The sequence below is a fragment of the Dendrobates tinctorius genome, unplaced genomic scaffold (assembly GCF_039654945.1).
Source record: "Dendrobates tinctorius isolate UK_male_01 unplaced genomic scaffold, ASM3965494v1 ptg000188l, whole genome shotgun sequence".
Taxonomy (NCBI): Eukaryota; Metazoa; Chordata; class Amphibia; order Anura; family Dendrobatidae; genus Dendrobates; species Dendrobates tinctorius.
Genome location: NW_027361855.1, coordinates 7,366,637 through 7,654,994, shown reverse-complemented (window position 1 = coordinate 7,654,994; position 288,358 = coordinate 7,366,637). Strand labels below are relative to the sequence as shown.

Below are 288,358 nucleotides of genomic sequence, written 5' to 3'. Positions count from 1 at the left end.
GAATCATGCAGGATTGAATTTTTTGATCTTTTTTTACTCCACTCAACAGCCCAAACAAGTTTCTAAAAGTATGAGTTTGCATCTACTTTACTTTTGGAGAAAATTCAAAACATTCATTACTCAATAGAGCCCAATAGCAAAAACCAGCGTTTTGAATGAAGAATCACATTTCTTGGTAGAATCATGCAGGATTGAAATTTTTGATGGTTTTTTACTCCTCTCAAGAGCCCAAACAAGTTTCTAAAAGGATGAGTTTGCAACTACTTTACTTTTGGAGAAAAGTCAAAACATTCCTTATTCAATAGGGCGCAAAATATCAAAAACCAGCGGTTTGAATGAACACTCACATTTCTTGGTAGAATCGCACAGGACTGAAATTTTTGATGTTTTTCTACTCCTCTCATGAGCCCAAACAAGACTCTAAAAGGATGAGTTTGCAACTACTTTACTTTTGGAGAAAATTCAAAACATTCATTATTCAATAGAGCCCAAAAGCAAAAAGCAGTGTTTTGAATGAACAATCACATTTCTTGGTAGAATCATGCAGGATTGAAATTTTTGATCTTTCTTTACTCCACTCAACAGCCCAAACAAGTTTCTAAAAGGATGAGTTTGCAACTACTTTACTTTTGGAGAAAATTCAAAACATTCATTATTCAATAGGGCCCAAAATATCAAAAACCAGCGGTTTGAATGAACACTCACATTTCTTGGTAGAATCGTGCAGGACTGAAATTTTTGATGTTTTTCTACTCCTCTCATGAGCCCAAACAAGACTCTAAAAGGATGAGTTTGCAACTACTTTACTTTTGGAGAAAATTCAAAACATTCATTATTCAATAGAGCCCAAAAGCAAAAAGCAGTGTTTTGAATGAACAATCACATTTCTTGATAGAATCATGCAGGATTGAAATTTTTTGATCTTTCTTTACTCCACTCAACAGCCCAAACAAGTTTCTAAAAGGATGAGTTTGCAACTACTTTACTTTTGGAGAAAATTCAAAACATTCATTATTCAATAGGGCCCAAAATATCAAAAACCAGCGGTTTGAATGAACACTCACATTTCTTGGTAGAATCGTGCAGGACTGAAATTTTTGATGTTTTTCTACTCCTCTCATGAGCCCAAACAAGACTCTAAAAGGATGAGTTTGCAACTACTTTACTTTTGGAGAAAATTCAAAACATTCATTATTCAATAGAGCCCAAAAGCAAAAAGCAGTGTTTTGAATGAACAATCACATTTCTTGATAGAATCATGCAGGATTGAAATTTTTTGATCTTTCTTTACTCCACTCAACAGCCCAAACAAGTTTCTAAAAGGATGAGTTTGCAACTACTTTACTTTTGGAGAAAATTCAAAACATTCATTATTCAATAGGGCCCAAAATATCAAAAACCAGCGGTTTGAATGAACACTCACATTTCTTGGTAGAATCGTGCAGGACTGAAATTTTTGATGTTTTTCTACTCCTCTCATGAGCCCAAACAAGACTCTAAAAGGATGAGTTTGCAACTACTTTACTTTTGGAGAAAATTCAAAACATTCATTATTCAATAGAGCCCAATAGCAAAAATCAGCGTTTTGAATGAAGAATCACATTTCTTGGTAGAATCATGCAGGATTGAAATTTTTGATGTTTTTTTACTCCTCTCAACAGCCCAAACAAGTTTCTAAAAGGATGACTTTGCAACTACTTTACTTTTGGAGAAAATTCAAAACATTCATTATTCAATAGAGCACAAAATATCAACAACCAGCGGTTTGAATGAACACTCACATTTCTTGGTAGAATCATGCAGGATTGAAATTTTTGATCTTTTTTTACTCCACTCAACAGCCCAAACAAGTTTCTGAAAGGATGAGTTTGCAACTACTTTACTTTTGGAGAAAATTCAAAACATTGATTACTCAATAGAGCCCAATAGCAAAAACCAGCGTTTTGAATGAAGAATCACATTTCTTGGTAGAATCATGCAGGATTGAAATTTTTGATGGTTTTTTACTCCTCTCAACAGCCCAAACAAGTTTCTAAAAGCTTGAGTTTGCAACTACTTTACTTTTGGAGAAAATTCAAAACATTCCTTATTCAATAGGGCCCAAAATATCAAAAACCAGCGGTTTGAAAGAACACTCACATTTCTTGGTAGAATCGCGCAGGACTGAAATTTTTGATGTTTTTCTACTCCTCTCATGAGCCCAAACAAGACTCTAAAAGGATGAGTTTGCATCTACTTTACTTTTGGAGAAAATTCAAAACATTCATTATTCAATAGAGCAGAATAGCAAAAATCAGGTTTTGAATGAAGAATCACATTTCTTGACAGAATCATGCAGGATTGAAATTTTTGATGGTTTTTTACTCCTCTCAACAGCCCAAACAAGTTTCTAAAAGGATGAGTTTGCAACTACTTTACTTTTGGATAAAATTCAAAACATTCATTATTCAATAGGGCCAAAAATATCAAAAACCAGCGGTTTGAATGAACACTCACATTTCTTGATAGAATCGTGCAGGACTGAAATTTTTGATGTTTTTCTACTCCTCTCATGAGCCCAAACAAGACTCTAAAAGGATGCATTTGCAACTACTTTACTTTTGGAGAAAATTCAAAAAATTCATTATTCAATAGAGCCCAAAAGCAAAAAGCAGTGTTTTGAATGAACAATTACATTTCTTGGTAGAATCATGCAGGATTGAAATTTTTGATCTTTTTTTACTCTACTCAACAGCCCAAACAAGTTTCTAAAAGGAAGAGTTTGCAACTACTTTACTTTTGGAGAAAATTCAAAACATTAATTATTCAATAGGGCCCAAAATATCAAAAACCAGCGGTTTGAATGAACACTCACATTTCTTGGTAGAATCATGCAGGATTGAAATTTTTGATGTTTTTTTACTCTTCTCAACAGCCCAATCAAGATTCTAAAAGGATGAGTTTGCAACTACTTTACTTTTGGAGAAAATTCAAAACATTCATTATTCAATAGGGCCCAAAATATCAACAACCAGTGGTTTGAATGAACACTCACATTTCTTGGTAGAATCATGCAGGATTGAATTTTTTGATCTTTTTTTACTCCACTCAACAGCCCAAACAAGTTTCTAAAAGTATGAGTTTGCATCTACTTTACTTTTGGAGAAAATTCAAAACATTCATTATTCAATAGAGCCGAATAGCAAAAATCAGCTTTTTGAATGAAGAATCACATTTCTTGGTAGAATCATGCAGGATTGAAATTTTTGATGTTTTTTTACTCCTCTCAACAGCCCAAGCAAGATTCTAAAAGGATGAGTTTGCAACTACTTTACTTTTGGAGAAAATTCAAAACATTCATTATTCAATAGGGCCCAAAATATCAACAACCAGTGGTTTGAATGAACACTCACATTTCTTGGTAGAATCATGCAGGATTGAATTTTTTGATCTTTTTTTACTCCACTCAACAGCCCAAACAAGTTTCTAAAAGTATGAGTTTGCATCTACTTTACTTTTGGAGAAAATTCAAAACATTCATTACTCAATAGAGCCCAATAGCAAAAACCAGCGTTTTGAATGAAGAATCACATTTCTTGGTAGAATCATGCAGGATTGAAATTTTTGATGTTTTTTTACTCCTCTCAAGAGCCCAAACAAGTTTCTAAAAGGATGAGTTTGCAACTACTTTACTTTTGGAGAAAATTCAAAACATTCCTTATTCAATAGGGCCCAAAATATCAAAAACCAGCGGTTTGAATGAACACTCACATTTCTTGGTAGAATCGTGCAGGACTGAAATTTTTGATGTTTTTCTACTCCTCTCTTGAGCCCAAACAAGACTCTAAAAGGATGAGTTTGCAACTACTTTACTTTTGGAGAAAATTCAAAACATTCATTATTCAATAGAGCCCAATAGCAAAAATCAGCGTTTTGAATGAAGAATCACATTTCTTGGTAGAATCATGCAGGATTGAAATTTTTGATGGTTTTTTACTCCTCTCAACAGCCCAAGCAAGAATCTAAAAGGATGAGTTTGCAACTACTTTACTTTTGGAGAAAATTCAAAACATTCATTATTCAATAGGGCCCAAAATATCAACAACCAGCGGTTTGAATGAACACTCACATTTCTTGGTAGAATCATGCAGGATTGAAATTTTTGATCTTTTTTTACTCCTCTCAACAGCCCAAACAAGTTTCTAAAAGGATGAGTTTGCAAATACTTTACTTTTGGAGAAAATTCAAAACATTCATTATTCAATAGGGCCCAAAATATCAAAAACCAGCGGTTTGAATGAACTCTCACATTTCTTGGTAGAATCGTGCAGGACTGAAATTTTTGATGTTTTTCTACTCCTCTCATGAGCCCAAACAAGACTCTAAAAGGATGAGTTTGCAACTACTTAACTTTTGGAGAAAATTCAAAACATTCATTATTCAATAGGGCCCAAAATATCAACAACCAGTGGTTTAAATGAACACTCACATTTCTTGGTAGAATCATGCAGGATTGAATTTTTTGATCTTTTTTTACTCCACTCAACAGCCCAAACAAGTTTCTAAAAGTATGAGTTTGCATCTACTTTACTTTTGGAGAAAATTCAAAACATTCATTACTCAATAGAGCCCAATAGCAAAAACCAGCGTTTTGAATGAAGAATCACATTTCTTGGTAGAATCATGCAGAATTGAAATTTTTGATGGTTTTTTACTCCTCTCAAGAGCCCAAACAAGTTTCTAAAAGGATGAGTTTGCAACTACTTTACTTTTGGAGAAAATTCAAAACATTCCTTATTCAATAGGGCGCAAAATATCAAAAACCAGCGGTTTGAATGAACACTCACATTTCTTGGTAGAATCGCACAGGACTGAAATTTTTGATGTTTTTCTACTCCTCTCATGAGCCCAAACAAGACTCTAAAAGGATGAGTTTGCAACTACTTTACTTTTGGAGAAAATTCAAAACATTCATTATTCAATAGAGCCCAAAAGCAAAATGCAGTGTTTTGAATGAACAATCACATTTCTTGGTAGAATCATGCAGGATTGAAATTTTTGATCTTTCTTTACTCCACTCAACAGCCCAAACAAGTTTCTAAAAGGATGAGTTTGCAACTACTTTACTTTTGGAGAAAATTCAAAACATTCATTATTCAATAGGGCCCAAAATATCAAAAACCAGTGGTTTGAATGAACACTCACATTTCTTGGTAGAATCGTGCAGGACTGAAATTTTTGATGTTTTTCTACTCCTCTCATGAGCCCAAACAAGACTCTAAAAGGATGAGTTTGCAACTACTTTACTTTTGGAGAAAATTCAAAACATTCAATATTCAATAGAGCCCAATAGCAAAAATCAGCGTTTTGAATGAAGAATCATATTTCTTGGTAGAATCATGCAGGATTGAAATTTTTGATGGTTTTTTACTCCTCTCAACAGCCCAAGCAAGAATCTAAAAGGATGAGTTTGCAACTACTTTACTTTTGGAGAAAATTCAAAACATTCATTATTCAATAGGGCCCAAAATATCAACAACCAGCGGTTTGAATGAACACTCACATTTCTTGGTAGAATCATGCAGGATTGAAATTTTTGATCTTTTTTTACTCCTCTCAACAGCCCAAACAAGTTTCTAAAAAGGATGAGTTTGCAACTACTTTACTTTTGGAGAAAATTCAAAACATTGATTACTCAATAGAGCCCAATAGCAAAAACCAGCGTTTTGAATGAAGAATCACATTTCTTGGTAGAATCATGCAGGATTGAAATTTTTGATGGTTTTTTACTCCTCTCAACAGCCCAAACAAGTTTCTAAAAGCATGAGTTTGCAACTACTTTACTTTTGGAGAAAATTCAAAACATTCCTTATTCAATAGGGCCCAAAATATCAAAAACCAGCGGTTTGAAAGAACACTCACATTTCTTGGTAGAATCGCGCAGGACTGAAATTTTTGATGTTTTTCTACTCCTCTCATGAGCCCAAACAAGACTCTAAAAGGATGAGTTTGCATCTACTTTACTTTTGGAGAAAATTCAAAACATTCATTATTCAATAGAGCAGAATAGCAAAAATCAGGTTTTGAATGAAGAATCACATTTCTTGACAGAATCATGCAGGATTGAAATTTTTGATGGTTTTTTACTCCGCTCAACAGCCCAAACAAGTTTCTAAAAGGATGAGTTTGCAACTACTTTACTTTTGGAGAAAATTCAAAACATTCATTATTCAATAGGGCCAAAAATATCAAAAACCAGCGGTTTGAATGAACGCTCACATTTCTTGATAGAATCGTGCAGGACTGAAATTTTTGATGTTTTTCTACTCCTCTCATGAGCCCAAACAAGACTCTAAAAGGATGAGTTTGCATCTACTTTACTTTTGGAGAAAATTCAAAACATTCATTACTCAATAGAGTCCAATAGCAAAAACCAGCGTTTTGAATGAAGAATCACATTTCTTGGTAGAATCATGCAGGATTGAAATTTTTGATGGTTTTTTACTCCTCTCAAGAGCCCAAACAAGTTTCTAAAAGGATGAGTTTGCAACTACTTTACTTTTGGAGAAAAGTCAAAACATTCCTTATTCAATAGGGCGCAAAATATCAAAAACCAGCGGTTTGAATGAACACTCACATTTCTTGGTAGAATCGCACAGGACTGAAATTTTTGATGTTTTTCTACTCCTCTCATGAGCCCAAACAAGACTCTAAAAGGATGAGTTTGCAACTACTTTACTTTTGGAGAAAATTCAAAACATTCATTATTCAATAGAGCCCAAAAGCAAAAAGCAGTGTTTTGAATGAACAATCACATTTCTTGGTAGAATCATGCAGGATTGAAATTTTTGATCTTTCTTTACTCCACTCAACAGCCCAAACAAGTTTCTAAAAGGATGAGTTTGAAACTACTTTACTTTTGGAGAAAATTCAAAACATTCATTATTCAATAGGGCCCAAAATATCAAAAACCAGCGGTTTGAATGAACACTCACATTTCTTGGTAGAATCGTGCAGGACTGAAATTTTTGATGTTTTTCTAGTCCTCTCATGAGCCCAAACAAGACTCTAAAAGGATGAGTTTGCAACTACTTTACTTTTGGAGAAAATTCAAAACATTCATTATTCAATAGAGCCCAAAAGCAAAAAGCAGTGTTTTGAATGAACAATCACATTTCTTGGTAGAATCATGCAGGATTGAAATTTTTTGATCTTTCTTTACTCCACTCAACAGCCCAAACAAGTTTCTAAAAGGATGAGTTTGCAACTACTTTACTTTTGGAGAAAATTCAAAACATTCATTATTCAATAGGGCCCAAAATATCAAAAACCAGCGGTTTGAATGAACACTCACATTTCTTGGTAGAATCGTGCAGGACTGAAATTTTTGATGTTTTTCTACTCCTCTCATGAGCCCAAACAAGACTCTAAAAGGATGAGTTTGCAACTACTTTACTTTTGGAGAAAATTCAAAACATTCATTATTCAATAGAGCCCAATAGCAAAAATCAGCGTTTTGAATGAAGAATCACATTTCTTGGTAGAATCATGCAGGATTGAAATTTTTGATGGTTTTTTACTCCTCTCAACAGCCCAAGCAAGAATCTAAAAGGATGAGTTTGCAACTACTTTACTTTTGGAGAAAATTCAAAACATTCATTATTCAATAGGGCCCAAAATATCAAAAACCAGCGGTTTGAATAAACTCTCACATTTCTTGGTAGAATCGTGCAGGACTGAAATTTTTGATGTTTTTCTACTCCTCTCATGAGCCCAAACAAGACTCTAAAAGGTTGAGTTTGCAACAACTTTACTTTTGGAGAAAATTCAAAACATTCATTATTCAATAGAGCCCAATAGCAAAAATCAGGTTTTGAATGAAGAATCACATTTCTTGGTAGAATCATGCAGGATTGAAATTTTTGATGTTTTTTTACTCCTCTCAACAGCCCAAACAAGTTTCTAAAAGGATGACTTTGCAACTACTTTACTTTTGGAGAAAATTCAAAACATTCATTATTCAATAGAGCACAAAATATCAACAACCAGCGGTTTGAATGAACACTCACATTTCTTGGTAGAATCATGCAGGATTGAAATTTTTGATCTTTTTTTACTCCACTCAACAGCCCAAACAAGTTTCTAAAAGGATGAGTTTGCAACTACTTTACTTTTGGAGAAAATTCAAAACATTGATTACTCAATAGAGCCCAATAGCAAAAACCAGCGTTTTGAATGAAGAATCACATTTCTTGGTAGAATCATGCAGGATTGAAATTTTTGATGGTTTTTTACTCCTCTCAACAGCCCAAACAAGTTTCTAAAAGCTTGAGTTTGCAACTACTTTACTTTTGGAGAAAATTCAAAACATTCCTTATTCAATAGGGCCCAAAATATCAAAAACCAGCGGTTTGAAAGAACACTCACATTTCTTGGTAGAATCGCGCAGGACTGAAATTTTTGATGTTTTTCTACTCCTCTCATGAGCCCAAACAAGACTCTAAAAGGATGAGTTTGCATCTACTTTACTTTTGGAGAAAATTCAAAACATTCATTATTCAATAGAGCAGAATAGCAAAAATCAGGTTTTGAATGAAGAATCACATTTCTTGACAGAATCATGCAGGATTGAAATTTTTGATGGTTTTTTACTCCTCTCAACAGCCCAAACAAGTTTCTAAAAGGATGAGTTTGCAACTACTTTACTTTTGGATAAAATTCAAAACATTCATTATTCAATAGGGCCAAAAATATCAAAAACCAGCGGTTTGAATGAACACTCACATTTCTTGATAGAATCGTGCAGGACTGAAATTTTTGATGTTTTTCTACTCCTCTCATGAGCCCAAACAAGACTCTAAAAGGATGCGTTTGCAACTACTTTACTTTTGGAGAAAATTCAAAAAATTCATTATTCAATAGAGCCCAAAAGCAAAAACCAGCGTTTTGAGTGAAGAATCACATTTCTTGGTAGAATCATGCAGGATTGAAATTTTTGATGGTTTTGTACTCCTCTCAAGAGCCCAAACAAGTTTCTAAAAGGATGAGTTTGCAATTACTTTACTTTTGGAGAAAATTCAAAACATTCCTTATTCAATAGGTCGCAAAATATCAAAAACCAGTGGTTTGAATGAACACTCACATTTCTTGGTAGAATCGCACAGGACTGAAATTTTTGATGTTTTTCTACTCCTCTCATGAGCCCAAACAAGTCTCTAAAAGGATGAGTTTGCAACTACTTTACTTTTGGAGAAAATTCAAAACATTCATTATTCAATAGAGCCCAAAAGCAAAAAGCAGTGTTTTGAATGAACAATCACATTTCTTGGTAGAATCATGCAGGATTGAAATTTTTGATCTTTCTTTACTCCACTCAACAGCCCAAACAAGTTTCTAAAAGGATGAGTTTGCAACTACTTTACTTTTGGAGAAAATTCAAAACATTCATTATTCAATAGGGCCCAAAATATCAAAAACCAGCGGTTTGAATGAACACTCACATTTCTTGGTAGAATCGTGCAGGACTGAAATTTTTGATGTTTTTCTACTCCTCTCATGAGCCCAAACAAGACTCTAAAAGGATGAGTTTGCAACTACTTTACTTTTGGAGAAAATTCAAATCATTCATTATTCAATAGAGCCCAAAAGCAAAAAGCAGTGTTTTGAATGAACAATTACATTTCTTGGTAGAATCATGCAGGATTGAAATTTTTGATCTTTTTTTACTCCACTCAACAGCCCAAACAAGTTTCTAAAAGGATGAGTTTGCAACTACTTTACTTTTGGAGAAAATTCAAATCATTCATTATTCAATAGAGCCCAATAGCAAAAATCAGCTTTTTGAATGAAGAATCACATTTCTTGGTAGAATCATGCAGGATTGAAATTTTTGATGGTTTTTTTACACCTCTCAACAGCCCAAGCAAGATTCTAAAAGGATGAGTTTGCAACTACTTTACTTTTGGAGAAAATTCAAAACATTCATTATTCAATAGGGCCCAAAATATCAACAACCAGTGGTTTGAATGAACACTCACATTTCTTGGTAGAATCATGCAGGATTGAATTTTTTGATCTTTTTTTACTCCACTCAACAGCCCAAACAAGTTTCTAAAAGTATGAGTTTGCATCTACTTTACTTTTGGAGAAAATTCAAAACATTCATTACTCAATAGAGCCCAATAGCAAAAACCAGCGTTTTGAATGAAGAATCACATTTCTTGGTAGAATCATGCAGGATTGAAATTTTTGATGGTTTTTTACTCCTCTCAAGAGCCCAAACAAGTTTCTAAAAGGATGAGTTTGCAACTACTTTACTTTTGGAGAAAAGTCAAAACATTCCTTATTCAATAGGGCGCAAAATATCAAAAACCAGCGGTTTGAATGAACACTCACATTTCTTGGTAGAATCGCACAGGACTGAAATTTTTGATGTTTTTCTACTTCTCTCATGAGCCCAAACAAGACTCTAAAAGGATGAGTTTGCAACTACTTTACTTTTGGAGAAAATTCAAAACATTCATTATTCAATAGAGCCCAAAAGCAAAAAGCAGTGTTTTGAATGAAAAATCACATTTCTTGGTAGAATCATGCAGGATTGAAATTTTTGATCTTTCTTTACTCCACTCAACAGCCCAAACAAGTTTCTAAAAGGATGAGTTTGCAGCTACTTTACTTTTGGAGAAAATTCAAAACATTCATTATTCAATAGGGCCCAAAATATCAAAAACCAGCGGTTTGAATGAACACTCACATTTCTTGGTAGAATCGTGCAGGACTGAAATTTTTGATGTTTTTCTACTCCTCTCATGAGCCCAAACAAGACTCTAAAAGGATGAGTTTGCAACTACTTTACTTTTGGAGAAAATTCAAAACATTCATTATTCAATAGAGCCCAAAAGCAAAAAGCAGTGTTTTGAATGAACAATCACATTTCTTGGTAGAATCATGCAGGATTGAAATTTTTGATCTTTCTTTACTCCACTCAACAGCCCAAACAAGTTTCTAAAAGGATGAGTTTGCAACTACTTTACTTTTGGAGAAAATTCAAAACATTCATTATTCAATAGGGCCCAAAATATCAAAAACCAGCGGTTTGAATGAACACTCACATTTCTTGGTAGAATCGTGCAGGACTGAAATTTTTGATGTTTTTCTACTCCTCTCATGAGCCCAAACAAGACTCTAAAAGGATGAGTTTGCAACTACTTTACTTTTGGAGAAAATTCAAAACATTCATTATTCAATAGAGCCCAAAAGCAAAAAGCAGTGTTTTGAATGAACAATCACATTTCTTGGTAGAATCATGCAGGATTGAAATTTTTTATCTTTCTTTACTCCACTCAACAGCCCAAACAAGTTTCTAAAAGGATGAGTTTGCAACTACTTTACTTTTGGAGAAAATTCAAAACATTCATTATTCAATAGGGCCCAAAATATCAAAAACCAGTGGTTTGAATGAACACTCACATTTCTTGGTAGAATCGTGCAGGACTGAAATTTTTGATGTTTTTCTACTCCTCTCATGAGCCCAAACAAGACTCTAAAAGGATGAGTTTGCAACTACTTTACTTTTGGAGAAAATTCAAAACATTGATTACTCAATAGAGCCCAATAGCAAAAACCAGCGTTTTGAATGAAGAATCACATTTCTTGGTAGAATCATGCAGGATTGAAATTTTTGATGGTTTTTTACTCCTCTCAACAGCCCAAACAAGTTTCTAAAAGCATTAGTTTGCAACTACTTTACTTTTGGAGAAAATTCAAAACATTCCTTATTCAATAGGGCCCAAAATATCAAAAACCAGCGGTTTGAAAGAACACTCACATTTCTTGGTAGAATCGCGCAGGACTGAAATTTTTGATGTTTTTCTACTCCTCTCATGAGCCCAAACAAGACTCTAAAAGGATGAGTTTGCATCTACTTTACTTTTGGAGAAAATTCAAAACATTCATTATTCAATAGAGCAGAATAGCAAAAATCAGGTTTTGAATGAAGAATCACATTTCTTGACAGAATCATGCAGGATTGAAATTTTTGATGTTTTTTTACTCCTCTCAACAGCCCAAACAAGTTTCTAAAAGGATGAGTTTGCAACTACTTTACTTTTGGAGAAAATTCAAAACATTCATTATTCAATAGGGCCAAAAATATCAAAAACCAGCGGTTTGAATGAACACTCACATTTCTTGATAGAATCGTGCAGGACTGAAATTTTTGATGTTTTTCTACTCCTCTCATGAGCCCAAACAAGACTCTAAAAGGATGCGTTTGCAACTACTTTACTTTTGGAGAAAATTCAAAAAATTCATTATTCAATAGAGCCCAAAAGCAAAAAGCAGTGTTTTGAATGAACAATTACATTTCTTGGTAGAATCATGCAGGATTGAAATTTTTGATCTTTTTTTACTCCACTCAACAGCCCAAACAAGTTTCTAAAAGGATGAGTTTGCAACTACTTTACTTTTGGAGAAAATTCAAAACATTCATTATTCAATAGGGCCCAAAATATCAAAAACCAGAGGTTTGAATGAACACTCACACTTCTTTTTAGAATCGTGCAGGACTGAAATTTTTGATGTTTTTCTACTCCTCTCATGAGCCCAAACAAGACTCTAAAAGGATGAGTTTGCAACTACTTTACTTTTGGAGAAAATTCAAATCATTCATTATTCAATAGAGCCCAATAGCAAAAATCAGCTTTTTGAATGAAGAATCACATTTCTTGCTAGAATCATGCAGGATTGAAATTTTTGATGGTTTTTTTACACCTCTCAACAGCCCAAGCAAGATTCTAAAAGGATGAGTTTGCAACTACTTTACTTTTGGAGAAAATTCAAAACATTCATTATTCAATAGGGCCCAAAATATCAACAACCAGTGGTTTGAATTAACACTCACATTTCTTGGTAGAATCATGCAGGATTGAATTTTTTGATCTTTTTTTACTCCACTCAACAGCCCAAACAAGTTTCTAAAAGTATGAGTTTGCATCTACTTTACTTTTGGAGAAAATTCAAAACATTCATTACTCAATAGAGCCCAATAGCAAAAACCAGCGTTTTGAATGAAGAATCACATTTCTTGGTAGAATCATGCAGGATTGAAATTTTTGATGGTTTTTTACTCCTCTCAAGAGCCCAAACAAGTTTCTAAAAGGATGAGTTTGCAACTACTTTACTTTTGGAGAAAAGTCAAAACATTCCTTATTCAATAGGGCGCAAAATATCAAAAACCAGCGGTTTGAATGAACACTCACATTTCTTGGTAGAATCGCACAGGACTGAAATTTTTGATGTTTTTCTACTCCTCTCATGAGCCCAAACAAGACTCTAAAAGGATGAGTTTGCAACTACTTTACTTTTGGAGAAAATTCAAAACATTCATTATTCAATAGAGCCCAAAAGCAAAAAGCAGTGTTTTGAATGAACAATCACATTTCTTGGTAGAATCATGCAGGATTGAAATTTTTGATCTTTCTTTACTCCACTCAACAGCCCAAACAAGTTTCTAAAAGGATGAGTTTGCAACTACTTTACTTTTGGAGAAAATTCAAAACATTCATTATTCAATAGGGCCCAAAATATCAAAAACCAGCGGTTTGAATGAACACTCACATTTCTTGGTAGAATCGTGCAGGACTGAAATTTTTGATGTTTTTCTACTCCTCTCATGAGCCCAAACAAGACTCTAAAAGGATGAGTTTGCAACTACTTTACTTTTGGAGAAAATTCAAAACATTCATTATTCAATAGAGCCCAAAAGCAAAAAGCAGTGTTTTGAATGAACAATCACATTTCTTGGTAGAATCATGCAGGATTGAAATTTTTTGATCTTTCTTTACTCCACTCAACAGCCCAAACAAGTTTCTAAAAGGATGAGTTTGCAACTACTTTACTTTTGGAGAAAATTCAAAACATTCATTATTCAATAGGGCCCAAAATATCAAAAACCAGCGGTTTGAATGAACACTCACATTTCTTGGTAGAATCGTGCAGGACTGAAATTTTTGATGTTTTTCTACTCCTCTCATGAGCCCAAACAAGACTCTAAAAGGATGAGTTTGCAACTACTTTACTTTTGGAGAAAATTCAAAACATTCATTATTCAATAGAGCCCAATAGCAAAAATCAGCGTTTTGAATGAAGAATCACATTTCTTGGTAGAATCATGCAGGATTGAAATTTTTGATGGTTTTTTACTCCTCTCAACAGCCCAAGCAAGAATCTAAAAGGATGAGTTTGCAACTACTTTACTTTTGGAGAAAATTCAAAACATTCATTTTTCAATAGGGCCCAAAATATCAAAAACCAGCGGTTTGAATAAACTCTCACATTTCATGGTAGAATCGTGCAGGACTGAAATTTTTGATGTTTTTCTACTCCTCTCATGAGCCCAAACAAGACTCTAAAAGGTTGAGTTTGCAAAAACTTTACTTTTGGAGAAAATTCAAAACATTCATTATTCAATAGAGCCCAATAGCAAAAATCAGGTTTTGAATGAAGAATCACATTTCTTGGTAGAATCATGCAGGATTGAAATTTTTGATGTTTTTTTACTCCTCTCAACAGCCCAAACAAGTTTCTAAAAGGATGACTTTGCAACTACTTTACTTTTGGAGAAAATTCAAAACATTCATTATTCAATAGAGCACAAAATATCAACAACCAGCGGTTTGAATGAACACTCACATTTCTTGGTAGAATCATGCAGGATTGAAATTTTTGATCTTTTTTTACTCCACTCAACAGCCCAAACAAGTTTCTAAAAGGATGAGTTTGCAACTACTTTACTTTTGGAGAAAATTCAAAACATTGATTACTCAATAGAGCCCAATAGCAAAAACCAGCGTTTTGAATGAAGAATCACATTTCTTGGTAGAATCATGCAGGATTGAAATTTTTGATGGTTTTTTACTCCTCTCAACAGCCCAAACAAGTTTCTAAAAGCTTGAGTTTGCAACTACTTTACTTTTGGAGAAAATTCAAAACATTCCTTATTCAATAGGGCCCAAAATATCAAAAACCAGCGGTTTGAAAGAACACTCACATTTCTTGGTAGAATCGCGCAGGACTGAAATTTTTGATGTTTTTCTACTCCTCTCATGAGCCCAAACAAGACTCTAAAAGGATGAGTTTGCATCTACTTTACTTTTGGAGAAAATTCAAAACATTCATTATTCAATAGAGCAGAATAGCAAAAATCAGGTTTTGAATGAAGAATCACATTTCTTGACAGAATCATGCAGGATTGAAATTTTTGATCTTTTTTTACTCTACTCAACAGCCCAAACAAGTTTCTAAAAGGAAGAGTTTGCAACTACTTTACTTTTGGAGAAAATTCAAAACATTAATTATTCAATAGGGCCCAAAATATCAAAAACCAGCGGTTTGAATGAACACTCACATTTCTTGGTAGAATCATGCAGGATTGAAATTTTTGATGTTTTTTTACTCTTCTCAACAGCCCAATCAAGATTCTAAAAGGATGAGTTTGCAACTACTTTACTTTTGGAGAAAATTCAAAACATTCATTATTCAATAGGGCCCAAAATATCAACAACCAGTGGTTTGAATGAACACTCACATTTCTTGGTAGAATCATGCAGGATTGAATTTTTTGATCTTTTTTTACTCCACTCAACAGCCCAAACAAGTTTCTAAAAGTATGAGTTTGCATCTACTTTACTTTTGGAGAAAATTCAAAACATTCATTATTCAATAGAGCCGAATAGCAAAAATCAGCTTTTTGAATGAAGAATCACATTTCTTGGTAGAATCATGCAGGATTGAAATTTTTGATGTTTTTTTACTCCTCTCAACAGCCCAAGCAAGATTCTAAAAGGATGAGTTTGCAACTACTTTACTTTTGGAGAAAATTCAAAACATTCATTATTCAATAGGGCCCAAAATATCAACAACCAGTGGTTTGAATGAACACTCACATTTCTTGGTAGAATCATGCAGGATTGAATTTTTTGATCTTTTTTTACTCCACTCAACAGCCCAAACAAGTTTCTAAAAGTATGAGTTTGCATCTACTTTACTTTTGGAGAAAATTCAAAACATTCATTACTCAATAGAGCCCAATAGCAAAAACCAGCGTTTTGAATGAAGAATCACATTTCTTGGTAGAATCATGCAGGATTGAAATTTTTGATGGTTTTTTACTCCTCTCAAGAGCCCAAACAAGTTTCTAAAAGGATGAGTTTGCAACTACTTTACTTTTGGAGAAAATTCAAAACATTCCTTATTCAATAGGGCCCAAAATATCAAAAACCAGCGGTTTGAATGAACACTCACATTTCTTGGTAGAATCGTGCAGGACTGAAATTTTTGATGTTTTTCTACTCCTCTCTTGAGCCCAAACAAGACTCTAAAAGGATGAGTTTGCAACTACTTTACTTTTGGAGAAAATTCAAAACATTCATTATTCAATAGAGCCCAATAGCAAAAATCAGCGTTTTGAATGAAGAATCACATTTCTTGGTAGAATCATGCAGGATTGAAATTTTTGATGGTTTTTTACTCCTCTCAACAGCCCAAGCAAGAATCTAAAAGGATGAGTTTGCAACTACTTTACTTTTGGAGAAAATTCAAAACATTCATTATTCAATAGGGCCCAAAATATCAACAACCAGCGGTTTGAATGAACACTCACATTTCTTGGTAAAATCATGCAGGATTGAAATTTTTGATCTTTTTTTACTCCTCTCAACAGCCCAAACAAGTTTCTAAAAGGATGAGTTTGCAAATACTTTACTTTTGGAGAAAATTCAAAACATTCATTATTCAATAGGGCCCAAAATATCAAAAACCAGCGGTTTGAATGAACTCTCACATTTCTTGGTAGAATCGTGCAGGACTGAAATTTTTGATGTTTTTCTACTCCTCTCATGAGCCCAAACAAGACTCTAAAAGGATGAGTTTGCAACTACTTTACTTTTGGAGAAAATTCAAAACATTCATTATTCAATAGGGCCCAAAATATCAACAACCAGTGGTTTAAATGAACACTCACATTTCTTGGTAGAATCATGCAGGATTGAATTTTTTGATCTTTTTTTACTCCACTCAACAGCCCAAACAAGTTTCTAAAAGTATGAGTTTGCATCTACTTTACTTTTGGAGAAAATTCAAAACATTCATTACTCAATAGAGCCCAATAGCAAAAACCAGCGTTTTGAATGAAGAATCACATTTCTTGGTAGAATCATGCAGAATTGAAATTTTTGATGGTTTTTTACTCCTCTCAAGAGCCCAAACAAGTTTCTAAAAGGATGAGTTTGCAACTACTTTACTTTTGGAGAAAATTCAAAACATTCCTTATTCAATAGGGCGCAAAATATCAAAAACCAGCGGTTTGAATGAACACTCACATTTCTTGGTAGAATCGCACAGGACTGAAATTTTTGATGTTTTTCTACTCCTCTCATGAGCCCAAACAAGACTCTAAAAGGATGAGTTTGCAACTACTTTACTTTTGGAGAAAATTCAAAACATTCATTATTCAATAGAGCCCAAAAGCAAAAAGCAGTGTTTTGAATGAACAATCACATTTCTTGGTAGAATCATGCAGGATTGAAATTTTTGATCTTTCTTTACTCCACTCAACAGCCCAAACAAGTTTCTAAAAGGATGAGTTTGCAACTACTTTACTTTTGGAGAAAATTCAAAACATTCATTATTCAATAGGGCCCAAAATATCAAAAACCAGTGGTTTGAATGAACACTCACATTTCTTGGTAGAATCGTGCAGGACTGAAATTTTTGATGTTTTTCTACTCCTCTCATGAGCCCAAACAAGACTCTAAAAGGATGAGTTTGCAACTACTTTACTTTTGGAGAAAATTCAAAACATTCATTATTCAATAGAGCCCAATAGCAAAAATCAGCGTTTTGAATGAAGAATCATATTTCTTGGTAGAATCATGCAGGATTGAAATTTTTGATGGTTTTTTACTCCTCTCAACAGCCCAAGCAAGAATCTAAAAGGATGAGTTTGCAACTACTTTACTTTTGGAGAAAATTCAAAACATTCATTATTCAATAGGGCCCAAAATATCAACAACCAGCGGTTTGAATGAACACTCACATTTCTTGGTAGAATCATGCAGGATTGAAATTTTTGATCTTTTTTTACTCCTCTCAACAGCCCAAACAAGTTTCTAAAAAGGATGAGTTTGCAACTACTTTACTTTTGGAGAAAATTCAAAACATTGATTACTCAATAGAGCCCAATAGCAAAAACCAGCGTTTTGAATGAAGAATCACATTTCTTGGTAGAATCATGCAGGATTGAAATTTTTGATGGTTTTTTACTCCTCTCAACAGCCCAAACAAGTTTCTAAAAGCATGAGTTTGCAACTACTTTACTTTTGGAGAAAATTCAAAACATTCCTTATTCAATAGGGCCCAAAATATCAAAAACCAGCGGTTTGAAAGAACACTCACATTTCTTGGTAGAATCGCGCAGGACTGAAATTTTTGATGTTTTTCTACTCCTCTCATGAGCCCAAACAAGACTCTAAAAGGATGAGTTTGCATCTACTTTACTTTTGGAGAAAATTCAAAACATTCATTATTCAATAGAGCAGAATAGCAAAAATCAGGTTTTGAATGAAGAATCACATTTCTTGACAGAATCATGCAGGATTGAAATTTTTGATGGTTTTTTACTCCGCTCAACAGCCCAAACAAGTTTCTAAAAGGATGAGTTTGCAACTACTTTACTTTTGGAGAAAATTCAAAACATTCATTATTCAATAGGGCCAAAAATATCAAAAACCAGCGGTTTGAATGAACACTCACATTTCTTGATAGAATCGTGCAGGACTGAAATTTTTGATGTTTTTCTACTCCTCTCATGAGCCCAAACAAGACTCTAAAAGGATGAGTTTGCATCTACTTTACTTTTGGATAAAATTCAAAACATTCATTACTCAATAGAGCCCAATAGCAAAAACCAGCGTTTTGAATGAAGAATCACATTTCTTGGTAGAATCATGCAGGATTGAAATTTTTGATGGTTTTTTACTCCTCTCAAGAGCCCAAACAAGTTTCTAAAAGGATGAGTTTGCAACTACTTTACTTTTGGAGAAAAGTCAAAACATTCCTTATTCAATAGGGCGCAAAATATCAAAAACCAGCGGTTTGAATGAACACTCACATTTCTTGGTAGAATCGCACAGGACTGAAATTTTTGATGTTTTTCTACTCCTCTCATGAGCCCAAACAAGACTCTAAAAGGATGAGTTTGCAACTACTTTACTTTTGGAGAAAATTCAAAACATTCATTATTCAATAGAGCCCAAAAGCAAAAAGCAGTGTTTTGAATGAACAATCACATTTCTTGGTAGAATCATGCAGGATTGAAATTTTTGATCTTTCTTTACTCCACTCAACAGCCCAAACAAGTTTCTAAAAGGATGAGTTTGAAACTACTTTACTTTTGGAGAAAATTCAAAACATTCATTATTCAATAGGGCCCAAAATATCAAAAACCAGCGGTTTGAATGAACACTCACATTTCTTGGTAGAATCGTGCAGGACTGAAATTTTTGATGTTTTTCTAGTCCTCTCATGAGCCCAAACAAGACTCTAAAAGGATGAGTTTGCAACTACTTTACTTTTGGAGAAAATTCAAAACATTCATTATTCAATAGAGCCCAAAAGCAAAAAGCAGTGTTTTGAATGAACAATCACATTTCTTGGTAGAATCATGCAGGATTGAAATTTTTTGATCTTTCTTTACTCCACTCAACAGCCCAAACAAGTTTCTAAAAGGATGAGTTTGCAACTACTTTACTTTTGGAGAAAATTCAAAACATTCATTATTCAATAGGGCCCAAAATATCAAAAACCAGCGGTTTGAATGAACACTCACATTTCTTGGTAGAATCGTGCAGGACTGAAATTTTTGATGTTTTTCTACTCCTCTCATGAGCCCAAACAAGACTCTAAAAGGATGAGTTTGCAACTACTTTACTTTTGGAGAAAATTCAAAACATTCATTATTCAATAGAGCCCAATAGCAAAAATCAGCGTTTTGAATGAAGAATCACATTTCTTGGTAGAATCATGCAGGATTGAAATTTTTGATGGTTTTTTACTCCTCTCAACAGCCCAAGCAAGAATCTAAAAGGATGAGTTTGCAACTACTTTACTTTTGGAGAAAATTCAAAACATTCATTATTCAATAGGGCCCAAAATATCAAAAACCAGCGGTTTGAATAAACTCTCACATTTCTTGGTAGAATCGTGCAGGACTGAAATTTTTGATGTTTTTCTACTCCTCTCATGAGCCCAAACAAGACTCTAAAAGGTTGAGTTTGCAACAACTTTACTTTTGGAGAAAATTCAAAACATTCATTATTCAATAGAGCCCAATAGCAAAAATCAGGTTTTGAATGAAGAATCACATTTCTTGGTAGAATCATGCAGGATTGAAATTTTTGATGTTTTTTTACTCCTCTCAACAGCCCAAACAAGTTTCTAAAAGGATGACTTTGCAACTACTTTACTTTTGGAGAAAATTCAAAACATTCATTATTCAATAGAGCACAAAATATCAACAACCAGCGGTTTGAATGAACACTCACATTTCTTGGTAGAATCATGCAGGATTGAAATTTTTGATCTTTTTTTACTCCACTCAACAGCCCAAACAAGTTTCTAAAAGGATGAGTTTGCAACTACTTTACTTTTGGAGAAAATTCAAAACATTGATTACTCAATAGAGCCCAATAGCAAAAACCAGCGTTTTGAATGAAGAATCACATTTCTTGGTAGAATCATGCAGGATTGAAATTTTTGATGGTTTTTTACTCCTCTCAACAGCCCAAACAAGTTTCTAAAAGCTTGAGTTTGCAACTACTTTACTTTTGGAGAAAATTCAAAACATTCCTTATTCAATAGGGCCCAAAATATCAAAAACCAGCGGTTTGAAAGAACACTCACATTTCTTGGTAGAATCGCGCAGGACTGAAATTTTTGATGTTTTTCTACTCCTCTCATGAGCCCAAACAAGACTCTAAAAGGATGAGTTTGCATCTACTTTACTTTTGGAGAAAATTCAAAACATTCATTATTCAATAGAGCAGAATAGCAAAAATCAGGTTTTGAATGAAGAATCACATTTCTTGACAGAATCATGCAGGATTGAAATTTTTGATGGTTTTTTACTCCTCTCAACAGCCCAAACAAGTTTCTAAAAGGATGAGTTTGCAACTACTTTACTTTTGGATAAAATTCAAAACATTCATTATTCAATAGGGCCAAAAATATCAAAAACCAGCGGTTTGAATGAACACTCACATTTCTTGATAGAATCGTGCAGGACTGAAATTTTTGATGTTTTTCTACTCCTCTCATGAGCCCAAACAAGACTCTAAAAGGATGCGTTTGCAACTACTTTACTTTTGGAGAAAATTCAAAAAATTCATTATTCAATAGAGCCCAAAAGCAAAAAGCAGTGTTTTGAATGAACAATTACATTTCTTGGTAGAATCATGCAGGATTGAAATTTTTGATGTTTTTTTACTCTTCTCAACAGCCCAATCAAGATTCTAAAAGGATGAGTTTGCAACTACTTTACTTTTGGAGAAAATTCAAAACATTCATTATTCAATAGGGCCCAAAATATCAACAACCAGTGGTTTGAATGAACACTCACATTTCTTGGTAGAATCATGCAGGATTGAATTTTTTGATCTTTTTTTACTCCACTCAACAGCCCAAACAAGTTTCTAAAAGTATGAGTTTACATCTACTTTACTTTTGGAGAAAATTCAAAACATTCATTACTCAATAGAGCCCAATAGCAAAAACCAGCGTTTTGAGTGAAGAATCACATTTCTTGGTAGAATCATGCAGGATTGAAATTTTTGATGGTTTTGTACTCCTCTCAAGAGCCCAAACAAGTTTCTAAAAGGATGAGTTTGCAATTACTTTACTTTTGGAGAAAATTCAAAACATTCCTTATTCAATAGGGCGCAAAATATCAAAAACCAGTGGTTTGAATGAACACTCACATTTCTTGGTAGAATCGCACAGGACTGAAATTTTTGATGTTTTTCTACTCCTCTCATGAGCCCAAACAAGTCTCTAAAAGGATGAGTTTGCAACTACTTTACTTTTGGAGAAAATTCAAAACATTCATTATTCAATAGAGCCCAAAAGCAAAAAGCAGTGTTTTGAATGAACAATCACATTTCTTGGTAGAATCATGCAGGATTGAAATTTTTGATCTTTCTTTACTCCACTCAACAGCCCAAACAAGTTTCTAAAAGGATGAGTTTGCAACTACTTTACTTTTGGAGAAAATTCAAAACATTCATTATTCAATAGGGCCCAAAATATCAAAAACCAGCGGTTTGAATGAACACTCACATTTCTTGGTAGAATCGTGCAGGACTGAAATTTTTGATGTTTTTCTACTCCTCTCATGAGCCCAAACAAGACTCTAAAAGGATGAGTTTGCAACTACTTTACTTTTGGAGAAAATTCAAATCATTCATTATTCAATAGAGCCCAAAAGCAAAAAGCAGTGTTTTGAATGAACAATTACATTTCTTGGTAGAATCATGCAGGATTGAAATTTTTGATCTTTTTTTACTCCACTCAACAGCCCAAACAAGTTTCTAAAAGGATGAGTTTGCAACTACTTTACTTTTGGAGAAAATTCAAATCATTCATTATTCAATAGAGCCCAATAGCAAAAATCAGCTTTTTGAATGAAGAATCACATTTCTTGGTAGAATCATGCAGGATTGAAATTTTTGATGGTTTTTTTACACCTCTCAACAGCCCAAGCAAGATTCTAAAAGGATGAGTTTGCAACTACTTTACTTTTGGAGAAAATTCAAAACATTCATTATTCAATAGGGCCCAAAATATCAACAACCAGTGGTTTGAATGAACACTCACATTTCTTGGTAGAATCATGCAGGATTGAATTTTTTGATCTTTTTTTACTCCACTCAACAGCCCAAACAAGTTTCTAAAAGTATGAGTTTGCATCTACTTTACTTTTGGAGAAAATTCAAAACATTCATTACTCAATAGAGCCCAATAGCAAAAACCAGCGTTTTGAATGAAGAATCACATTTCTTGGTAGAATCATGCAGGATTGAAATTTTTGATGGTTTTTTACTCCTCTCAAGAGCCCAAACAAGTTTCTAAAAGGATGAGTTTGCAACTACTTTACTTTTGGAGAAAAGTCAAAACATTCCTTATTCAATAGGGCGCAAAATATCAAAAACCAGCGGTTTGAATGAACACTCACATTTCTTGGTAGAATCGCACAGGACTGAAATTTTTGATGTTTTTCTACTTCTCTCATGAGCCCAAACAAGACTCTAAAAGGATGAGTTTGCAACTACTTTACTTTTGGAGAAAATTCAAAACATTCATTATTCAATAGAGCCCAAAAGCAAAAAGCAGTGTTTTGAATGAAAAATCACATTTCTTGGTAGAATCATGCAGGATTGAAATTTTTGATCTTTCTTTACTCCACTCAACAGCCCAAACAAGTTTCTAAAAGGATGAGTTTGCAGCTACTTTACTTTTGGAGAAAATTCAAAACATTCATTATTCAATAGGGCCCAAAATATCAAAAACCAGCGGTTTGAATGAACACTCACATTTCTTGGTAGAATCGTGCAGGACTGAAATTTTTGATGTTTTTCTACTCCTCTCATGAGCCCAAACAAGACTCTAAAAGGATGAGTTTGCAACTACTTTACTTTTGGAGAAAATTCAAAACATTCATTATTCAATAGAGCCCAAAAGCAAAAAGCAGTGTTTTGAATGAACAATCACATTTCTTGGTAGAATCATGCAGGATTGAAATTTTTGATCTTTCTTTACTCCACTCAACAGCCCAAACAAGTTTCTAAAAGGATGAGTTTGCAACTACTTTACTTTTGGAGAAAATTCAAAACATTCATTATTCAATAGGGCCCAAAATATCAAAAACCAGCGGTTTGAATGAACACTCACATTTCTTGGTAGAATCGTGCAGGACTGAAATTTTTGATGTTTTTCTACTCCTCTCATGAGCCCAAACAAGACTCTAAAAGGATGAGTTTGCAACTACTTTACTTTTGGAGAAAATTCAAAACATTCATTATTCAATAGAGCCCAAAAGCAAAAAGCAGTGTTTTGAATGAACAATCACATTTCTTGGTAGAATCATGCAGGATTGAAATTTTTGATCTTTCTTTACTCCACTCAACAGCCCAAACAAGTTTCTAAAAGGATGAGTTTGCAACTACTTTACTTTTGGAGAAAATTCAAAACATTCATTATTCAATAGGGCCCAAAATATCAAAAACCAGTGGTTTGAATGAACACTCACATTTCTTGGTAGAATCGTGCAGGACTGAAATTTTTGATGTTTTTCTACTCCTCTCATGAGCCCAAACAAGACTCTAAAAGGATGAGTTTGCAACTACTTTACTTTTGGAGAAAATTCAAAACATTGATTACTCAATAGAGCCCAATAGCAAAAACCAGCGTTTTGAATGAAGAATCACATTTCTTGGTAGAATCATGCAGGATTGAAATTTTTGATGGTTTTTTACTCCTCTCAACAGCCCAAACAAGTTTCTAAAAGCATTAGTTTGCAACTACTTTACTTTTGGAGAAAATTCAAAACATTCCTTATTCAATAGGGCCCAAAATATCAAAAACCAGCGGTTTGAAAGAACACTCACATTTCTTGGTAGAATCGCGCAGGACTGAAATTTTTGATGTTTTTCTACTCCTCTCATGAGCCCAAACAAGACTCTAAAAGGATGAGTTTGCATCTACTTTACTTTTGGAGAAAATTCAAAACATTCATTATTCAATAGAGCAGAATAGCAAAAATCAGGTTTTGAATGAAGAATCACATTTCTTGACAGAATCATGCAGGATTGAAATTTTTGATGTTTTTTTACTCCTCTCAACAGCCCAAACAAGTTTCTAAAAGGATGAGTTTGCAACTACTTTACTTTTGGAGAAAATTCAAAACATTCATTATTCAATAGGGCCAAAAATATCAAAAACCAGCGGTTTGAATGAACACTCACATTTCTTGATAGAATCGTGCAGGACTGAAATTTTTGATGTTTTTCTACTCCTCTCATGAGCCCAAACAAGACTCTAAAAGGATGCATTTGCAACTACTTTACTTTTGGAGAAAATTCAAAAAATTCATTATTCAATAGAGCCCAAAAGCAAAAAGCAGTGTTTTGAATGAACAATTACATTTCTTGGTAGAATCATGTAGGATTGAAATTTTTGATCTTTTTTTACTCCACTCAACAGCCCAAACAAGTTTCTAAAAGGATGAGTTTGCAACTACTTTACTTTTGGAGAAAATTCAAAACATTCATTATTCAATAGGGCCCAAAATATCAAAAACCAGCGGTTTGAATGAACACTCACTCTTCTTTTTAGAATCGTGCAGGACTGAAATTTTTGATGTTTTTCTACTCCTCTCATGAGCCCAAACAAGACTCTAAAAGGATGAGTTTGCAACTACTTTACTTTTGGAGAAAATTCAAATCATTCATTATTCAATAGAGCCCAATAGCAAAAATCAGCTTTTTGAATGAAGAATCACATTTCTTGGTAGAATCATGCAGGATTGAAATTTTTGATGGTTTTTTTACACCTCTCAACAGCCCAAGCAAGATTCTAAAAGGATGAGTTTGCAACTACTTTACTTTTGGAGAAAATTCAAAACATTCATTATTCAATAGGGCCCAAAATATCAACAACCAGTGGTTTGAATGAACACTCACATTTCTTGGTAGAATCATGCAGGATTGAATTTTTTGATCTTTTTTTACTCCACTCAACAGCCCAAACAAGTTTCTAAAAGTATGAGTTTGCATCTACTTTACTTTTGGAGAAAATTCAAAACATTCATTACTCAATAGAGCCCAATAGCAAAAACCAGCGTTTTGAATGAAGAATCACATTTCTTGGTAGAATCATGCAGGATTGAAATTTTTGATGGTTTTTTACTCCTCTCAAGAGCCCAAACAAGTTTCTAAAAGGATGAGTTTGCAACTACTTTACTTTTGGAGAAAAGTCAAAACATTCCTTATTCAATAGGGCGCAAAATATCAAAAACCAGCGGTTTGAATGAACACTCACATTTCTTGGTAGAATCGCACAGGACTGAAATTTTTGATGTTTTTCTACTTCTCTCATGAGCCCAAACAAGACTCTAAAAGGATGAGTTTGCAACTACTTTACTTTTGGAGAAAATTCAAAACATTCATTATTCAATAGAGCCCAAAAGCAAAAAGCAGTGTTTTGAATGAAAAATCACATTTCTTGGTAGAATCATGCAGGATTGAAATTTTTGATCTTTCTTTACTCCACTCAACAGCCCAAACAAGTTTCTAAAAGGATGAGTTTGCAGCTACTTTACTTTTGGAGAAAATTCAAAACATTCATTATTCAATAGGGCCCAAAATATCAAAAACCAGCGGTTTGAATGAACACTCACATTTCTTGGTAGAATCGTGCAGGACTGAAATTTTTGATGTTTTTCTACTCCTCTCATGAGCCCAAACAAGACTCTAAAAGGATGAGTTTGCAACTACTTTACTTTTGGAGAAAATTCAAAACATTCATTATTCAATAGAGCCCAAAAGCAAAAAGCAGTGTTTTGAATGAACAATCACATTTCTTGGTAGAATCATGCAGGATTGAAATTTTTGATCTTTCTTTACTCTACTCAACAGCCCAAACAAGTTTCTAAAAGGATGAGTTTGCAACTACTTTACTTTTGGAGAAAATTCAAAACATTCATTATTCAATAGGGCCCAAAATATCAAAAACCAGCGGTTTTGAATGAACACTCACATTTCTTGGTAGAATCGTGCAGGACTGAAATTTTTGATGTTTTTCTACTCCTCTCATGAGCCCAAACAAGACTCTAAAAGGATGAGTTTGCAACTACTTTACTTTTGGAGAAAATTCAAAACATTCATTATTCAATAGAGCCCAAAAGCAAAAAGCAGTGTTTTGAATGAACAATCACATTTCTTGGTAGAATCATGCAGGATTGAAATTTTTGATCTTTCTTTACTCCACTCAACAGCCCAAACAAGTTTCTAAAAGGATGAGTTTGCAACTACTTTACTTTTGGAGAAAATTCAAAACATTCATTATTCAATAGGGCCCAAAATATCAAAAACCAGTGGTTTGAATGAACACTCACATTTCTTGGTAGAATCGTGCAGGACTGAAATTTTTGATGTTTTTCTACTCCTCTCATGAGCCCAAACAAGACTCTAAAAGGATGAGTTTGCAACTACTTTACTTTTGGAGAAAATTCAAAACATTGATTACTCAATAGAGCCCAATAGCAAAAACCAGCGTTTTGAATGAAGAATCACATTTCTTGGTAGAATCATGCAGGATTGAAATTTTTGATGGTTTTTTACTCCTCTCAACACCCCAAACAAGTTTCTAAAAGGATGAGTTTGCAACTACTTTACTTTTGGAGAAAATTCAAAACATTCATTATTCAATAGAGCAGAATAGCAAAAATCAGGTTTTGAATGAAGAATCACATTTCTTGACAGAATCATGCAGGATTGAAATTTTTGATGTTTTTTTACTCCTCTCAACAGCCCAAACAAGTTTCTAAAAGGATGAGTTTGCAACTACTTTACTTTTGGAGAAAATTCAAAACATTCATTATTCAATAGGGCCAAAAATATCAAAAACCAGCGGTTTGAATGAACACTCACATTTCTTGATAGAATCGTGCAGGACTGAAATTTTTGATGTTTTTCTACTCCTCTCATGAGCCCAAACAAGACTCTAAAAGGATGCATTTGCAACTACTTTACTTTTGGAGAAAATTCAAAAAATTCATTATTCAATAGAGCCCAAAAGCAAAAAGCAGTGTTTTGAATGAACAATTACATTTCTTGGTAGAATCATGTAGGATTGAAATTTTTGATCTTTTTTTACTCCACTCAACAGCCCAAACAAGTTTCTAAAAGGATGAGTTTGCAACTACTTTACTTTTGGAGAAAATTCAAAACATTCATTATTCAATAGGGCCCAAAATATCAAAAACCAGCGGTTTGAATGAACACTCACACTTCTTTTTAGAATCGTGCAGGACTGAAATTTTTGATGTTTTTCTACTACTCTCATGAGCCCAAACAAGACTCTAAAAGGATGAGTTTGCAACTACTTTACTTTTGGAGAAAATTCAAATCATTCATTATTCAATAGAGCCCAATAGCAAAAATCAGCTTTTTGAATGAAGAATCACATTTCTTGGTAGAATCATGCAGGATTGAAATTTTTGATGGTTTTTTTACACCTCTCAACAGCCCAAGCAAGATTCTAAAAGGATGAGTTTGCAACTACTTTACTTTTGGAGAAAATTCAAAACATTCATTATTCAATAGGGCCCAAAATATCAAAAACCAGCGGTTTGAAAGAACACTCACATTTCTTGGTAGAATCGCGCAGGACTGAAATTTTTGATGTTTTTCTACTCCTCCCATGAGCCCAAACAAGACTCTAAAAGGATGAGTTTGCATCTACTTTACTTTTGGAGAAAATTCAAAACATTCATTATTCAATAGAGCAGAATAGCAAAAATCAGGTTTTGAATGAAGAATCACATTTCTTGACAGAATCATGCAGGATTGAAATTTTTGATGGTGTTTTACTCCTCTCAACAGCCCAAACAAGTTTCTAAAAGGATGAGTTTGCAACTACTTTACTTTTGGAGAAAATTCAAAACATTCATTATTCAATAGGGCCAAAAATATCAAAAACCAGCGGTTTGAATGAACACTCACATTTCTTGATAGAATCGTGCAGGACTGAAATTTTTGATGTTTTTCTACTCCTCTCATGAGCCCAAACAAGACTCTAAAAGGATGCGTTTGCAACTACTTTACTTTTGGAGAAAATTCAAAAAATTCATTATTCAATAGAGCCCAAAAGCAAAAAGCAGTGTTTTGAATGAACAATTACATTTCTTGGTAGAATCATGCAGGATTGAAATTTTTGATCTTTTTTTACTCCACTCAACAGCCCAAACAAGTTTCTAAAAGGATGAGTTTGCAACTACTTTACTTTTGGAGAAAATTCAAAACATTCATTATTCAATAGGGCCCAAAATATCAAAAACCAGCGGTTTGAATGAACACTCACATTTCTTGGTAGAATCGTGCATGACTGAAATTTTTGATGTTTTTCTACTCCTCTCATGAGCCCAAACAAGACTCTAAAAGGATGAGTTTGCAACTACTTTACTTTTGGAGAAAATTCAAAACATTCATTATTCAATAGAGCCCAATAGCAAAAATCAGCGTTTTGAATGAAGAATCACATTTCTTGGTAGAATCATGAAGGATTGAAATTTTTGATGGTTTTTTACTCCTCTCAACAGCCCAAGCAAGAATATAAAAGGATGAGTTTGCAACTACTTTACTTTTGGAGAAAATTCAAAACATTCATTACTCAATAGGGCCCAAAATATCAACAACCAGCGGTTTGAATGAACACTCACATTTCTTGGTAGAATCATGCAGGATTGAAATTTTTGATCTTTTTTTACTGCTCTCAACAGCCCAAACAAGTTTCTAAAAGGATGAGTTTGCAAATACTTTACTTTTGGAGCAAATTCAAAACATTCATTATTCAATAGGGCCCAAAATATCAAAAACCAGCGGTTTGAATGAACTCTCACATTTCTTGGTAGAATCGTGCAGGACTGAAAATTTTGATGTTTTTCTACTCCTCTCATGAGCCCAAACAAGACTCTAAAAGGATGAGTTTGCAACTACTTTACTTTTGGAGAAAATTCAAAACATTCATTATTCAATAGAGCCCAATAGCAAAAATCAGGTTTTGAATGAAGAATCACATTTCTTGGTAGAATCATGCAGGATTGAAATTTTTGATGTTTTTTTACTCCTCTCAACAGCCCAAACAAGTTTCTAAAAGGATGAGTTTGCAACTACTTTACTTTTGGAGAAAATTCAAAACATTCATTATTCAATAGAGCACAAAATATCAACAACCTGCGGTTTGAATGAACACTCACATTTCGTGGTAGAATCATGCAGGATTGAAATTTTGGATCTTTTTTTACTCCACTCAACAGCCCAAACAAGTTTCTAAAAGGATGAGTTTGCAACTACTTAACTTTTGGAGAAAATTCAAAACATTGATTACTCAATAGAGCCCAATAGCAAAAACCAGCGTTTTGAATGAAGAATCACATTTCTTGGTAGAATCATGCAGGATTGAAATTTTTGATGGTTTTTTACTCCTCTCAACAGCCCAAACAAGTTTCTAAAAGCATGAGTTTGCAACTACTTTACTTTTGGAGAAAATTCAAAACATTCCTTATTCAATAGGGCCCAAAATATCAAAAACCTGCGGTTTGAAAGAACACTCACATTTCTTGGTAGAATCGCGCAGGACTGAAATTTTTGATGTTTTTCTACTCCTCTCATGAGCCCAAACAAGACTCTAAAAGGATGAGTTTGCATCTACTTTACTTTTGGAGAAAATTCAAAACATTCATCATTCAATAGAGCAGAATAGCAAAAATCAGGTTTTGAATGAAGAATCACATTTCTTGACAGAATCATGCAAGATTGAAATTTTTGATGGTTTTTTACTCCTCTCAACAGCCCAAACAAGTTTCTAAAAGGATGAGTTTGCAACTACTTTACTTTTGGAGAAAATTCAAAACATTCATTATTCAATAGGGCCAAAAATATCAAAAACCAGCGGTTTGAATGAACACTCACATTTCTTGATAGAATCGTGCAGGACTGAAATTTTTGATGTTTTTCTACTCCTCTCATGAGCCCAAACAAGACTCTAAAAGGATGAGTTTGCAACTACTTTACTTTTGGAGAAAATTCAAATCATTCATTATTCAATAGAGCCCAATAGCAAAAATCAGCTTTTTGAATGAAGAATCACATTTCTTGGTAGAATCATGCAGGATTGAAATTTTTGATGGTTTTTTTACTCCTCTCAACAGCCCAAGCAAGATTCTAAAAGGATGAGTTTGCAACTACTTTACTTTTGGAGAAAATTCAAAACATTCATTATTCAATAGGGCCCAAAATATCAACAACCAGTGGTTTGAATGAACACTCACATTTCTTGGTAGAATCATGCAGGATTGAATTTTTTGATCTTTTTTTACTCCACTCAACAGCCCAAACAAGTTTCTAAAAGTATGAGTTTGCATCTACTTTACTTTTGGAGAAAATTCAAAACATTCATTATTCAATAGATCCGAATAGCAAAAATCAGCTTTTTGAATGAAGAATCACATTTCTTGGTAGAATCATGCAGGATTGAAATTTTTGATGTTTTTTTACTCCTCTCAACAGCCCAAGCAAGATTCTAAAAGGATGAGTTTGCAACTACTTTACTTTTGGAGAAAATTCAAAACATTCATTATTCAATAGGGCCCAAAATATCAACAACCAGTGGTTTGAATGAACACTCACATTTCTTGGTAGAATCATGCAGGATTGAATTTTTTGATCTTTTTTTACTCCACTCAACAGCCCAAACAAGTTTCTAAAAGTATGAGTTTGCATCTACTTTACTTTTGGAGAAAATTCAAAACATTCATTACTCAATAGAGCCCAATAGCAAAAACCAGCGTTTTGAATGAAGAATCACATTTCTTGGTAGAATCATGCAGGATTGAAATTTTTGATGGTTTTTTACTCCTCTCAAGAGCCCAAACAAGTTTCTAAAAGGATGAGTTTGCAACTACTTTACTTTTGGAGAAAATTCAAAACATTCCTTATTCAATAGGGCGCAAAATATCAAAAACCAGCGGTTTGAATGAACACTCACATTTCTTGGTAGAATCGCACAGGACTGAAATTTTTGATGTTTTTCTACTCCTCTCATGAGCCCAAACAAGACTCTAAAAGGATGAGTTTGCAACTACTTTACTTTTGGAGAAAATTCAAAACATTCATTATTCAATAGAGCCCAATAGCAAAAATCAGCGTTTTGAATGAAGAATCACATTTCTTGGTAGAATCATGCAGGATTGAAATTTTTGATGGTTTTTTACTCCTCTCAGCAGCCCAAGCAAGAATCTAAAAGGATGAGTTTGCAACTACTTTACTTTTGGAGAAAATTCAAAACATTCATTATTCAATAGGGCCCAAAATATCAACAACCAGCGGTTTGAATGAACACTCACATTTCTTGGTAGAATCATGCAGGATTGAAATTTTTGATCTTTTTTTACTCCTCTCAACAGCCCAAACAAGTTTCTAAAAGGATGAGTTTGCAAATACTTTACTTTTGGAGAAAATTCAAAACATTCATTATTCAATAGGGCCCAAAATATCAAAAACCAGCGGTTTGAATGAACTCTCACATTTCTTGGTAGAATCGTGCAGGACTGAAATTTTTGATGTTTTTCTACTCCTCTCATGAGCCCAAACAAGACTCTAAAAGGATGAGTTTGCAACTACTTTACTTTTGGAGAAAATTCAAAACATTCATTATTCAATAGAGCCCAATAGCAAAAATCAGGTTTTGAATGAAGAATCACATTTCTTGGTAGAATCATGCAGGATTGAAATTTTTGATGTTTTTTTACTCCTCTCAACAGCCCAAACAAGTTTCTAAAAGGATGACTTTGCAACTACTTTACTTTTGGAGAAAATTCAAAACATTCATTATTCAATAGAGCACAAAATATCAACAACCAGCGGTTTGAATGAACACTCACATTTCTTGGTAGAATCATGCAGGATTGAAATTTTTGATCTTTTTTTACTCCACTCAACAGCCCAAACAAGTTTCTAAAAGGATGAGTTTGCAACTACTTTACTTTTGGAGAAAATTCAAAACATTGATTACTCAATAGAGCCCAATAGCAAAAACCAGCGTTTTGAATGAAGAATCACATTTCTTGGTAGAATCATGCAGGATTGAAATTTTTGATGGTTTTTTACTCCTCTCAACAGCCCAAACAAGTTTCTAAAAGCATTAGTTTGCAACTACTTTACTTTTGGAGAAAATTCAAAACATTCCTTATTCAATAGGGCCCAAAATATCAAAAACCAGCGGTTTGAAAGAACACTCACATTTCTTGGTAGAATCGCGCAGGACTGAAATTTTTGATGTTTTTCTACTCCTCTCATGAGCCCAAACAAGACTCTAAAAGGATGAGTTTGCATCTACTTTACTTTTGGAGAAAATTCAAAACATTCATTATTCAATAGAGCAGAATAGCAAAAATCAGGTTTTGAATGAAGAATCACATTTCTTGACAGAATCATGCAGGATTGAAATTTTTGATGTTTTTTTACTCCTCTCAACAGCCCAAACAAGTTTCTAAAAGGATGAGTTTGCAACTACTTTACTTTTGGAGAAAATTCAAAACATTCATTATTCAATAGGGCCAAAAATATCAAAAACCAGCGGTTTGAATGAACACTCACATTTCTTGATAGAATCGTGCAGGACTGAAATTTTTGATGTTTTTCTACTCCTCTCATGAGCCCAAACAAGACTCTAAAAGGATGCATTTGCAACTACTTTACTTTTGGAGAAAATTCAAAAAATTCATTATTCAATAGAGCCCAAAAGCAAAAAGCAGTGTTTTGAATGAACAATTACATTTCTTGGTAGAATCATGTAGGATTGAAATTTTTGATCTTTTTTTACTCCACTCAACAGCCCAAACAAGTTTCTAAAAGGATGAGTTTGCAACTACTTTACTTTTGGAGAAAATTCAAAACATTCATTATTCAATAGGGCCCAAAATATCAAAAACCAGCGGTTTGAATGAACACTCACACTTCTTTTTAGAATCGTGCAGGACTGAAATTTTTGATGTTTTTCTACTCCTCTCATGAGCCCAAACAAGACTCTAAAAGGATGAGTTTGCAACTACTTTACTTTTGGAGAAAATTCAAATCATTCATTATTCAATAGAGCCCAATAGCAAAAATCAGCTTTTTGAATGAAGAATCACATTTCTTGGTAGAATCATGCAGGATTGAAATTTTTGATGGTTTTTTTACACCTCTCAACAGCCCAAGCAAGATTCTAAAAGGATGAGTTTGCAACTACTTTACTTTTGGAGAAAATTCAAAACATTCATTATTCAATAGGGCCCAAAATATCAAAAACCAGCGGTTTGAAAGAACACTCACATTTCTTGGTAGAATCGAGCAGGACTGAAATTTTTGATGTTTTTCTACTCCTCCCATGAGCCCAAACAAGACTCTAAAAGGATGAGTTTGCATCTACTTTACTTTTGGAGAAAATTCAAAACATTCATTATTCAATAGAGCAGAATAGCAAAAATCAGGTTTTGAATGAAGAATCACATTTCTTGACAGAATCATGCAGGATTGAAATTTTTGATGGTTCTTTACTCCTCTCAACAGCCCAAACAAGTTTCTAAAAGGATGAGTTTGCAACTACTTTACTTTTGGAGAAAATTCAAAACATTCATTATTCAATAGGGCCAAAAATATCAAAAACCAGCGGTTTGAATGAACACTCACATTTCTTGATAGAATCGTGCAGGACTGAAATTTTTGATGTTTTTCTACTCCTCTCATGAGCCCAAACAAGACTCTAAAAGGATGCGTTTGCAACTACTTTACTTTTGGAGAAAATTCAAAAAATTCATTATTCAATAGGGCCCAAAAGCAAAAAGCAGTGTTTTGAATGAACAATTACATTTCTTGGTAGAATCATGCAGGATTGAAATTTTTGATCTTTTTTTACTCCACTCAACAGCCCAAACAAGTTTCTAAAAGGATGAGTTTGCAACTACTTTACTTTTGGAGAAAATTCAAAACATTCATTATTCAATAGGGCCCAAAATATCAAAAACCAGCGGTTTGAATGAACACTCACATTTCTTGGTAGAATCGTGCATGACTGAAATTTTTGATGTTTTTCTACTCCTCTCATGAGCCCAAACAAGACTCTAAAAGGATGAGTTTGCAACTACTTTACTTTTGGAGAAAATTCAAAACATTCATTATTCAATAGAGCCCAATAGCAAAAATCAGCGTTTTGAATGAAGAATCACATTTCTTGGTAGAATCATGAAGGATTGAAATTTTTGATGGTTTTTTACTCCTCTCAACAGCCCAAGCAAGAATATAAAAGGATGAGTTTGCAACTACTTTACTTTTGGAGAAAATTCAAAACATTCATTATTCAATAGGGCCCAAAATATCAACAACCAGCGGTTTGAATGAACACTCACATTTCTTGGTAGAATCATGCAGGATTGAAATTTTTGATCTTTTTTTACTGCTCTCAAAAGCCCAAACAAGTTTCTAAAAGGATGAGTTTGCAAATACTTTACTTTTGGAGAAAATTCAAAACATTCATTATTCAATAGGGCCCAAAATATCAAAAACCAGCGGTTTGAATGAACTCTCACATTTCTTGGTAGAATCGTGCAGGACTGAAAATTTTGATGTTTTTCTACTCCTCTCATGAGCCCAAATAAGACTCTAAAAGGATGAGTTTGCAACTACTTTACTTTTGGAGAAAATTCAAAACATTCATTATTCAATAGAGCCCAATAGCAAAAATCAGGTTTTGAATGAAGAATCACATTTCTTGGTAGAATCATGCAGGATTGAAATTTTTGATGTTTTTTTACTCCTCTCAACAGCCCAAACAAGTTTCTAAAAGGATGAGTTTGCAACTACTTTACTTTTGGAGAAAATTCAAAACATTCATTATTCAATAGAGCACAAAATATCAACAACCAGCGGTTTGAATGAACACTCACATTTCTTGGTAGAATCATGCAGGATTGAAATTTTGGATCTTTTTTTACTCCACTCAACAGCCCAAACAAGTTTCTAAAAGGATGAGTTTGCAACTACTTAACTTTTGGAGAAAATTCAAAACATTGATTACTCAATAGAGCCCAATAGCAAAAACCAGCGTTTTGAATGAAGAATCACATTTCTTGGTAGAATCATGCAGGATTGAAATTTTTGATGGTTTTTTACTCCTCTCAACAGCCCAAACAAGTTTCTAAAAGCATGAGTTTGCAACTAATTTACTTTTGGAGAAAATTCAAAACATTCCTTATTCAATAGGGCCCAAAATATCAAAAACCTGCGGTTTGAAAGAACACTCACATTTCTTGGTAGAATCGCGCAGGACTGAAATTTTTGATGTTTTTCTACTCCTCTCATGAGCCCAAACAAGACTCTAAAAGGATGAGTTTGCATCTACTTTACTTTTGGAGAAAATTCAAAACATTCATCATTCAATAGAGCAGAATAGCAAAAATCAGGTTTTGAATGAAGAATCACATTTCTTGACAGAATCATGCAAGATTGAAATTTTTGATGGTTTTTTACTCCTCTCAACAGCCCAAACAAGTTTCTAAAAGGATGAGTTTGCAACTACTTTACTTTTGGAGAAAATTCAAAACATTCATTATTCAATAGGGCCAAAAATATCAAAAACCAGCGGTTTGAATGAACACTCACATTTCTTGATAGAATCGTGCAGGACTGAAATTTTTGATGTTTTTCTACTCCTCTCATGAGCCCAAACAAGACTCTAAAAGGATGAGTTTGCAACTACTTTACTTTTGGAGAAAATTCAAATCATTCATTATTCAATAGAGCCCAATAGCAAAAATCAGCTTTTTGAATGAAGAATCACATTTCTTGGTAGAATCATGCAGGATTGAAATTTTTGATGTTTTTTTTACTCCTCTCAACAGCCCAAGCAAGATTCTAAAAGGATGAGTTTGCAACTACTTTACTTTTGGAGAAAATTCAAAACATTCATTATTCAATAGGGCCCAAAATATCAACAACCAGTGGTTTGAATGAACACTCACATTTCTTGGTAGAATCATGCAGGATTGAATTTTTTGATCTTTTTTTACTCCACTCAACAGCCCAAACAAGTTTCTAAAAGTATGAGTTTGCATCTACTTTACTTTTGGAGAAAATTCAAAACATTCATTATTCAATAGATCCGAATAGCAAAAATCAGCTTTTTGAATGAAGAATCACATTTCTTGGTAGAATCATGCAGGATTGAAATTTTTGATGTTTTTTTACTCCTCTCAACAGCCCAAGCAAGATTCTAAAAGGATGAGTTTGCAACTACTTTACTTTTGGAGAAAATTCAAAACATTCATTATTCAATAGGGCCCAAAATATCAACAACCAGTGGTTTGAATGAACACTCACATTTCTTGGTAGAATCATGCAGGATTGAATTTTTTGATCTTTTTTTACTCCACTCAACAGCCCAAACAAGTTTCTAAAAGTATGAGTTTGCATCTACTTTACTTTTGGAGAAAATTCAAAACATTCATTACTCAATAGAGCCCAATAGCAAAAACCAGCGTTTTGAATGAAGAATCACATTTCTTGGTAGAATCATGCAGGATTGAAATTTTTGATGGTTTTTTACTCCTCTCAAGAGCCCAAACAAGTTTCTAAAAGGATGAGTTTGCAACTACTTTACTTTTGGAGAAAATTCAAAACATTCCTTATTCAATAGGGCGCAAAATATCAAAAACCAGCGGTTTGAATGAACACTCACATTTCTTGGTAGAATCGCACAGGACTGAAATTTTTGATGTTTTTCTACTCCTCTCATGAGCCCAAACAAGACTCTAAAAGGATGAGTTTGCAACTACTTTACTTTTGGAGAAAATTCAAAACATTCATTATTCAATAGAGCCCAAAAGCAAAAAGCAGTGTTTTGAATGAACAATCACATTTCTTGGTAGAATCATGCAGGATTGAAATTTTTGATCTTTCTTTACTCCACTCAACAGCCCAAACAAGTTTCTAAAAGGATGAGTTTGCAACTACTTTACTTTTGGAGAAAATTCAAAACATTCATTATTCAATAGGGCCCAAAATATCAAAAACCAGCGGTTTGAATGAACACTCACATTTCTTGGTAGAATCGTGCAGGACTGAAATTTTTGATGTTTTTCTACTCCTCTCTTGAGCCCAAACAAGACTCTAAAAGGATGAGTTTGCAACTACTTTACTTTTGGAGAAAATTCAAAACATTCATTATTCAATAGAGCCCAATAGCAAAAATCAGCGTTTTGAATGAAGAATCACATTTCTTGGTAGAATCATGCAGGATTGAAATTTTTGATGGTTTTTTACTCCTCTCAACAGCCCAAGCAAGAATCTAAAAGGATGAATTTGCAACTACTTTACTTTGGGAGAAAATTCAAAACATTCATTATTCAATAGGGCCCAAATTATCAACAACCAGCGGTTTGAATGAACACTCACATTTCTTGGTAGAATCATGCAGGATGAAAATTTTTGATCTTTTTTTACTCCTCTCAACAGCCCAAACAAGTTTCTAAAAGGATGAGTTTGCAAATACTTTACTTTTGGAGAAAATTCAAAACATTCATTATTCAATAGGGCCCAAAATATCAAAAACCAGCGGTTTGAATGAATTCTCACATTTCTTGGTAGAATCGTGCAGGACTGAAATTTTTGATGTTTTTCTACTCCTCTCATGAGCCCAAACAAGACTCTAAAAGGATGAGTTTGCAACTACTTTACTTTTGGAGAAAATTCAAAACATTCATTATTCAATAGGGCCCAAAATATCAACAACCAGTGGTATGAATTAACACTCACATTTCTTGGTAGAATCATGCAGGATTGAATTTTTTTATCTTTTTTTACTCCACTCAACAGCCCAAACAAGTTTTTAAAAGTATGAGTTTGCATCTACTTTACTTTTGGAGAAAATTCAAAACATTCATTACTCAATAGAGCCCAATAGCAAAAACCAGCGTTTTGAATGAAGAATCACATTTCTTGGTAGAATCATGCAGGATTGAAATTTTTGATGGTTTTTTACTCCTCTCAAGAGCCCAAACAAGTTTCTAAAAGGATGAGTTTGCAACTACTTTACTTTTGGAGAAAAGTCAAAACATTCCTTATTCAATAGGGCGCAAAATATCAAAAACCAGCGGTTTGAATGAACACTCACATTTCTTGGTAGAATCGCACAGGACTGAAATTTTTGATGTTTTTCTACTCCTCTCATGAGCCCAAACAAGACTCTAAAAGGATGAGTTTGCAACTACTTTACTTTTGGAGAAAATTCAAAACATTCATTATTCAATAGAGCCCAAAAGCAAAAAGCAGTGTTTTTAATAAACAATCACATTTCTTGGTAGAATCATGCAGGATTGAAATTTTTGATCTTTCTTTACTCCACTCAACAGCCCAAACAAGTTTCTAAAAGGATGAGTTTGCAACTACTTTACTTTTGGAGAAAATTCAAAACATTCATTATTCAATAGGGCCCAAAATATCAAAAACCAGCGGTTTGAATGAACACTCACATTTCTTGGTAGAATCGTGCAGGACTGAAATTTTTGATGTTTTTCTACTCCTCTAATGAGCCCAAACAAGACTCTAAAAGGATGAGTTTGCAACTACTTTACTTTTGGAGAAAATTCAAAACATTCATTATTCAATAGAGCCCAAAAGCAAAAAGCAGTGTTTTGAATGAACAATCACATTTCTTGGTAGAATCATGCAGGATTGAAATTTTTTGATCTTTCTTTACTTCACTCAACAGCCCAAACAAGTTTCTAAAAGGATGAGTTTGCAACTACTTTACTTTTGGAGAAAATTCAAAACATTCATTATTCAATAGGGCCCAAAATATCAAAAACCAGCCGTTTGAATGAACACTCACATTTCTTGGTAGAATCGTGCAGGACTGAAATTTTTGATGTTTTTCTACTCCTCTCATGAGCCCAAACAAGACTCTAAAAGGATGAGTTTGCAACTACTTTACTTTTGGAGAAAATTCAAAACATTCATTATTCAATAGAGCCCAATAGCAAAAATCAGCGTTTTGAATGAAGAATCACATTTCTTGGTAGAATCATGCAGGATTGAAATTTTTGATGGTTTTTTACTCCTCTCAACAGCCCAAGCAAGAATCTAAAAGGATGAGTTTGCAACTACTTTACTTTTGGAGAAAATTCAAAACATTCATTATTCAATAGGGCCCAAAATATCAACAACCAGCGGTTTGAATGAACACTCACATTTCTTGGTAGAATCATGCAGGATTGAAATTTTTGATCTTTTTTTACTCCTCTCAACAGCCCAAACAAGTTTCTAAAAGGATGAGTTTGCAAATACTTTACTTTTGGAGAAAATTCAAAACATTCATTATTCAATAGAGCAGAATAGCAAAAATCAGGTTTTGAATGAAGAATCACATTTCTTGACAGAATCATGCAGGATTGAAATTTTTGATGGTTTTTTACTCCTCTCAACAGCCCAAACAAGTTTCTAAAAGGATGAGTTTGCAACTACTTTATTTTTGGATAAAATTCAAAACATTCATTATTCAATAGGGCCAAAAATATCAAAAACCAGCGGTTTGAATGAACACTCACATTTCTTGATAGAATCGTGCAGGACTGAAATTTTTGATGTTTTTCTACTCCTCTCATGAGCCCAAACAAGACTCTAAAAGGATGCGTTTGCAACTACTTTACTTTTGGAGAAAATTCAAAAAATTCATTATTCAATAGAGCCCAAAAGCAAAAAGCAGTGTTTTCAATGAACAATTACATTTCTTGGTAGAATCATGCAGGATTGAAATTTTTGATCTTTTTTTACTCTACTCAACAGCCCAAACAAGTTTCTAAAAGGATGAGTTTGCAACTACTTTACTTTTGGAGAAAATTCAAAACATTAATTATTCAATAGGGCCCAAAATATCAAAAACCAGCGGTTTGAATGAACACTCACATTTCTTGGTAGAATCATGCAGGATTGAAATTTTTGATGGTTTTTTTACTCTTCTCAACAGCCCAAGCAAGATTCTAAAAGGATGAGTTTGCAACTACTTTACTTTTGGAGAAAATTCAAAACATTCATTATTCAATAGGGCCCAAAATATCAACAACCAGTGGTTTGAATGAACACTCACATTTCTTGGTAGAATCATGCAGGATTGAATTTTTTGATCTTTTTTTACTCCACTCAACAGCCCAAACAAGTTTCTAAAAGTATGAGTTTACATCTACTTTACTTTTGGAGAAAATTCAAAACATTCATTACTCAATAGAGCCCAATAGCAAAAAACAGCGTTTTGAATGAAGAATCACATTTCTTGGTAGAATCATGCAGGATTGAAATTTTTGATGGTTTTTTACTCCTCTCAACAGCCCAAACAAGTTTCTAAAAGGATGAGTTTGCAACTACTTTACTTTTGGAGAAAACTCAAAACATTCCTTATTCAATAGGGCGCAAAATATCAAAAACCAGTGGTTTGAATGAACACTCACATTTCTTGGTAGAATCGCACAGGACTGAAATTTTTGATGTTTTTCTACTCCTCTCATGAGCCCAAACAAGTCTCTAAAAGGATGAGTTTGCAACTACTTTACTTTTGGAGAAAATTCAAAACATTCATTATTCAATAGAGCCCAAAAGCAAAAAGCAGTGTTTTGAATGAACAATCACATTTCTTGGTAGAATCATGCAGGATTGAAATTTTTGATCTTTCTTTACTCCACTCTACAGCCCAAACAAGTTTCTAAAAGGATGAGTTTGCAACTACTTTACTTTTGGAGAAAATTCAAAACATTCATTATTCAATAGGGCCCAAAATATCAAAAACCAGCGGTTTGAATGAACACTCACATTTCTTGGTAGAATCGTGCAGGACTGAAATTTTTGATGTTTTTCTACTCCTCTCATGAGCCCAAACAAGACTCTAAAAGGATGAGTTTGCAACTACTTTACTTTTGGAGAAAATTCAAAACATTCATTATTCAATAGAGCCCAATAGCAAAAATCAGCGTTTTGAATGAAGAATCACATTTCTTGGTAGAATCATGCAGGATTGAAATTTTTGATGGTTTTTTACTCCTCTCAACAGCCCAAGCAATAATCTAAAAGGATGAGTTTGCAACTACTTTACTTTTGGAGAAAATTCAAAACATTCATTATTCAATAGGGCCCAAAATATCAACCACCAGCGGTTTGAATGAACACTCACATTTCTTGGTAGAATCATGCAGGATTGAAATTTTTGATCTTTTTTTACTCCTCTCAACAGCCCAAACAAGTTTCTAAAAGGATGAGTTTGCAAATACTTTACTTTTGGAGAAAATTCAAAACATTCATTATTCAATAGGGCCCAAAATATCAAAAACCAGCGGTTTGAATGAACACTCACATTTCTTGGTAGAATCGTGCAGGACTGAAATTTTTGATGTTTTTCTACTCCTCTCATGAGCCCAAACAAGACTCTAAAAGGATGAGTTTGCAACTACTTTACTTTTGGAGAAAATTCAAAACATTCATTATTCAATAGAGCCCAATAGCAAAAATCAGCGTTTTGAATGAAGAATCACATTTCTTGGTAGAATCATGCAGGATTGAAATTTTTGATGGTTTTTTACTCCTCTCAACAGCCCAAGCAATAATCTAAAAGGATGAGTTTGCAACTACTTTACTTTTGGAGAAAATTCAAAACATTCATTATTCAATAGAGCACAAAATATCAACAACCAGTGGTTTGAATGAACACTCACATTTCTTGGTAGAATCATGCAGGATTGAAATTTTTGATGTTTTTTTACTCCTCTCAACAGCCCAAACAAGTTTCTAAAAGGATGAGTTTGCAACTACTTTACTTTTGGAGAAAATTCAAAACATTCATTATTCAATAGAGCACAAAATATCAACAACCAGCGGTTTGAATGAACACTGACATTTCTTGGTAGAATCATGCGGGATTGAAATTTTTGATCTTTTTTTACTCCACTCAACAGCCCAAACAAGTTTCTAAAAGGATGAGTTTGCAACTACTTTACTTTTGGAGAAAATTCAAAACATTGATTACTCAATAGAGCCCAATAGCAAAAACCAGCGTTTTGAATGAAGAATCACATTTCTTGGTAGAATCATGCAGGATTGAAATTTTTGATGGTTTTTTACTCCTCTCAACAGCCCAAACAAGTTTCTAAAAGCATGAGTTTGCAACTACTTTACTTTTGGAGAAAATTCAAAACATTCATTATTCAATAGGGCCCAAAATATCAAAAACCAGGGGTTTGAATGAACACTCACATTTCTTGGTAGAATCGCACAGGACTGAAATTTTTGATGTTTTTCTACTCCTCTCATGAGCCCAAACAAGACTCTAAAAGGATGAGTTTGCAACTACTTTACTTTTGGAGAAAATTCAAAACATTCATTATTCAATAGAGCCCAATAGCAAAAATCAGCGTTTTGAATGAAGAATCACATTTCTTGGTATAATCATGCAGGATTGAAATTTTTGATGGTTTTTTACTCCTCTCAACAGCCCAAGCAAGAATCTAAAAGGATGAGTTTGCAACTACTTTACTTTTGGAGAAAATTCAAAACATTCATTATTCAATAGGGCCCAAAATATCAACAACCAGCGGTTTGAATGAACACTCACATTTCTTGGTAGAATCATGCAGGATTGAAATTTTTGATCTTTTTTTACTCCACTCAACAGCCCAAACAAGTTTCTAAAAGGATGAGTTTGCAACTACTTTACTTTTGGAGAAAATTCAAAACATTGATTACTCAATAGAGCCCAATAGCAAAAACCAGCGTTTTGAATGAAGAATCACATTTCTTGGTAGAATCATGCAGGATTGAAATTTTTGATGGTTTTTTACTCCTCTCAACAGCCCAAACAAGTTTCTAAAAGCATGAGTTTGCAACTACTTTACTTTTGGAGAAAATTCAAAACATTCCTTATTCAATAGGGCCCAAAATATGAAAAACCAGCGGTTTGAAAGAACACTCACATTTCTTGGTAGAATCGCGCAGGACTGAAATTTTTGATGTTTTTCTACTCCTCTCATGAGCCCAAACAAGACTCTAAAAGGATGAGTTTGCATCTACTTTACTTTTGGAGAAAATTCAAAACATTCATTATTCAATAGAGCAGAATAGCAAAAATCAGGTTTTGAATGAAGAATCACATTTCTTGACAGAATCATGCAGGATTGAAATTTTTGATGGTTTTTTACTCCTCTCAACAGCCCAAACAAGTTTCTAAAAGGATGAGTTTGCAACTACTTTACTTTTGGAGAAAATTCAAAACATTCATCATTCAATAGGGCCAAAAATATCAAAAGCCAGCGGTTTGAATGAACACTCACATTTCTTGATAGAATCGTGCAGGACTGAAATTTTTGATGTTTTTCTACTCCTCTCATGAGCCCAAACAAGACTCTAAAAGGATGCGTTTGCAACTACTTTACTTTTGGAGAAAATTCAAAAAATTCATTATTCAATAGAGCCCAAAAGCAAAAAGCAGTGTTTTGAATGAACAATTACATTTCTTGGTAGAATCATGCAGGATTGAAATTTTTGATCTTTTTTTACTCCACTAAACAGCCCAAATAAGTTTCTAAAAGGATGAGTTTGCAACTACTTTACTTTTGGAGAAAATTCAAAACATTCATTATTCAATAGGGCCCAAAATATCAAAAACCAGCGGTTTGAATGAACACTCACATTTCTTGGTAGAATCGTGCAGGACTGAAATTTTTGATGTTTTTCTACTCCTCTCATGAGCCCAAACAAGACTCTAAAAGGATGAGTTTGCAACTACTTTACTTTTGGAGAAAATTCAAAACATTCATTATTCAATAGAGCCCAATAGCAAAAATCAGCGTTTTGAATGAAGAATCACATTTCTTGGTAGAATCATGCAGGATTGAAATTTTTGATGGTTTTTTACTCCTCTCAACAGCCCAAGCAAGAATCTAAAAGGATGAGTTTGCAACTACTTTACTTTTGGAGAAAATTCAAAACATTCATTATTCAATAGGGCCCAAAATATCAACAACCAGCGGTTTGAATGAACACTGACATTTCTTGGTAGAATCATGCAGGATTGAAATTTTTGATCTTTTTTTACTCCACTAAACAGCCCAAACAAGTTTCTAAAAGGATGAGTTTGCAACTACTTTACTTTTGGAGAAAATTCAAAACATTGATTACTCAATAGAGCCCAATAGCAAAAACCAGCGTTTTGAATGAAGAATCACATTTCTTGGTAGAATCATGCAGGATTGAAATTTTTGATGGTTTTTTACTCCTCTCAACAGCCCAAACAAGTTTCTAAAAGCATGAGTTTGCAACTACTTTACTTTTGGAGAAAATTCAAAACATTCATTATTCAATAGGGCCCAAAATATCAAAAACCAGGGGTTTGAATGAACACTCACATTTCTTGATAGAATCGGACAGGACTGAAATTTTTGATGTTTTTCTACTCCTCTCATGAGCCCAAACAAGACTCTAAAAGGATGAGTTTGCAACTACTTTACTTTTGGAGAAAATTCAAAACATTCATTATTCAATAGAGCCCAAAAGCAAAAAGCAGTGTTTTGAATGAACAATCACATTTCTTGGTAGAATCATGCAGGATTGAAATTTTTGATCTTTCTTTACTCCACTCAACAGCCCAAACAAGTTTCTAAAAGGATGAGTTTGCAACTACTTTACTTTTGGAGAAAATTCAAAACATTCATTATTCAATAGGGCCCAAAATATCAAAAACCAGCGGTTTGAATGAACACTCACATTTCTTGGTAGAATCGTGCAGGACTGAAATTTTTGATGTTTTTCTACTCCTCTCATGAGCCCAAACAAGACTCTAAAAGGATGAGTTTGCAACTACTTTACTTTTGGAGAAAATTCAAAACATTCATTATTCAATAGAGCCCAATAGCAAAAATCAGCGTTTTGAATGAAGAATCACATTTCTTGGTATAATCATGCAGGATTGAAATTTTTGATGGTTTTTTACTCCTCTCAACAGCCCAAGCAAGAATCTAAAAGGATGAGTTTGCAACTACTTTACTTTTGGAGAAAATTCAAAACATTCATTATTCAATAGGGCCCAAAATATCAAAAACCAGCGGTTTGAAAGAACACTCACATTTCTTGGTAGAATCGCGCAGGACTGAAATTTTTGATGTTTTTCTACTCCTCTCATGAGCCCAAACAAGACTCTAAAAGGATGAGTTTGCATCTACTTTACTTTTGGAGAAAATTCAAAACATTCATTATTCAATAGAGCAGAATAGCAAAAATCAGGTTTTGAATGAAGAATCACATTTCTTGACAGAATCATGCAGGATTGAAATTTTTGATGGTTTTTTACTCCTCTCAACAGCCCAAACAAGTTTCTAAAAGGATGAGTTTGCAACTACTTTACTTTTGGAGAAAATTCAAAACATTCATTATTCAATAGGGCCAAAAATATCAAAAACCAGCGGTTTGAATGAACACTCACATTTCTTGATAGAATCGTGCAGGACTGAAATTTTTGATGTTTTTCTACTCCTCTCATGAGCCCAAACAAGACTCTAAAAGGATGCGTTTGCAACTACTTTACTTTTGGAGAAAATTCAAAAAATTCATTATTCAATAGAGCCCAAAAGCAAAAAGCAGTGTTTTGAATGAACAATTACATTTCTTGGTAGAATCATGCAGGATTGAAATTTTTGATCTTTTTTTACTCCACTCAACAGCCCAAACAAGTTTCTAAAAGGATGAGTTTGCAACTACTTTACTTTTGGAGAAAATTCAAAACATTCATTATTCAATAGGGCCCAAAATATCAAAAACCAGCGGTTTGAATGAACACTCACACTTCTTTTTAGAATCGTGCAGGACTGAAATTTTTGATGTTTTTCTACTCCTCTCATGAGCCCAAACAAGACTCTAAAAGGATGAGTTTGGAACTACTTTACTTTTGGAGAAAATTCAAATCATTCATTATTCAATAGAGCCCAATAGCAAAAATCAGCTTTTTGAATGAAGAATCACATTTCTTGGTAGAATCATGCAGGATTGAAATTTTTGATGGTTTTTTTACACCTCTCAACAGCCCAAGCAAGATTCTAAAAGGATGAGTTTGCAACTACTTTACTTTTGGAGAAAATTCAAAACATTCATTATTCAATAGGGCCCAAAATATCAACAACCAGTGGTTTGAATGAACACTCACATTTCTTGGTAGAATCATGCAGGATTGAAATTTTTGATGGTTTTTTACTCCTCTCAAGAGCCCAAACAAGTTTCTAAAAGGATGAGTTTGCAACTACTTTACTTTTGGAGAAAAGTCAAAACATTCCTTATTCAATAGGGCGCAAAATATCAAAAACCAGCGGTTTGAATGAACACTCACATTTCTTGGTAGAATCGCACAGGACTGAAATTTTTGATGTTTTTCTACTCCTCTCATGAGCCCAAACAAGACTCTAAAACGATGAATTTGCAACTACTTTACTTTTGGAGAAAATTCAAAACATTCATTATTCAATAGAGCCCAAAAGTAAAAAGCAGTGTTTTGAATGAACAATCACATTTCTTGGTAGAATCATGCAGGATTGAAATTTTTGATCTTTCTTTACTCCACTCAACAGCCCAAACAAGTTTCTAAAAGGATGAGTTTGCAACTACTTTACTTTTGGAGAAAATTCAAAACATTCATTATTCAATAGGGCCCAAAATATCAAAAACCAGCGGTTTGAATGAACACTCACATTTCTTGGTAGAATCGTGCAGGACTGAAATTTTTGATGTTTTTCTACTCCTCTCATGAGCCCAAACAAGACTCTAAAAGGATGAGTTTGCAACTACTTTACTTTTGGAGAAAATTCAAAACATTCATTATTCAATAGAGCCCAGAAGCAAAAAGCAGTGTTTTGAATGAACAATCACATTTCTTGGTAGAATCATGCAGGATTGAAATTTTTGATCTTTCTTTACTCCACTCAACAGCCCAAACAAGTTTCTAAAAGGATGAGTTTGCAACTACTTTACTTTTGGAGAAAATTCAAAACATTCATTATTCAATAGGGCCCAAAATATCAAAAACCAGCGGTTTGAATGAACACTCACATTTCTTGGTAGAATCGTGCAGGACTGAAATTTTTGATGTTTTTCTATTCCTCTCATGAGCCCAAACAAGACTCTAAAAGGATGAGTTTGCAACTACTTTTCTTTTGGAGAAAATTCAAAACATTCATTATTCAATAGAGCCCAATAGCAAAAATCAGCGTTTTGAATGAAGAATCACATTTCTTGGTAGAATCATGCAGGATTGAAATTTTTTATGGTTTTTTACTCCTCTCAACAGCCCAAGCAAGAATCTAAAAGGATGAGTTTGCAACTACTTTACTTTTGGAGAAAATTCAAAACATTCATTATTCAATAGGGCCCAAAATATCAACAACCAGCGGTATGAATGAACACTCACATTTCTTGGTAGAATCATGCAGGATTGAAATTTTTGATCTTTTTTTACTCCACTCAACAGCCCAAACAAGTTTCTAAAAGGATGAGTTTGCAACTACTTTACTTTTGGAGAAAATTCAAAACATTGATTACTCAATAGAGCCCAAAATATCAAAAACCAGCGGTTTGAAAGAAGAATCACATTTCTTGGTAGAATCATGCAGGATTGAAATTTTTGATGGTTTTTTACTCCTCTCAACAGCCCAAACAAGTTTCTAAAAGCATGAGTTTGCAACTACTTTACTTTTGGAGAAAATTCAAAACATTCCTTATTCAATAGGGCCCAAAATATCAAAAACCAGCGGTTTGAAAGAACACTCACATTTCTTGGTAGAATCGCGCAGGACTGAAATTTTTGATGTTTTTCTACTCCTCTCATGAGCCCAAACAAGACTCTAAAAGGATGAGTTTGCATATACTTTACTTTTGGAGAAAATTCAAAACATTCATTATTCAATAGAGCAGAATAGCAAATATCAGGTTTTGAATGAAGAATCACATTTCTTGACAGAATCATACAGGATTGAAATTTTTGATGGTTTTTTACTCCTCTCAACAGCCCAAACAAGTTTCTAAAAGGATGAGTTTGCAACTACTTTACTTTTGGATAAAATTCAAAACATTCATTATTCAATAGGGCCAAAAATATCAAAAACCAGCGGTTTGAATGAACACTCACATTTCTTGATAGAATCGTGCAGGACTGAAATTTTTGATGTTTTTCTACTCCTCTCATGAGCCCAAACAAGACTCTAAAAGGATGCGATTGCAACTACTTTACTTTTGGAGAAAATTCAAAAAATTCATTATTCAATAGATCCCAAAAGCAAAAAGCAGTGTTTTGAATGAACAATTACATTTCTTGGTAGAATCATGCAGGATTGAAATTTTTGATCTTTTTTTACTCTACTCAACAGCCCAAACAAGTTTCTAAAAGGATGAGTTTGCAACTACTTTACTTTTGGAGAAAATTCAAAACATTAATTATTCAATAGGGCCCAAAATATTAAAAACCAGCGGTTTGAATGAACACTCACATTTCTTGGTAGAATCAAGCAGGATTGAAATTTTTGATGGTTTTTTTACTCTTCTCAACAGCTCAAGCAAGATTCTAAAAGGATGAGTTTGCAACTACTTTACTTTTGGAGAAAATTCAAAACATTCATTATTCAATAGGGCCCAAAATATCAACAACCAGTGGTTTGAATGAACACTCACATTTCTTGGTAGAATCATGCAGGATTGAATTTTTTGATCTTTTTTTACTCCACTCAACAGCCCAAACAAGTTTCTAAAAGTATGAGTTTACATCTACTTTACTTTTGGAGAAAATTCAAAACATTCATTACTCAATAGAGCCCAATAGCAAAAACCAGCGTTTTGAATGAAGAATCACATTTCTTGGTAGAATCATGCAGGATTGAAATTTTTGATGGTTTTTTACTCCTCTCAACAGCCCAAACAAGTTTCTAAAAGGATGAGTTTGCAACTACTTTACTTTTGGAGAAAATTCAAAACATTCATCATTCAATAGGGCGAAAAATATCAAAAACCAGTGGTTTGAATGAACACTCACATTTCTTGATAGAATCGTGCAGGACTGAAATTTTTGATGTTTTTCTACTCCTCTCATGAGCCCAAACAAGACTCTAAAAGGATGCGTTTGCAACTACTTTACTTTTGGAGAAAATTCAAAAAATTCATTATTCAATAGAGCCCAAAAGCAAAAAGCAGTGTTTTGAATGAACAATTACATTTCTTGGTAGAATCATGCAGGATTGAAATTTTTGATCTTTTTTTACTCCACTAAACAGCCCAAACAAGTTTCTAAAAGGATGAGTTTGCAACTACTTTACTTTTGGAGAAAATTCAAAACATTCATTATTCAATAGGGCCCAAAATATCAAAAACCAGCGGTTTGAATGAACACTCACATTTCTTGGTAGAATCGTGCAGGACTGAAATTTTTGATGTTTTTCTACTCCTCTCATGAGCCCAAACAAGACTCTAAAAGGATGAATTTGCAACTACTTTACTTTTGGAGAAAATTGAAAACATTCATTATTCAATAGGGCCCAAAATATCAACAACCAGTGGTTTTAATGAACACTCACATTTCTTGGTAGAATCATGCAGGATTGAAATTTTTGATCTTTTTTTACTCCACTCAACAGCCCAAACAAGTTTCTAAAAGTATGAGTTTGCAACTACTTTACTTTTGGAGAAAATTCAAAACATTCATTATTCAATAGGGCCCAAAATATCAAAAACCAGCGGTTTGAATGAACACTCACATTTCTTGGTAGAATCGTGCAGGACTGAAATTTTTGATGTTTTTCTACTCCTCGCATGAGCCCAAACAAGACTCTAAAAGGATGAGTTTGCAACTACTTTACTTTTGGAGAAAATTCAAAACATTCATTATTCAATAGAGCCCAATAGCAAAAATCAGCGTTTTGAATGAAGAATCACATTTCTTGGTAGAATCATGCAGGATTGAAATTTTTGATGGTTTTTTACTCCTCTCAACAGCCCAAGCAAGAATCTAAAAGGATGAGTTTGCAACTACTTTACTTTTGGAGAAAATTCAAAACATTCATTATTCAATAGGGCCCAAAATATCAACAACCAGCGGTTTGAATGAACACTGACATTTCTTGGTAGAATCATGCAGGATTTAAATTTTTGATCTTTTTTTACTCCACTCAACAGCCCAAACAAGTTTCTAAAAGGATGAGTTTGCAAATACTTTACTTTTGGAGAAAATTCAAAACATTCATTATTCAATAGAGTCCAATAGCAAAAACCAGCGTTTTGAATGAACAATCACATTTCTTGGTAGAATCATGCAGGATTGAAATTTTTGATCTTTTTTTACTCCACTAAACAGCCCAAACAAGTTTCTAAAAGGATGAGTTTGCAACTACTTTACTTTTGGAGAAAATTCAAAACATTCATTATTCAATAGGGCCCAAAATATCAAAAACCAGCGGTTTGAATGAACACTCACATTTCTTGGTAGAATCGTGCAGGACTGAAATTTTTGATGTTTTTCTACTCCTCTCATGAGCCCAAACAAGACTCTAAAAGGATGAATTTGCAACTACTTTACTTTTGGAGAAAATTCAAATCATTCATTATTCAACAGAGCCCAATAGCAAAAATCAGCTTTTTGAATGAAGAATCACATTTCTTGGTAGAATCATGCAGGATTGAAATTTTTGATGGTTTTTTTACTCCTCTCAACAGCCTAAGCAATATTCCAAAAGGATGAGTTTGCAACTACTTTACTTTTGGAGAAAATTCAAAACATTCATTATTCAATAGGGCCCAAAATATCAACAACCAGTGGTTTTAATGAACACTCACATTTCTTGGTAGAATCATGCAGGGTTGAAATTTTTGATCTTTTTTTACTCCACTCAGCAGCCCAAACAAGTTTCTAAAAGGATGAGTTTGCAACTACTTTACTTTTGGAGAAAATTCAAAACATTCATTATTCAATAGGGCCCTAAATATCAATAACCAGCGGTTTGAATGAACACACATTTCTTGGTAGAATCGTGCAGGACTGAAATTTTTGATGTTTTTCTACTCCTCTCATGAGCCCAAACAAGACTCTAAAAGGATGAGTTTGCAACTACTTTACTTTTGGAGAAAATTCAAAACATTCATTATTCAATAGAGCCCAATAGCAAAAGTCAGGTTTTGAATGAAGAATCACATTTCTTGGTAGAATCATGCAGGATTGAAATTTTTGATGTTTTTTTTCCTCTCTCAACAGCCCAAACAAGTTTCTAAAAGGATGAGTTTGCAACTACTTTACTTTTGGAGAAAATTCAAAACATTCATTATTCAATAGGGCCCAAAATATCAACAACCAGCGGTTTGAATGAACACTCACATTTCTTGGTAGAATCATGTAGGATTGAAATTTTTGATCTTTTTTTACTCCACTCAACAGCCCAAACAAGTTTCTAAAAGGATGAGTTTGCAAATACTTTACATTTGGAGAAAATTCAAAACATTCATTATTCAATAGAGACCAATAGCAAAAACCAGCGTTTTGAATGAAGAATCTCATTTCTTGGTAGAATCATGCAGGATTGAAATTTTTGATGGTTTTTTACTCCTCTCAACAGCCCAAACAAGTTTCTAAAAGGATGAGTTTGCAATTACTTTACTTTTGGAGAAAATTCAAAACATTCATTATTCAATAGAGCCCAATAGCAAAAGTCAGGTTTTGAATGAAGAATCACATTTCTTGGTAGAATCATGCAGGATTGAAATTTTTGATGTTTTTTTTCCTCTCTCAACAGCCCAAACAAGTTTCTAAAAGGATGACTTTGCAACTACTTTACTTTTGGAGAAAATTCAAAACATTCATTATTCAATAGGGCCCAAAATATGAAAAACCAGCGGTTTGAATGAACACTCACATTTCTTGATAGAATCGTGCATTACTGAAATTTTTGATGTTTTTCTACTCCTCTCATGAGCCCAAACAAGACTCTAAAAGGATGGTTTTAGGACCATACTTTACTTTTGGAGAAAATTCAAAAAAATCATTATTCAATAGAGCCCAAAAGCAAAAAGCAGTGTTTTGAATGAACAATCATATTTCTTGGTAGAATCATGCAGGATTGAAATTTTTGATTTTTTTTACTCCACTCAACAGCCCAAACAAGTTTCTAAAAGGATGAGTTTGCAACTACTTTACTTTTGGAGAAAATTCAAAACATTCATTATTCAATAGGGCCCAAAATATTAAAAACCAGCGGTTTCAATGAACACTCACATTTCTTGGTAGAATCGTGCAGGACTGAAATTTTTGATGTTTTTCTACTCCTCTCATGAGCCCAAACAAGACTCTAAAAGGATGAGTTTGCAACTACTTTACTTTTGGAGAAAATTCAAATCATTCATTATTCAATAGAGCCCAACAGCAAAAATCAGCTTTTTGAATGAAGAATCACATTTCTTGGTAGAATCATGCAGGATTGAAATTTTTGATGGTTTTTTACTCCTCTCAACAGCCCAAGCAAGATTCCAAAAGGATGAGTTTGCAACTACTTTACTTTTGGAGAAAATTCAAAACATTCATTATTCAATAGGGCCCAAAATATCAACAACCAGTGGTTTGAATGAACACTCACATTTCTTTTTAGAATCATGCAGGATTGAAATTTTTGACCTTTTTTTACTCCACTCAACAGCCCAAACAAGTTTCTAAAAGTATGAGTTTGAAACTACTTTACTTTTGGAGAAAATTCAAAACATTCATTATTCAATAGGGCACAAAATATCAAAAACCAGCGGTTTGAATGAACACACATTTCTTGGTAGAATCGTGCAGGACTGAAATTTTTGATGTTTTTCTACTCCACTCATGAGCCCAAACAAGACTCTAAAAGGATGAGCTTGCAACTACTTTACTTTTGGAGAAAATTCAAAACATTCATTATTCAATAGGGCCCAAAATATCAACAACCAGTGGTTTGAATGAACACTCACATTTCTTTTTAGAATCATGCAGGATTGAAATTTTTGATCTTTTTTTACTCCACTCAACAGCCCAAACAAGTTTCTAAAAGTAGGAGTTTGCAACTACTTTACTTTTGGAGAAAATTCAAAACATTCATTATTCAATAGAGCCCAATAGCACAAATCAGCTTTTTGAATGAATAATCACATTTCTTGGTAGAATCATGCAGGATTGGTATTTTTGATGGTTTTTTACTCCTCTCAACAGCCCAAGCAAGTTTCCAAAAGGATGAGTTTGCAACTACTTTACTTTTGGAGAAAATTCAAAACATTCATTATTCAATAGGGCCCAAAATATCAACAACCAGTGGTTTGAATGAACACTCACATTTCTTTTTAGAATCATGCAGGATTGAAATTTTTGATCTTTTTTTACTCCACTCAACAGCCCAAACAAGTTTCTAAAAGTATGAGTTTGCAACTAATTTACTTTTGGAGAAAAATCAAAACATTCATTATTCAATAGGGCCCAAAATATCAAAAACCAGCGGTTTGAATGAACACACATTTCTTGGTAGAATCGTGCAGGACTGAAATTTTTGATGTTTTTCTACTCCTCTCATGAGCCCAAACAAGACTCTAAAAGGATGAGTTTGCAACTACTTTACTTTTGGAGAAAATTCAAAACATTCATTATTCACTAGAGCCGAATATCAAAAATCAGGTTTTGTATGAAGAATCACATTTCTTGGTAGAATCATGCAGGATTGAAATTTTTGATGGTTTTTTACTCCTCTCAACAGCCCAAACAAGTTTCTAAAAGGATGAGTTTGCAACTACTTTACTTTTGGAGAAAATTCAAAACATTCATTAATCAATAGGGCTCAAACTTTCAAAAACCAGCGGTTTGAATGAACACTCACATTTCTTGGTAGAATCGTGCAGGACTGAAATTTTTGATGTTTTTCTACTCCTCTCATGAGCCCAAACAAGTCTCTAAAAGGATGAGTTTGCAAATACTTTACTTTTGGAGAAAATTCAAAACATTCATTATTCAATAGAGCCCAATAGCAAAAATCAGGTTTTGAATGAAGAATCACATTTCTTGGTAGAATCATGCAGGATTGAAATTTTTGATGGTGTTTTACTCCTCTCAACAGCCAAAACAAGTTTCTAAAAGGATGAGTTTGCAATTACTTTACTTTTGGAGAAAGTTCAAAACATTCATTATTCAATAGGGCCCAAAATATCAAAAACCAGCGGTTTGAATGAACACTCACATTTCTTAGTAGAATCGTGCAGGACTGAAATTTTTGATGTTTTTCTACTCCACTCATGAGCCCAAACAAGACTCTAAAAGGATGAGTTTGCAACTACTTTACTTTTGGAGAAAATTCAAAACATTCATTATTCAATAGAGCCCAATAGCAAAAATCAGGTTTTGAATGAAGAATGACATTTCTTGGTAGAATCATGCACGATTGAAATTTTTGATGTTTTTTTTACTCCTCTCAACAGCCCAAACAAGTTTCTAAAAGGAAGAGTTTGCAACTACTTTACTTTTTGAGAAAATTCAAAACATTCATTATTCAATAGGGCACAAAATATCAAAAACCAGCGGTTTGAATGAACACACATTTCTTGGTAGAATCGTGCAGGACTGAAATTTTTGATGTTTTTCTACTCCTCTCATGAGCCCAAACAAGTCTCTAAAAGGATGAGTTTGCAAATACTTTACTTTTGGAGAAAATTCAAAACATTCATTATTCAATAGAGCCCAATATCAAAAATCAGGTTTTGAATGAAGAATCACATTTCTTGGTAGAATCATGCAGGATTGAATTTTTTGATGGTTTTTTACTCCTCTCAACAGCCCAAATAAGTTTCTAAAAGGATGAGTTTGCATTTACTTTACTTTTTGAGAAAATTCAAAACATTCATTATTCAATAGGGCACAAAATATAAAAAACCAGCAGTTTGATTGAACACTCACATTTCTTGGTAGAATCATGCAGGATTGAAATTTTTGATCTTTTTTTACTCCACTCAACTGCCCAAACAAGTTTCTAAAAGGATGAGTTTGCAACTACTTTACTTTTGGAGAAAATTCAACACATTCATTATTCAATAGAGCCCAATAGCAAAAACCAGCGTTTTGAATGAAGAATCACATTTCTTGGTAGAATCATGCAGGATTGACATTTTTGATGGTTTTTTTCTCCTCTCAACAGCCCAAACAAGTTTCTAAAAGGATGTGTTTGCAGCTACTTTACTTTTGGAGAAAATTCAAAACATTCCTTATTCAATAGGGCCCAAAATATCAAAAACCAGCGGTTTGAATGAACACTCACATTTCTTGGTAGAATCACGCAGGACTGAAATTTTTGATGTTTTTCTACTCCTCTCATGAGCCCAAACAAGACTCTAAAAGGATGAGTTTGCAACTACTTTACTTTTGGAGAAAATTCAAAACATTCATTATTCAATAGAGCCCAAAAGCAAAAAGCAGTGTTTTGAATGAACAATCACATTTCTTGGTAGAATCATGCAGGATTGAAATTTTTGATCTTTCTTTACTCCACTCAACAGCCCAAACAAGTTTCTAAAAGGATGAGTTTGCAACTACTTTACTTTTGGAGAAAATTCAAAACATTCATTATTCAATAGGGCCCAAAATATCAAAAACCAGCGGTTTGAATGAACACTCACATTTCTTGGTAGAATCGTGCAGGACTGAAATTTTTGATGTTTTTCTACTCCTCTCATGAGCCCAAACAAGACTCTAAAAGGATGAGTTTGCAACTACTTTAATTTGGTTAAAATTCAAAACATTAATTATTCAATAGAGCCCAATATCAAAAATCAGCGTTTTGAATGAAGAATCACATTTCTTGGTATAATCATGCAGGATTGAAATTTATGATGGTTTTTTACTCCTCTCAACAGCCCAAGCAAGAATCTAAAAGGATGAGTTTGCAACTACTTTACTTTTGGAGAAAATTCAAAACATTCATTATTCAATAGGGCCCAAAATATCAACAACCAGCGGCTTGAATGAACACTCACATTTCTTGGTAGAATCATGCAGGATTGAAATTTTTGATCTTTTTTTACTCCTCTCAACAGCCCAAACAAGTTTCTAAAAGGATGAGTTTGCAACTACTTTACTTTTGGAGAAAATTCAAACATTCATTATTCAATAGGGCCCAAAATATCAAAAACCAGCGGTTTGAATGAACACTCACATTTCTTGATAGAATCGTGCAGGACTGAAATTTTTGATGTTTTTCTACTCCTCTCATGAGCCAAAACAAGACTCTAAAAGGATGAGTTTGCAACTACTTTATTTTTGGAGAAAATTCAAAAAATTCATTATTCAATAGAGCCCAAAAGCAAAAAGCAGTGTTTTGAATGAACAATCACATTTCTTGGTAGAATCATGCAGGATTGAAATTTTTGATCTTTTTTTACTCCACTTAACAGCCCAAACAAGTTTCTAAAAGGATGAGTTTGCAACTACTTTACTTTTGGAGAAAATTCAAAACATTCATTATTCAATAGGGCCCAAAATATCAAAAACCAGCGGTTTGAATGAACACTCACATTTCTTGGTAGAATCGTGCAGGACTGAAATTTTTGATATTTTTCTACTCCTCTCATGAGCCCAACCAAGACTGTAAAAGGATGCGTTTGCATCTACTTTACTTTTGGAGAAAATTCAAAACATTCATTATTCAATAGAGCCGAATAGCAAAAATCAGCTTTTTGAATGAAGAATCACATTTCTTGGTAGAATCATGCAGGATTGAAATTTTTGATGGTTTTTTTACTCCTCTCAACAGCCCAAGCAAGATTCTAAAAGGATGAGTTTGCAACTACTTTACTTTTGGAGAAAATTTAAAACATTCATTATTCAATAGGGCCCAAAATATCAACAACCAGTGGTTTGAATGAACACTCACATTTCTTTTTAGAATCATGCAGGATTGAAATTTTTGATCTTTTTTTACTCCACTCAACAGCCCAAACAAGTTTCTAAAAGTAGGAGTTTGCAACTACTTTACTTTTGGAGAAAATTCAAAACATTCATTATTCAATAGAGCCCAATAGCACAAATCAGCTTTTTGAATGAATAATCACATTTCTTGGTAGAATCATGCAGGATTGGTATTTTTGATGGTTTTTTACTCCTCTCAACAGCCCAAGCAAGTTTCCAAAAGGATGAGTTTGCAACTACTTTACTTTTGGAGAAAATTCAAAACATTCATTATTCAATAGGGCCCAAAATATCAACAACCAGTGGTTTGAATGAACACTCACATTTCTTTTTAGAATCATGCAGGATTGAAATTTTTGATCTTTTTTTACTCCACTCAACAGCCCAAACAAGTTTCTAAAAGTATGAGTTTGCAACTACTTTACTTTTGGAGAAAATTCAAAACATTCCTTATTCAATAGGGCGCAAAATATAAAAAAACAGCGGTTTGAATGAACACTCACATTTCTTGGTAGAATCGCACAGGACTGAAATTTTTGATGTTTTTCTACTCCTCTCATGAGCCCAAACAAGACTCTAAAAGGATGAGTTTGCAACTACTTTACTTTTGGAGAAAATTCAAAACATTCATTATTCAATAGAGCCCAAAAGCAAAAAGCAGTGTTTTGAATGAACAATCACATTTCTTGGTAGAATCATGCAGGATTGAAATTTTTGATCTTTCTTTACTAAACTCAACAGCCCAAACAAGTTTCTAAAAGGATGAGTTTGCAACTACTTTACTTTTGGAGAAAATTCAAAACATTCATTATTCAATAGGGCCCAAAATATCAAAAACCAGCGGTTTGAATGACCACTCACATTTCTTGGTAGAATCGTGCAGGACTGAAATTTTTGATGTTTTTCTACTCCTCTCATGAGCCCAAACAAGACTCTAAAAGGATGAGTTTGCAACTACTTTACTTTAGGAGAAAATTCAAAACATTCATTATTCAATAGAGCCCAATAGCAAAAATCAGCGTTTTGAATGAAGAATCACATTTCTTGGTAGAATCATGCAGGATTGAAATTTTTGATGGTTTTTTACTCCTCTCAACAGCCCAAGCGAGAATCTAAAAGGATGAGTTTGCAACTACTTTACTTTTGGAGAAAATTCAAAACATTCATTATTCAATAGGGCCCAAAATATCAACAACCAGCGGTTTGAATGAACACTCACATTTCTTGGTAGAATCATGCAGGATTGAAATTTTTGATCTTTTTTTACTCCACTCAACAGCCCAAACAAGTTTCTAAAAGGATGAGTTTGCAAATACTTTACTTTTGGAGAAAATTCAAAACATTCTTTATTCAATAGAGCCCAATAGCAAAAACCAGTGTTTTGAATGAACAATCACATTTCTTGGTAGAATCATGCAGGATTGAAATTTTTGATTTTTTTTTACTCCACTCAACAGCCCAAACAAGTTTCTAAAAGGATGAGTTTGCAACTACTTTACTTTTGGAGAAAATTCAAAACATTCATTATTCAATAGGGCCCAAAATATCAAAAACCAGCGGTTTGAATGAACACTCACATTTCTTGGTAGAATCGTGCAGGACTGAAATTTTTGATGTTTTTCTACTCCTCTCATGAGCCCAAACAAGACTCTAAAAGGATGCGTTTGCAACTACTTTACTTTTGGAGAAAATTCAAAAAATTCATTATTCAATAGAGCCCAAAAGCAAAAAGCAGTGTTTTGAATGAACAATTACATTTCTTGGTAGAATCATGCAGGATTGAAATTTTTGATCTTTTTTTACTCCACTAAACAGCCCAAATAAGTTTCTAAAAGGATGAGTTTGCAACTACTTTACTTTTGGAGAAAATTCAAAACATTCATTATTCAATAGGGCCCAAAATATCAAAAACCAGCGGTTTGAATGAACACTCACATTTCTTGGTAGAATCGTGCAGGACTGAAATTTTTGATGTTTTTCTACTCCTCTCATGAGCCCAAACAAGACTCTAAAAGGATGAATTTGCAACTACTTTACTTTTGGAGAAAATTCAAATCATTCATTATTCAATAGAGCCCAATAGCAAAAATCAGCTTTTTGAATGAAGAATCACATTTCTTGGTAGAATCATGCAGGATTGAAATTTTTGATGGTTTTTTTACTCCTCTCAACAGCCTAAGCAATATTCCAAAAGGATGAGTTTGCAACTACTTTACTTTTGGAGAAAATTCAAAACATTCATTATTCAATAGGGCCCAAAATATCAACAACCAGTGGTTTTAATGAACACTCACATTTCTTGGTAGAATCATGCAGGATTGAAATTTTTGATCTTTTTTTACTCCACTCAACAGCCCAAACAAGTTTCTAAAAGTATGAGTTTGCAACTACTTAACTTTTGGAGAAAATTCAAAACATTCATTATTCAATAGGGCCCAAAATATCAAAAACCAGCGGTTTGAATGAACACTCACATTTCTTGGTAGAATCGTGCAGGACTGAAATTTTTGATGTTTTTCTACTCCGCTCATGAGCCCAAACAAGATTCTAAAAGGATGAGTTTGCAACTACTTTACTTTTGGAGAAAATTCAAAACATTCATTATTCAATAGAGCCCAATAGCAAAAATCAGCGTTTTGAATGAAGAATCACATTTCTTGGTAGAATCATGCAGGATTGAAATTTTTGATGGTTTTTTACTCCTCTCAACAGCCCAAGCAAGAATCTAAAAGGATGAGTTTGCAACTACTTTACTTTTGGAGAAAATTCAAAACATTCATTATTCAATATGGCCCAAAATATCAACAACCAGCGGTTTGAATGAACACTGACATTTCTTGGTAGAATCATGCAGGATTGAAATTTTTGATCTTTTTTTACTCCACTAAACAGCCCAAACAAGTTTCTAAAAGGATGAGTTTGCAACTACTTTACTTTTGGAGAAAATTCAAAACATTCATTATTCAATAGGGCCCAAAATATCAAAAACCAGCGGTTTGAATGAACACTCACATTTCTTGGTATAATCGTGCAGGACTGAAATTTTTGATGTTTTTCTACTCCTCTCATGAGCCCAAACAAGACTCTAAAAGGATGAATTTGCAAATACTTTACTTTTGGAGAAAATTCAAAACATTCATTATTCAATAGAGCCCAATAGCAAAAACCAGCATTTTGAATGAAGAATCACATTTCTTGGTAGAATCATGCAGGATTGAAATTTTTGATGGTTTTTTACTCCTCTCAAGAGCCCAAACAAGTTTCTAAAAGGATGAATTTGCAACTACTTTACTTTTGGAGAAAATTCAAAACATTCCTTATTCAATAGGGTGCAAAATATCAAAAACCAGCGGTTTGAATGAACACTCACATTTCTTGGTAGAATCGAACAGGACTGAAATTTTTGATGTTTTTCTACTCCTCTCATGAGCCCAAACAAGACTCTAAAAGGATGAGTTTGCAACTACTTTACTTTTGGAGAAAATTCAAAACATTCATTATTCAATAGAGCCCAAAAGCAAAAAGCAGTGTTTTGAATGAACAATCACATTTCTTGGTAGAATCATGCAGGATTGAAATTTTTGATCTTTGTTTACTCCACTCAACAGCCCAAACAAGTTTCTAAAAGGATGAGTTTGCAACTACTTTACTTTTGGAGAAAATTCAAAACATTCATTATTCAATAGGGCCCAAAATATCAAAAACCAGCGGTTTGAATGAACACTCACATTTCTTGGTAGAATCGTGCAGGACTGAAATTTTTGATGTTTTTCTACTCCTCTCATGAGCCCAAACAAGACTCTAAAAGGATGAGTTTGCAACTACTTTACTTTTGGAGAAAATTCAAAACATTCATTATTCAGTAGAGCCCAATAGCAAAAATCAGCGTTTTGAATGAAGAATCACATTTCTTGGTAGAATCATGCAGGATTGAAATTTTTGATGTTTTTCTACTCCTCTCATGAGCCCAAACAAGACTCTAAAAGGATGAGTTTGCAACTACTTTACTTTTGGAGAAAATTCAAAACATTCATTATTCAATAGAGCCCAATAGCAAAAATCAGCGTTTTGAATGAAGAATCACATTTCTTGGTAGAATCATGCAGGATTGAAATTTTTGATGGTTTTTTACTCCTCTCAACAGCCCAAGCAAGAATCTAAAAGGATGAGTTTGCAACTACTTTACTTTTGGAGAAAATTCAAAACATTCATTATTCAATAGGGCCCAAAATATCAACAACCAGTGGTTTGAATGAACACTCACATTTCTTGGTAGAATCATGCAGGATTGAAATTTTTGATCTTTTTTTACTCTTCTCAACAGCCCAAGCAAGTTTCTAAAAGGATGAGTTTGCAAATACTTTACTTTTGGAGAAAATTCAAAACATTCATTATTCAATAGGGCCCAAAATATCAAAAACCAGCGGTTTGAATGAACTCTCACATTTCTTGGTAGAATCGTGCAGGACTGAAATTTTTGATGTTTTTCTACTCCTCTCATGAGCCCAAACAAGACTCTAAAAGGATGAGTTTGCAACTACTTTACTTTTGGAGAAAATTCAAAACATTCATTATTCAATAGAGCCCAATAGCAAAAATCAGGTTTTGAATGAAGAATCACATTTCTTGGTAGAATCATGCAGGATTGAAATTTTTGATGTTTTTTTACTCCTCTCAACAGCCCAAACAAGTTTCTAAAAGGATGACTTTGCAACTACTTTACTTTTGGAGAAAATTCAAAACATTCATTATTCAATAGAGCACAAAATATCAACAACCAGCGGTTTGAATGAACACTCACATTTCTTGGTAGAATCATGCAGGATTGAAATTTTTGATCTTTTTTTACTCCACTCAACAGCCCAAACAAGTTTCTAAAAGGATGAGTTTGCAACTACTTTACTTTTGGAGAAAATTCAAAACATTGATTACTCAATAGAGCCCAATAGCAAAAACTAGCGTTTTGAATGAAGAATCACATTTCTTGGTAGAATCATGCAGGATTGAAATTTTTGATGGTTTTTTACTCCTCTCAACAGCCCAAACAAGTTTCTAAAAGCATGAGTTTGCAACTACTTTACTTTTGGAGAAAATTCAAAACATTCCTTATTCAATAGGGCCCAAAATATCAAAAACCAGCGGTTTGAAAGAACACTCACATTTCTTGGTAGAATCGCGCAGGACTGAAATTTTTGATGTTTTTCTACTCCTCTCATGAGCCCAAACAAGACTCTAAAAGGATGAGTTTGCATCTACTTTACTTTTGGAGAAAATTCAAAACATTCATTATTCAATAGAGCAGAATAGCAAAAATCAGGTTTTGAATGAAGAATCATATTTCTTGACAGAATCATGCAGGATTGAAATTTTTGATGGTTTTTTACTCCTCTCAACAGCCCAAACAAGTTTCTAAAAGGATGAGTTTGCAACTACTTTACTTTTGGAGAAAATTCAAAACATTCATTATTCAATAGGGCCAAAAATATCAAAAACCAGCGGTTTGAATGAACACTCACATTTCTTGATAGAATCGTGCAGGACTGAAATTTTTGATGTTTTTCTACTCCTCTCATGAGCCCAAACAAGAATCTAAAAGGATGTGTTTGCAACTACTTTACTTTTGGAGAAAATTCAAAAAATTCATTATTCAATAGAGCCCAAAAGCAAAAAGCAGTGTTTTGAATGAACAATTACATTTCTTGGTAGAATCATGCAGGATTGAAATTTTTGATCTTTTTTTACTCCACTCAACAGCCCAAACAAGTTTCTAAAAGGATGAGTTTGCAACTACTTTACTTTTGGAGAAAATTCAAAACATTCATTATTCAATAGGGCCCAAAATATCAAAAACCAGCGGTTTGAATGAACACTCACACTTCTTTTTAGAATCGTGCAGGACTGAAATTTTTGATGTTTTTCTACTCCTCTCATGAGCCCAAACAAGACTCTAAAAGGATGAGTTTGCAACTACTTTACTTTTGGAGAAAATTCAAAACATTCATTATTCAATAGAGCCCAAAAGCAAAAAGCAGTGTTTTGAATGAACAATCACATTTCTTGGTAGAATCTTGCAGGATTGAAATTTTTGATCTTTCTTTACTCCACTCAACAGCCCAAACAAGTTTCTAAAAGGATGAGTTTGCAACTACTTTTCTTTTGGAGAAAATTCAAAACATTCATTATTCAATAGGGCCCAAAATATCAAAAACCAGCGGTTTGAATGAACACTCACATTTCTTGGTAGAATCGTGCAGGACTGAAATTTTTGATGTTTTTCTACTCCTCTCATGAGCCCAAACAAGACTCTAAAAGGATGAGTTTGCATCTACTTTACTTTTGGAGAAAATTCAAAACATTCATTATTCAATAGAGCAGAATAGCAAAAATCAGGTTTTGAATGAAGAATCACATTTCTTGACAGAATCATGCAGGATTGAAATTTTTGATGGTTTTTTACTCCTCTCAACAGCCCAAACAAGTTTCTAAAAGGATGAGTTTGCAACTACTTTACTTTTGGAGAAAATTCAAAACATTCATTATTCAATAGGGCCAAAAATATCAAAAACCAGCGGTTTGAATGAACACTCACATTTCTTGATAGAATCGTGCAGGACTGAAATTTTTGATGTTTTTCTACTCCTCTCATGAGCCCAAACAAGACTCTAAAAGGATGAGTTTGCAACTACTTTACTTTTGGAGAAAATTCAAATAATTAATTATTCAATAGAGCCCAATAGCAAAAATCAGCTTTTTGAATGAAGAATCACATTTCTTGGTAGAATCATGCAGGATTGAAATTTTTGATGGTTTTTTTACTCCTCTCAACAGCCCAAGCAAGATTCTAAAAGGATGAGTTTGCAACTACTTTACTTTTGGAGAAAATTCAAAACATTCATTATTCAATAGGGCCCAAAATATCAACAACCAGTGGTTTGAATGAACACTCACATTTCTTGGTAGAATCATGCAGGATTGAATTTTTTGAACTTTTTTTACTCCACTCAACAGCCCAAACAAGTTTCTAAAAGTATGAGTTTGCATCTACTTTACTTTTGGAGAAAATTCAAAACATTCATTATTCAATAGAGCCGAATAGCAAAAATCAGCTTTTTGAATGAAGAATCACATTTCTTGGTAGAATCATGCAGGATTGAAATTTTTGATGTTTTTTTTACTCCTCTCAACAGCCCAAGCAAGATTCTAAAAGGATGAGTTTGCAACTACTTTACTTTTGGAGAAAATTCAAAACATTCATTATTCAATAGGGCCCAAAATATCAACAACCACTGGTTTGAATGAACACTCACATTTCTTGGTAGAATCATGCAGGATTGAATTTTTTGATCTTTTTTTACTCCACTCAACAGCCCAAACAAGTTTCTAAAAGTATGAGTTTGCATCTACTTTACTTTTGGAGAAAATTCAAAACATTCATTGCTCAATAGAGCCCAATAGCAAAAACCAGCGTTTTGAATGAAGAATCACATTTCTTGGTAGAATCATGCAGGATTGAAATTTTTGATGGTTTTTTACTCCTCTCAAGAGCCCAAACAAGTTTCTAAAAGGATGAGTTTGCAACTACTTTACTTTTGGAGAAAATTCAAAACATTCCTTATTCAATAGGGCCCAAAATATCAAAAACCAGGGGTTTGAATGAACACTCACATTTCTTGGTAGAATCGCACAGGACTGAAATTTTTGATGTTTTTCTACTCCTCTCATGAGCCCAAACAAGACTCTAAAAGGATGAGTTTGCAACTACTTTACTTTTGGAGAAAATTCAAAACATTCATTATTCAATAGAGCCCAAAAGCAAAAAGCAGTGTTTTGAATGAACAATCACATTTCTTGGTAGAATCATGCAGGATTGAAATTTTTGATCTTTCTTTACTCCACTCAACAGCCCAAACAAGTTTCTAAAAGGATGAGTTTGCAACTACTTTACTTTTGGAGAAAATTCAAAACATTCATTATTCAATAGGGCCCAAAATATCAAAAACCAGCGGTTTGAATGAACACTCACATTTCTTGGTAGAATCGTGCAGGACTGAAATTTTTGATGTTTTTCTACTCCTCTCATGAGCCCAAACAAGACTCTAAAAGTATGAGTTTGCAACTACTTTACTTTTGGAGAAAATTCAAAACATTCATTATTCAATAGAGCCCAATAGCAAAAATCAGCGTTTTGAATGAAGAATCACATTTCTTGGTAGAATCATGCAGGATTGAAATTTTTGATGGTTTTTTACTCCTCTCAACAGCCCAAGCAAGAATCTAAAAGGATGAGTTTGCAACTACTTTACTTTTGGAGAAAATTCAAAACATTCATTATTCAATAGGGCCCAAAATATCAACAACCAGCGGTTTGAATGAACACTCACATTTCTTGGTAGAATCATGCAGGATTGAAATTTTTGATCTTTTTTTACTCCTCTCAACAGCCCAAACAAGTTTCTAAAAGGATGAGTTTGCAAATACTTTACTTTTGGAGAAAATTCAAAACATTCATTATTCAATAGGGCCCAAAATATCAAAAACCAGCGGTTTGAATGAACTCTCACATTTCTTGGTAGAATCGTGCAGGACTGAAATTTTTGATGTTTTTCTACTCCTCTCATGAGCCCAAACAAGACTCTAAAAGGATGAGTTTGCAACTACTTTACTTTTGGAGAAAATTCAAAACATTCATTATTCAATAGAGCCCAATAGCAAAAATCAGGTTTTGAATGAAGAATCACATTTCTTGGTAGAATCATGCAGGATTGAAATTTTTGATGGTTTTTTACTCCACTCAACAGCCCAAACAAGTTTCTAAAAGCATGAGTTTGCAACTACTTTACTTTTGGAGAAAATTCAAAACATTCCTTATTCAATAGGGCCCAAAATATCAAAAACCAGCGGTTTGAAAGAACACTCACATTTCTTGGTAGAATCGCGCAGGACTGAAATTTTTGATGTTTTTCTACTCCTCTCATGAGCCCAAACAAGACTCTAAAAGGATGAGTTTGCATCTACTTTACTTTTGGAGAAAATTCAAAACATTCATTATTCAATAGAGCAGAATAGCAAAAATCAGGTTTTGAATGAAGAATCACATTTCTTGACAGAATCATGCAGGATTGAAATTTTTGATGTTTTTTACTCCTCTCAACAGCCCAAACAAGTTTCTAAAAGGATGAGTTTGCAACTAATTTACTTTTGGAGAAAATTCAAAACATTCATTATTCAATAGGGCCAAAAATATCAAAAACCAGCGGTTTGAATGAACACTCACATTTCTTGATAGAATCGTGCAGGACTGAAATTTTTGATGTTTTTCTACTCCTCTCATGAGCCCAAACAAGACTCTAAAAGGATGCGTTTGCAACTACTTTACTTTTGGAGAAAATTCAAAAAATTCATTATTCAATAGAGCCCAAAAGCAATAAGCAGTGTTTTGAATGAACAATTACATTTCTTGGTAGAATCATGCAGGATTGAAATTTTTGATCTTTTTTTATTCCACTCAACAGCCCAAACAAGTTTCTAAAAGGATGAGTTTGCAACTACTTTACTTTTGGAGAAAATTCAAAACATTCATTATTCAATAGGGCCCAAAATATCAAAAACCAGCGGTTTGAATGAACACTCACACTTCTTTTTAGAATCGTGCAGGACTGAAATTTTTGATGTTTTTCTACTCCTCTCATGAGCCCAAACAAGACTCTAAAAGGATGAGTTTGGAACTACTTTACTTTTGGAGAAAATTCAAATCATTCATTATTCAATAGAGCCCAATAGCAAAAATCAGCTTTTTGAATGAATAATCACATTTCTTGGTAGAATCATGCAGGATTGAAATTTTTGATGGTTTTTTTACACCTCTCAACAGCCCAAGCAAGATTCTAAAAGGATGAGTTTGCAACTACTTTACTTTTGGAGAAAATTCAAAACATTCATTATTCAATAGGGCCCAAAATATCAACAACCAGTGGTTTGAATGAACACGCACATTTCTTGGTAGAATCATGCAGGATTGAATTTTTTGATCTTTTTTTACTCCACTCAACAGCCCAAACAAGTTTCTAAAAGTATGAGTTTGCATCTACTTTACTTTTGGAGAAAATTCAAAACATTCATTACTCAATAGAGCCCAATAGCAAAAACCAGCGTTTTGAATGAAGAATCACATTTCTTGGTAGAATCATGCAGGATTGAAACTTTTGATGGTTTTTTACTCCTCTCAAGAGCCCAAACAAGTTTCTAAAAGGATGAGTTTGCAACTACTTTACTTTTGGAGAAAAGTCAAAACATTCCTTATTCAATAGGGCGCAAAATATCAAAAACCAGCGGTTTGAATGAACACTCACATTTCTTGGTAGAATCGCACAGGACTGAAATTTTTGATGTTTTTCTACTCCTCTCATGAGCCCAAACAAGACTCTAAAAGGATGAATTTGCAACTTCTTTACTTTTGGAGAAAATTCAAAACATTCATTATTCAATAGAGCCCAAAAGTAAAAAGCAGTGTTTTGAATGAACAATCACATTTCTTGGTAGAATCATGCAGGATTGAAATTTTTGATCTTTCTTTACTCCACTCAACAGCCCAAACAAGTTTCTAAAAGGATGAGTTTGCAACTACTTTACTTTTGGAGAAAATTCAAAACATTCATTATTCAATAGGGCCCAAAATATCAAAAACCAGCGGTTTGAATGAACACTCACATTTCTTGGTAGAATCGTGCAGGACTGAAATTTTTGATGTTTTTCTACTCCTCTCATGAGCCCAAACAAGACTCTAAAAGGATGAGTTTGCAACTACTTTACTTTTGGAGAAAATTCAAAACATTCATTATTCAATAGAGCCCAAAAGCAAAAAGCAGTGTTTTGAATGAACAATCACATTTCTTGGTAGAATCATGCAGGATTGAAATTTTTGATCTTTCTTTACTCCACTCAACAGCCCAAACAAGTTTCTAAAAGGATGAGTTTGCAACTACTTTACTTTTGGAGAAAATTCAAAACATTCATTATTCAATAGGGCCCAAAATATCAAAAACCAGCGGTTTGAATGAACACTCACATTTCTTGGTAGAATCGTGCAGGACTGAAATTTTTGATGTTTTTCTATTCCTCTCATGAGCCCAAACAAGACTCTAAAAGGATGAGTTTGCAACTACTTTTCTTTTGGAGAAAATTCAAAACATTCATTATTCAATAGAGCCCAATAGCAAAAATCAGCGTTTTGAATGAAGAATCACATTTCTTGGTAGAATCATGCAGGATTGAAATTTTTTATGGTTTTTTACTCCTCTCAACAGCCCAAGCAAGAATCTAAAAGGATGAGTTTGCAACTACTTTACTTTTGGAGAAAATTCAAAACATTCATTATTCAATAGGGCCCAAAATATCAACAACCAGCGGTTTGAATGAACACTCACATTTCTTGGTAGAATCATGCAGGATTGAAATTTTTGATCTTTTTTTACTCCACTCAACAGCCCAAACAAGTTTCTAAAAGGATGAGTTTGCAACTACTTTACTTTTGGAGAAAATTCAAAACATTGATTACTCAATAGAGCCCAAAATATCAAAAACCAGCGGTTTGAAAGAAGAATCACATTTCTTGGTAGAATCATGCAGGATTGAAATTTTTGATGGTTTTTTACTCCTCTCAACAGCCCAAACAAGTTTCTAAAAGCATGAGTTTGCAACTACTTTACTTTTGGAGAAAATTCAAAACATTCCTTATTCAATAGGGCCCAAAATATCAAAAACCAGCGGTTTGAAAGAACACTCACATTTCTTGGTAGAATCGCGCAGGACTGAAATTTTTGATGTTTTTCTACTCCTCTCATGAGCCCAAACAAGACTCTAAAAGGATGAGTTTGCATATACTTTACTTTTGGAGAAAATTCAAAACATTCATTATTCAATAGAGCAGAATAGCAAAAATCAGGTTTTGAATGAAGAATCACATTTCTTGACAGAATCATGCAGGATTGAAATTTTTGATGGTTTTTTACTCCTCTCAACAGCCCAAACAAGTTTCTAAAAGGATGAGTTTGCAACTACTTTACTTTTGGATAAAATTCAAAACATTCATTATTCAATAGGGCCAAAAATATCAAAAACCAGCGGTTTGAATGAACACTCACATTTCTTGATAGAATCGTGCAGGACTGAAATTTTTGATGTTTTTCTACTCCTCTCATGAGCCCAAACAAGACTCTAAAAGGATGCGATTGCAACTACTTTACTTTTGGAGAAAATTCAAAAAATTCATTATTCAATAGATCCCAAAAGCAAAAAGCAGTGTTTTGAATGAACAATTACATTTCTTGGTAGAATCATGCAGGATTGAAATTTTTGATCTTTTTTTACTCTACTCAACAGCCCAAACAAGTTTCTAAAAGGATGAGTTTGCAACTACTTTACTTTTGGAGAAAATTCAAAACATTAATTATTCAATAGGGCCCAAAATATTAAAAACCAGCGGTTTGAATGAACACTCACATTTCTTGGTAGAATCATGCAGGATTGAAATTTTTGATGGTTTTTTTACTCTTCTCAACAGCCCAAGCAAGATTCTAAAAGGATGAGTTTGCAACTACTTTACTTTTGGAGAAAATTCAAAACATTCATTATTCAATAGGGCCCAAAATATCAACAACCAGTGGTTTGAATGAACACTCACATTTCTTGGTAGAATCATGCAGGATTGAATTTTTTGATCTTTTTTTACTCCACTCAACAGCCCAAACAAGTTTCTAAAAGTATGAGTTTGCAACTACTTTACTTTTGGAGAAAATTCAAAACATTCATTATTCAATAGAGCCCAAAAGCAAAAAGCAGTGTTTTGAATGAACAATCACATTTCTTGGTAGAATCATGCAGGATTGAAATTTTTGATCTTTCTTTACTCCACTCAACAGCCCAAACAAGTTTCTAAAAGGATGAGTTTGCAACTACTTTACTTTTGGAGAAAATTCTAAACATTCATTATTCAATAGGGCCCAAAATATCAAAAACCAGCGGTTTGAATGAACACTCACATTACTTGGTAGAATCGTGCAGGACTGAAATTTTTGATGTTTTTCTACTCCTCTCATGAGCCCAAACAAGACTCTAAAAGGATGAGTTTGCAACTACTTTACTTTTGGAGAAAATTCAAAACATTCATTATTCAATAGAGCCCAATAGCAAAAATCAGCGTTTTGAATGAAGAATCACATTTCTTGGTAGAATCATGCAGGATTGAAATTTTTGATGGTTTTTTACTCCTCTCAACAGCCCAAGCAAGAATCTAAAAGGATGAGTTTGCAACTACTTTACTTTTGGAGAAAATTCAAAACATTCATTATTCAATAGGGCCCAAAATATCAACCACCAGCGGTTTGAATGAACACTCACATTTCTTGGTAGAATCATGCAGGATTGAAATTTTTGATCTTTTTTTACTCCTCTCAACAGCCCAAACAAGTTTCTAAAAGGATGAGTTTGCAAATACTTTACTTTTGGAGAAAATTCAAAACATTCATTATTCAATAGGGCCCAAAATATCAAAAACCAGCGGTTTGAATGAACTCTCACATTTCTTGGTAGAATCGTGCAGGACTGAAATTTTTGATGTTTTTCTACTCCTCTCATGAGCCCAAACAAGACTCTAAAAGGATGAGTTTGCAACTACTTTACTTTTGGAGAAAATTCAAAACATTCATTATTCAATAGAGCACAAAATATCAACAACCAGTGGTTTGAATGAACACTCACATTTCTTGGTAGAATCATGCAGGATTGAAATTTTTGATCTTTTTTTACTCCACTCAACAGCCCAAACAAGTTTCTAAAAGGATGAGTTTGCAACTACTTTACTTTTGGAGAAAATTCAAAACATTGATTACTCAATAGAGCCCAATAGCAAAAACCAGCGTTTTGAATGAAGAATCACATTTCTTGGTAGGATCATGCAGGATTGAAATTTTTGATGGTTTTTTACTCCTCTCAACAGCCCAAACAAGTTTCTAAAAGGATGAGTTTGCAACTACTTTACTTTTGGAGAAAATTCAAAACATTCATCATTCAATAGGGCGATAAATATCAAAAACCAGCGGTTTGAATGAACACTCACATTTCTTGATAGAATCGTGCAGGACTGAAATTTTTGATGTTTTTCTACTCCTCCCATGAGCCCAAACAAGACTCTAAAAGGATGCGTTTGCAACTACTTTACTTTTGGAGAAAATTCAAAAAATTCATTATTCAACAGAGCACAAAAGCAAAAAGCAGTGTTTTGAATGAACAATTACATTTCTTGGTAGAATCATGCAGGATTGAAATTTTTGATCTTTTTTTACTCCACTAAACAGCCCAAACAAGTTTCTAAAAGGATGAGTTTGCAAATACTTTACTTTTGGAGAAAATTCAAAACATTCATTATTCAATAGGGCCCAAAATATCAAAAACCAGCGGTTTGAATGAACACTCACATTTCTTGGTAGAATCGTGCAGGACTGAAATTTTTGATGTTTTTCTACTCCTCTCATGAGCCCAAACAAGACTCTAAAAGGATGAATTTGCAACTACTTTACTTTTGGAGAAAATTCAAAACATTCATTATTCAATAGGGCCCAAAATATCAACAACCAGTGGTTTTAATGAACACTCACATTTCTTGGTAGAATCATGCAGGATTGAAATTTTTGATCTTTTTTTACTCCACTCAACAGCCCAAACAAGTTTCTAAAAGTATGAGTTTGCAACTACTTTACTTTTGGAGAAAATTCAAAACATTCATTATTCAATAGGGCCCAAAATATCAAAAACCAGCGGTTTGAATGAACACTCACATTTCTTGGTAGAATCGTGCAGGACTGAAATTTTTGATGTTTTTCTACTCCTCGCATGAGCCCAAACAAGACTCTAAAAGGATGAGTTTGCAACTACTTTACTTTTGGAGAAAATTCAAAACATTCATTATTCAATAGAGCCCAATAGCAAAAATCAGCGTTTTGAATGAAGAATCACATTTCTTGGTAGAATCATGCAGGATTGAAATTTTTGATGGTTTTTTACTCCTCTCAACAGCCCAAGCAAGAATCTAAAAGGATGAGTTTGCAACTACTTTACTTTTGGAGAAAATTCAAAACATTCATTATTCAATAGGGCCCAAAATATCAACAACCAGCGGTTTGAATGAACACTGACATTTCTTGGTAGAATCATGCAGGATTGAAATTTTTGATCTTTTTTTACTCCACTCAACAGCCCAAACAAGTTTCTAAAAGGATGAGTTTGCAAATACTTTACTTTTGGAGAAAATTCAAAACATTCATTATTCAATAGAGTCCAATAGCAAAAACCAGCGTTTTGAATGAACAATCACATTTCTTGGTAGAATCATGCAGGATTGAAATTTTTGATCTTTTTTTACTCCACTAAACAGCCCAAACAAGTTTCTAAAAGGATGAGTTTGCAACTACTTTACTTTTGGAGAAAATTCAAAACATTCATTATTCAATAGGGCCCTAAATATCAATAACCAGCGGTTTGAATGAACACACATTTCTTGGTAGAATCGTGCAGGACTGAAATTTTTGATGTTTTTCTGCTCCTCTCATGAGCCCAAACAAGACTCTAAAAGGATGAGTTTGCAACTACTTTACTTTTGGAGAAAATTCAAAACATTCATTATTCAATAGAGCCCAATAGCAAAAGTCAGGTTTTGAATGAAGAATCACATTTCTTGGTAGAATCATGCAGGATTGAAATTTTTGATGTTTTTTTTCCTCTCTCAACAGCCCAAACAAGTTTCTAAAAGGATGAGTTTGCAACTACTTTACTTTTGGAGAAAATTCAAAACATTCATTATTCAATAGGGCCCAAAATATCAAAAACCAGCGGTTTGAATGAACACTCACATTTCTTGGTAGAATCGTGCAGGACTGAAATTTTTGATATTTTTCTACTCCTCTCATGAGCCCAAACAAGACTCTAAAAGGATGAGTTTGCAACTACTTTACTTTTGGAGAAAATTCAAACCATTCATTTTTCAATAGAGCCCAATAGCAAAAATCAGGTTTTGAATGAAGAATCACATTTCTTGGTAGAATCATGCAGGATTGAAATTTTTGATGTTTTTTTTACTCCCCTCAACAGCCCAAACAAGTTTCTAAAAGGATGAGTTTGCAAATACTTTACTTTTGGAGAAAATTCAAAACATTCATTATTCAATAGAGACCAATAGCAAAAACCAGCGTTTTGAATGAAGAATCTCATTTCTTGGTAGAATCATGCAGAATTGAAATTTTTGATGGTTTTTTACTCCTCTCAACAGCCCAAACAAGTTTCTAAAAGCATGAGTTTGCAACTACGTTACTTTTGGAGAAAATTCAAAACATTCATTATTCAATAGGGCCCAAAATATCAACAACCAGCGGTTTGAATGAACACTCACATTTCTTGATAGAATCGTGCATTACTGAAATTTTTGATGTTTTTCTACTTCTCTCATGAGCCCAAACAAGACTCTAAAAGGATGGTTTTAGAACCATACTTTACTTTTGGAGAAAATTCAAAAAAATCATTATTCAATAGAGCCCAAAAGCAAAAAGCAGTGTTTTGAATGAACAATCATATTTCTTGGTAGAATCATGCAGGATTGAAATTTTTGATTTTTTTTACTCCACTCAACAGCCCAAACAAGTTTCTAAAAGGATGAGTTTGCAACTACTTTACTTTTGGAGAAAATTCAAAACATTCATTATTCAATAGGGCCCAAAATATTAAAAACCAGCGGTTTCAATGAACACTCACATTTCTTGGTAGAATCGTGCAGGACTGAAATTTTTGATGTTTTTCTACTCCTCTCATGAGCCCAAACAAGACTCTAAAAGGATGAGTTTGCAACTACTTTACTTTTGGAGAAAATTCAAATCATTCATTATTCAATAGAGCCCAATAGCAAAAATCAGCTTTTTGAATGAAGAATCACATTTCTTGGTAGAATCATGCAGGATTGAAATTTTTGATGGTTTTTTACTCCTCTCAACAGCCCAAGCAAGATTCCAAAAGGATGAGTTTGCAACTACTTTACTTTTGGAGAAAATTCAAAACATTCATTATTCAATAGGGCCCAAAATATCAACAACCAGTGGTTTGAATGAACACTCACATTTCTTTTTAGAATCATGCAGGATTGAAATTTTTGACCTTTTTTTTACTCCACTCAACAGCCCAAACAAGTTTCTAAAAGTATGAGTTTGAAACTACTTTACTTTTGGAGAAAATTCAAAACATTCATTATTCAATAGGGCACAAAATATCAAAAACCAGCGGTTTGAATGAACACACATTTCTTGGTATAATCGTGCAGGACTGAAAATTTTGATGTTTTTCTACTCCACTCATGAGCCCAAACAAGACTCTAAAAGGATGAGTTTGCAACTACTTTACTTTTGGAGAAAATTCAAAACATTCATTATTCAATAGGGCCCAAAATATCAACAACCAGTGGTTTGAATGAACACTCACATTTCTTTTTAGAATCATGCAGGATTGAAATTTTTGATCTTTTTTTACTCCACTCAACAGCCCAAACAAGTTTCTAAAAGTATGAGTTTGCAACTACTTTACTTTTGGAGAAAATTCAAAACATTCATTATTCAATAGAGCCCAATAGCACAAATCAGCTTTTTGAATGAATAATCACATTTCTTGGTAGAATCATGCAGGATTGGTATTTTTGATGGTTTTTTACTCCTCTCAACAGCCCAAGCAAGTTTCCAAAAGGATGAGTTTGCAACTACTTTACTTTTGGAGAAAATTCAAAACATTCATTATTCAATAGGGCCCAAAATATCAACAACCAGTGGTTTGAATGAACACTCACATTTCTTTTTAGAATCATGCAGGATTGAAATTTTTGATCTTTTTTTACTCCACTCAACAGCCCAAACAAGTTTCTAAAAGTATGAGTTTGCAACTAATTTACTTTTGGAGAAAAATCAAAACATTCATTATTCAATAGGGCCCAAAATATCAAAAACCAGCGGTTTGAATGAACACACATTTCTTGGTAGAATCGTGCAGGACTGAAATTTTTGATGTTTTTCTACTCCTCTCATGAGCCCAAACAAGACTCTAAAAGGATGAGTTTGCAACTACTTTACTTTTGGAGAAAATTCAAAACATTCATTATTCACTAGAGCCGAATATCAAAAATCAGGTTTTGTATGAAGAATCACATTTCTTGGTAGAATCATGTAGGATTGAAATTTTTGATGGTTTTTTACTCCTCTCAACAGCCCAAACAAGTTTCTAAAAGGATGAGTTTGCAACTACTTTACTTTTGGAGAAAATTCAAAACATTCATTAATCAATAGGGCTCAAACTTTCAAAAACCAGCGGTTTGAATGAACACTCACATTTCTTGGTAGAATCGTGCAGGACTGAAATTTTTGATGTTTTTCTACTCCTCTCATGAGCCCAAACAAGTCTCTAAAAGGATGAGTTTGCAAATACTTTACTTTTGGAGAAAATTCAAAACATTCATTATTCAATAGAGCCCAATAGCAAAAATCAGGTTTTGAATGAAGAATCACATTTCTTGGTAGAATCATGCAGGATTGAAATTTTTGATGGTGTTTTACTCCTCTCAACAGCCAAAACAAGTTTCTAAAAGGATGAGTTTGCAATTACTTTACTTTTGGAGAAAGTTCAAAACATTCATTATTCAATAGGGCCCAAAATATCAAAAACCAGCGGTTTGAATGAACACTCACATTTCTTGGTAGAATCGTGCAGGACTGAAATTTTTGATGTTTTTCTACTCCACTCATGAGCCCAAACAAGACTCTAAAAGGATGAGTTTGCAACTACTTTACTTTTGGAGAAAATTCAAAACATTCATTATTCAATAGAGCCCAATAGCAAAAATCAGGTTTTGAATGAAGAATGACATTTCTTGGTAGAATCATGCACGATTGAAATTTTTGATGTTTTTTTTACTCCTCTCAACAGCCCAAACAAGTTTCTAAAAGGATGAGTTTGCAACTACTTTACTTTTTGAGAAAATTCAAAACATTCATTATTCAATAGGGCACAAAATATCAAAAACCATCGGTTTGAATGAACACACATTTCTTGGTAGAATCGTGCAGGACTGAAATTTTTGATGTTTTTCTACTCCTCTCATGAGCCCAAACAAGTCTCTAAAAGGATGAGTTTGCAAATACTTTACTTTTGGAGAAAATTCAAAACATTCTTTATTCAATAGAGCCCAATAGCAAAAATCAGGTTTTGAATGAAGAATCACATTTCTTGGTAGAATCATGCAGGATTGAATTTTTTGATGGTTTTTTACTCCTCTCAACAGCCCAAACAAGTTTCTAAAAGGATGAGTTTGCAATTACTTTACTTTTTGAGAAAATTCAAAACATTCATTATTCAATAGGGCACAAAATATAAAAAACCAGCAGTTTGAATGAACAATCACATTTCTTGGTAGAATCATGCAGGATTGAAATTTTTGATCTTTCTTTACTCCACTCAACAGCCCAAACAAGTTTCTAAAAGGATGAGTTTGCAACTACTTTACTTTTGGAGAAAATTCAAAACATTCATTATTCAATAGGGCCCAAAATATCAAAAACCAGCGGTTTGAATGAACACTCACATTTCTTGGTAGAATCGAGCAGGACTGAAATTTTTGATGTTTTTCTACTCCTCTCATGAGCCCAAACAAGACTCTAAAAGGATGAGTTTGCAACTACTTTACTTTTGGTTAAAATTCAAAACATTAATTATTCAATAGAGCCCAATAGCAAAAATCAGCGTTTTGAATGAAGAATCACATTTCTTGGTATAATCATGCAGGATTGAAATTTTTGATGGTTTTTTACTCCTCTCAACAGCCCAAGCAAGAATCTAAAAGGATGAGTTTGCAACTACTTTACTTTTGGAGAAAATTCAAAACATTCATTATTCAATAGGGCCCAAAATATCAACAACCAGCGGCTTGAATGAACAATCACATTTCTTGGTAGAATCATGCAGGATTGAAATTTTTGATCTTTTTTTACTCCTCTCAACAGCCCAAACAAGTTTCTAAAAGGATGAGTTTGCAACTACTTTACTTTTGGAGAAAATTCAAAACATTCATTATTCAATAGGGCCCAAAATATCAAAAACCAGCGGTTTGAATGAACACTCACATTTCTTGATAGAATCGTGCAGGACTGAAATTTTTGATGTTTTTCTACTCCTCTCATGAGCCCAAACAAGACTCTAAAAGGATGAGTTTGCAACTACTTTATTTTTGGAGAAAATTCAAAAAATTCATTATTCAATAGAGCCCAAAAGCAAAAAGCAGTGTTTTGAATGAACAATCACATTTCTTGGTAGAATCATGCAGGATTGAAATTTTTGATCTTTTTTTACTCCACTCAACAGCCCAAACAAGTTTCTAAAAGGATGAGTTTGCAACTACTTTACTTTTGGAGAAAATTCAAAACATTCATTATTCAATAGGGCCCAAAATATCAAAAACCAGCGGTTTGAATGAACACTCACATTTCTTGGTAGAATCGTGCAGGACTGAAATTTTTGATATTTTTCTACTCCTCTCATGAGCCCAACCAAGACTGTAAAAGGATGAGTTTGCATCTACTTTACTTTTGGAGAAAATTCAAAACATTCATTATTCAATAGAGCCGAATAGCAAAAATCAGCTTTTTGAATGAAGAATCACATTTCTTGGTAGAATCATGCAGGATTGAAATTTTTGATGTTTTTTTTACTCCTCTCAACAGCCCAAGCAAGATTCTAAAAGGATGAGTTTGCAACTACTTTACTTTTGGAGAAAATTTAAAACATTCATTATTCAATAGGGCCCAAAATATCAACAACCAGTGGTTTGAATGAACACTCACATTTCTTGGTAGAATCATGCAGGATTGAATTTTTTGATCTTTTTTACTCCACTCAACAGCCCAAACAAGTTTCTAAAAGTATGAGTTTGCATCTACTTTACTTTTGGAGAAAATTCAAAACATTTATTACTCAATAGAGCCCAATAGCAAAAACCAGCGTTTTGAATGAAGAATCACATTTCTTGGTAGAATCATGCAGGATTGAAATTTTTGATGGTTTTTTACTCCTCTCAAGAGCCCAAACAAGTTTCTAAAAGGATGAGTTTGCAACTACTTTACTTTTGGAGAAAATTCAAAACATTCCTTATTCAATAGGGCGCAAAATATAAAAAAACAGCGGTTTGAATGAACACTCACATTTCTTGGTAGAATCGCACAGGACTGAAATTTTTGATGTTTTTCTACTCCTCTCATGAGCCCAAACAAGACTCTAAAAGGATGAGTTTGCAACTACTTTACTTTTGGAGAAAATTCAAAACATTCATTATTCAATAGAGCCCAAAAGCAAAAAGCAGTGTTTTGAATGAACAATCACATTTCTTGGTAGAATCATGCAGGATTGAAATTTTTGATCTTTCTTTACTCCACTCAACAGCCCAAACAAGTTTCTAAAAGGATGAGTTTGCAACTACTTTACTTTTGGAGAAAATTCAAAACATTCATTATTCAATAGGGCCCAAAATATCAAAAACCAGCGGTTTGAATGACCACTCACATTTCTTGGTAGAATCGTGCAGGACTGAAATTTTTGATGTTTTTCTACTCCTCTCATGAGCCCAAACAAGACTCTAAAAGGATGAGTTTGCAACTACTTTACTTTTGGAGAAAATTCAAAACATTCATTATTCAATAGAGCCCAATAGCAAAAATCAGCGTTTTGAATGAAGAATCACATTTCTTGGTAGAATCATGCAGGATTGAAATTTTTGATGGTTTTTTACTCCTCTCAACAGCCCAAGCGAGAATCTAAAAGGATGAGTTTGCAACTACTTTACTTTTGGAGAAAATTCAAAACATTCATTATTCAATAGGGCCCAAAATATCAACAACCAGCGGTTTGAATGAACACTCACATTTCTTGGTAGAATCATGCAGGATTGAAATTTTTGATCTTTTTTTACTCCACTCAACAGCCCAAACAAGTTTCTAAAAGGATGAGTTTGCAAATACTTTACTTTTGGAGAAAATTCAAAACATTCTTTATTCAATAGAGCCCAATAGCAAAAACCAGTGTTTTGAATGAACAATCACATTTCTTGGTAGAATCATGCAGGATTGAAATTTTTGATTTTTTTTTACTCCACTCAACAGCCCAAACAAGTTTCTAAAAGAATGAGTTTGCAACTACTTTACTTTTGGAGAAAATTCAAAACATTCATTATTCAATAGGGCCCAAAATATCAAAAACCAGCGGTTTGAATGAACACTCACATTTCTTGGTAGAATCGTGCAGGACTGAAATTTTTGATGTTTTTCTACTCCTCTCATGAGCCCAAACAAGACTCTAAAAGGATGAGTTTGTTGTTGCATTGGTGAGTGCGGAGAAGAAGGGGAGCGCCGCGTCTGATTTTAAAACTGTTTGGCGGGAGAGCTGCTGGAGTTTAGCGGCGGTCTAGGAGGAGAAGCCCACTGCTGGGGATATCTTTAACAGAAAGAATTTGGAATTGCCCACGCTTTTTCTGTGCTGATCGGAGGTCATTGCCTGGAGACCAGGCTCTGCGCAGCTTGCCGCCGCTCAGCTGCAGAGGAGTAGAGGAGCTGGCGGTGCTGGAGATTGTCGCGGCGGGAGCTGGCGGGCACGAAGCTGCAAGGAAGAAGCTGTCATCAAAGAGGGTGTTGGTGGATCTGGTCCTTATTGGGTGCCTCGGCTGAGGCTGTCATTGACTGATTGTCACATCGAGTTCGACCCTTTAACACACTAAGTGGCTTAGAGACGGCTACATTTATACAAGAAGAAGCAGAGGAGATTTAGTGAAATTTGACTTTGGTTTTGGTGGTCACTTGATTACTATCCAACGGTGACCTGAAGGAAGGAGCATCGTTGACCCCTACTACTTGGAGAATATTACACTCGTTGGGTGAGATGGAATCTGTTGCTCTCTGAACTTATTGTTAGTCTCTTGGGGATGGTGAAATCTTAATTATTTGTAAATTGGAATAGGGATAGTAATATAGGGGAGAGTATCTGAATATTGTTATATCAATAAGACTGTTTGTGTATTGCTGAAGTGCATCCTTGAGTTAGATGAGACTTACATGGAGATTGTCTCTTGTGCCTTGTTTTGATGACATATTAAAGCATTAGAAGAAGATATTTAAGGGAATAACTAATCTATACATTCCTAGACGGGAAGATATAGAGCTTATACTGTCTTATTCTGAATCCTACTGATTGTATGCTCTTCTCTTCTCTGTCTATAACATTTAAGGCACCTGAGGTTATATAGGTAGTGTTTGGACAGGAGTGTATGAGGTGCTGTTGTTTTATATAAGCCTACGTTACGGAGGACAAGACGTCTCTATTGCTTTGTTGAATCATTATCAAAATTGAAGGGGTTACATTACTACTCTATTTAAGTCTTTATTCTTATCTTAGTTTGCGATTTACAAACACTGCTGAAACTGTAATAAAGTTCAACTTAATTACAATAATAATAAAACAGGGGTGGCATATACAGGAACATTTAAGGGTATAGCGCATTTCCTTTACTCTTGTTTCGGTATACTCTAATTATGGCATCTAATTTGAAATCTAAATTGCCTACTAGTAAAAACCAGAAATCTACGAGCGCTTCAAATCAGAAAATTTACACTGAATCTGTTAATCTATTAAGTCCAATTAAATCTAGATCCCCTCTAAAAAGGGAGGAAGCTATCTCATCTAGACACATGCCTCACGGTTTATCTAATAAGGCTACTCAGCAGGACTCGGTTCAAAAAATTATATCTTCTGACCCCCGTACTCTATCTTTCACATCTTCTCAAGTTTTTGATAATAAAGGTGCCTCAAAACTTTCTTTTCAGGATGAGGAAAGTAAAATGGATTTATCCAAATCTCATAAGAGAAGAATTCCAGAAGGTGAAACTGTGAGAACAGAGGCAGCAGATTTAGATTCTAATACTTCATCTGATGACTATTCTCCAAATAGTACCCCAGTTAAACAACTCTCTAAAAAAGGCTGTCCGGAGTCGTCTTCTACTGATTCTCTGACTCCCCATGACTTTGACTTTAAAACCCTGTTGAACTCTGATAGGCGAGTCACTGAGGGTTTGCTTGCTGGCTTCCTCATATCCTTCCAGGAATCCACCAATCAAGCTAATCAATTCATGCATAAATCTATCAATGCAATCAATGCGTCGATTAAAACGGGATTTGATTCTCACAGGAAGGATATGCAGGAGATTAGTGAAAAATTCTCTCAAAGATTTGAACTGAATGAGAAAAGATTGTCAAAGGTTGAAAATAGAACAGATGAGTTAGTAAAGCAAAACTCAGATTTAAAAGCCGAACTTTTATCCGTGAGGTCCAAGTTAACGGACTTAGAGGACCGGAGTAGACGGAACAACGTCAAGATTAGGGGGATACCTGAAAGCGTGATACAGAAAGACCTTTCAGATTACACTAAAGCTACGCTTAAAAAGGCTTTGCCGTCCTTAACTGATTTACAATTGATAATTGATAGGATTCACCGCCTGCCCCGCCCAAAGAATGTACCAATGGATAAGCCGAGGGATACGATACTTCACTTTCACTTTTTTGAAACTAAAGAAATGATACTAAGATATATTAGAGAGAAGGGCTCTCTACCTCCCCCTAATGATCATTTAAAATTCTCTGATTTCTCAAAGTCAACTATGGAAGCTAGAAAATCGTTTAATCAAGCTACTAATGCTCTCAGGGAAATGGGGATTCCATATAAATGGGGCTTTCCAACAAAGTTACTTGTGTCACATAGGGGTAAAATTGTCCCCTTCTTTACTCCAAAGGAAGCTTTAGACTTTATACGCTTTCTAGATGAGGATCCTTCTAGCAAAGATACTGGTTGAATAGGGATATATCTCTCATTGGTCTTTGTATTATTTACATTTGACATTTGACAAAATATCAATGGCTTCATGGGTTCTCGCCACTTTGGCTTTTTTTAAAGTCCCCAAAAAAAGGAGATTATCACGTTCGGTGATTAACTCTAGGAGGACTCTTTAAGTTTGTTTATTTGTTTGTTATAGTTTACTTATAGTTTTTTTTTTTCCTTTCGTTGTTTCATTCGCCTTTTCTAGACATATACATTTTACTGAATTCAGCTAATAAGAGTAAGCAATCCTAAATATATATAAGATAATTTACTCTAATAAAAAAGGAAAGAGATTATCATGAGAATTAAAATCCTTTCACACAATGTTAAAGGACTGAACAGTCCCCATAAGCGCTATATAACTTGGAGAGAAATAAGACGGCTTCAAGCGGATGTCTCTTGTTTACAAGAGGTCAAATTAATAAAAGATATACATCCAACCTTTCAGCATAAAGATTTTCCATATATTTTTAAATCCCTCAATAATAATAAAAAAAGTGCGGGAGTTATAACCATTATAAATAAGAATATTCCCTTCCAATTAATTGAAGAACATCCCGACACCCAGGGAAGATTTCACATCCTCATATGGAAGTTAAATTTTAACCTTTGTACAATCGTGAATATATATGCCCCAAATAATGGTCAGATCTCTTTTTTTAATAAATTAATGCAGAAGATTGACGAAGTTAAAAAGGTGACCTCATGCTAATAGGGGACTTCAATCTAGTTCCCGATAGAGAAATTGACTCATCATCTTCTGCTACTTCTAAATCAGGCCGATCTCTGAAAAATTGGATAAAACAAAATGAGATGTATGACATTTTCAGATGTCTAAATACCACCTCTAGAGAATTTACATATTTACTCAGATATATATAAGACATCTTCCAGAATAGACTTATTTCTAACCAATGTCTTTTCTATCACAAAATTTAAGAAAATTGAAATTCTTGAGAAGTCTTTTTCCGACCACGCCCCTGTGTTGGCAGTATTTGAATCAGGCCCTCCAGTAGCAAACACTTTTCTTTGGAAGGTTAATCCTACCCTACTACGTACCCCAAAGTATAGAAATATAATTACCGAAACTATTGATAATTATTTTAAAGAAAACTCTTCAGATAGTATTGATCCCTTTACATTATGGAACGCCCACAAGGCCGTCTTGAGAGGATGTCTCATCCAACTCTCCACGAGATACAAAAAAGAAAAAAGACAAAAAATTGCTGACCTCCAGAACCAAATTGCTTCAAAAGAAAAACAACAAAATTCCCTGTCTGCTCCATCCCATATTATCCATCTTGATATCCTGAAATTGAGACAGGAGTTAAGATCCGAAATTATTTCCGAGTACGATTCCATTGTTAGAGCATCAAAATATAATCTGTATGCTTCAATTAACAAACCCACCAAATATATGACAAGTAAACTTAAACAAGCTCGCGTAAGTAGAAGGATTGTTAAAATCAAATCCCCTTCAGGAGAAATGAAACAACACCCCTCTGATATTACCGAAATATTTGCGGATTATTTCGAAACCCTCTATAATCTTAAAAAAGATCCCTTAGTTCATACTCCTAATCAAAAAGAGATTGACCTTTTTCTTTCTAAATTGACCCTTCCCCAACTAGATAATTTGGACCTAACTCTTTTAAATCAACCGTTTACTGTAGAAGAAATTGCCAAAACGATTGACAAACTTAAACTTAACAAATCCCCTGGCCCAGATGGGTTCACAAACGAATATCTCAAGTTTTTCTCCAACATTTTATCCCCGCACCTAAAATCTCTTTTTGACCACGCTTCTAGTATTGGATCGTTCCCCAAAGAAATGACGGAGGCAACTATCATTTTGATCCCCAAAGACATTAGAAACCCAGAAGAAGTTAAAAATTATCGTCCGATCTCTTTAATTAACACTGATATTAAAGTATATTCGAAAATTTTAGCGGATCGATTAAAGAATCTTTTACCTGATCTTGTTAAAAATGATCAAGTAGGGTTTGTCTCCGGAAGACAAGTAACAGACGGTACCAGAAGAATCTTGAACTTGTTTAACATAGCTAGCTCTAATAATCTCCCTTCACTATTTATCTCGTTGGATGCCCAAAAAGTTTTTGATAGGGTGAATTGGGATTATCTTAAAGCTACTTTACTAAAGTTTGGTTTTGACAATCGCTTTATAACATCTATATTTGCATTGTACTCTAATACTAATGCTAAAACCTATACTAATAATCACCTTTCTAGGAATTTCAACATCACTAATGGAACAAGACAGGGCTGCCCCCTTTCGCCCCTTTTATTTGCCTTGGCAGTCTAGCCCTTGGCGGAAATGATCAGACAATGTACTGATATTTCGGGTTTTAAAACAAAAAATTATCATCACAAGTTAACCTTATTTGCTGACGACTTTATGTTATCAGTCACTGATCCTGCTAATTCACTTAACGCTTTAATCACCATTTTAGATGAGTTCTCTAAGGTCTCATATTTTAAAATAAATCCCCAAAAATCTAAAATAATACATTTTAATTTACGTCCCTCTGAAATTGAAGCCTTTAAAGAATTATCTGAATTTTACTGGGAAGATTTTGAACTAGAATACTTGGGGATAATTTTCCCTAAAGATTTGAAACTCATTGTTTCTAAGAATATGGAACATCTCAGTAAGAAAATCTTAAAAGACCTTTCTGGTTATAATAATTGCGATCTATCCCTGATGGGAAGAACCTTGGTAATAAAAACATATATTTTACCTAAAATCCTTTTTGTACTTAGGAATTTACCTCTTACGATTCCCACTTCCCTTTTATTTAAAATCCAAAAAGCAATTAACCTTTTTATCTGGAAAGGGAAGAAACCTAGAGTTGCTACTGAAATTTTATATAAGAAAAAGAGTAATGGAGGCCTTGCACTCCCCAATATTCAAATCTATTTTCAAGCTTCTCTTATTCTTCAGAGTCAACAGTGGTTTTCTACGAAAACACTTCCCGCTTGGTTGGACCTTGAGCTAGAACATTATGGGACTAGTTCAATATCAGATTTTTTCTTTAAAGATCTGCTATCTCCTTCGATCATTACTTATCAACATCCTGTTGTAAATTCTATACTGACTATGTGGAGGAGTTTCACAAAATTAAAGAAAGGCGACGATAGGAAAAGCATTTTGAAAAAATTCCCATTAAAATTATTATCAAAAATATATAAATGTCCAGTTCCAGAGGAGTGGTGCAGCTTTAAAATTAATACGGTAGGGGATTTATGGGACGGACAAAATTTTTTACCCTTTAATGAAATTAAAAATAAATTTCATGTCCCGTCTACACATTTTACCTCTTATCTACTTCTGAAAGATCTTCTGCGGAAATTTTTGACTAGTAGAGCTTTGAATTCGGATATTGTGGCCTCCATGTTTGCAAATGTTGCTCTTAAGTCGACTTGGTGTCTTAAAAACATATATTCCCACCTTAATGACGACACCGAACTCTTTAAAAATGTATACATTCAAAGATGGGAAAGGGATTTTAACATAAAATTTGATGAAGACCAATGGGGGAAGGCCATAAGGTTTTCAAATGCATCTACTATTTCTGCGACTTTACAGGAGTCTTTCTTTAAAACTTTAATTAGATGGCATTACACTCCGATTAGGTTAGCTCATATAGATAATAAATACTCCCCTCTATGCTGGAGGAATTGTGGTTTACCAGGTAACCTGTACCACATTTTCTGGAGCTGTCCTAAATTGAAGAGATTGTGGAAAGAAGTTACGAATCATATAAATACTTTCTCTGACAACGCAGTGAAGGTCACCCCACAAATGGCATTACTTTCTTTGGGCACTGAAGAAATAAATCCTGTTATTCGATTTGTAATGATACATATTTTTTTGGTGACCAAAAACGCTATAGCTTTCTGGTGGCTTAAAACTGATTTACCTTCTTTTGCTGATATTTTAGGTAAATTACGGACTCATAATTCTATGGAGAAAAGATTTGCCTTTATTAATGGTACTCTCCATAAATATCACACTAAATGGGATGTTTGGAATTTGAAATTTTCTTAATTTATGTTATCTAACACTCTACTGTAAACTCAATATGACAATGTTGGTTCCTTTTTTGAGAGGATTGCATTCAAGCGATGTATTATATTTGTTTCTTATGTACACTACTTGTATTAAACAATTTTATTTAATGTGTGATGTAACACGTAGAGTAGAGTTCTCTACTTTTTACTTTGTCCATTTACCCTTTCCCTCTATACTTGAAACTTTAATAAAAATATTTAAACAAAAAAGGATGAGTTTGCAACTACTTTACTTTTGGAGAAAATTCAAATCATTCATTATTCAATAGAGCCCAATAGCAAAAATCAGCTTTTTGAATGAAGAATCACATTTCTTGGTAGAATCATGCAGGATTGAAATTTTTGATGGTTTTTTTTACTCCTCTCAACAGCCTAAGCAAGATTCCAAAAGGATGAGTTTGCAACTACTTTACTTTTGGAGAAAATTCAAAACATTCATTATTCAATAGGGCCCAAAATATCAACAACCAATGTTTTTAATGAACTCACATTTGTTGGTAGAATCATGCAGGATTGAAATTTTTGATCTTTTTTTACTCCACTCAGCAGCCCAAACAAGTTTCTAAAAGGATGAGTTTGCAACTACTTTACTTTTGGAGAAAATTCAAAACATTCATTATTCAATAGGGCCCAAAATATCAAAAACCAGCGGTTTGAATGAACACACATTTCTTGGTAGAATCATGCAGGACTGAAATTTTTGATGTTTTTCTACTCCACTCATGAGCCCAAACAAGACTCTAAAAGGATGAGTTTGCAACTACTTTACTTTTGGAGAAAATTCAAAACATACATTATTCACTAGAGCCGAATATGAAAAATCAGGTTTTGTATGAAGAATCACATTTCTTGGTAGAATCATGTAGGATTGAAATTTTTGATGGTTTTTTACTCCTCTCAACAGCCCAAACAAGTTTCTAAAAGGATGAGTTTGCAACTTCTTTACTTTTGGAGAAAATTCAAAACCTTCATTATTCAATAGGGCCCAAACTTTCAAAAACCAGCGGTTTGAATGAACACTCACATTTCTTGGTAGAATCATGCAGGACTGAAATTTTTGATGTTTTTCTACTCCTCTCATGAGCCCAAGCAAGTCTCTAAAAGGATGAGTTTGCAAGTACTTTACTTTTGGAGAAAATTCAAAACATTCATTATTCAATAGAGCCCAATAGCAAAAATCAGGTTTTGAATGAAGAATCACATTTCTTGGTAGAATCATGCAGGATTGAAATTTTTGATGGTTTTTTACTCCTCTCAACAGCCCAAACAAGTTTCTAAAAGGATGAGTTTGCAATTACTTTACTTTTGGAGAAAATTCAAAACATTCATTATTCAATAGGGCCCAAAATATCAAAAACCAGCGGTTTGAATGAACACTCACATTTCTTGATAGAATCGTGCAGGACTGAAATTTTTGATGTTTTTCTACTCCTCTTATGAGCCCAAACAAGACTCTAAAAGGATGAGTTTGCAACTACTTTACTTTTGGAGAAAATTCAAAACATTCATTATTCAATAGAGCCCAATAGCAAAAGTCAGGTTTTGAATGAAGAATCACATTTCTTGGTAGAATCATGCAGGATTGAAATTTTTGATGTTTTTTTTCCTCCTCTCAACAGCCCAAACAAGTTTCTAAAAGGATGAGTTTGCAACTACTTTTCTTTTGGAGAAAATTCAAAACATTCTTTATTCAATAGGGCCCAAAATATAAAAAACCAGCGGTTTGAATGAACAATCACATTTCTTGATAGAATCGTGCAGGACTGAAATTTTTGATGTTTTTCTACTCCTCTCATGAGCCCAAACAAGACTCTAAAAGGATGAGTTTGCAACTACTTTACTTTTGGAGAAAATTCAAAACATTCATTATTCAATAGAGCCCAATAGCAAAAATCAGGTTTTGAATGAAGAATCACATTTCTTGGTAGAATCATGCAGGATTGAAATTTTTGATGTTTTTTTTACTCCTCTCAACAGCCCAAACAAGTTTCTAAAAGGATGAGTTTGCAACTACTTTACTTTTGGAGAAAATTCAAAACATTCATTATTCAATAGAGCCCAATAGCAAAAATCAGCGTTTTGAATGAAGAATCACATTTCTTGGTAGAAACATGCAGGATTGAAATTTTTGATGGTTTTTTACTCCTCTCAACAGCCCAAGCAAGAATCTAAAAGGATGAGTTTGCAACTACTTTACTTTTGGAGAAAATTCAAAACATTCATTATTCAATAGGGCCCAAAATATCAACAACCAGCGGTTTGAATGAACACTCACATTTCTTGGTAGAATCATGCAGGATTGAAATTTTTGATCTTTTTTACTCCACTCAACAGCACAAACAAGTTTCCAGAAGGATGAGTTTGCAATTACTTTACTTTTGGAGAAAATTCAAAACATTCATTATTCAATAGGGCCCAAAATAGCAAAAACCAGCGGTTTGAATGAACACTCACATTTCTTGGTAGAATTGTGCAGGATTGAAATTTTTGATGTTTTTCTACTCCTCTCATGAGCCCAAACAAGACTCTAAAAGGATGAGCTTGCAACTACTTTACTTTTGGAGAAAATTCAAAACATTCATTATTCAATAGAGCCCAATAGCAAAAAGCAGCGTTTTGAATGAACAATCACATTTCTTGGTAGAATCATGCAGGATTGAAATTTTTGATGTTTTTTTACTCCTCTCAACAGCCCAAACAAGTTTCTAAAAGGATGAGTTTGCAATTACTTTACTTTTGGAGAAAATTCAAAACATTCATTATTCAATAGAGCCCAATAGCAAAAGTCAGGTTTTGAATGAAGAATCACATTTCTTGGTAGAATCATGCAGGATTGAAATTTTTGATGTTTTTTTTCCTCCTCTCAACAGCCCAAACAAGTTTCTAAAAGGATGAGTTTGCAACTACTTTTCTTTTGGAGAAAATTCAAAACATTCTTTATTCAATAGGGCCCAAAATATAAAAAACCAGCGGTTTGAATGAACAATCACATTTCTTGATAGAATCGTGCAGGACTGAAATTTTTGATGTTTTTCTACTCCTCTCATGAGCCCAAACAAGACTCTAAAAGGATGAGTTTGCAACTACTTTACTTTTGGAGAAAATTCAAAACATTCATTATTCAATAGAGCCCAATAGCAAAAATCAGGTTTTGAATGAAGAATCACATTTCTTGGTAGAATCATGCAGGATTGAAATTTTTGATGTTTTTTTTACTCCTCTCAACAGCCCAAACAAGTTTCTAAAAGGATGAGTTTGCAACTACTTTACTTTTGGAGAAAATTCAAAACATTCATTATTCAATAGAGCCCAATAGCAAAAATCAGCGTTTTGAATGAAGAATCACATTTCTTGGTAGAAACATGCAGGATTGAAATTTTTGATGGTTTTTTACTCCTCTCAACAGCCCAAGCAAGAATCTAAAAGGATGAGTTTGCAACTACTTTACTTTTGGAGAAAATTCAAAACATTCATTATTCAATAGGGCCCAAAATATCAACAACCAGCGGTTTGAATGAACACTCACATTTCTTGGTAGAATCGTGCAGGATTGAAATTTTTGATCTTTTTTACTCCACTCAACAGCACAAACAAGTTTCCAGAAGGATGAGTTTGCAATTACTTTACTTTTGGAGAAAATTCAAAACATTCATTATTCAATAGGGCCCAAAATAGCAAAAACCAGCGGTTTGAATGAACACTCACATTTCTTGGTAGAATTGTGCAGGATTGAAATTTTTGATGTTTTTCTACTCCTCTCATGAGCCCAAACAAGACTCTAAAAGGATGAGCTTGCAACTACTTTACTTTTGGAGAAAATTCAAAACATTCATTATTCAATAGAGCCCAATAGCAAAAAGCAGCGTTTTGAATGAACAATCACATTTCTTGGTAGAATCATGCAGGATTGAAATTTTTGATGTTTTTTTACTCCTCTCAACAGCCCAAACAAGTTTCTAAAAGGATGAGTTTGCAATTACTTTACTTTTGGAGAAAATTCAAAACATTCATTATTCATTAGTGACCAAAATAGCAAAAACCAGCGGTTTGAATGAACTCTCACATTTCTTTGTAGAATCGTGCAAAATTTAAATGTTTGATTTTTTTTGACTAAGTTTCTAAAAGGATGAGTTTGTAACTACTTTACTTTTGGAGAAAATTCAAAACATTCATTATTCAATAGAGCCCAATAGCAAAAAGCAGCGTTTTGAATGAACAATCACATTTCTTGGTAGAATCATGCCGGATTGAAATTTTTGATGTTTTTTTACTCCTCTCAACAGCCCAAACAAGCTTCTAAAAGGATGAGTTTCCAACTACTTTACTTTTGGAGAAAATTCAAAACATTCATTATTCAATAGCGCCCAATAGCAAAAACCAGCGGTTTGAATGAACACTCACATTTCTTTGTAGAATCGTGCAGGATTGAAATTTTTGATGTTTTTTACTCCTCTCATGAGCCCAAACAAGTTTCTAAAAGGATGAGTTTGCAACTACTTTACTTTTGGAGAAAATTCAAAACATTCATTATTCAATAGGGCCCAAAAAAGCAAAAACCAGCGATTTGAATGAACACTCACATTTCTTGGTAGAATTGTGCAGGATTGAAAGTTTTGATGTTTTTCTACTCCTCTCATGAGCCCAAACAAGACTCTAAAAGGATGAGCTTGCAACTGCTTTACTTTTGGAGAATATTCAAAACATTCATTATTCAATAGAGCCTAATAGCAAAAAGCAGCGTTTTGAGTGAACAATCACATTTCTTGGTAGAATCATGCAGGATTAAAATTTTTAGCGTTTTTCTACTGCTCTCATGAGCCCAAACAAGACTCTAGAAGGATGAGTTTGCAACTACTTTACTTTTGCAGAAAATTCAAAACATTCATTATTCAATAGGGCCCTATAGCAAAAAGCAGCGGCTTGAATGAACACTCACATTTCTTGGTAGAATTGCGCTGGATTGAAATTTTTGATGTTTTTCTACTACTCTCAAGAGCCCAAACAAGTTTCTAAAAGGATGAGCTTGCAACTACTTTACTTTTGGAGAAAATTCAAAACATTCATTATTCAATAGAGCCCAATAGCAAAAAGCAGCGTTTTGAATGAACAATCACATTTCTTGGTAGAATCGTGCAGAATTTAAATGTTTGATGTTTTTTTTACTAAGTTTCTAAAAGGATGAGCTTGCAACTACTTTACTTTTGGAGAAAATTCAAAACATTCATTATTCATTAGTGACCAAAATAGCAAAAAGCAGCAGTTTGAATGAACACTCACATTTCTTTGTAGAATCGTGCAGAATTTAAATGTTTGATGTTTTTTTTACTAAGTTTCTAAAAGAATGAGTTTGCAACTACTTTACTTTTGGAGAAAAATCAAAACATTCATTATTCAAAAGAGCACAATAGCAAAAAGCAGCGTTTTGAATGAACAATCACATTTCTTGGTAGAATCATGCCGGCTTGAAATTTTTGATGTTTTTTTACTCCTCTCAACAGCCCAAACAAGTTTCTAAAAGGACGAGTTTCAAACTACTTTACTTTTGGAGAAAATTCAAAACATTCATTATTCAATAGCGCCCAATAGCAAAAACCAGCGGTTTGAATGAACACTCACATTTCTTTGTAGAATCGTGCAGGATTGAAATTTTTGATGTTTTTTACTCCTCTCATGAGCCCAAACAAGTTTCTAAAAGGATGAGTTTGCAACTACTTTACTTTTGGAGAAAATTCAAAACATTCATTATTCAATAGGGCCCAAAAAAGCAAAAACCAGCGATTTGAATGAACACTCACATTTCTTGGTAGAATTGTGCAGGATTGAAATTTTTGATGTTTTCTACTCCTCTCATGAGCCCAAACAAGACTCTAAAAGGATGAGTTTGCAACTACTTTACTTTTGGAGAATATTCAAAACATTCATTATTCAATAGAGCCTTATAGCAAAAAGCAGCGTTTTGAGTGAACAATCACATTTCTTGGTAGAATCATGCAGGATTGAAATTTTTAGCGTTTTTCTACTGCTCTCATGAGCCCAAACATGACTCTAGAAGGATGAGTTTGCAACTACTTTACTTTTGCAGAAAATTCAAAACATTCATTATTCAATAGGGCCCTATAGCAAAAAGCAGCGGCTTGAATGAACACTCACATTTCTTGGTAGAATTGCGCTGGATTGAAATTTTTGATGTTTTTTCTACTACTCTCAACAGCCCAAACAAGTTTCTAAAAGGATGAGCTTGCAACTACATTACTTTTGGAGAAAATTCAAAACATTATCATTAACATCAAAAATTATCATTAACATCAAAACATTATCATTATTGAATAGCGCCCAATAGCAAAAACCAGCGGTTTGAATGAACAATCACATTTATTGGTAGAATCGTGCAGGATTGAAATTTTTGATGTTTTTCTACTCCGCTCAACAGCCCAAACAAGTTTCTAAAAGGATGAGTTTGCAACTACTTTACTTTTGGAGAAAATTCAAAACATTCATTATTCAATAGGGGCCAAAATAGTAAAAACCAGCGGTTTGAATGAACACTCACATTTCTTGGTAGAATTGTGCAGGATTGAAATTTTTGATGTTTTTCTACTCCTCTCATGAGCCCAAACAAGACTCTAAAAGGATGAGTTTGCAACTACTTTGCTTTTGGAGAAAATTCAAAACATTCATTATTCAATAGAGCCCAATAGCAAAAACCAGCGTTTTGAATGAAGAATCTCATTTCTTGGTAGAATCATGCAGAATTGAAATTTTTGATGGTTTTTTACTCCTCTCAACAGCCCAAACAAGTTTCTAAAAGGATGAGTTTGCAACTACTTTACTTTTGGAGAAAATTCAAAACATTCATTATTCATTAGTGACCAAAATAGCAAAAACCAGCGGTATGAAAGAACACTCACATTTCTTTGTAGAATCGTGCAGGATTTAAATGTTTGATGTATTTTTTACTAAGTTTCTAAAAGGATGAGTTTGCAACTACTTTAGTTTTGGAGAAAATTCAAAACATTCATTATTCAATAGGGCCCAAAATAGCAAAAACCAGCGGTTTGAATTAACACTCACATTTCTTGGTAGAATTGTGCAGGATTGAAATTTTTGATGTTTTTCTACTCATCTCATAAGCCCAAACAAGACTCTAAAAGGATGTGCTGGCAACTACTTTACTTTTGGAGAAAATTCAAAACATTCATTATTCAATAGAGCCCAATAGCAAAAAGCAGCGTTTTGAATGAACAATCACATTTCTTGGTAGAATCATGCAGGATTTAAATTTTTGATGTTTTTTTACTCCTCTCAACAGCCCAAACAAGTTTCTAAAAGGATGAGTTTGCAACTACTTTACTTTTGGAGAAAATTCAAAACATTCATTATTCATTAGTGACCAAAAGAGCAAAAACCAGCGGTTTGAATGAACACTTACATTTCTTTGTAGAATCGTGCAGAATTTAAATGTTTGATGTTTTTTTTACTAAGTTTCTAAAAGGATGAGTTTGCAACTACTTTACTTTTGGAGAAAATTCAAAACATTCATTATTCAATAGAGCCCAATAGCAAAAAGCAGCGTTTTGAATGAACAATCACATTTCTTGGTAGAATCATGCCGGATTGAAATTTTTGATTTTTTTTACTCCTCTCATGAGCCCAAACAAGACTCTAAAAGGATGAGCTTGCAACTACTTTACTTTTGGAGAATATTCAATACATTCATTATTCAATAGCGCCCAATAGCAAAAACCAGCGGTTTGAATGAACACTCACATTTCTTGGTAGAATTGTGCAGGATTGAAATTTTTGATGTTTTTCTACTCCTCTCATGAGCCCAAACAAGACTCTAAAAGGATGAGCTTGCAACTACTTTACTTTTGGAGAATATTCAATACATTCATTATTCAATAGTGACCAAAATAGCAAAAATCAGCGTTTTGAATGAAGAATCACATTTCTTGGTAGAATCATGCAGAATTGAAATTTTTGATGGTTTTTTACTCCTCTCAACAGCCCAAACAAGTTTCTAAAAGGATGAGTTTGCAACTACTTTACTTTTGGAGAAAATTCAAAACATTCATTATTCATTAGTGACCAAAATAGCAAAAACCAGCGGTATGAAAGAACACTCACATTTCTTTGTAGAATCGTGCAGGATTTAAATGTCTGATGTATTTTTTACTAAGTTTCTAAAAGGATGAGTTTGCAACTACTTTAGTTTTGGAGAAAATTCAAAACATTCATTATTCAATAGGGCCCAAAATAGCAAAAACCAGCGGTTTGAATGAACACTCACATTTCTTGGTAGAATTGTGCAGGATTGAAATTTTTGATGTTTTTCTACTCCTCTCATAAGCCCAAACAAGACTCTAAAAGGATGTGCTGGCAACTACTTTACTTTTGGAGAAAATTCAAAACATTCATTATTCAATAGAGCCCAATAGCAAAAAGCAGCGTTTTGAATGAACAATCACATTTCTTGGTAGAATCATGCAGGATTTAAATTTTTGATGTTTTTTTACTCCTCTCAACAGCCCAAACAAGTTTCTAAAAGGATGAGTTTACAACTACTTTACTTTTGGAGAAAATTCAAAACATTCATTATTCATTAGTGACCAAAAGAGCAAAAGCCAGCGGTTTGAAAGAACACTCACATTTCTTTGTAGAATCGTGCAGAATTTAAATGTTTGATGTTTTTTTTACTAAGTTTCTAAAAGGATGAGTTTGCAACTACTTTACTTTTGGAGAAAATTCAAAACATTCAATATTCAATAGAGCCCAATAGCAAAAAGCAGCGTTTTGAATGAACAATCACATTTCTTGGTAGAATCATGCCGGATTGAAATTTTTGATGTTTTTTTACTCCTCTCAACAGCCCAAACAAGTTTCTAAAAGGATGAGTTTCCAACTACTTTACTTTTGGAGAAAATTCAAAACATTCATTATTCAATAGCGCCCAATAGCAAAAACCAGCGGTTTGAATGAACACTCACATTTCTTTGTAGAATCGTGCAGGATTGAAATTTTTGATGTTTTTTACTCCTCTCATGAGCCCAAACAAGTTTCTAAAAGGATGAGTTTGCAACTACTTTACTTTTGGAGAAAATTCAAAACATTCATTATTCAATAGGGCCCAAAAAAGCAAAAACCAGCGATTTGAATGAACACTCACATTTCTTGGTAGAATTGTGCAGGATTGAAATTTTTGATGTTTTTCTACTCCTCTCATGAGCCCAAACAAGACTCTAAAAGGATGAGCTTGCAACTACTTTACTTTTGGAGAATATTCAAAACATTCATTATTCAATAGAGCCTAATAGCAAAAAGCAGCGTTTTGAGTGAACAATCATATTTCTTGGTAGAATCATGCAGGATTAAAATTTTTAGCGTTTTTCTACTGCTCTCATGAGCCCAAACAAGATTCTAGAAGGATGAGTTTGCAACTACTTTACTTTTGCAGAAAATTCAAAACATTCATTATTCAATAGGGCCCTATAGCAAAAAGCAGCGGCTTGAATGAACACTCACATTTCTTGGTAGAATTGCGCTGGATTGAAATTTTTGATGTTTTTCTACTACTCTCAACAGCCCAAACAAGTTTCTAAAAGGATGAGCTTGCAACTACTTTACTTTTGGAAAAAATTCAAAACATTCATTATTCAATAGAGCCCAATAGCAAAAAGCAGCGTTTTGAATGAACAATCACATTTCTTGGTAGAATCGTGCAGAATTTAAATGTTTGATGTTTTTTTTACTAAGTTTCTAAAAGGATGAGCTTGCAACTACTTTACTTTTGGAGAAAATTCAAAACATTCATTATTCATTAGTGACCAAAATAGCAAAAAGCAGCGTTTTGAATGAACACTCACATTTCTTGGTAGAATCATGCAGGATTTAAATTTTTGATGTTTTTTTACTCCTCTCAACAGCCCAAACAAGTTTCTAAAAGGATGAGTTTGCAACTACTTTACTTTTGGAGAAAATTCAAAACATTCATTATTCAATAGGGGCCAAAATAGCAAAAACCAGCGGTTTGAATGAACACTCACATTTCTTGGTAGAATTGTGCAGGATTGAAATTTTTGATGTTTTTCTACTCCTCTCATGAGCCCAAACAAGACTCTAAAAGGATGAGCTTGCAACTTCTTTACTTTTGGAGAAAATTCAAAACATTCATTATTGAATAGAGCCCAATAGCAAAAAGCAGCTTTTTGAATGAACAATCACATTTCTTGGAAGAATCATGCAGGATTGAAATTTTTGATGTTTTTTTACTCCTCTCAACAGCCCAAACAAGTTTCTAAAAGGATGAGTTTGCAACTACTTTACTTTTGGAGAAAATTCAAAACATTAATTATTCAATAGCGCCCAATAGCAAAAACCAGCGGTTTGAATGAACACTCACATTTCTTTGTAGAATCGTGCAGGATTTAAATGTTTGATGTTTTTTTTACTCCTCTCATGAGCCCAAACAAGTTTCTATAAGGATGAGTTTGCAACTACTATACTTTTGGAGAAAATACAAAACATTCATTATTCAATAGAGCACAAAAGCAAAAAGCAGCGTTTTGAATGAACAATCAAATTTCTTGGTAGAATCATGCAGGATTGAAATTTTTAGCGTTTTTCTACTGCTCTCATGAGCCCAAACAAGACTCTAGAAGGATGAGTTTGCAACTACTTTACTTTTGCATAAAATTCAAAACATTCATTATTCAATAGGGCCCTATAGCAAAAAGCAGCGGCTTGAATGAACACTCACATTTCTTTGTAGTATTGCGCTGGATTGAAATTTTTGATGTTTTTCTACTACTCTCAACAGCCCAAACAAGTTTCTAAAAGGATGAGTTTGCAACTACTTTACTTTTGGAGAAAATTCAAAATATTCATTATTCATTAGTGACCAAATTAGCAAAAACCAGCGGTTTGAATGAACACTCATATTTCTTTGTAGAATTGTGCAGGATTTAAATGTTTGATTTTTTTTAACTCCTCTCATGAGCCCAAACAAGTTTCTATAAGGATGAGTTTGCAACTACTTTACTTTTGGAGAAAATTCAAAACATTCATTATTCAATAGAGCCCAAAAGCAAAAAGCAGCGTTTTGAATGAACAATCAAATTTCTTGGTAGAATCATGCAGGATTGAACTTTTTAGCGTTTTTCTACTGCTCTCATGAGCCCAAACAAGACTCTAGAAGGATGAGTTTGCAACTACTTTACTTTTGCATAAAATTCAAAACATTCATTATTCAATAGGGCCCTATAGCAAAAAGCAGCGGCTTGAATGAACACTCACATTTCTTTGTAGTATTGCGCTGGATTGAAATTTTTGATGTTTTTCTACTACTCTCAACAGCCCAAACAAGTTTCTAAAAGGATGAGTTTGCAACTACTTTACTTTTGGAGAAAATTCAAAATATTCATTATTCATTAGTGACCAAATTAGCAAAAACCAGCGGTTTGAATGAACACTCATATTTCTTTGTAGAATTGTGCAGGATTTAAATGTTTGATTTTTTTTAACTCCTCTCATGAGCCCAAACAAGTTTCTATAAGGATGAGTTTGCAACTACTTTACTTTTGGAGAAAATTCAAAACATTCATTATTCAATAGAGCCCAAAAGCAAAAAGCAGCGTTTTGAATGAACAATCACATTTCTTGGTAGCATCATGCAGGATTTAAATTTTTGATGTTTTTTTACTCCTCTCAACAGCCCAAACAAGTTTCCAGAAGGATGAGTTTGCAACTACTTTACTTTTGGGGAAAATTCAAAACATTCATTATTCAATAGGGCCCTATAGCAAAAAGCAGCGGCTTGAATGAACACTCACATTTCTTGGTAGAATTGCACTGGATTGAAATTTTTGATGTTTTTCTACTCCTCTCATGAGCCCAAACAAGTCTCTAAAAGGATGAGTTTGCAAATACTTTACTTTTGGAGAAAATTCAAAACATTCATTATTCAATAGGGTCTAATAGCAAAAAGCAGCGTTTTGAATGAACAATAACAGTTCTTGGTAGAATCGTACAGGATTGAAATTTTTGATGCTTTTCTACTCCTCTAATGAGCCCAAACAAGACTCTAAAAGGATGAGCTTGCAGCTACTTTACTTTTCGAGAAATTTCAAAACAATCATTCAATTGCCCAATAGCAAAAAGCAGCATTTTGAATGAACAAACACATTTCTTGGTAGAATCGTGCAGGATTGAAAATGTTGATGTATTTCTACTCCTCTCAACAGCCCAAACAAGTTTCTAAAAGGATGAGTTTGAGACTACTTTGCTTTTGGAGAAAATTCAAAACATTCATTATTCAATAGGGACCAATAGCAAAAAGCAGCGGTTTGAATGAACACTCACATTTCTTGGTAGAATAGAGCAGGATTGAAATTTTTGACATTTTTCTCCTCCTCTCATGAGCCCAAACAAGACTATAAAAAGATGAGTTTGCAACTACTTTACTTTTGCAGAAAATTCAAAATATTCATTATTCAATAGGGCCCAACAGCAAAAAGCAGCGGTTTGAATGAACACTCACATTTCTTGGTAGAATCGTATAGGATTGAAATTTCTGACGTTTTTCTACTCCTCTCATGAGCCCAAACAAGATTCTATAAGGATGAGTTTGCAACTACTTTACTTTTGCAGAAAATTCAAAACATTCATTATTCAATGGGGCCCAATAGCAAAAAGCAGCTGTTTGAATGAACACTCACATCTCTTGGTAGAATCGTTCAGGTTTGAAATTTTTGATGTTTTTCTACTCCTCTCATGAGCCCAAACAAGACTCTAAAAGGATGAGCTTGCAACTGCTTTAATTTTGGAGAATATTCAAAACATTCATTATTCAATAGGGCCCAATAGCAAAAAGCAGCGTTTTGAATGAACAATCACAGTTCTTGGTAGAATCGTTTAGGATTGAAATTTTTGATGTTTTTCTACTCCTCTCAACAGCTCAAACAAGTTTCTAAAAGGATGAGTTTGAAACTACTTTACTTTTGGAGAAAATTCAAAACATTCATTATTCAATAGGGACCAATAGCAAAAAGCAGCGGTTTCAATGAACACTCACATTTCTCGGTAGAATTGTGCAGGATTGGAATTTTTGACGGTTTTCTACTCCTGTCATGAGCCCAAAAAAGACTCTAAAAGGATGAGCTTGCAACTACTTTTCTTTTGAAGAAAATTCAAAACATTCATTATTCAATTGAGCCCAATAGCAAAAGCAGCGTTTTGAATGAACAATCACATTTCTTGGTAGAATCATGCAGGATTTAAATTTTTAGCCTTTTTCTACTGCTCTCATGAGCCCAAACAAGACTTTAGAAGGATGAGTTTGCAACTACTTTACTTTTGGAGAAAATTCAAAACATTCATTATTCAATATTGCCCTATAGCAAAAAGCAGCGGTTTGAATGAACACTCACATTTCTTGGTAGAATCGTGCAGGATTGAAATTTTTGATGTTTTTCTATTCCTCTCATGAGCCCAAACAAGACTCTAAAAGGATGAGTTTGCAACTACTTTTCTTTTTGAGAAAATTCAAAACATTCATTATTCAATAGGGTCTAATAGCAAAAAGCAGCGTTTTGAATGAACAATCACAGTTCTTGTTAGAATCGTACAGGATTGAAATTTTTTATGTTTTTCTACTCCTCTCATAAGTCCAAACAAGACTCTAAAAGAATTAGCTTGCAGATACTTTACTTTTGGAGAAATTTCAAAACATTCATTCAATTGCCCAATAGCAAAAAGCAGCATTTTGAATGAACACTCACATTTCTTGGTAGAATCGTGCAGGATTGAAATTTTTGACGTTTTTCTACTCCTCTCATGAGCCCAAACAAGACTATAGAAGGATGAGTTTGTAACTACTTTACTTTTGCAGAAAATTCAAAACTTTCATTATTCAAAAGGGTCTAATAGCAAAAAGCAGCGTTTTGAATGAACAATCACAGTTCTTGGTAGAATAGTTTAGGATTGAAATATTTGATGTTTTTCTACTCCTCTCAACAGCTCAAACAAGTTTCTAAAAGGATGAGTTTGCAACTACTTTACTTTTGGAGAAAATTCAAAACATTCATTATTCAATAGGGACCAATAGCAAAAAGCAGCGGTTTCAATGAACACTCACATTTCTTGGAAGAATTGTGCAGGATTGGAATTTTTGACAGTTTTCTACTCCTTTCATGGGCCCAAACCAGACTCTTTAAGGATGAGTTTGCAACTACTTTACTTTTGCAGAAAATTCAAAACATTCATTATTCAATAGGGCCAAATATCAAAAAGCAGCTGTTTGAATGAACACTCACATTTCTCGGTAGAATTGTGCAGGATTGGAATTTTTGACGGTTTTCTACTCCTGTCATGAGCCCAAAAAAGACTCTAAAAGGATGAGCTTGCAACTACTTTTCTTTTGAAGAAAATTCAAAACATTCATTATTCTATAGAGCCCAATAACAAAAAGCAGCGTTTTGAATTAACAATCACATTTCTTGGTAGAATCGTGTGGGATGGAAATTTTTGATGTTTTTTTACACCTCTCAACATCCCAAACAAGTTTCTAAAAGGATGAGTTTGCAACTCATACTTTTGGAGAAAATTCAAAACATTCATTATTCAATAGAGCCCAATAGCAAAAGCAGCGTTTTGAATGAACAATCACATTTCTTGGTAGAATCATGCAGGATTGAAATTTTTAGCGTTTTTCTAATCCTCTCATGAGCCAAAACAAGACTCTAAAAGGATGAGCTTGCAGCTACTTTACTTTTGGAGAAATTTCAAAACATTCATTCAATTGCCCAATAGCAAAAAGCAGCAATAATAATAATAATAATAATAATAACAATAATAATCTTTATTTATATAGCGCCAACATATTCCACAGCGATTTACAGTTTAACAGTTTCAGCAATTTGAATGAACAATCACATTTCTTGGTAGAATCGTGCAGGATTGAAAATGTTGATGTATTTCTACTCCTCTCAACAGCCCAAACAAGTTTCTTAAAGGATGAGTTTGAGACTACTTTACTCTTGGAGAAAATTCAAAACATTCATTATTCAATAGGGACCAATAGCAAAAAGCAGAGGTTTGAATGAACACACACATTTCTTGGTAGAATAGTGCAGGATTGAAATTTTTGACGTTTTTCTCCTCCTCTCATGAGCCCAAACAAGACTATAAAAAGATGAGTTTGCAACTACTTTACTTTTGCAGAAAATTCAAAACATTCATTATTCAATAGGGCCCAACAGCAAAAAGCAGCGGTTTGAATGAACACTCACATTTCTTGGTAGAATCGTGCAGGATTGAAATTTTTGATGTTTTTCTACTCCTCTCATGATCCCAAATAAGACTCTAAAACAATGAATCTGCAACTACTTTACTTTTGGAGAAAAATCAAAATATTCATTATTCAATAGGGACCACTAGCAAAAAGCAGCGGTTTGAATGAACGCTCACATTTCTTGGTAGAATCGTATAGGATTGAAATTTCTGATGTTTTTCTACTCCTCTCATGAGCCCAAACAAGATTCTATAAGGATGAGTTCGCAACTACTTTACTTTTGCAGAAAATTCAAAACATTCATTATTCAATGGGGCCCAATAGCAAAAAGCAGCGGTTTGAATGAACACTCACATCTCTTGGTAGAATCGTTCAGGTTTGAAATTTTTGATGTTTTTCTACTCCTCTCATGAGCCCAAACAAGACTCTAAAAGGATGAGTTTGCAACTACTTTACTTTAGGAGAAAATTCAAAACATTTATTATTCAATAGGGTCTAATAGCAAAAAGCAGCGTTTTGAGTGAACAATCACAGTTCTTGGTAGAATCGTTTAGGATTGAAATTTTTGATGTTTTTCTACTCCTCTCAACAGCTCAAACACGTTTCTAAAAGGATGAGTTTGCAACTACTTTACTTTTGGAGAAAATTCAAAACATTCATTATTCAATAGGGACCAATAGCAAAAAGCAGCGGTTTCAATGAACACTCACATTTCTCGGTAGAATTGTGCAGGATTGGAATTTTTGACGGTTTTCTGCTCCTCTCATGAGCCCAAACCAGACTATTTAAGGATGAGTTTGCAACTACTTTACTTTTGCAGAAAATTCAAAATATTCATTATTCAATAGGGTCAAATAGCAAAAAGCAGCTGTTTGAATGAACACTCACATTTATCGGTACAATTGTGCAGGATTGGAATTTTTGACGGTTTTCTACTCCTGTCATGAGCCCAAAAAAGACTCTAAAAGGATGACCTTGCAACTACTTTTCTTTTGAAGAAAAATCAAAACATTCATTATTCAATAGAGACCAATAGCAAAAATCAGGTTTTGAATGAAGAATCACATTTCTTGGTAGAATCATGCAGGATTGAAATTTTTGATGTTTTTTTACTCCTCTCAACAGCCCAAACAAGTTTCTAAAAGGATGAGTTTGCAACTACTTTACTTTTGGAGAAAATTCAAAACATTCATTATTCAATAGAGCCCAATAGCAAAAGCAGCGTTTTGAATGAACAATCACATTTCTTGGTAGAATCATGCAGGATTGAAATTTTTAGCGTTTTTCTAATCCTCTCATGAGCCAAAACAAGACTCTAAAAGGATGAGCTTGCAGCTACTTTACTTTTGGAGAAATTTCAAAACATTCATTCAATTGCCCAATAGCAAAAAGCAGCAATTTGAATGAACAATCACATTTCTTGGTAGAATCGTGCAGGATTGAAAATGTTGATGTATTTCTACTCCTCTCAACAGCCCAAACAAGTTTCTAAAAGGATGAGTTAGAGACTACTTTACTTTTGGAGAAAATTCAAAACATTCATTATTCAATAGGGACCAATAGCAAAAAGCAGCGGTTTGAATGAACACACACATTTCTTGGTAGAATAGCGCAGGATTGAAATTTTTGACGTTTTTCTCCTCCTCTCATGAGCCCAAACAAGACTTTAAAAAGATGAGTTTGCAACTACTTTACTTTTGCAGAAAATTCAAAACATTCATTATTCAATAGGGCCCAACAGCAAAAAGCAGCGGTTTGAATGAACACTCACATTTCTTGGTAGAATCGTGCAGGATTGAAATTTTTGATGTTTTTCTACTCCTCTCATGATCCCAAATAAGACTCTAAAACAATGAATCTGCAACTACTTTACTTTTGGAGAAAAATCAAAATATTCATTATTCAATAGGGACCACTAGCAAAAAGCAGCGGTTTGAATGAACGGTCACATTTCTTGGTAGAATCGTATAGGATTGAAATTTCTGATGTTTTTCTACTCCTCTCATGAGCCCAAACAAGATTCTATAAGGATGAGTTTGCAACTACTTTACTTTTGCAGAAAATTCAAAACATTCATTATTCAATGGGGCCCAATAGCAAAAAGCAGCGGTTTGAATGAACACTCACATCTCTTGGTAGAATCGTTAAGGTTTGAAATTTTTGATGTTTTTCTACTCCTCTCGTGAGCCCAAACAAGACTCTAAAAGGATGAGCTTGCAACTGCTTTACTTTTGGAGAAAATTAAAAACATTCATTATTCAATAGGGCCCAATAGCAAAAAGCAGCGGTTTGAATGAACACTCACATTTCTTGGTAGAATCGTGCAGGATTGAAATTTTTGATGTTTTTCTACTCCTCTCATGAGCCCAAACAAGACTCTAAAAGGATGAGTTTGCAACTACTTTACTTTAGGAGAAAATTCAAAACATTTATTATTCAATAGGGTCTAATAGCAAAAAGCAGTGTTTTGAATGAACAATTACAGTTCTTGGTAGAATCGTGCAGGATTGAAATTTTGATGCTTTTCTACTCCTCTCATGAGCCCAAACAGGACTCTAAAACGATAACTTTGCAACTACTTTACTTTTGGAGAAAATTCAAAACATTCATTATTCATTCGGGAGCAATAGCAAAAAGCAGTTGTTTGAATGAACACTCACATTTCTTGGTAGAATCATGCAGGATTGAAATTTTCGATGTTTTTCTACTCCTCTCATGAGCCCAAACAAGAGTCTATAAGGATGAGTTTGCAACTACTTTACTTTTGCAGAAAATTCAAAACATTCATTATTCAATAGGGACCAATAGCAAAAAGCAGCGGTTTCAATGAACACTCACATTTCTCGGTAGAATTGTGCAGGATTGGAATTTTTGACAGTTTTCTACTCCTTTCATGGGCCCAAACCAGACTCTTTAAGGATGAGTTTGCAACTACTTTACTTTTGCAGAAAATTCAAAACATTCATTATTCAATAGGGCCAAATAGCAAAAAGCAGCTGTTTGAATGAACACTCACATTTCTCGGTAGAATTGTGCAGGATTGGAATTTTTGACGGTTTTCTACTCCTGTCATGAGCCCAAAAAAGACTCTAAAAGGATGACCTTGCAACTACTTTTCTTTTGAAGAAAAATCAAAACATTCATTATTCAATAGAGCCCAATAACAAAAAGCAGCTTTCTGAATGAACAATCACATTTCTTGGTAAAATCGTGTGGGATTGAAATTTTTGTTATTTTTTTACACCTCTCAACATCCCAAACAAGTTTCTAAAAGGATGAGTTTGCAACTACTTTACTTTTGGAGAAAATTCAAAACATTCATTATTCAATAGAGCCCAATAGCAAAAGCAGCGTTTTGAATGAACAATCACATTTCTTGGTAGAATCATGCAGGATTGAAATTTTTAGCGTTTTTCTAATCCTCTCATGAGCCAAAACAAGACTCTAAAAGGATGAGCTTGCAGCTACTTTACTTTTGGAGAAATTTCAAAACATTCATTCAATTGCCCAATTGCAAAAAGCAGCAATTTGAATGAACAATCACATTTCTTGGTAGAATCATGCAGGATTGAAAATGTTGATGTATTTCTACTCCTCTCAACAGCCCAAACAAGTTTCTAAAAGGATGAGTTTGAGACTACTTTACTTTTGGAGAAAATTCAAAACATTCATTATTCAATAGGGACCAATAGCAAAAAGCAGCGGTTTGAATGAACACACACATTTCTTGGTAGAATAGCGCAGGATTGAAATTTTTGACGTTTTTATCCTCCTCTCATGAGCCCAAACAAGACTATAAAAAGATGAGTTTGCAACTACTTTACTTTTGCAGAAAATTCAAAACATTCATTATTCAATAGGGCCCAACAGCAAAAAGCAGCGGTTTGACTGAACACTCACATTTCTTGGTAGAATCGTGCAGGATTGAAATTTTTGATGTTTTTCTACTCCTCTCATGATCCCAAATAAGACTCTAAAAGAATGAATCTGCAACTACTTTACTTTTGGAGAAAAATCAAAATGTTCATTATTCAATAGGGACCACTAGCAAAAAGCAGCGGTTTGAATGAACGGTCAGATTGAAATTTCTGATGTTTTTCTACTCCTCTCATGAGCCCAAACAATATTCTATAAGGATGAGTTTGCAACTACTTTACTTTTGCAGAAAATTCAAAACATTCATTATTCAATGGGGCCCAATAGCAAAAAGCAGCGGTTTGAATGAACACTCACATCTCTTGGTAGAATCGTTAAGGTTTGAAATTTTTGATGTTTTTCTACTCCTCTCGTGAGCCCAAACAAGACTCTAAAAGGATGAGCTTGCAACTGCTTTACTTTTGGAGAAGATTAAAAACATTCATTATTCAATAGGGCCCAATAGCAAAAAGCAGCGGTTTGAATGAACACTCACATTTCTTGGTAGAATCGTGCAGGATTGAAATTTTTGATGTTTTTCTACTCCTCTCATGAGCCCAAACAAGACTCTAAAAGGATGAGTTTGCAACTACTTTACTTTAGGAGAAAATTCAAAACATTTATTATTCAATAGGGTCTAATAGCAAAAAGCAGCGTTTTGAATGAACAATTACAGTTCTTGGTAGAATCGTGCAGGATTGAAATTTTGATGCTTTTCTACTCCTCTCATGAGCCCAAACAGGACTCTAAAACGATAACTTTGCAACTACTTTACTTTTGGAGAAAATTCAAAACATTCATTATTCATTCGGGAGCAATAGCAAAAAGCAGTTGTTTGAATGAACACTCACATTTCTTGGTAGAATCATGCAGGATTGAAATTTTCGATGTTTTTCTACTCCTCTCATGAGCCCAAACAAGACTCTATAAGGATGAGTTTGCAACTACTTTACTTTTGCAGAAAATTCAAAACATTCATTATTCAATAGGGACCAATAGCAAAAAGCAGCGGTTTCAATGAACACTCACATTTCTCGGTAGAATTGTGCAGGATTGGAATTTTTGACAGTTTTCTACTCCTTTCATGGGCCCAAACCAGACTCTTTAAGGATGAGTTTGCAACTACTTTACTTTTGCAGAAAATTCAAAACATTCATTATTCAATAGGGCCAAATAGCAAAAAGCAGCTGTTTGAATGAACACTCACATTTCTCGGTAGAATTGTGCAGGATTGGAATTTTTGACGGTTTTCTACTCCTGTCATGAGCCCAAAAAAGACTCTAAAAGGATGAGCTTGCAACTACTTTTCTTTTGAAGAAAATTCAAAACATTCATTATTCTATAGAGCCCAATAACAAAAAGCAGCGTTTTGAATTAACAATCACATTTCTTGGTAGAATCGTGTGGGATGGAAATTTTTGATGTTTTTTTACACCTCTCAACATCCCAAACAAGTTTCTAAAACGATGGGTTTGCAACTACTTTACTTTTGGAGAAAATTCAAAACATTCATTATTCAATAGAGCCCAATAGCAAAAGCAGCGTTTTGAATGAACAATCACGTTTCTTGGTAGAATAGTACAAGATTGAAATTTTTGACGTTTTTCTACTCCTCTCATGAGCACAAACAAGACAATAGAAGGATGAGTTTGTAACTACTTTACTTTTGCAGAAAATTCAAAACTTTCAGTATTCAATAGGGTCTAATAGCAAAAAGCAGCGTTTTGAATGAACAATCACAGTACTTGGTAGAATCGTTTAGATTTGAAATTTTTGATGTTTTTCTACTCCTCTCAACAGCTCAAACAAGTTTCTAAAAGGATGAGTTTGCAACTACTTTACTTTTGGAGAAAATTCAAAACATTCATTATTCAATAGGGACCAATAGCAAAAAGCAGCGGTTTCAATGAACACTCACATTTCTCGGTAAAATTGTGCAGGATTGGAATTTTTGACGGTTTTCTGCTCCTCTCATGAGCCCAAACCAGACTATTTAAGGATGAGTTTGTAACTACTTTACTTTTGCAGAAAATGCAAAATATTCATTATTCAATAGGGCCAAATAGCAAAAAGCAGCTGTTTGAATGAACACTCACATTTCTCAGTAGAATTGTGCAGGATTGGAATTTTTGACGGTTTTCTACTCCTGTCATGAGCCCAAAAAGACTCTAAAAGGATGACCTTGCAACTACTTTTCTTTTGAAGAAAATTCAAAACATTCATTATTCAATAGAGCCCAATAACAAAAAGCAGCTTTTTGAATGAACAATCACATTTCTTGGTAGAATCGTGTGGGATTGAAATTTTTGATATTTTTTTACACCTCTCAACATCCCAAACAAGTTTCTAAAAGGATGAGTTTGCAACTACTTTACTTTTGGAGAAAATTCAAAACATTCATTATTCAATAGAGCCCAATAGCAAAAGCAGCGTTTTGAATGAACAATCACATTTCTTGGTAGAATCATGCAGGATTGAAATTTTTAGCGTTTTTCTAATCCTCTCATGAGCCAAAACAAGACCCTAAAAGGATGAGCTTGCAGGAACTTTACTTTTGGAGAAATTTCAAAACATTCATTCAATTGCCCAATAGCAAAAAGCAGCAATTTGAATGAACAATCACATTTCTTGGTAGAATCGTGCAGGATTGAAAATGTTGATGTATTTCTACTCCTCTCAACAGCCCAAACAAGTTTCTAAAAGGATGAGTTTGAGACTACTTTACTTTTGGAGAAAATTCAAAACATTCATTATTCTATAGAGCCCAATAACAAAAAGCAGCGTTTTGAATTAACAATCACATTTCTTGGTAGAATCGTGTGGGATGGAAATTTTTGATGTTTTTTTACACCTCTCAACATCCCAAACAAGTTTCTAAAACGATGGGTTTGCAACTACTTTACTTTTGGAGAAAATTCAAAACATTCATTATTCAATAGAGCCCAATAGCAAAAGTAGCGTTTTGAATGAACAATCACATTTCTTGGTAGAATCATGCAGGATTTAAATTTTTAGCATTTTTCTACTGCTCTCATGAGCCAAACAAGACTCTAGAAGGATGAGTTTGCAACTACTTTACTTTTGCAGAAAATTCAAAACATTCATTATTCAATAGGGCCCTATAGCAAAAAAGCAGCGGTTTGAATGAACACTCACATTTCTTGGTAGATCGTGCAGGATTGAAATTTTTGATGTTTTTCTACTCCTCTCATGAGCCCAAACAAGACTCTAAAAGGATGAGTTTGCAACTACTTTACTTTTGGAGAAAATTCAAAACATTCATTATTCAATAGGGTCTAATAGCAAAAAGCAGTGTTTTGAATGAACAATCACAGTTCTTGGTAGAATCGTACAGGATTGAAATTTTTTATGTTTTTCTACTCCTCTCATGAGCCCAAACAAGACTCTAAAAGGATGAGCTTGCAGCTACTTTACTTTTGGAGAAATTTCAAAACATTCATTCAATTGCCCAATAGCAAAATGCAGCATTTTGAATGAACACTCACATTGCTTGGTAGAATCGTGCAGGATTCAAATTTTTGACCTTTATCTACTCCTCTCATGAGCCCACACAAGACTATAGAAGGATGAGTTTGTAACTACTTTACTTTTGCAGAAAATTCAAAACTTTTATTATTCAATAGGGTCTAAAAGCAAAAAGCAGCGTTTTGAATGAACAATCACATTTCTTGGTAGAATCGTGTGGGATTGAAATTTTTGATGTTTTTTTACACGTCTCAACATTCCAAACAAGTTTCTAAAAGGATGAGTTTGCAACTACTTTACTTTTGGAGAAAATTCAAAACATTCATTATTCAATAGAGCCCAATAGCAAAAGCAGCGTTTTGAATGAACAATCACATTTCTTGGTAGAATCATGCAGGATTGAAATTTTCGATGTTTTTCTACTCCTCTCATGAGCCCAAACAAGACTCTATAAGGATGAGTTTGCAACTACTTTACTTTTGCAGAAAATTCAAAACATTCATTATTCAATAGGGACCAATAGCAAAAAGCAGCGGTTTCAATGAACACTCACATTTCTCGGTAGAAATGTGCAGGATTGGAATTTTTGACAGTTTTCTACTCCTTTCATGGGCCCAAACCAGACTCTTTAAGGATGAGTTTGCAACTACTTTACTTTTGCAGAAAATTCAAAACATTCATTATTCAATAGGGCCAAATAGCAAAAAGCAGCTGTTTGAATGAACACTCACATTTCTCGGTAGAATTGTGCAGGATTGGAATTTTTGACGGTTTTCTACTCCTGTCATGAGCCCAAAAAAGACTCTAAAAGGATGAGCTTGCAACTACTTTTCTTTTGAAGAAAATTCAAAACATTCATTATTCTATAGAGCCCAATAACAAAAAGCAGCGTTTTGAATTAACAATCACATTTCTTGGTAGAATCGTGTGGGATGGAAATTTTTGATGTTTTTTTACACCTCTCAACATCCCAAACAAGTTTCTAAAACGATGGGTTTGCAACTACTTTACTTTTGGAGAAATTTCAAAACATTCATTATTCAATAGAGCCCAATAGCAAAAGCAGCGTTTTGAATGAACAATCACGTTTCTTGGTAGAATAGTACAAGATTGAAATTTTTGACGTTTTTCTACTCCTCTCATGAGCACAAACAAGACAATAGAAGGATGAGTTTGTAACTACTTTACTTTTGCAGAAAATTCAAAACTTTCAGTATTCAATAGGGTCTAATAGCAAAAAGCAGCGTTTTGATTGAACAATCACAGTTCTTGGTAGAATCGTTTAGGATTGAAATTTTTGATGTTTTTCTACTCCTCTCAACAGCTCAAACAAGTTTCTAAAAGGATGAGTTTGCAACTACTTTACTTTTGGAGAAAATTCAAAACATTCATTATTCAATAGAGCCCAATAACAAAAAGCAGCTTTTTGAATGAACAATCACATTTCTTGGTAGAATCGTGTGGGATTGAAATTTTTGATATTTTTTTACACCTCTCAACATCCCAAACAAGTTTCTAAAAGGATGAGTTTGCAACTCCTTTACTTTTGGAGAAAATTCAAAACATTCATTATTCAATAGAGCCCAATAGCAAAAGCAGCGTTTTGAATGAACAATCACATTTCTTGGTAGAATCATGCAGGATTGAAATTTTTAGCGTTTTTCTAATCCTCTCATGAGCCAAAACAAGACTCTAAAAGGATGAGCTTGCAGGAACTTTACTTTTGGAGAAATTTCAAAACATTCATTCAATTGCCCAATTGCAAAAAGCAGCAATTTGAATGAACAATCACATTTCTTGGTAGAATCGTGCAGGATTGAAAATGTTGATGTATTTCTACTCCTCTCAACAGCCCAAACAAGTTTCTAAAAGGATGAGTTTGAGACTACTTTACTTTTGGAGAAAATTCAAAACATTCATTATTCAATAGGGACCAATAGCAAAAAGCAGCGGTTTGAATGAACACACACATTTCTTGGTAGAATAGCGCAGGATTGAAATTTTTGACGTTTTTCTCCTCCTCTCATGAGCCCAAACAAGACTATAAAAAGATGAGTTTGCAACTACTTTACTTTTGCAGAAAATTCAAAACATTCATTATTCAATAGGGCCCAACAGCAAAAAGCAGCGGTTTGAATGAACACTCACATTTCTTGGTAGAATCGTGCAGGATTGAAATTTTTGATGTTTTTCTACTCCTCTCATGATCCCAAATAAGACTCTAAAAGGATGAGCTTGCAACTGCTTTACTTTTGGAGAAAATTAAAAACATTCATTATTCAACAGGGCCCAATAGCAAAAAGCAGCGGTTTGAATGAACACTCACATTTCTTGGTAGAATCGTGCAGGATTGAAATTTTTGATATTTTTCTACTCCTCTCATGAGCCCAAACAAGACTCTAAAAGGATGAGTTTGCAACTACTTTACTTTAGGAGAAAATTCAAAACATTTATTATTCAATAGGGTCTAATAGCAAAAAGCAGCGTTTTGAATGAACAATTACAGTTCTGGGTAGAATCGTGCAGGATTGAAATTTTGATGCTTTTCTACTCCTCTCATGAGCCCAAACAGGACTCTAAAACGATAACTTTGCAACTACTTTACTTTTGGAGAAAATTCAAAACATTCATTATTCATTCGGGAGCAATAGCAAAAAGCAGTTGTTTGAATGAACACTCACATTTCTTGGTAGAATCATGCAGGATTGAAATTTTCGAAGTTTTTCTACTCCGCTCATGAGCCCAAACAAGACTCTATAAGGATGAGTTTGCAACTACTTTACTTTTGCAGAAAATTCAAAACATTCATTATTCAATAGGGCCCAATAGCAAAAAGCAGCTGTTTGAATGAACACTCACATTTCTTGGTAGAATTGTTCAGGATTGAAATTTTTGATGTTTTTCTACTCCTCTCATGAGCCCAAACAAGACTATAAAAGGATGAGCTTACAACTACTTTACTTTTCAAAAAAATTCAAAACATTTATTCATTTGCCCAATAGCAAAAAGCAGCGTTTTAAATGAACAATCACATTTCTTGGTAGAATCGTGTAGGATTGAAATTTTTGATGTTTTTCTACTCCTCTCAACAGCCCAAACAAGTTTCTAAAAGGATGAGTGTGCAACTACTTTACTTTTGCAGAAAATTCAAAACATTCATTATTCAATAGGGACCAATAGCAAAAAGCAGCGTTTTGAATGAACAATCACATTTCTTGGTACAGTCGTGCAGGATTGAAATTTTTGATGTTTTTCTACTCCTCTCAACAGCCCAAACAAGTTTCTAAATGGATGAGTTTGCAACTACTTTACTTTTGCAGAAAATTCAAAACATTCATTATTCAATAGGGACCAATAGTAAAAATCAGCGGTTTGAATGAACACTTACATTTCTTGGTAGAATCATGCAGGATTGAAATTTTTAACGTTTTTCTACTCCTCTCATGAGCCCAAACAAGACTCTACAAGGATAAGTTTGCAACTACTTTACTTTTGGAGAAAATTCAATACATTCATTACTCAATAGGGTCTAATAGCAAAAAGCAGCGTTTTGAATGAACAATCACAGTTCATGGTAGATTCGTGCAGGATTGAAATTTTTGATACTTTTCTACTCCTCTCAACAGCACAAACAAGTTTCTAAAAAGATGAGTTTGCAACTACTTAACTGTTGGAGAAAATTCAAAACATTCATTATTCAATAGGGACCAATAGCAAAAAGCAGCCGTTTGAACGAACAATCACATTTCTTGGTAGAATCATGCAGGATTGAAATTTTTGATGTTTTTCTACTCCTCTCAACAGCCCAAACAAGTTTCTAAAAGGATGAGTTTGCAACTACTTTACTTTTGGAGAAAATTCAAAACATTCATTATTTAATAGGGCCCAATAGCAAAAAGCAGCGGTTTGATTGAACACTCACATCTCTTGGTAGAATCGTTCAGGATGGATATTTTTTATGCTTTTCTACTCCTCTCATGAGCACAAACAAGGCTCTTAAAGGATGAGCTTGCAGCTACTTTACTTTTGGAGAAATTTCAAAACAATCATTCAATTGCCCAATAGCAAAAAGCAGCATTTTGAATGAACAATCACATTTCTTGGTAGAATCGTGCAGGATTGAAAATGTTGATGTATTTCTACTCCTCTCAACAGCCCAAACAAGTTTCTAAAAGGATGAGTTTGAGACTACTTTACTTTTGGAGAAAACTCAAAACATTCATTATTCAATAGGGACCAATAGCAAAAAGCAGCGGTTTGAATGAACACACACATTTCTTGGTAGAATAGCGCAGGATTGAAATTTTTGACGTTTTTCTCCTCCTCTCATGAGCCCAAACAAGACTATAAAAAGATGAGTTTGCAACTACTTTACTTTTGCAGAAAATTCAAAACATTCATTATTCAATAGGGCCCAACAGCAAAAAGCAGCGGTTTGAATGAACACTCACATTTCTTGGTAGAATCGTGCAGGATTGAAATTTTTGATGTTTTTCTACTCCTCTCATGATCCCAAATAAGACTCTAAAAGGATGAGCTTGCAACTGCTTTACTTTTGGAGAAAATTAAAAACATTCATTATTCAATAGGGCCCAATAGCAAAAAGCAGCGGTTTGAATGAACACTCACATTTCTTGGTAGAATCGTGCAGGATTGAAATTTTTGATGTTTTTCTACTACTCTCATGAGCCCAAACAAGACTCTAAAAGGATGAGTTTGGAACTACTTTACTTTTGGAGAAAATTCAAAACATTCATTATTCAATAGGGACCACTAGCAAAAAGCAGCGGTTTGAATGAACGCTCACATTTCTTGGTAGAATCGTATAGGATTGAAATTTCTGACGTTTTTCTACTCCTCTCATGAGCCCAAACAAGATTCTGTAAGGATGAGTTTGCAAATACTTTACTTTTGCAGAAAATTCAAAACATTCATTATTCAATGGGGCCCAATAGCAAAAAGCAGCGGTTTGAATGAACACTCACATCTCTTGGTAGAATCGTTCAGGTTTGAAATTTTTGATGTTTTTCTACTCCTCTCATGAGCCCAAACAAGACTCTAAAAGGATGAGCTTGCAACTGCCTTACTTTTGGAGAAAATTAAAAACATTCATTATTCAATAGGGCCCAATAGCAAAAAGCAGCGGTTTGAATGAACACTCACATTTCTTGGTAGAATCGTGCAGGATTGAAATTTTTGATGTTTTTCTACTCCTCTCATGAGCCCAAACAAGACTCTAAAAGGATGAGTTTGGAACTACTTTACTTTAGGAGAAAATTCAAAACATTTATTATTCAATAGGGTCTAATAGCAAAAAGCAGCGTTTTGAATGAACAATTACAGTTCTTGGTAGAATAGTGCAGGATTGAAATTTTGATGCTTTTCTACTCCTCTCATGAGCCCAAACAGGACTCTAAAACGATAACTTTGCAACTACTTTACTTTTGGAGAAAATTCAAAACATTCATTATTCATTCGGGAGCAATAGCAAAAAGCAGTTGTTTGAATGAACACTCACATTTCTTGGTAGAATCATGCAGGATTGAAATTTTCGAAGTTTTTCTACTCCGCTCATGAGCCCAAACAAGACTCTATAAGGATGAGTTTGCAACTACTTTACTTTTGCAGAAAATTTAAAACATTCATTATTCAATAGGGCCCAATAGCAAAAAGCAGCTGTTTGAATGAACACTCACATTTCTTGGTAGAATCGTTCAGGATTGAAATTTTTGATGTTTTTCTACTCCTCTCATGAGCCCAAACAAGACTATAAAAGGATGAGCTTACAACTACTTTACTTTTCAAAAAAATTCAAAACATTTATTCATTTGCCCAATAGCAAAAAGCAGCGTTTTAAATGAACAATCACATTTCTTGGTAGAATCGTGTAGGATTGAAATTTTTGATGTTTTTCTACTCCTCTCAACAGCCCAAAAAAGTTTCTAAAAGGATGAGTGTGCAACTACTTTACTTTTGCAGAAAATTCAAAACATTCATTATTCAATAGGGACCAATAGCAAAAAGCAGCGTTTTGAATGAACAATCACATTTCTTGGTACAGTCGTGCAGGATTGAAATTTTTGATGTTTTTCTACTCCTCTCAACAGCCCAAACAAGTTTCTAAATGGATGAGTTTGCAACTACTTTACTTTTGCAGAAAATTCAAAACATTCATTATTCAATAGGGACCAATAGTAAAAATCAGCGGTTTGAATGAACACTTACATTTCTTGGTAGAATCATGCAGGATTGAAATTTTTAACGTTTTTCTACTCCTCTCATGAGCCCAAACAAGACTCTACAAGGATAAGTTTGCAACTACTTTACTTTTGGAGAAAATTCAATACATTCATTACTCAATAGGGTCTAATAGCAAAAAGCAGCGTTTTGAATGAACAATCACAGTTCATGGTAGATTCGTGCAGGATTGAAATTTTTGATACTTTTCTACTCCTCTCAACAGCACAAACAAGTTTCTAAAAAGATGAGTTTGCAACTACTTAACTTTTGGAGAAAATTCAAAACATTCATTATTGAATAGGGACCGATCGCAAAAAGCAGCCGTTTGAACGAACAATCACATTTCTTGGTAGAATCATGCAGGATTGAAATTTTTGATGTTTTTCTACTCCTCTCAACAGCCCAAACAAGTTTCTAAAAGGATGAGTTTGCAACTACTTTACTTTTGGAGAAAATTCAAAACATTCATTATTTAATAGGGCCCAATAGCAAAAAGCAGCGGTTTGATTGAACACTCACATCTCTTGGTAGAATCGTTCAGGATGGATATTTTTTATGCTTTTCTACTCCTCTCATGAGCACAAACAAGACTCTTAAAGGATGAGCTTGCAGCTACTTTACTTTTGGAGAAATTTCAAAACAATCATTCAATTGCCCAATAGCAAAAAGCAGCATTTTGAATGAACAATCACATTTCTTGGTAGAATCGTGCAGGATTGAAAATGTTGATGTATTTCTACTCCTCTCAACAGCCCAAACAAGTTTCTAAAAGGATGAGTTTGAGACTACTTTACTTTTGGAGAAAATTCAAAACATTCATTATTCAATAGGGACCAATAGCAAAAAGCAGCGGTTTGAATGAACACTCACATTTCTTGGTAGATTAGTGCAGGATTGAAATTTTTGACGTTTTTCTCCTCTCATGAGCCCAAACAAGACGTTAAAAAGATGAGTTTGCAACTACTTTACTTTTGCAGAAAATTCAAAACATTCATTATTCAATAGGGCCCAAAAGCAAAACGCAGCGGTTTGAATGAACACTCACATTTCTTGGTAGAATCGTGCAGGATTGAAATTTTTGATGTTTTTCTACTCCTCTCATGATCCCAAACAAGACTTTAAAAGAATGAGTCTGCAACTACTTTACTTTTGGAGAAAATTCAAAACATTCATTATTCAATGGGGCCCAATAGCAAAAAGCAGCTGTTTGAATGAACACTCACATCTCTTGGTAGAATCGTTCAGGTTTGAAATTTTTGATGTTTTTCTACTCCTCTCATGAACCCAAACAAGACTCTAAAAGGATGAGCTTGCAACTGCTTTACTTTTGGAGAATATTCAAAACATTCATTATTCAATAGGGCCCAATAGCAAAAAGCAGCGTTTTGAATGAACAATCACAGTTCTTGGTAGAATCATTTAGGATTGAAATTTTTGATGTTTTTCTACTCCTCTCAATAGCTCAAACAAGTTTCTAAAAGGATGAGTTTGCAAATACTTTACTTTTGGAGAAAATTCAAAACATTCATTATTCAATAGGGACCAATAGCAAAAAGCAGCGGTTTCAATGAACACTCACATTTCTCGGTAGAATTGTGCAGGATTGGAATTTTTGACGGTTTTCTACTCCTGTCATGAGCCCAAAAAAGACTCTAAAAGAATGAGCTTGCAACTACTTTTCTTTTGAAGAAAATTCAAAACATTCATTATTCAATTGAGCCCAATAGCAAAAGCAGCGTTTTGAATGAACAATCACATTTCTTGGTAGAATCATGCAGGATTGAAATTTTTAGCCTTTTTCTACTCCTCTCATGAGCCCAAACAAGACTCTAAAAGGATGAGTTTGCAACTACTTTACTTTTGGAGAAAATTCAAAACATTCATTACTCAATAGGGTCTAATAGCAAAAAGCAGCATTTTGAATGAACAATCACAGTTCTTGGTAGATTCGTGCAGGATTGAAATTTTTGATACTTTTCTACTCCTCTCAACAGCACAAACAAGTTTCTAAAAAGATGAGTTTGCAACTACTTAACTTTTGGAGAAAATTCAAAACATTCATTATTCAATAGGGACCAATAGCAAAAAGCAGTCGTTTGAATGAACACACACATTTCTTGGTAGAATCGTGCAGGATTGAAATTTTTGACATTTTTCTTCTCCTCTCATGAGCCCAAACAAGACTATAAAAGGATGAGCTTTCAACTACTTTACTTTTGAAGAAAATTCAAAACATTTATTATTCACTAGAGCCCAATGGTAAAAAGCAGCGTTTTGAATGAACAATCACATTTCTTGGTAGAATCATGCAGGATTGAAATTTTTGATGTTTTTTTACTCCTCTCAACAGCCCAAACAAGTTTCTAAAAGGATGAGTTTGCAACTACTTTACTTTTGGTGAAAATTCAAAACATTCATTATTTAATTGGGCCCAATAGCAAAAAGCAGCGGTTTGATTGAACACTTACATCTCTTGGTAGAATCGTTCAGGATGGAAATTTTTGATGCTTTTCTACTCCTCTCATGAGCCCAAACAAGACTCTAAAAGGATGAGCTTGCAGCTACTTTACTTTTGGAAAAATTTCAAGACAATCATTCAATTGCCCAATAGCAAAAAGCAGCATTTTGAATGAACAATCATTTCTTGGTAGAATCGTGCAGGATTGAAAATGTTGATGTATTTCTACTTCTCTCAACAGCCCAAACAAGTTTCTAAAAGGATGAGTTTGAGACTACTTTACTTTTGGAGAAAATTCAAAACATTCATTATTCAATAGGGACCAATAGCAAAAAGCAGCGGTTTGAATGAACACTCACATTTCTTGGTAGAATAGTGCAGGATTGAAATTTTTGACGTTTTTCTCCTCCTCTCATGAGCCCAAACAAGACTTTAAAAAGATGAGTTTGCAACTACTTTACTTTTGCAGAAAATTCAAAACATTCATTATTCAATAGGGCCCAACAGCAAAAAGCAGCGGTTTGAATGAACACTCACATTTCTTGGTAGAATCGTGCACGATTGAAATTTTTGATGTTTTTCTACTCCTCTCATGATCCCAAACAAGACTCTAAAAGAATGAGTCTGCAACTACTTTACTTTTGGAGAAAATTCAAAACATTCATTATTCAATAGGGACGGTTAGCCAAAAGCAGCGGTTTGAATGAACACTCACATGTCTTGGTAGAATCGTATAGGATTGAAATTTCTGACGTTTTTCTACTCCTCTCATGAGCCCAAACAAGATTCTATAAGGATGAGTTTGCAACTACTTTACTTTTGCAGAAAATTCAAAACATTCATTATTCAATGGGGCCCAATAGCAAAAAGCAGCTGTTTGAATGAACACTCACATCTCTTGGTAGAATCGTACAGGTTTGAAATTTTTGATGTTTTTCTACTCCTCTCATGAGCCCAAACAAAACTCTAAAAGGATGAGCTTGCAACTGCTTTACTTTTGGAGAATATTCAAAACATTCATTATTCAATAGGGCCCAATAGCAAAAAGCAGCGTTTTGAATGAACAATCACAGTTCTTGGTAGAATCGTTTAGGATTGAAATTTTGATGCTTTTCTACTCCTCTCATGAGCCCAAACAGGACTCTAAAACGATAACTTTGCAACTACTTTACTTTTGGAGAAAATTCAAAACATTCATTATTCATTCGGGAGCAATAGCAAAAAGCAGTTGTTTGAATGAACACTCACATTTCTTGGTAGAATCATGCAGGATTGAAATTTTCGAAGTTTTTCTACTCCGCTCATGAGCCCAAACAAGACTCTATAAGGATGAGTTTGCAACTACTTTACTTTTGCAGAAAATTCAAAACATTCATTATTCAATAGGGCCCAATAGCAAAAAGCAGCTGTTTGAATGAACACTCACATTTCTTGGTAGAATCGTTCAGGATTGAAATTTTTGATGTTTTTCTACTCCTCTCATGAGCCCAAACAAGACTATAAAAGGATGAGCTTACAACTACTTTACTTTTCAAAAAAATTCAAAACATTTATTCATTTGCCCAATAGCAAAAAGCAGCGTTTTAAATGAACAATCACATTTCTTGGTAGAATCGTGTAGGATTGAAATTTTTGATGTTTTTCTACTCCTCTCAACAGCCCAAAAAAGTTTCTAAAAGGATGAGTGTGCAACTACTTTACTTTTGCAGAAAATTCAAAACATTCATTATTCAATAGGGACCAATAGCAAAAAGCAGCGTTTTGAATGAACAATCACATTTCTTGGTACAGTCGTGCAGGATTGAAATTTTTGATGTTTTTCTACTCCTCTCAACAGCCCAAACAAGTTTCTAAATGGATGAGTTTGCAACTACTTTACTTTTGCAGAAAATTCAAAACATTCATTATTCAATAGGGACCAATAGTAAAAATCAGCGGTTTGAATGAACACTTACATTTCTTGGTAGAATCATGCAGGATTGAAATTTTTAACGTTTTTCTACTCCTCTCATGAGCCCAAACAAGACTCTACAAGGATAAGTTTGCAACTACTTTACTTTTGGAGAAAATTCAATACATTCATTACTCAATAGGGTCTAATAGCAAAAAGCAGCGTTTTGAATGAACAATCACAGTTCATGGTAGATTCGTGCAGGATTGAAATTTTTGATACTTTTCTACTCCTCTCAACAGCACAAACAAGTTTCTAAAAAGATGAGTTTGCAACTACTTAACTTTTGGAGAAAATTCAAAACATTCATTATTGAATAGGGACCGATAGCAAAAAGCAGCCGTTTGAACGAACAATCACATTTCTTGGTAGAATCATGCAGGATTGAAATTTTTGATGTTTTTCTACTCCTCTCAACAGCCCAAACAAGTTTCTAAAAGGATGAGTTTGCAACTACTTTACTTTTGGAGAAAATTCAAAACATTCATTATTTAATAGGGCCCAATAGCAAAAAGCAGCGGTTTGATTGAACACTCACATCTCTTGGTAGAATCGTTCAGGATGGATATTTTTTATGCTTTTCTACTCCTCTCATGAGCACAAACAAGACTCTTAAAGGATGAGCTTGCAGCTACTTTACTTTTGGAGAAATTTCAAAACAATCATTCAATTGCCCAATAGCAAAAAGCAGCATTTTGAATGAACAATCACATTTCTTGGTAGAATCGTGCAGGATTGAAAATGTTGATGTATTTCTACTCCTCTCAACAGCCCAAACAAGTTTCTAAAAGGATGAGTTTGAGACTACTTTACTTTTGGAGAAAATTCAAAACATTCATTATTCAATAGGGACCAATAGCAAAAAGCAGCGGTTTGAATGAACACTCACATTTCTTGGTAGATTAGTGCAGGATTGAAATTTTTGACGTTTTTCTCCTCTCATGAGCCCAAACAAGACTTTAAAAAGATGAGTTTGCAACTACTTTACTTTTGCAGAAAATTCAAAACATTCATTATTCAATAGGGCCCAAAAGCAAAACGCAGCGTTTTGAATGAACAATCACATTTCTTGGTAGAATCATGCAGGATTGAAATTTTTAGCCTTTTTCTACTCCTCTCATGAGCCCAAACAAGACTCTAAAAGGATGAGTTTGCAACTACTTTACTTTTGGAGAAAATTCAAAACATTCATTACTCAATAGGGTCTAATAGCAAAAAGCAGCATTTTGAATGAACAATCACAGTTCTTGGTAGATTCGTGCAGGATTGAAATTTTTGATACTTTTCTACTCCTCTCAACAGCACAAACAAGTTTCTAAAAAGATGAGTTTGCAACTACTTAACTTTTGGAGAAAATTCAAAACATTCATTATTCAATAGGGACCAATAGCAAAAAGCAGTCGTTTGAATGAACACACACATTTCTTGGTAGAATCGTGCAGGATTGAAATTTTTGACATTTTTCTTCTCCTCTCATGAGCCCAAACAAGACTATAAAAGGATGAGCTTTCAACTACTTTACTTTTGAAGAAAATTCAAAACATTTATTATTCAATAGAGCCCAATGGTAAAAAGCAGCGTTTTGAATGAACAATCACATTTCTTGGTAGAATCATGCAGGATTGAAATTTTTGATGTTTTTTTACTCCTCTCAACAGCCCAAACAAGTTTCTAAAAGGATGAGTTTGCAACTACTTTACTAATGGTGAAAATTCAAAACATTCATTATTTAATAGGGCCCAATAGCAAAAAGCAGCGGTTTGATTGAACACTTACATCTCTTGGTAGAATCGTTCAGGATGGAAATTTTTGATGCTTTTCTACTCCTCTCATGAGCCCAAACAAGACTCTAAAAGGATGAGCTTGCAGCTACTTTACTTTTGGAAAAATTTCAAAACAATCATTCAATTGCCCAATAGCAAAAAGCAGCATTTTGAATGAACAATCACATTTCTTGGTAGAATCGTGCAGGATTGAAAATGTTGATGTATTTCTACTTCTCTCAACAGCCCAAACAAGTTTCTAAAAGGATGAGTTTGAGACTACTTTACTTTTGGAGAAAATTCAAAACATTCATTATTCAATAGGGACCAATAGCAAAAAGCAGCGGTTTGAATGAACACTCACATTTCTTGGTAGAATAGTGCAGGATTGAAATTTTTGACGTTTTTCTCCTCCTCTCATGAGCCCAAACAAGACTTTAAAAAGATGAGTTTGCAACTACTTTACTTTTGCAGAAAATTCAAAACATTCATTATTCAATAGGGCCCAACAGCAAAAAGCAGCGGTTTGAATGAACACTCACATTTCTTGGTAGAATCGTGCACGATTGAAATTTTTGATGTTTTTCTACTCCTCTCATGATCCCAAACAAGACTCTAAAAGAATGAGTCTGCAACTACTTTACTTTTGGAGAAAATTCAAAACATTCATTATTCAATAGGGACGGTTAGCCAAAAGCAGCGGTTTGAATGAACACTCACATGTCTTGGTAGAATCGTATAGGATTGAAATTTCTGACGTTTTTCTACTCCTCTCATGAGCCCAAACAAGATTCTATAAGGATGAGTTTGCAACTTCTTTACTTTTGCAGAAAATTCAAAACATTCATTATTCAATGGGGCCCAATAGCAAAAAGCAGCTGTTTGAATGAACACTCACATCTCTTGGTAGAATCGTACAGGTTTGAAATTTTTGATGTTTTTCTACTCCTCTCATGAGCCCAAACAAAACTCTAAAAGGATGAGCTTGCAACTGCTTTACTTTTGGAGAATATTCAAAACATTCATTATTCAATAGGGCCCAATAGCAAAAAGCAGCGTTTTGAATGAACAATCACAGTTCTTGGTAGAATCGTTTAGGATTGAAATTTTGATGCTTTTCTACTCCTCTCATGAGCCCAAACAGGACTCTAAAACGATAACTTTGCAACTACTTTACTTTTGGAGAAAATTCAAAACATTCATTATTCATTCGGGAGCAATAGCAAAAAGCAGTTGTTTGAATGAACACTCACATTTCTTGGTAGAATCATGCAGGATTGAAATTTTCGAAGTTTTTCTACTCCGCTCATGAGCCCAAACAAGACTCTATAAGGATGAGTTTGCAACTACTTTACTTTTGCAGAAAATTCAAAACATTCATTATTCAATAGGGCCCAATAGCAAAAAGCAGCTGTTTGAATGAACACTCACATTTCTTGGTAGAATCGTTCAGGATTGAAATTTTTGATGTTTTTCTACTCCTCTCATGAGCCCAAACAAGACTATAAAAGGATGAGCTTACAACTACTTTACTTTTCAAAAAAATTCAAAACATTTATTCATTTGCCCAATAGCAAAAAGCAGCGTTTTAAATGAACAATCACATTTCTTGGTAGAATCGTGTAGGATTGAAATTTTTGATGTTTTTCTACTCCTCTCAACAGCCCAAAAAAGTTTCTAAAAGGATGAGTGTGCAACTACTTTACTTTTGCAGAAAATTCAAAACATTCATTATTCGATAGGGACCAATAGCAAAAAGCAGCGTTTTGAATGAACAATCACATTTCTTGGTACAGTCGTGCAGGATTGAAATTTTTGATGTATTTCTACTCCTCTCAACAGCCCAAACAAGTTTCTAAATGGATGAGTTTGCAACTACTTTACTTTTGCAGAAAATTCAAAACATTCATTATTCAATAGGGACCAATAGTAAAAATCAGCGGTTTGAATGAACACTTACATTTCTTGGTAGAATCATGCAAGATTGAAATTTTTAACGTTTTTCTACTCCTCTCATGAGCCCAAACAAGACTCTACAAGGATAAGTTTGCAACTACTTTACTTTTGGAGAAAATTCAATACATTCATTACTCAATAGGGTCTAATAGCAAAAAGCAGCGTTTTGAATGAACAATCACAGTTCATGGTAGATTCATGCAGGATTGAAATTTTTGATACTTTTCTACTCCTCTCAACAGCACAAACAAGTTTCTAAAAAGATGAGTTTGCAACTACTTAACTTTTGGAGAAAATTCAAAACATTCATTATTGAATAGGGACCGATAGCAAAAAGCAGCCGTTTGAACGAACAATCACATTTCTTGGTAGAATCATGCAGGATTGAAATTTTTGATGTTTTTCTACTCCTCTCAACAGCCCAAACAAGTTTCTAAAAGGATGAGTTTGCAACTACTTTACTTTTGGAGAAAATTCAAAACATTCATTATTTAATAGGGCCCAATAGCAAAAAGCAGCGGTTTGATTGAACACTCACATCTCTTGGTAGAATCGTTCAGGATGGATATTTTTTATGCTTTTCTACTCCTCTCATGAGCACAAACAAGACTCTTAAAGGATGAGCTTGCAGCTACTTTACTTTTGGAGAAATTTCAAAACAATCATTCAATTGCCCAATAGCAAAAAGCAGCATTTTGAATGAACAATCACATTTCTTGGTAGAATCGTGCAGGATTGAAAATGTTGATGTATTTCTACTCCTCTCAACAGCCCAAACAAGTTTCTAAAAGGATGAGTTTGAGACTACTTTACTTTTGGAGAAAATTCAAAACATTCATTATTCAATAGGGACCAATAGCAAAAAGCAGCGGTTTGAATGAACACTCACATTTCTTGGTAGAATAGTGCAGGATTGAAATTTTTGACGTTTTTCTCCTCTCATGAGCCCAAACAAGACTTTAAAAAGATGAGTTTACAACTACTTTACTTTTGCAGAAAATTCAAAACATTCATTATTCAATAGGGCCCAAAAGCAAAACGCAGCGGTTTGAATGAACACTCACATTTCTTGGTAGAATCGTGCAGGATTGAAATTTTTGATGTTTTTCTACTCCTCTCATGATCCCAAACAAGACTTTAAAAGAATGAGTCTGCAACTACTTTACTTTTGGAGAAAATTCAAAACATTCATTATTCAATGGGGCCCAATAGCAAAAAGCAGCTGTTTGAATGAACACTCACATCTCTTGGTAGAATCGTTCAGGTTTGAAATTTTTGATGTTTTTCTACTCCTCTCATGAACCCAAACAAGACTCTAAAAGGATGAGCTTGCAACTGCTTTACTTTTGGAGAATATTCAAAACATTCATTATTCAATAGGGCCCAATAGCAAAAAGCAGCGTTTTGAATGAACAATCACAGTTCTTGGTAGAATCATTTAGGATTGAAATTTTTGATGTTTTTCTACTCCTCTCAATAGCTCAAACAAGTTTCTAAAAGGATGAGTTTGCAAATACTTTACTTTTGGAGAAAATTCAAAACATTCATTATTCAATAGGGACCAATAGCAAAAAGCAGCGGTTTCAATGAACACTCACATTTCTCGGTAGAATTGTGCAGGATTGGAATTTTTGACGGTTTTCTACTCCTGTCATGAGCCCAAAAAAGACTCTAAAAGAATGAGCTTGCAACTACTTTTCTTTTGAAGAAAATTCAAAACATTCATTATTCAATTGAGCCCAATAGCAAAAGCAGCGTTTTGAATGAACAATCACATTTCTTGGTAGAATCATGCAGGATTGAAATTTTTAGCCTTTTTCTACTCCTCTCATGAGCCCAAACAAGACTCTAAAAGGATGAGTTTGCAACTACTTTACTTTTGGAGAAAATTCAAAACATTCATTACTCAATAGGGTCTAATAGCAAAAAGCAGCATTTTGAATGAACAATCACAGTTCTTGGTAGATTCGTGCAGGATTGAAATTTTTGATACTTTTCTACTCCTCTCAACAGCACAAAAAAGTTTCTAAAAAGATGAGTTTGCAACTACTTAGCTTTTGGAGAAAATTCAAAACATTCATTATTCAATAGGGACCAATAGCAAAAAGCAGTCGTTTGAATGAACACACACATTTCTTGGTAGAATCGTGCAGGATTGAAATTTTTGACATTTTTCTTCTCCTCTCATGAGCCCAAACAAGACTATAAAAGGATGAGCTTTCAACTACTTTACTTTTGAAGAAAATTCAAAACATTTATTATTCAATAGAGCCCAATGGTAAAAAGCAGCGTTTTGAATGAACAATCACATTTCTTGGTAGAATCATGCAGGATTGAAATTTTTGATGTTTTTTTTACTCCTCTCAACAGCCCAAACAAGTTTCTAAAAGGATGAGTTTGCAACTACTTTACTTTTGGTGAAAATTCAAAACATTCATTATTTAATAGGGCCCAATAGCAAAAAGCAGCGGTTTGATTGAACACTTACATCTCTTGGTAGAATCGTTCAGGATGGAAATTTTTGATGCTTTTCTACTCCTCTCATGAGCTCAAACAAGACTCTAAAAGGATGAGCTTGCAGCTACTTTACTTTTGGAAAAATTTCAAAACAATCATTCAATTGCCCAATAGCAAAAAGCAGCATTTTGAATGAACAATCACATTTCTTGGTAGAATCGTGCAGGATTGAAAATGTTGATGTATTTCTACTTCTCTCAACAGCCCAAACAAGTTTCTAAAAGGATGAGTTTGAGACTACTTTACTTTTGGAGAAAATTCAAAACATTCATTATTCAATAGGGACCAATAGCAAAAAGCAGCGGTTTGAATGAACACTCACATTTCTTGGTAGAATCGTGCACGATTGAAATTTTTGATGTTTTTCTACTCCTCTCATGATCCCAAACAAGACTCTAAAAGAATGAGTCTGCAACTCCTTTACTTTTGGAGAAAATTCAAAACATTCATTATTCAATAGGGACGGTTAGCCAAAAGCAGCGGTTTGAATGAACACTCACATGTCTTGGTAGAATCGTATAGGATTGAAATTTCTGACGTTTTTCTACTCCTCTCATGAGCCCAAACAAGATTCTATAAGGATGAGTTTGCAACTACTTTACTTTTGCAGAAAATTCAAAACATTCATTATTCAATGGGGCCCAATAGCAAAAAGCAGCTGTTTGAATGAACACTCACATCTCTTGGTAGAATCGTACAGGTTTGAAATTTTTGATGTTTTTCTACTCCTCTCATGAGCCCAAACAAAACTCTAAAAGGATGAGCTTGCAACTGCTTTACTTTTGGAGAATATTCAAAACATTCATTATTCAATAGGGCCCAATAGCAAAAAGCAGCGTTTTGAATGAACAATCACAGTTCTTGGTAGAATCGTTTAGGATTGAAATTTTTGATGTTTTTCTACTCCTCTCAACAGCTCAAACAAGTTTCTAAAAGGATGAGTTTGCAACTACTTTACTTTTGGAGAAATTCAAAACATTCATTATTCAATTGAGCCCAATAGCAAAAGCAGCGTTTTGAATGAACAATCACATTTCTTGGTAGAATCATGCAGGATTGAAATTTTTAGCCTTTTTCTACTGCTCTCATGAGCCCAAACAAGACTCTAGAAGGATGAGTTTGCAACTACTTTACTTTTGCAGAAAATTCAAAAAATTCATTATTCAATAGGGCCCTATAGCAAAAAGCAGCGGTTTGAATGAACACTCACATTTCTTGGTAGAATCGTGCAGGATTGAAATTTTTGATGTTTTTCTACTCCTCTCATGAGCCCAAACAAGACTCTAAAAGGATGAGTTTGCAACTACTTTACTTTAGGAGAAAATTCAAAACATTTATTATTCAATAGGGTCTAATAGCAAAAAGCAGCGTTTTGAATGAACAATCACAGTTCTTGGTAGAATCGTTTAGGATTGAAATTTTTGATGTTTTTCTACTCCTCTCAACAGCACAAACACGTTTCTAAAAGGATGAGTTTGCAACTACTTTACTTTTGGAGAAAATTCAAAACATTCATTATTCAATAGGGACCAATAGCAAAAAGCAGCGGTTTCAATGAACACTCACATTTCTCGGTAGAATTGTGCAGGATTGGAATTTTTGACGGTTTTCTGCTCCACTCATGAGCCCAAACCAGACTCTTTAAGGATGAGTTTGCAACTACTTTACTTTTGCAGAAAATTCAAAATATTCATTATTCAATAGGGCCAAATAGCAAAAAGCAGCTGTTTGAATGAACACTCACATTTCTCGGTAGAATTGTGCAGGATTGGAATTTTTGACGGTTTTCTACTCCTGTCATGAGCCCAAAAAAGACTCTAAAAGGATGACCTTGCAACTACTTATCTTTTGAAGAAAATTCAAAACATTCATTATTCAATAGGGACCAATAGCAAAAAGCAGCGTTTTGAATGAACAATCACATTTCTTGGTACAGTCGTGCAGGATTGAAATTTTTGATGTATTTCTACTCCTCTCAACAGCCCAAACAAGTTTCTAAATGGATGAGTTTGCAACTACTTTACTTTTGCAGAAAATTCAAAACATTCATTATTCAATAGGGACCAATAGTAAAAATCAGCGGTTTGAATGAACACTTACATTTCTTGGTAGAATCATGCAAGATTGAAATTTTTAACGTTTTTCTACTCCTCTCATGAGCCCAAACAAGACTCTACAAGGATAAGTTTGCAACTACTTTACTTTTGGAGAAAATTCAATACATTCATTACTCAATAGGGTCTAATAGCAAAAAGCAGCGTTTTGAATGAACAATCACAGTTCATGGTAGATTCATGCAGGATTGAAATTTTTGATACTTTTCTACTCCTCTCAACAGCACAAACAAGTTTCTAAAAAGATGAGTTTGCAACTACTTAACTTTTGGAGAAAATTCAAAACATTCATTATTGAATAGGGACCGATAGCAAAAAGCAGCCGTTTGAACGAACAATCACATTTCTTGGTAGAATCATGCAGGATTGAAATTTTTGATGTTTTTCTACTCCTCTCAACAGCCCAAACAAGTTTCTAAAAGGATGAGTTTGCAACTACTTTACTTTTGGAGAAAATTCAAAACATTCATTATTTAATAGGGCCCAATAGCAAAAAGCAGCGGTTTGATTGAACACTCACATCTCTTGGTAGAATCGTTCAGGATGGATATTTTTTATGCTTTTCTACTCCTCTCATGAGCACAAACAAGACTCTTAAAGGATGAGCTTGCAGCTACTTTACTTTTGGAGAAATTTCAAAACAATCATTCAATTGCCCAATAGCAAAAAGCAGCATTTTGAATGAACAATCACATTTCTTGGTAGAATCGTGCAGGATTGAAAATGTTGATGTATTTCTACTCCTCTCAACAGCCCAAACAAGTTTCTAAAAGGATGAGTTTGAGACTACTTTACTTTTGGAGAAAATTCAAAACATTCATTATTCAATAGGGACCAATAGCAAAAAGCAGCGGTTTGAATGAACACTCACATTTCTTGGTAGAATAGTGCAGGATTGAAATTTTTGACGTTTTTCTCCTCTCATGAGCCCAAACAAGACTTTAAAAAGATGAGTTTACAACTACTTTACTTTTGCAGAAAATTCAAAACATTCATTATTCAATAGGGCCCAAAAGCAAAACGCAGCGGTTTGAATGAACACTCACATTTCTTGGTAGAATCGTGCAGGATTGAAATTTTTGATGTTTTTCTACTCCTCTCATGATCCCAAACAAGACTTTAAAAGAATGAGTCTGCAACTACTTTACTTTTGGAGAAAATTCAAAACATTCATTATTCAATGGGGCCCAATAGCAAAAAGCAGCTGTTTGAATGAACACTCACATCTCTTGGTAGAATCGTTCAGGTTTGAAATTTTTGATGTTTTTCTACTCCTCTCATGAACCCAAACAAGACTCTAAAAGGATGAGCTTGCAACTGCTTTACTTTTGGAGAATATTCAAAACATTCATTATTCAATAGGGCCCAATAGCAAAAAGCAGCGTTTTGAATGAACAATCACAGTTCTTGGTAGAATCATTTAGGATTGAAATTTTTGATGTTTTTCTACTCCTCTCAATAGCTCAAACAAGTTTCTAAAAGGATGAGTTTGCAAATACTTTACTTTTGGAGAAAATTCAAAACATTCATTATTCAATAGGGACCAATAGCAAAAAGCAGCGGTTTCAATGAACACTCACATTTCTCGGTAGAATTGTGCAGGATTGGAATTTTTGACGGTTTTCTACTCCTGTCATGAGCCCAAAAAAGACTCTAAAAGAATGAGCTTGCAACTACTTTTCTTTTGAAGAAAATTCAAAACATTCATTATTCAATTGAGCCCAATAGCAAAAGCAGCGTTTTGAATGAACAATCACATTTCTTGGTAGAATCATGCAGGATTGAAATTTTTAGCCTTTTTCTACTCCTCTCATGAGCCCAAACAAGACTCTAAAAGGATGAGTTTGCAACTACTTTACTTTTGGAGAAAATTCAAAACATTCATTACTCAATAGGGTCTAATAGCAAAAAGCAGCATTTTGAATGAACAATCACAGTTCTTGGTAGATTCGTGCAGGATTGAAATTTTTGATACTTTTCTACTCCTCTCAACAGCACAAAAAAGTTTCTAAAAAGATGAGTTTGCAACTACTTAGCTTTTGGAGAAAATTCAAAACATTCATTATTCAATAGGGACCAATAGCAAAAAGCAGTCGTTTGAATGAACACACACATTTCTTGGTAGAATCGTGCAGGATTGAAATTTTTGACATTTTTCTTCTCCTCTCATGAGCCCAAACAAGACTATAAAAGGATGAGCTTTCAACTACTTTACTTTTGAAGAAAATTCAAAACATTTATTATTCAATAGAGCCCAATGGTAAAAAGCAGCGTTTTGAATGAACAATCACATTTCTTGGTAGAATCATGCAGGATTGAAATTTTTGATGTTTTTTTTACTCCTCTCAACAGCCCAAACAAGTTTCTAAAAGGATGAGTTTGCAACTACTTTACTTTTGGTGAAAATTCAAAACATTCATTATTTAATAGGGCCCAATAGCAAAAAGCAGCGGTTTGATTGAACACTTACATCTCTTGGTAGAATCGTTCAGGATGGAAATTTTTGATGCTTTTCTACTCCTCTCATGAGCTCAAACAAGACTCTAAAAGGATGAGCTTGCAGCTACTTTACTTTTGGAAAAATTTCAAAACAATCATTCAATTGCCCAATAGCAAAAAGCAGCATTTTGAATGAACAATCACATTTCTTGGTAGAATCGTGCAGGATTGAAAATGTTGATGTATTTCTACTTCTCTCAACAGCCCAAACAAGTTTCTAAAAGGATGAGTTTGAGACTACTTTACTTTTGGAGAAAATTCAAAACATTCATTATTCAATAGGGACCAATAGCAAAAAGCAGCGGTTTGAATGAACACTCACATTTCTTGGTAGAATAGTGCAGGATTGAAATTTTTGACGTTTTTCTCCTCTCATGAGCCCAAACAAGACTTTAAAAAGATGAGTTTGCAACTACTTTACTTTTGCAGAAAATTCAAAACATTCATTATTCAATAGGGCCCAACAGCAAAAAGCAGCGGTTTGAATGAACACTCACATTTCTTGGTAGAATCGTGCACGATTGAAATTTTTGATGTTTTTCTACTCCTCTCATGATCCCAAACAAGACTCTAAAAGAATGAGTCTGCAACTCCTTTACTTTTGGAGAAAATTCAAAACATTCATTATTCAATAGGGACGGTTAGCCAAAAGCAGCGGTTTGAATGAACACTCACATGTCTTGGTAGAATCGTATAGGATTGAAATTTCTGACGTTTTTCTACTCCTCTCATGAGCCCAAACAAGATTCTATAAGGATGAGTTTGCAACTACTTTACTTTTGCAGAAAATTCAAAACATTCATTATTCAATGGGGCCCAATAGCAAAAAGCAGCTGTTTGAATGAACACTCACATCTCTTGGTAGAATCGTACAGGTTTGAAATTTTTGATGTTTTTCTACTCCTCTCATGAGCCCAAACAAAACTCTAAAAGGATGAGCTTGCAACTGCTTTACTTTTGGAGAATATTCAAAACATTCATTATTCAATAGGGCCCAATAGCAAAAAGCAGCGTTTTGAATGAACAATCACAGTTCTTGGTAGAATCGTTTAGGATTGAAATTTTTGATGTTTTTCTACTCCTCTCAACAGCTCAAACAAGTTTCTAAAAGGATGAGTTTGCAACTACTTTACTTTTGGAGAAATTCAAAACATTCATTATTCAATTGAGCCCAATAGCAAAAGCAGCGTTTTGAATGAACAATCACATTTCTTGGTAGAATCATGCAGGATTGAAATTTTTAGCCTTTTTCTACTGCTCTCATGAGCCCAAACAAGACTCTAGAAGGATGAGTTTGCAACTACTTTACTTTTGCAGAAAATTCAAAAAATTCATTATTCAATAGGGCCCTATAGCAAAAAGCAGCGGTTTGAATGAACACTCACATTTCTTGGTAGAATCGTGCAGGATTGAAATTTTTGATGTTTTTCTACTCCTCTCATGAGCCCAAACAAGACTCTAAAAGGATGAGTTTGCAACTACTTTACTTTAGGAGAAAATTCAAAACATTTATTATTCAATAGGGTCTAATAGCAAAAAGCAGCGTTTTGAATGAACAATCACAGTTCTTGGTAGAATCGTTTAGGATTGAAATTTTTGATGTTTTTCTACTCCTCTCAACAGCACAAACACGTTTCTAAAAGGATGAGTTTGCAACTACTTTACTTTTGGAGAAAATTCAAAACATTCATTATTCAATAGGGACCAATAGCAAAAAGCAGCGGTTTCAATGAACACTCACATTTCTCGGTAGAATTGTGCAGGATTGGAATTTTTGACGGTTTTCTGCTCCACTCATGAGCCCAAACCAGACTCTTTAAGGATGAGTTTGCAACTACTTTACTTTTGCAGAAAATTCAAAATATTCATTATTCAATAGGGCCAAATAGCAAAAAGCAGCTGTTTGAATGAACACTCACATTTCTCGGTAGAATTGTGCAGGATTGGAATTTTTGACGGTTTTCTACTCCTGTCATGAGCCCAAAAAAGACTCTAAAAGGATGACCTTGCAACTACTTATCTTTTGAAGAAAATTCAAAACATTCATTATTCAATAGAGCCCAATAACAAAAAGCAGCTTTTTGAATGAACAATCACATTTCTTGGTAGAATCGTGTGGGATTGAAATTTTTGATATTTTTTTACACCTCTCAACATCCCAAACAAGTTTCTAAAAGGATGAGTTTGCAACTACTTTACTTTTGGAGAAAATTCAAAACTTTCATTATTCAATAGAGCCCAATAGCAAAAGCAGCGTTTTGAATGAACAATCACATTTCTTGGTAGAATCATGCAGGATTGAAATTTTTAGCGTTTTTTTAATCCTCTCATAAGCCAAAACAAGACTCTAAAAGGATGAGCTTGCAGCTACTTTACTTTTTGAGAAGTTTCAAAACATTCATTCAATTGCCCAATAGCAAAAAGCAGCAATTTGAATGAACAATCACATATCTTGGTAGAATCGTGCAGGATTGAAAATGTTGATGTATTTCTACTCCTCTCAACAGCCCAAACAAGTTTCTAAAAGGATGAGTTTGAGACTACTTTACTTTTGGAGAAAATTCAAAACATTCATTATTCAATAGGGACCAATAGCAAAAAGCAGCGTTTTAAATGAACAATCACATTTCTTGGTAGAATCGTGCAGGATTGAAATTTTTGATGTTTTTCTACTCCTCTCAACAGCCCAAACAAGTTTCTATAAGGAAGAGTGTGCATCTACTTTACTTTTGCAGAAAATTCAAAACATTCATTATTCAATAGGGACCAATAGCAAAAAGCAGCGTTTTGAATGAACAATCACATTTCTTGGTACAGTCGTGCAGGATTGAAATTTTTGATGTTTTTCTACTCCGCTCAACAGCCCAAACAAGTTTCTAAAAGGATGAGTTTGCAACTACTTTACTTTTACAGAAAATTCAAAACATTCGTTATTCAATAGGGACCAATAGCAAAAATCAGCGGTTTGAATGAACACTTACATTTCTTGGTAGAATCATGCAGGATTGAAATTTTTAATGTTTTTCTACTCCTCTCATGAGCCCAAACAAGACTCTAGAAGGATAAGTTTGCAACTACTTTACTTTTGGAGAAAATTCAATACATTCATTACTCAATAGGGTCTAATAGCAAAAAGCAGCGTTTTGAATGAACAATCACAGTTCATGGTAGATTCGTGCAGGATTGAAATTTTTGATACTTTTCTACTCCTCTCAACAGCACAAACAAGTTTCTAAAAAGATGAGTTTGCAACTACTTAACTTTTGGAGAAAATTCAAAACATTCATTATTCAATAGGGACCAATAGCAAAAAGCAGCGGTTTGAATGAACACTCACATCTCTTGGTAGAATCGTTCAGGATGGAAATTTTTGATGCTTTTCTACTCCTCTCATGAGCCCAAACAAGACTCTAAAAGGATGAGCTTGCAGCTACTTTACTTTTGGAGAAATTTCAAAACAATCATTCAATTGCCCAATATCAAAAAGCAGCATTTTGAATGAACAATCACATTTCTTGGTAGAATCGTGCAGGATTGAAAATGTTGATGTATTTCTACTCCTCTCAACAGCCCAAACAAGTTTCTAAAAGGATGAGTTTGAGACTACTTTACTTTTGGAGAAAATTCAAAACATTCATTATTCAATAGTGACCAATAGCAAAAAGCAGCGGTTTCAATGAACACTCACATTTCTCGGTAGAATTGTGCAGGATTGGAATTTTTGACGGTTTTCTGCTCCACTCATGAGCCCAAACCAGACTCTTTAAGGATGAGTTTGCAACTACTTTACTTTTGCAGAAAATTCAAAATATTCATTATTCAATAGGGCCCAAAAGCAAAAAGCAGCGGTTTGAATGAACACTCACATTTCTTGGTAGAATCGTGCAGGATTGAAATTTTTGATGTTTTTCTACTCCTCTCATGATCCCAAACAAGACTTTAAAAGAATGAGTCTGCAACTACTTTACTTTTGGAGAAAATTCAAAACATTCATTATTCAATAGGGACCGTTAGCAAAAAGCAGCGGTTTGAATGAACACTCACATTTCTTGGTAGAATCGTATAGGATTGAAATTTCTGACGTTTTTCTACTCCTCTCATGAGCCCAAACAAGATTCTATAAGGATGAGTTTGCAACTACTTTACTCTTGCAGAAAATTCAAAACATTCATTATTCAATGGGGCCCAATAGCAAAAAGCAGCTGTTTGAATGAACACTCACATCTCTTGGTAGAATCGTTCAGGTTTGAAATGTTTGATGTTTTTCTACTCCTCTCATGAGCCCAAACAAGACTCTAAAAGGATGAGCTTGCATCTGCTTTACTTTTGGAGAATATTCAAAACATTCATTATTCAATAGTGCACAATAGCAAAAAGCAGCATTTTGAATGAACAATCACAGTTCTTGGCAGAATCGTTTAGGATTGACATTTTTGATGTTTTTCTACTCCTCTCAACAGCTCAAACAAGTTTCTAAAAGGATGAGTTTGCAAATACTTTACTTTTGGAGAAAATTCAAAACATTCATTATTCAATAGGGACCAATAGCAAAAAACAGCGGTTTCAATGAACACTCACATTTCTCAGTAGAATTGTGCAGGATTGGAATTTTTGACGGTTTTCTACTCCTGTCATGAGCCCAAAAAAGACTCTAAAAGGATGAGCTTGCAACTACTTTTCTTTTGAAGAAAATTCAAATCATTCATTATTCAATTGAGCCCAATAGCAAAAGCAGCGTTTTGAATGAACAATCACATTTCTTGGTAGAATCATGCAGGATTGAAATTTTAAGCCTTTTTCTACTCCTCTCATGAGCCCAAACAAGACTCTAAAAGGATGAGTTGCAACTACTTTACTTTTGGAGAAAATTCAAAACATTCATTACTCAATAGGGTCTAACAGAAAAAAGCAGCGTTTTGAATGAACAATCACAGTGCTTGGTAGATTCGTGCAGGATTGAAATTTTTGATACTTTTCCACTCCTCTCAACAGCACAAACAAGTTTCTAAAAAGATGAGTTTGCAACTACTTAACTTTTGGAGAAAATTCAAAACATTCATTATTCAATAGGGACCAATAGCAAAAAGCAGTCGTTTGAATGAACACTCACATTTCTTGGTAGAATCGTGCAGGATTGAAATTTTTGATGTTTTTCTTCTCCTCTCATGAGCCCAAACAAGACTATAAAAGGATGAGCTTGCAACTACTTTACTTTTGAAGAAAATTCAAAACATTTATTATTCAATAGAGCCCAATGGCAAAAAGCAGCGTTTTGAATGAACAATCACATTTCTTGGTAGAATCATGCAGGATTGAAATTTTTGATGTTTTTCTACTCCTCTCAACAGCCCAAACAAGTTTCTAAAAGGATGAGCTTGCAACTACTTTACTTTTGGAGAAAATTCAAAACATTCATTATTTAATAGGGCCCAATAGCAAAAAGCAGCGGTTTGATTGAACACTCACATCTCTTGGTAGAATCGTTCAGGATGGAAATTTTTGATGCTTTTCTACTCCTCTCATGAGCCCAAACAAGACTCTAAAAGGATGAGCTTGCAGCTACTTAACTTTTGGAGAAATTTCAAAACAATCATTCAATTGCCCAATAGCAAAAAACAGCATTTTGAATGAACAATCACATTTCTTGGTAGAATCGTGCAGGATTGAAAATGTTGATGTATTTCTACTCCTCTCAACAGCCCAAACAAGTTTCTAAAAGGATGAGTTTGAGACTACTTTACTTTTGGAGAAAATTCAAAACATTCATTATTCAATAGGGCCCAACAGCAAAAAGCAGCGGTTTGAATGAACACTCACATTTCTTGGTAGAATCGCGCAGGATTGAAATTTTTGATGTTTTTCTACTCCTCTCATGAGCCCAAACAAGACTCTAAAAGAATGAGTCTGCAACTACTTTACTTTTGGAGAAAATTCAAAACATTCATTATTCAATAGGGACGGTTAGCCAAAAGCAGCGGTTTGAATGAACACTCACATTTCTTGGTAGAATCGTATAGGATTGAAATTTCTGACGTTTTTCTACTCCTCTCATGAGCCCAAACAAGATTCTATAAGGATGAGTTTGCAACTACTTTACTTTTGCAGAAAATTCAAAACATTCATTATTCAATGGGGCCCAATAGCAAAAAGCAGCTGTTTGAATGAACTCTCACATCTCTTGGTAGAATCGTTCAGGTTTGAAATTTTTGATGTTTTTCTACTCCTCTCATGAGCCCAAACAAGACTCTAAAAGGATGAGCTTGCAACTGCTTTACTTTTGGAGAATATTCAAAACATTCATTATTCAATAGGGCCCAATAGCAAAAAGCAGCGTTTTGAATGAACAATCACAGTTCTTAGTAGAATCGTTTAGGATTGAAATTTTTGATGTTTTTCTACTCCTCTCTACAGCTCAAACAAGTTTCTAAAAGGATGAGTTTGCAACTACTTTACTTTTGGAGAAAATTCAAAACATTCATTATTCAATTGAGCCCAATAGCAAAAGCAGCGTTTTGAATGAACAATCACATTTCTTGGTAGAATCATGCAGGATTGAAATTTTTAGCCTTTTTCTACTCCTCTCATGAGCCCAAACAAGACTCTAAAAGGATGAGTTTGCAACTACTTTACTTTTGGAGAAAATTCAAAACATTCATTACTCAATAGGGTCTAATAGCAAAAAGCAGCATTTTGAATGAACAATCACAGTTCTTGGTAGATTCGTGCAGGATTGAAATTTTTGATACTTTTCTACTCCTCTCAACAGCACAAACAAGTTTCTAAAAAGATGAGTTTGCAACTACTTAACTTTTGGAGAAAATTCAAAACATTCATTATTCAATAGGGACCAATAGCAAAAAGCAGTCGTTTGAATGAACACACACATTTCTTGGTAGAATCGTGCAGGATTGAAATTTTTGACATTTTTCTTCTCCTCTCATGAGCCCAAACAAGACTATAAAAGGATGAGCTTTCAACTACTTTACTTTTGAAGAAAATTCAAAACATTTATTATTCAATAGAGCCCAATGGTAAAAAGCAGCGTTTTGAATGAACAATCACATTTCTTGGTAGAATCATGCAGGATTGAAATTTTTGATGTTTTTTTACTCCTCTCAACAGCCCAAACAAGTTTCTAAAAGTATGAGTTTGCAACTACTTTACTTTTGGTGAAAATTCAAAACATTCATTATTTAATAGGGCCCAATAGCAAAAAGCAGCGGTTTGATTGAATACTTACATCTCTTGGTAGAATCGTTCAGGATGGAAATTTTTGATGCTTTTTTACTCCTCTCATGAGCTCAAACAAGACTCTAAAAGGATGAGCTTGCAGCTACTTTACTTTTGGAAAAATTTCAAAACAATCATTCAATTGCCCAATAGCAAAAAGCAGCATTTTGAATGAACACTCACAGTTCTTGGTAGAATCGTGCAGGATTGAAAATGTTGATGTATTTCTACTTCTCTCAACAGCCCAAACAAGTTTCTAAAAGGATGAGTTTGAGACTACTTTACTTTTGGAGAAAATTCAAAACATTCATTATTCAATAGGGACCAATAGCAAAAAGCAGCGGTTTGAATGAACACTCACATTTCTTGGTAGAATAGTGCAGGATTGAAATTTTTGACGTTTTTCTCCTCCTCTCATGAGCCCAAACAAGACTTTAAAAAGATGAGTTTGCAACTACTTTACTTTTGCAGAAAATTCAAAACATTCATTATTCAATAGGGCCCAACAGCAAAAAGCAGCGGTTTGAATGAGCACTCACATTTCTTGGTAGAATCGTGCACGATTGAAATTTTTGATGTTTTTCTACTCCTCTCATGATCCCAAACAAGACTCTAAAAGAATGAGTCTGCAACTACTTTACTTTTGGAGAAAATTCAAAACATTCATTATTCAATAGGGACGGTTAGCCAAAAGCAGCGGTTTGAATGAACACTCACATGTCTTGGTAGAATCGTATAGGATTGAAATTTCTGACGTTTTTCTACTCCTCTCATGAGCCCAAACAAGATTCTATAAGGATGAGTTTGCAACTACTTTACTTTTGCAGAAAATTCAAAACATTCATTATTCAATGGGGCCCAATAGCAAAAAGCAGCTGTTTGAATGAACACTCACATCTCTTGGTAGAATCGTACAGGTTTGAAATTTTTGATGTTTTTCTACTCCTCTCATGAGCCCAAACAAAACTCTAAAAGGATGAGCTTGCAACTGCTTTACTTTTGGAGAATATTCAAAACATTCATTATTCAATAGGGCCCAATAGCAAAAAGCAGCGTTTTGAATGAACAATCACAGTTCTTGGTAGAATCGTTTAGGATTGAAATTTTGATGCTTTTCTACTCCTCTCATGAGCCCAAACAGGACTCTAAAACGATAACTTTGCAACTACTTTACTTTTGGAGAAAATTCAAAACATTCATTATTCATTCGGGAGCAATAGCAAAAAGCAGTTGTTTGAATGAACACTCACATTTCTTGGTAGAATCATGCAGGATTGAAATTTTCGAAGTTTTTCTACTCCGCTCATGAGCCCAAACAAGACTCTATAAGGATGAGTTTGCAACTACTTTACTTTTGCAGAAAATTCAAAACATTCATTATTCAATAGGGCCCAATAGCAAAAAGCAGCTGTTTGAATGAACACTCACATTTCTTGGTAGAATCGTTCAGGATTGAAATTTTTGATGTTTTTCTACTCCTCTCATGAGCCCAAACAAGATTATAAAAGGATGAGCTTACAACTACTTTACTTTTCAAAAAAATTCAAAACATTTATTCATTTGCCCAATAGCAAAAAGCAGCGTTTTAAATGAACAATCACATTTCTTGGTAGAATCGTGTAGGATTGAAATTTTTGATGTTTTTCTACTCCTCTCAACAGCCCAAAAAAGTTTCTAAAAGGATGAGTGTGCAACTACTTTACTTTTGCAGAAAATTCAAAACATTCATTATTCAATAGGGACCAATAGCAAAAAGCAGCGTTTTGAATGAACAATCACATTTCTTGGTACAGTCGTGCAGGATTGAAATTTTTGATGTTTTTCTACTCCTCTCAACAGCCCAAACAAGTTTCTAAATGGATGAGTTTGCAACTACTTTACTTTTGCAGAAAATTCAAAACATTCATTATTCAATAGGGACCAATAGTAAAAATCAGCGGTTTGAATGAACGCTTACATTTCTTGGTAGAATCATGCAGGATTGAAATTTTTAACGTTTTTCTACTCCTCTCATGAGCCCAAACAAGACTCTACAAGGATAAGTTTGCAACTACTTTACTTTTGGAGAAAATTCAATACATTCATTACTCAATAGGGTCTAATAGCAAAAAGCAGCGTTTTGAATGAACAATCACAGTTCATGGTAGATTCGTGCAGGATTGAAATTTTTGATACTTTTCTACTCCTCTCAACAGCACAAACAAGTTTCTAAAAAGATGAGTTTGCAACTACTTAACTTTTGGAGAAAATTCAAAACATTCATTATTGAATAGGGACCGATAGCAAAAAGCAGCCGTTTGAACGAACAATCACATTTCTTGGTAGAATCATGCAGGATTGAAATTTTTGATGTTTTTCTACTCCTCTCAACAGCCCAAACAAGTTTCTAAAAGGATGAGTTTGCAACTACTTTACTTTTGGAGAAAATTCAAAACATTCATTATTTAATAGGGCCCAATAGCAAAAAGCAGCGGTTTGATTGAACACTCACATCTCTTGGTAGAATCGTTCAGGATGGATATTTTTTATGCTTTTCTACTCCTCTCATGAGCACAAACAAGACTCTTAAAGGATGAGCTTGCAGCTACTTTACTTTTGGAGAAATTTCAAAACAATCATTCAATTGCCCAATAGCAAAAAGCAGCATTTTGAATGAACAATCACATTTCTTGGTAGAATCGTGCAGGATTGAAAATGTTGATGTATTTCTACTCCTATCAACAGCCCAAACAAGTTTCTAAAAGGATGAGTTTGAGACTACTTTACTTTTGGAGAAAATTCAAAACATTCATTATTCAATAGGGACCAATAGCAAAAAGCAGCGGTTTGAATGAACACTCACATTTCTTGGTAGAATAGTGCAGGATTGAAATTTTTGACGTTTTTCTCCTCTCATGAGCCCAAACAAGACTTTAAAAAGATGAGTTTGCAACTACTTTACTTTTGCAGAAAATTCAAAACATTCATTATTCAATAGGGCCCAAAAGCAAAACGCAGCGGTTTGAATGAACACTCACATTTCTTGGTAGAATCGTGCAGGATTGAAATTTTTGATGTTTTTCTACTCCTCTCATGATCCCAAACAAGACTTTAAAAGAATGAGTCTGCAACTACTTTACTTTTGGAGAAAATTCAAAACATTCATTATTCAATGGGGCCCAATAGCAAAAAGCAGCTGTTTGAATGAACACTCACATCTCTTGGTAGAATCGTTCAGGTTTGAAATTTTTGATGTTTTTCTACTCCTCTCATGAACCCAAACAAGACGCTAAAAGGATGAGCTTGCAACTGCTTTACTTTTGGAGAATATTCAAAACATTCATTATTCAATAGGGCCCAATAGCAAAAAGCAGCGTTTTGAATGAACAATCACAGTTCTTGGTAGAATCATTTAGGATTGAAATTTTTGATGTTTTTCTACTCCTCTCAATAGCTCAAACAAGTTTCTAAAAGGATGAGTTTGCAAATACTTTACTTTTGGAGAAAATTCAAAACATTCATTATTCAATAGGGACCAATAGCAAAAAGCAGCGGTTTCAATGAACACTCACATTTCTAGGTAGAATTGTGCAGGATTGGAATTTTTGATGGTTTTCTACTCCTGTCATGAGCCCAAAAAAGACTCTAAAAGAATGAGCTTGCAACTACTTTTCTTTTGAAGAAAATTCAAAACATTCATTATTCAATTGAACCCAATAGCAAAAGCAGCGTTTTGAATGAACAATCACATTTCTTGGTAGAATCATGCAGGATTGAAATTTTTAGCCTTTTTCTACTCCTCTCATGAGCCCAAACAAGACTCTAAAAGGATGAGTTTGCAACTACTTTACTTTTGGAGAAAATTCAAAACATTCATTACTCAATAGGGTCTAATAGCAAAAAGCAGCATTTTGAATGAACAATCACAGTTCTTGGTAGATTCGTGCAGGATTGAAATTTTTGATACTTTTCTACTCCTCTCAACAGCACAAAAAAGTTTCTAAAAAGATGAGTTTGCAACTAATTAACTTTTGGAGAAAATTCAAAACATTCATTATTCAATAGGGACCAATAGCAAAAAGCAGTCGTTTGAATGAACACACACATTTCTTGGTAGAATCGTGCAGGAGTGAAATTTTTGACATTTTTCTTCTCCTCTCATGAGCCCAAACAAGACTATAAAAGGATGAGCTTTCAACTACTTTACTTTTGAAGAAAATTCAAAACATTTATTATTCAATAGAGCCCAATGGTAAAAAGCAGCGTTTTGAATGAACAATCACATCTCTTGGTAGAATCGTTCAGGATGGAAATTTTTGATACTTTTCTATTCCTCTCATGAGCCCAAACAAGACTCTAAAAGGATGAGCTTGCAGCTACTTTACTTTTGGAAAAATTTCAAAACAATCATTCAATTGCCCAATAGCAAAAAGCAGCATTTTGAATGAACAATCACATTTCTTGGTAGAATCGTGCAGGATTGAAAATGTTGATGTATTTCTACTTCTCTCAACAGCCCAAACAAGTTTCTAAAAGGATGAGTTTGAGACTACTTTACTTTTGGAGAAAATTCAAAACATTCATTATTCAATAGGGACCAATAGCAAAAAGCAGCGGTTTGAATGAACACTCACATTTCTTGGTAGAATAGTGCAGGATTGAAATTTTTGACGTTTTTCTCCTCCTCTCATGAGCCCAAACAAGACTTTAAAAAGATGAGTTTGCAACTACTTTACTTTTGCAGAAAATTCAAAACATTCATTATTCAATAGGGCCCAACAGCAAAAAGCAGCGGTTTGAATGAACACTCACATTTCTTGGTAGAATCGTGCACGATTGAAATTTTTGATGTTTTTCTACTCCTCTCATGATCCCAAACAAGTCTCTAAAAGAATGAGTCTGCAACTACTTTACTTTTGGAGAAAATTCAAAACATTCATTATTCAATAGGGACGGTTAGCCAAAAGCAGCGGTTTGAATGAACACTCACATGTCTTGGTAGAATCGTATAGGATTGAAATTTTTGACGTTTTTCTACTCCTCTCATGAGCCCAAACAAGATTCTATAAGGATGAGTTTGCAACTACTTTACTTTTGCAGAAAATTCAAAACATTCATTATTCAATGGGGCCCAATAGCAAAAAGCAGCTGTTTGAATGAACACTCACATCTCTTGGTAGAATCGTACAGGTTTGAAATTTTTGATGTTTTTCTACTCCTCTCATGAGCCCAAAGAAAACTCTAAAAGGATGAGCTTGCAACTGCTTTACTTTTGGAGAATATTCAAAACATTCATTATTCAATAGGGCCCAATAGCAAAAAGCAGCGTTTTGAATGAACAATCACAGTTCTTGGTAGAATCGTTTAGGATTGAAATTTTTGATGTTTTTCTACTCCTCTCAACAGCTCAAACAAGTTTCTAAAAGGATGAGTTTGCAACTACTTTACTTTTGGAGAAATTCAAAACATTCATTATTCAATTGAGCCCAATAGCAAAAGCAGCATTTTGAATGAACAATCACATTTCTTGGTAGAATCATGCAGGATTGAAATTTTTAGCCTTTTTCTACTGCTCTCATGAGCCCAAACAAGACTCTAGAAGGATGAGTTTGCAACTACTTTACTTTTGCAGAAAATTCAAAAAATTCATTATTCAATAGGGCCCTATAGCAAAAAGCAGCGGTTTGAATGAACACTCACATTTCTTGGTAGAATCGTGCAGGATTGAAATTTTTGATGTTTTTCTACTCCTCTCATGAGCCCAAACAAGACTCTAAAAGGATGAGTTTGCAACTACTTTACTTTAGGAGAAAATTCAAAACATTTATTATTCAATAGGGTCTAATAGCAAAAAGCAGCGTTTTGAATGAACAATCACAGTTCTTGGTAGAATCGTTTAGGATTGAAATTTTTGATGTTTTTCTACTCCTCTCAACAGCACAAACACGTTTCTAAAAGGATGAGTTTGCAACTACTTTACTTTTGGAGAAAATTCAAAACATTCATTATTCAATAGGGACCAATAGCAAAAAGCAGCGGTTTCAATGAACACTCACATTTCTCGGTTGAATTGTGCAGGATTGGAATTTTTGACGGTTTTCTGCTCCACTCATGAGCCCAAACCAGACTCTTTAAGGATGAATTTGCAACTACTTTACTTTTGCAGAAAATTCAAAATATTCATTATTCAATAGGGCCAAATAGCAAAAAGCAGCTGTTTGAATGAACACTCACATTTCTCGGTAGAATTGTGCAGGATTGGAATTTTTGACGGTTTTCTACTCCTGTCATGAGCCCAAAAAAGACTCTAAAAGGATGACCTTGCAACTACTTATCTTTTGAAGAAAATTCAAAACATTCATTATTCAATAGAGCCCAATAACAAAAAGCAGCTTTTTGAATGAACAATCACATTTCTTGGTAGAATCGTGTGGGATTGAATTTTTTGATATTTTTTTACACCTCTCAACATCCCAAACAAGTTTCTAAAAGGATGAGTTTGCAACTACTTTACTTTTGGAGAAAATTCAAAACTTTCATTATTCAATAGAGCCCAATAGCAAAAGCAGCGTTTTGAATGAGCAATCACATTTCTTGGTAGAATCATGCAGGATTGAAATTTTTAGCGTTTTTTTAATCCTCTCATAAGCCAAAACAAGACTCTAAAAGGATGAGCTTGCAGCTACTTTACTTTTGGAGAAATTTCAAAACTTTCATTCAATTGCCCAATAGCAAAAAGCAGCAATTTGAATGAACAATCACATATCTTGGTAGAATCGTGCAGGATTGAAAATGTTGATGTATTTCTACTCCTCTCAACAGCCCAAACAAGTTTCTAAAAGGATGAGTTTGAGACTACTTTACTTTTGGAGAAAATTCAAAACATTCATTATTCAATAGGGACCAATAGCAAAAAGCAGCGTTTTAAATGAACAATCACATTTCTTGGTAGAATCGTGCAGGATTGAAATTTTTGATGTTTTTCTACTCCTCTCAACAGCCCAAACAAGTTTCTATAAGGAAGAGTGTGCATCTACTTTACTTTTGCAGAAAATTCAAAACATTCATTATTCAATAGGGACCAATAGCAAAAAGCAGCGTTTTGAATGAACAATCACATTTCTTGGTACAGTCGTGCAGGATTGAAATTTTTGATGTTTTTCTACTCCTCTCAACAGCCCAAACAAGTTTCTAAAAGGATGAGTTTGCAACTACTTTACTTTTACAGAAAATTCAAAACATTCGTTATTCAATAGGGACCAATAGCAAAAATCAGCGGTTTGAATGAACACTTACATTTCTTGGTAGAATCATGCAGGATTGAAATTTTTAATGTTTTTCTACTCCTCTCATGAGCCCAAACAAGACTCTAGAAGGATAAGTTTGCAACTACTTTACTTTTGGAGAAAATTCAATACATTCATTACTCAATAGGGTCTAATAGCAAAAAGCAGCGTTTTGAATGAACAATCACAGTTCATGGTAGATTCGTGCAGGATTGAAATTTTTGATACTTTTCTACTCCTCTCAACAGCACAAACAAGTTTCTAAAAAGATGAGTTTGCAACTACTTAACTTTTGGAGAAAATTCAAAACATTCATTATTCAATAGAATCATAGAATCGTAGAGTTGGAAGGGACCTCCTGGGTCATCTGGTCCAACCCCCTGCTCAAAGCAGGATTCGCTAAATCATCCCAGTCAGATGTCTGTCCAGCCTCTGTTTGAAGACTTCCATTGAAGGAGAACTCACCACTTCTCGTGGCAGCCTGTTCCACTCATTGATCACTCTAACTGTCAAAAAGTTTTTTCTAATATCTAATCTGTGTCTCCTCCCATTCAGTTTCATCCCATTGCTTCTAGTCTTTCCTTGTGCAAATGAGAATAAAGTTGATCCTTCTACAATGTGACAGCCCTTTAGATATTTGTAGACAGCTATTAAGTCTCCTCTCAGTCTTCTCTTTTGCAAACTAAACATTCCCAAATCCTGCAACCTTTCCTCATAAGACAGGGTTTGCAGACCGGTCACCATTCTGGTCGCTCTTTTCTGAACTTGCTCCAGTTTGTTGATGTCTTTTTTAAAATGTGGTGCCCAAAACTGGACACAATATTCCAGATGAGGTCTGACCAAAGAGGAGTAGAGGGAAATAATGACTTCACGTGATCTAGACTGTATGCTTCTGTTAATACATCCTAGAATTGCATTTGCCTTTTTTGCTGCTGCATCACACTGTTGACTCATATTCAGTCTGTGATCTATTAGTATACCCAAGTCTTTTTCACATGTGCTGTCACTTAGCCCTATTCCTCCCATTCTATATATGCTTTTTCCATTTTTATTGCCCAGATGTAGTACTTTGCATTTCTCCCTGTTAAAAACCATTCTGTTAGTTGCTGCCCACTTCTCCAGTTTATTTAAATCTTTTTGAATCCCTCTCTCTCTTCTCTAGTATTAGCTATCCCTCCTAGCTTTGTGTCATCAGCAAATTTAATCAGTTTACCCTCAATTCCTTCATCTAAATCGTTGATAAAGATGTTGAACAATACAGGGCCCAGGACAGAGCCCTGTGGTACCCCACTTGAGACATTCTTCCAACTGGATGTGCAGCCATTTACGACCACTCTTTGGGTCCGATCACTAAGCCAGTTATGAATCCACCTAACAGTTGCCTTGTCCATTCCATACTTAATCATTTTTTCAATAAGGATTGTATGAGAGACTTTGTCAAATGCTTTGCTGAAGTCAAGATATACTATATCTACAGCATTTCCTTGATCTACCCAATCAGTGATACCGTCATAGAAGGAAATTAAGTTAGTCTGACATGACTTATTAGTTACAAACCCATGCTGACTCTGTTTAATCACTTCATTCTTATCCAGGTATTGACATACATGTTGTTTAATAATTTGTTCAAAGATCTTTCCTGGTATAGAAGTCAGACTCACCGGCCTATAGTTACCTGGGTCCACCTTCTTCCCCTTTTTGAAGATAGGAACAACATTTGCTCTTCTCCAGTCTTCTGGCACTTCTCCTGTTCTCCAAGAATTTTCAAAGATTATAGAGAGGGGTTCAAAAATTTCTTCTGCTATCTCCTTCAGTACTCTGGGGTGTAATTCATCTGGACCTGGAGACTTGAATTCATTTAGGCTAGCTAAGTGTTTCCTCACTATCTTTCTGTTTATAGATATCCTGGATTCTTCTATTCCCTTAATAGGACAGTGAATAACAGTTGATGTTACATTTCCTTTCTGAGAGAAAACAGATGCAAAATAGGAATTTAAAAGTTCAGCCTTCTCAACATCCTGTCTTACCATTTCATCATTTTCATCCTGTAAAAATCCTATAGCATCTTTGACTTTTCTTTTACTTTTGACATATCCCCAAAATCCTTTATTATTGCTTTTGACATCTCTTGCAAGCCTCAATTCATTTTCAGCTTTAGCTAATCTGATTTGTGCCCTGCAGGTTCTGCAGACAGCATTATATTCTTCTTTAGATATGCCTCCCTCTTTCCATTTTATAAACATTTTTTTCTTCCTTTTTAGCATGTGCTTAAGTTCTGTGTTCATCCATCCTGGTTTCCTTAACTGCTTCCTATTCTTCCCTCTTTTCGGAATTGTTAACAACTGTGCTTTGAGAATTTCATTTTTCAAGATTTCCCATCCTTCCTGGACATTTTTGTCTTTAATGATATCCAGCCATTGGATCCCTCCAATTCTCTTTCTGAATCCCTTAAAATCTGCCTTTCTGAAATCTAACCTTGATGTCTGAGTCTTCACAGGTCTTCCGCCTCTAGTTATCCAAAATTCTAAAATAGCATGGTCGCTACCTCCTAGGGTCCCAGCCACTTTTACCTCCTCAACCATTTCCTCCCTGTTTATAAGGATTAGATCCAAGGTAGCAGTTCCCCTTGTTTTCTCCTTTACCTTTTGGAAGATAAAGTTGTCAGCAAGAGAGGATAAGAATTTCCTTGACCTGTTAGTTTTGCCTGAGAGAGATTCCCAACAAATGTCTGGATAGTTGAAATCTCCCATGACAACTATGTCATATTTTTTGGAGAACTTGGCCATTTGATGCATAAAGAGTTCATCCATATCTTCAGCTTGCACAGGCGGCCTGTAGTAAATGCCTACAATGGTGTCCTTTCCATTGTTCTGTCCTTGTATTCTTACCCAAACAGTTTCCACAGAACTCCCAGTCTCTGAAGCTTCAATCTCTGTGCAGATATACGCGTTTCTAACATACAATGCGACACCCCCTCCTCGTTTCTCAAGTCTGTTTCTTGCAAATAAATTGTATCCTTCTAGTCTTGTATTCCAATCATGTGTATTGTCCCACCAAGTTTCAGTGATTCCAATTACATCATATTTCTTTTCCTGTGTTAGTAGTTCCAATTCTCCTTGTTTGTTGCCCATGCTTTGTGCATTAGTATAGAAACATTTTAGTTTGTGATTGGTTTCTCTTTCTCCAATATTTTTATTAATTAGATTCTTTCGTCTTTGTTCTTCCTTTCCACTTCTAATAGCAGAGTTCTCAGTAGCATTTGTCAGGTGTATGGCTTTTTCTGGTCTTTTGCTTCCCTTCCCATGTTGTTCTAGTTTAAAGCTCTCCTTACAAGTGTAGCAAGGCGACTTCCAAATACATGCTTACCAGTCTTCGTAAGGTGCACCCCATCTCTAGCAAGTAGTCCATCGTATAAGTAGTTCACTCCGTGATCCAGAAATCCAAATCGTTGCTGACGGCACCATCGACGTAGCCAGTTGTTCACCTGCAGAATCTTATTCCACCTCCTTGTTCCATGGCCATCCACTGGGAGGATGGAAGAGAAGACCACCTGCGCTCCCAGTTCTTTCACTTTCTTGCCTAAGTCTTCAAAGTCTCTGCAGATGGTTTCCAGGTCGTTTCTTGCTGTGTCATTTGTCCCCACATGTAGTAGCAGGAATGGGTAGTCATCTGTAGGTCTGAAGAGTCCTGATATCCTGTCAGACACATCTTTAATTTTTGCACCTGGAAGACAACACATTTCTCTTGAAGTTATATCCGGTCTGCAGATAGCGGCCTCAGTTCCTCTCAACAGGGAATCCCCCATGACCACCACTCTCCGTTTCTTCTTCACAACATTTTTCTTTCTCCATCCAGGAGGACTCTGAAGGCGTACAAGGTTGCTGCTTGTTGGCAAAGTCTTATCCTGATGTATTTCTTCATTGTTTTCCTGCGTGAGAGCCTGGTACTGGTTCCTGAGGAGTATGGGTGCTGACTGCCTCCTGATCCTCCTGCTTCTCTGGGTCACATGTCTCCATTCCTCTGTTTCTTCAGGTGCACTTCGAATTTCTTCTCTTTCTGTAACATGAAGAGATAATTCTGTTCTGTCCAAGAACTCTTCACCTTCCTTAATGATCTTCAACGTAGCTAACCTCTCTTCCAGATTTTGCAACTTTTCCTCCAACAGGGACACAAGCTTGCATTTGTGGCATGTGAAGTTTGGCTTTTCTACTGGTAAGTCTGTGAACATGTAGCAAGAAATGCAGCTCACCAAATGGCTCCTGGCCTCTTCCATCTTGAGATTTCTTAAAAACGATGAAAGATGAGCCCAAATTTTTCCGATTTCCTCTTTTCAGCTGCAACGGCCAAAACCCAGTGATCGTTGAGCTCGCGGAGACTCTTCACTTATCCCAGAAGGCACTGGGAATATGCAAATGATCTCCTCAAGACTCTTCCCCTGGTTTTCCGATTTCCTCTTTTCAGCTGCAACGGCCAAAACCCAGTGATCGTTGAGCTCGCGGAGACTCTTCACTTATCCCAGAAGGCACTGGAAATATGCAAATGATCTCCTCAAGACTCTTCCCCTGGTTGGTCCCCAATAGGGACCAATAGCAAAAAGCAGCGGTTTGAATGAACACTCACATCTCTTGGTAGAATCGTTCAGGATGGAAATTTTTGATGCTTTTCTACTCCTCTCATGAGCCCAAACAAGACTCTAAAAGGATGAGCTTGCAGCTACTTTACTTTTGGAGAAATTTCAAAACAATCATTCAATTGCCCAATATCAAAAAACAGCATTTTGAATGAACAATCACATTTCTTGTTAGAATCGTGCAGGATTGAAAATGTTGATGTATTTCTACTCCTCTCAACAGCCCAAACAAGTTTCTAAAAGGATGAGTTTGAGACTACTTTACTTTTGGAGAAAATTCAAAACATTCATTATTCAATAGGGACCAATAGCAAAAAGCAGCGGTTTGAATGAACACACACATTTCTTGGTAGAATAGTGCAGGATTGAAATTTTTGACGTTTTTCTCCTCCTCTCATGAGCCCAAACAAGACTTTAAAAAGATGAGTTTGCAACTACTTTACTTTTGCAGAAAATTCAAAACATTCATTATTCAATAGGGCCCAAAAGCAAAAAGCAGCGGTTTGAATGAACACTCACATTTCTTGGTAGAATCGTGCAGGATTGAAATTTTTGATGTTTTTCTACTCCTCTCATGATCCCAAACAAGACTTTAAAAGAATGAGTCTGCAACTACTTTACTTTTGGAGAAAATTCAAAACATTCATTATTCAATAGGGACCGTTAGCAAAAAGCAGCGGTTTGAATGAACACTCACATTTCTTGGTAGAATCGTATAGGATTGAAATTTCTGACGTTTTTCTACTCCTCTCATGAGCCCAAACAAGATTCTATAAGGATGAGTTTGCAACTACTTTACTCTTGCAGAAAATTCAAAACATTCATTATTCAATGGGGCCCAATAGCAAAAAGCAGCTGTTTGAATGAACACTCACATCTCTTGGTAGAATCGTTCAGGTTTGAAATGTTTGATGTTTTTCTACTCCTCTCATGAGCCCAAACAAGACTCTAAAAGGATGAGCTTGAATCTGCTTTACTTTTGGAGAATATTCAAAACATTCATTATTCAATAGGGCACAATAGCAAAAAGCAGCATTTTGAATGAACAATCACAGTTCTTGGTAGAATCGTTTAGGATTGACATTTTTGATGTTTTTCTACTCCTCTCAACAGCTCAAACAAGTTTCTAAAAGGATGAGTTTGCAAATACTTTACTTTTGGAGAAAATTCAAAACATTCATTATTCAATAGGGACCAATAGCAAAAAGCAGCGGTTTCAATGAACACTCACATTTCTCTGTAGAATTGTGCAGGATTGGAATTTTTGACGGTTTTCTACTCCTGTCATGAGCCCAAAAAAGACTCTTAAAGGATGAGCTTGCAACTACTTTTCTTTTGAAGAAAATTCAAATCATTCATTATTCAATTGAGCCCAATAGCAAAAGCAGCGTTTTGAATGAACAATCAAATTTCTTGGTAGAATCATGCAGGATTGAAATTTTAAGCCTTTTTCTACTCCTCTCATGAGCCCAAACAAGACTCTAAAAGGATGAGTTGCAACTACTTTACTTTTGGAGAAAATTCAAAACATTCATTACTCAATAGGGTCTAACAGAAAAAAGCAGCGTTTTGAATGAACAATCACAGTGCTTGGTAGATTCGTGCAGGATTGAAATTTTTGATACTTTTCCACTCCTCTCAACAGCACAAACAAGTTTCTAAAAAGATGAGTTTGCAACTACTTAACTTTTGGAGAAAATTCAAAACATTCATTATTCAATAGGGACCAATAGCAAAAAGCAGTCGTTTGAATGAACACTCACATTTCTTGGTAGAATCGTGCAGGATTGAAATTTTTGACGTTTTTCTTCTCCTCTCATGAGCCCAAACAAGACTATAAAAGGATGAGCTTGCAACTACTTTACTTTTGAAGAAAATTCAAAACATTTATTATTCAATAGAGCCCAATGGCAAAAAGCAGCGTTTTGAATGAACAATCACATTTCTTGGTAGAATCATGCAGGATTGAAATTTTTGATGTTTTTCTACTCCACTCAACAGCCCAAACAAGTTTCTAAAAGGATGAGCTTGCAACTACTTTACTTTTGGAGAAAATTCAAAACATTCATTATTTAATAGGGCCCAATAGCAAAAAGCAGCGGTTTGATTGAACACTCACATCTCTTGGTAGAATCGTTCAGGATGGAAATTTTTGATGCTTTTCTACTCCTCTCATGAGCCCAAACAAGACTCTAAAAGGATGAGCTTGCAGCTACTTAACTTTTGGAGAAATTTCAAAACAATCATTCAATTGCCCAATAGCAAAAAACAGCATTTTGAATGAACAATCACATTTCTTGGTAGAATCGTGCAGGATTGAAAATGTTGATGTATTTCTACTCCTCTAAACAGCCCAAACAAGTTTCTAAAAGGATGAGTTTGAGACTACTTTACTTTTGGAGAAAATTCAAAACATTCATTATTCAATAGGGCCCAACAGCAAAAAGCAGCGGTTTGAATGAACACTCACATTTCTTGGTAGAATCGCGCAGGATTGAAATTTTTGATGTTTTTCTACTCCTCTCATGAGCCCAAACAAGACTCTAAAAGAATGAGTCTGCAACTACTTTACTTTTGGAGAAAATTCAAAACATTCATTATTCAATAGGGACGGTTAGCCAAAAGCAGCGGTTTGAATGAACACTCACATGTCTTGGTAGAATCGTATAGGATTGAAATTTCTGACGTTTTTCTACTCCTCTCATGAGCCCAAACAAGATTCTATAAGGATGAGTTTGCAACTACTTTACTTTTGCAGAAAATTCAAAACATTCATTATTCAATGGGGCCCAATAGCAAAAAGCAGCTGTTTGAATGAACACTCACATCTCTTGGTAGAATCGTACAGGTTTGAAATTTTTGATGTTTTTCTACTCCTCTCATGAGCCCAAACAAAACTCTAAAAGGATGAGCTTGCAACTGCTTTACTTTTGGAGAATATTCAAAACATTCATTATTCAATAGGGCCCAATAGCAAAAAGCAGCGTTTTGAATGAACAATCACAGTTCTTGGTAGAATCGTTTAGGATTGAAATTTTGATGCTTTTCTACTCCTCTCATGAGCCCAAACAGGACTCTAAAACGATAACTTTGCAACTACTTTACTTTTGGAGAAAATTCAAAACATTCATTATTCATTCGGGAGCAATAGCAAAAAGCAGTTGTTTGAATGAACACTCACATTTCTTGGTAGAATCATGCAGGATTGAAATTTTCGAAGTTTTTCTACTCCGCTCATGAGCCCAAACAAGACTCTATAAGGATGAGTTTGCAACTACTTTACTTTTGCAGAAAATTCAAAACATTCATTATTCAATAGGGCCCAATAGCAAAAAGCAGCTGTTTGAATGAACACTCACATTTCTTGGTAGAATCGTTCAGGATTGAAATTTTTGATGTTTTTCTACTCCTCTCATGAGCCCAAACAAGATTATAAAAGGATGAGCTTACAACTACTTTACTTTTCAAAAAAATTCAAAACATTTATTCATTTGCCCAATAGCAAAAAGCAGCGTTTTAAATGAACAATCACATTTCTTGGTAGAATCGTGTAGGATTGAAATTTTTGATGTTTTTCTACTCCTCTCAACAGCCCAAAAAAGTTTCTAAAAGGATGAGTGTGCAACTACTTTACTTTTGCAGAAAATTCAAAACATTCATTATTCAATAGGGACCAATAGCAAAAAGCAGCGTTTTGAATGAACAATCACATTTCTTGGTACAGTCGTGCAGGATTGAAATTTTTGATGTTTTTCTACTCCTCTCAACAGCCCAAACAAGTTTCTAAATGGATGAGTTTGCAACTACTTTACTTTTGCAGAAAATTCAAAACATTCATTATTCAATAGGGACCAATAGTAAAAATCAGCGGTTTGAATGAACGCTTACATTTCTTGGTAGAATCATGCAGGATTGAAATTTTTAACGTTTTTCTACTCCTCTCATGAGCCCAAACAAGACTCTACAAGGATAAGTTTGCAACTACTTTACTTTTGGAGAAAATTCAATACATTCATTACTCAATAGGGTCTAATAGCAAAAAGCAGCGTTTTGAATGAACAATCACAGTTCATGGTAGATTCGTGCAGGATTGAAATTTTTGATACTTTTCTACTCCTCTCAACAGCACAAACAAGTTTCTAAAAAGATGAGTTTGCAACTACTTAACTTTTGGAGAAAATTCAAAACATTCATTATTGAATAGGGACCGATAGCAAAAAGCAGCCGTTTGAACGAACAATCACATTTCTTGGTAGAATCATGCAGGATTGAAATTTTTGATGTTTTTCTACTCCTCTCAACAGCCCAAACAAGTTTCTAAAAGGATGAGTTTGCAACTACTTTACTTTTGGAGAAAATTCAAAACATTCATTATTTAATAGGGCCCAATAGCAAAAAGCAGCGGTTTGATTGAACACTCACATCTCTTGGTAGAATCGTTCAGGATGGATATTTTTTATGCTTTTCTACTCCTCTCATGAGCACAAACAAGACTCTTAAAGGATGAGCTTGCAGCTACTTTACTTTTGGAGAAATTTCAAAACAATCATTCAATTGCCCAATAGCAAAAAGCAGCATTTTGAATGAACAATCACATTTCTTGGTAGAATCGTGCAGGATTGAAAATGTTGATGTATTTCTACTCCTATCAACAGCCCAAACAAGTTTCTAAAAGGATGAGTTTGAGACTACTTTACTTTTGGAGAAAATTCAAAACATTCATTATTCAATAGGGACCAATAGCAAAAAGCAGCGGTTTGAATGAACACTCACATTTCTTGGTAGAATAGTGCAGGATTGAAATTTTTGACGTTTTTCTCCTCTCATGAGCCCAAACAAGACTTTAAAAAGATGAGTTTGCAACTACTTTACTTTTGCAGAAAATTCAAAACATTCATTATTCAATAGGGCCCAAAAGCAAAACGCAGCGGTTTGAATGAACACTCACATTTCTTGGTAGAATCGTGCAGGATTGAAATTTTTGATGTTTTTCTACTCCTCTCATGATCCCAAACAAGACTTTAAAAGAATGAGTCTGCAACTACTTTACTTTTGGAGAAAATTCAAAACATTCATTATTCAATGGGGCCCAATAGCAAAAAGCAGCTGTTTGAATGAACACTCACATCTCTTGGTAGAATCGTTCAGGTTTGAAATTTTTGATGTTTTTCTACTCCTCTCATGAACCCAAACAAGACTCTAAAAGGATGAGCTTGCAACTGCTTTACTTTTGGAGAATATTCAAAACATTCATTATTCAATAGGGCCCAATAGCAAAAAGCAGCGTTTTGAATGAACAATCACAGTTCTTGGTAGAATCATTTAGGATTGAAATTTTTGATGTTTTTCTACTCCTCTCAATAGCTCAAACAAGTTTCTAAAAGGATGAGTTTGCAAATACTTTACTTTTGGAGAAAATTCAAAACATTCATTATTCAATAGGGACCAATAGCAAAAAGCAGCGGTTTCAATGAACACTCACATTTCTAGGTAGAATTGTGCAGGATTGGAATTTTTGATGGTTTTCTACTCCTGTCATGAGCCCAAAAAAGACTCTAAAAGAATGAGCTTGCAACTACTTTTCTTTTGAAGAAAATTCAAAACATTCATTATTCAATTGAACCCAATAGCAAAAGCAGCGTTTTGAATGAACAATCACATTTCTTGGTAGAATCATGCAGGATTGAAATTTTTAGCCTTTTTCTACTCCTCTCATGAGCCCAAACAAGACTCTAAAAGGATGAGTTTGCAACTACTTTACTTTTGGAGAAAATTCAAAACATTCATTACTCAATAGGGTCTAATAGCAAAAAGCAGCATTTTGAATGAACAATCACAGTTCTTGGTAGATTCGTGCAGGATTGAAATTTTTGATACTTTTCTACTCCTCTCAACAGCACAAAAAAGTTTCTAAAAAGATGAGTTTGCAACTAATTAACTTTTGGAGAAAATTCAAAACATTCATTATTCAATAGGGACCAATAGCAAAAAGCAGTCGTTTGAATGAACACACACATTTCTTGGTAGAATCGTGCAGGAGTGAAATTTTTGACATTTTTCTTCTCCTCTCATGAGCCCAAACAAGACTATAAAAGGATGAGCTTTCAACTACTTTACTTTTGAAGAAAATTCAAAACATTTATTATTCAATAGAGCCCAATGGTAAAAAGCAGCGTTTTGAATGAACAATCACATCTCTTGGTAGAATCGTTCAGGATGGAAATTTTTGATACTTTTCTATTCCTCTCATGAGCCCAAACAAGACTCTAAAAGGATGAGCTTGCAGCTACTTTACTTTTGGAAAAATTTCAAAACAATCATTCAATTGCCCAATAGCAAAAAGCAGCATTTTGAATGAACAATCACATTTCTTGGTAGAATCGTGCAGGATTGAAAATGTTGATGTATTTCTACTTCTCTCAACAGCCCAAACAAGTTTCTAAAAGGATGAGTTTGAGACTACTTTACTTTTGGAGAAAATTCAAAACATTCATTATTCAATAGGGACCAATAGCAAAAAGCAGCGGTTTGAATGAACACTCACATTTCTTGGTAGAATAGTGCAGGATTGAAATTTTTGACGTTTTTCTCCTCCTCTCATGAGCCCAAACAAGACTTTAAAAAGATGAGTTTGCAACTACTTTACTTTTGCAGAAAATTCAAAACATTCATTATTCAATAGGGCCCAACAGCAAAAAGCAGCGGTTTGAATGAACACTCACATTTCTTGGTAGAATCGTGCACGATTGAAATTTTTGATGTTTTTCTACTCCTCTCATGATCCCAAACAAGTCTCTAAAAGAATGAGTCTGCAACTACTTTACTTTTGGAGAAAATTCAAAACATTCATTATTCAATAGGGACGGTTAGCCAAAAGCAGCGGTTTGAATGAACACTCACATGTCTTGGTAGAATCGTATAGGATTGAAATTTTTGACGTTTTTCTACTCCTCTCATGAGCCCAAACAAGATTCTATAAGGATGAGTTTGCAACTACTTTACTTTTGCAGAAAATTCAAAACATTCATTATTCAATGGGGCCCAATAGCAAAAAGCAGCTGTTTGAATGAACACTCACATCTCTTGGTAGAATCGTACAGGTTTGAAATTTTTGATGTTTTTCTACTCCTCTCATGAGCCCAAAGAAAACTCTAAAAGGATGAGCTTGCAACTGCTTTACTTTTGGAGAATATTCAAAACATTCATTATTCAATAGGGCCCAATAGCAAAAAGCAGCGTTTTGAATGAACAATCACAGTTCTTGGTAGAATCGTTTAGGATTGAAATTTTTGATGTTTTTCTACTCCTCTCAACAGCTCAAACAAGTTTCTAAAAGGATGAGTTTGCAACTACTTTACTTTTGGAGAAATTCAAAACATTCATTATTCAATTGAGCCCAATAGCAAAAGCAGCATTTTGAATGAACAATCACATTTCTTGGTAGAATCATGCAGGATTGAAATTTTTAGCCTTTTTCTACTGCTCTCATGAGCCCAAACAAGACTCTAGAAGGATGAGTTTGCAACTACTTTACTTTTGCAGAAAATTCAAAAAATTCATTATTCAATAGGGCCCTATAGCAAAAAGCAGCGGTTTGAATGAACACTCACATTTCTTGGTAGAATCGTGCAGGATTGAAATTTTTGATGTTTTTCTACTCCTCTCATGAGCCCAAACAAGACTCTAAAAGGATGAGTTTGCAACTACTTTACTTTAGGAGAAAATTCAAAACATTTATTATTCAATAGGGTCTAATAGCAAAAAGCAGCGTTTTGAATGAACAATCACAGTTCTTGGTAGAATCGTTTAGGATTGAAATTTTTGATGTTTTTCTACTCCTCTCAACAGCACAAACACGTTTCTAAAAGGATGAGTTTGCAACTACTTTACTTTTGGAGAAAATTCAAAACATTCATTATTCAATAGGGACCAATAGCAAAAAGCAGCGGTTTCAATGAACACTCACATTTCTCGGTTGAATTGTGCAGGATTGGAATTTTTGACGGTTTTCTGCTCCACTCATGAGCCCAAACCAGACTCTTTAAGGATGAATTTGCAACTACTTTACTTTTGCAGAAAATTCAAAATATTCATTATTCAATAGGGCCAAATAGCAAAAAGCAGCTGTTTGAATGAACACTCACATTTCTCGGTAGAATTGTGCAGGATTGGAATTTTTGACGGTTTTCTACTCCTGTCATGAGCCCAAAAAAGACTCTAAAAGGATGACCTTGCAACTACTTATCTTTTGAAGAAAATTCAAAACATTCATTATTCAATAGAGCCCAATAACAAAAAGCAGCTTTTTGAATGAACAATCACATTTCTTGGTAGAATCGTGTGGGATTGAATTTTTTGATATTTTTTTACACCTCTCAACATCCCAAACAAGTTTCTAAAAGGATGAGTTTGCAACTACTTTACTTTTGGAGAAAATTCAAAACTTTCATTATTCAATAGAGCCCAATAGCAAAAGCAGCGTTTTGAATGAGCAATCACATTTCTTGGTAGAATCATGCAGGATTGAAATTTTTAGCGTTTTTTTAATCCTCTCATAAGCCAAAACAAGACTCTAAAAGGATGAGCTTGCAGCTACTTTACTTTTGGAGAAATTTCAAAACTTTCATTCAATTGCCCAATAGCAAAAAGCAGCAATTTGAATGAACAATCACATATCTTGGTAGAATCGTGCAGGATTGAAAATGTTGATGTATTTCTACTCCTCTCAACAGCCCAAACAAGTTTCTAAAAGGATGAGTTTGAGACTACTTTACTTTTGGAGAAAATTCAAAACATTCATTATTCAATAGGGACCAATAGCAAAAAGCAGCGTTTTAAATGAACAATCACATTTCTTGGTAGAATCGTGCAGGATTGAAATTTTTGATGTTTTTCTACTCCTCTCAACAGCCCAAACAAGTTTCTATAAGGAAGAGTGTGCATCTACTTTACTTTTGCAGAAAATTCAAAACATTCATTATTCAATAGGGACCAATAGCAAAAAGCAGCGTTTTGAATGAACAATCACATTTCTTGGTACAGTCGTGCAGGATTGAAATTTTTGATGTTTTTCTACTCCTCTCAACAGCCCAAACAAGTTTCTAAAAGGATGAGTTTGCAACTACTTTACTTTTACAGAAAATTCAAAACATTCGTTATTCAATAGGGACCAATAGCAAAAATCAGCGGTTTGAATGAACACTTACATTTCTTGGTAGAATCATGCAGGATTGAAATTTTTAATGTTTTTCTACTCCTCTCATGAGCCCAAACAAGACTCTAGAAGGATAAGTTTGCAACTACTTTACTTTTGGAGAAAATTCAATACATTCATTACTCAATAGGGTCTAATAGCAAAAAGCAGCGTTTTGAATGAACAATCACAGTTCATGGTAGATTCGTGCAGGATTGAAATTTTTGATACTTTTCTACTCCTCTCAACAGCACAAACAAGTTTCTAAAAAGATGAGTTTGCAACTACTTAACTTTTGGAGAAAATTCAAAACATTCATTATTCAATAGAATCATAGAATCGTAGAGTTGGAAGGGACCTCCTGGGTCATCTGGTCCAACCCCCTGCTCAAAGCAGGATTCGCTAAATCATCCCAGTCAGATGTCTGTCCAGCCTCTGTTTGAAGACTTCCATTGAAGGAGAACTCACCACTTCTCGTGGCAGCCTGTTCCACTCATTGATCACTCTAACTGTCAAAAAGTTTTTTCTAATATCTAATCTGTGTCTCCTCCCATTCAGTTTCATCCCATTGCTTCTAGTCTTTCCTTGTGCAAATGAGAATAAAGTTGATCCTTCTACAATGTGACAGCCCTTTAGATATTTGTAGACAGCTATTAAGTCTCCTCTCAGTCTTCTCTTTTGCAAACTAAACATTCCCAAATCCTGCAACCTTTCCTCATAAGACAGGGTTTGCAGACCGGTCACCATTCTGGTCGCTCTTTTCTGAACTTGCTCCAGTTTGTTGATGTCTTTTTTAAAATGTGGTGCCCAAAACTGGACACAATATTCCAGATGAGGTCTGACCAAAGAGGAGTAGAGGGAAATAATGACTTCACGTGATCTAGACTGTATGCTTCTGTTAATACATCCTAGAATTGCATTTGCCTTTTTTGCTGCTGCATCACACTGTTGACTCATATTCAGTCTGTGATCTATTAGTATACCCAAGTCTTTTTCACATGTGCTGTCACTTAGCCCTATTCCTCCCATTCTATATATGCTTTTTCCATTTTTATTGCCCAGATGTAGTACTTTGCATTTCTCCCTGTTAAAAACCATTCTGTTAGTTGCTGCCCACTTCTCCAGTTTATTTAAATCTTTTTGAATCCCTCTCTCTCTTCTCTAGTATTAGCTATCCCTCCTAGCTTTGTGTCATCAGCAAATTTAATCAGTTTACCCTCAATTCCTTCATCTAAATCGTTGATAAAGATGTTGAACAATACAGGGCCCAGGACAGAGCCCTGTGGTACCCCACTTGAGACATTCTTCCAACTGGATGTGCAGCCATTTACGACCACTCTTTGGGTCCGATCACTAAGCCAGTTATGAATCCACCTAACAGTTGCCTTGTCCATTCCATACTTAATCATTTTTTCAATAAGGATTGTATGAGAGACTTTGTCAAATGCTTTGCTGAAGTCAAGATATACTATATCTACAGCATTTCCTTGATCTACCCAATCAGTGATACCGTCATAGAAGGAAATTAAGTTAGTCTGACATGACTTATTAGTTACAAACCCATGCTGACTCTGTTTAATCACTTCATTCTTATCCAGGTATTGACATACATGTTGTTTAATAATTTGTTCAAAGATCTTTCCTGGTATAGAAGTCAGACTCACCGGCCTATAGTTACCTGGGTCCACCTTCTTCCCCTTTTTGAAGATAGGAACAACATTTGCTCTTCTCCAGTCTTCTGGCACTTCTCCTGTTCTCCAAGAATTTTCAAAGATTATAGAGAGGGGTTCAAAAATTTCTTCTGCTATCTCCTTCAGTACTCTGGGGTGTAATTCATCTGGACCTGGAGACTTGAATTCATTTAGGCTAGCTAAGTGTTTCCTCACTATCTTTCTGTTTATAGATATCCTGGATTCTTCTATTCCCTTAATAGGACAGTGAATAACAGTTGATGTTACATTTCCTTTCTGAGAGAAAACAGATGCAAAATAGGAATTTAAAAGTTCAGCCTTCTCAACATCCTGTCTTACCATTTCATCATTTTCATCCTGTAAAAATCCTATAGCATCTTTGACTTTTCTTTTACTTTTGACATATCCCCAAAATCCTTTATTATTGCTTTTGACATCTCTTGCAAGCCTCAATTCATTTTCAGCTTTAGCTAATCTGATTTGTGCCCTGCAGGTTCTGCAGACAGCATTATATTCTTCTTTAGATATGCCTCCCTCTTTCCATTTTATAAACATTTTTTTCTTCCTTTTTAGCATGTGCTTAAGTTCTGTGTTCATCCATCCTGGTTTCCTTAACTGCTTCCTATTCTTCCCTCTTTTCGGAATTGTTAACAACTGTGCTTTGAGAATTTCATTTTTCAAGATTTCCCATCCTTCCTGGACATTTTTGTCTTTAATGATATCCAGCCATTGGATCCCTCCAATTCTCTTTCTGAATCCCTTAAAATCTGCCTTTCTGAAATCTAACCTTGATGTCTGAGTCTTCACAGGTCTTCCGCCTCTAGTTATCCAAAATTCTAAAATAGCATGGTCGCTACCTCCTAGGGTCCCAGCCACTTTTACCTCCTCAACCATTTCCTCCCTGTTTATAAGGATTAGATCCAAGGTAGCAGTTCCCCTTGTTTTCTCCTTTACCTTTTGGAAGATAAAGTTGTCAGCAAGAGAGGATAAGAATTTCCTTGACCTGTTAGTTTTGCCTGAGAGAGATTCCCAACAAATGTCTGGATAGTTGAAATCTCCCATGACAACTATGTCATATTTTTTGGAGAACTTGGCCATTTGATGCATAAAGAGTTCATCCATATCTTCAGCTTGCACAGGCGGCCTGTAGTAAATGCCTACAATGGTGTCCTTTCCATTGTTCTGTCCTTGTATTCTTACCCAAACAGTTTCCACAGAACTCCCAGTCTCTGAAGCTTCAATCTCTGTGCAGATATACGCGTTTCTAACATACAATGCGACACCCCCTCCTCGTTTCTCAAGTCTGTTTCTTGCAAATAAATTGTATCCTTCTAGTCTTGTATTCCAATCATGTGTATTGTCCCACCAAGTTTCAGTGATTCCAATTACATCATATTTCTTTTCCTGTGTTAGTAGTTCCAATTCTCCTTGTTTGTTGCCCATGCTTTGTGCATTAGTATAGAAACATTTTAGTTTGTGATTGGTTTCTCTTTCTCCAATATTTTTATTAATTAGATTCTTTCGTCTTTGTTCTTCCTTTCCACTTCTAATAGCAGAGTTCTCAGTAGCATTTGTCAGGTGTATGGCTTTTTCTGGTCTTTTGCTTCCCTTCCCATGTTGTTCTAGTTTAAAGCTCTCCTTACAAGTGTAGCAAGGCGACTTCCAAATACATGCTTACCAGTCTTCGTAAGGTGCACCCCATCTCTAGCAAGTAGTCCATCGTATAAGTAGTTCACTCCGTGATCCAGAAATCCAAATCGTTGCTGACGGCACCATCGACGTAGCCAGTTGTTCACCTGCAGAATCTTATTCCACCTCCTTGTTCCATGGCCATCCACTGGGAGGATGGAAGAGAAGACCACCTGCGCTCCCAGTTCTTTCACTTTCTTGCCTAAGTCTTCAAAGTCTCTGCAGATGGTTTCCAGGTCGTTTCTTGCTGTGTCATTTGTCCCCACATGTAGTAGCAGGAATGGGTAGTCATCTGTAGGTCTGAAGAGTCCTGATATCCTGTCAGACACATCTTTAATTTTTGCACCTGGAAGACAACACATTTCTCTTGAAGTTATATCCGGTCTGCAGATAGCGGCCTCAGTTCCTCTCAACAGGGAATCCCCCATGACCACCACTCTCCGTTTCTTCTTCACAACATTTTTCTTTCTCCATCCAGGAGGACTCTGAAGGCGTACAAGGTTGCTGCTTGTTGGCAAAGTCTTATCCTGATGTATTTCTTCATTGTTTTCCTGCGTGAGAGCCTGGTACTGGTTCCTGAGGAGTATGGGTGCTGACTGCCTCCTGATCCTCCTGCTTCTCTGGGTCACATGTCTCCATTCCTCTGTTTCTTCAGGTGCACTTCGAATTTCTTCTCTTTCTGTAACATGAAGAGATAATTCTGTTCTGTCCAAGAACTCTTCACCTTCCTTAATGATCTTCAACGTAGCTAACCTCTCTTCCAGATTTTGCAACTTTTCCTCCAACAGGGACACAAGCTTGCATTTGTGGCATGTGAAGTTTGGCTTTTCTACTGGTAAGTCTGTGAACATGTAGCAAGAAATGCAGCTCACCAAATGGCTCCTGGCCTCTTCCATCTTGAGATTTCTTAAAAACGATGAAAGATGAGCCCAAATTTTTCCGATTTCCTCTTTTCAGCTGCAACGGCCAAAACCCAGTGATCGTTGAGCTCGCGGAGACTCTTCACTTATCCCAGAAGGCACTGGGAATATGCAAATGATCTCCTCAAGACTCTTCCCCTGGTTTTCCGATTTCCTCTTTTCAGCTGCAACGGCCAAAACCCAGTGATCGTTGAGCTCGCGGAGACTCTTCACTTATCCCAGAAGGCACTGGAAATATGCAAATGATCTCCTCAAGACTCTTCCCCTGGTTGGTCCCCAATAGGGACCAATAGCAAAAAGCAGCGGTTTGAATGAACACTCACATCTCTTGGTAGAATCGTTCAGGATGGAAATTTTTGATGCTTTTCTACTCCTCTCATGAGCCCAAACAAGACTCTAAAAGGATGAGCTTGCAGCTACTTTACTTTTGGAGAAATTTCAAAACAATCATTCAATTGCCCAATATCAAAAAACAGCATTTTGAATGAACAATCACATTTCTTGTTAGAATCGTGCAGGATTGAAAATGTTGATGTATTTCTACTCCTCTCAACAGCCCAAACAAGTTTCTAAAAGGATGAGTTTGAGACTACTTTACTTTTGGAGAAAATTCAAAACATTCATTATTCAATAGGGACCAATAGCAAAAAGCAGCGGTTTGAATGAACACACACATTTCTTGGTAGAATAGTGCAGGATTGAAATTTTTGACGTTTTTCTCCTCCTCTCATGAGCCCAAACAAGACTTTAAAAAGATGAGTTTGCAACTACTTTACTTTTGCAGAAAATTCAAAACATTCATTATTCAATAGGGCCCAAAAGCAAAAAGCAGCGGTTTGAATGAACACTCACATTTCTTGGTAGAATCGTGCAGGATTGAAATTTTTGATGTTTTTCTACTCCTCTCATGATCCCAAACAAGACTTTAAAAGAATGAGTCTGCAACTACTTTACTTTTGGAGAAAATTCAAAACATTCATTATTCAATAGGGACCGTTAGCAAAAAGCAGCGGTTTGAATGAACACTCACATTTCTTGGTAGAATCGTATAGGATTGAAATTTCTGACGTTTTTCTACTCCTCTCATGAGCCCAAACAAGATTCTATAAGGATGAGTTTGCAACTACTTTACTCTTGCAGAAAATTCAAAACATTCATTATTCAATGGGGCCCAATAGCAAAAAGCAGCTGTTTGAATGAACACTCACATCTCTTGGTAGAATCGTTCAGGTTTGAAATGTTTGATGTTTTTCTACTCCTCTCATGAGCCCAAACAAGACTCTAAAAGGATGAGCTTGAATCTGCTTTACTTTTGGAGAATATTCAAAACATTCATTATTCAATAGGGCACAATAGCAAAAAGCAGCATTTTGAATGAACAATCACAGTTCTTGGTAGAATCGTTTAGGATTGACATTTTTGATGTTTTTCTACTCCTCTCAACAGCTCAAACAAGTTTCTAAAAGGATGAGTTTGCAAATACTTTACTTTTGGAGAAAATTCAAAACATTCATTATTCAATAGGGACCAATAGCAAAAAGCAGCGGTTTCAATGAACACTCACATTTCTCTGTAGAATTGTGCAGGATTGGAATTTTTGACGGTTTTCTACTCCTGTCATGAGCCCAAAAAAGACTCTTAAAGGATGAGCTTGCAACTACTTTTCTTTTGAAGAAAATTCAAATCATTCATTATTCAATTGAGCCCAATAGCAAAAGCAGCGTTTTGAATGAACAATCAAATTTCTTGGTAGAATCATGCAGGATTGAAATTTTAAGCCTTTTTCTACTCCTCTCATGAGCCCAAACAAGACTCTAAAAGGATGAGTTGCAACTACTTTACTTTTGGAGAAAATTCAAAACATTCATTACTCAATAGGGTCTAACAGAAAAAAGCAGCGTTTTGAATGAACAATCACAGTGCTTGGTAGATTCGTGCAGGATTGAAATTTTTGATACTTTTCCACTCCTCTCAACAGCACAAACAAGTTTCTAAAAAGATGAGTTTGCAACTACTTAACTTTTGGAGAAAATTCAAAACATTCATTATTCAATAGGGACCAATAGCAAAAAGCAGTCGTTTGAATGAACACTCACATTTCTTGGTAGAATCGTGCAGGATTGAAATTTTTGACGTTTTTCTTCTCCTCTCATGAGCCCAAACAAGACTATAAAAGGATGAGCTTGCAACTACTTTACTTTTGAAGAAAATTCAAAACATTTATTATTCAATAGAGCCCAATGGCAAAAAGCAGCGTTTTGAATGAACAATCACATTTCTTGGTAGAATCATGCAGGATTGAAATTTTTGATGTTTTTCTACTCCACTCAACAGCCCAAACAAGTTTCTAAAAGGATGAGCTTGCAACTACTTTACTTTTGGAGAAAATTCAAAACATTCATTATTTAATAGGGCCCAATAGCAAAAAGCAGCGGTTTGATTGAACACTCACATCTCTTGGTAGAATCGTTCAGGATGGAAATTTTTGATGCTTTTCTACTCCTCTCATGAGCCCAAACAAGACTCTAAAAGGATGAGCTTGCAGCTACTTAACTTTTGGAGAAATTTCAAAACAATCATTCAATTGCCCAATAGCAAAAAACAGCATTTTGAATGAACAATCACATTTCTTGGTAGAATCGTGCAGGATTGAAAATGTTGATGTATTTCTACTCCTCTAAACAGCCCAAACAAGTTTCTAAAAGGATGAGTTTGAGACTACTTTACTTTTGGAGAAAATTCAAAACATTCATTATTCAATAGGGCCCAACAGCAAAAAGCAGCGGTTTGAATGAACACTCACATTTCTTGGTAGAATCGCGCAGGATTGAAATTTTTGATGTTTTTCTACTCCTCTCATGAGCCCAAACAAGACTCTAAAAGAATGAGTCTGCAACTACTTTACTTTTGGAGAAAATTCAAAACATTCATTATTCAATAGGGACGGTTAGCCAAAAGCAGCGGTTTGAATGAACACTCACATTTCTTGGTAGAATCGTATAGGATTGAAATTTCTGACGTTTTTCTACTCCTCTCATGAGCCCAAACAAGATTCTATAAGGATGAGTTTGCAACTACTTTACTTTTGCAGAAAATTCAAAACATTCATTATTCAATGGGGCCCAATAGCAAAAAGCAGCTGTTTGAATGAACTCTCACATCTCTTGGTAGAATCGTTCAGGTTTGAAATTTTTGATGTTTTTCTACTCCTCTCATGAGCCCAAACAAGACTCTAAAAGGATGAGCTTGCAACTGCTTTACTTTTGGAGAATATTCAAAACATTCATTATTCAATAGGGCCCAATAGCAAAAAGCAGCGTTTTGAATGAACAATCACAGTTCTTGGTAGAAACGTTTAGGATTGAAATTTTTGATGTTTTTCTACTCCTCTCTACAGCTCAAACAAGTTTCTAAAAGGATGAGTTTGCAACTACTTTACTTTTGGAGAAAATTCAAAACATTCATTGTTCAATAGGGACCAATAGCAAAAAGCAGCGGTTTCAATGAACACTCACATTTCTCGGTAGAATTGTGCAGGATTGGAATTTTTGATGGTTTTCTACTCCTGTCATGAGCCCAAAAAAGACTCTAAAAGGATGAGCTTGCAACTACTTTTCTTTTGAAGAAAATCCAAAACATTCATTATTCAATTGAGCCCAATAGCAAAAGCAGCATTTTGAATGAACAATCACATTTCTTGGTAGAATCATGCAGGATTGAAATTTTTGATGTTTTTCTACTCCTCTCAACAGCCCAAACAAGTTTCTAAAAGGATGAGTTTGCAACTACTTTACTTTTGGAGAAAATTCAAAACATTCATTATTTAATAGGGCCCAATAGCAAAAAGCAGCGGTTTGATTGAACACTCACATCTCTTGGTAGAATCGTTCAGGATGGAAATTTTTGATGCTTTTCTACTCCTCTCATGAGCCCAAACAAGACTCTAAAAGGATGAGCTTACAGCTACTTTACTTTTGGAGAAATTTCAAAACAATCATTCAATTGCCCAATAGCAAAAAACAGCATTTTGAATGAACAATCACATTTCTTGGTAGAATCGTGCAGGATTGAAAATGTTGATGTATTTCTACTCCTCTCAACAGCCCAAACAAGTTTCTAAAAGGATGAGTTTGAGACTACTTTACTTTTGGAGAAAATTCAAAACATTCATTATTCAATAGGGCCCAACAGCAAAAAGCAGCGGTTTGAGTGAACACTCACATTTCTTGGTAGAATCGCGCAGGATTGAAATTTTTGATGTTTTTCTACTCCTCTCATGAGCCCAAACAAGACTCTAAAAGAATGAGTCTGCAACTACTTTACTTTTGGAGAAAATTCAAAACATTCATTATTCAATAGGGACGGTTAGCCAAAAGCAGCGGTTTGAATGAACACTCACATTTCTTGGTAGAATCGTATAGGATTGAAATTTCTGACGTTTTTCTACTCCTCTCATGAGCCCAGACAAGATTCTATAAGGATGGGTTTGCAACTACTTTACTTTTGCAGAAAATTCAAAACATTCATTATTCAATGGGGCCCAATAGCAAAAAGCAGCTGTTTGAATGAACTCTCACATCTCTTGGTAGAATCGATCAGGTTTGAAATTTTTGATGTTTTTCTACTCCTCTCATGAGCCCAAACAAGACTCTAAAAGGATGAGCTTGCAACTGCTTTACTTTTGGAGAATATTCAAAACATTCATTATTCAATAGGGCCCAATAGCAAAAAGCAGCGTTTTGAATGAACAATCACAGTTCTTGGTAGAATCGTTTAGGATTGAAATTTTTGATGTTTTTCTACTCCTCTCAACAGCTCAAACAAGTTTCTAAAAGGATGAGTTTGCAACTACTTTACTTTTGGAGAAAATTCAAAACATTCATTGTTCAATAGGGACCAATAGCAAAAAGCAGCGGTTTCAATGAACACTCACATTTCTCGGTAGAATTGTGCAGGATTGGAATTTTTGATGGTTTTCTACTCCTGTCATGAGCCCAAAAAAGACTCTAAAAGGATGAGCTTGCAAATACATTTCTTTTGAAGAAAATTCAAAACATTCATTATTCAATTGAGCCCAATAGCAAAAGCAGCATTTTGAATGAACAATCACATTTCTTGGTAGAATCATGCAGGATTGAAATTTTTGATGTTTTTCTACTCCTCTCAACTGTCCAAACAAGTTTCTAAAAGGATGAGTTTGCAACTACTTTACTTTTGGAGAAAATTCAAAACATTCATTATTTAATAGGGCCCAATAGCAAAAAGCAGCGGTTTGATTGAACACTCACATCTCTTGGTAGAATCGTTCAGGATGGAAATTTTTGATGCTTTTCTACTCCTCTCATGAGCCCAAACAAGACTCTAAAAGGATGAGCTTGCAGCTACTTTACTTTTGGAGAAATTTCAAAACAATCATTCAATTGCCCAATAGCAAAAAACAGCATTTTGAATGAACAATCACATTTCTTGGTAGAATCGTGCAGGATTGAAAATGTTGATGTATTTCTACTCCTCTCAACAGCCCAAACAAGTTTCTAAAAGGATGAGTTTGAGACTACTTTACTTTTGGAGAAAATTCAAAACATTCATTATTCAATAGGGCCCAACAGCAAAAAGCAGCGGTTTGAATGAACACTCACATTTCTTGGTAGAATCGCGCAGGATTGAAATTTTTGATGTTTTTCTACTCCTCTCATGAGCCCAAACAAGACTCTAAAAGAATGAGTCTGCAACTACTTTACTTTTGGAGAAAATTCAAAACATTCATTATTCAATAGGGACGGTTAGCCAAAAGCAGCGGTTTGAATGAACACTCACATTTCTTGGTAGAATCGTATAGGATTGAAATTTCTGACGTTTTTCTACTCCTCTCATGAGCCCAAACAAGATTCTATAAGGATGAGTTTGCAACTACTTTACTTTTGCAGAAAATTCAAAACATTCATTATTCAATGGGGCCCAATAGCAAAAAGCAGCTGTTTGAATGAACTCTCACATCTCTTGGTAGAATCGTTCAGGTTTGAAATTTTTGATGTTTTTCTACTCCTCTCATGAGCCCAAACAAGACTCTAAAAGGATGAGCTTGCAACTGCTTTACTTTTGGAGAATATTCAAAACATTCATTATTCAATAGGGCCCAATAGCAAAAAGCAGCGTTTTGAATGAACAATCACAGTTCTTGGTAGAATCGTTTAGGATTGAAATTTTTGATGTTTTTCTACTCCTCTCAACAGCTCAAACAAGTTTCTAAAAGGATGAGTTTGCAACTACTTTACTTTTGGAGAAAATTCAAAACATTCATTGTTCAATAGGGACCAATAGCAAAAAGCAGCGGTTTCAATGAACACTCACATTTCTCGGTAGAATTGTGCAGGATTGGAATTTTTGACGGTTTTCTACTCCTGTCATGAGCCCAAAAAAGACTCAAAAAGGATGAGCTTGCAACTACTTTTCTTTTGAAGAAAATTCAAAACATTCATTATTCAATTGAGCCCAATAGCAAAAGCAGCATTTTGAATGAACAATCACATTTCTTGGTAGAATCATGCAGGATTGAAATTTTTAGCCTTTTTCTACTGCTCTCATGAGCCCAAACAAGACTCTAGAAGGATGAGTTTGCAACTACTTTACTTTTGCAGAAAATTCAAAACATTCATTATTCAATAGGGCCCTATAGCAAAAAGCAGCGGTTTGAATGAACACTCACATTTCTTGGTAGAATCGTGTGGGATTGAAATTTTTGATATTTTTTTACACCTCTCAACATCCCAAACAAGTTTCTAAAAGGATGAGTTTGCAACTACTTTACTTTTGGAGAAAATTCAAAACATTCATTATTCAATGGGGCCCAATAGCAAAAAGCAGCGGTTTGAATGAACACTCACATCTCTTGGTAGAATCGTTCAGGTTTGAAATTTTTGATGTTTTTCTACTCCTCTCATGAGCCCAAACAAGATTCTAAAAGGATGAGCTTGCAACTGCTTTACTTTTGGAGAAAATTCAAAACATTCATTATTCAATAGGGCCCAATAGCAAAAAGCAGCGGTTTGAATGAACACTCACATTTCTTGGTAGAATCGTGCAGGATTGAAATTTTTGATGTTTTTCTACTCCTCTCATGAGCCCAAACAAGACTCTAAAAGGATGAGTTTGCAACTACTTTACTTTAGGAGAAAATTCAAAACATTTATTATTCAATAGGGTATAATAGCAAAAAGCAGCGTTTTGAATGAACAATTACAGTTCATGGTAGAATCGTGCAGGATTGAAATTTTGATGCTTTTCTACTCCTCTCATGAGCCCAAACAGGACTCTAAATGGATAACTTTGCAACTACTTTACTTTTGGAGAAAATTCAAAACATTCATTATTCATTCGGGAGCAATAGCAAAAAGCAGTTGTTTGAATGAACACTCACATTTCTTGGTAGAATCATGCAGGATTGAAATTTTCGACATTTTTCTACTCCTCTCATGAGCCCAAACAAGACTCTATAAGGATGAGTTTGCAACTACTTTTCTTTTGAAGAAAATTCAAAACATTCATTATTCAATAGGGCCCAATAGCAAAAAGCAGCTGTTTGAATGAACACTCACATTTCTTGGTAGAATCGTTCAGGATTGAAATTTTTGATGTTTTTCTACTCCTCTCATGAGCCCAAACAAGACTCTAAAAGGATGAGCTTACAACTACTTTACTTTTGGAAAAAATTCAAAACATTTATTCATTTGCCCAATAGCAAAAAGCAGCGTTTTGAATGAACAATCACATTTCTTGGTAGAATTGTGCAGGATTGAAATTTTTGATGTTTTTCTACTCCTCTCATGAGCCCAAACAAGATTCTATAAGGATGAGTTTGCAACTACTTTACTTTTGCAGAAAATTCAAAACATTCATTATTCAATGGGGCCCAATAGCAAAAAGCAGCTGTTTGAATGAACTCTCACATCTCTTGGTAGAATCGTTCAGGTTTGAAATTTTTGATGTTTTTCTACTCCTCTCATGAGCCCAAACAAGACTCTAAAAGGATGAGCTTGCAACTGCTTTACTTTTGGAGAATATTCAAAACATTCATTATTCAATAGGGCCCAATAGCAAAAAGCAGCGTTTTGAATGAACAATCACAGTTCTTGGTAGAAACGTTTAGGATTGAAATTTTTGATGTTTTTCTACTCCTCTCTACAGCTCAAACAAGTTTCTAAAAGGATGAGTTTGCAACTACTTTACTTTTGGAGAAAATTCAAAACATTCATTGTTCAATAGGGACCAATAGCAAAAAGCAGCGGTTTCAATGAACACTCACATTTCTCGGTAGAATTGTGCAGGATTGGAATTTTTGATGGTTTTCTACTCCTGTCATGAGCCCAAAAAAGACTCTAAAAGGATGAGCTTGCAACTACTTTTCTTTTGAAGAAAATCCAAAACATTCATTATTCAATTGAGCCCAATAGCAAAAGCAGCATTTTGAATGAACAATCACATTTCTTGGTAGAATCATGCAGGATTGAAATTTTTGATGTTTTTCTACTCCTCTCAACAGCCCAAACAAGTTTCTAAAAGGATGAGTTTGCAACTACTTTACTTTTGGAGAAAATTCAAAACATTCATTATTTAATAGGGCCCAATAGCAAAAAGCAGCGGTTTGATTGAACACTCACATCTCTTGGTAGAATCGTTCAGGATGGAAATTTTTGATGCTTTTCTACTCCTCTCATGAGCCCAAACAAGACTCTAAAAGGATGAGCTTACAGCTACTTTACTTTTGGAGAAATTTCAAAACAATCATTCAATTGCCCAATAGCAAAAAACAGCATTTTGAATGAACAATCACATTTCTTGGTAGAATCGTGCAGGATTGAAAATGTTGATGTATTTCTACTCCTCTCAACAGCCCAAACAAGTTTCTAAAAGGATGAGTTTGAGACTACTTTACTTTTGGAGAAAATTCAAAACATTCATTATTCAATAGGGCCCAACAGCAAAAAGCAGCGGTTTGAGTGAACACTCACATTTCTTGGTAGAATCGCGCAGGATTGAAATTTTTGATGTTTTTCTACTCCTCTCATGAGCCCAAACAAGACTCTAAAAGAATGAGTCTGCAACTACTTTACTTTTGGAGAAAATTCAAAACATTCATTATTCAATAGGGACGGTTAGCCAAAAGCAGCGGTTTGAATGAACACTCACATTTCTTGGTAGAATCGTATAGGATTGAAATTTCTGACGTTTTTCTACTCCTCTCATGAGCCCAGACAAGATTCTATAAGGATGGGTTTGCAACTACTTTACTTTTGCAGAAAATTCAAAACATTCATTATTCAATGGGGCCCAATAGCAAAAAGCAGCTGTTTGAATGAACTCTCACATCTCTTGGTAGAATCGATCAGGTTTGAAATTTTTGATGTTTTTCTACTCCTCTCATGAGCCCAAACAAGACTCTAAAAGGATGAGCTTGCAACTGCTTTACTTTTGGAGAATATTCAAAACATTCATTATTCAATAGGGCCCAATAGCAAAAAGCAGCGTTTTGAATGAACAATCACAGTTCTTGGTAGAATCGTTTAGGATTGAAATTTTTGATGTTTTTCTACTCCTCTCAACAGCTCAAACAAGTTTCTAAAAGGATGAGTTTGCAACTACTTTACTTTTGGAGAAAATTCAAAACATTCATTGTTCAATAGGGACCAATAGCAAAAAGCAGCGGTTTCAATGAACACTCACATTTCTCGGTAGAATTGTGCAGGATTGGAATTTTTGATGGTTTTCTACTCCTGTCATGAGCCCAAAAAAGACTCTAAAAGGATGAGCTTGCAAATACATTTCTTTTGAAGAAAATTCAAAACATTCATTATTCAATTGAGCCCAATAGCAAAAGCAGCATTTTGAATGAACAATCACATTTCTTGGTAGAATCATGCAGGATTGAAATTTTTGATGTTTTTCTACTCCTCTCAACTGTCCAAACAAGTTTCTAAAAGGATGAGTTTGCAACTACTTTACTTTTGGAGAAAATTCAAAACATTCATTATTTAATAGGGCCCAATAGCAAAAAGCAGCGGTTTGATTGAACACTCACATCTCTTGGTAGAATCGTTCAGGATGGAAATTTTTGATGCTTTTCTACTCCTCTCATGAGCCCAAACAAGACTCTAAAAGGATGAGCTTGCAGCTACTTTACTTTTGGAGAAATTTCAAAACAATCATTCAATTGCCCAATAGCAAAAAACAGCATTTTGAATGAACAATCACATTTCTTGGTAGAATCGTGCAGGATTGAAAATGTTGATGTATTTCTACTCCTCTCAACAGCCCAAACAAGTTTCTAAAAGGATGAGTTTGAGACTACTTTACTTTTGGAGAAAATTCAAAACATTCATTATTCAATAGGGCCCAACAGCAAAAAGCAGCGGTTTGAATGAACACTCACATTTCTTGGTAGAATCGCGCAGGATTGAAATTTTTGATGTTTTTCTACTCCTCTCATGAGCCCAAACAAGACTCTAAAAGAATGAGTCTGCAACTACTTTACTTTTGGAGAAAATTCAAAACATTCATTATTCAATAGGGACGGTTAGCCAAAAGCAGCGGTTTGAATGAACACTCACATTTCTTGGTAGAATCGTATAGGATTGAAATTTCTGACGTTTTTCTACTCCTCTCATGAGCCCAAACAAGATTCTATAAGGATGAGTTTGCAACTACTTTACTTTTGCAGAAAATTCAAAACATTCATTATTCAATGGGGCCCAATAGCAAAAAGCAGCTGTTTGAATGAACTCTCACATCTCTTGGTAGAATCGTTCAGGTTTGAAATTTTTGATGTTTTTCTACTCCTCTCATGAGCCCAAACAAGACTCTAAAAGGATGAGCTTGCAACTGCTTTACTTTTGGAGAATATTCAAAACATTCATTATTCAATAGGGCCCAATAGCAAAAAGCAGCGTTTTGAATGAACAATCACAGTTCTTGGTAGAATCGTTTAGGATTGAAATTTTTGATGTTTTTCTACTCCTCTCAACAGCTCAAACAAGTTTCTAAAAGGATGAGTTTGCAACTACTTTACTTTTGGAGAAAATTCAAAACATTCATTGTTCAATAGGGACCAATAGCAAAAAGCAGCGGTTTCAATGAACACTCACATTTCTCGGTAGAATTGTGCAGGATTGGAATTTTTGACGGTTTTCTACTCCTGTCATGAGCCCAAAAAAGACTCAAAAAGGATGAGCTTGCAACTACTTTTCTTTTGAAGAAAATTCAAAACATTCATTATTCAATTGAGCCCAATAGCAAAAGCAGCATTTTGAATGAACAATCACATTTCTTGGTAGAATCATGCAGGATTGAAATTTTTAGCCTTTTTCTACTGCTCTCATGAGCCCAAACAAGACTCTAGAAGGATGAGTTTGCAACTACTTTACTTTTGCAGAAAATTCAAAACATTCATTATTCAATAGGGCCCTATAGCAAAAAGCAGCGGTTTGAATGAACACTCACATTTCTTGGTAGAATCGTGTGGGATTGAAATTTTTGATATTTTTTTACACCTCTCAACATCCCAAACAAGTTTCTAAAAGGATGAGTTTGCAACTACTTTACTTTTGGAGAAAATTCAAAACATTCATTATTCAATGGGGCCCAATAGCAAAAAGCAGCGGTTTGAATGAACACTCACATCTCTTGGTAGAATCGTTCAGGTTTGAAATTTTTGATGTTTTTCTACTCCTCTCATGAGCCCAAACAAGATTCTAAAAGGATGAGCTTGCAACTGCTTTACTTTTGGAGAAAATTCAAAACATTCATTATTCAATAGGGCCCAATAGCAAAAAGCAGCGGTTTGAATGAACACTCACATTTCTTGGTAGAATCGTGCAGGATTGAAATTTTTGATGTTTTTCTACTCCTCTCATGAGCCCAAACAAGACTCTAAAAGGATGAGTTTGCAACTACTTTACTTTAGGAGAAAATTCAAAACATTTATTATTCAATAGGGTATAATAGCAAAAAGCAGCGTTTTGAATGAACAATTACAGTTCATGGTAGAATCGTGCAGGATTGAAATTTTGATGCTTTTCTACTCCTCTCATGAGCCCAAACAGGACTCTAAATGGATAACTTTGCAACTACTTTACTTTTGGAGAAAATTCAAAACATTCATTATTCATTCGGGAGCAATAGCAAAAAGCAGTTGTTTGAATGAACACTCACATTTCTTGGTAGAATCATGCAGGATTGAAATTTTCGACATTTTTCTACTCCTCTCATGAGCCCAAACAAGACTCTATAAGGATGAGTTTGCAACTACTTTTCTTTTGAAGAAAATTCAAAACATTCATTATTCAATAGGGCCCAATAGCAAAAAGCAGCTGTTTGAATGAACACTCACATTTCTTGGTAGAATCGTTCAGGATTGAAATTTTTGATGTTTTTCTACTCCTCTCATGAGCCCAAACAAGACTCTAAAAGGATGAGCTTACAACTACTTTACTTTTGGAAAAAATTCAAAACATTTATTCATTTGCCCAATAGCAAAAAGCAGCGTTTTGAATGAACAATCACATTTCTTGGTAGAATTGTGCAGGATTGAAATTTTTGATGTTTTTCTACTCCTCTCAACAGCCCAAACAAGTTTCTAAAAGGATGAGTAGTTACTTTACTTTTGCAGAAATTTCAAAATATTCATCATTCAATAGGGCCAAATAGCAAAAAGCAGCTGTTTGAATGAACACTCACATCTCTTGGTAGAAACGTTCAAGATTGAAATTTTTGATGTTTTCTACTCCTCTCATGAGCCCAAACAAGAGTCTAAAAGGATGAGCTTGCAACTACTTTACTTTTGGAGAAAATTCAAAACATTCATTATTCATTAGTGCCCAATAGCAAAAAGCAGCGTTTTGAATGAACAATCACATTTCATGGTACAGTCGTGCAGGATTGAAATTTTTGATGTTTTTCTACTCCTCTCAACAGCCCAAACAAGTTTCTAAAAGGATGAGTTTGCAACTACTTTACTTTTGCAGAAAATTCAAAACATTAATTATTCAATAGGGACCAATAGCAAAAATCAGCGGTTTGAATGAACACTTACATTTCTTGGTAGAATCATGCAGGATTGAAATTTTTAACATTTTTCTACTCCTCTCAGGAGCCCAAACAAGACTCTAGAAGGATGAGTTTGCAACTATTTTACTTTTGGAGAAAATTCAAAACATTCATTACTCAATAGGGTCTAATAGCAAAAAGCAGCGTTTTGAATGAACAATCACAGTTCTTGGTAGATTCGTGCAGGATTGAAATTTTTGATACTTTTCTACTCCTCTCAACAGCACAAACAAGTTTCTAAAACGATGAGTTTGCAACTACTTAAATTTTGGAGAAAATTCAAAACATTCATTATTCAATAGGGACCAATAGCAAAAAGCAGCCGTTTGAATGAACACTCACATTTCTTGGTAGAATCGTGCAGGATTGAAATTTTTGACGTTTTTCTTCTCCTCTCATGAGCCCAAACAAGACTATAAAAGGGTGAGCTTGCAACTACTTTACTTTTGAAGAAAATGCAAAACATTCATTATTCAATAGAGCCCAAAGGCAAAAAGCAGCGTTTTGAATGAACAATCACATTTCTTGGTAGAATCATGCAGGATTGAATTTTTTGACATTTTTCTACTCCTCTCCTGAGGTCAAACAAGACACTATAAGGATGAGTTTGCAACTACTTTACTTTTGCAGAAATTTCAAAACATTCATTATTCAATAGGGCCCAATAGCAAAAAGCAGCTGTTTGAATGAACACTCACATCTCTTGGTAGAATCGTTCAAGATTGAAATTTTTGATGTTTTCTACTCCTCTCATGAGCCTAAACAAGACTCTAAAAGGATGAGCTTGCAACTACTTTACTTTTGTAGAAAATTCAAAACATTCATTATTCAATAGTGCCCAATAGCAAAAAGCAGTGTTTTGAATGAACAATCACATTTCTTGGTAGAATCGTGCAGGATTGAAATTTTTGATGTTTTTCTACTCCTCTCAACAGCCCAAACAAGGTTCTAAAAGGATGAGTTTGCAACTACTTTACTTTTGCAGAAAATTCAAAACATTCATTATTCAATAGGGACCAATAGCAAAAATCAGCGGTTTCAATGAACACTCGCATTTCTTGGTAGAATCATGCAGGATTGAAATTTTTAACGTTTTTCTACTCCTCTCATGAGCCCAAACAAGACTCTAGAAGGATGAATTTGCAACTACTTTACTTTTGGAGAAAATTCAAAACATTCATTATTCAATAGTTACCAATAGCAAAAAGCAGCGGTTTGAATGAACACTCATATTTCTTGGTAGAACCATGCAGGATTGAAATTTTTGACGTTTTTCTACTCCTCTCATGAGCCCAAACAAGACTCTATAACAATGAGTTTGCAACTACTTTACTTTTGCAGAAATTTCAAAACATTCATTATTCAATAGTGCCCAATAGAAAAAGCAGCGGTTTGAAAGAAGACTCACATTTCTTGGTAGAATCGTGCAGGATTGAAATTTTTGATGTTTTTCTACTCCTCTCAACAGCCCAAACAAGTCTCTAAAAGGTGAGTTTGCAACGACTTTACCTTTGGAGAAAATTCAAAACATTCATTATTCAATAGGGACCAATAGCAAAAATCAGAGGTTTGAATGAACACTCACATTTCTTGGTAGAATCATGCAGGATTGAAATTTTTAACTTTTTTCTACTCCTCTCATGAGCCCAAACAAGACTCTAGAATGATGAGTTTGCAACTACTTTACTTTTGGAGAAAATTCAAAACATTCAGTACTCAATAGGGTCTAATAGCAAAAAGCAGCGTTTTGAATGAACAATCACAGTTCTTGGTAGAATCGTGCAGTATTGAAATTTTTGATGCTTTTCTACTCCTCTCAACAGCCCAAACAAATTTCTAAAAGGATGAGTCTGCAACTACTTAACTTTTGGAGAAAATTCAAAACATTCATTATTCAATAGGGACCAATAGCAAAAAGCAGCGGTTTGAATGAACACTCACATTTCTTGGTAGAATCGTGCAGGATTGAAATTTTTGATGTTTTTCTTCTCCTCTCATGAGCCCAAACAATACTCTAGAAGGATGAGTTTGCAACTACTTTACTTTTGAAGAAAATTCAAAACATTCATTATTCAATAGGGTATAATAGCAAAAAGCAGCGTTTTGAATGAACAATCACATTTCTTGGTAGAATCATGCTGGATTGAAATTTGTTATGCTTTTCTACTCCTCTCAACAGTCCAAACAAATTTCTAAAAGGATGAGTTTGCAACTACTTTACTTTTGGAGTAAATTCAAAGCATTCATTATTCAATAGGGCCCAATAACAAAAAGCAGCAGTTTGAATGAACATTCACATTTCTTGGTAGAAACGGGCAGGATTGAAATTTTTGATGTTTTTCTACTACTCTCATGAGCCCAAACAAGACTCTAAAAGGACGAGTTTGCAACTACTTTACTTTTGGAGAAAATTCAAAACATTCATTATTCAATAGGGACCAATAGCAAAAAGCAGCGGTTTGAATGAACACTCACATTTCTTGGTAGAATCATGCAGGATTGAAATTTTTGACGTTTTTCTACTCCTGTCATGAGCCCAAACAAGACTCTGTAAGGATGAGTGTTTTCAAAGCATTATTTGAATGCTTTTTTCAAATGTAGTTGCTCTGTAATTAGTTTTCTTTGTCCAAGTTGTACATTTCCAAGTCCTTTGCCTAGATTTAACTTGACCAACTCTGCTACAGCAAGTGTTATTCACCTCTATATTGCACTGCATTCGATCTGTCATTTAAATAATGATCTGTTTCAGCCTTTGATGCTTGGTGGGTACAGGTGTGATAAGCTGCAGTAATGTGTTTGGCTTTGGATAGATACATTTCTGCACACCCACCTGCTACAAGGCCTGCAGCCCCTTCCCCTCAGTACTTCCCCAGCCTTAATTCAAGCATCACATGTGTAGCTAAGTTATTCAGTTCCTACCACATCCCTCATGCAATGATATGTCATTTCATTTTTGAAACATTGTCCCGCTCTTGTGGCCTTCCAACTTTTCAATTTTGAAATTTACTGTTCAATTTTGAATTAATTCATATATGAATTAAATGGAAAAGAAACAATTTATCTGGCGAGTTATTTGAATGTTCGGCCTACGTCCACCTGTCTAACACACGGTAATCTAGTGGCTTGTAGCAGCAGCCAGGTGCGCTGCTTGCCTGCAGTAAATAGGATGTGTTCCATGCATGGAACACTATGATAGGATGCATTCCATTCATAGAACACTATGCTAGGATGTGTTCTATTCATGGAACACTTTGGATCACTGGAACAATGGGACCACGTGTCACAATGGGCAGCCCAGAGTCTGTACCAGCTGGGCAGTAGTAGTCAGCTTCAGTCTGCTGAGGGAGCCTCAGCAGACAGGTGGGTGGGTATGATCGCTCGTTGCTTACAATATCCAGCACCAGGAGAGTTAAAGCAAGACATTTCTTTTAGGGAGGGTAACGGGGCAGTGTAGGAGCAGTGCTCCTCTGGCCTCTTTCCTGGTATTGAAGCGTGTTTGACCGTGAGAGGAGGGTGGCCTAAAAAAAGGGGTTGGCCTTCCCTGCACGTATCAGCCAGGAATTGTAGTCTCTCTTGAAATTGTGCTCTGCCTCTCTTAAGCGGTTTCCAAAGACAGATTGAATTGAAATCCAGATTCTCGAGTAGTGTTTTCAAAGCATTATTTGAATGCTTTTTTCAAATGTAGTGGCTCTGCAATTAGTTTTTCTTGGTCCAAATTGTACATTTCCAATTCCTTTGCCTTGATTTAACTTGACCAACTCTGCTACAGCAAGTGTTATTCACCTCTATATGGAAGGCATTGCACTGCATTCGATCTGTCATTTAAATAATGATCTGTCTCGGCCTTTGCTGCTTGGTAGGTACAGGTGTGATAAGCTGCAGTAATGTGTTGGCTTTGGATAGATATATTTCTGCACACCCACTTGCTACAAGGCCTGCAGCCTTTTCCCCTCAGTACTTCCCCAGCCTTAATTCAAGCATCACATGTGTAGCTAAGTTATTCAATTCCTACCACATCCTTCATGCAATGATATGTCATTTCATTTTTGAAACATTGTCCCCCTCTTGTGGCCTTCCAACTTTTCAATTTTGAAATTTTCTGTTAAATTTTGAATTAATTTATATATGAATTAAATGGAAAAGAAACAAGTTAGCTAAGTACCTAAGTTATTCAATTCCTACAACATCCCTCATGCAATGATATGTCATTTCATTTTTGAAACATTGTCCCCCTCTTGTGGCCTTCGAACTTTTCAATTTTGAAATTTACTGTTCAATGCAATCCCTTCCATATAGAGGTGAATAACACTTGCTGTAGCAGAGTTGGTCAAGATAAATCAAGGCAAAGGAATTGGAAATGTACAACTTGGACGAAGAAAAACTAATTGCAGAGCAACTACATTTGAAAAAACCATCCAACAAAGTAAAAGAAGCAAAGCCTAAAATTACAAGCTTTATTAGAAATGTAATAAAATATCACAAAATCCATTAATAGACATGATTGTACGGGGAACAAACACACAAAAAACCCGCACGTGGGGTAAATAGCAGTGCTACATACATAACAGTCTCATGATTTCCCAGGCAAACAATAAAGCCATGGGAATGCGCAGGTTTAATCTTATGATAAATACATAATAGTATATAGGAGCGCTGAATACAATGAGGCACATAGAAAGGCAGGAATTAGCCAAGTTAGGGATACTGGGTAGTATAACGTGTATGAGCACTAATAACAGTGTGAGTATAAACCCAGCATATACCCAGGCATTAATGCAAAGTAGTTGCTACAGCATATTTACCTTAAAGTGCGGACAGGAGACCCCTGACGCGCGTTTCGCGTTAGCTTTCTCAAAGGGGAACATGGTTAGGCTGTCTATGCACCCTTTTATAGGGCAGTGCAGTGAGCTAAAAGGCGGTGCTGATGCAGGCCTCCTGTGAGCGGCCCGGAACAGGCCCCGTCATCAAGCAGCGCTGTGCGAAGCCGCGCCCCCTCCAAACTCGACGCATCAGAGCAGGAGAGGGGAGGCGGCAACACACGGACGCGTTGCCACGACGACGCCGGAAAAACAAGCGTCGTCACAGGTCGGCGCCGTGCGAGGCCGCGCCCCCTCCAAACTCGATGCATCAGAGCAGGAGAGAGGAGGCGGCAACACAGGGACGTGTCACCATGACAACGCTGAGAACCGGACCACGCACAGGAGAACCCCACATCAAGCAAAGTGTAAATTCCCCATGTTTCCAAACATAAATACGCCCTTTATATTTTCATGATATGGCAGGGCTCGGAGCGAGACCTCCTCGATTTTGTTGGGATCCTCAATGATAATAAGTTGAACACCAAGTTAACTTGTAAATATAGTCAGTCTTCCATTGACTTCCTTGATATTTTGATTACCAATCCCTCAAGTGGCTTCTTGGAAACCAATATTTTTCGCAAAGAGACATCTGTTAACTTGCTCCTCCTTGCCTCCTCCTCTCATCCCTGCTCTCTGATTAAGAGCATACCTAAGGGTCAGTTCCTTAGGGCCAGGAGAATTTGCTCTAACTAAAGTAATTTTAACGAGCAAGCGGATGATTTGTTCCATAGGTTTCGGGAAAGGGGTTATTCGCGAAGATGCATTAAAAAAGGTTTGCAAGCAGCAAAAAAATCTGATCGTAATGAACTTTTGAAACCGCACTCAAAACCTGTTCAAGATTCTAAGGTAAGGTTTATTACAACTTTCAATACCAATTGGCAGGGCATGCAGGAGTCTTTAAGGAAATTTTGGCCCTTATTAAAGGAGGATAGATGTCTGGCCAAATGTCTTTTGGATTATCCATCCATTACCTACAAGAAATCACCTAATTTGAAAAATCAAATCGTCCGAAGTTATTATCCCAGTTCTCAACCGGAGAAGGCTTTTGGTTCCAGGGGGCCTCCTTGGGGCTTTTTCCCATGCGGTAGTTGTATTGCATGCCCCAATATGGTACGAGCCACTACATTTGAATCCAGTAAAGGTGAGATTTTCTCGATCACGCAGCACATCACCTGTGATTCTTTCGGAGTGGTATATTATGCCCACTGCCCCTGTCCTAAAATCTATGTCGGGTTAACCTCAAGGCCTTTAAGGACTAGGATTAGGGAGCACCATTGTGACATTGTGAATGCCGCAGATGTACAAGATATCTCCTCACTTAAACCGATACCACGGCATTTTAAATTAATGCACGATTGTAATGCCAACCTCTTTAAGGCCTCTGGAATAGATAAGGTGCATGTTGATATTAGAGGTGGCGATTGGAGGAAGATGCTGGCGCAATTGGAGGTACGATGGATCTCCAGAATTCATTCAGTACAACCTGACAGCCTTAATGAGGTCATTAGTTTCGCACCATTTTTGTAAAAATTTGCTGTTAGAAAACAACTTTCTGTCATAAGCTCCCCTTCTCCCTCCCCATCCCTTTTAATTTTAATTTTATTTCTGTTTTAATTTTATTTTTAATTTTATGTTTTTCCCTTTTCTAGATGTCTTGTAATATGGCTGTCTTTGCTCCTGGCTGGATGCGGATGTGGCTTTCCAAGCGTGCTTTTCTTCCCCGCGTGCTTTGGAGGATATTTTATGGTCCCATGTTTTCCCTTCTCCCAGCTGTCATATTTGAAGGAATACATTATTGTTATATTATATGTAATATGTTTTGCACCCTCTATATATTATGTGGTTGCTGTTTGCACATGGACGTGGATGTCCCTTCCTTTTTCCTCATCCCCTGGGGGACTTTTTTAACATGAATATACTATTTCACTAATTTAACATTTTCTAACAGTATTATATCTTTTCACTATCTTAGCACCTTGTTTAAAATCAGTGTATATGTAATAATCTACTCCATTGTGATTTTAGCAACTAAAAGCACTCTTTAGTCCCTCTTTCCTTTTATAAAGGGCGTATTTATGTTTGGAAACATGGGGAATTTACACTTTGCTTGATGTGGGGTTCTCCTGTGCGTGGTCCGGTTCTCAGCGTCGTCATGGTGACGCGTCCCTGTGTTGCCGCCTCCTCTCTCCTGCTCTGATGCATCGAGTTTGTAGGGGGTGCGGCCTCGCACGGCGCCGACCTGTGACGACGCTTGTTTTTCCGGCGTCGTCGTGGCAACGCGTCCGTGTGTTGCCGCCTCCCCTCTCCTGCTCTGACGCGTCGAGTTTGGAGGGGGCGCGGCTTCGCACGGCGCTGCTTGATGACGGGGCCTGTTCCGGGCCGCACACAGGAGGCCTGCATCAGCGCCGCCTTTTAGCTCACTGCACTGCCCTATAAAAGGGTGCATAGACAGCCTAACCATGTTCCCCTTTGAGAAAGCTAATGCGAAACGCGCGTCAGGGGTCTCCTGTCCGCACTTTAAGGTAAATATGCTGTAGCAACTACTTTGCATTAATGCCTGGGTATATGCTGGGTTTATACTCACACTGTTATTAGTGCTCATACACGTTATACTACCCAGTATCCCTAACTTGGCTAATTCCTGCCTTTCTATGTGCCTCATTGTATTCAGCGCTCCTATATACTATTATGTATTTATCATAAGATTAAACCTGCGCATTCCCATGGCTTTATTGTTTGCCTGGGAAATCATGAGACTGTTATGTATGTAGCACTGCTATTTACCCCACGTGCGGGTTTTTTGTGTGTTTGTTCCCCGTACAATCATGTCTATTAATGGATTTTGTGATATTTTATTACATTTCTAATAAAGCTTGTAATTTTAGGCTTTGCTTCTTTTTCTTTGTTGGATGGTCTTTTCATGGAACATCTTGCCTATTAGGCTTCTGTAGTTTTGGATAAATACATTTGAAAAAAGCATTCAAATAATGATTTGAAAACACTACTCGAGTATCCAGATTTCAATTCAACCTGTCTTTGGAAACCGAATAAGAGAGGGAATGCACCATTCCCAGAGAGACTGCCATACCTGGCTGATACATGCAGTGAAGGCCAACCCCTATTTTTAGGCCACCCTCCCCTCATGGTCAAACGCGCTTCAATACTAGGAAAGAGGCCAGAGGAGCACTGCTCCTACACCGCCCCTCTACCCTCCCTAAAATAAATGTCTTGCTTTAACTCTCCTGGTGCTGGATATTGTAACCAACGAGTGATCATACCCCCCACCTGTCTGCTGAGGCTCCCTCAGCAGACTGAAGCTGACTACTACTGCGCAGCTGGTACAGACTCTGGGCTGCCCATTGTGACACATGGTCCCATTGTTCCAGTGATCCAAAGTGTTCCATGAATGGAACACATCCTAGCATAGTTTTCTATGAATGAAATGCATCCTATCATAGTTTTCCATGGACTCTTATGGATAAAATAACTTTCTCGGACTTGTTGTGCGCTGCTGGACAAAGTTCAGTTTAAGACGGCATGAGAAGTTTAACTGTTTAATTACCAATGCGTTTCGAAGTGTGTAATACTTCTTCCTCAGGGGAAGACCCTATTACACACTTCGAAACGCGTTGGGAATTAAACAGTTAAACTTCTCATGTCGTCTTAAACTGAACTTTGTCCAGCAGCGCACAATAAGTCCGAGAAAGTTATTTTATCCATAAGGATTCACATTGGCGGTCACGCAGTGGACCTTCGGGCGTGCAGCAGGCAGACAGTTGGTTCTTATGCCTTCATTTCCCCTGGAATAAGTGAGTGGATTTCTTATATTTATTTGATTCACTACCCGGGTAAGACCCTATTGCGCTTTCTTTTTTCTTTAGCCCTTAATATTGAGTTTTCCATGGACGGAACACATCCTATTTACTGCAGGCAAGCAGCGCACCTAGCTGCTGCAACAAGCCACTAGAATACCGTTTGTCAGACATGTGGACGTAGGCCGAACATTCAAATAACTCGCCAGATAAATTGTTTCTTTTCCATTTAATTCATATATGAATTAATTCAAATTTGAACAGTAAATTTCAAAATTGAAAAGTTGGAAGACCACAAGAGTGGGACAATGTTTCAAAAATGAAATGACAAATCATTGCATGAGGGATGTGTTAGGAATTGAATAACTTAGCTACACATGTGATGCTTGAATTAAGGCTGGGGAAGAACTGAGGGGAAGGGGCTGCAGGCCTTGTAGCAGGTGGGTGTGCAGAAATGTATCTATCCAAAGGAAACACATTACTGCAGCTTATCACACCTGTAATTACCAAGCAGCATAGGCCGAGACAGATCATTATTTAAATGACAGATCGAATGCAGTGCAATGCCTTCCATATATAGGTGAATAACACTTGCTGTAGCAGAGTTGGTCAAGTTAAATCAAGGCAAAGGAATTGGAAATGTACAACTTGGACCAAGAAAAACTAATTGCAGAGCAACTACAATTGAAAAAAGCATTCAAATAATACTTTGAAAACACTACTCGAGTATCAGGATTTCAAATCAATCTGTCTTTGGAAACCGCTTAAGAGAGGGAGTGCACTATTCCCAGATAGACTGCCATACTGGGCTGATCTGTGGAGTGAAGGCCAACCCCTTTTTCTAGGCCACCCTCCCCTTACGGTCAAACGCGCTTCTATACTAGGAAAGAGGCCAGAGGAGCACTGCTCCTACACCGCCCCTCTACCCTCCCTAAAAGAAATGTCTTGCTTTAAATCTCCTGGTGCTGGATATTGTAACCAATGAGCGATCAAACCCCCACACCTGTCTGCTGAGGCACCCTCAGCAGACTGAAGCTGACTACTACTGCGCAGCTGGTACAGACTCTGGGCTGCCCATTGTGACACGTGGTCCCATTGTTCCAGTGATCCAAAGTGTTCCATGAATAGAACACATCCTAGCATAGTGTTCTATGAATGGAATGCATCCTATCATAGTGTTCCATGGATGGAACACATCTTATTTACTGCAGGCAAGCATCGCACCTAGCTGATGCTACAAGCCACTAGAATACCATCTGTCAGACAGGTGGACGTAGGCCGAACATTCAAATAACTCACCAGATAAATTGTTTCTTTTCCATTTAGTTCATATATGAATTAATTCAAAATTGAACAGTAAATTTCAAAATTGAAAAGTTGGAAGGCCACAAGAGGGGGACAATGTTTCAAAAATGAAATGACATATCATTGCATGAGGGATGTGGTAGGAATTGAATAACTTAGCTACACATGCGATGCTTGAATTAAGGCTGGGGAAGTACTGAGGGGAAGGGGCTGCAGGCCTTGTAGCAGATGGGTGTGCAGAAATGTATCTATCCAAAGCCAAACACATTACTGCAGCTTATCACACCTGTATCTACCAAGCAGCAAAGGCCGAGACAGATCATTATTTAAATGACAGATCGAATGCAGTGCAATGCCTTCCATATAGAGGTGAATAACACTTGCTGTAGCAGAGTTGGTCAAGATAAATCAAGGAACAAGAGCCAATGACACTACCGAGGACCAGCTGACGGTGCTGGAACCCGGTTACTAAGCAGGAGGTACCTGTGCTAGAAAGCACTACCAAGTAACAGCAGACATTGCTGGAACTCAGATACCGAGAAGGAGGCACCTAGGCCATGGGCTCTGCCTGGAACCAGCTGATGATGCTGGAACCCGGAGGCGTAGCAGAAGGTACTCATGAAAAGCAAAGTTGCACGGCCGCAAGCCGGCCACAGTTACCGAAACCCACAGTCCTAACAGGGGGTGCTTGTCCTATTGGCACTATGGAAAAAGCCTTTATTACCATAACCCGCAGCCCACATATGAAGCACCTAAACTGCAGGCACATATACTCGGCTAACCCAGCCGCAACACGACAGGACAACGTTTTGTTGGCAAAGTGATGTTGACACTTCCCTGAAACAGCTGGCGTGCTGGAACCAGGCTGGGCCGGAGGGAGTACCCGTGCCAAAGACACAACCGAGAACCAGCTGACGGTGCTGGAACCCAGAGGGGCAGCAGAAGGAATAAGAGCCAATGGCACTACCTTGGACCAGCTGACGGTGCTCGATCATGTGACATGCACAAAATGTGAACAAGTCGGTCAGACAGTGCTCATGCCACCCAATGGCTGAAAAACAACAGGAAAACACAAAATGACAAATCTGTAATAATACTCTGCAGTAAAAAATGGGCGGCACAGACTGTCTTCCAGCTGTGTGACAGCAGCCAGCTTCAGTCTGCTGAGGGAGCCTCAGCAGACAGGTAGAGAGGGGGGTATGCACACTTATTGGTTACAATACCCAGCATCAGGAGAGATAAGGTTTACAAAAACAGACTGAATTGAATTGAAACCAATATCTAGTCTTAAACTCTGGAATAAGAGGCATCTGGTAAGCAGCAGATACTGAAGGTAATAACCTTGTTTTCTGTTGAGGAACACTGGATTTCAAAATTGGGACTGACAAAGGTCCTGGTAAAATGATCTGTAGGTCCATAAATGGAGCTGAGATTTAATTAGAGGATATGGCACATGTTGTGCATAGCAGGCTTGTGTCCCTGATATGGGACTGGTACTGTTTGAGGAAGTATGTCCTGCCCAGGTATGTGTGCCATGGGAGGAGAGGACACGCTGGTTAGAAAGGCACTTGAGTGCAGGGGAATAGCACTGCATCTGTGTCCGGGCGTGTGTAGAGCTGCTGAAGGAGACGCTCCTTCAGTCCCAATTTTGAAATCCAGTGCTCCTCAACTGAAAACAAGGTTATTACCTTCAGTATCCACTGCTTACCAGATGCCTCTTATTCCAGACGTTTAGACCAGATATTCAGTACTGAATAATACAACACTGGCCAGCTGTCAATTTAATGATATATTAAAAAGACAACTTGCTTTGGATTCAATTCAGTCTGTTTTTGGAAACCTTATCTCTCCTGATGCTGGGCTTTGAAACCAACAAGTGTGCATACCCCCATCCCTACCTGTCTGCTGAGGCTCCCTCAGCAGACTGAAGCTGGCTGCTGCCGCACTGCTGGAAGACAGTCTGGGACGCCCATTGTGACACGTGTTTCAGGTGTTCCATTGTGACACACCTGGGTGCTGTAAGCTGATAGAAACTCAGACAAGTGAAGGTAGGTAGATAGTTAGGTAGGCCTCTAATTCAAACAACACACCAGGGGACAGAACAATCTGCCACAAGCTGTAACATATGAGCGGGGCCCAGCGCTACCCCCAGCAGGGAGTACTCTGAACCTTAGCAACAAAGCAGAAAGCAAAAAAAGGCACAACCAAATTAGATGCAAAGGATTAGCAAAGGGTCTTAGTGAAACTTCACACTGCACTCAGATGTCATCCCAGTGAAGTCCGATATGCACCAAGCCAGGGTATGGAGATGACGGAGAAATTACTTTCTCGTCTCCTTTGCTTCTGTGTTGTGATACTCTCATGAGAGAGGATTGGAGCACAGAGCACGGACACTCGTATCACGCTCGCAGCAGAGCTGGAGCCGAGTATCATTAGTGTATCCCATCCGATGTGACTCCACTCCAGCCTTAGGCTCTGTGTCCACAATGAGATTTTGGTGTGTTTTTGACACAACATATTTTTGTTCCATCAAAAACACAGCTTCTTACAGTTCAGCAATGTGGATGGGATTTTTAAAAACCTCGTGCCCGCTGGGCTTTTTTTATGCAGTGTAAACTGACCTGGGGTGTGTGCTTCAAATACACGACCTGTCACTTTTCCTTGCAGATATGCTAAGTTTTCTGTGCACATTTTTCCCATAGACACTTTGGACCAATTGCCCAGGATCAATAACTCTGTAGCATGAAATACCATGAAGCTTAACTTTTAATATATAATAGGTAAACTAATTCAAACACCAATAAAATATATATGTGACACAGACTATTACAAAGTGCTTACGACAAAATCAGTGCAAGTAATAAAAAATTGGGGGGGGTCTTCCCTGTTTCTCTTAAGATCACCCTCAGAAGGCAGCATAGTAGGATGGGTGGAATAGTTCAGTCCTGTCGTGCCCCAAATGCAGGACTCCCATCCTGAGGCCGCAGTTACACCAGCGATGAATACGGACGTGTGCTATGCGACAAAACATCACATAGCACTCGGACCAGTATTCATCTACGGGACAGCTTCCATCACGGTTTTTTTCCCCAGCCGTTTTCAGTGTCCGTGTGAAATGGTAGCAAACAGAGATTGCCACTGACACATGGCAGAGTCTCGGCTCACTCTCACCCATATAAGCCTATTGATGGGGGTGAATTAGAAAAAACATAGCACTCGATGACAGAGGGAGGTGCACAAGTACGGTATCCAATCCACTATAGATTATAGTAAAGACTTGGCACTCAAGAGGGAAAATTGAATTTAACCGTTCCTTTATTGTACAAAGCATCCAGTTAAAAAATTCTTGAATGTTTTTGGTCGTACAATCGACCTTAGTAACATAGTAACAGTTAGTAAGGCCGAAAAAAGACATTAGTCCATCCAGTTCAGCCTATAAAATTCTGTCAGAATAAATCCCCAGATCTATGTCCTTCTAAAGAAACTAACAATAACTGTAAGATACAATATTGTTACGCTCCAGGAAGACATCCAGGCCTCTCTTGAACCCTTCGTCTGAGTTCGCCATCACCACCTCCTCAGGCAGGGAATTGCAGATTTTCACTGCCCTAACTGTAAAGAATCCTCTTCTATGTTGGTGGAAAAACCTTTTCTCCTCCAGACGCAGAGAATGCCCCCTTGTGACCGTCACCTTCCTTGCTATAAACAGATCCTCGGAGAGATATTTGTATTGTCCCCTTTTATACTTATACATGGTTATTAGTTCGCCCCTCAGTCGTCTTTTTTCTAGACTAAATAATCCTAATTTTGCTAATCTCTCTTGGCATTGTAGTTCCCCCATCCCATTTATTAATTTTGTTGCCCTCCTTTGTACCCGCTCTAGTTCCATTATATCTTTCCTGTGCACTGGTGCCCAAAACTGTACACAGTACTCCATGTGCGGTCTAACCAGAGATTTGTACAGAGGCAGTATAATGCTCTCATCATGTGTATCCAGACCTCTTTTTATGCACCCCATGATCCTGTTTGCCTTGGCAGCCGCTGCCTGGCACTGGCTGCTCCAGGTAAGTTTATCATTAACAAGGATCCCTAAGTCCTTCTCCATGTCAGATTTACCCAGTGGTTTACCGTTCAGTGTGTAATGGTGATATTGATTCCTTCTTCCCATGTGTATAACCTTACATTTATCATCATTGTTAAACTGCATCTGCCACCTTTCGGCCCAAGTTCCCAACTTATCCAGATCCATCTGTAGCAGAATACTATCTTCTCTTGTATTGACTGCTTTACATAGTTTTGTATCATCTGCAAATATCAATATTTTACTGTGCAAATCTTCTACCAGATCGTTAATAAATATGTTGAAGAGAATAGGTCTCAACACCGACCCCTGCGGTACCCCACTGGTCACAGCGACCCAGTTAGAGAATATACCATTGATAACCACCCTCTGCTTTCTATCACTAAGTCAGTTACTTACCCATTTACACACATTTTCCCCCAGACCAGCATTCTAATTTTGTGTACCGACATCTTGTGTGGCACGGTATCAAACGCTTTGGAAAAATCAAGATATACCACATCCAATGATTCACCTTGGTCCAGTCTATAGCTTACCTATTCATAAAAACTGATTAGATTGGTTTGACAGGAGCGATTCCTCATAAACCCATGCTGATATGGCGTTAAACCCTTCAAATATTTTACCAACAATAGAGGTTAGACTTTACTGGCCTATAATTTCCAGGTTCACTTTTAGAGCCCTTTTTGAATATTGGTACCACATTTGCTATGCGCCAGTCCTGTGGAACAGACCTCGTCGCTGTAGAGTCTCTAAATATAAGAAATAATGGTTTGTCTATTACATTACTTAGTTTTCTTAGTACTCGTGGGTGTATGCCATCCGGACCCGGAGATTTATCTATTTTATTCTTATTTTGCTGGATTTGCACCTCTTCTTGGGTTAGATTGGTGACCCTTAATTTAGGGTTTTCTTTGTCTCTTGGCATTTCTCCTAGCATTTCATTTTCCACCGTGAATACTGTGGAGAAGAAGGTGTTTAATATATTAGCTTTTTCCTCATCATCTACAACCATACTTTCCTCACAATTTTTTAATGGGCCTACACTTTCACTTTTGATTCTTTTACTATTGATATAGTTGAACTGCTTCGGATTAGTTTTACTCACCTTAGCAATGTGCTTCTCTGTTTCCTTTTTGGCAGCTTTAATTATTTTTTTAGGTAAAGAATTTTTCTGCTTATAGTTTTTTAGAGCTTCAACGGTGCCATCCTGCTTTAGTAGTTTAAATGCTTTATTTTTACTGTTAATTGCCCCTCTTACTTTTTTGTTTAGCCACATTGGGTTTTTCCTGTTTCTTGTCCTTTTATTCCCACAAGGTATAAACCGCTTACAGTGCCTATTAAGGATGTTCTTAAACATTTCCCATTTATTTTCTGTATTCTTATTTCTGAGGACATTGTCCCAGTCAACCAGATTAAGTGCATCTCTAAGCTGGTCAAACTCTGCCTTCCTAAAGTTCAGTGTTTTTCTGACTCCCTGACATGTCACCCTAGCGAAAGACAAGTGAAACTGTACAATATTGTGGTCGCTATTTCCTAGATGCCCAACAACCTGCAGATTTGTTATTCTGTCAGGTCTGTTAGATAGTATTAGTTCTAAAAGTGCTGCTCCTCTGGTTGAATTCTGCACCAATTGTGAAAGATAATTATTCTTGGCTATTAGCAGAAACCTGTTGCCTTTATGGGTTTTGCAGGTCTCTGTTTCCCAGTTAATATCCAGGTAGTTAAAGTCCCCCATAACAAGTACCTCATTATGGGTTGCAGCTTCATCTATCTGCCTTAGTAGTAAACTTTCCATGATTTCTGTTATATTTGGGGGTTTGTAACAGACCCCAAAGAGAATTTTGTTACTATAGGAATGCATTGTTCTGCTTACTTTCCGCATGTGGCTGTGCGAAAAGTAAGCAGAACATTTGCGGATGGTACCAACGATCCGGAGGAGGGGAGACTCTCCTCGGGGCTGTGGGTACCATATCCCTGTAAAAAATAGAATTAAAATAAAAAATATTGTTATTCTTACCTTCCGGCATCCTGCGCAGCCTTCCTGCCTCTCTCCACGCTCTCGGTTCCAGTAATCCTTTGCGAAAATGACCGCGATGATGTCGCGATCTCGCGGGAGCACGACGTCTCGCGGTCATTCGCGCAAAGGATTACTGGAACCAGGAGCGTGGAGAGAGGCGGAAGGCTGCGCGGGATGCCGGAAGGTAAGAATAACAATATTTTTTTAATCATTTTTTACATTCTATCTTTTACTACTGATGCTGCATAGGCAGCCTCAATAGTAAAAAGCTGGTCACACACATCAAACACTATGTTTGACGAGTGTGACCAACCTGTCAATCAGTTCTCCAAGCGATGCTACAGATCGCTTGGAAAACGCTAGCATTCTGCAAGCTAATTACACTTGCAAAATGCTAGCTTTTCCATGGGAATTTAAATGCGATTTTCCCGCGGAATGAAATTCGGAATTCTCGCTGTATTTTCCGCGAGAGTTCCGCTCCTTGTGCACATAGCCTAAAAGTTAAGTTTTATGGTTTATCATGCTACAGAGTTATTGATCCTGGGCAATTGTTCCAAAGTGTCTATGGGAAGAATGTGCACAGAAAACTTTGCATATCTGCAAGAAAAAGTGACATGTTGTGAATTTGAAGCACACACCAATAGTCAGTTTACACTGCATTAAAAAAAGCCCAGCGGGCAGGAGGTTTTTATTAATCCCATCCACATTGCTGAACTGTAAGAAGCTGTGTTTTTGATGGAACAAAAATATGTTGTGTCAAAAACGCACCAAAATCTCAATGTGAACACACAGAGCCTAAGGATGGAGTGGAGTCACATTGGATGCGATACACTAATGATACTCGGCTCCAGCTCTGCTGCGAGCGTGATACGAGTGTCCGTGCTCTGTGCTCCAATCCTCTCTCATGAGAGTATCACAACACAGAAGCGAAGGAGACGAGAAAGTAATTTCTCCGTCTCCTCCATGGCCTGACTTGGTGTATATCGGACTGCACTGGGATGACATCCGAGTGCAGTGTGAAGTTTCACTAAGACCCTTTGCTAATCCTTTGTATCTAATTTGGTTGTGCCTTTTTTTGCTTTCTGCTTTGTTGCTAAGGTTCAGAGTACTCCCTGCTGGGGGTAGCGCTGGGCCCCGCTCATATGTTACAGCTTGTGGCAGATTGTTCTGTCCCCTGGTGTGTTGTTTGAATTAGAGGCCTACCTAACTATCTACCTACCTTCACCTGTCTGAGTTTCTATTGGCTTACAGCATCCAGGTGTGTCACAATAGAACACTTGAAACACGTGTCACAATGGGCGTCCCAGACTTTCTTCCAGCAGTGCGGCAGCAGCTAGCTTCAGTCTGCTGAGGGAGCCTCAGCAGACAGGTAGGGATGGGGGTATGCACACTTGCTGGTTTCAAAGCCCAGCATCAGGAGAGATAAGGTTTCCAAAAGCAGACTGAATTGAATCCAAAGCAAGTTGTCTTTTTAATATATCATTAAATTAACAGCTGGCCTGTGTCGTATTATTCAGTACTGAATATCTGGTCTAAACGTCTGGAATAAGAGGCGTCTGGTAAGCAGTGGATACTGAAGGTAATAACCTTGTTTTCAGTTGAGGAGCACTGGATTTCAAAATTGAGACCGAGGGAGCGTCTCCTTCAGCAGCTGTACACACGCCCGGACACAGATGCAGCGCTATTCCCCTGCACTCAAGTGCCTTTCTAACCAGCGCGTCCTCTCCTCCCGTGGCACACATACCTGGGCAGGACATACTTCCTCAAACAGTACCAGTCCCATATCAGGGACACAAGCCTGCTATGCACAACATGTGGCATATCCTCTAATTAAATCTCAGCTCCATTTATGGACCTACAGATCATTTTACCAGGACCTTTGTCAGTCCCAATTTTGAAATCCAGTGTTCCTCAACAGAAAACAAGGTTATTACCTTCAGTAATCGCTGCTTACCAGATGCCTCTTATTCCAGAGTTTAAGACCAGATATTGGTTTCAATTCAATTCAGTCTGTTTTTGGAAACCTTTTCTCTCCTGATGCTGGGTATTGTAACCAATAAGCATGCACACCCCCTCTCTACCTGTCTGCTGAGGCTCCCTCAGCAGACTGAAGCTGACTGCTGTCACACAGCTGGAAGACAGTCTGGGCTGCCCATTTTTTACTGCAGAGTATTTTTGCAGATTTGTCATTTTGTGTTTTCTTGTTGTATTTCAGCCATTTGGTGGCATGTGCACTGTCTGACCGACTTGTTCACATTTTGTGTATGTCACATGTTTTTTATCCGTTTTTTCCTTGCTCAGAATGGTTTGGGAGACCCCACCCCTCTCTTGTGTGACATGCACATAAATGAGCTGCCATAAACCACAAGCCCATATACTAGGAGGCGCCTGTCTGTATCCTGTTCATTTAGACACTGTTCACATGTTCAGGTTTTAAATACATTAGATAGGGACTGCTCCATGAAGGGTTACCGTTACGTGGTGGAGCAGCTTGGCATATATTTTTTGCAAAACACGTATTGACTAAATACACTGTATTTGTTTTCCAGCACTTGCTGATTACTGCCATATTTTTTACTGCAGAGTATTTTTGCAGATTTGTCATTTTGTGTTTTCTTGTTGTTTTTCAGCCATTGGGTGGCGTGAGCACTGTCTGACCGACTTGTTCACATTTTGTGCATGTCACATATGTTTTTAATCCGATTTTCCTTGCTCAGCATGGTTTAGGAGACCACACCCCTCTCTTGTGTGACATGCACATAAATGAGCTGCCATAAACCACTAGCCCATATACTAGGAGGCGCCTGTCTGTATCCTGTTCATTTAGACACTGTTCACATGTTCAGGTTTTAAATACATTAGATCGGGACTGCTCCATGAAGGGTTACCGTGATGTGGTGGAGCAGCTTGGCATATATTTTTTGCAAAAAACGTATCAACTAGATACCCTGTATTTGTTATCCAGCACTAGTAGTGGGAATGTGGACAGAGCAGAAGACATTGCCAGACACGCATCAGGGGATCAAGTGACGTTACAGAACAACAGTAACACAGGAACAAGTGTTGATTGTGCAGATCGCACTTTTGAGCAGCAACTGGCGGTCTTGGAGGCCAGGGTAAATACTAGAGACACTGAAGCCAGAGGCCTAATTGGAGCACGGTTAAAATCAGTAGTAGTCTACAATCGATATTAAACTTGATGAAATTAGGCCTCAGCCTACACCCTGATGGACCCTAGGCTCCAACATCGCCAGTTGCTGCTCAGAAGTGTCTTTGGCATGGGTACTCCCTCCTGCCCATCCTGGTTCCAGCACGCCTGCTGTTTCCGGGTAGTGTCAACGCCACTTTGCCAACAAAACGTTGTCCTGTCGTGTTGCGGCCGGGTTAGCTGAGTCTATGGTGCCTGCAGTTTAGGTGCTTCCTATGTGGGCTGCAGTGTTGTGAGTTCATTTTCCCCTTCACCATTGAGGTCTGATGAACTCCCTCTTCTGGTGAAGGAAGGTAGTGAGGCTGATTACCAAGCACCTGAGCAGGATGATGATGATGGCTGGGTGACTGGGATTGCTGACTGGATATAAGGCAGCCGACGCCATTCTGCCTTGCTGGTGATTTCTCAGAGGGATTCTAGGAGACCAGTCTGATTCCTGCTCCTCAAAAGCTAAGTTTTCTGCTCTGTTTTTTGCAGTTGTGTTTTGGTTTTGTTTTGCCTTGTTTTTCTGGATTTCTGCCATCCCCTGCTGGGGTGAGCTGAATTCCTTTTTGCTCTGTCTTCAGAAAATACCTGAGTACTGATATAGTCTTTTTGAAGCCTAGCGTCTTCAGGGCTTTTTTCCCTATCAGTCTGTTGGCTCTTGTTTTCATAGGGTTTTGGCGGATTGCAGACAGCAGCTTTTCTATCCTGTCCTATTTAGTTAGCTGGGGCCCCATCATTTGCTCAGCCTATCTTTCTATCTGTGAGTGTTTTTTCATCTTGCTTCACCGTCATTATATGTGGGGGCTGCCTACTGCTTTGGGGTCTGCTCTGGGGCAGTTTAGATTTCCCTTTCTGTCTTTAGGCTATTTAGTTCTCCGGCTGTGATCGAGGGGTCTAGGGCACCGTAGGAACCCCCCACAGCTACTGCTAGTTGTTGTTGATAGGTTCAGGGGTCTGCAATCCGATAGCTGCCAACTTCTCTGGTTTTCTGGACTTAGCCAGTATTTCTGTTTTTGCCTCCTACGGTGACTCATTCATAACAGAATCACCAGCCATACCGCAGATCCTAGGGTACTCAATAGCAGGAAAGAGTTGTAAAAAAAAAGTGTGTGTATTTTTTCCTCTATATCTCTGAGGCCGTAGGGGGAATTTTTTTTTTCTCTCAATGGAGATAAAGCAATTGTCTGATCGTGTGGAGCAGCTCGCTGCGGAAGTGTGGGGAATTTCCACCTACCTTGCTCATTCACATGCTGCTGAACCAAAGATCCCTACTCCTGATGTGTTTTTTGGGGATCGATCTAAATTTTTGAATTTCAAAAATAATTGTAAATTATTTTTTGCCTTAAAGCCTAACTCGTCAGGGAGCTCAGCGCAGCGGGTTAAAATTGTCATCTCTTTGCTGCGTAGCGATCCGCAGGATTGGGCGTTTTCTTTGAAACCAGATGATCCTATTCTGACTAATGTGAACGCATTTTTTCAAACCTTGGGGTTGTTGTATGACAAACCTAATGCTATTGATCAGGCTGGAAAGACCCTGTTAGCACTGAGCCAGGGTCGAGATTCTGCAGAATTGTACTGTCAAAAATTCTGAAAGTGGGCGGTCCTTACTACCTGGAATCATGGTGCCTTGGCAGCTCTCTTTCGGAAGGGTTTGTCAGAAGCCATAAAAGATACTATGGTGGGATTTCCTGTTCCCTCTGGTCTGGACGATTCTATGTCATTAGCCATTCAGGTTGATCGGCGTTTACGTGAACGCAGGACTGCACGAGAGGTGTTGCCACCTGTTGAACAAGTGTCTGAACCTATGCAATGTGATAGAGTTTTGTCCAGGGAGCAACATCAGGAATTCAGAAAGTGTAATAAGCTGTGTTTTTTTTGTGGAGATGCCTCGCATATTATTTCTGTCTGTCCTAAACGAGAGAAACGTTTTTCACACATGTTTTCTGTGGGTGGTGTTCAAACTAAGTTTCTTCTGGCAATTACTCTGATCTGCTCCCTGTCCACATTTTCCGCCAAGGCTTTTGTGGATTCGGGAGCAGCCCTGAACCTAATGGACTTTGATTTTGCTAAACGTTGTGGATTTCGATGACACCTCTGTGGACGCCTATCCCTTTGAGGGGGATTGATGCTACTCCTTTGGCGAAAAATAAACCTCAGTTTTGGACCCAGGTGGTAATGCGGGTCGCCCCAGACCATCAAGAAAATTGCAGATTTTTGGTGTTGCATAATTTGCATAATACCATTGTTCTGGGGTTTCCCTGGTTGCAAATTCATAATACAGTTTTGGATTGGAAATCTGTGTCTGTGGTGAGTTGGGGTTGTCGGTGTGCCCTTAGTGAGGCTCCGGTTTTTTCAACCTCTCCTCAGTCGCATGATGTTCCTGACTATTTGGCAGACTTTTATGATGTATTTAGTGAGAATGAGTCTGCGTCTTTGCCTCCTCATAGGAGTTATGACTGTGCAATTGAACTGAGCCCGGGGTGTAAATTTCCCAAGGGTCGGCTCTTCAATTTATCTGTACCCGAGCACGAGGCTATGCGATCCTATATTAAGGAGGCGTTGGAGAAGGGTCATATTAGACCATCCTCTTCACCCTTAGGTGCCGGCTTTTTTTTCGTGGCCAAGAAGGGTGGTTCATTAAGGCCTTGTATTGATTATCGTGCCCTCAACAAAATTACTATTAAATATCAATATCCGTTACCCCTGATTTCGGATCTATTCTCCAGAGTTAAAGGTGCATGCTGGTTTACCAAGCTTGACCTCAGGGGGCGTATAATCTTATCCGCATTAAGCATGGGGATGAATGGAAGACGGCGTTTAATACTCCGGAGGGACATTTTGAGTACCTGGTGATGCCTTTTGGGCTCACTAATGCCCCTTCTGTCTTCCAGTGCTTCATGAACGATATTTTCCGAGACTTTGTGGATAAATTTTTGATTATCTATCTGGATGATATTTTTATCTTCTCCAAGGATTGGGATTCTCATGTGGAACATGTTCGGACTGTGTTCTGGATCTTTAGGAAGAATTCCCTGTATGTCAAAGGATCGAAATGCCTTTTTGAGGTACAGAGGATTTCATTTTTGGGATTTATTTTGTCTCCGTCAACTATTGAAATGGACCCGGCCAAGGTACAGGCCATTTATGATTGGGTTCAGCCCGCTTCTTTGAAGGCCCTCCAGAAGTTTTTGGGTTTTGCTAATTTTTATCCGAAATTTATAACAAAATTTTCTAGTATTGCCAAGCCATTGACTGATCTGACTAAGAAGGGTGCTGATGTGTTGAATTGGTCTCCGGAGGCTGTTTCTTCCTTTCAGGAGCTGAAACGAAGATTCACTTCTGCCCCAGTTTTGCGGCAACGTGATGTCTCACTCCCGTTCCAGGTAGAGGTGGACGCTTCTGACATTGGTGCAGGAGCTGTTTTGTCCCAAAAGGATCCCGTAACATCTAAAATGAATCCCTGTGCTTTCTTTTCCCGAAAGTTCTCTCCATCTGAATGTAACTATGATGTGGGGAATTGGGAGCTGTTAGCCATGAAATGGGCATTTGAGGAATGGAGACATTGGTTGGAAGGAGCTAAACATCAAGTCGTGGTCCTCACTGACCACAAGAATTTGATTTACCTGGAGTCGGCGAAACGCTTGAACCCTAGACAGGCTAGGTGGGCCTTGTTTTTTACACGTTTTGATTTTGTGGTATCTTTTCTTACTGGCACAATGAATGTCAAGGCTGATGCTCTCTCTAGGAGCTTCTTTGCTGATTCTCCTGTGGTGACCAAGCCTGCTACCATCTTAGGCGAAGGGGTAGTTCTTTCTGATATCTCGCCCGATTTAAGACATGCTCTGGAAGAGTTCCAGGAGGACAAACCTGAGCGTTGTCCCAGTGGAAAGTTGTATGTTCCTGACCAGTGGAAGAAGAGAGTTATGTCGGAAGTTCATTTCTCTGCATTGGCTGGTCATCCAGGTATTTTTGGTACTAGAGATCTGGTGAGTCGGTCTTTTTGGTGGCCCGCCTTGTCTCGTGATGTCAGGAATTTTGTGCAGTCCTGTGGGACTTGCTCCCGGTCTTAACCTTGTTCTCGCTCTAGTGGGTCGTTGATGCCTTTGCCGGTCCCCAGGAGGCCATGGACTCATATTTCAATGGATTTCATCTCTGATATGCCTGTCTCTCAAAGAATGACTGTTATTTGGGTGATTTGTGATAGGTTCTCTAAGATGGTCCATCTTGTACCACTCCCTAAGTTGCCATCTTCCTCTGAGTTGGTGTCCCTGTTTTTGCAACAGGTGGTTCGCTTGCACGGGATTCCTGAGAACATTGTATCTGACAGAGGAGTTCAGTTTGTGTCTAGATTTTGGAGGACTTTCTGTTCCAAGCTGGGAATTCAGTTGTCCTTCTCCTCTGCTTTTCACCCTCAGACCAATGGGCAGACGGAGAGAACAAACCAGACCTTGGAGTCGTTTTTGAGATGTTTTATTTCCGCTGATCAGGATGATTGGGTTTCATTTTAGCCCTTGGCCGAATTTGCTTTAAATAATAGAGCTAGTTCTGCCACTTTGATGTCACCTTTTTTTTGTAACTTTGGGTTTCATCCTCGATTTTCTTCAGGGCAGGTGGAGCCTTCTGCCTGCCCAGGGGTTATGATTGCTCATTAGTTACAATATCCAGCACCAGGAGAGTTAAAGCAAGACATTTCTTTTAGGGAGGGTAGAGGGGCGGTGTAGGAGCAGTGCTCCTCTGGCCTCTTTCCTAGTATTGAAGCACGTTTGACCGTGAGGGGAGGGTGGCCTAAAAAAAGGGGTTGGCCTTCACTCCACGTATCAGCCCAGTATGGCTGTCTCTCTGGGAATGGTGCACTCCCTCTCTTAATGGGTTTCCAAAGACAGATTGAATTTTAATCCGGATACTCGAGTAGTGTTTTCAAAGCATTATTTGAATGCTTTTTTCAAATGTAGTTGCTCTGGAATTAGTTTTTCTTGGTCCAAGTAGTACATTTCCAATTTCTTTGCCTTGATTTAACTTAACCAACTCTGCTACAGCAAGTGTTATTCACCTCTATATGGAAGGCATTGCACTGCATTTGATCTGTAATTTAAATAATGATCTGTCTCGGCCTTTGCTGCTTGGTAGGTACAGGTGTAATAAGCTGCAGTAATTTGTTTGGCTTTGGATAGATACATTTCTGCACACCGACCTGCTACAAGGCCTGCAGCCCCTTACCCTCAGTACTTCCCCAGCCTTAATTCAAGCATCACATGTGTAGCTAAGTTATTCAATTCCTACCACATTCCTCCTGCAATGATATGTCATTTTATTTTTGAAACATTGTCCCCCTCTTGTGGCCTTCCAACTTTTCAATTTTGAAATTTACTGTTCAATTTTGAATTAATTCATATATGAATTAAATGGAAAAGAAACAATTTATCTGGCGAGTTATTTGAACGTTCAGCCTACGTCCACCTGTCTCACAGACGGTATTCTAGTGGGTTGTAGCAGCAGCTATGTGCGCTGCTTGCCTGCAGTAAATAAGAGTTTTCCATGGATGGAACACATATCATAGGATGCATTCCATTCATAGAACACTATGCTAGGATGTTTTCTATTCATGGAACACTTTGGATCACTGGAACAATGGGACTACGTGTCAAAATGGGCAGCACAGAGTCTGTAATAGCTGCGCAGTAGTAGTCAGCTTCAGTCTGCTGAGGGAGCACGATCGCTCTATAGTTACAATAACCAATGTCTGACAAGATATAGAATAAACGGGCACCAACCACAATATCAATTTAGGTGGGATCACCTAGTGCATATAAATGGATTGATATGAAAACACATGAAAAGAAGAAAGTATATGCACACAAATAGGGATCACCACAAAGATATGAAAAAAGTATCAATTTTATTAATGGACACAACAGACAGACACTTTGTGGTTAAAAACAATTAAAAAAGTCTGAACAACCAGACATTAATAACAAAACAAAGACAATGGGTCATTTTGATAAATAGTTAAATGCTATGGGTCCCAAGACCAACCATACAGTATAATGCCAGGTATCTGCTAGTTACCATAACCTAGGGTCTATCAAATCAATTGTTATGACAATCATGACCTTAAATTAAAAAATACCATATTATCAATAACTACTATGGTTACATAGAAATTCTACATATACCATGGACAGAGAATTGAATGCTTATCATGTTGCCAACACAAATAAACATACATTAATAAGTCCCTTTCCCTAGCATGATATCACCTGGTTTCTGAGGATGAACAAGCTACCGGGTAGGTTACATGGGAACCCCCCCAAACCCACGCATATCAACACAGTGATGTGTCTTTCTCAAGGTCAGGGTGATGTTCTGTTGAAGTCCTTTATATACCTATCCAATTAGTAATCACTCTTACCAGCTGAGTTTCATAGTGGGGGAGAAAGGTACATCGGATCTGAGTTTAATGAAACAGCGTCCTGCTCCCATCAGTGTGCAGGAGTTTATATTAAGATCATATATCACATCAATACATTCAAGCACAAGCACCAAAACATAAGGTGACACATAGTGTGAACAAGGTCACAATTTGATGTGTCAAAAAACAATCTGGACACTGGCACAACATAACAGTAATAATAAACTTTATCTGTGCACTCAATATAATGCGCTAGAAGCGCTACCATAAGATGACGCATAGTGTGAACAAGGCCACAATTTGATGTGTCAAAAAATGATCTGGACACTGGCACAACATAACAGTAATAATAAACTTTATCTGTGCACTCAATATAATGCGCTAGAAGCGCTACCATAAGATGACGCATAGTGTGAATAAGGCCACAATTTGACTTGTCAAAAAATGATCTGGACACTGGCACAACATAACAGTAATAATGAACTTTATCTGTGCACTCAATATAATGCGCTGGAAGCGCTACCATAAGATGACGCATAGTGTGAATAAAGCCCAAAAAAAAAAAAAAGGTCTAGACGCTGGCACAACATGACAGTAATAATAAGCTTTTATCTGTTCACTCAATATCACGGTGCCCAGATTGAATCCTTGCTGGAAGCATCTTGGGGATATAGCAAAAATCATGTATCACATCAGTACATTCAAGCACGGGCACCAAAACTTAATGCGCTAAAAGCGCTACCATAAGATGATGCATAGTGTGAATACAACCACAATTTAATGTGTTAAAAAGTGGTCTAAATATTGGCACAGAATGACAGTAAAAATATCTGTTCATGACACCCAGATTTAATAGCCCTTGCTAGCACCACGGCTTAATGCGCTAATAGCGCTACCATAAGATGACGTATAGTGTGAATACAGCCACAAAATATATCTGTTCACTCAATATAATGACACCCAGATTTAATAACCCTTGCTAACACCACGGCTTAATGCGCTAAAAGCGCTACCATAAGATGACACATAGTGTGAATCCAGCCACAATGTAATGTGTCAAAAAAGTGATCTTGACACTGACGCAGCATGACAGTAAAAATATATCTGTTCACTCAAAATAACGACCCCCAGATCTAACAGCCCTTGTTAGCACCATGGCTTAGTGTGCTAAAAGTGCTACCATAAGATGACGCATAGTGTGAATACAGCCACAGTGTAATGTGTCAAAGAATGGTCTAGACACTGGCACAGCAGGGCAGTAAAAATATATCTGTTCACTCAATATTACGACACCCAGATTTAATAGCACTTGCTAGCACCACGGCTTAATGCGCTAAAAGCGCTACCATAAGATGACGCATAGTGTGAATGCAGCCGCAATATAATGTGTCAAGAAGTGGTCTATACACTGGCACAGCATGACAGTAAAAATATATCTGTTCACTCAATATACCGATATCCAGATTTAATAACCCTTGCTAGCACCACGACTTAATGCGTAAAAAGCGCTACCATAAGATGACGCATAGTGTGAATGCAGCCGCAATATAATGTGTCAAGAAGTGATCTATACACTGGCACATCATGACAGTAAAAATATATCTATTCACTCAATATAACGATATCCAGATTTAATAACCCTTGCTGGCACCACGGCTTAATGCGCTAAAGGCGCTACCATAAGATGACGCATAGTATGAATACAGCCGCAATATAATGTGTCAAGAAGTGGTCTATACACTGACACAGCATGACAGTGAAAATACACTCACTGGCCACTTTATTAGGTACACCTGTCCAACTGTGTGTTAAGACTTAATTTCTAATCAGCCAATCACATGGCGGCAACTCAGTGCATTTAGGCATGTAGACATGGTCAAGACAATCTCCTGCAGTTCAAACCGAGCATCAGTATGGGGAAGAAAGGTGATTTGAGTGCCTTTGAACGTGGCATGATTGTTGGTGCCAGAAGGGCTGGTCTGAGTATTTCAGAAACTGCTGATCTACTGGGATTTTCACGCACAACCATCTCTAGGGTTTACAGAGAATGGTCCGAAAAAGAAAAAAAAACCAGTGAGCGGCAGTTCTGTGGCCGGAAATGCCTTGTTGATGCCAGAGGTCAGAGGAGAATGGGCATACTGGTTCGAGCTGATAGAAAGGCAACAGTGACTCAAATTGCCACCCGTTACAACCAAGGTAGGCAGAAGAGCATCTCTGAACGCACAGTGCGTCGAACTTTGAGGCAGATGGGCTACAGCAGCAGAAGACCACACTGGGTACCACTCCTCTCAGCTAAGAACAGGCATCTGATGGCTACTTTCAGCAGGATAATGCGCCATGTCATAAAGCTTGATTCATCTCAGATTGGTTTCTTGAACATGACAATGAGTTCACTGTACTCAAATGGCCTCCTCAGTCACCAGATCTCAATCCAATAGAGCATCTTTGGGATGTGGTGGAACGGGAGATTCGCATCAGGGATGTGCAGCCGACAAATCTGCGCCAACTGTGTGATGCCATCATGTCAATATGGTCCAAAATCTCTGAGGAATGCTTCCAGCACCTTGTTGAATCTCTGCCACGAAGAATTGAGGCAGTTCTGAAGGCAAAAGGGGGTCCAACCCGTTACTAGCATGGTGTACCTAATAAAGTGGCCAGTGAGTGTATATCTGTTCACTCAATATAACGATATCCAGATTTAGTAACCCTTGCTAGCACCACGGCTTAATGCGCAAAAAGCGCTACCATAAGATGACGCATAGTGTGAATACAGCCACAATTTAATGTGTCAAAAAGTGGTCTAGACACTGGCACAACATGACAGTAAAAATATATCTGTTCACACAACATAACACCCAGACCCAGTAGCCCTTGCCAGAAGCTCCATGGAAATATAGGGAAAATCATATATAGTCTCCAGGTTATTCAAATCAGATATAATTGTGAAGTCTACGTGTTTATATGTTCATAATTTATCTTGATGAAATCAAGCACCCTCCTATATTTTAAATCACTCAGAAACCAGGCTCTGATATCACCCCATATAGATATAGACTTAACAGGGTTACTTAGCTAATCTTGAAGAAGCTAACCATCTGCACGAAATTCTCCTGTAGATGTTGATGACCAACATATTAAGACACAGAGCATTTGAGTCAGACATGAACATGAGTTATTTTAGGTACATCCATATGAAGTTCCAATATAATACAAGGACTAGACCACAACTTGTGTACCATCAATAAGAAACATAATCATCACAAGATAATTAGTCTTAAATGTCCAAATATTATCCAAGATGTAACGAATTGGTGGTTGTTCTATCCCAATCAACTTCATCATCACGTATCTTTCAGAAGGTATTCTCCCAGATTTGGATCCCAGTCCTAGAGCCCTACGGACAAAACAAAAGAAAAGAAAAGAAAATGTCATGGGGCTGGGGGTTCACGGGAGGAATCAGTGTATCTAGATCAACTGTAAACTGGTCATCAAAGGAGATAAGAAGATAGTAAGTTAACTCTCTTTGTAGAACCCTGTATACAGCAGCTCTTCATTTAAACCCCTGGAGCCAAGCTTTTGAGTTCAAAGATCCATCTGGCTTCACGCCTCAATAGCTCATTTGTAATTTTACCTCCCCTGATGTTTGTCTGAACTCCTTCCAGCCCCATGACTCGAAGGGACTTTGGACTACCACCATGACATTCCAAAAAATGAGCTGCCACAGACGTGATCTGTTTTTCTTTAGTTTTATCAACTCTAGCCGTGGCTATATTAGAGAGATGTTGTTGAACTCTCCTGCGCAACTCTTGTGTGGTTTGACCCACATACACCTTATTACAACCACAAACCAGTGCATAGACCAAATTGCGCGAACGACAATTGAAATATGCCCTAGACTGGACCTGTATAGGTATACCTGGTATTGAAAGCCCCCTAGTCGCAATCATCAGTGGGCATACTGTTCAATTACCACAAGGGAATGATCCCTTGTTGGAATTACCACATCTGATTTTAGTTTTGGAACGTCTGAAATGGCTATTCGTAAGGTAGTCCTTAAGGTTTGTTGCTCTCCTTGCTATCATCCTAGGCCTCTCAGCCAGAAGGATGTGGTCCGGAAGTTCCAAGGGTTCCAGGCACTGGATAAGATGTGCCGAGTCACGAATGTATGAGTCCAGTCCCTGTACTATAGGCTGCAAGAAAAAGTCAACATATACACATGACCTTTCGTATAATCCTCCTATACCCGACACAATCGGTCTCCCAGGTGGTTTTTGCAGGGATTTGTGAACTTTGGGCACCATGTAAAATGTTGGTTATAGTGGATGTTTTACTGTTAGAAAGTCCTTCTCTTTTTTATCTATTATCCCATATTGATATGCCCTACAGAGTAGTCTATCTAGATGAGATTTGAAAATCTCTGTGGGATCAGAAGGAAGGGCTTGATAATGTTGAATATTAGTCAATTGTCGCCTGGCCTCATCCATATACATATCCTTAGGCCATAGGACCAAATTTCCCCCTTTGTCAGCCTGCTTGATCTCAAATGTATCATTATTCCTTAAAGCAGATAGCGCCCTCCTCTCTCCCTTTGAAAAGTTATTATGACCATGTTTATTTAGTTTTAATTTTTGAATGTCTCTACTAGTCTTCTCAAAGAAGATTTGTATGGCTGGGAAGAGTGCAAATGAGGGAGTTGCCTGAGAAGGCAACCTACCTGTAAATTTTTGCCTCCCATCATTATGTTCATTTTCTTCCAAGAGATCAAGGAGGTCCCGAAGTACTTGCCTATCATTTATCGGATACATCATTAATTTTTGACGGATTTTGATATAGCATTTTAAAAGTCAGCTGCCTACAAAAGAGGAAAAGATCTTTAGTCAGTTCAAACTTATCCAGCATGTTCATGGGTGAAAATGAAAGACCCTTTAACAGTACTGACCTCTCCATGGTTGACAACACATATGAAGTAAGATTAATGATCCTCAACTCACCCAGTGCCATGTCTTGTTCTGGCCCCTGCTGATTATGCTCTCCCATCACCGTCTGTTGTTGTGTCGAGTCACTCGCTTGAAGCTCGGTGACCACTCTCTGTATCGTCCCATATTCTTCTTGCGTCTTGGTATGTTTCCTTCTGCCCCGTCTGTGCCGCTTTCGCGGTCGCTCGTGTCTGAGGATAAAAAATCACTAGAGGCGTAGTTGGACTTGTCTACCAGTTCCTCCCTTCTCTTGGTCTGTTGTTTATAGCCACTTCTATTGCGTTTATTTCCATGATGTGTCCATCTATACGCCTTCTGATCCTCATAGTCCATTTTATCCCTATGGAATTTGGACTAGTATTGAAGCACTTTTGACCATGAGGGGAGGGTGGCCTAAAAAAAGGGGTTGGCCTTCCCTCCACGTATCAGCCCAGTATGGCAGTCTCTCTGGGAATGGTGCACTCCCTCTCTTAATGGGTTTCCAAAGACAGATTGAATTTTAATCCGGATACTCGAGTAGTGTTTTCAAAGCATTATTTGAATGCTTTTTTCAAATGTAGTTGCTCTGGAATTAGTTTTTCTTGGTAAAATTTGTACATTTCCAATTCCTTTGCCTTGATTTAACTTGACCAACTCTGCTACAGAAAGTGTTATTCACCTCTATATGGAAGGCATAGCACTGCATGTGATCTGTCATTTAAATAATGTTCTGTCTCGGCTTTTGCTGCTTGGTAGGTACAGGTGTGATAAGCTGCAGTAATGTGTTTGGCTTTGGATAGATACATTTCTGCACACCCACTTGCTACAAGGCCTGCAGCCCCTTCCCCTCAGTACGTATCCTTCTATACTGGTACTCACAAGAAAAGCATCCATTCCTTTCTTAAATTCATTCAGTGAGTTGGCCATCACCACCTTCCTCAGGAAGAGAATTCCAGAGCCTCACTGCTCTTACCATGTAGAACCCTCTTCTTTGCTGGTGCAGAAATTGTCTTTCCTCCAAACGAAGAGAATGCCCCCTTGTTCTTGTCACAGTCCTTAGTACAAACAGTTCATAGAATCATAGAATCATAGAATCATAGAATCATAGAATCGTAGAGTTGGAAGGGACCTCCTGGGCCATCTGGTCCAACCCCCTACTCAAAGCAGGATTCGCTAAATCATCCCAGTCAGATGTCTGTCCAGCCTCTGTTTGAAGACTTCCATTGAAGGAGAACTCACCACTTCTCGTGGCAGCCTGTTCCACACATTGATCACTCTAACTGTCAAAAAGTTTTTTCTAATATCTAATCTGTGTCTCCTCCCATTGGAGAGATCTCTGTATTGCCCTCTGATATACTTGTACATATATATTAGGTCTCCCTTAAGTCTTCTCTTTTCCTCTTTTCTAGAGTAAATAGACTTAATTTTGATAACCTTTCTGCGTATTGTAGTGAACCAACTCCATTTATCATTTTAGTAGCCCGCCTTTGAACCCTTTCAAGTTCAGTAATGTCTTTCTTGAGCACCGGTGTCCAAAATTGCACACAATATTCCAAGTGTGGTCTGACGAGTGATTTGTACAGAGGGAGAATTATGTTTTCATCTCGTGTCCCCAGACCTCTTCTAATGCATCCCATGACCCTATTTGCTTTGGTGGCAGCTGCCTGACACTGGGCACTCCAATTTTGCTTCTTATTGACTAAGATGCCTAAGTCTTTTTCCATGTCTGATTTACCCAGCAGTTTCCCATTTAGTAAGTAATTGTAGCATCTGTTTCTCCTTCCTGTGTGCATAACCTTACACTTATCTGTGTTAAACCTCATTTGCCATTTTCATTTTTCAGCCCAATTCTCCAATTTACTCAAATCTGTCTGTAGTTGCAAACTGTCCTCCTTTGTTTTAACTACCTTACATAGTTTTGTATCATCTGCAAATACTGATATTTTACTGTGTAAGCCATCCACTAGATCATTAATAAATATATTAAATAGTAGGGGGCCCAATACAGAACCCTGTGGTACCCCACTAGTAACCCTGGCCCAATCTGAGTATGCACCATTAATAACCACTCTTTGTTTTCTATCACTAAGCCAGCTACCTACCCATCTACACACATTTTCCCCTAGCCCAAGCTTTCTCCTCTTACTTACCAATCTTTTATATGGGACAGTGTCAAATGCTTTAGAGAAGTCGAGATAAATGACATCCAATGATTGGTCCATTTGTTAGCTTACATCCTCATAGAAGCTGATCAGGTTAGTTTGACAGGAGCAATCCTTCATAAATCCATGTTGATATGGAGTTAAACATTTATTAACATTGAGATATTCCATAATGGTATCCCTTAGAAACCATTCAAAAATTTTACTCACAACAGATGTTAAGCTTACTGGCCTATAGTTTCCAGGTTCCCTTTTACACCCCTTTTTGAATATTGGTACCACATTTGCTTGCCGCCAATCAAAAGGAACAGACCCTGTTTCTATAGAGTCTTTAAACATAAGGAATAGAGGCCTGTCTATCACATTACTTAGCTCCCTTAATACCCGAATGTGAATGCCATCAGGGCCTGGTGATTTGTCAATTTTATTCCTTCTAAGGTGGTTCTGCACTTCTTCCTGGGTTAGGCAGGTAATACTTCATGGGGAGTTAACATTATCACTCTGCATTTCCCTTGACAAATCCTTTTCCTGTGTGAACACTGTTGAGAAAAAAGTATTTAAAACATTTGCTTTTCCCACATCGCTCTCTATGATTTCACACTCATTGTTCTTTAAAGGGCCGACACCATCAATTTTAATCATTTTACTGTTTATATAATTAAAGAATAGTTTGTGGTTTGTTTTACTTTCCTTAGCAATGAGTCGCTCAGTTTCCACTTTTGCTAAATGTATTTGTTTTTTAACACATTTTATTTTTTTCTCTATAACTTTTTAATGCTTCTTCATTGCCTTCTTGTTTTAGCTTCTTAAATGCCTTGTTCTTGTTATCTATTGCCCTTTTTACATCCTTATTTAGCCACATTGGTGTTCTCCTGTTCCTAGCCCTTTTATTTCTGTACTGTATGGCTAGCTGGCAGTGGGTGTGATTTAAATATTTTCCCATTTAGTGCGCAAAAGTGTCTCTGTCGGTGGGAGAGCCCACCTGCCGTCAGACACACCGCCGTACTATGAGGGGCCCTGTGCCAGTGCCGTCTCCAACGAGTGGGCCCCCCCTGCTTGCTCAGGATCACAGCACTTACAAAGTTGAAATACTTACCTCTCCCTGCTCCACCGCCGTGACATCTTCCGCGTTTCCTGACAGTGACATTCTGGTCAGAGAGAGTGATGACATCACGTCTGTACACCCTCTGCCTAAACAGTCAAAGTGCAGAGAGATGGAAGATGGGGACGACGAAGAGTCCAGACAAGTACAGGGATTCCCTAGTGAGGAGACTTATTTAATTGTTTTCAATGTTGGGACAGCTATTTTTGTGGAGCACTACACTGTGGAGAATGATATATGAGGCCCACCATACACTGGAGCATTCCAAAGGTGGACATCAGACACTGGAGCAGCATTTACAGGGCCCATTACACATTGGAGCATTAGAAATGGGGCCCATTATATTTGGAGCATTATTTGGGCTTATAAGACAGTGGAGCTTCATCCATGGGGACCAACATACACTGTAGCATTATGTGGAGCTCATCATATACTGTTTCAAACATTATATGGGACCAATGATTCTGTATGGAGAAATATATGGGCCTCATTACTCTGTATAGCGCACTATGCGGTGGCCATAATACTGTATGGAGTAATGTACTGTCCGTTTTTGGAGCTATTGGAGAATTTAAAATGGATATCTGTCATGTCATGTAAGAAGTGAAGTATTTTTCATTGTACTATAACGCTATTTCTCTGCCATATCAGAGGATCATGGATTGTGACATGTGTTAAAGGAGCCCATTGACACTCTTTGGCCCTGGGCCCATGAAAATCTGGAGCCAGCCCTACCGCCCCCCCACAACTTTAACCAAATAACCCCCAGTTTTCAATGCCTAACTATTATTATGAAGTAAATTAAGGTTGACAAGCTTAAAGGGAAGGTGACATCCCAAAAAAAATTTTTCAGCATTTGAAAAAATGTAAAGAATTAATGTTTACATTTTCTTAAAAAATATTATCATTTGTTTTTAATTTTGTAAAATATGAAAAATAATTTTAAAAAGTTTGGCATTTCCACTTGTTAACACTAGGGGGAGCAGCTACTGAAGTTTGGCACAAAAACCTAGTGCAACTAGCTCACATTACTGCACTGGAGTAAATATGGGCGGAGTCTGCTGACATTGGTGTGATGTCACTCCTCTCCTCCCCTTCTGGGTGTTTGCTAAGGGAAAAGAGAGGATGACATCTAGGAACACAGTGAGCAGCCATTTTGATGGGGCCTGCAAAGTTACTGACTGTCTTTGCACGTAATGTCTGGATCAGAACAGGCCATCAATCAGCAGACATGTTTCCTGGATTTCTGTGGAGCAGACAAGCAGATGGACAATCCATGTGTATAAGACACAGCGCTCTATGTACAATCCCTGGCACCGAACAGGGTGCCCCCCATAGACCAGCACACTGCTCTCCTGAAATACTCTGTGCTGCTGTCACCCTGCTCCTTCCACCATATATCAGGCCCCTGTCGCCTCGCTTTCACACATCGCCAGGACAGGATCTGAGGTGAAGAATGGGGTCTTCGGTCACTGAGGATGGCAGGCAGCAAGGATTCTGGGAGCAGGGTGACAGCAGCACAGAGTATTTCAGGAGAGCAGTGTGCTGGTCTATGGGGGGCACAGAGGGAGATATATGGGGAAGGAGCAGGGTGACCGCAGCACAGAGTATTTCAGGAGAGCAGTGTGCTGGTCTATGGGGGGCACAGAGGGAGATATATGGGGTAGGAGCAAGGAGACAACAGCACAGAGTATTTCAGGAGAGCAGTATCACACGGGATAGGATTAAGGGCATGTCACACTAAGAGATATCGCTAGCAATATTGCTATAACTTGTGATGTTATAGCGATATTGCTAGCGATATCGCTATGTGTGATACTTACCTACGACCCGCTCCCCCGCTGGTTATCGCTGATCGCGCGAGAACGTCCAGGACCGTTTCTCGTCATCAGCTTCCTGCGGCGCTTTCTGCTGTGACGACGAGCGACGCGTGGAGCCGGGCGGGAGGACGCAGGATTGCCTGGTGTGACAGGTAAGTAGCGACCCCCGTCCCCAGCGATGTTGCTAGTGAGATCTGCCTGTGTGGCAGCTCACTAGCGACCACTTAGCGATGTACCAGCGATCTTCACCGCGTCATATCGCTGGTCGGGATCGCTGGTGCATCGCCAAGTGTGACAGTACCTTCAGATACACAGCTCAGCAGTCAGTATCACACAGGAGAGGATTAGATACACGGCTCAGCAGTCAGTATCACACAGGATAGGATTAGATACAGAGCTCAGCAGTTAGTATCACACAGGAGAGGATTAGATACACGGCTCAGCAGTCAGTATCACACAGGAGAGGATTAGATACATGGCTTAGCAGGCAGTATCACACAGGAGAGTATTAGATACACTGCTCAGCAGACAGTATCACACAGGATAGGATTAGATACAGAGCTCAGCAGTCAGTATCACACAGGAGACGATTAGATACACAGCTCAGCAGTCAGCATCACACAGGAGAGGATTAGATACATAGCTCAGCACACAGTATCACACAGGAGAGGATTAGATACACGGCTCAGCAGACAGTATCACACAGGATAGGATTAGATACATGGCTCAGCAGTCAGTATCACACAGGATAGGATTAGATACACGGCTCAGCAGACAGTATCACACGGGAGAGGATTAGATACACAGCTCACCAGACAGTATCACACAGGAGAGGATTAGATACACGGATCAGCAGTCAGTATCACACAGGATAGGATTAGATGCACGGCTCAGCAGTCAGTATCACACAGGAGAGGATTAGATCTCCAGCAGATTGCTAAGTGTTTTGAAACAGCAGGGAACAGCTACTCCTATGTTTTGCAGTGGCTGCAGCTGGTCGGGTGATTTGGAAAGAGCAGCTCGGTCTCCAGCAGCTCGTCCTGGTTCCTCTCTTACAGCTAGTATGTGCAGAGTGAACATCCAAGCCGTTATGGTGGAACAGTACAGCATCCAGGGCTTGCAATAGAGTGTACCTGGAGCTAACAGGAAAAGACTGGGCTCCAATAAGATGGTGCCTGGCCACACCTACAGCTGTGAATTGAGCTGCCCACAGAGGCATGGCCAGTTCCCTCCTGATGCAGCTGCTATGAAAGAGATAGGGGTCGGGAGCCGACCGTTATGTCTTATGCCCAGGGACTGCCGTAAATGAGCATGGAAAGTGTCGTTCAGCAGACAATATCTTTTTCTGCTATTTTCTTTTTTACATTCAATTATGAAAAACATGGCACCTGCCCTTTAAGTAATAAGAATTGATATTTTGGCACTAAAATGGGCACTGTAGGTGTGTTTCCTGTCCTGCACTCACTGCCGACTTTTCTTCCCCATTAACTTGCATTGGGTTTCGTGTTTCAGTCGGCCTTCGACTTTTCACGATAATCGGCCGATTTTGTTTGACCCGACTTTTGCGAAAGTCGGGTTTCATGAAACCCGACTCGACCCAAAAAAAGGCAAAGTCGCTCATCTCTAGTCTCATCTTGTCTCACTGACAATATATGTTTGGGGGCTGTCTATTCCTTTGGGGATCTGCTCCGCGGCAGTTTAGATTTCACCTGTCTTTAGCTTAGCTAGTGCTCCGGCTGTGACGAAGCGTCTAGGGCATTGTAGGAACGCTCCACGGCTACTGCTAGTTGTGTTGATAGGATCAGGGGTCTGCAATCCACTTAGTTACCAACCCCTCTGGTTTTCTGGTGGCTTAGCCTATTCCTGCCTTCCTCCTCGGTGACCCGTTCATAACACAGAGTGCTGTCAAGCAGGGACCTAGTAGGCCTAGCAAGAAATCACAACAATAATCAGGCACCACCCATAGGAAGAGGCAGCCTGATATAGTGCATGAGCGCTGGGACTTCCTGTTCAGGTCCTCCAGGACCATAGAGATGGCGTGGCTGCAGTCAGGACAGAGAGGAGAGCGCATACGCACTTAGCAACACTGTACAGCCATAGGATCAAGTGCGAGAGGTGCATGTGCTCACCCGATGGGATCCCCAAAGCAGCTGCAGCACCGGATGTGGTGACGTTGGGTGCAGATTCCTGGCCCCGGGTGAGAGCGGCATGACAGATTCCTGCTGGCATGTCAATAGCGCCAACAATGGCTGGCACAGTACTTATCCAAGAAGGTCCTGTAAGCAATGAGGATCTTTCTTCTGGCAGCAGTGGTTGGTCTGTTGGTCTCCAGTACTTTCTGCTGAGCCCTAGTCCATAAGTTGATGCAGCCGAGTCAATTAAGGCTGCAGCTCTGTGCGGGACCAATGTAGACAGGCAAGTATCAACTGGCAAATCAGGGTGCAAGTGTCTGTACCATACCTGGTTTCTCTTATGTAGCAGGTGCGTTGTACTCATGGACACGGAATGTAGGGCACCTTGCTCTCTGGTAGTCACCGGGCACACTGCACCTCTCTCAAGTTCCTGCGGTTGGTGGAGGGGGTTAATGGTCACAGGCCAGTGCAGCACGGGTGCTCTGGGGATGGAGCACTTTGCTCATCCTGCTGCATGCCGCCTGCCTGCACCAAAACTGTCTCTTGGCCACCGGGTCTGTCTGCTGCAGTCTGTCACAGCGCTGGTGGTTGGTGAACGGAGCGTGCTGCCTGCCCTGCTGCTCACACTTTGATGGCGGGGGCCTCTACACAGCTACGTGAGCTTTGTACCTCAGCTTCCGGCCTGGTTCCCTGACTAAACTCCCCCCTGTTCCTGGGTCATGGGGCCTGTCCAGTCCCCTATTCCTTCCCACAGGAAACAGGGAAGGCAGCCTCAACAGTTCGTTCCCAGCAAGCAGGGACCCGCAGCTCAGTATTCTCCCTTACACATGTATCAAGATAAAAGAGCAGCCCAAGATTAAATTTATATTTAATTGCCAAAAGGCGCACTAGAAATGTACAGGCATATATTCACAGAACAATATATAGGTATACAGTCAAGAGTGTAGAAAAAAGATAGCCTATAGATAGGTTGCAATTACTGTGTTGTGTAGCATGTGACCACAGGGAGGCGCTGATAGATCACAGGTCTAAATCTTAGTTAAGGGCTTTCCTGACTGCGTCAGCTAACGGTTCCTCCTGCCAGTAGAAAACTAAGCTCAAAAATGAGGAGCTCTCTCATCTCTTAGGCTGCTCCCTCCCACACTCTTTGCCCATCCCTAGGCTTTTGCGACCTCTCTCCTCCCATCAAAAAAGAGGATTCCAGCTTCCATATAGTAAATGCAATTTATTCAAGCACTGTGTGACTAAGCCAGGTGCATTTAGGGTTGCTGAGATTCAAAAAACTTGGGGAAACAATATTTCCTACTGTAGCCACTTTTTTAGCAACAATTTGACAGCCTTCAGAAAGGATGACTGACAAAGTATCGTCTTCATTTAAAATGCCCATATGTTTACAAAAAATTTGTTTGATAGCATTAAATTGTGGGCTACATTGCAGGAAAAATTCCTGATTGAATAGAAAATAATTTCGCTCCATAATGAAACATATTGCAGAAATAATATAGTCACAAAGATCTTTCGAATAATCACTATATTTGAAATCAGGTAATGATTGAGGCGGTTCCATTTCATCTGGACAAATATAGTGATTATTCGAAAGATCTTTGTGACTATATTATTTCTACAATATGTTTCATCATGGAGCGAAATTATTTTCTCTTCAATCAGGAATTTTTCCTGCAATGTAGAGGGGTTTCCATGGGGGGAAAACACTCCCCGTGTATTGCTAATTTAGTCATGGCGTATTGGGAGGAATGTTTTTTGTATACTTCCAGTAATCTTTTTGTGCCCGACATCTTCTGGTAAGGCAGATACAATGATGACACACTCATATGGAGTGGGGATGTGTCTGCCATACCGGAATTTGTCGGGTATCTGAACGAGAACCATTTCAACCTGCGTTTTACTCAAATTGATCCGAATTGTATATCTTTTTTGGATTTAAGATTAGAAGGCCAAATAGATACTCCGATTATTACCTCCACTTTTTGTAAGCCACTTGTAGGAAATAATATTTAGCATGCTTTGAGTAGCTATCCTTGTCATACCATCAAAGCTGTTCCAGTTGGTGAGCTGACGAGGTTGACTAGAAATTGTAGTGATGCTGTCACTTTAACAAAAGAAATAGATTTATGTTGTGACAAATTAAAAAAGAGGGGTTATCCTCATTGGTCATTGGATCTTGCTAGAACATTAGTTCAGGATAAAAAACGCAAGGTACTCCTTGCTACAAATTCTGATAGTAATAAATTATCTGGGTCACAAAATAAAAATAAAAAATTGGTTTGTTCTTTTAATTATAGCCCACAATTTAATGCTATCAAACAAATTTTGTGAAGATATAGGCATTTTAAATGAAGACGATGCTTTGTCAGTCATCCTTTCTGAAGGCTGTCAAATTGTTGCTAAAAAAGCGGCTGCAATAGTAAATATTGTTTCCCCAAGTTTTTTGAATCTCAGCAACCCTAAATGCACCTGGCTTAGTCACACAGGATTTTATCACTGTGGTGGGAACAGGTGCAGAACCTGACCTCATTCTAAAGTAATGCATTCATTTTGGGACAGTAAGTGTGTGCAGAAATTTAAAATTCAGAATTTTATTAATTGTAACACAAAAATTGTTTTATATTTAATCATGTGCACTGAATGCAAATTAAATTATGTGGGTTGCACAATGCGCAAGCTAAAAGTAAGAATTTCGGAACACATAACTGATGTTGTCTCTCTTAGCAGTTCCAATCAGGCTATGTCCTTCACCTCAAAACATTATATCTACCAGGACAACAGAGATATTTCTTCTTTTCAAGTTGTGGGAAATGAGAAAGTCATCAGCTCAGCAAGAGGTGGAGATCTGATGCAGCAATTAATGACCAGAGAAGCCTTTTGGATGCTTAGTTTGAGAACATGTGTTCCTTTTGGACTCAATGCATGCAAATAAACTATGTTCCATTATTGAATATTTTTTGTACTATTTTATATCTATTCATTGGTATATAAATTGTTGGTGAATTTTTTGTATTCTGTGGTTTTAATGTTGCATGTGAACTTGTCATTATGCCCCACATGTGTGGGTAAGGTAATTAGTTAATGGTGTTATATACCGCAGGATGTTAATGTGTTAGCAGCTTTGAAAAAGAACAGCGGTCTGTTCGAAACACATTGCTTCTGCTATCTTGCTCTGCACTGATGTGGTCTGTCTGGTGCTTTTATTTTTATGCTTGAATAAATTGTATTTACTATATGGAAGCTGGAATCCTCTTTTTTGTTGTTTTCACGTGAGACTCCACGACGTCCGTGCTTCCCATGCACCACCATCCAAGATAGGTGAGCTGGATATTTTCTATATTGTTGATTGAGTCTCTCCTCCCATATCTGAGAGTATGAATTTCTGTCCAGAACCATGGAGGCTCATAACTTTCCGCACAAAGCTCTGAATGGAACAGCAGCGCTGTCACTGGATTCTGCTGGATTTTAACTGTGCATGGAGACCAAATATGCCTACCGTATGAAATTCCTGGCAGCTATGCTTCATAAATTCATAACGCATGAGTCTACAGGTGGTTGCCAGGCTTGTGGGAGAAGGAATGCCAGTTCCGAGAATGTGCTCGCCTAGGCTCAGAGATATTGCATTCTGTTATTCTGGGTCATTTTCCAGATTCAATACCTCAGAGCCTTGCTGTGACCTGTGGTGTTTGAGTTAGACAAGGGAATCCAGTTTGACTGTGCCTGCAGGAGATTTCACACCACTGTGCTAATTGCTAGTCACAGAGCTTCAAAGTGCTTGTTCCTGGAGTTTATTTAAGGGAAAACAATGATCCTGCGGAATCTCAAAGGTGGGGACACATTTCAGGAGTGGAGAGACATCTCCGTAGTCCTTGACACACCCCAATATTAGGCCTGATGATTTTTAAGTGGAAATCTGGCTTTTTGATTTGCCACTAAAACACAGTTTTATCACAAACGATTTGGGGTAACTAATTAGACCTTGTGTCTGCACCAGAGTATTAGCCCAAACTATTTTGATTTAGAAATGTGGCCTTCTGATTCCTCACTGCAGCACAGTTTTATCACAATCAATTTGAATTTGCAAATTGGGCCTCCTGGCTAAACCCCCAATATTAGGCATAGCACTTTTTAAGTGGAAATGTGGCATTCTAGTTTGCCACTGAAACAGAGTTTTCTCTTAAATATTTTGGAGTAGATAATTGGACCTCCAGGCTGCACCCTAATTTTAGGCCTAAAGATTTTTACATGGAAATCCGGCCTTCTGATTTGCAACTGAAACACAGCTTTATCACAAAAGATTTGGAGTAGCTAATGAGGCCTCCGGAGACTGCAAAACAGCTTTTACACAACCCAGTTTGATGCTGGAAGATAGATTTCACACAGGACTGAATCCTATCTAGCTGCATAACTGACAAGTTCACTTTCGGCAGCAGCACCAGTGCAGGAGCAACCTCTCTGCACTGTGACACTGGGAGAATGGTGCCAGCAAAAAAAAAATCTTTTTATATGGCTGGGCACATGTGACTTCGGCAGCCAATCACAGAAGACCTTGTGTATTGACATTGTAGATGATTTCTGAGCCCTGATTGGCTGCAGGAATCAACAAGCATAAAGTTAAGGGAAAAAAAAATCTCTAACCTCTCTATATGCTCTTCTAACCTCTCCACACTCCCTTGCCAAGTCAAACATGATCCCCTGTCACCTCCGCTCATCATATAGCAACACTATCCTAGCCAAAGTAATAAAAAAAGCATTAGTGGAAACACGATTTTCTGAACTGTGACCGAATTTTGCCTACTTTGAGTAAAAATGCTCGTGAAAGAGAGCAAGGAATCCGAATGTGCTACATTCGTGCCAAATTTGAGATTGGGAAACATTTTTTGAACAAGTTCTGTTAGGACTGGCGGAACGCACCAAATAATAAAATAATAGTAAGGTGCGTTCGCAGCCCGGGGTCCACCGTGCAGGGGTGGTAAACTGCAGCTTAGTAATGGCGGAAGTATAAGGCGGTATACAACAGGTCACACATGGGTTAACATCACCCAGTGTGAACAGAAGCAAACTCTGTTACGACACAGAGCCGCGCCACTGCTGAACATAAATGCCAGAGCCTGTTAAAATCACAGCACTCGGCAAGAGAGCGCTCAGTATGCGGTCACAGAACTCAGCCCCAAGGACACGAGGTCTGAGTCCCTCTGGACCTACTGAGCGCGCAGCGTCGCACCTGCAGTCGCCACTATAGCTACTGACTAAGGTGGAGTGTCTCAGACTCTGCCTCTACCTACACCTAAGCCTGGGCGCTTAACATGCTAGGCTGCACAACACATGCATACCAAGTGTAGGGGTTTCAAATGAGTCAGTCACCAGAGACATTCATACTTGCATACAACACTCACTCCTCATAGTCTGGTAATGCAGTCTATACTAGCACATGGCCGCTACCTTTTATAGCTGCGTCCTTCCGGGACCTTCCTGATGGTTCAATCCGAGCTGGAGAAGGACCTGAGCATGTGACATCCGATCTCCAATGAGAGATCATCCCGAGGGCATGCTCAGTGTACCAAAAGGAGGACTTAGTCCCTGTAGTAGCTCGCTGCTGACCAGCATGCCTTGCTATAGTTGGACCACAGGTGGCAGCAGCAACCAAACCCACGGAGCTAGTCTGGGCAGAGCGCCGAGACCGACGAGTCTGCTGAGCAACCTCCTCTGTTGCTGGAGAGGAAACAGAGACAGCTTAACAAGCGACAGGAACCCGACGCCTAACAAGTTCACTCATCTCCAGAATACACTAATATAGGGAAATATAAAAATAATTTGTACCTCTTAATTAATATGGACCCACAATGTCATCACATGAATAAATATAAACCTATAATTGAACACCACATATAAAAATACAGAATATAAGTGTACAAAAAATGCATGAATAATGTACAGAAAACAATTATACTGTACTAGATCAATTGAATATATCGAAAATATGTAACAAATGGGTTATTAAGCATGGCCAGATGTACTTGAAAAGGAAGATAAATGTAATAGCAGGAAAAGAAAGAAGGGCAAAAGTGTAAAGCAAAAAAGGGAGCATGCATTATTCAAGAGTTACAAATTGGGTGAAAGGCAAAGAAAATGAAAATATAGAACATGAGACAAATAAGATAATATAACAAATAGAAAATAATGTAATGAAAAAGTACCCACATTTAAAATTCACGTAGTAATACCACCTTGATAAGGTCACAAATGCAAGGACTATGTGCACAGTTGGCCTGAGGCACCAGAAAGCAATTCTGGCAGTTTGATTTTTTTACCTGTTACGACAATTATCAATCAGGTTAAAAAAAATTATATCATGATATACAGTGGGGCAAAAAAGTATTTAGTCAGTCAGCAATAGTGCAAGTTCCACCACTTAAAAAGATGAGAGGCGTCTGTTATTTCCATCATAGGTAGACCTCAACTATGGGAGACAAACTGAGAAAAAAAAATCCAGAAAATCACATTGTCTGTTTTTTTTTCCTTTTATTTGCATATTATGGTGGAAAATAAGTATTTGGTCAGAAACAAGCAATCAAGATTTCTGGCTCTCACAGACCTGTAACTTCTTCTTTAAGAGTCTCCTCTTTCCTCCACTCATTACCTGTAGTAATGGCACCTGTTTAAACTTGTTATCAGTATAAAAAGACACCTGTGCACACCCTCAAACAGTCTGACTCCAAACTCCACTATGGTGAAGACCAAAGAGCTGTCAAAGGACACCAGAAACAAAATTGTAGCCCTGCACCAGGCTGGGAAGACTGAATCTGCAATAGCCTACCAGCTTGGAGTGAAGAAATCAACTGTGGGAGCAATAATTAGAAAATGGAAGACATACAAGACCACTGATAATCTCCCTCGATCTGGTGCTCCACGCAAAATCCCACCCCGTGGGGTCAGAATGATCACAAGAACGGTAAGCAAAAATCCCAGAACCACGCGGGGGGACCTAGTGAATGAACTGCAGAGAGCTGGGACCAATGTAACAAGGCCTACCATAAGTAACACACTACGCCACCATGGACTCAGATCCTGCAGTGCCAGACGTGTCCCACTGCTTAAGCCTGTACATGTCCGGGCCCGTCTGAAGTTTGCTAGAGAGCATTTGGATGATCCAGAGGAGTTTTGGGAGAATGTCCTATGGTCTGATGAAACCAAACTGGAACTGTTTGGTAGAAACACAACTTGTCGTGTTTGGAGGAAAAAGAATACTGAGTTGCATCCATCAAACACCATACCTACTGTAAAGCATGGTGGTGGAAACATCATGCTTTGGGGCTGTTTCTCTGCAAAGGGGCCAGGACGACTGATCCGGGTACATGAAAGAATGAATGGGGCCATGCATCGTGAGATTTTGAGTGCAAACCTCCTTCCATCAGCAAGGGCATTGATGATGAAACGTGGCTGGGTCTTTCAACATGACAATGATCCAAAGCACACCGCCAGGGCAACAAAGGAGTGGCTTCGTAAGAAGCATTTCAAGGTCCTGGAGTGGCCTAGCCAGTCTCCAGATCTCAACCCTATAGAAAACCTTTGGAGGGAGTTGAAAGTCCGTGTTGCCAAGCGAAAAGCCAAAAACATCACTGCTCTAGAGGAGATCTGCATGGAGGAATGGGCCAACATACCAACAACAGTGTGTGGCAACCTTGTGAAGACTTACAGAAAACGTTTGACCTCTGTCATTGCCAACAAAGGATATATCACAAAGTATTGAGATGAAATTTTGTTTCTGACCAAATACTTATTTTCCACCATAATATGCAAATAAAAGGAAAAAAAAACAGACAATGTGATTTTCTGGATTTTTTTTTCTCAGTTTGTCTCCCATAGTTGAGGTCTACCTATGATGTAAATTACAGACGCCTCTCATCTCTTTAAGTGGTGGAACTTGCACTATTGCTGACTGCCTAAATACTTTTTTGCCCCACTGTATCTTGACTTTTATGGACACGTCAATAGCAAATATGTTTTTTTTGTTTGCTTCTTAATTTCTTGATATCTAAATGGAGGAAAAGAGGAGTCCTTCAAATTTTTATATTTTCAATTTTTTCTATGTTTTTTAACCCTTTTACCAGCAGTCCATTTTCGTTTTTTCTCCCTTGTCTTCTCAGAGCCATAACTCTTTTATTTTTCTGTCCACATAGACATATGAGGGCTTGTTTTTTGCATGAGTTGTACTTTTGAATTACACCATTCACTTTACCACATAGTGCACTCAAAATGGGGAAAAAATCCAACTGCAGTGAAATTGTGAGAAAAAAAAAATTCTGACATTGTTTTTTGGAAATTATTTTTACCGTGTACATTTTTTGAAAAAAATGACCATGCAATATGAATCTCCTCATCAATACAGAATCATAGAATCGTAGAGTTGGAAGGGACCTCCTGGGCCATCTGGTCCAACCCCCTGCTCAAAGCAGGATTCTCTAAATCATCCCAGTCAGATGTCTGTCCAGCCTCTGTTTGAAGACTTCCATTGAAGGAGAACTCACCACTTCTCGTGGCAGCCTGTTCCACTCATTGATCACTCTGTCAAAAAGTTTTTTCTAATATCTAATCTGTGTCTGCTCCCATTCAGTTTCATCCCATTGCTTCTAGTCTTTCCTTGAGCAAATGAGAATAAAGATGATCCTTCTACAATGTGACAGCCCTTTAGATATTTGTAGACAGCTATTAAGTCTCCTCTCAGTCTACTCTTTTGCAAACTAAACATTCCCAAATCCTGCAACCTTTCCGCATAAGACAGGGTTTGTAGACCGGTCACCATTCTGGTCACTCTTTTCTGAACTTGCTCCAGTTTGTTGATGTCTTTTTTAAAATGTGGTGCCCAAAACTGGACACAATATTCCAGATGAGGTCTGACCAAAGAGGAGTAGAGGGAAATAATGACTTCACGTGATCTAGACTGTATGCTTCTGTTAATACATCCTAGAATTGCATTTGCCTTTTTTGCTGCTGCATCACACTGTTGATTCATATTCAGTCTGTGATCTATTAGTATACCCAAGTCTTTTTCACATGTGCTGTTGCTTAGCCCTATTTCTCCCATTCTGTATATGCTTTTTTCATTTTTATTGCCCAGATGTAGTACTTTGCATTTTTCCCTGTTAAAAACCATTCTGTTAGTTGCTGCCCACTGCTCCAGTTTATTTATATCTTTTTGAATCCTCTCTCTCTCATCTCTAGTATGAGCTATCCCTCCTAGCTTTGTGTCATCAGCAAATTTAATCAGTTTACCCTCAATTCCTTCATCTAAATCGTTGATAAAGATGTTGAACAATACAGGGCCCAGGACAGAGCTCTGTGGTACCCCACTTGAGACATTCTTCCAACTGGATGTGCAGCCATTTACGACCACTCTTTGGGTCCGATCACTAAGCCAGTTATGAATCCACCTAACAGTTGCCTTGTCCATTCCATACTTAGTCATTTTTTCAATAAGGATTGTATGAGAGACTTTGTCAAATGCTTTGCTGAAGTCAAGATATACTATATCTACAGCATTTCCTTGATCCACCCAATCATAGAAGGAAATTAAGTTAGTCTGACATGACTTATTAGTTACAAACCCATGCTGACTCTGTTTAATCACTTCATTCTTATCCAGGTACTGACATACATGTTGTTTAATAATTTGTTCAAAGATCGTTCCTGGTATAGAAGTCAGACTCACCGGCCTATAGTTGCCTGGGTCCACCTTCTTCCCCTTTTTGAAGATAGGAACAACATTTGCTCTTCTCCAGTTTTCTGGGACTTCTCCTGTTCTCCAAGAATTTTCAAAGATTATGGAGAGGGGTTCAAAAATTTCTTCTGCTATCTCCTTCAGTACTCTGGGGTGTAATTCATCTGGACCTGGAGATGTTATGAATGAGTCACCGAAGGAGGAAAAAACAAAAATACAAGCTAAGTCCAGAAAACCGGAGAGGTTGGTAGCTATCGGATTGCAGACCCCTGATCCTATCCACAACAACTAACAGTAGCCGTGGGGGGTTCCTACGATGCCCTAGACCCCTCGATCACAGCCGGAGAACTAAATAGGCCTAAAGAAAGAAAGGGGAAATCTAAACTGCCCCAGAGCAGACCCCAAAGAAATAGGCAGCCCCCAACATATAATGACGGTAAAGCAAGATGAAAACACTAACAAAATAGAAAGATAGGTTGAGCAAACGATGGGGCCCAAGCTAACTAAACAGGACAGGATAGAAAAGCTGCTGTCTGCAATCCGTAAAAAACCCTACCAAAAAATGTCCCAACCGTCTGATAGGAAAAACAAGCCCTGAAGTCGCTAGGACTTCAAAATGACTATTCAGCACTCAGGTAAATTCTGAAGACAGAGCAAAGAGACAAACTGATCAGAGAACAAAAATGGAACTCAACACACCCCAGACCGGGGATGGCTGAACTCCAAGAAACAAGGTAAACAAAACAAAACTAATAAGTTCAAAAGCAGAGCAAAAACTTATCTTTGGGAAGCAGGAATCAGACTGGTCTCCAAGAATCCAGCAGAGAAATCACCAGCGACTCAGAAGGGCGTCGGCTGCCTTATATCCAGTCAGAAGTTCCTGCCACCCAGTCATCATCCACCAGATCAGGTGTTTGGTAATCAGCCTCACTACCTTCCTTCACCAGAAGAGGGAGTTCATCAGACATCGAAGGTGAAGGGGAAAATGAATCACAACAGGAGACTTGAATTCATTTAGGTTAGCTAAGTGTTTCCTCATTATATTTCTGTTTATAGATATCCTGGATTTTTCTATTCCCTTAATAGGACAGTGAAGAACAGCTGATGTTACATTTCCTTTCTGAGTGAAAACAGATGCAAAATAGGAATTTAAAAGTTCGGCCTTCTCAACATCCAGTCTTACCATTTCATCATTTTCATCCTGTAAAAATCCTGTGGCATCTTTGACTTTTCTTTTACTTTTGACATATCCCCAAAATCCTTTATTATTGCTTTTGATGTCTCTTGCAAGCCTCAATTCATTGTCAGCTTTAGTAATCTGATTTGTGCCCTGCAAGTTCTGCAGGCAGCATTATATTCTTCTTTAGATATGCCTCCCTCTTTCCATTTCTTTCTTCCTTTTTAGCATGTGCTTAAGTTCTGTGTTCATCCATCCTGGTTTCCTTAAATGCTTCCTATTCTTCCCTCTTTTCGGAATTGTTAACAATTGTGCTTTGAGAATTTCATTTTTCAAGATTTCCCATCCTTCCTGGACATTTTTGTCCTTAAGGATATCCAGTCATTGGATCCCTCCAATTCTCTTTCTGAATCCCTTAAAATCTGCCTTTCTGAAATCTGACCTTGAAGTCTGAGTCTTCACAGGTCTTCCTCCTCTAATTATCCAAAATTCTAAAATAGCACGGTCGCTACCTCCTAGGGTCCCAGCCACTTTTTACCTCCTCAACCATTTCTTCCCTGTTTATAAGGATTAGATCCAAGGTAGCAGTTCCCCTTGTTTTATCCCCTACCTTTTGGAAGTTAAAGTTGTCAGCAAGAGAGGATAAGAATTTCCTTTACCTGTTATTTTTGCCTGAGAGAGATTCCCAACAAATGTCTGGATAGTTGAAATCTCCCATGACAACTATGTCATATTTTTTGGAGAACTTGGCCATTTGATGCATAAAGAGTTCATCCATATCTTCAGCTTGCACAGGCGGCCTGTAGTAAATGCCTACAATGGTGTCCTTTCCATTGTTCTGTCCTTGTATTCTTACCCAAACAGTTTGCACAGAAATCCCAGTCTCTGAAGCTTCAATCTCTGTGCAGATATACGCGTTTCTAACATTCAATGCGTCACCCCCTCCTCGTTTACCAAGTCTGTTTCTTGCAAATAAGTTGTATCCTTCTAGTCTTGTATTCCAATCATGTGTATTGTCCCACCAAGTTTCAGTGATTCCAATGACATCATATTTCTTTTCCTGCGTTAGTAGTTCCAATTCTCCTTGATTGTTGCCCATGCTTTGTGCATTAGTATAGAAACATTTTAGTTTGTGATTGTTTTCTCTTTCTCCAATATTTTTATTATTTAGTTTCTTTTGTCTTTGTTCTTCCTTTCCACTTCTAATAGTAGAGTTCTCAATAGCATTTGTCAGGTGTATGGCTTTTTCTGGTCTTTTGCTTCCCTTCCCACATTGTTCTAGTTTTATGCTCTCCTTACAAGTGTAGCAAGGCGACTTCCAAATACTTGTTTTCCAGTCTTAGTAAGGTGCACCCCATCTCTAGCAAGTAGTCCATCAAATAGGTAATTCACTCCGTGATCCAGAAATCCAAATCTTTGCTGACGGCACCATCGACGTAGCCAGTTGTTCACCTGCAGAATCTTATTCCACCTCCTTGTTCCATGCCCATCCACTGGGAGGATGGAAGAGAAGACCACCTGCGCTCCCTGTTCTTTCACTTTCTTGCCTAAGTCTTCAAAGTCTCTGCAGATGGTTTCCAGGTCGTTTCTTGCGGTGTCATTTGTCCCCACATGTAGTAGCAGGAATGGGTAGTCATCTGTAGGTCTGAAGAGTCCTGATATCCTGTCAGACACATCTTTAATTTTTGCACCTGGAAGACAGCACATTTCTCTTGAAGTTATATCCGGTCTGCAGATAGTGGCCTCTGTTCCTCTCAACAGGGAATACCCCATGACCACCACTCTCCGTTTCTTCTTCACAACATTTTTCTTTCTCCATCCAGGAGGACTCTGAAGGCGTACAAGGTTGCTGTTTGTGGGCAAAGTCTTATCCTGATGTATTTCTTCATCGTTTTCCTGCCTGAGAGCCTGGTACTGGTTCCTGAGAAGTATGGGTGCTGACTGCATCCTGAACCTCCTGCTTCTCTGGGTCATATGTTTCCATTCCTCTTTTTCTTCAGGTGCACTTTGAATTTCTTCTCTTTCTGTAACATGAAGAGATAATTCTGCTCTGTCTAAGAACTCTTCACCTTCCTTAATGATCTTCAACGTAGCTAACCTCTCTTCGAGATTTTGCAACTTTTCCTCCAACAGGGACACAAGCTTAAACAAAAAACACAAATATCCTGAACTAAAAAGTAAAAAATATACTGCAAATAATGCATAAAGATAATAATAATAATAAGGGTATTTAGCAAACATAATTTTGATCAAAATAATGTACAAGCCATCCTGCCACGTCACGGCAACCCTTGTGGGACAGTCCCTACTCTAGTATTTAAAACCTTTTCACTTGCCAAGTGGCGTGAATGTGAATAAGGGTCGAGCAGCTGAAACACTAGTAACAGCTTAGGCCAGACTGGATGGCTTTCCCAGCTCAGAAAGAGGGCGGTCACACCCATATATGCACTGAATGCACAATGAAATGAATAAAAAACAAATCTGAACTGAGAAAAGTAAGTTAATGTGTATGCACAATGTAAGTGCATATTAACACATGACCATTAATCAGAGAAAACAAAAAACACAAATATCCTGAACTAAAAAGTAAAAAATATACTGCAAATAATGCATAAAGGTAATAATAATAACCTTTTTTTTATTTTTTTTTATTTTTTTGGTTTTTTTATTTTTTTTTATTTTTTATTTTTTTATTTTTTTGGTTTTTATTTTTTTTAATTTTTTTATTTTTTTTTATTTTTTTTAGGGACACAAGCTTGCATTTGTGGCATGTGAATTTTGGCTTTTCCACTGGTAAGTCTGTGAACATGTAGCAAGAAATTCAGCTCACCAAATGGCCCCTAGCCTCTTCCATATTGAGATTTCTTAAAAACGATGAAAGATATGATTGCAACAATACCAACAATAACAATATGAATGTTTATTATTTTAGTTGTGAAAAAAAATCTGAAGTTTGCAAAAAAAATATTTTTGGAGTTATGTTCCTGTATTCCGAGACCTGTAGCATTTTTATTTTTCATCCAATGGAGTTGTGTAACAGCTTATGTTTTGCTGGTTGAGATGCTGATTTTAATAAGATATTTGGATAGATATGACTTTTTTTTTCGTTAACAGTGTTTACCAATCTGGTTAGTTGTTTTTATATTTTGATAGATCAGACTTTTTTGAGCACGGCAATACCACATATGTGTATTTTTAAAACATTTTTAGTATCTTTATTTTCAATGGAGTGTAAGGCAGTCGATTTGGACTTTCATTTGTTTATTTATTTATTTCATATTTTGTTAAACTTTCTTAATACTTTTTTTTACTAATTTTGTTAGCTAGGTTAGGGGGCTTGAAGATGCAATTACACAATAGCTTTTGCAACATGCAGCGATGCTTTGGCACTCTGCATATAGTAGACATCACAGTCTCCTTTGAAGCCCTGACAACTCATCGACGACCCACGATCATATCATGGTTGCGCCGATGAATGTAAGTACTAAGAGATGGTAAATGCCGCTTCCCAGAGATCGCATCTGGGTGGCTGTTGGGAGCTGGTGAGCACAGAGAACTGACACACATTCTTGTTCAGGATTGACCACAGTGTTTAAATGGTTGCAGTCTGCAGGCTAAGGTAATCTAATGTGACTGGTTAGAGTTGAGTTTGTGATTTCGTGTTAAGGGGTTAATTAATAGCAATTCATTGCAGCATTATTTCTAAAACTACATTTGTGGAATCATTTCTAGTAACAATTAACTGGCAACACAAAATAGTCAACATCCCTGGCAGAGATTTTTTTTTAATTCATTGATTATAAAAGACAAAATTCAACAAAAGCTGAAGCCCACAATAGGCATGAATGTGGAATAATCACATGCACTGCACAAAAGAACTATACGTTTTCCATAGTGAACAGATAAAAGGTCAGCAAACACACATTGTGCAGGCATCAGCAGTCCTGCAAATATAAAAGGATTTGTCCTCCAGCAAAGAAACATCTTCCAGCTCCTGTGTAAAACAGACATCCAGTCAAAATGGTCAAGGTAAGTTATAGTTATTAAAAATGTGCTTGTATAGTGAAGTGTAAAAGTTTTATGCATGTCAACAATTACATTTTCTAAAATGTTTAATTGATGTATTCTTCTTCTTATGTATTACCAACTAAACAAACAAAATATCTTGTGCATATAAACAAATGGGATTGCAATGTTCAATCCTACAAAATGATGCATCATTAATTATTTTGCAGATTATTTTCTACGAGGACAGAAACTTCCAAGGTCGCTCCTTTGAGTGCAATTCTGATTCTTCCGATCTGTCTTCATACTTCAATCGTTGCAATTCCATTCGTGTGGAGAATGGAAACTGGATCCTTTATGAACAACCCAATTACCGTGGTCACCAGTACTTCTTAAGAAAAGGAGAATATCCTGACTTCCAGCAATGGATGGGTTTCAATGATTCCATTCGATCTTGCCGCTTGACTCCACAGGTACATAAGAGCAAAAATAGCAAAACGCTTTTTTAATTTATTTCTTTAAAATGTTGGTTTCTTTTTGTAGCTTTTTCATGCCTTGTACAAGATGCAAAACAAAATTCTTGACTGCAGTTAGGCAACATATTGTATTACTACTATATTTTTCTACATTAAGTTACATTTTCCTGTTGTCTCTCTTTAATTGCAGCATCGCGGGCCATATAGATTGAGGGTTTATGAAAAAGAAGACTTTAAAGGTCAGATGATGGAGTTCACTGAAGACTGCCCTCATGTCTATGAGCAATTCCATTACAATGACATCCACTCCTGCCAGGTACATGATGGATACTGGATGTTCTATGAAGAGTCCAACTACAGAGGACGCCAGTATTACCTGCGACCCGGAGAGTATAGGAGATACAGTGACTGGGGAGCTTCTCATCCCAGAATTGGATCTTTCAGACGAGTACAGCACCTGAACTAAGAATAACATTGCTGTAGTTATATCTTGTTTAAGACAATAAAATTTATAGTCGTGTAAACTACTTGGCCTCATTTTTTATTAATGGTCATAAATGCTGTTTTACTAATACAGTAATTAGATATAAATGCAATAGTGAAACAAATTAGTGAAATGAAATACAGATAGACTGGTCTAGGCATTTAAAGAGTATGTATTACATATGTATTAAAAAGTGCATACCTCCCTACTTCCTCGTTGCTGGGGAGAAAGCATTCCACATTGAATTTGATCCAGCACTTCAGACAAAATGTAAAGTTTATTCCAACAATGAAAACATTGTTCAAAGGAAAATCCACATCATCAAATGAGGAATGTCCTGGATGACCGAGAATGGTTGTTTTTCCAGAGATCGTCGATGCTGTGAACAACCGGTAAATTTCAGCTAAAGCAATAGCAGACATGATGTTGATTTCCTGTGAATGTGTTTGTGCAATTATCCATGAACATTTGGACATGAAGAAGCTATTTGCAAAGTGGGTCCCCAAATGTTTGACAATAGATCAGAAAAGCATGCAAGTGAAAACTTCCCAGTCAATTTGTCAGCATTTCCAGACTGATAAGAACTTCCTGGATCGACTGGTCACTATTGACGAGACCTGAATTTATTTGCATAAACCTGAAATCAAGGATCAGTCAAAAGAGAGGAGGCACAGAGGTTCTCCTTGTTCCATCCTTACTAATGAACCTGGGTTCATATAGCTTATGTGGGCAGTTAAACCGCTATACCAGGGGTCCAATAAGAAGACTGGTTGAATCTGTGCTTTATTGAACGTGATGTTATATTGGGGGGCGGTGAAACTACAAGCAAAACATATAATACAATCAATCAGTATGGGTACATAGAAATACATACTATACATTATACAGATTACCTGCGCTAATAGCTAACCAGGGGAGAGCTAACTAAGGAAGGTGATCTAGGACAGGAATAAATGTGGGAGCGTGATTACTCACTGACGATGCTGACGCAGGGGGAGAAGAAGGATGAGCTGCTTTCAGTATGCAAGCCTAATAGAAAATGGCAGACTGGACAGAAAAAGGGGGCTGTAATAGAACATGATGCCTTGTAAACTTATCCAGGGTACATTGGGAATTGGAGGGAAATCAAGAACAAAAATGAAACTAAGATAGAATAACACTGTAGTTATTCGGTGAACATTAGAATCTATGAAAAACTGAGCATTATCACTGAATTTATGTTATCAAAATAGACAGTCAAGGGTCATTAATTATGTCTGAGACAGAACACTCCTCGTCCAAAGAAGTTCATGGTGAAAAATCAGCCACTAAGGTGATGGCGTCTATGTTCTTGGATAAGGAGGGTGTGTTTCTAGTGGACTATCTTCAAAAGAATTCCATCATGAATGCAAGGTATTATATTGAACTTTTGGACCAATTGAAGGCAGCTCTGAAGGCTAAAAGGCGCGGCAAACTGTCCAATGGAATCTTGTTCCTGCAACACAACGCCTCCACTCACACTGCACAAGCGACCAAGGCAAAACTGGCAGAGCTGGGCTTCCGGCTGATTGATCAACCACCTTATTCACCAGATCTAGTTGCCTCCAACTATTATCTGTTTCCAAACCTGAAGAAACACCTCAAGGGTACCAAATTTCACACCATTTCTGATGCCGTGGCTGTTGCGGATGCCTGGTTTGAGACACAACCAAAATCCTTCTTTATGAAAGACGCACAGAACTTGAATTACTGAAGAAGTGTGTTGACATCAGTGGAGAGTATGTGGAATAAATGTAAAGGTTCATCTTCCAATCTTGTTTCTTTCTGGGTAAAGCCATAGACTTACTGTATATACTCGAGTATAAGCTGAGATTTTCAGCTCATTTTTTTAGGCTGAAAGTGCCCCTCTTGGCTTATTCTTGAGTCACTGTCCCAGGGAGTCGGCGGTGGAGCAGCAGGAGCCAGCGGCTGTCAAATCATACTCACCCCTCTTGATGCAGTGTAATCACTTTCCTGCTTCTCCGATGGTCTCTGGCACCAGCAGCTCTTTCTGTGTTCAGCAGTCACATGGTACCACTCATTAAAGTAATGAATATGCATGTGACTCCAGTCCCATAGGCATGGAGCGCATATTCAATACTTTAATGAGCGGTACCACGTGTCCGCTGAACACAGGAAGAACTACTGGTGCCGGAGACCATTGGAGAAGCAGGGAAGTGCAGAGACCATGTCAGGAGGGGGTGAGTATGATGGGAAGGACAGGGGGAGGATGGAGGAGCCATGCATACATGGGGAGGATGCCGAGCCATCCATACAGCAGAGGGAAAACAGAGGAGCCATGTATACAGAGGGAGGATGGGGGAGCCATGCATACAGCATGGGGAGAAAGAAGGAGCCATGCATACAGCAGAGGGAGGATGGAGGAGCCATGCATACAGCAGGGGGAGCCACACATACCAGGACAGGGATGAGGGGACAATGCATACCCGGCTTATATTCGAGTCAATAAGCTTGCCCAGTTTTCCGTGGCAAAATTAGGGGTCTCAGCTTATATTCGAGTATATACAGTATCAGCATCCCCTCGTATAATGTGAAAATATATCAATAGTACTCAGATTTTTTTTAGACTCTAGCAATATAATCAGAGGACCATTAACATACAAATAAATAAGAGTTTGATATTGATAGAGTAAACATCTGGCAAATTACATCGTAAAGAAAAAGAAGTTTAAAATACAATTTCATATCTTTAACTGGATATAGGGAAAAAGGAAAACACAACAGCGCACTTCTAAAGTATTTTTGTCTGATACGAAAGCAGTATACAAATAACTAGCTTGAAATGATGCACTCCTTGCTAAGCTGATATCTTTTATTTTGCTCAACTCAATAATAGGTATAAAAAAGTGGCTGAGGCATCCACAAGCAAAAACCCACATTTTCCTCAAATTTGAGTTTAAAGGGAATGTGCCAGGTGATTTTTTATAGCATATTAATAGCATCCTGAAATAGGGCTAGGTTAGCTCTTTCAAAATATGTAACGATTACTGCTGCACCTTGCTTCGTTATTTTACTGTAAGTTCTGGACCATTCATTGTCATGTGCATATGTAAATAGTAGTGATGGGCGAGCACTAAAATGCTTTGGTGCTCGTTGCTCGGATCGAACAAATTGGAATACTCGGGTACTCGGACAGAACAACGAGCCCAATGTAAGTCTATCGGAGACCCCGAGCATTTTTACCGCGATCACCCCGGGGGTCCTTTAATGGTCTAAAAGCGTCTGAAAATGATGGAAACACTGCTGAAATGACATGTGGACATCATGGGGATCACCCCTGGAAGTCTTCCTGACTCCTAGATCATAGCTTTAAACAATGTTGTCAGCGTTTCATGCTATTTTTACCGGTGTACTAAAAAACATATAAAAACGAAACCACAACAGATTTTGCTGGGAAATATGTTAAGGAACATAATTTCCAGGTTAATGACTTGTATATAAGGCAAAATAATTAACCCCAGACGAAAATGTTCCTCCCCCACTTGGGCTATGCTCAGACGCAGCGTTTTTGAAGCGTTTTTCAACTTTATCATTGCTTTCAACCAATACAAATGCATTCACTGGGAAATGTCATTGTAACATTTAGCAACCCTAGCTGGCCATGTGGTGTGTGACACATAAGCAGACACATTTTGTTTCATTTATGAAGGATGGACTCTTAAAATCACAGAGTCTATTTTTACAGGGGAATAAGACTGCATTAATCTTCTTAAAGGGTCATTGTTAATCATTGGGTCTCCTAAACTGTTATTGTCTATGCATTGATTGGATAGGCTGCCAAGAATTACGACACATCACAATACCCCTTTCACGAGAGGAACAGGAGGGCTTCCTGAAAAAATGTTGCATTGAAAGCAAGGCCTGGCCTGCCCCAAAGTTACATGCACCCCGATAAGCTTGTCAAGCCACATACTGGATGTTGTTAGCGTGGCTGGTCTGGAGCTGGAATCTCCAGGAGTGGACCCTCTGGGCCGTGGCACCGAGGGGCCCCGGGCAAACTGCCAGGTGGAACCGACCCCTATGCAGGGACCGTTAGGAGCAGGCACAGTGGTTTGAGTACCACTGTAGCCGGTACTGAGAGGATGGACTGGAGTAGGACTGTGGGACTGAAGTGTAGATGACAGAATAGAGCTGGAACACAGGAGACAGGAGTGGAGTAAGACTGTAGACTGGAACGTGGAGGGACTGAAGTGTTAATGACAGGACAGAGCTGGAACACTGGAGACAGGAATGGAGTAAGACAGTAGACTGGAATGTGGAGGGATGGCTGGAGCAGGAACACAGGAGACAGGATTAGAGGAGGACGGAAGGACTGGAGCAGAATTGAACTGGAACACCGGAGGCAGGACCGCAGTAGGACATCAGGACTGGAGCAGGATGGAACAGGAACATCGGAGGCAGGACTGGAGTAGGACGGCAGGACTTGAGCAGGACGGTACAGGATCACCGGAGGCAGGACTGGAGTAGGACGGCAGGACTGGAGCAGGATGGAACAGGAACAACAGAGGCAGAACTGGAGTAGGATGGCAGGACTGGAGCAGGATGGAACAGGAACACCGGAGGCAGGACTGGAGTACGGCAGGGGACATGGATAGCCGGACTGCGAGGCTGCTGCAGGGAGTACACGAGAACAGGACTGTGAGACTGCAGAGAGCACACGAAGAAGCAAGGCCCAGAGTTCTAGGAAACACAACAATCAAGTGCCTCCCTTAGGGGGAAGCAGCCTGATATGCCCCTGTCTGGTCTGCCATTGGTCAGGGGGTGCTTCTGGGTCAGGGCATAGCCAGAGCACAAGAAGCAGAAGGGAAGCACGGCCGCGGCCTATGGCGCATGCGCATTGCATGCAAAGACGCCGTCGGCCGCGCGCCTGTCAGAGCTGACCGCCGTGGCTGTCAGGCGGCGAAGGGCTGCGGCGAGGGAGCGATGGCCGGGTGAGTATGCAGAGACGGCGTGACAGTACACCCTCCCCTAAGCCGCCCTCCCCGGAGATTAGCAAGAAATCTCTTGAGGATATGAGGAGCATTGATATTCTCCCGAGGTTCCCAGGATCTCTCCTCAGGACCAAAGCCCTTCCAGTCAGCAAGAAAAAATGTCCTACCTATAACCTTCTTCATGCCGATAATGTCCTCCACTTCAAAGACATCATCGGCACCCACCGGCTGAGGACCGGAATCAGGCAAGGAATGGAAGCGATTCAGCACCACAGGTTTCAGGAGAGAGACGTTGTAGGTGTTCGAGACCCGGAGCGAAGCAGGCAACCTCAATTTGTAGGCAACTTCATTAATACGTCCAAGAATTTCAAACGGACCGATGTAGCGTGGCCCCAACTTGTAGGAAGGCAGTTTCAACCGGATGAATTTGGACGAGAGCCAGACCTTGTCCCCGACACAATAGGGTAGAGGATCCAATCTCTTTTTGTCAGCATAATTCTTCATCCGATCAGCAGACTTCTTGAGAGACGTGTTGGTCTCGGCCCAAAACTTGGAAAATTCGGAGGACAAAGTGTTGGCCACGGGTACCTCGGAGGCAGGGGTTATCGGAAGGGGAACACCAGGATGTCTGCCGAACACAATGAAAAATGGAGACTTGGCCAAAGACTCTCCAGCATGGTTGTTGTAAGCATACTCTGCCCAGGGAAGCAAGTCAATCCAATCGTTCTGGTGGGCATTGGAGAAATGACATAGGTACCCAGTCAACGTCTGGTTGGTATGCTCCACCTGCCCATTGGACTGTGGATGGTAGGCCGAGGAGAAGTCAAGGTAAACGTTCCTGAGCTTACAAAGTGATCGCCAGAACTTGGAGGTGAACTGAACCCCTCGGTCCGACACAATGCGTTGAGGTGGTACATGGAGTCTGAAGATTTGGTGGATGAAGACTTTGGCCAGCTCCGAGGGGAGACCAGGTAGAGGGGCGAAGTGGGCCATCTTGGAAAAACGATCCACCACCACCAAGATGTGCAGCCAGAAGAACAGGGTAGGTTGGTGATGAAATCCATGGCAATGTTTTCCCAAGGAACCGCAGGGACGGGCAAGGGCAGCAACAAGCCGGACGGAGGTCTTCGTGGCACTTTGTTTTTTGCACAGGATGGACAAGAAGCCACAAAATCGAGTACATCTTGGCAAAGCGTGGGCCACCAGTAGTGACGCGCGATAAGATCCAGGGTCTTCTTAGTCCCAGCATGGCCGGCCAGTTTGGAGGAGTGCCCCCATAGGAGGACATTTTGCCAGGAGAAGGAGGAGCAAGCCAATTCACTGGAGCCACTGTGATGATCCTAGTGGGGTCAATGATATGCGAGGGTTCTTCCTTGGTTTTGTGTGGCTGGAAGACCCTGGATAGAGCGTCGGCTTTGGTAATTTTGCTGGCGGGATGGAAAGGGAGCTCGAAGTCATATCGGGCGAAAAACAAGGACCATCTGGCCTGACGAGGGTTGAGTCTCTGGGTAGACTGGAGATAGGCCAGATTCTTGTGATCTGAGAAGATGACAAAGGGATGGACAGCTCCTTCCAGGCGGTGACGCCACTCCTCCAAGGCCAACTTGATGGCCTGAAGTTCCCGGTCGCTGATCGAGTAGTTACACTCGGATGGAGGAAAGGCCATCGAGAAGAAGCCACGAGGGTGCAGATGACCGGAGGCAGATCTCTGGGACAATACTGCCCCGACACCTGTCGAGGAAGTGTCCACCTCGAGTACAAAAGGTCGGTTGCACTCCGGGCGATGCAGGATCGGAGCCGTGGAGAAAGCCCGTTTTAGGGTCAGAAAGGCCTCTTCAGCCTCCGGAGGCCCATCCTTGGGAATAGTCCCTTTACGGGTGAGAGCAGAAATAGTTCTTGTGATTGCAGAAAAGTGAGAGATGAATTGCCGGTAATAATTGGTGAATCCGAGAAATCGTTGTATTGCCCTTACCCCGACGGGGCGAGACCATTTGAGAATGGCAGACAACTTCTCGGGGTCCATCCTCAGTCTAGCGTTGGAGATAATGTATCCCAGAAATGCCAGAGAGGTCTGTTCGAAGAGACATTTCTCTATCTTTGCATACAGGTGGTTCTCCCGAAGACGCTGTGACACCAAGCGGACACTCTTTCTATGGGACGAGAGATCCGGCGAGAAGACGAGGATGTCGTCCAAGTACATGATCACACAGGAGTGCAAGAGGTCCTGGAAGATCTTATTGATGAACTCTTGAAACACCACAGGAGCATTGCAGAGACCAAAGGGATGACCAGGTACTCGTAATAGCCATCTCGAGTGTTGAAAGCCGTCTTCCACTCGTCTCGAACGCGGATACTGACCAGATTATAGGCTCCTCTGAGGTTCAGCTTAGACCTCTGAGATGGTCAAACAACTCCGGAATGAGTGGAAGAGGGTACCTGTTCTTGATGGTAATCTCATTCAAGCCTTTATAGTCAATGCACGGCCGTAGAGTTCCGTCCTTTTTGACAAAGAAAAACCCGATTCCCGAGGGCGACGAGGATTTCCATATAAAGCCTTTAGCGAGGTTCTCCCGGATGTACTCGGACATGGCTGTGGTCTCAGCGGGAGACAGGGGGTAGATTCTGCCCCTAGGGGGGTTGAACCGGAAACAAGTTCAATTGGGCAGTCAAAAGGCAAGTGTGGAGGAAGGACCTCAGCTCCTTCTTATCAAAGACATCGGCATAGGAACTGTAGGTTGGAGGGAGACTGTAGGCTTATCAAAGACATCGGCGTAGGAACTGTAGGCTGGAGGGAGACCCAGAAGGTCTGGGGGCGGCCAAGAAGCGGCCACCAGGCGGACAGGAGTCAGACAGTGATCTTGGCACTGGTGCCCCCAGCAGAGTATCCCTCCAGAAGACCAGTTGAGAAATGGCTGATGAGTCCTTAATCATGGGAGACCGAGTAGAATGGCGTGGGAGAGCTTAGGCAAAACGTAAAAGGCTATCTTCTCTCGATGTAAGGCACAGACTTGCAACTCCACTTCTTCAGTGACCAAGGTGATGGTCACCTGTAGCGGTTTACCATCCACCGTGGCAATCTGGAGAGGGTTAGATAGAGAAACCACGGGAATTTGGTATTTGTCCACTTCATCAGGCTGACTGAAGTTACCTGCCGAGCCAGTATCCACGTAGGCCACCTCGGACCCACGTCTATCCCCTGAAAGCAAAAGAACAGATATAGTAAGAGATTGAGAGGGCTCATCATCACCTAGGGAGGCCTCTCTTACCTGACCTAGGCAGATGAGTTTCCCTGTCTCTTAGGACAGGTGCAGATATAGTGTGATGAACCTCTGCAATAAAGGCACAGACCTTGTGCCTGCTTCTCTTGCTGATGCAACTCAGCCAACCTGAGGTGGTTATGTGCATGGACTCGACCGAGGCGGAAGAAGGGGACCCGGCCGAACGAGGACTGGCAGAACGGGTGAGAAGGGGAGCTGGCCTGGTGGACCTCCTGTCTCTTGCTGACTTCCGAGCACTCGCCTGGAAGCGTAGGTCAATGCGGGTAGCCAGCGAGATAATGTCCTCTAAGGTGGGCGGGGTATCTCGACCTGCGAGTTCATCTTTTATTCTGCCTGAAAGACCGCGCCAGAATGCCCCTACCAAAGCTGTGTTATTCCAGCCAAGCTCGGAGGAGAAAAAGCGGATAGCATGCTGTCCGACCGTGAGAGAACACTGATGTCGGTTAAAGAGTGACTCGGTGAGAGCAGCTAACCGACCCGGCTCATCGAAGACCCTGCGAAAAGTATCCAAGAAAACCGGAAGACTTGAGACAACGGGATCATCACGTTCCGAGAGAGGATTCAAACAGGACCGGGCCTCTCCCTCCAGATGGGACATAATAAAGGCTACTTTGGCCCGGTCAGAGTGATATTGCTGCGGCAACCATTCAAAGTGGAGGCTACACTGATTTAAAAACCCCCTGTAGAGCTTGGGATCCCCAGTGAAGCGAGGCGGTTTGGCGAGGTGGGGCGTCGGGAAAGCTGTAGGAGCGGAGGGAGGAGTCAGAGTTGCTGCGGCAGACTGGAGGACCGACAAGCGGCTATCAAAGGAGGCCATGTAAGACAAAATATGGGCTTGAGTATCTTGTTGCTGGCCCAGCTCCTGTTGAAGACTGGCCAGTAGATTGGCAGTTCCAGGATTGGCCACCTGCAGGGCCGACAAACAGGTGTCCATAGACTTCATGACAGACATAATGCGTCCCTGATTCTCCCGCAGGAAGAATAACTATTTCTGGGTAGCAGCAGTAGTAATGGCGGAGTCCATGGCCTGATTGTACTGTTAGCGTGGCTGGTCTGGAGCTGGAATCTCCAGGAGTGGACCCTCTGGGCCATGGCACCGAGGGACCCCGGGCGAGCTGCCAGGTGGAACCTACCCCTATACAGGGACCGTTAGGAGCAGGCCCAGGGGTTCGAGTACCATGGTAGCCGTTACCGAGAGGGGCGGCTCAGGATGGACTGGAGTAGGACTGTGGGACTGAAGTGTAGATGACAGAACAAAGCTGGAACCCAGGAGACAGGAGAGGAGTAAGACTGTAGACTAGAACGTGGAGGGATTGAAGTGTAGATGACAGGACAGAGCTGGAACACAGGAGACAGGAATGGAGTAAGACAGTAGACTGGAATGTGGAGAGATGGCTGGAGCAGGAACACAGGAGACAGGATTAGAGGAGGACGGAAGGACTGGAGCAGGATGGAACTGGAATACCGGAGGCAGGACTGGAGTAGGACGGAAGGACTGGAGCATGATGGAACAGGAACACCGGAGGAAGGACTGGAGTAGGACGGAAGGACTGGAGCAGGATGGAACAGGTACACCGGAGGCAGTACTGGAGTAGGACGGAAGGACTGGAGCAGGATGGAACAGGAACACCGGAGGTACGACAGGAGTAGGACGGCAGGACTGGAGCAGGATGGTGCATGAACACCGGAGGCAGTACTGGAGTAGGACGACAGGACTGGAGCAGGATGAAACAACGATCAGGCGCCTCCCTCAGGGGGAAGCGGCCTGACATGCCCCTGTCTGGTCTGCCATTGGTCAGGGGGTGCTTCCGGGTCAGGGCATAGCCGGAGCACAAGAAGCAGAAGGGAGGCGCGGATGCGGCCTATGGCGCATGCGCATTGCATGCAAAGACGCCGTCGGCCTTTCGCCTGTCAGAGGTGACCACTATGGCTGTCGGGCGGCGAGGGGCTGCGGCGTGGGAGCGATGGCCAGGTGAGCATGCAGAGACGGCATGACAGATGTCCACCGGAAAATCCACTTCACATTATTCATTTCTAGTGTTGAGCGATACCATTCGATACCCAAAAATATCGAATCGGATGGTATCGCCCGATACGAAAAAAATATCGGGTATCGCCGATTCCGATACCGGAAGTCCCATTCAAGTCATTGGGACTTCCGGTATCGGAATTAAAAAAACCCCTTTATTTCCTTGTTGGCTAATTCTACAAAATTGAAAACAAATAAGAATCATGTAGAATGTATTGTGGGAGGTGGAGGAGACATTAAAGGCATAGAGGTTTATTCAAATCACATGGCATAGCATTAATTCCAATTTTTTTTTTAAAGACGTTCGGAGTTAAAAAGATATTGACTATGTTAACCTTTTTTATATTTTGTCAGATATGTATGTTTCACAACTTCTATGCACTTCACCTTATTTTGTACTTCTCCCACACTTTCTCCTTCATGATCCGCAGCAGTAGCATTTTTTTCATCAACTTTTTCTTCACCTTATTCATCTTCTTCTTCACCTTCTTCCCATAATTTTTTTTTTCCATTCTTCATATTCTTCTTATTCAGCTATTATTAATTTTCATATGCTATTTCTTCATCTTCTTCCTATTCTTCTTCTTCTTCATTTTCTTATGGTGACAGGCATTCCTGTAGTACTTATCTATAAAAGTTATAAGATTACACCTTACGTTCTGCCTGTCACAAAAGATTTACAACAGGATTTGTCCGCGTTCAGTTTGGCCTGCAGCAGCAGGCATTATCCAGGGGCACCACGAGGAGGAACGGACTCACCCCCATTTACTGCTTAGTCTTCTTCTGCTTATAATTCTTGATATCTTCTATGCTGATTTTTAGTCTTATGCTTAATGTTCTTCTGCTTTCTGTTCTTCTGCTTTTGCTTCTTCTGCTTCTTGTTATTCTGTCTTTTGTTCTGTATCTTGGTGGTTGTCTTCATGATTTTTTGTCCTGTTCGACATATTATTTTGGGTCATATTTCTGGTCTTCTTTGGTGTGGTCTTCAGGGTCGTCGTCATCAGGGTCGTCGTCATGGAGATCAATAAGGATTACCAAAGACAATTTCAAAAAGCTTGATCTTGGAAATGTAGCAGAAGGTACAAGAAGGCTGAGAAACTGGCGAGAACCAGCTGACAGTATTGGAACCCGGATGGGTAGCAGAAGGAACAAGAGCCAATGGCACTACGGAAGACAAACTGACGGTGCTGGACCACGGCACGGTTACTAAGCAGAAGGTACCTGTGCTAAAAAGCACTACCAAGGACCAGCTGACGTTGCTGGACCTCGGATACCGAGATGGAGGCACCTAGGCCAAAGGCTCTGGCGAGAAGCAGCTGACAATGCTGGAACCCGGGTGGGTAGCAGAAGGTACCCATCCAAAGCAAAGTAGCCAGGCCGCAGTTACCAAAACCCACAGTCCTACAGGGGGTCCATGTCCAATTGGCACTATGGATCCAGCCTTCAGTGCCAGCTCCAGCAGCCCACAAAGGAGTCACCTAAACTGCAGGCACCGTAGAGTTGGCTAACCCGGCCGCAAGACGACAGGACAACGGATTGGTGGCATAGTGACCTTGACACTACCCGGAAACAGCAGGCGTGCTGAAAACAGGCTGGGCAACAGGGAGTACCCATGCCAAAGACACTGCCGAGAACCAGCTGACGGTGCTGGAACCCAGATGGGTAGCAAAAGCTACAAGAGCCAATGGCACTACCGAAGAACAGCTGACGGTGCTGGACCACGGTTACTAGGCAGGAGGTACCTGTGCTAGAAAGCACTACCAAGGACCAGCTGACGTTGCTGGACCTTCGGATACTGAGATGGAGGCACCTAGGCCAAAGGCTCTGGCGAGAACTAGCTGACAGTGCTGGAACCCGGATGGGTAGCAGAAGGAACAAGAGCCAATGGCACTACCGAGGACCAACTGACGGTGCTGGACCACGGTTACTAAGCAGAAGGTACCTGTGCTAAAAAGCACTACCAAGGACCAGCTGACGTTGCTGGACCTCGGATACCGAGATGGAGGCACCTAGGCCAAAGGCTCTGGCGAGAAGCAGCTGACAGTGCTGGAACCCGGGTGGGTAGCAGAAGGTACCCATCCAAAGCAAATTAGCCAGGCCGCAAGCCGGCCGCAGTTACCAAAACCCACAGTCCTACAGGGGGTCCATGTCCGATTGGCACTATGGATCCAGCCTTCAGTGCCAGTTCCCGCAGCCCACATAGGAGTCACCTAAACTGCAGGCAACGTAGAGTCGGCTAACCCGGCCGCAAGATGACAGGACAACGGATTGGTGCAAAGTGAAATTGACACTACCTGGAAACAGCTGGCGTGCTGGAACCAGGCTGGGCAACAGGAAGTACCCGTGCCAAAGACACTGCCGAGCACCAACTGGCATTGTTGGAGCCCAGGGACAATCATGGTGTAGGTCGAGGCCTACTTGGTGGCAGTTTTATATCGGTTCTGGACTACAACTGACTGTCAACGTGCTCCAATTAGGCATCTGTCTTCACTCTGTTTCCAGGATTTAACCTGACCACCAACACCGCTAGTTTATGCGCACAGTAGCCATCAGCCCAATCCACACGTGTTCCTGTGTTACTGGGGTTCTGTAATGTCAGCAGATCCCCTGATGTGTGTCTGGCAATGTCTCCTGCTCTGTCCACATTCCTACCACTTGTAGTGGGAAGGTGGACAGCGCAGGAGACTGTGCCGGACACACATTGGGGGATCAGCTCACGTAACAGAACACCAGTAACACAGGAACAAGTGTGGAATGTGTGGACGGCAACTGTGAGCAGGAACTGGCGGTGTAGGAGGTCAGGGGAAATACTTGAGACAGAGTGGAGACAGAGGCCAAATCAGAGAATGTTTAAATAAGAAGTAGTTAGAATTTGGAGGCAGCAGCAGTTTGCCGTCCACACAGCAGGGGATCAGCTGACGTTACCGAACCCCACTTACACATGAGCAAGTGTTTTTTCTGTGCGGACAGCACTTCTGAGCACCAACTGGCGTTGTTGGAGCCCAGGGACAATCATGGAGTAGGCTGAGGCCTACTAGGAGCCAGGTGTAAATCGGAGGTAGTTTGACTTTGGAGGGAGCAGGACACTTTGCCGTCCACACAGCAGGGGATCAGCTGACATTACCGAACCCCACTTACCCATGAACAAGTGTTTTTTCTGTGCGGACAGCACTTCTGAGCACCAACTGGCATTGTTGGAGCCCAGGGACCATCATGGTGTAGGCCGAGGCCTACTTGGTGGCAGTTTTATATCGGTTCTGGACTACAACTGACTGTCAACGTGCTCCAATTAGGCATCTGTCTCCACTCTGTTTCCAGGATTTAACCTGACCACCAACACCGCTATTTTATGCGCACAGTAGCCGTCAGCCCAATCCACAGTGTTCCTGTGTTACTGGGGTTCTGTAATGTCAGCAGATAACCTGATGTGTGTCTGGCAATGTCTCCTGCTCTGTCCACCTTCCCACCACTTGTAGTGGGAAGGTGGACAGCGCAGGAGACAGTGCCGGACACACAGTGGGGGATCAGCTCATGTAACAGAACACCAGGAACACAGGAACAAGTGTGGAATGTGTGGACGGCAACTGTGAGCAGGAACTGGCAGTGTAGGAGGTCAGGGGAAATACTCGAGACAGAGTGGAGACAGAGGCCAAATCAGAGAATGTTTAAATCAGAAGTAGTTAGAATTTGGAGGCAGCAGCAGTTTGCCGTCCACACAGCAGGGGATCAGCTGACGTTACTGAACCCCACTAACACAAGAGAGAGTGTTTTTTCTGTGCGCACAGTACTTCTGAGCACCAACTGGCGTTGTCGGAGCAAAGGAAAAATCAGGTAGTAGGTTGAGGCCTACTTGGAGCCAGGTGTAAATCTGAGGTACATAGAGTTTGGAGGGAGCAGGACACTTTGCCATACACACAGCAGGGGATCAGCTGACATTACCAAACCCCACTTACACATGAGCGAGTGTTTTGTCTGTGTGGACAGCACTTCTGAGCAACAACGGGCATTGTTGTAGCCCAGGAATTACAGTTCAGGTCATAGAAACATGAACACAACAGGAGACCTGGATCCTGTTGCCAGCCAATTATTTATTCTGGAAGAGGACTGGCAAATTCAGGTGAGATCCAGGCCTTGTTCATTTTCACAAAAGTAAGCCGGTCAACATTATCGGCGGATAGTCGCGTGCGACGGTCTGTTACCACACCACCTGCAGCACTAAAGACACGTTCCGATAATACACTGGCAGCAGGGCAAGCCAGCACCTCCAATGCATACTGGCTAAGCTCTGGCCATGTATCCAGCTTAGAGACCCAAAACTTGAACGGGGAAGAGCCGTCTGGGAGTACACTAACAGGGAAAGACAAGTAGTCTGTCACCATCTGACGGAAATGTTGCCTCCTGCTGACTGGAGCCGTCTGTGTTGGTGTAGCCGTTTGTGGCGGTCCCACAAAACTTTTCCACATTTGGGCCATACTGGCCTTGCCTTGTCCTCCGGCACTGCCTCTGCTACCTCTTTGTGCAGAGCTTCCTCCACTGCCTCTACCCACATGGCTGCTTTGAAAAGCACTACCAGCAACACTCGCGGGGGGTATGGAGAACATGATGGCCTGCACAAGTGTTTCTTGGTACTCCCGCATTTTACGCTCCCGATTCAACTGTGGTATAAGGCTTTGTAAGTTGTCCCGGTAGCGAGGATCTAGGAGGGTGTACACCCCATAATCAGCCGTGCGGAGAATGTTGGCGATGCGGTGGTCATTTAACAAGCACTGCAGCATGAAATCAACCATGTGCTGCAGACTGCCAACTGGACCGGAAACACTGTCCCCAGCTTGAGGCAGCATCTCAGCCTTCTCAACATCACTCCACCCTCGCTGTACACACTGACTACTAGAGCCTTGTGTACCTCCCTCCTCTGGAGAGATGTGTTCCTCCTCCTCCATTGATTCCTCGTCATCCTCCTCGCTAAGTGTCCCCTGCCTAGGCCTTTGTGTGGAACCACGTTGCGCAGACTTGCCAGAAGCAGATGGCATTTCTGACTCCTCATCCTCGACCTCTTCAAAAACCTCCTCACTTAGTGCTTGTAAGGTTTTTTGAAGCAGACAGATAAGGGGGACAGTCATGCTGACTAGTGCATCATCTGCACTGGCCATCCGCGTGGAGTCATCGAAGGCACGCAAAACTTGGCAGATGTCCCTCATAGTGGCCCACTCAGTGGTGGTGAAGGGTGACTGGCACACAGTACGACTTGTTTGCGCCTGATGCAGCTGGTACTCCATGACTGCTGCCTGCTGCTCACACAAACGCTCCAACATATGTAACATTGAATTCCACCTGGTGGGGAGGTCACATATGATGCGATGTTCTGGCAGGCAGAATCGGCGTTGCAGAGATGCAATGCGCGATCTTGCCATGCTGGAACGCCGCAAGTGAGCACACTCTAGGCGAACCTTGTGCAGCAGTGCATCAAGATCCGGATAGTCCCTCAGAAAGCTCTGCACGACCAAATTGAGCACGTGTGCCAGACATGGTATGTGAGTAAGGTTGCCTAGGCCCAGAGCTGCCACTAGATTTCGGCCATTGTCACTCACTACCAAACCTGGCTGGAGATTCGCAGGCACAAACCACACATCGCTCTCCTGCTTGATGGCATTCCAGAGCTCCTGTGCTGTGTGGCTCCGATTCCCCAAAGAAATTAATTTAAGAACAGCCTGTTGACGTTTGGCCACACCTGTGCTCATATCTGTCCTAACAGGCTCATGCAGTGCTGATTCCAAGGAACTAGAGTAGGAGGAGGACTCATTATGTACAGACTGCATTCCCGCAATCCTTGGAGTTGGCAGAATACGTACAGAGCCACTCTCCAGATCTGTACCCAGCTCCACAACATTGACCCAATGGGCAGTGAGGGAAAGGTATCATCCCTGTCCATGGCTACTGGTCCACGCATCGGTGGTCAGGTGGACCTTGCTACTGACGGCGTTTAGTAGGGCATTTTTAATTTTTCCCTCCACATGCTTTTGCAGGGCAGGGACGGCTTGCCTGCTGAAATAAAAGCAGCTGGGCACATTGTATTGTGGAACTGCCAATGACATCAAGTTCCGGAAGGTGTCAGTCTCCACCAGCCTGAATGACAGCATCTAAAGGGCTAGTAGTTTGGCAATGCCGGCATTCAGAGCCAGCGCTCGGGGATGGTTTGCCGAGTATGGCCGCTTTTTCTCCCATGCCTGTGCTACCGATTGCTGGTGAGTGGCCTGGGAGTGTGATGATGACTGAGAACGTGGTTCAGTGGGTGGAATTTCACTGGGTCTCTGGACAACAGTGGCAGAGGTTCTTCCATGGCATTCCAGTGAGGAAGCCGAACCAGCTGTGTGTGAGCTGCAGGAAGAGGCCCCAACACGAGCTGAAGAGGTGGTAGGTGCTGCTGAAGGTTGGCCTACATCTTCAGTGTGTCTGTGTAACTCCACCTCGTGCTTGGTACGCACATGTTTCCACATATTTGTGGTATTGAGGTTGCTCACATTTTTCCCTCGTTTAACTTTCTGATGACACAGCTTGCATTTGACAAAGCAAATGTCATCTGCAACTGTGTCAAAAAAAGTTTACGCACTGCAAGTCCTGGGAGCGCCCGTTTTCTGTTTTGGAAGAGGATTGCCAAAACAGGTGCCAAAGTGGAGGCTACAGGCAACCAAGTCTGCCCCCGCCCTCTCCCTCCTGTTTTGGCCGTTCGGGGAATCTCTTCCTCAGAGCTGCTCCCACCACCTTCCTGTGGCTGACGCCATGATTGGTCAAGGACCTCATCATCTACACTCCCCTCTTCAAGCACCGGCTGGTCCTGGGTTGTCTCACCAGCACCGTACGCACCAGAAATTGGCAACTGAGTCTCATCATCATCAGATGAGTACTAAGGTGTGCTGACAATAGGCACTGGCCCACCCACCTCTTCAGATTCAGAGGGACAAAGCAGTTGCGCATCACTGCATACTCCCTTTTCTTCATGCTCTAGAATGCTGCTTGGCTGGCCACCTCTTTCCAAGCCAACAGATTCTGAGAACAGAAGTAAAGATTGAGATGGCTCCTGTCCAGGGCTCTCAGACTGCCTGGGCAATTTGGCAGGTGGTGAAGAGACAGATGGTTGCTCTTCAGTGCTCTGGCCCTGAGAGGATGCGGAAGTCATTGAAGTGGATGCGTTAGCTGCCATCCATCCGACAACGGCTTCAATTTGATCGCCACGCAGCAGTGGGGTACAGTGAGGTCCTACAAAGCTGCGCACGAAGGACTGTTGCCTGGTAAAAGTGGGGGATGCCGGGTCACTGGTGGCCGCAGCAGGCACCAAATCCCCACGTCCTCTCCCTGCTGAATCCCCCCGTCCTCTCCCTGCTGAAACTCCACGGCCACGACCACGTGCCTTACTCCCTGCCTTCTTCATCTTGGTAGACTGATAAAGATAGGCAGAAAAGTAAAAAAGGGGGCTTAGTGTTCTTATTCCTGAACACCTGCTAACCAGTATAAGAAACACTAATTTTGACAAGAGTGTGTGTACTACACTTTAATATGATCTAATGTGGCCTACACAACTCTAAAGTGGAGTGTTGGGTGAACTTTACTTCCTCTTTTGTTTTTTTTGGGGAAAAATAAAAGGATGTGACCAAAGTTTGAAAGCTATAGTATCACAAACTTTTTGGAGCGATTACAGTGCAGGAAGCTAACCTACAATGCAATCGATGAGGCTCCAAAAAATAGGGTGATACTAGTCTGGCTGGCCCTGAAGGGCACAAGCCAGCAAAAAGGCTCCTCTATCTAATCCTATATAGTGTTTGCAACCAACCAATGACAATGGATGCGGATGGAAGCACACTAATATAGGAGCAAAAATCTGGACAAATTTGCTGCTATAAATAAAAAAAAAAGGACTGTGTATGAGGCAGTGACGCACGCTGAGCGGACTACAACCAGCGGTGGCTGTAGAACACACTGCAACGTGAGCTGCACTCACACACAGAGAGACCTATCAGACAGCCAAAAACAGTGCAGAGAAATGGGCTATGGCACTGAATGGCTACTGAAATGCTCTGCTGTCCACTCCTTTAGTGTTTGCAACCAACGTATATGAATACGTATGGAAGCACACTATACAGGAGAAAAAAAAAGCAGCAATAAAAGAAAAATGTGTATGAGGCAGAGACACACGCTGGGCGGCCTACAAGCAGACGTGCCTGCAGGACACACTACACAGCGTGGGTCTGCACTCACACAGCCCTTGCAGACAGCTATTAAAACAGCGCTGCTGGGCTACAAAAATGCTACAGTGGTGGATTATGTAGCCTGGGTAGAGCAATAGATATTTTTGATGATCGCTATTTCTAACTGTCCCTCAAAGTCTTCAACAGCAGCCTGTCCCTAACTGAATTCACAGCAGAGTGACCAGAAATGGTGGCTGCAGCGGTTTTTATAGTGCATCATGACATCATTTCAGCAGCCAATCACAGCCATGCCAGTAGTTAACATGCCTACATGCCTAACAGGATGTGCCCACACTTCTGAGGTTCCCCATTGGCTGAATCAAAACGAGCGGGCTCCTAGCATTATGGGAACTTCCGATTCCGGTATTCGATATGAAAAAAGTATCGGAACTAAGTATCGGAATTCCGATACAGCTAATATCGGCCGATACCCGATACTTGCGGTATCGGAATGCTCAACACTATTCATTTCGTAATCCCAAACTATTTTCTTATGCATTGTCTGCAAGGCCTGACGTGGCTGCCAAGTTATTTGCATTCCAATATGCCTTTGAAACCACATACTGGATGGGCACAGTAAAATCCACTTCACATTATTTATTTTGTACTCCCATTCTGTTTTCTTATGCATAGACTGCAAGGCCTGCCCTGTAATATGTACCCCAATAACCCCAATCCCCCCTTGAAAGAAAAATGTAGGAGGGCCTCTTAACCAAAAATATTGCATTAAAAAGGTCTAAGTGTGTTGGCTGCCAAACATTTTCCTCTGTGGGATACACCTCAACCGTTTTCACAACAAGTATTTTATGAACAGCAAAAACACCCACCCTTGGTCTGAAATCGACCCTCGTTGTAGAAGCACAGAACATGTTAACGCTGGTGATCTAGTGGCGGCGGATGATGAGACATGGAGAAAAGCCTGATTTAAAACTATTCCCAATTTAACGGAGCGGGTCTCCTAGACTTGGAATGCCCATACACTAAGTGTGTTGGCTGTCAAACATTTTCCCCTGTGGGGTACATGTGGCGCCCCCAGGAGTATGGTCGCCACAATGGCATTGCCTTCCTCTAGGGAGGGTGATGTCATGCTTGGAAGCAATGAAGGGTCTCTCTAACAGTTAATCATTTACATGCAACACGTTCCCACTCCATGCCAGCAGAGGGAGCTCTGAACCAGAATTGGGGGAGGAGTGCTCTCTGAGGACCAGGAAGGGAAATGAGGAGTTAGTGTGAGGAGGGCAACAAGTGTAGACGTGTGGAGAGAAGCTGGAGGTTGAGCTGAGGACAGAGAGCTCCCTCCCCATGATAGCGCATGATCTGGAGCCTGGTCTCCATGGTTGTATGGATACTGAAGGTCCTGCAACTGAAACCAGAGGAATAGGAAGCAGTAACTGCTCTATTCCCAACTAAGACTCGGAGGCACAGCAGAAACGGGTGAGCCAAGAGAGATAGAGGGCTACAGCTGTCTGCCATACGAGGTAGTTCTAAGAGAAGATAAGAACATAGTAACATAGTAGCATAGTTATTAAGGTTGAAGGGAGACTTTAAGTCCATCTAGTTCAACCCATATCCTATCCTAACTTGCCCTAACATGTTGATCCAGAGGAAGGCAAAAAAAACCCATGTGGCAAACAGTAAGCTTCACATTGGGGAAAAAAATTCCTTCCCGACTCCACATACGGCAATCAGACTAGCTCCCTGTATCAACGCAATATTAAAGAAACTAGTGTATATACCCTGTAATATTATACTTTTCAAGAAAGGCATCCAGTCCCTTCTTAAATTTTAGTAGGGAATCACTCATTACAACATCATATGGCAGAGAGTTCCATAGTCTCACTGCTCTTACAGTAAAGAATCCGCGTCTGTGAGTATGCTTAAACCTTCTTTCCTCCAGACATAGAGGATGCCCCCTTGTCTCTGTCACAGGTCTAAGAGTAAAAAGATCATTAGAAAGCTCTTGGTATTGTCCCCGCATATATTTATACATTGTAATAAGATCACCCCTAAGCCTTCGATTCTCCAAACTAAATAACCCCAAGTGTAATAACCTGTCTTGGGATTGCAGACCCCCTAGTTCCCTAATAACCTTGGTCGCTCTTCTCTGCACCCGATCCAGTTCAGCTATGTCTTTCTTATACACCGGAGACCAGAACTGTACACAGTATTCTAAGTGTGGTCGCACTAGTGACTTATATAGAGGTAAAATTATGTTCTCCTCATGAGCATCTTTGCCTCTTTTAATGCATCCCATTATTTTATTTGCCTTTGCAGCAGCTGCCTGACACTGGCCACTAAATGTGAGTTTGTCGTCCACCCATACACCCAGGTCTTTTTCAGTGACTGTTTTGCCCAGTGTTTTACAATTAAGCACATAATTATACATCTTGATCGTTCTACCCAAGTGCATGACCTTACATTTATCCTCATTAAAGCTCATTTGCCATTTATCATCCCAAGCTTCTAGTTTACATAAATCCTCCTGTAATATAAAATTGTCCTCCTCTGTATTGCTTACAATGCAGAGTTTAGTGTCATCTGCAGATATTGAAATTCTTCTCTCTATGCCCCCTACAAGGTCACTAATAAATATATTAAAAAGAAGCGGGCCCAAAACTGACCCCTGTGGTACCCCACTGTTGACCCAGTCTGAATGTGCTCCATTAATAACCAACTTTGTTTCCTATCCCTGAGCCTGCTTTTATCCCACCTACACATATTTTCCCCTATCCCCATTGTTCTCATTTTATGTATCAACCTTTTGTGTGGCACCATATCAAAACCTTTTGAAAAGTCCATGTACACCACGTCCACTGCATTCCCTTGGTCCAGTCCGGAACTTACCTCTTCATAAAAGCTTATCAGATTAGTCTGACAGGAACAGTCCCTTGTAAACCCATGTTGATATTGGGTCATGAGGTTATTCTTCTCCAGATACTCCAGTGTAGTATCTCTTAGAAAACCCTCCAGGATTTTACCCACAGTTGAGGTTAAACTTACTGGCCTATAATTTCCAAGTTCAGTTTTTGTCCCCTTTTTGAATATTGGCACCACATTTGCTATACGCCAGTCCTGTGGTACAGACCCTGTTATTATGGAATCTTTAAAGATTAAAAATAATGGTCTATCTATGACTGTGCTTAATTCCTGCAGTACTCAGGGGTGTATCCCATCCGGGCCCGGGGATTTGTCAATTTTAGTGATTTTTAGACGACGCCGTACTTCCTGCTGGGTTAAGCAGGTGACATTTAACGGAGAATTTTTATCCCTGATCATGTTATCCGTCATGGGATTTTCTTGTGTAAATACTGTTGAAAAAAAGTCATTTAGCATATTGGCTTTTTCCTCATCCTCATCCACCATTTCACCCAGACTATTTTTAAGGGGGCCAACACTATCATTTTTTAGTTTCTTACTATTTATGTAGTTAAAGAATATTTTGGGATTATTTTTACTTTCTCTGGCAATGAGTCTCTCTGTCTCAATCTTTGCTGTCTTGATTTGCTTTTTACAGAATTTATTTAATCTTCTGTATTTAGTTAATGCCTCATCACTACCTACTTGCTTTAATTCTCTAAATGCTTTATTTTTATTTCTTATTGCGCCCCTTACAGCTCTATTTAGTCATAGTGGTTTCCTCCTATTTCTAGCATGTTTATTCCCATATGGTATATATTGTGCACAGGTCCTATTCAGGATGCTAATAAACGTCTCCTATTTTCTTTGTGTATTTTTATGTCACAGGATATCGTCCCAGTTAATTGCACCAAGATCATCTCTCATCCGTTGGAAATTTGCTTTCCTGAAGTTTAATGTCCTTGTAACCCCTCTAATACACATCTTACTAAAGGATACATGAAAACTTATTAATTTGTGATCACTATTACCCAAGTGACCCCCAACCCTTACATTTGATATGCGGTCTGGCCTGTTGGTTAATATTAGGTCTAGCAGTGCCCCCCCTCTTGTTGGGTCCTGAACCAGTTGTGAAAGGTAATTGTCTCTCATAGTAGTCAAAAACCTATTACCTTTGCTGGAACTGCAGGTTTCGGTTCCCCAATGTATTTCAGGGTAGTTGAAGTCCCCCATAATAATGACTTCTCCTTGAGTCGCAGCTTCATCTATTTGCTTTATAAGGATATTCTCTGTTGCTTCCATTATTTTTGGAGACTTATAACAAACCCCTATGAGTAATTTATTATTTTCCCCCCCTCCCCTTATCTCTACCCACAGGGACTCTGCATTTTCATTAGATTCATATATATTATCACGAAGGATGGGTTTTAAGGATGATTTTACATATAAACACACACCTCCCTCTCGCTTATTTGTTTGGTCATTTCTGAACAGACTATAGCCCTGTAAATTAACCGCCCAGTCGTGGCTCTCATCCAGCCATGTCTCAGATATCCCCACCATGTAATAATTATGTTCCAACAACATTAACTCCAATTCCTCCATTTTGTTGGCAAGGCTTCTGGCATTAGTATACATGCACTTTATGTATCTCTCTGTACCTCTAATCTTTCTTAAATTATTAACTGTTCTAACCCCACCCCCCATGCCACCCCCACCCCCAATGTCATTATTTGTGCCCAGGTCTCTATCTGCACTGTTTTCCCCTCCTAAAAAAAGGAATACCCTCCCCCCGTCCCTAGTTTAAACAATCCTCCAACCTTCTAGCCATTTTCTCCCCCAGCTCAGCTGCACCCTCCCCATTGAGGTGCAGCCCGTTCCTAGCGTAGAACCTGTAGCCAACTGAGAAATCGACCTAGTTCTGCAGGAACCCAAACCCCTCCTTCCTACACCAATTCCTGAGCCACTTATTAACCTCCCTAATCTCCCGTTGCCTCTCTGGCATGGCACGTGGTACAGGAAGTATTTCCAAAAATACCACCTTGGAGGTCCTTACTTTAAGCTTACAGCCTAATTCCCTGAAATCATCTATAAGGACCTTCCACCTACCTCTAACTTTGTCATTTGTGCCAATGTGCACCATGACCGCTGGATCCTCACCAGGAGGAACTTCAGTGTAACACAGTACTGGATGTGTCTCAAGCCAGCGCTAGGAAGGAGACTACACAACCCATCTGATAGAGAGATCCCTGAGTTGCTTCCAGGCTAGCCTGCTCCTGTACCATCTGTAACCAGGACCCTGGACTGCATTTGCTAAGTAAAGGTAAAGAAACTGCACCCTGTTGTGTCCTTGCCTGCTTCCTGCAACATCCTCAGCACTGCTACATCTCTGTGCCAAACACTGCACCCTCTTCCTAAACATTCCGCTACACTGCCCTGGGACTGTGGAGGGCTACAACATCATTGCTGCACTACACCATCTGTCCCAGAGGATCTGCTTGCAGCGTCGGCTTAACACCTCCCTTGCCGAACACCACAGGTGGTGTCAAGAATCACTTATAAACTTTATTCCCAACTCAACCCCTTTTATATGGGTGCCCAGGGCCATGGACCGGGTCACCGCTGCTGTGACAATCCCCTCTGAGAGACCAGCCTGGTACCAAGTACCCCACAGCTCTGGGAGGGCGACCCATTTTTGGCATCAAGAACAGGATTACGGAGCCCGGTATGCCCGGGTCCTGTGTGCCAGAGACTGTTGTGTGCTATAGACTGTGTGCGAAATCGGCGCCATTGCCGCCATTATCCCGCTTCTTGGCGCGCGTGGGAACCCAAAGAGGTGGGCCGTCGTGGGCGGAGCCTGCCGCAGAGTGCAAAGAAGTAAAGTACTGCGCGGGAAGAGGACAGTGCGTGAGAAGGGAGAAGCTGAGGCCTGCAGTTCCGGCGTCCCCTGATCCAGCCGAGGGGTGGCCTCCGGTAAGCCAGCACAACCCCGCGGCCTGGCTCACGTTAACTAGGGGGGAGTGAAAATGTCTGAGGACAATGCCAATGCAGCAGCGGGCGCTCCCGCAAACCCCTCAGCGCCGCAAGAAGCAGCACCCAATGCAGCGGTCCCCATAATGCCGCTGTCCATGCCCTACATACCGGGAGTGGCCTGGCTACCGCAGTACTCGGGTGAGTCACATACCCTGAGTGAATTTAAAGAGAGACTGTACAGTTTGTTTGAGGTGTATCCTCTATCTGAAAGCCAGAAGGTGAACATCCTTATTGGGCAGCTAACAGGTACAGCACAGAGAGAAGTAAAAGCCTGGCAGGACACTGATAAAGAGACTGTTAAAAAGATTTTGGCCAAGCTAAAAAGCACCTTTGACACTCACACCGCAGCTGAAATCAAGATGAGGTTCTTTGGATGTAAACAGAAAGTGCAGGGCAATATAAGGGACTATGCTCTTATCCTGCAGGAGGCGCTGCGAGCCATCAAGCAAATTGATCCTGACAGTGTGAAAGAGGAAGACAAACTGTTAAAGGAGCAGTTCATTGAAGGGCTCATATCCAGTACCCACAGAGCACAGCTGCGCATCATGACCAAACAAAACCTTAACCTGGACTTTGCTGATTTCAAGGACAGGGCTATTCGGGTACTGCAGGAACCAACTGTCAACCGTCCAGCGCCCCCTAGGCGCCAAGCGATCACCACCACCAGGAAGCAACATCTTTCCCTTCCATCCCTGTGGAGGCTGATACACAGACTCTGGATAAAGATCCAACTGAAGAACTGCGTCTTTAGGTCCAGGAGGTGACCAAAGGTATGGCTGCACTTACTAAAACTGTGCAGTCAGTGCAGGTGTCCTCCAAGGAGAAGATCCAGTTTGCTTCCAGTCCAGAGGATGTCCCGTGGTTCCGGAAGAGGAGAACCCCGCCACTCCAAGGGAGGAACAACGACCGCTATGATCAGGACGGACATACCATCTGTCGTCGCTGCTACAAGGCAGGTCATCTTGCAAGATTCTGTCCTTTAAACGAGTAACCCCTGGGGCAGAAGGCCAACCCCCAGGAGAAAGACCACATGGCCCAAGGAACTGGCGAGTGTTGTGAGTTCATTTTCCCCTTCGTCACTGGATTCTGGTGAACTCCCTATTCTGGTGAAGGAAGGTAATGAGCCTGATTATCAGGCACCTGAGTCTAATGAGGATGACTGGCTGAGTGGGGTCACAGACTGGATATAAGGCTGCCGACGCCCTTCTGCCCTGCGGGTGATTTCTCTGTGGACTCCTAGGACACCAGTCTGATTCCTGCTCCTAAAGCTAAGTTTTCTGTTTTGGCTGTTAGCCTTTTTGTTTTGTTTTTTGTTTTCCTTGCTTTTCAGTATTCTGCCATCCCCTGCTGGGGTGAGCTGAATCTCCTTTTGCCTGTAGCTCTGTCTTCAGTATATTCCTGAGTGCTGACATAGCTTTTTGAAGCCTAGCGTCTTCAGGGCCTTTTTCACTGTCAGTTTGTTGGCTCTTATTTTCATAGGGTTTTTCACGGATTGCAGACAGCAGCCTTCCTGTCCTTTCCTATGTAGTTAGCTTGGGCCCCTCTTTGCTCTGTCTATCTTTCTGTCTGTGTTAGTATTTTCATCTTGCTTCACCGTCATTATATGTTGGGGGCTGCCTATTGCTTTGGGGTCTGCTCTGGGGCAGTTTAGATTTCCCCTTTCTTTCTTTAGGCCTATTTAATTCTCCGGCTGTGATCGAGGGGTCTAGGACATCGTAGGAACCCCCCACGGCTACTGCTAGTTGTGTTGATAGGTTCAGGGGTCTGCAATCCGATTGCTGCCAACTTCTCTGGTTTTCTGGACTTAGCTAGCATTTCTGTTTTTGCCTCCTACGGTGACTCAATCATAACAGAATCACCCGCCATACCACAGATCCTAGGGTACTCAATTGCAGGAAAGAATTGTGTTAAAAAAAAAAAAAAAGGTGTGTATATTCTTTCCTCTATATCTCTGAGGCCGTAGAGGGAATTTTTTTTCTCTCAATGGAGATAAAGCAATTGTCTGATCATGTGGAGCAGCTCGCTGCGGAAGTGCGGGGAATTTCCGCCTACCTTGCTCGTTCGCATGCTGTTGAACCAAAGATGTATTTTTTGGGGATCGATCTAAATTTTTGAGTTTCAAAAATAATTGTAAATTATTTTTTGCCTTGAAGCCTAACTCGTCAGGGAGCTCCGCGCAGCAGATTAAAATTGTCATCTCTTTGCTGCGTGGCAATCCCCAGGATTGGGCGTTTTCTTTGAAACCAGATGGTCCTATTCTGACTAATGTGAACGCATTCTTTCAAGCTTTGGGGTTGTTGTATGACGAACCTAATGCTATTGATCAGGCTGAAAAGACCCTGTTGGCATTGAACCTGGGTCGAGATTCTGCAGAGTTGTACTGTCAAAAGTTCCGAAAGTGGGCGGTCCTTACTACCTGGAATGATAATGCCTTGGCTGCTCTCTTTCGGAAGGGTTTGTCAGAAGCCGTAAAAGATACTATGGTGGGATTTCCTGTTCCCTCTGGTCTGGACGATTCTATGTCATTAGCTATTCAGGTTGATCGGCGTTTACGTGAACGCAGGATTGCACGAGAGGTGTTGCCACCGGTTGAACAGACGTCTGAACCTATGCAATGTGATAGAGTATTGTCTAAGGCGCAACGTCAGGAGTTCAGAAGGCGTAATAAGTTGTGTTTTTTCTGTGGAGATGCCTCGCATATTATTTCTGTTTGTCCTAAACGAGAGAAACGCTTTGCACACACATTTTCTGTTGGTGGTGTTCAACCTAAGTTTCTTCTGGCAATTACTCTGATCTGCTCCCTGTCCACATTTTCCGCAAAGGCTTTTGTGGATTCAGGAGCAGCGCTAAACCTAATGGACTTGGATTTTGCTAAACGTTGTGGATTTCCGATGACACCTCTGCAGACGCCTATCCCTTTGAGGGGGATTGATGCTACTCATTTGGCTAAAAATAAACCTCAGTTTTGGACCCAGGTGGTCATGCGGGTCGCCCCAGACCATCAAGAAAATTGCAGATTTTTGGCATTGCATGGTCTGCATGATGCCGTTGTTCTGGGGTTTCCCTGGTTGCAAATTCATAATCCAGTTTTGGATTGGAAATCTGTGTCTGTGGTGAGTTGGGGTTGTCGGTGTGCCTTTAGTGAGGCTCCGGTTTTTTCCACCTCTCCTCAGTCGCATGATGTTCCTGACTATTTGGCGGACTTTTATGATGTATTTAGTGAGAATGAGTCTGCGTCCTTGCCTCCTCATAGGAGTTATGACTGTGCAATTGAACTAAGCCCGGGGTGTAAATTTCCCAAGGGTCGGCTCTTCAATTTATCTGTACCCGAGCACGAGGCTATGCGGTCCTATATTAAGGAGGCATTGGAGAAGGGTCATATTAGACCATCCTCTTCACCCTTAGGTGCCGTTTTTTTTTTTGTGGCCAAAAAGGATGGTTCTTTAAGGCCTTGTATTGATTATCGTGCCCTCAATAAAATTACTATTAAATATCAGTATCCGTTACCCCTGATTTCGGATCTATTCTCTAGAGTTAGAGGTGCTTGCTGGTTTACCAAGCTTGACCTCAGGGGGGCGTATAATCTTATCCGCATTAAGCAGGGCGATGAATGGAAAACGGCGTTTAATACTCCGGAGGGACATTTTGAGTACCTGGTGATGCCTTTTGGGCTCACTAATGCCCCTTCTGTCTTCCAGTGCTTCATGAACGATATTTTCCGAGACTTTGTCGATAAATTTTTGATTATTTACCTGGATGATATTTTGATCTTCTCCAAGGATTGGGATTCTCATGTGGAACATATTCCGACTGTGTTCCGGATCTTGAGGGAGAATTCCCTGTATGTCAAAGGATCAAAATGCCTTTTTGGAGTACAGAGGATTTCATTTTTGGGATTTATTTTGTCTCCGTCAACTATTGAAATGGACCCGGCCAAGGTACAGGCCATTTATGATTGGGTTCAGCCCACTTCTTTGAAGGCCCTCCAGAAGTTTTTGGGTTTTGCTAATTTTTATCGGAAATTTATAGCAAAATTTTCTAGTATTGCCAAGCCATTGACTGATCTGACTAAGAAGGGTGCTGATGTGTTGAATTGGTCTCCTGAGGCTGTTGCTTCCTTTCAGGAGCTGAAGCGAAGATATACCTCCGCCCCGGTTTTGCGGCAACCTGATGTCTCACTCCCGTTCCAGGTAGAGGTGGATGCTTCTGAGATTAGTGCAGGAGCTGTTTTGTCCCAAAAGGATCCTGTAACATCTAAAATGAATCCCTGTGCTTTCTTTTCCCAAAAGTTCTCTCCATCTGAACGTAACTATGATGTGGGGAATCAGGAACTGTTGGCCATGAAATGGGCATTTGAGGAGTGGAGACATTGGTTGGAGGGAGCTAAACATCAAGTTGTGGTCCTCACTGACCACAAGAATTTGATTTACCTAGAGTCGGCTAAACGCTTGAACCCTAGACAGGCTAGGTGGGCCTTGTTTTTTACACGTTTTGATTTTGTGGTCTCTTTTCTTCCTGGAACTAAGAGTGTAAAGGCAGACGCCCTCTCTAGGAGTTTCTTTGCTGATTCTCCTGTGGTAACCAAGCCTGCTACCATCTTAGGCGAAGGGGTAGTTCTTTCTGCCATCTCGCCCGATTTGAGACTTGCTCTGAAGAGTTCCAGGAGGACAAACCTGAGCGTTGTCCCAGTGGACAGTTGTATGTTCCTGACCAGTGGAAGAAGAGAGTGATGTCTGAAGTTCATTGCTCTGCATTGGCTGGTCATCCAGGTATTTTTGGTACTAGAGATCTGGTGAGTCACTCTTTTTGGTGGCCCACCTTGTCTCATGATGTCAGGAATTTTGTGCAGTCCTGTGGGACTTGCTCCCAGTCTAAATCTTGTTCTCGCTCTAGTGGGTTGTTGATGCCTTTGCCGGTCCCCAGGAGGCCATGGACCCATATTTCAATGGATTTCATCTCTGATATGCCGGTCTCTCAAAGAATGACTGTTATTTTGGTGATTTGTGATAGGTTCTCTAAGATGGTTCATCTTGTACCACTCCCTAAGTTGCCATCTTCCTCTGAGTTGGTGCCCCTGTTTTTGCAACAGGTGGTTCGCTTACACGGGATTCCTGAGAACATTGTATCTGACAGAGGAGTTCAGTTTGTGTCTAGATTTTGGAGGACTTTCTGTTCCAAGCTGGGAATTCAGTTGTCCTTCTCCTCTGCTTTTCACCTTTAGACCAATGGGCAGACAGAGAAAACAAACCAGACCTTGGAGTCGTATTTGAGATGTTTTATTTCCGCTGATCAGGATGATTGGGTTTCATTTTTGCCCTTGGCTGAATTTGCTTTAAATAATAGAGCTAGTTCTGCCACTTTGATGTCACCTTTTTTTGTAACTTTGGGTTTCATCCTCGATTTTCTTCAGGGCAGGTGGAGCCTTCTGCCTGCCCAGGTGTTGACACTGTGGTGGAGAGAATGCACCAGATCTGGGACCAAGTGGTGGATAAGTTATCTCTCTCCCAGGAAAAGGCCCAGGGGTTTTCCAATCGACATAGGACCATTGGTCCCCAGTTTAAGATTGGTGATATGGTGTGGTTATCATCAAAAAATATTGCTATGAAGGTGGCTTCTCCTAAGTTTAAGCCTAGATTTATTGGACCTTACAAGATTTTGGAGATTATTAATCTGGTCTCTTTTCGTTTGGCTCTTCCTGTCACATTTAAAATCCATAATGTGTTCCATAAGTCCTTGTTGAAGTGGTTTGTTGAACCAGTTGTTCCTGGGGTGGCACCTCCAGACCCTGTATTGGTTGAAGGTAACATGGAATATGAGGTAGAGAAAATACTGGATTCCCGTCTGGCTAGACGGAGACTCCAGTATTTGGTTAAGTGGAAGGGTTATGGTCAGGAGGATAATTCCTGGGTCTCTGCCTCTGATATTCATGCCAAAAGATTGGTGCGTGCCTTTCATCGGGCTCACCCTGATCGCCCTGGTGGCGTGGTTGAGGGTTCGGTGACCCCTCCTCAAGGGGGAGGTACTGTTGTGAGTTCATTTTCCCCTTCGTCACTGGATTCTGGTGAACTCCCTATTCTGGTGAAGGAAGGTAATGAGCCTGATTATCAGGCACCTGAGTCTAATGAGGATGACTGGCTGAGTGGGGTCACAGACTGGATATAAGGCTGCCGACGCCCTTCTGCCCTGCGGGTGATTTCTCTGTGGACTCCTAGGACACCAGTCTGATTCCTGCTCCTAAAGCTAAGTTTTCTGTTTTGGCTGTTAGCCTTTTTGTTTTGTTTTTTTGTTTTCCTTGCTTTTCAGTATTCTGCCATCCCCTGCAGGGGTGAGCTGAGTCTCCTTTTGCCTGTAGCTCTGTCTTCAGTATATTCCTGAGTGCTGACATAGCTTTTTGAAGCCTAGCGTCTTCAGGGCCTTTTTCACTGTCAGTTTGTTGGCTCTTATTTTCATAGGGTTTTTCACGGATTGCAGACAGCAGCCTTCCTGTCCTTTCCTATGTAGTTAGCTTGGGCCCCTCTTTGCTCTGTCTATCTTTCTGTCTGTGTTAGTATTTTCATCTTGCTTCACCGTCATTATATGTTGGGGGCTGCCTATTGCTTTGGGGTCTGCTCTGGGGCAGTTTAGATTTTCCCTTTCTTTCTTTAGGCCTATTTAATTCTCCGGCTGTGATCGAGGGGTCTAGGACATCGTAGGAACCCCCCACGGCTACTGCTAGTTGTGTTGATAGGTTCAGGGGTCTGCAATCCGATAGCTGCCAACTTCTCTGGTTTTCTGGACTTAGCTAGCATTTCTGTTTTTGCCTCCTACGGTGACTCAATCATAACAGGCGAGCCAAGTATGTTGGAGGGAGACCAGTCCTTCCAGTGGTGATTGACGGCATCCCCATGAACGATTTGCTGGACACTGGCTTGCAGATGACCACTAAGGCCGTATATCCTTTACAAGCGGTATTGGGCTGACTCTGAACTTACCCGCGGCCCAACTGATGAACTGACAGTAGTTGCCAGTAATGGTCAGTCTTTGCCGTAGATTGGATGTAAAGAGATTACTGGGACTACTGGTATAGTCATTTTGACTACTTGCACTTTTTATTTCTCTTCTGTGACTACATTTTTCGGAATTCCGGCTTGAGACTCGGTGACTTTTCCTCAAATAGGATGTGAAAAAAGATTTTGTGACAATAAATAATTTTGGTGAAAAAATTGCGTGTTTTTTTCAAAATTTACCTTTAACCCTCCGTCAGGAACAATGGATCTGACAGGCGCAGCTCTTCTACTTTAATTTCTCCCTTCTCACCAGATTTTCTGGAAACCCCCTCCCTCTAGATAGTCTCCTGGCTCTAGCTGCTGTGTGAAACCTGATACCACAGTTGGTCTGCAGAGCTTCAGGAAGGAAGATATAGCTGTGCTGGCTTCTCAGGCTCATTGGTGCCGAACACATCACACTTTATAAGGTTGGTATGTAATGTTTTTAGTCATTACTATTGTTTATTTAGCTTGTTTTATGAATGGATAGAGAAAGGTTTGTGGATATTTCATATAAATAAGGCAGATTTTCTTACAAATGAAAGTGTGCTTCTCAGGCACATTGTTCCCTAATGCATATTCTCTCTTTTGCTTCAGATTATCTTCTTAAATAATGGAGAAGAAAATGTATGATCTTTCAAAACCCCATCATGTTGAGGAAGTGGGAAACATGCTGTTAGATGATGAGGATGATGCAGACCCCACAATGAATGAGGATTTTGAAGAAAGTGAGATTGATTCTCATGATGAGGTGGAAGTCTGTGAACTAAATTCTGAAACAGAGCAAGATGGTGACAGTGATGAGGAGGAAGAAGATATAGAATCTTATTATATGGGAAAAGATACAAAAACCAAATGGAACAAGAATCCACCCATAAAAAAAGTATGGAACCTCATAACATTATCACTCGCCTTCCTGCAGTTATGGGAACAGCACGTAATGCAAAAAATGCAGCTGAATGCTGGAATACTTTTTTCACAGATAACATTCTGGACTCTATTGTCATATACACTAATCAATATATAGACAATATAAAGCACAAGTTCATCTGTGAGAGAATCCTGAAGCCCACGGATGAAATCGAACTGCATGCATTTTTGGATTATTATACCTTGCAGGAGCTTATAGGGCAAATCGGCAAAGTTTGGAGGAACTTTGGGGTATAGAAAGTGATGGAATTGAAAAATGTAGCCTATTTATGTCTCTAAAAAGATTCAAGATTCTAATTTGTTGCCTTCGGTTCGATGACAGAACTACCCGAACTGAACGTAAAACATATGACCGGCTTGCTCCAATTCGCGATGTATTACAAATATTTGTGGAAAACTGTAAGATAAACTATCGACCTGGGGCAAATGTCACAATTGACGAAATGCTCCCTGGTTTTCGTGGCAGATGCGCATTTCGTCAATACATACCATCAAAACCTAGCAAATACGGAATAAAAATGTATGCCCTTGTTGATACAAGTAAGACCTACACATACAACATTGAAATTTATGCTGGAAAACAGCCAGATGGTCCTTACTGTGTCAGCAACAAACTCACTGATGTTGTGAAAAGAATGTCTGAGCCCTTATTTGGATCAGGTCACAAAATAACTGCTGATAATTGGTTTTCAAATTGTGATCTTATTGATTATCTAAAAACGCAGAAGCTTTCATATGTCGGAACTGTAAGAAAAAATAAAAAAGATTTGCCGCCACAGCTTGTTACTGTGACAGGGAGAAAACAGTACAGCAGTATGCTTGCATCCCATGATGGAAAGGTTTTGGTTTCCTATGTACCACGGGAAAAAAAAATGTGCTTCAGATTTAGGATCGATGGCATCATCATTATGAAGCGTTGAGAGAAGAAGTACAACAAAAAACAGAGATTATTATGTTTTATAATGAAAACAAAGGGGGTGTTGATACAGCTGATCAGATGTGCTCAACTTTCAGCATCAGCAGAAATACCAAGCGCTGGCCAATGGTCATATTTTTCGCTATGCTAAATTTGGGTGGTATAAATTCACAAATCATTTACCTTGAAAACCAGCTTGAACCACTACGTAGACGATTTTACCTGAAAAAATTGGCCCATGAACTAATGCTTGGAGAGCTACGCAGGAGAAGTATGAAAACCATCGGTATCCCCTCTGGCCTTCAAGTTAGGCTCAAAAGATTCCGCCCAGATATTGATACTGAAAATCCACACCTGTACCACCTCCCAAAAGAAGGAGATGCACCACCTGCACCATGGAAAGCGGGAACAGAAGGCTTTCTAATTATGAATGTCTCAAATGTCATCATGCAATCTGCCTGACACATGCAAAAATGTATTGCAATTCTTGCTCTTTGCTTTGCAAATGTGTTTTTTCTGGGGAACCTTCAGGATCTAATTTAGATTAATTCTGTGTGTAATATTATTCTAGGTGCCTAGAAAATGTTTTTGTGCCAAAATTTTCTCTTTTTAATAACCGTTACTTGATATCATTGGGGGCTATTTGGTGGGAGTTTTGAAATTTGTGTATATCAAAGTTATTACTTTTATGTTGAGTAAATGGGTTTGTTTTGCACCTGATAATGTGTAGTCTCTTTAATTACATCCCTATGAAGGTATCTGATCACGGAAAGGTCACCTGACCCGCAGTGACAGGACCCTTTGTGCTTCACCACAGGGGGGGTGGCTTAGCCCCCCCTTGGCTACAATCGCTCTGATTGACTGCTGAAAGTGAAACAGCCAATCAGAGCGATAGTAATAGTTCATCAATTAAATTTGATGAACTATTACAATCCAGCCATGGCCGATGCTGAAATAGCATCGGACATGGCTGGAGACACTAAGTTAACCCCCCCGCCGACTGACGGCGTTGATCGGCTACCGCCACCGAGTGATGGCGACGATCAGCCGCCACTGTCACAATCTGCCCCCTCCCCTTCCCTCCGCTGCCCCCCACCTTCCGATCCCCCCACGATACTCACAAACCCCCCTTGGCCGTCCCGGTGTCCCACCATCCCAGTCCATGGGCGCCGCCATCTTGGAAAATGGCGGGCGCATGTGCAGTGCGGCCGCCATCATTTCCCGGCAGCAGATTCATTTTTTTTTATTTTGATCATTGTGATAAACTCTCATAGTGATCAAAATAAAAAAAATTAAATCACCGCCCCCTTATCACCCCCCCCATAGGGACAAATAATAAAATATTTGTATTTTTCAATTAGGGTTAGAAATAGGGTTAGGGTTAGAAATAGGGCTAGAGTTAGGGCTAGGGCTAGGGTTAGGGCTAGGGTTAGGGTTAGCGTTAGGGCTAGGGCTACGGCTAGGGTTAGGGTTAGGGCTAGGGTTAGGGTAAGGGCTAGGCTTAGGGCTAGGGCTAGGGTTAGGTTTAAGGCTAGGGCTAGGGTTAGGGCTAGGGTTAAGGCTAGGGTTAGGGCTAGGGTTAGGGGTGGGTTGGGGTTGGGATTAGGGTTAGGTTGGTGATTAGGGCTAGAGTTGGGATTAGGGTTAGGGGTGTGTTGGGGTTAGGATTGGAGTTAGAATTGGGGGGTTTCCACTGTTTAGGCATATCAGGGGGTCTCCAAACACGACATAGTGCTACCATTTATTCCAGCCAATTTTGCGTTCATAAAGTCGAACAGTGCTGCCTCCATTCCGAGCCCCATCGTGTGCCGAAACAGTGGTTAACCCCCTCATATGAGGTATAACTGTATTCAGGAAAAATTGCAAAACAACTTTGGGGGTCTAATTTCTCCTGTTACCCTTGGGAAAATTAAAAATTGGGGGCTAAAAAAATAATTTTTGTGGAGAAAAAATTATTTTTAATTTTCACGGCTCCGCGTTATAAACTTCTGTGAAGCACTTGGGGGTTCAGCATGCTAACCACTCATCTAGATTAGTTCCTTGGGTGGTCTAGTTTCCAAAATGAGGTCACTTGTGGGGGGTTTCCACTGTTTAGGTACATCAGGGGCTCTGCAAACGTAACATGACGCCTGCAGACCATTCCATCAAGTCGACATTTCAAAACATGTCTACTTCCCTTCCGAGCTCCAACGTGTACCCAAACAGCAGTCGCCCCCCCCACATATGGGGTACCAGCGTACTCAGGACAAACCGGACAACAATTTTTGGGGTCCAATTTATCCTGTTACCCTTGTGAAAATAAAAAATAGTGGGCTAAAATTCATTTTTTGAGGGAAAAAATATTTTTATTTTCATGGTTCTGCGTTATACACTTCTGTGAAGCACGTGGGGGTTCAACGTGCTCACCACACATCTAGATAAGCTCCTTAGGGGGTCTATTTTCCAAAATGGGGTCATTTGTGGGGGGTTTCCACTGTTTAGGTACATCAGGGGCTCAGCAAACGTAACATGACGCCCGCAGACCATTCCATCAAGACGACATTTCAAAACGTCACAACTTCCCTTCCGAGCCCCAACGTGTGCCCCAACAGTGGTCCCCCCACATATGGGGTACCAGCGTAATCAGGACAAACTGGACAACAACTTTTGGGGTACAATTTATCTTATTACCCTTGTGAAAATAAAAAATAGTGGGCTAAATATCATTTTTTGAGGGAAAAAATATTTTTATTTTCACAGTTCTGCGTTATAAGCTTCTGTGAAGCACTTGGGGGTTCAGAGTGCTCACCACACATCTAGATAAGCTCCTTAGGGGTCTAGTTTCCAAAATGGGGTCACTTGTGGGGGAGCTCCAATGTTTAGGTACACAGGGTCGCTCCAAACACGACAGGGTGTCCGCTAACGATTGGAGCAATTTTCCATTCAAAAAGTCAAATGGCGCTCCTTCCCTTCCGGGCCCTGCTGTGCGCCGAAACAGTGGTTTATGACCACATATGAGGTATCAGTGTACTCAGGAGAAACAAATTTTAGGATCCATTTTATCCTGTTGCCCTTGTGAAAATTAAAGACTGAGGCTACAAGAACATTTTTGTGAAAAAAAATCCTTTTTTTTACAGATCAATTTGTGAAGCACCTGGGGGTTCAAATTGCTCATTATGCATCTAGATAAGTTCCTTGGAGGGTCTAGTATCCAAAATGGGGTCATTTGTGGGGGAGCTCCAATGTTTAGGCACACAGGGGCTCTCCAAAACTGACATGGCAAACGCTAAATATTCCAGCATATTTTCCATTCAAAAAGTCAAATGGCGCTCCTTCCCTTCTGAGCCCTGCCGTGTGCACACACAGTGGTTTATGACCACATATGAGGTATCGATATACTTAGGAGAAATTGCCCAACAAATTTTAGGATCCATTTTATCCTGTTGCCCATGTGAAAATGAAAAAACTGAGGTTAAAAAAAAGTTTGTGAAAAAAAAGTACTTTTTTTTTACGGATCAATTTGTGAAGCACCTGGGGGTTCAAATTGCTCATTATGCATCTAGATAAGTTCCTTGGAGGGTCTAGTTTACAAAATGGGGTCACTTGTGGGGGAGCTCCAATGTTTAGGCGCACAGGGTCTCTCCAAACGCGACATGGCAACCGCTAAATATTCCAGCATATTTTCCATTCAAATAGCGCTCCTTCCCCTCCGGGCCCTGCTATGCGCCCAAACAGTGGTTTATGCCCACATATGAGGTACGATGTACTCAGGAGAAATTGTGAAACAAATTTTATGATCCATTTTATCCTGTTACCCACGTGAAAATGAAAAAATTGATGCTAAAAGAAAATTTGTGTTGGAAAAATTAAAATGTCCATTTTTTCCTTCCACGTTGCTTTAGTTCCTGTGAAGTACCTGAAGGGTTAATAATCTTCTTGAATGTAGTTTTGAGCAGCTTGAGGGGTGCAGTTTTTAGAATGGTGTCACTGTTGGGTATTATCTGCCATATAGACCCCCCCTCAAAGTGACTTCAAATGTGAGGTGGTCCCTAAAAAAAATGGTTTTGTAAATTTTGTTGTAAAAATGAGAAATCGCTAGTCAACTTTTAACCCTTATAACTTCCTAGCAAAAAAAAAATTTGTTTCCAAAATTATGCTGATGTAAAGTAGACATGTGAGAAATGTTATTTAGTAACTATTTTGTGTCATATACTTCTCTGGTTTAAACAGAATAAAAATTCAAAATTTGAAAATTGCAAAATTTTCAAAATTTTCACCAAATTTCCATTTTTTTCACAAATAAACGCAAAAATTATTGACCTAAATTTACCACTATCATGAAGCCTAATATGTCACGCAAAAACAATCTCAGAATCACTAGGATGCGTTGAAGCGTTCCTGAGTTATTACCTCATAAAGGGACACTGGTCAGAATTGCAAAAAATGGCAAGATCTTTAAGGTCAAAATAGCCTGGGTCATGAAGGGGTTAAAAGAAACATTGAATCTTACACAGAAGAAATCCATTTCAGCAGTGTAGCATGAGATCATTCTGTTTGTTTAAACCCGCTGGATATCGGGTATTCAGCTGATGAATCCAAAATGCCTCACGGGTAAGGAGACGCCGCTTTAGGTCTCCACCTCGCATAGGCATCATAATCTGTTCTATACCCTGCACCTGAAAATGAGAAACACTGTGTGCATGGTTTTCTATGAAATGTCTTGATGCAGCCGAAACCCCCCGATTCTGATTAGTGGTGTGAACAATATCATACAAATGTTCCCTGATCCTGATGTTTAGTTTTCTGGATGTGCATCCAATATAGCTCAAATTACACTCCTTACAGTCTATTTTATAAATAACATTAGAGCTATTACAATTTATATTTTATTTGATATTAAAGCCGTTTGGATTATGCTGAGTGTGAAAACTTTTTGCTATATTTGTATGTTTACACATTTTGCAATAATTGCTGCCACACTTGTAAAATCCAATACACCTTAACAAAGTGGAGTTTTTATTTCCCAAAGAAGAAACACTAGGCAATATTTTGTTACCAATTGTAGGGGCTATATGCGACACTACATTAACTCCCTCCTTAAGAATGACTGCAAGTTTCTCATCTTCAAATAAAATCGGTAAATATTTATTCACTATCTGTTTCAATTTAGAGAATTGAGGGCTATATTGGAAACAAATATACGGCTTATTAATACCACTATTTTGATTTACACTTTGAGTGGAAGAAATAAGATCACTCCGACTTTTATTACCAGTAATCTGTATTGCCCTATTTATCATCCAATTGGGATAACTGCGATTCCTAAGTTTTTTTGACACATGCATAAATTCTTTGTGAAATCTCGTTCCTCACTGCAATTCCGTTTGATCCTTGTGAATTTTCCCACTGGCACAGATCTAATGGTATGCTTATTATGGCTACTGTTAGCATGTAAAATAGTATTACCGCATAGCGTTTTTGTAATAATATTGGCCTGACTGGTACCTGTCAAATCTAAATCCAAGAAAGACATATGAGTGGAATCATGCCTGAATGTAAATTGAATATTGTAATCATTGGAATTAATATATTGAATAAAGTCTGGTATGGCAGACACATCGCCCCCCTCAAATTATGAGGGTATCATCGATGTATCTGCCATACCAGACCATCTGGTCAACAAAAGGATTGGATACGGAAAAAATATACTCCATTTCCCAGTAAGACATAACAAGATTGGCAAGGGAAGGTGAAAATTTAGCCCCCATCGCCACACCCATTTTCTGCAAGTAATACTTGCCATTATAGGAGAAAAAAATATGAGATAGTAAAAAGCTGGTGACAGACAGAATGAAATTATTTAAATCATCTGTATAGTTACTGTATTGGACCAAATGGAATTGCAGAGCTCTAATTGCTAAATCATGTGGGATTCTATGATTCTATGATACCACGTCACAGCATAGCCAAGAATATTGTGGAGACCATTTTACATTAGAAAAAATTCCCAAAACTTGTTTAGAGTCCCTAATATATCCAGGGGCTCTTTGTACAAGAGGTTGCAGTAAAGAATCTACCCACTGCCCCAGAGGCTCATTTGCTGATCCTATTCCAGATACTATACAGTTGTGGCCAAAAGTATTGACACCCCTGCAATTCTGTCAGATAATACTCAGTTTCTTCCTGAAAATGATTGCAAACACAAATTCTTTGGTATTATTATCTTCATTTAATTTGTCTTAAATGAAAAAACACAAAAGAGAATGAAGCAAAAAGCAAAACATTGATCATTTCACACAAAACTCCAAAAATGGGCCAGACGAAAGTATTGGCACCCTCAGCCTAATACTTGGTTGCACAACCTTTAGCCAAAATAACTGCGACCAACCGCTTCCGGTAACCATCAATGAGTTTCTTACAATGCTCTGCTGGAATTTTAGACCATTCTTTTTTGAAACACAACAAGAAAGCACAAAATGACAAATTTGCAAAAATACTCAGCAGTAAAAAACATGACAGTAATCAGCAAGTGCTGTATAACAAATACAGGGTATTTAGTCGATACATTTTTTGCAAAAAATGTATACCAAGCCGCTTCACCACGTCACGGTAACCCTTCATGAAGCAGTCCCTATCTAATGTATTTAAAACCTGAACATGTGAACAGTGTCTAAATGAACAGGATACAGACAGGCGCCTCCTAGTATATGGGCTTGTGGTGTAAGACAGCTCATTTATGTGCATGTCACACAGGAGAGGGGTGGGGTCTTTTTTGGCAAGCTACTCCAGGTCCCTGATATTTGAAGGGTGCCTTCTCCAAACTGCCATTTTTAGATCTCTCCACAGGTGTTCTATGGGATTCAGGTCTGGACTCATTGCTTGCCACCTTAGAAGTCTCCAGTGCTTTCTCTCAAACCATTTTCTAGTGCTTTTTGAAGTGTGTTTTGGGTCATTGTCCTGCTGGAAGACCCATGACCTCTGAGGGAGACCCTGCTTTCTCACACTGGACCCTACATTATGCTGCAAAATGTGTTGGTAGTCTTCAGACTTCATAATGCCATGCACATGGTCAAGCAGTCCAGTGCCAGAGGCAGCAAAGCAACCCCAAAACATCAGGGAACCTCCACCATGTTTGACTGTAGGGACCATGTTCTTTTCTTTGAATGCCTCTTTTTTTCTCCTGTAAACTCTATGATGATGCCTTTGCCCAAAAAGCTCTACTTTTGTCTCATCTGAACAGAGAACATTCTTCCAAAACGTTTTAGGCTTTTTCAGGTAAGTTTTGGCAAACTCCAGCGTGGCTTTTTTATGTCTCGGGGTAAGAAGTGGGGTCTTCCTGTGTCTCCTACCATACAGTCCCTTTTCATTCAGATGCCGATGGATAGTACGGGTTGACACTGTTGTACCCTTGGACTGCAGGGCAGCTTGAACTTGTTTGGATGTTAGTCGAGGTTCTTTATCCAACATCCGCACAATCTTGCGTTGAAATCTCTTGTCAATTTTTCTTTTCTGTCCACATCTAGGGAGGTTAGCCACAGTGCCATGGGCTTTAAACTTCTTGATGACACTGTGCACGGTAGACACAGGAACATTCAGGTCTTTGGAGGTGGACTTGTAGCCTTGAGATTGCTCATGCTTCCTCACAATTTGGTTTCTCAAGTCCTCAGACAGTTCTTGGTCTTCTTTCTTTTCTCCATGCTCAATGTGGTACACACAAGGACACAGGACAGAGGTTGACTCAACTTTAATCCATGTCAACTGGCTGCAAGTGTGATTTAGTTATTGCCAACACCTGTTACGTGCCACAGGTAAGTTACAGGTGCTGTTAATTACACAAAATTAGAGAAGCATCACATGATTTTTCCTACAATGCCAGTCCACCCTCTTTTTTTATGTTTGGTGTGGAATTATATCCAATTTGGCTTTAGGACAATTCTTTTTGTGTTTTTTCATTTAAGACAAATTAAATAAAGATAATAACACCAAAGAATTTGTGTTTGCAATTATTTTCAGGAAGAAAGTAAGTATTATCTGACAGAATTGCAGGGGTGTCAATACTTTTGGTCACAACTGTAGGGCGCATAGCAGGAATATTACCACCCTTATGGATCTTAGGTACCCCATATATAATGGGGAGAATTGGACTATTAACCTGTAGGAAATCCACTTGTTTTTGTGTTAAAACACCCAAGCTTTTGCCCTCCAATATAATAGTATCACTAATTTTTTTAGATTCATGGATAGGGTTACTTTTTAGTTCCATATACACAGAATTACCAGATAACAGTTTTATCATATGGTCATTATAATCTATGGCATTCAACTCTACCACTACACCCCCTTGTCCGACATTTTTTTGACCAAATGAGACATTTGTTGCAATTCCTTCAAGGCTTGTCGCTGTTTGAAAGATAAATTATTATGATTTATTTTTTCTGACTGCACATTTTTATAAAGTGCTTGTAACTCTTTCTCTAATAAATCTTGAAAGCGACCCATGCAATCTGATCTGGTCTGGACTGGATAAAAATAGGGTTTTTTTGTGGTAAAATTGGTCAGAGGCGTATCCAGGGGAGGCAGCCGGGGCAGTTGCCCCGGGTGCAGCCAGCAGGGGGGCACAGTTGGGCCACCTAATGCAGCGGTCCGCAGTGTCTTCCCCCCGGCGGCTGCATTCTGCCGCTCCCCGTCCTTTGAGTCGGCTGTTCTCTCTGATGGCAGAGAAGGAGGCCGCGCCGGCTCCCAGGCAGCAATTGTACTGGCGTCTACACAGACGCCAGTACAATTGAAGCTCTGACCTCCGGGTCAGAGCGACGTCAGCAGCGTGATCAGGTCATGTGATCACGCTGCTGACGTCACTACCCGGCACCCAGAGCTTACACTGGTGGAGGTGGTAAGTGTGCTCCACTGTGGAGCTGAAGAACCACCGAAGATGGGAGATGGGGGGAGTTAAATGAATGGACGTGGAGGTTATTGTGGGGATGGGGGTTAATGAGTGGAGATGGGGGTTAATGTGTGGGGGTTAATGAGTGGAGATGGGGGTTAATGAGTGGAGGGGTTAATGAGTGGAGATGGGGGTTAATGTGTGGGGGGTTATTGAGTGGGGATGGGGATAATATGTGGGGGGGTTAATGAGTGGAGATGGGGGTTAATGAGTGGGGGTTAATGAGTGGAGAAGGGGGTTAATGTGGGGATGGGGGATAATGAGGGGGGGGTTAATGAGTGGAGATGGGGGTTAATTAGTGGGGATGGAGGGGTTAATGAGTGGGGGGTTAATGAGTGGAGATAGGGGTTAATGTGGGGGTTAATGAGTGGAGATGGGGGTTAATGTGTGGGGGTTAATGAGTGGAGATGGGGTTTAATGTGTGTGGGTTAATGAGTGGAGATGGGGGTTAATGTGTGGGGGGTTAATGAGTGGGGATGGGAGTTAATGTGTGGGGGGGTTAATGAGTGGGGATAGGGGTTAATGAGTGGGGATGGGGGTTAGTGAGTGGGGATGGGGGTTAATGAATGGGGATGGGGGGTTAATGAGTGGAGGGGTTAATGAGTGCAGATGGGGGTTAATGTGTGGGGGTTAATGAGTGGAGATGGGGTTAATGTGTGGGGGGTTAATGAGTGGAGATGGGGGTTAATGTGTGGGGGTTAATGAGTGGAGATGGGGGTTAATGTGTGGGGGGTTAATGAGTGGAGATGGGGGTTGATGTGTGGGGGTTAATGAGTGGAGATGGGGGTTGATGTGTGGGGGTTAATGAGTGGAGATGGGGGTTAATGGGTGGGGGTTAATGATTGGGGATGGGGGTTAATGTGTGGAGGGTTAATGTGTGGGGATGGGGGTTAATGTGTGGGGGGTTAATGAGTGGGGATGGGGGTTAATGTGTGGGGGGTTAATGAGTGGGGATGGGGGTTAATGTGTGGGGGGTTGATGAGTTGGGATGAGTGTTAATGTGTGTGGGGATTTGGAGTGGGGGGTACATAATGAGTGGGGGTTACATAATGAGTGGGGGTACATAATGTGTGGGGGGATTAGGGTGTAGGGACGGCGTTATTGAGTGGGGATGGGGGATACTTAATGTGGGGGGATTTGGAGTGGGGATGGGGGATTTAATGTGTGTGGGGTGATTTGAAGTGGGGATGGGGGTACTTAATGTGTGTGGGGGATTGGGGATAGGGGGATTTGGAGTGGGGATGGGATTTAATGTGTGTGGGGAGATCTGAGGACACAAATTGAAGAGTATGTATGAGGGCATGTATGAGGAATACTGTAGAGAACAGGGTGCTCACTGCCAATTTAGGTGCTCAGAGTTAAAAGACATATATTGTACAGTAGAAAAACCTCAGCACACAAAATTTATTAAATATAATGCTCAACTTTTTAAGACTAAAGCAATTCTGATAGAGTTATTTCAATACATATTTGCTAATAGAAAGAAAGTACCTCAGATTACCACCACAGAGTTAAACAGTATTGTTTATCTCTGAGGTGGTAATCTGAGGTACTTTCTTTGTATCAGCATATATGTATTGAAATAACTTTATCAGAATTGCTTTATTCTTATAAAGTTGAGCATTATATTTAATAAATTTTGTGTGCCGAGGCATGTATGAGGAAATAGTTTGCGGGATGGTGGGTGCAGACAGTAAGGGGTGCGAACGGGTAAATGTATGTGGACACAGTATGAGTAGCGATGGGAAAAATGTATGTGGACACAGTATGGGGACAGAGGGTGATGGGATGTGTGCAGACACAGTATGGGGAGTCAGGGGAATGTGTGAGCAGGCAGTATAGAGAGTGAGGGGGTAAATATATGAGGAGACAGTATGGTGAACAAGTGGGATGTTAGAGGAGACAGTATGAGGAGGGAGGGGAATAGTGTGAGGTGACAGTATATTGCAGATATTTTTATTTAGGATCATTATAATGATATTTCTGTCTTTAAGGCATCGTGTGGAGAATTGCTGCAGAAGACCGGAGAAGATGGAAGTCTACAGAGACGAGATGTGGATGAGAAAACTCATCATGGGGTCTGGACAAGAAGAAGTAAAGAAGGAGAACAACTCCAGAGACGACATCATCTATAAGGTAGCTGGATGTAAATAATATTTGTGATACTGACTTATTCTCATGTTTTTATTTATGTTAGGAACATTAAAGGGGTTGTCCAGGTTTTTGCGGAGTCTGCTGTCATTCTATGTGACTGCAGACTTCTGAATTCTCACAGTGCTCACTGAACGCTGTAGGATTCTCTCATGCCGGTAATTTACATACATGCAGTTACATGCTGACTAGACATGCGTGGCCTCACTCAATGAAAATGAACTGAGCGAGGCCGGGCACGTCTAGTCGGAATGTGGCCAGAAGTATATAAATCACATGCTTGTGCTGTGCTGACTGTACATCGGCAAGGGAGAATCCTAAAAGTGTGCAGTGCATTCGTTGTGAGAATTCAGTCATCACATGGACACTTCACTCATATGCGATTTTCACAGTTATGGTCTTGTGACAACAAGCCTCTCATCCTGCTTTCAGTTTTTTACTGAACATTGAGAGCATTAGGGAGAGCAGCTTGTGGGTACTTGCAAGTCGCATATGTACTTGGGGGGGGGGCGCCGAACCAAATTCTTGCCCCGGGTGCCAGAAAGCCTAGATAGACCTCTGAAATTAGTGGCATGATCCATACGTTCCTTAAATCTTTTATATTCATGATCCAATTCCTGTAGAGCAATCAGAGAAACTTGCTCCTTAAAGTTCAAGTCCATAAATTCATTGGACTCATTACCACTCTCTTGAGACTCAGGATTAGAATTTTCTTCCGCATAACTTTCATTTAGAAAATATTTTTTCACAGACAAATTTCGTATGAATTTATTTATATCCAGGATTGTATGAAATAAATCGAAATTTTGGTCTGGGACAAAATTTAAACCCAAGGATAATACCTGAGTTTGTTCTGGGGTTAATTCTCTGGAGGGCAAGTTTAGCACATTTGTGAAACCTTCTACCTCATTTGATATTTTTTCCTGCGAGTAGCTATCCCTGGATCTGACACGATGTTTTCTGCCCCCACGCCTTTTGTGTTTTTTGTCAAGCGTGAGTCCTTTTTTGGGATACTAGAGAAGCTCTCATTTAATGAGACTTCCAAAGTGCTCTGGTAATTGTCAGATAACTCTGGGTCTGATGACAAAAAATTAACACGTGGCTTGTTTGTCTTGTATTTCTGGTATTTTCACCTACTTCGAGCCTGGCTATTTTTTAAAATAGATTTTGGTGTTCTACTGCCCGCTTCCCAGTTACCCCAGTCATACACTTTGTCCACAGAGTAATCATTCAAGTCTCTGGTGAATTTTCGTTTTTTCTGTTCCATAATTTTTTCTTCCAATGTTGAAATATTTTGATTCATAGTAGTAATTAAGGAGTCAAACTGAGAGAAAATCTTATATTCATCCATTGTAGAGTTAATCGCCTCAATTTCTTTTTGAATTTCTTTCAATTTATTATCCTCATATTTAAGAATGAGTTTCATTAAATTCAACGAGCAATTGCTCAGAATGATGTTCCACTCCTTCGAAAACTCATCAGAGTATACAGTTGTAGGGAGTTTTTTTTATCCGCAAGCCCCTTGGTATCATGTCTTTAGCAATATAATTATTAAAGTTTCATGGTCCCACCAGATTTTAGTCTCCAAAATAAGGAGCTTTTCAAGTTGGGTGACATTCTCATTCAAACCAGGAGCGGCTTTCCCGATATCCAGCTCATTAGAAAAAACTTTGGCAGCTTTGCCACAGCGATCTCTGCTCAAATACATAGCCATGATCACGTTGCACTAAATAGTGCTAACAATATTAATTTGCCACATATATAAGCATATAACTTGAGAACAAGTAATGGGAGCACGGCACCAAGTGAATTAAAAATATAACCAGCTCACCAATTGTAGCCACATGGTGCTCGGAACAGTCGTGTAGACACCATTAAGATCCAAGGAAAAGCAGAAGGTTCCAGCTCCATTAAAACAATTGCTTTATTTAATCTTCATTAAAATCGATACATAGTGGCACGTTCTCTTGTGGTTAAGTGTCATGACATAGCAAGGCAAAGCGTTTCGATCAGAAGATCTTTGTCAAGCCATCACAGCTGCTATATCCAGATCATTTAAATACATTGAAATGATCAATAGAAATATGTATAGAAATCACATGACATATACAAGGTCATGTTTCCAAAATTAAAAACAAATGCATCTATACTTTAAAAGAAACAATGAATCTTACACAGAAGAAATCCATTTCAGTAGTGTAGCATGAGATCATTCCGTTTGTTTAAACCCGCTGGATATGGGGTATTCAGCTGATGAATCCAAAATGCCTCACGGGTAAGGAGACACCGCTTTAGGTCTCCACCTCGCATAGGCATCATAATCTGCTCTATACCCAGCACCTGAAAATGAGAAACACTGTGTGCATGGTTTTCTATGAAATGTCTTGATGCAGCCGAAACCCCCGATTCTGATGAACCAGGTGGTGACTGATCTACTGAAAACCTTGCCTTTGGAAGAGAGGAATCTGTGGCCAGAAAAGTTGCCAGATCTGGTAGACCTCTACAGCCACATTCCTGTGAATTCCACCAACTGTACTCCAGGCTACCTAATGAGAGCAAGGCCTGGTAAACTGCCTATTGATTTGGATATGGGAGTCCTTATACCTGAGGTGATGTCACCAGATGATGACTGGGATACAGAAAGGCAGCAACAGTACCGTAGAGTACAAGAGTGTGTGGAAAAGAGTCTAGCTCAGGCAAGACAAAAACAAGAAAGGCCCTATAATCAGCATGCACCTGCAGTTCCCTTGTCACCAGGAGAACAAGTCCTAAAGAGGAAAAGGAGGATGCATAAATTAGATGACGAATGGGAAGCTGAACCCTACACCATTCTACCCTCAAACTTTGACAATACCAAGGTGTGCCTTATTAGTAAAGATGGAGGAGAAACCTCAGCAGCAATATCGAGGGATCATTTGAAATTATGCCCTGACCAGTTAAAAGAAAGAATGGAAGAACAAAATAACATCCAACCCATAGAAGAAGAAGCAAAGGTCAGCACTATACTTGGAGAATTCCCTGCAAATTGGACTAAAGTAAATGATGCCTTAGTGGTGCCAGTGTTAACATTTCCCCAACTGATAGTACAAGAAGACGTGACTCAAGAGAACTCTGAGAATCAGGAAGTTCAGGTAGCAGATGCCATACCAGCAGTGGAGCCAGAGAACCCTCGCCCTGCCAGTGGTGAATCTGTCATACCCATGGTGAGTCTAAGAGTTCGCAGATAGCTACTACCCAGTTTACCTACAGTGAACAGAAGTGGTCCTAGAAAATCTAGTATCCCTGTGCTACGTAGAAACATCAGTATTGTAGCCAGTTCAACACCAGTGGTTAGTACCAGACAACCAGTGAGGTCCCCAATCACACCAGTATTATGTAGATCTACCCATACTACACAAGGTATACCACCCATTAGATTCCGCATATACTCAAATTAAAGTAATGTAACTGTTAAAAATGTATATGTGTAGCTGTTCAAGTTTTGTGCCTACAGATATTCTGTAAGAAATTTCCTTTTTTTGTTTTCCTGTTTGTTTTATGGACATTTTGGCCACAGGACAGTGTGTGGTCACTACTTTTGTAAACAGTTCACCATTTGCCCAGGAATAGACCATGGATGTTGATGCTGGACTTATCATCACAGGACTATTTTTGGAGTTTTTTGTTTTTGGAATTTTTCCTTTTTCAAATCTTGTAACCTTCATATTGTTTATCTGCTTATATGGTGTTTTATGTTTTTCATCAGCCCAAGAGTGCTGACTTGCACTAGTGGGAATGTGGCGCCCCCTGGAGTATGGTCGCCACAATGGCATTGCCTTCCTCTAGGGAGGGTGATGTCATGCTTGGAAGCAATGAAGGGTCTCTCTGACAGTTAATCATTTACATGCAACACGTTCCCACTCCAGTCCAGCAGAGGGAGCTCTGAATCAGAATTGGGGGAGGAGTGCTCTCTGAGGGCCAGGAAGGGAAATGAGGAGTTAGTGTGAGGAGGGCAATGAGTGTAGACGTGTGGAGAGAAGCTGGAGGTTGAGCTGAGGACAGAGAGCTCCCTCCCCGTGATAGCGCATGATCTGGAGCCTGGTCTCCACGGTTGTATGGATACTGAAGATCCTGCAACAGAAAGCAGAGGAATAGGAAGCTGTAAATGCTCTATTCCCAACTAAGACTCGGAGGCACAACAGCGACAGGTGAGCCAAGAGAGATAGAGGGCTACAGCTGTCTGCCATTCGAGGTAGTTCTAAGAGAAGATAAGAAGGAGGAACTTCAGTGTAACACAGTACTGGATGTACCTCAAGCCAGTGCTAGGAAGGAAACTACACAACCCATCTGATAGAGAGATCCCTGAGTTGCTTCCAGGCTAGCCTGCTCCTGTACCATCTGTAACCAGGACCCTGGACTGCGTTTGCCAAGTAAAGCTAAAGAAACTGCACCCTGTTGTGTCCTTGCCTCCTTCCTGCAACATCCTCAGCACTGGGACAGATGGTGTAGTGCAGCAATGATGTTGTAGCCCTCCACAGGTAGGGCTGTTGGTCCCAGAGCAGTGTAGCGGAATGTTTAGGAAGAGGGTGCAGTGTTTGGCACAAAGATGTAGCAGTGCTGCAGATGTGACCTTTTTTCAGGTATTATGATATGAATTTGATTTGTCAAACAGTCCATTAGCATTTGGTCTCCTTGTCCCTGTGATCTAATTGGTATCGTATTGAATATACAGGGTCAGTGAGGGATAGTCGATGTGGTGCGGGGAAACCAATTTAAAGTAGGGTGAAAAAGCTCCGCTGGTAGGCAGGGAATGATGTAAATAGGGAATTTAGGCAAAATTCCAAGTTCCATTTCCCATAAATTTAAGTAAGTCTGCTTATCAGTTACTGGTTGTATACCCCTCACCCTGGGCCTTGTAGTATTTATTGGTCTTTGATGATTTAGGACTGTTGGAAGTATCTTTTAAAAACTGTGACTGTTTGGCGACCATATCCTTGTGTATTTTAATTGTTATACCCTGATGTTGTTGCCCTGAAGAATAGCACTTAATAGGGAGAATAGAGATAGCCTTTGTGGAGCGGGGGCGCCATTTGCGCTTCAAGAGGGTGCCAACCTCTGCTTTTAGGCAGGGGGAAGAAAAGGGCCTTCTAGGGGTAAAATAGACCTGTGATTTCCCCTACCCTATTCTTGCATGTGACTAGGGTCACAACTTTGATCTGTAATTAAATTTGTGTGGTGTTCATGTATGTCTATGGTTTTAGTATATTTCAATAAAGCAATTGTAATTTTAGAATTACTTTTTGATACTGTACCCTTTCTCAACTTTCTACATTCTTGTCTAATCCATACTGGGCCTGAGAGCGTCTGTGTCTGCCTCCTGAAATCTATACAGGGATTTTGAATGTTGCAACTATGCTATATATACCTGGTATCTGTTAGTACTGTACCCTTTCTCAGCTTTCTACATTCTTGTCTAATCCATACTGGGCCTGACAGCATCTGTGCCTGCCTCCTGAAATACATAAGTAGATCTTTCTATTTTCACTATACTATATATACCTGGTATCTGTTGCTACAGTACCCTTTGTGCCAGAAAGTCCTCCTCCACCCACCACTCTAAGTGCGTCATTGACACCTGGAACATTGGCCCACATGTGTGATTATTTCTTGAGGATCTTCTTTTTAGATTAATGTGTGATCTATAATGAGCATGTGAGAGTCTGTGTGTTACTCCTTAAATATATATGTAGATTTAAAAATTAGCGCAACACTGTATACAGCTCTACGCTTGTGATACATTACCCATTTACTGCTTTTTATATTCTGGTCTAATCCATACTGAGGCAGTGAGAGTCTGTTTCTGACTCTGGAAATATATACGATATACCTAGTATCAGGTGATACTGTACCCTTTCTCAACTTTCTATATTCTTGTTGAATCCATACTGGGCCTGAGAGCGTCTGTGTCTGCCTCCTGAAATATATACGGAGATTTAGAATGTTTAAACTAGACTATATATACCTGTTATCTGGTGTTACTGTACCCTTTTTCAACTATTTATAGTATGGTCAAATTCATACTGAGCCTGTGAGCATCTGTGTCTGACTCATGAAATATAGACAGAGATTTACAATGACCCCTACACTGTATAAAGCTGTACGCTTCTGATACAGTACCATATATCTGCTGGTATTTTGGGTACATTTTCACAAAAATTAGGAAGTATGCGTTAAGAGGCAGCAGACGGGGCCATGGGTGGCTAGCTGGTACTGGTGGTGGTGCATCTGCTGGTAGTGCCCAAAGTACAATACCAGCTAAGGCAGGAGGTGTTGAGACTGCGGCATGGCCTGGCTCCGGAAGGCCTGGAAGGCTCCCTTTTCTGGGAGTAGGTAAACCGCTTTGAAAGCCAGAGCATCATGAACTGGTTTTGGCTTACATTGCCGAAACAGCCTCCAGCTCTATCGCCTCCTCTTCCGAAGTTTAAAAAAATGCAAGCACTGAGTCGTCAGTGCAGGCTTCTGGTCAGGAACAACCCCTTTCCTTGTGTCCTTTACCCCCACCAAAATTGAAGGATGCGGCAGCCCACACTTGAGATTACTCCATGGAGCTCTTTTCACATACCATGCCTGGGTTATTAAGTCAAATCCTGAATTCCCCAGTCCAACATGAATCAGAGATGGAGTGCACTGATGCACAGCCACTGCTAGATGATTCTGCTGGTACATTCACCCACAGCATTACATTCCCCTCGCACTCTACAGATCTACAGAGCCAGAATCTGATTCTGATGAAACTCAGGTGCCCCTGCCAGCATACTATACCACTTTACACAGTGACACATAGGAAGGTGCAGGTGAAAGTGCCAGTTCCCTGAGCAGGTTGGGGGCATACTCGTGGGCGACGGCACTGGCACAGGGCACCTCATAGTACACAAAAGTGTCTCTGCCGGTGGGAGGGCCCACTCGCTATCAGACAAACTGGCGTACTATGAGGGCCCCTGTGCCAGTGCCATTGCCCACGAGTGGCCCCCCTGCTTGCTCATGGCCACAGCACTTGCAATACTTACCTCTCACTGCTCCACCGCCGTGACGTCTTCCGTGTTTCCTGACAGTGACATTCAGGTCAGAAAGCGCGATGACATCACGTCTGTATGCCCTCTGCCTAAACAGTCCAAGTGCAGAGAGCTGGAAGATGTTGACGCTGAGGAGTCCAGAGTAGAGCAGTGCCCAGCAAGGAGAGGTATTTAACTTTTTTAAAGGTTGGGAGCAATTTTTTGGGAGCACTATACACTGGAGAATGAGATATTGGTCCCATCATACACTGAAGCATCATCCATTTGGCCCATCATATACTGGAACTTTCCAAATGGGGGACATCAGACACTGGAGAAGCATTTATGGGGCACATTATACACTGGAGCATTAGAAATGGGGACCATTATATATAGAGCATTATTTGGGCCCATAAGACACTGGAGCATCAACCATGAGGCCCATCATATACTGGAACATTCTAAATGGGGCAGATTATATATGGAGCATTATTTGGGCCATAATACACTGGAGCATCAACCATGAGGCCCATCATATACTGGAGCATTCCAAATGGGGGACATCATACACTGGAGCAGCATTTACAGGGCACAGTATACACTGGAGCATTAGAAATGGGGCCCATTATATATGGAGCACTATTTGGGCCCATAAGACAGTGGAGCATCATCCATGGGGACCATCATATACTGTAGCATTATGTGGAGCTCGTCATATACTGTATGGAACATTATATGGGTCCAGTTATTCTGTATGGAGAAACATATGGGTCTCATTATTCTGTATGGTGCACTATGTGGTGGACATAATACTGTATGGAGTAATATACTATCCATTTTTTGAGCTATTGGAGAATTCAAAATAGATATCAGTCATGTCATGTAAGAAGTGAAGTATTTTACATTGTACTATACCAATATTTCTCTGCCGTATTGGAGCATCATGAATTGTATTATATGTTAAAGGGGCCCACTGACACTCTTTGGCCCGGGCCACACAAAAACCTGGAGCCAGCCCTACCCTCCCACAAGTTTAGCCAAATAACCCCCAGTTTTCAATGCGTAACTATAATTTTAAAGCAAATTAAGGTTGACAAGCTTAAGTAATAAGAATTGATGTTGTTGGCATTGAAATGGGCCCTGTAGGTGTGTTTACTGTCCTCCACTCCCTGACGACTTTGCTTCCCCATTGACTTGTATTGGGTTTCGTGTTTCAGTCGGACCCTGACTTTTCCCTATAGTCGGCCGATTTCGTTCCACTCGACTTTTGAGAATGTCGGGTTTCATGAAACCCGACTCGACCCTAAAAAAAGGCATAGTCGCTCATCTCTACTCAGCAGAGATTAGGGAAGTTGGAGGGGCAGTGGTGGGCGGAGGAGGGAGTTAAAAGTATTGAACAACTGTTTGGGGTTGTGGGATAAGGAAGATATAAGGGATCTAAAGTAGGCCTGTTTAGCAGAGGTGAGGGCAGATTTGAATGCAAGTGTTGCTTGTTTGAGTGTAGTGAAGTTGTCTTGGGAATGTGCTTTCTTCCAGCGCCGTTCAGCAATACTGGATGCTTGACAAAGCTTTTTAGTGGTGCTATTGTGCCAGGGTTGTCTATTGATTCGTCACACTCTGCTATGCATGACAGGGGCGACCGAGTCAATGGCTGATGCAAGAGTGGCATTATAGAAACTAGTGGCAGTGTCTGTGTCGTGGAGTGAAGATATGGAGGACAGTGGTAGGTTAGAGTCAGAGAGTATGTGAATGTCTAGATGTGCAAGGTTTCTGCAGTGGTGCGCATGTTGCTGAACATGGGTGACAGGTGAGGAGGATAGTGATGAGAAAGAGAGTAGATGGTGGTCAGATAGAGGGAGAGGGGAGGTTGTGAAATTAGATAGGGAGCAGAGTCAGGTGAAGACCAGGTCTAATGTGTGTCCATCTGTGTGGGTGGCTGAGGATGACCACTGAGTAAGTCCAAAAGATGAAGAGAGTGACAGGAGTTTTGATGCTGCTAACTGGTGGGTGTCAATGGAGATGTTGAAGTCACCCATGATGACGGAGGGACTGTCAGCAGAGAGAAAGCGAAATAGCCAGGTAGAGAATTGATCAATGAAGGCAGTGGTTGGGCCTGGAGGTCGGTATATGACAGCCTCTTGGAGGTTGTAGGGAGAGTAGATGCGGACAGAGTGGACTTCAAAAGAGGGGAGGACAAGGGAGAGAAGAGGTCAGATTGGGTTGAGGGTGCAAATGGAAGAAAGGAGAAGGCCCACTCCTCCACCATGTCTGTTGCCAGGGCGAGGAGTGTGGGTGAAGTGGAGGCCACCATAGCATAGCGCAGCCGGGGAGGCGGTGTCGTAGGGTGTCATCCATGTTTCAGTGCGGCCAAGGAAGGAAAAATTGCGTGAGGTAAAGAGATCGTGACTCACATGGAGTTTATTGCAGATGGAGCGGGCATTCCAGAGTGATCTTGAGAGAGGGAGCAGGGTGGTGGGCGTCAAGGGCACAGATTTGAGGTTGGAAAGATTTCGGGTGATTATATTGGATTGGGAGTGATGGAAGGGGGTAATAATGGGAGGTACGAGCTGTGAGGGTCCAGGGTTGGGAGATATGTCACCAGTAGAGTTGAGCGAAACAGGTCGAAAAAATTGAAAAGTCCCCGACTTTTGGTAAAATCGGGTTTCATGAAACGAAACCCGACCCTAGGGTGAGGTCGGCCACGAGGTCGGCGACTTTAGCTCCAAAGTCGCGTTTCAAGTGATGCTTTAGCGCCCTTTTTCAGCCAATCAGGAACAACGGACACTGTGGGCAACGTGATGACATAGGCAGCGGTCCCCACCATCTTTGAGAAGGGCATGCAAGTGATTGGCTTGCTTTGGAGGGGCATCACAGGGAGTATAAAAAGGTGTGCACGCCGACCGCCATCTTAATTCTGCTGATATCAGTATAGGGCTAGCTGCTGCTGCTGCAGATTCTGTAGGGAGAGCTGAGGCAGGGAAGAAGACAAAAAATCAGCTGCTTCTGCTAGCGATTTTGCCTGTACAACACACCAGTCACTGTGCAGTGCAAGGGGAGGCTATATTTTGGTGGATCAGCTCTGTTGGTTGTTAGACTGCCTTATAAGGCTACCTGATAGCTGCACTGCTGGTTTCACACTGCTCTGCAAACTGCTTTTTTAAAAGCAATCCTTTTTTTTTGTCCTGGTGAGATACTGAGCATGCATTTTTTCACACCATACAGCAGTGTACGCTCCTCACACAGTACGGTGTAACGGCTGTTATCACGGCCACAGCGAAGCTAAGTGTGTGACTCTGTAAGGATAAGTCGAGGAGTTGTTCCGTTCTTACAGACCTCCACCTTATAGTTTTGTCTGTTTTTCAAACAGTCTAGTCTATTTGCTGTTTAATTTGATTCAAAACTATAGAGAGACAGCGTGTGTCAGTTCGTATACAAAAACACGGAGCTTGACAATTTAACATACACCGGAAAGCGGTGTACGTGCACGCTGCTCTCTCAGTACCATGTAACGGCTGTTATCATGGCAAAATTGAAGCTAAGTGTGTGACTCTGTAAGGATAAGTCGAGGAGTTGTTCCGTTCTTACAGACCTACACTGTAGGGAGATTCCAATCCTGCCCTGTCCTATATAACATTTTTCACACCAGCCAAATTCAGCCATTGATACAGCGGTGTGATATACACTGGGCCTGACACAATACATCAGTGTCCAGAAGTGTGTAAGTTGAGGATCCAAGAAAAGCACTTCTGAGCATCCGCGCTGCTTTAGTGATAAGAATTCTTCAGAAATCCATATAAATCTTTCAAGTTCTTTATTATTTGTACTACAGAAACTACGCGTTTTGAGGTGACAAACCGCACCTCTTCTTCAGGTTACAGTACAGAATTGACAATTGACAATTCTGTACTGTAACCTGAAGAAGAGGTGTGGTTTGTCACCTCGAAAAGCGTAGTTTCTGTAGTACATATAATAAAGAACTTGAAAGATTTATATGGATTTCTGAAGAATTCGTATCACTAAAGCAGCGCGGATGCTCAGAAGTGCTTTTCTTGGATCCTCAACTTATGATACCTAGTGGACGCTGTCCACCTGCACGAGCTCTGCAGCAGCTATATGACTGCAACAAACGTTGAGAGTGGTTGTGTCTGAAACACAACCCATAAAGGGTGAGTACTCCAGAGTACTTTTATATTTTAATTGATTTATACCAGGTGAAGCCCTATGTCTGCGCCCCTGCCCTTGTTTTCTCTTACACAGAAGTGTGTAAGGACATTCCTTTTCTCCCGTCCTATATAACATTTTTCACACCTGCCAAATTCAGCCTGTGATACAGCGGTGTGATATACACTGGGCCTGACACAATACATCAGTGTACAGAAGTGTGTAAGGACATACCATTTCTCCCGTCCTATATAACATTTTTCACACCTGCCAAATTCAGCCTGTGATATAGCGGTGTGATATACACTGGGCCTGACACAATACATCAGTGTCCAGAAGTGTGTAAGGACATTCCATTTCTCCTGTCCTATATAACATTTTTCACACCTGCCAAATTCAGCCTGTGATACAGTGGTGTGACATACACTGGGCCTGAACCAATACATTAGTGTCCAGAAGTGTGTAAGGACATTCCATTTCTCCCGTCCTACATAACATTTTTCACACCAGCCAAATTCAGCCTGTGATACAGCGGTGTGATATACACTGGGACTGACACAATACATCAGTGTCCAGAAGTGTGTAAGGACATTCCATTTCTCCCGTCCTATATAACATTTTAACACCTGCCAAATTCAGCCTGTGATACAGCGGTGTGATATACACTGGGCCTGACATAATACATTAGTGTCCAGAAGTGTGTAAGGACATTCCATTTCTCCCGTCCTATATAACATTTTTCTCACCAGCCAAATTCAGCCTGTGATACAGCGGTGTGATATACACTGGGCCTGACACAATACATCAGTGTCCAGAAGTAGTAGGAGAATTAAATTCTCCCCTGTCCTATATACACCTTGTACCTTGTTTTACAGTTCCATATCGTTGGTGGAATTGTGGGTACATTTTTTTAAAAAATGAGGAAGTGTGGTGTAAGAGGTCGTGTTAGTGGGCGGGGGTTGCCAGCTGTTAATGATGGTGTTGGTGTTGGATCTGCTGGTAGTGGCAAAAGCAAAGTAACACCTAATGCAGGACGTGTTGAGCCTGCTTCATCGTCTGGCTCCACAAGGCCTCGAAGGCTCCCTTTTCTGGGAGTAGGTAAACCGCTTTTAAAGCCGGAGATTCAGGAACAAGTTTTGGCCTACATTGCTGACTCGGCCTCCAGCTCTATCGCCTCCTCTTCTGAACTTATAAAAAATAAAAGCACTGAGTCGTCTTTGGAGGCTCATGGTCATGAACCACACCTTTCTTTGTGTCCTTCACCCCAACCAAAATTGAAGGATGCGGCAGGCCATACAACAGATTACTCCATGGAGCTGTTTTCACATACCATGCCTGAGTTATCAAGTGAAATGGTGAATTACCCAGGCCAAGATGAATCTGACATGGAGTGCACTGATGCACAGCCACTGATAGATGATTCTGCTGGTACATTCTCTCAGAGCACGACATTGTCCTCGCAGTGTACTGAGCCAGATTCTGACCCTGATGAAACTTAGGTGCCCCTTCCCGCATACTATACCACCGTACACGGTGACACAGAGGAAGGTGCACATGACATTGAAGAGGAGGTGATGGATGACCCAGTTGTTGACCAAGATTGGCATCCATTGGGGGAAGAGGGTGCCGCTGCCAATAGCTCCGAAGAGGAGGAGGAGCATCCGCAGCAGGCATCGACATCGCAGCAGCTGTTATCTGGCAGGCACGGAGCAGTCCAAAAACGGGTTACAAAAAGCCAAAAAGTTGCTGGACTGCTTGGCCAAACGGTCAAAATAGCACAGCGCACAAGGACGCAAAATGTCTTCCATAGTAGGAAGAGTGCAGTGTGGCACTTTTTTGAACAAAATCCTAATGATAAGGCCAAGGTTATCTGTAAGAAGTGCGCAAAGACCTTTAGCCGAAGGAAAAATCAGAAAAATTTGAATACCAGTTGCATGCTTAGACATTTAACCACCATGCACTTGCAAGCGTGGACGGAACACCAAACCTCAAGCACCACATGTGCAAATGCTCCCAAAGAAGGTAGTCAGCAGCACTACATTGTTTCCCCCACTGTAAGCCCACCCGTTAGCACAGCAGCAAATGTTGAGGTGTTGTTGCAAGGCCAAAGCTGTCAGGGAATCACAATGTTATATCAACGAAAGACTGAATCTAGGCCATCAGAAAGAACACCAACTCCATCACCATCATCAACCCTCTCTCATTCCGCCCTGTCCACCGCTATTTCCACCATAGGCAGCTCTGTATATATGGCTCTGCTCCCACTCTCCCTCCATTG

General features: G+C 38.1%; 1 protein-coding gene across 1 annotated transcript; it reads left to right on the top strand.

Annotated features, from left to right (window-relative positions):
• Positions 1–229,756: 229,756 nt before the first annotated feature.
• Positions 229,757–234,034, top strand: LOC141055608 (gamma-crystallin-3-like). Its single transcript, XM_073552256.1, has 3 exons — positions 229,757–230,053; positions 230,247–230,504; positions 234,002–234,034. The coding sequence occupies exons 1-3, from the start codon at positions 229,757–229,759 to the stop codon at positions 234,032–234,034; spliced, it is 588 nt and encodes a 195-aa protein (XP_073408357.1).
• The last annotated feature ends 54,324 nt before the right edge of the window (positions 234,035–288,358 follow it).

Bases quoted from the DNA above. Each gene is read 5' to 3' on its own strand.
- LOC141055608 (XM_073552256.1), top strand. From the start codon at position 229,757: ATGGGATTGCAATGTTCAATCCTACAAAATGATGCATCATTAATTATT. The intron at 230,054-230,246 runs GTACATAAGAGC...CTTTAATTGCAG, and splicing joins CTTGCCGCTTGACTCCACAG to CATCGCGGGCCATATAGATT. The intron at 230,505-234,001 runs GTACAGCACCTG...CATAATTTCCAG, and splicing joins GAATTGGATCTTTCAGACGA to GTTAATGACTTGTATATAAG.